The sequence below is a fragment of the Parasteatoda tepidariorum genome, chromosome 2 (assembly GCF_982258835.1).
Source record: "Parasteatoda tepidariorum strain Cologne lab strain chromosome 2, Ptep-v5.0, whole genome shotgun sequence".
Classification (NCBI taxonomy): Eukaryota; Metazoa; Arthropoda; class Arachnida; order Araneae; family Theridiidae; genus Parasteatoda; species Parasteatoda tepidariorum.
Window position 1 is genome coordinate 55,388,556 of NC_141756.1, and position 288,358 is coordinate 55,676,913.

The 288,358-nt window shown below is 27.0% G+C and overlaps 1 protein-coding gene and 1 long non-coding RNA gene across 8 annotated transcripts; one reads left to right on the forward strand and one right to left on the reverse strand.

Annotated features, from left to right (window-relative positions):
• Positions 1-47,403: 47,403 nt before the first annotated feature.
• Positions 47,404-227,455, reverse strand: LOC107450046 (octopamine receptor beta-2R). 7 transcript variants are annotated; one of them, XM_087157384.1, is made up of 5 exons: positions 202,917-204,492; positions 142,518-142,645; positions 135,076-135,378; positions 113,765-113,799; positions 107,258-107,393 (listed from the first exon to the last, which is right to left on the reverse strand). In XM_087157384.1, the coding sequence occupies exon 1, from the start codon at positions 204,168-204,170 to the stop codon at positions 202,941-202,943; it is 1,230 nt and encodes a 409-aa protein (XP_087013510.1). In that variant the 5' UTR covers positions 204,171-204,492; the 3' UTR covers positions 107,258-107,393; positions 113,765-113,799; positions 135,076-135,378; positions 142,518-142,645; positions 202,917-202,940. The 7 variants fall into 7 exon arrangements, 6 of the variants coding, with proteins under 6 accessions (XP_071033664.1, XP_071033662.1, XP_087013510.1 ...); XM_071177563.2 differs by lacking the exons at positions 107,258-107,393; positions 135,076-135,378 and adding an exon at positions 47,404-47,757; XM_043042876.3 differs by lacking the exon at positions 135,076-135,378 and having other exon boundaries at positions 142,518-142,640.
• Positions 194,143-197,660, forward strand: LOC147815775 (uncharacterized). The gene is made up of 3 exons (XR_015431381.1): positions 194,143-194,990; positions 195,053-196,452; positions 196,543-197,660. It is a non-coding gene; the product is annotated as an uncharacterized LOC147815775 (long non-coding RNA).
• Positions 227,456-288,358: the final 60,903 nt, after the last annotated feature.

Here is a 288,358-nt window from a genome sequence, read left to right on the forward strand (position 1 = left end):
CTTTTTTTGATCAAAACTATATCAACTTTTATAGACTATTGTACAAAATAGCATTTTTTTATGCAGAAAAATGTGAGATGATTTAAAATTCATAATAAAACTATTGCATTAATTTCTGGCCATAGTGACATTAAAACTGGGAGCTATTTGCAAATTGTTTTTTTCTTAAATGAGTACCGAATTAATAATTTTATACTATGTTGTCTGGCTATAAAACGTTAAAACTTGGAACTATTAGCAAATTTATTTTTCTTGAATGAGTGCCAAATTAATAATTTTATACCACGTTGAAATTAACATAATCCAAAAATGCATCAATTTCGCATCCTGTCAAAATAAGACCATATTTGTCCTCTCGAGACGAAAACTTTTATTCTTAATTGATGTATGATTTAATAATTTAACTTATGGAAATTATTATTTAATTAATGAATCGTAACTCGTAGATTTATGCGTAGGTTGAAAGTGCAAGTTTAGGATGCATGTTCAAAAACTTTGCTGTATGGAATAATTTTTTTTATAGTTTTTTATTAGATTTTCGAAGTTTATTATGAAGTTTTAAGTAAAATTCGAAAGATTATTTGCAAGAAGTAGAAATTTATATGCTTTCGGAATAATTTTTGAAAGCTTTGGAAAAAAATTGTAAAGTGAATATTGTTTAAATATGAAGTGAAATAATGGTTTGATTATTTTTGATACTTTGGTTGAAAAAAAAACTATAAACAAGTTGCCATGATAACATTTTGTGAAATTATCAGTGTATTTAATTATAATACCCTTCAAATTTCTCTCAACCTAAATATGATGAGCTTGAATTTGATGATTAAGGTTGTTTGCTTCATAATATGGTTAAAGCATAATATGGTTAAACTTAAAGGAAATATGGCTTAGTTTAACACCTTATATAGATTGCAACAAATTTGTTAGTTTAACACCTTATTAAAATTGTAACAATTGTTATAGTTTAACACCTTTTTAAGATTCTAATAAATTTATATCATATTACGCTTTAAAGTACGGAGACTTTGTATGAGGAAAAGATTGATTTTTTATATCCAAAAAGAAAAAAACCCCGCATAGGCAGAAAATGCTACGCTGAGAAAAATTATGGTCAAAATTATAAGAATATGGCAAATTTACATTGCATATGGTTCTAGACTACATGAAAGCACCAAACAGCTCAGTAATTTTGCCTAAACGCTTTGGTAATGATTTTGGTAAAATATGCAATAAAATATGGTTTTATAATTTGTAATAAAATTTGGTGAAATTGGTAAAATTTGGTAATTTTATCATGATACCAAACAGCATGCTATGAAAACTCCTTTATTCGATCAAATTTAATTTTCAGTTTTTCTATTTGTGATAAAATTAATTTTTCTTTTTGATTTATCAAATACCATCAATGTAAATAATGCTGCAAATAATTCCGCTTTTTTTTAATATTTAAACAATAACATAATTGATGTTTGTTAATTATTGAATTATTGAAAGAGATTCATTGCAAGTTTTTTAATAATTAACTAATTTTTTTATTCGTTATGTCCAATAAACTCCATGATCAACTTCAATAATATGTGTACTATGTCACTAAATTAGTATTTTAAAAGTTTTCTAAATCCACGTTCAAATTTTGTTTATGCACTAAACGCACGCTCAAAGCTACCAGAATATGGTAAAATTTACTGTGTTTCTGGTTCTAAGGGAATTTCAAAAAGCTCAGCTTTTACCCAAGCACTTTGGTAATGGTTTTGGGAAAATTAACAATTAAATATGGTATTATAACGTGCGTTAAAATTCAGTAAATGTGGTAAAATTTGGTCATTTTATCATGATACCTTAGAACCTGGCATAAAAATCGGAGAAAATTAAATTTTCAGTTTTGTATTTCTTACGAAACTGGAAACTTTTTGCCATTTTTGTATGACAAAATTTCTCGTGGTAATAAGAACTATAATTTTTGAAAACCAAAATTTTTCTAAATTGTTATCATATGAACAGAAAAAATTACCAAATGAATGGTTTAAATACCACATATTTTTTTAAAACAAAAATTATGTCTTTTTTTCCTACTGGGAATGTCATTACCATATTGTACGGACATTTTGCCAGACCTTTTTCCCGTGTTAATATATCATTGGATTGAATTGTTAAACAGAATAAAAATCACCGCTATTGACTAAAAATATTTCTTATCTCTTTTGTATTGCTTGTGGAAAGCCCCGAGACCTTCAACGATTGTTTTCATTATTCATATCGTGAACTTCAAGCACGATGCCTATAATTAGAAAAAGAGATTCTTATATATTTTTCAGGATATGAGCTAAGCATCCGATTGGCGCAACAGGAAAAGATGTAAAAGAACCAAGTATTACATAAAGATTAGAATAAATAAAATGCTACGATAAAAGAGGAAGTGGTATCAAGATAGCAAATTAAATTATTTTTGTTTTCTAACCGGCCTTTTCAATGTTTTACTTTGCTTTAGTTTTAATTCAATTGGAGAGTACAAACTATAAAGGAATTTAATTTGAGAACAGATTTATAAATCTGTTTCAGATTTGCATTTTATTAAAAACGATCACATTTGATTTAGCATATTATCTAACTTACGTTTTATGTTCTTGAAATTATGAAAATCTTCTTTTCTGAAGTAAGTATTGTAAAACTTCATTACAAACTTACCAATAATGTGACATCAATGCAGTAATGTGATTCACATTATTGATGATAAATCTAAACTTTTAACTTGCGCAGCTAGTAATTTTTACAGTTAAATTCAAAAACCTCTTTTAAACTGCAAATTAAGTCCGGGATGGCCTGATCGGTAGGGCGTTGGGCCCATGTCCGAGAGTTCGTGGGTTCGTGTATTGTTGACTGATGTATTGTTGACTCCCCGTGTATTGTTGACTGATGCACGATAAAATTCTGTCGAGTCACAAAGTCCTCCATGTTCCCATAACAAATCAATACCTCTGGGGTACTGGATTGAAGATCGATCGTTCTCTGATTCAGGTCAAAATTACGATCTGTGGATGAATGAATGGATGTATGAATGTTTCCGCCTTATAAACAGGTGTGACGTATGGTGTGGCGAAGTTGAATTCTTGGCCATAGATGGCGCTACTGAAAAACAAGAATCGCACACACTTCCTTAAATTTGCTCGGTTTCACCAAGCAGGCTTGCCCGTGTGGCAAGTGGCATTAGAACCAACCAACCAAACTGCAAATTACGTATCGTTATTGAACAAAAGAGAATTTAATGCTAAGTAATATTATTTATATTTTAAAATAAGATAACAGAAGATTTTTGAAATTGTTTCTTAGGGGAGGAATGATTAAGCGAGAAGTAAAATTGCTTATTTCATCATTTAAATTAGTTCTTATTATCAAAACTAACTATGCGCTAATTTTTTTAAGTTTAATATAACTAAGCGGGTGCTTAATTTAACCAAATTTAACTAAGTGATATTAGCGTTAAAAATGGTATAGCGATGTTTTACGTGATTTCGGATGGAATGCGTATAATTCCTTCATTTTTTTAGCCTTTTAATGCATAGCTAGTTTTTTACTTTAATTAGTACCTATTACCAAAATTAGTTAGCACAATTCACGTAAATAATAGTATGGCGATTTTTCATGCCTCTTTTAAAAGATTTAGTACCATTTCGTCATTAATTTTGTTATTTTAGCTTTTTTATTATTCAGTTAGAACCTATTAGAAAAATTAATTAATACAGCGTAAAAAAATAATATGGTGATTCTTTTCGTTTCTTCTAAGAGAATAAGTTACTATTCTTCAATATTTTTGCTTTTTTGTACATAGATTTTTTTAAATTCAATTTGCACTTATTATCAAAACTAGTTAAGCATTATTGGTGTCAATAATTATAAAGATATATTTTTTTACATTTCTTCTAAGGAATTTAGAAATGCTACTTCATTAATTTTTTTTCTAGCACATAGCTTTTATTTTAAATTTAATTGAATACTTTCAACTCGATAAGAAGAATACCATTGAAATCGTGCTTTAAATGACATAGTTGTGCAAGGTACGTAAATTTACAGCAATCAAAGCTTTGTTTATTAACACGCTGAATCAATTTTAAAATCAGATATATTTGTATACCTACAAGTGACGTCACTATTGTGAGTTGAACTTGATCGACTGTTGAATTATGGCAGAAGCAAATGCCATGATTTACCAAGTTGTGACGTCACTTGCAGACATCTAATTACAGTTGATTTTAAATTTTTTTTGTATTAACATACTTTAAAAGTATATGGAGAAAACAAATTCTGGTCAAATTACCGTACTGAATGATAATGAGAATTTCGTGAAAAAAGAGTATATGTCAGATTAATATGCGGTATTTAAACCATTCATTTGGTAATTTTTCGTTCATATGGTTTAATAAGGTTTGCCGGATGTTCTGGCTTAAAAATTTTACTTTTTACTATCTCAAACTTAGTTACAAGATACAAAACTGAAAAATAAATTCAACTGAATAAATGATTCTTAGGTCATGCTCTAAGAAATCATTATAAAATTACCAAGTTGTGCCACATTTACCAAATTTTCTTACTTATTATAATAAGCTATCTTATTTTGCTCACAATTTATTAAATATATATATATATATATATATATATATATATATATATATATATATATATATATATATATATATATATATATATATATATATATATATATATATATATATATATATATATATATATATATATATATATATATATATATATATATATATATATATATATATATAGGTAGTCTGAGGTATCTGGTACCAAGCTCTCTCCAACTGGTCCAGCAATTCCCTCACGTTGCGGGGGGGGGTAGCGTGTCAGCACGAATTTGGTTTTCCAAGTAGGACCGCAAATGCTCTATTGGATTAAGGTCAGGTGAATTTGGGGGCCAAGACATGACTTGAAAGTCACTGGAATGTTCCTCGAACCAATCCATGAAGATTCGACCCTTATAACGTGGTGCATTATCCTGTTGGTAAGCACCTTCCCCGCAGGAAAAACTGTTGCCATGAATGGATGAGCCTGGTCTGCAACTATGTTCAAGTAGCTTACAGACGTCAGGGATTGTTTGTCGTATTTTCATTTTAATTTGAGTTGCATATTAGTATGCGAATATAAGTATGCAAAACTTTTTTTTAAACGATTGAATAAGGGTAGGAAAAAACCTTTCCATATATATATATATTTTAGCTTTTGTTTCTTTCTAGCTATGCTCAGGCTCTCAAATATAACATTTTGTTCGCTTGGAAAACTTAATGATCACGCCAACCTTCATCTTTGAAGTGTTAAAGAAAGTATATAAAAGCTTGTACTAATAAATGGTGTTTCAGTGGTGGTCATAAAATCTATACCTTGAATAACCTAATTTATAGATCTTTAGAAGTTTAATTTATCATCGTTATGAGAATGCTTGCAAATAATGATTCATCCTCGATTTGAGAAAGCTTTTCTAGCCTTATTTTGCAAATGCCGATTCAATTTTGAAATGCATGGGTTGTTTATGCAAGCTTAACTCGAAGCTCATAGCGCTTAAATCAGCATTAATTTAAAATTGTTTCTATCTTACATGGTTTCTTTGTTAATCGTTTATAAACCTTGCTGGGTCAAGTAATAAAAGTTATTGCTGACATTATAACCAGCACTGCTATCTGGGATAAATGCAGAAGCACAGTAACTTTACTTATCGTTTAATACCTTTTTTCTCAGTGTAAATTTAATTTCAAAGGAACATTTATATTTCAAATTTCGGATTTATTATCCAAAATTACATAGTTTAAAAAAAGGTATTTTTTCGAACAGTACAAAATATTTTTTGAATAAAAAAATAATTAAATATTAAAGAAAGTGCAATAAATCTTTTTTTTGTTACAATGAGCTATAAGCTAGCAAACATCAGTCATATTATTATTTAGATAATTGAAAAAAAAAATCGTTTGAGTTTGGATTTATATGAATGGTTTTTGCTAAACCAAAGGGAGAAAAGTTTATTTTTCAAACGTCTCTTCTGAGCGATCTAATGGAAACTTTTGAGTGATTCACGATATTGGAAACTGAAGTTTATAATTCTACAGCTGTCAAACTTTTACAATGCATGAACAAATGGTTATAAGAGAGACACACAGACAAGCAAACTCTTCATTTCATTGTTATAGATGAGTTTAAGGCGAATGTTGAATTTCTCGAATGCTGAGATAAGTGCGATTTTATTTTATTCACACAAATCTGATTGGAATGGTGTTTTGGTAAATATAAAATTTTTAATGATTAAAGTAATAACGATTTACTGCTATCTCATGAAGATAAAAAAAAATGCTTGATATACAAAAACGATGAAGTGCATTTTTCAGTCTGATTTCATAACTTAAAATATCGTCTGGTCTTATTAATTAGCATATTTGAAGTTACCCCTTCGAGCCGTTAAGATTGAGTCCAAGAACGTGAAAGTCCGTGATCACACATTAGATCAAAAGTTGTTTAGGGGATGTCTGTTTTTTTTTTGGTGCACTGTACACAATGTTAAGGTTGCACCCTTTAATTTGTATGTGCTCAAATATAGAAATATATATATTTTTTTTACATTGGAAATGTGATTGTTAATAAATTTCATTATTGAATTTTATTCTGCCTTTTTCTTTAAGAACTGAATGCAAAAGTTTTCTCTAATACAACAATCAGAACCATTAAATACTTTATAAGTGGAAATAAAAAATCTAATAGAAAAACTAAAGGAAGAAAATAGACATAAAACTATTTAAATGTGATTGAAAAATCTTTAAACTAACATAATCTTTGTACCAGCCTTCTATATATATATTTTTATTCGATTCAAGCTATAAGCACAACTTCAAATATTATACCTCTTCGCAATTTTTGTTAACTGTACAATTATTGTACTTTTAAGCCTAAACCGCATTTTGCTACACGCCGGTAAGTTTGATTACTTTTTTCCTTCATTTCATGCTCTTTTTCAACAAAATGTTTTTTGCGATATCGACACATATAAAATCTGAAATGAAATTATAATTAGATATTTAATAAAAGTATGAATAAATGTATACGAAATTATGGTTTAATATATACGTATTATTATAAATAGTTATAATAATTATTAAATAGTTCTAATAATTAATAAATATTCTTAAATATATTAATTGATTATCATAAATCGATGTAAGAATTAATATATTCAAACATAATAACCTGACATATTAACCAATAATTAATTTTTTTATAATAAGCGTACGCTATATTACTTAAAATACACAAAAAATTGAAAATTAAGTCAAGAACTTTTCCTTCATGAAGCAAAGTAAAATTTAATTGTTAATTTTTAGGAGCGAATATAATCCAAAAGGATAAAATTTTAATGCATTCAAGTATCCTCTTCCTACAAGGGCTTTTTATAAAAAGGATTTTAAGCGACAGAATATCGGCTAAGTACAATTATAAGGATGAATAACCTCAAAAAAAGACTCCCCGTTTCTTTAAGTTGATTATTTGAGACAGTGAAAGTGAAGTTTCCATTGCCATCCGGGAGGAAAAAATAATACTTCCTTTCTCGTGTGCAGCTGATTAATAACAACTTTGTGAAAAAAGAATCTTTTCTTATTTTCCTTTCCTAGTTTTTCGGGAATGGCAATATGGATCTTTTCTAAGAGTTGTTCGTTTTAATCTAAAAATTGCTTTGTAGTTTTTCTTTTATTTTTCTCATTTATTGAGGAATTCTGCTTTCATAATTTGGGTCGCGAATTCCCCATATGTCGGACTTTTAATAAATGGAAGAAAAGCTCCAGAATAAGCCATTTTCTTTCTATTTCCTTTGATCTTAGGGGTTTAATAACGTTAAAGAATATATCACGTTCTATTTAAAAAATATTTTATTTTGAAGTTATTGAATTATAACGTGTAGGTATCTTATGATGAAAGAAGTTTAAAATAAATATAACGAAAAAAATACTCAAGCAGTTATTTCACAAAGCAATAAGTTTTTTTTAGTTTGAAAATATGATAATTTAAAACATATTTTTACAAAATTTCTTTTTACTTTTTTCACGATATTTCGGAATCTGGAAAATAAAATGAATTCGATGGTAATGATTTCTGATCTTAAGATTAATAGTAAATGGCGAAAGATATAATAATTTATCAAAGGAACATATTTTCGTATACTTAAAACAGACTTTTTCATGATCTAGCAAGTATTGAATAAAGATGAAATGTTATATTAAAATATTTGGAATAATGCTAAGTTGCAGTAGTAGTGCTAGTTTTAGTAGTAAAAACATAAACTTGATAACTATCGCGCAAACAAGAGAAACTATAAGCCTCTATAGCTGGGATCTGCTACAAAAAATTCAATATATTTCTTGTTGATTGTATTAACTTAAAACTTTTTATAATATCGGAAACTACATTTCATATAATAATAAAGTAATTTAATAATTATTGATAAAATTTAAGATAGCTTTTTAAAATTTACTTAATAAGGATATTTTGGCTTTTAAAGTTAGACAACTAACTATTAGTCACAGTAGTTTACCCCTACTAACTTAGTTTGAAATGTTTCCTTTTTCTAAAGTAATTTAAACTTTATATTAACTAACAGATTAACTAATTTCTATAACTATAATTTCAATTATTTCAAAAGTTTTCATATTTCAATAAAGTTAAACTAAATTGTATCCTTAATTTCAATAATATTGAAGATTAGTTTAAATGATTCAGGTAAGATTTCTGTTAATGATTTTCGTTTTAATGTATGATGTTTAATTTTTATAATGGGCTGATACAATTTTAAATTACCTTGTCAGCTATTTTAAAATTTTTATCCTTAGAAGTATTGTTCTTTTAATTAATGAAATTATATATTTCTGTATTATTTATGCATTAATGAAATTAAATAATGCAAGTGAAACGCTTGTTGTAGTCTGTAGTTTCTCATAAACTAAAACAAGCACCAGTGATTCATTATTGTTTTTAGTAATAAAAAGTTAGAAAATTATTTATTCTACATAATTTTATAGCTCTATGATACCATTTATAATATTTTAATCACGATATTAGGTACAAAGTGAGCCATTTTTATATTTTTGAAACTGCTTTGCAATAAAAATTGTCAATTAGTGCCTAAGCATAAAATTAAAAAAAAAATTATAGAATATTTCAAATTACGATCACATATATTTCCACGTAGTTTATCTTTATTTTATCAAATGTATATTGGAATATTCCTTTGCAAGGTATAAAATTTAAAATTTAATTTGTATCCTTCAAAATCCTAATAAGTAAAAATAAAAGTTAAACAGTTACTGCAGGAAAAGGAAGAAAGCAATCAAAATTGCGAGTTAAGAACTAAGACTAGAAAGATACTGTTTTGTCGTAATTAATTAGAAGAAGACTGAATTGTTTATTTGTGTCAGGTAAAAATAAAGTTATGAGGAATACTGACAAGATTATAATTTTAATTAAAATAGCTTCAAAATACGAGATGTGCGAAATATACGAATTTTTAAAGCCGCACACATCTAAAATACCGATGAAAACAACTTTCTTTTTTATAACAATTTTCCTAGAAGTATTACTTAGGTAATTGAAACTCAAAGCAAAATAAATGTAAGCAATGCAACAAATATTTTTTTTAAAATTAGCATACAGTGAGTAAAAAATGAACCGGGTTCGAATCCCAGCGATGGCTGATCGATACGAATTCCGCATCCGGCTTGCACCGACCACAGTGTTGACGAAAAATATCCTCAGTCGTTAGAAGGATCATAACTAAGACTCCCCATGCAGTCAACGGTGATAGGTTTCCCTCTCCATGTAACAAAAGTGCGAGTTAGTTCCATCAAAAAAGTCCTCCAGGAAGGCAAATTTATCCCAATACTTAATCCAGGAGTTCCCTTGTCTTCTGGATCGGGTTCAAAATTACAAGGCTGTGGAGTTGAACATTAGAAGTCGTTAACCCAAAAAATTGGGTCAGCTGTAAAATAAAATAAAATAAAAGATACAGAATTAGTATTACGAACAGGGATTTAGTTCGAACTGGAATATTTGTTTGAACTAGAATATTTGGTTGAAAAATCATTGTAAAGATATTGATTTTCGAACAGTAATCACTTAATGGGTAGCTACTTCTGTTATTAACTATAAAATAATAGAAGTAGACCAGCAGAAGGAATTGGCCCAATGATAGCAAATGTTTCCTACTGGAAAATTAAAAATACAAAATAATTATTATAATTATTTCTCTATTATCATGATCATTAGAATTGTTTATTTTCCAAATATTTTTAAATTTTTGATAATTAATTGTGTATGCTTGTGTTTTTGCAACTACTATTGTATTAAAAAATTCAATATATTGTTACTTTATCAGCACATCAGTATTGGTCTTAAATTATTTGTTTTATTATTTCTTATTGATAGCATTTACTGTTTTTTCTTTAATATTCGTATGAAATGAAAAATTTTACTTTGTATTATGACAAGGTTTATAATAAGATCGAAATGAAATCTGGTATTTTTAAAATGTTTGAATTTTTTTTAGAAATAAATTTAATTTTTCCTTTTTGTTGTTTGATTTATCACTTAATAAAAAAAGTAAAAAAAAATATTAGCAAACCATCACTAACTTAATCTTTAATTTGTTGTTGTTACTAAAAAGAGTAATCGTTAGCATTAATAAAAATTTACTTATTTTAAATAAAATATCCAGACCTTAATTTGTCTCCAAAATTTAATTCTTGCGAAAAGTATTTATGAGGATTTTATTATTTTGTGGAAGTTAAAAAGCTTGTTTCATTTTCCTAATTTTTTTAGAGCTTTTTTAATACAAAAAGACGATACTTTTTGGAAATTTACTAATAACAAAGTATTTTAAAATACATAAATTATATATATATATAAATATTCTAAGCTTCTATCAAATTTTAAAACTTTAAGATAAATTGCTTTTAATTTGAATAACAGATGCATGTATTCGTAGAAAACAAGTCTTATCAACTTATCTAATAGTGATAAACAAAAAAATATGATATTTTAAATGTTGGAAAAAAATCTAATAGCATTATTTTTCAACTAGTAAAAAAAATCATAAGAAAATTCACTATATTTTTCTCTTCTTAAGGTTTAAGTTATTTTGAATTAACCAGCTTACTTTGGAATTAAAGTATTAAGATTAATTGCCTAATTTACTTTAAACAACAATTTGTTTCTATTCATTTTTAATCTGCTTAAAGAAATATTCAATGAAGTATAAACATAATGAATTTATTAAAATTTCAAAAGTGCAATTAAAAGGCAAATTCTCTTTTGTATCAAAATTCAATGGAATTTGAGAGCAAATTTATAAATAGCGTTTGAAAATATAAGACAAATGACTCACGTCTGAAATATCAAGTTGCTAAACTTTACAAGCATTTCTGATGGTACTTGTCACAACGAATTTGTAAATATGCCGAAATTTGAATAAAAGTGATGGAAATAATTTATCTGCTTATATTGGAATATTAATGAGAGCGCAGTTTTGCGATTTGGGACTCCATGAATTAAAACACATTCTTAATATTTTATTTTCAACTTGAAATGACAGATAACAATAAATATGATTTGCATTTCATGAGTTTTATCTTTATGTACTCAACTAAATTTTGAAGATTAATACTCGAAATTTATTTAATTTCGCTTTAGAAAATCTATAAAAGCCATATCAATGTTGTTTGAATATTTTTTAGCATGAAATTACGACATCATTTAATTTCATAAAAATGATTAATGTACTTTTATGGGCATAGATGCATTTTTACTGATACATATGAGCTAAAAACATTCGTAAAGTTGTGTATTCTAAATTCAAAGTTTAAGCTTAAAATATCGGTTTTAACTTCAAGCAAATTTTTCTTTCATGCTATTAAAATAATAAAAAATATTATTTGTTATAAAATGAATGAAAAAACTTATTTGCGTATCTAAAATGTATAATTAGAAATCAGTTTTAGAAAACATGTGTAAGTACACTTATATTTAAGAAGAAAAATTCTCACAGAACTAAATTTTAATAATATTTACTATCAATTTTCTTCTTTGTAAATGTGTTGGATATATTTCTGCCAAAAAATATCTGCACATCAAAAATTTTGCTTCTTTAATCGGAAACTTACATTTCTGAAAAAATAAGTTTTTCTTAATTTTGAAATTTATTTATTTTCAACATATTTCTCATAAGATATTTTTGAAGTAAAATAGACAGAATAAAAAAGTTTGTGGAGGATTTTGCACAATCTTTTACTTTTTCAATTTGCAATTCTTTTTCAAATTTTCAAAATCCTAAATATTATCTGAAATCATTATATTACTCAAAAAACAGTACAATTTAAACAGTGAAATCTAAATTTTTTTTTAATTAAATACACTTTAAATTCAACAAGAGAGTTAAACCGCAAATTTCAGAAATTTACCTGATGAGTATCTGATAATGTGTGTCAATTTATTCGTAACTTGCCATTATCGTAAAGTATAATTTATATAGCTGTTTATGCATGAAGAGTGCGGAGCAAAACTTTAAACTTTCCCATGTTTGGCCATCTTGACAAACGATTTTTTTTAATACTGCTCTTTACCAGAAATTTAGAATAATAACACATTTTTATTAATTCAACCACATCGTACCCATTTTATGGCAGTAAAAGTACTCTAATGTATTGTCTTTAAGCATATAAAAACTTTTTTTTCTTTCATAAAACGGGATTATTTTCACCTTTATACATTAAGAAAGGAAACATTGCTCATATGTTTCTGAAAGGCATCTTTGAAATCCTTCCAACAGTTTTACAGTGGTACTAGCAAATAATGTCGCAGTGTTTCTAAAATATGATAAGTGTTTAGAGTAGTGTCTAGAAAAATTAGGTGTTTCGAAAAGTGTTAGGATAACTTTTAAAAGTTTTAAATTTTTTTTTTAATAATTTATGTGTTAAATTCAATTTTAATATATTTCATATTGTGTAGTAGTTTTTTCACTATTTTGAATTGCTTTTACTGAACTAATTTAATTTTTTTGTAACAAAAAGGAAGTGTCAATAAAGGAATGAACTTCTATTCACAAAATGATAGCTTTGAAGGCATAGCAGACTGTTTTTGGTATTTATGGAGTACATTAATTAATGGAATTTATCGAAATGTTACTGAAGGGTATCCCAAAATTTACGTTAGATTTGAATAAAATAAAAAACATTTTCAACTATTTTCAATTGTATTTTTTTAATATTGAACATGGAGTTCAAAGGATAGTGTTATGTGTGATGTAGCACAGGCAGCAAATGACCACTCCGGCTTTGATGGTACATACGCACAATTTTGTCGAAATTCTCTTTGACCATACGGAGGTCAATTAATTAATTTCGTTTATGCAGGGTTGAATCTTCTCCTTCGATGCTTGAGTGCATGTAGACTTGTTGACATAGACTTTTGACTTCCAATTACATTAAAAAAACTCCAATGGTGTTCAAAAAAGTGTCAATTCAGGAGAGTAACACGCCCAAGAAATGTATTGTGCTTTAATTGGATTTTCGAAATATTATTCAACAACGGAAACACATTGTTCTGTCGTGTAGTGCTGCCTTTTTACTAACCATTAAGTGTCAGCTGTCAAGCTGCTTTCTTTTTTTGGTTGCCAGTAACTAAGTTAATTATTCTTCGATTTAATTAAAACATTGCGAAAATATCAGGTCACACATTTAATTTAAATTTTAGTTAAAGAAGTGAATGTTTTATGCTTTAATGGGATTTTTGAAATATCATTCAACAACGGAAAGGCGTTGTTCTGCCGTGTAGTGCTTTATTTTATTAGCCATTAACCGTCATCTGTCAAACTGTTTTCCTAATTTGGTTGCTAATGCTAAGTTAATTTTCGATTGAATTCAAATCTAGTGTAAATTTTGGGACACTCTTTTTAATGTCTAAATTTTAATTTTTCTTGAAAAGGTAAAATTCTATTTTAAATTTATTTTGTTTTATACTGAACAGTTTTTTATTATAATTTTTAATTTAAACCATAATAAGTTATTCTTTATCTTCTTAATTAAAGTACATAACTCATCAAATATAACCTAACTGAATTCTTCATTCTTTTCAGTGGATAAAATAATCCCATATTATTATGACAGTTGTCTTTACAGGGAGGTTGAGGTTTCATTGATTCATCCTTAATTACAAAGTATTTACGGCTCCAATAGTTAAACGCTTACATACTATAACTTAGGCTAGCTAACGTCCTTTTAGCCTACATATGAAATCTTAATTACTTTACATTAATTATTTAAACCGTAATAAGTTATTTTTATCTTCTTAATTAAAATACATAACACATCAAATATAACCTAATTAAATTCTTCATTCTTTTTAGTGGAAAAATTAATCCCATATTATTATGACAGTTGTCTTTACTGGGAGGTTGAGGTTTCATTGATTTATCCTTAATTACAAAGTATTTACGGCAAGAAATTCTCTAAACCGGAAATTAGATTTTAACGAAAACACAGGGAATGATCTATTCTGTTTAATTATCACAATAGACATTTCACGAAATTTTAAATTCGTTTCTCATTTTCTTTAATTGATGCACAGTTCTCTTAAATAGAAAATGCGAAAGATCGGCTCTTAATTAATTAAGGAATTATTACAGCTGAATAAGCTTAACTCCCTCCCGGGGCGTTGCGCATCAAAGCTATCTGCCAACAGCGCCAAGATAATGAAATGGAACTCAAAGAATCGCGACCTGTCATACTAAAGGTAAAATGTTTGGATGTTTTGGAGCTGTTATTTTTGTTACGGGCTTAAGAAGGAGCTATTTTGCTACTTCATTTCTAAGTAAGTATAGCAGTTAAAGAAGTGTTGTTTTTGACGTAGTAAGATAAATAAAACAAATCTTTGCCTAAAGAGGGATTAACAAAGACAATGAAGAATGAGAAACATAGCGAATTCCAGATGTTTATTATTTTTTCTTTTTGTAGTTTCTAATGTGTTTAACAAATGCAGAATAAATTTTGTTAAGGGCTCAGGAAAGGACTATTTTATTACTGCATTTAAAAGCGAGTACAGCAGTTAAAGAATTCTAATTGTTAACATAGTAAGATAAACTTAACAAATCCTGGCCTAACAAGGGATTAACATGCAAAGACAATGAGGCAGAATGAAAAACATTAAGAATTCTAGATGTTTATTTTTTAGTATTTTTTTCTAGTTTTTACTTTGTTTAACAAATGCAGAAATTTTTTTTGTTAAGGGCTCAAGAAAGAACCATTTTACTATTGCATTTAAAAGCGAGTACAGCAGTTAAAGAATTCTAATTGTTAACATAGTAAGATAAACTTAACAAATCCTGGCCTAACAAGGGATTAACATGCAAAGACAATGAGGCAGAATGAAAAACATTAAGAATTCTAGATGTTTATTTTTTAGTACTTTTTTCTAGTTTTTACTTTGTTTAGCAAATGCAGAAATTTTTTTTGTTTAGGGTTCAAGAAAGAGCTATTTTACTACTGCATTTAAAAGCCAGTACAGCAGTTAAAGAATTCTAATTGTTTACGTTGCAAGATAAACTTAACAAATCCTCAACTAACAAGGGAATTAACATGCAAAGGCAGTGATGAAGAATATGAAACATTGAGAATTCTAGATGTTTATTTTTTAGTATTTTTTGTAGTTCTTAGTTTGCTTAACAAATGCCGACTAAATTTTAGGAAAAGCTCAAGAAAGTGCTATTTCACTACTTCATACTTCATTTATAAGTAAGTAAAGCAGTAAAAAAATTCTAGTTCTTTACGAAGTAAAATAAAATAAACAAATACTTGCCTAACAAGGGAAAAACATATACACTGTAAAAATATCTAAATCATATTTAGGTGAAATATGATTTAGATTTACTATATTGTATTAATAATGACATTTCTATTATAAAAACCATAATTCTTGTTAAAGCCAAAATATATGATATTTAAACCATTCACTTGGTAATTTTTACCTTCATATGTTAATGGTTTACCAGAAATTTTGGTTAAATACAAATCTGAAAAGTAAATTTTACCGAATAAATGGGTCTCATGTAAAGTTCTAACGTATTATGATAAAATTACCCTATTTTGCAAAATTTACAAAATATTATAATGCATTATAAAACCATATTTTATTGTTAATTTTATCAAAATAATTACCACAGCGCTTCGATAAAAAATAGCGAACATTGTAGTGTTCTCATAGATCCAGAAATCCAGTAAATTTTATAACATTCTGATTGGTTTTGCCATATTTTTTCACATCGTCTGCCACAGTAGAGCATTTGACAAACATCCTTAACGTACAATTCAACTATTAAATGAAAAATTTATTATTTTCAATAATTCTGTATTTTTACGTTCAATTTACAAAGCAGAATCTTTAAGAGTTCGCACCTAATTGTTTCCCATAAAACATGTTTTTTTAAATTTTTTATTGAAGAACAAATTTGTATCCTTTTGGAATTTTACTTATTGTAATTTGAACTGAGACATATTGCACCAGTGATTCAAAAATAAATTTCTCAATGTATTTCAATTGAAGACTTATTATGTATAAAGATAAGAATTATAATATATTAACAAAGCTCTTTTTTAAATTCATATTCGGCACAAATTACTAAATTTTTCCTTGAATTTAAATTTGAACCTGAAGCGAAATAGTTTCCTTTATCAATGAACCTTTTAGAAAAAAAAATCGAAATTCGTATGTGCGACATTCTGAGATTTCAATAGACTGGAAGAAAATACAATTGAAAAAGATTATGACTTCGAAATTTTTGAAGAGCTTGAAGAGTTTCAAAGGTTTAGTTTCAATATTTAATTAATTCCTTATATTATAAGCAAAACACTTTTGAAACATTTGGGAGTTAAATAATATTGATTTCAAAAATCTCCATAGTCTTAAGGAAATGAACAGTAAAGTTGTGTTATTTTAAAGTAAGGTTTGTATTTAAGCGAAATGCAAGATTTTGAATAGTAGTGTAGGACGAAAAGAAAAAAAGCATGCAAAGATTAATATAGCTTTCAGACTTCTATCCAAAAGGCTTATAATAATGTAATACACATGAGAGTATTATTTTGTAAGCTTTATTTTAGGAAAATTAATCAAAAATAGAGAGGAATAACTCGAAATAACGACATAGGGAACAGAATATTTTGAAAAACATAGGATTTGCTTTGAAGCAAAATTAATGAGTATGGAATTTTAATTTGACTGCATTTTTTGATATAAATTGCTGGAAATAATTTAAAAATTATTCTGAAGATAGAGGAAAAAGCAGAACTAAGAGCATTAAAATATTTTAATTTTAACAAATTTGTTGCTGGATATAAAATAATTAAGAAGATTATCGTTCGGATACTAATTAAGTTTATTGTTATATCTCAACAACAGATTTTTTTCAGAATAAAAATTATAAATTTATATGAAGCAGAGAAAAAAAAGCAGTTGGCAAGATTTTAAAATTTGAAATATCTCAAGAATTAAATAGCTATCAAGTGAATCGCCTAAATTTCTGCATAAATTTATTTAAGAATATTTTTATTTAAAATTTGAACTTACATTTGTAAAGTTAATTGCATCATTTTCCTAAAAAAGGGTTTTAAACTAATCGTTACATAAATAATCACTTAAATCGAAAATACCTACAATGTTTGTTGGGCCATTAATTGAGAAAATTTTAGAAATTTGAGTTCTATTTTAGATTATTTTGATATTCAAAATAACGAAGTTGAGAAATTTAAAAAAAATAGTTTGGACTTTTTTGATATCAACGATATCAATTGCGAACTGTTGATATTTTAAATATACTATTTTATTAATAACTGAATGCATATCCAAGCACAAAATTTCAATTTTTTTTCATTTGCCTGTTCAGACGTTTTCTTAAAATTTAAATTTGTTTTATAATAATCTATTAAGATTTAGAAACTTTTAATGGCTTTGAGGGAATTTTTTTTTTGTTTAAAAGCGTTTAAAATAATATTTATAGATTCAATATTATTCCAGTAGAAAATTATGCAGTGATTTTTTGATTAAGATTATTTTCCTGTGTGTTTAATATTACATATTAATTAACTACACTGGTGTAGTAAATTAAGAGAATTTGCAGACTTGGTCGATTATCTCCAGAACTACTGGAGAGATTTTAATTAAATTTGATGTGTTCATACATTGATATAATACAAAACGAATAATGATTCAACAAGTAATGCACAGTTAAAACAGTAAAAGTCTAAAACAGTAAATGTATGCTTTACCTACACTCCTATAGCCTTTAAACTATCGTTTCATGGTCGATATAATTCAGTTCAGAATTTAAAAAATACACTGAAAAAAATGCCTCATTTCTCTAATTATCAATATTTAAACTTCCGTGTGAAGTCGTGCAATTTTTTACCATTCGAAGAAGAAGGTATTTAATTGCCATAGTATAGAACTTTCTTTTAATGTTCAGTTTAAGTTCTGTTTTAATGTACCATTGAAAAGTAAAACTTTTCAAAATTGTAAACACTTACAATAGTGCTATATTTATCTTTTACATTAGTTGAAGTGATCCACAAAATAGCAGAATTACAGAACTTCCAATTTCGTAAAAGCTCTTTTTTTAAAAAAAGGGACATAGCATGGTTATTCTAATATGATAATAGGATTACACATCAGAATTTTTTTTAAAGAATTAATTTTAATAGAATTATATTCTACTCCAGATTCTTTCAAATATTTTCTTTTAATTTTTTCCACCGTAACACTGATAATTAGCTTATTAAATATTTCGCTTCAAGTTCTATTTTTTATTGCTGCTAATTCAATTAATATTAAATGAAACAAGCAGCACTTGTTAAGTTGTGATATTGAAACCACACAGAATTATTCCTTCGTTTGAAGCTTTAGGGCAATCTTTACTTTAAATAATTAACAAGAACTAATTCGCATTGTATTTTTTATTAAATCCAAGAGAAAAAATTTAATTCTCATTAATATTAATCAAGATCCGCAAAGTAATTAACAGCTTTCAATTTCAAATATATACTTTTAGACCGCATATTTTAATAGCCTTTTTTTGTTTGAAATATCTCTTACCTTTTATTGTCGATATTTAGAAGCGGTTAATGAATTTAACAAATATTTTGCCTAAAAATTCGTGAATTTGTACTTTGTAAGTTTAACGTTTCCCTTACATAAGAACCCCCTAGGATAGGTTTCCTAATTTATGAATTTGTGTTGACATACACGGAGAAAAAATTCTGATAAAACTACCATACTGCATGGTAATGACATTTCTGATGAAAAACTCTGGGTAATAAAACCAAAAATATACAGTATTTAAATCGTTAATTTGGTACTTTCTCCGTTCATACAGTAACGGTTTGCCGGAAATTCAGAATTTCAAAATTACAGTTCTTATTACCACACATCTAGTAATAAATGCAAAATTAGAAAGTAAATTTTCCCGAATAAGTGGTTAAATGGTTTTTATACCATACTCCATGGTATCACGATAAAATTACCAGATTTTATGGCATATTTTAATTATTTTATTTTTAATTTATTTTATTAATTAATTTTATTAATTAATTTTATAGTTAATTTATATTAAAATGTATTTTATAATTAGTTTTAAATTATTTGATTTAATGATTAATTTTATTTTTAGTTTTAGCAAATCTCTTCGGTAAAAACTACCGACTTTTTTGGTGTTCATATAGATTTAGAAACATAGTAAATTTTACCTTATTCTGATAGCTTTGACAATGCTTTTTTTCCTTAGTGTAGAAAATGATGATTTTAAAAATATAAATAAATGAACTTAAAATGCAATACTGCTTTCATGCTTCATCTTTTATGGTAAAGTAATTTTTTTAAACAAAAACTCTATGATACACCTTCTACACTTTCCAATATAAATAAAAATATCAAAAACAAATCTCACTATAGAAAGGTCGCATATTTTACAGACTAAATTTCATAATTACATAATTAAATAATCGCTTAAAACAAAAATTAAATAATTAAAATTAAGTAAGTAAAAGACATTTCTGAACTTAGATTCATGTTTCAATCACTACTCTTAAATAAAATGCTGTAGTTTTATAAATGTAAAAAAGTACACTTTATTGCATGTAATCATAAAAAAGAAAACAGTGAAATCGGTTCTTATTTTAAGCAATTTTTGAGTTAAAAAAGTAGTTTGGATTATTTCTTTTTTCTTTATGAAATATGCAGTGTATAGGAAATTTTGGATAAAAGAAAGAAAGTAAACTACGTTTACTTTATCAAAAAGAAGCGAAAGAAATATATTCCAAAGACTAAATTTAGAATATGTGTTCTACGTTTCTTTACGGGAGAATTGATTCCATGTTCATCTCATTTTAACTGACGAGTTTGATTTAAATATTTTAAACTTGATAAAATAAAAAAAAACAAATAAAATAAACTAAACTAAATAAAATAAAAAAGCTTAAAATAAAATACATTAAGGGACAGTAGTGTCATGTCATTAAATTAACCTTAATTTTAACTTGATTTGGACGTAAATATCATTTATCCTATAGTCTGAAAATGGATTATATTTTATCTGTAAAACGAGAAAGGAAGTAATGTTAATAATTTATTCCTATTGGATTCAAACATGGAGCTTTTTAGTTTCAATTATTAAATTGACCATTTAGTGGCTCATTTAATAAAATTTATACTACTGGACAGTAGTGACTTTTCATAAAAATGATCCTAATTTTAACTTGATTTGGACGTAAATATCATTTATCCTATAGTCTGAAAATGGATTATATTTTATCTGTAAAACTAGAAAATAAGTAATGTTAATAATTTATTCCTATTTGATTCAAACATGGAGCTTTTCAGTTTCAATTATTAAATTGACCATTTAATGGCTTATTTAATAAAGTTTATACTAATGGACAGTAGTAACTTTTCATAAAAATGATCTTAATTTTAACTTGATTTGGACGTAAATGTCATTTATCCTATAGTCTGAAAATGGATTATATTTCATTTGTAAAACAAGAAAAGAAATCATACTAATAATTTATTCCTATTTGATTCAAACATGGAGCTTTTCAGTTTCAATTATTAAATTGACCATTTAATGGCTTATTTAATAAAGTTTATACTAATGGACAGTAGTAACTTTTCATAAAAATGATCTTAATTTTAACTTGATTTGGACGTAAATGTCATTTATCCTATAGTCTGAAAATGGATTATATTTCATTTGTAAAACTGGAAAAGAAGTAATGTTAATAATTCATTCCTATTTGATTCAAACATGGAGCTTTTCAGTTTCAATTATTAAATTGACCATTTAATGGCTTATTTAATAAAGTTTATACTAATGGACAGTAGTGACTTTTCATAAAAATGATCTTAATTTTAACTTGATTTGGACGTAAATGTCATTTATCCTATAGTCTGAAAATGGATTATATTTCATTTGTAAAACAAGAAAAGAAATCATACTAATAATTTATTCCTATTTGATTCAAACATGGAGCTTTTCAGTTTCAATTATTAAATTGACCATTTAATGGTTTATTTAATAAAGTTTATACTAATGGACAGTAGTAACTTTTCATAAAAATGATCTTAATTTTAACTTGATTTGAACGTAAATGTCATTTATCCTATAGTCTGAAAATGGATTATATTTTATTTGTAAAACAAGAAAAGAAATCATACTAATAATTTATTCCTATTTGATTCAAACATGGAGCTTTTCAGTTTCAATTATTAAATTGACCATTTAATGGCTTATTTAATAAAGTTTATACTAATGGACAGTAGTAACTTTTCATAAAAATGATCTTAATTTTAACTTGATTTGGACGTAAATGTCATTTATCCTATAGTCTGAAAATGGATTATATTTCATTTGTAAAACTGGAAAAGAAGTAATGTTAATAATTCATTCCTATTTGATTCAAACATGGAGCTTTTTAGTTTCAATTATTAAATTGACCATTTAATGGCTTATTTAATAAAGTTTATACTAATGGACAGTAGTGACTTTTCATAAAAATGATCTTAATTTTAACTTGATTTGGACGTAAATGTCATTTATCCTATAGTCTGAAAATGGATTATATTTCATTTGTAAAACAAGAAAAGAAATCATACTAATAATTTATTCCTATTTGATTCAAACATGGAGCTTTTCAGTTTCAATTATTAAATTGACCATTTAATGGTTTATTTAATAAAGTTTATACTAATGGACAGTAGTAACTTTTCATAAAAATGATCTTAATTTTAACTTGATTTGAACGTAAATGTCATTTATCCTATAGTCTGAAAATGGATTATATTTTATTTGTAAAACAAGAAAAGAAATCATACTAATAATTTATTCCTATTTGATTCAAACATGGAGCTTTTCAGTTTCAATTATTAAATTGACCATTTAATGGCTTATTTAATAAAGTTTATACTAATGGACAGTAGTAACTTTTCATAAAAATGATCTTAATTTTAACTTGATTTGGACGTAAATGTCATTTATCCTATAGTCTGAAAATGGATTATATTTCATTTGTAAAACTGGAAAAGAAGTAATGTTAATAATTCATTCCTATTTGATTCAAACATGGAGCTTTTCAGTTTCAATTATTAAATTGACCATTTAATGGCTTATTTAATAAAGTTTATACTAATGGACAGTAGTGACTTTTCATAAAAATGATCTTAATTTTAACTTGATTTGGACGTAAATGTCATTTATCCTATAGTCTGAAAATGGATTATATTTCATTTGTAAAACAAGAAAAGAAATCATACTAATAATTTATTCCTATTTGATTCAAACATGGAGCTTTTCAGTTTCAATTATTAAATTGACCATTTAATGGTTTATTTAATAAAGTTTATACTAATGGACAGTAGTAACTTTTCATAAAAATGATCTTAATTTTAACTTGATTTGAACGTAAATGTCATTTATCCTATAGTCTGAAAATGGATTATATTTTATTTGTAAAACAAGAAAAGAAATCATACTAATAATTTATTCCTATTTGATTCAAACATGGAGCTTTTCAGTTTCAATTATTAAATTGACCATTTAATGGCTTATTTAATAAAGTTTATACTAATGGACAGTAGTAACTTTTCATAAAAATGATCTTAATTTTAACTTGATTTGGACGTAAATGTCATTTATCCTATAGTCTGAAAATGGATTATATTTCATTTGTAAAACTGGAAAAGAAGTAATGTTAATAATTCATTCCTATTTGATTCAAACATGGAGCTTTTTAGTTTCAATTATTAAATTGACCATTTAATGGCTTATTTAATAAAGTTTATACTAATGGACAGTAGTGACTTTTCATAAAAATGATCTTAATTTTAACTTGATTTGGACGTAAATGTCATTTATCCTATAGTCTGAAAATGGATTATATTTCATTTGTAAAACAAGAAAAGAAATCATACTAATAATTTATTCCTATTTGATTCAAACATGGAGCTTTTCAGTTTCAATTATTAAATTGACCATTTAATGGTTTATTTAATAAAGTTTATACTAATGGACAGTAGTAACTTTTCATAAAAATGATCTTAATTTTAACTTGATTTGAACGTAAATGTCATTTATCCTATAGTCTGAAAATGGATTATATTTTATTTGTAAAACAAGAAAAGAAATCATACTAATAATTTATTCCTATTTGATTCAAACATGGAGCTTTTCAGTTTCAATTATTAAATTGACCATTTAATGGCTTATTTAATAAAGTTTATACTAATGGACAGTAGTAACTTTTCATAAAAATGATCTTAATTTTAACTTGATTTGGACGTAAATGTCATTTATCCTATAGTCTGAAAATGGATTATATTTCATTTGTAAAACTGGAAAAGAAGTAATGTTAATAATTCATTCCTATTTGATTCAAACATGGAGCTTTTCAGTTTCAATTATTAAATTGACCATTTAATGGCTTATTTAATAAAGTTTATACTAATGGACAGTAGTGACTTTTCATAAAAATGATCTTAATTTTAACTTGATTTGGACGTAAATGTCATTTATCCTATAGTCTGAAAATGGATTATATTTCATTTGTAAAACAAGAAAAGAAATCATACTAATAATTTATTCCTATTTGATTCAAACATGGAGCTTTTCAGTTTCAATTATTAAATTGACCATTTAATGGTTTATTTAATAAAGTTTATACTAATGGACAGTAGTAACTTTTCATAAAAATGATCTTAATTTTAACTTGATTTGAACGTAAATGTCATTTATCCTATAGTCTGAAAATGGATTATATTTTATTTGTAAAACAAGAAAAGAAATCATACTAATAATTTATTCCTATTTGATTTAAATATACGGCCTTTTAGTAACCAATTAGTAATTGACCATATAGTAAATTGGTCCAATTTAGAAAAAAATTATACTATGGGGCAGTAGGGACAAATAAACTAATGGGCAGAAATTTTCTAATGAATTGTGAAAATACTAAAAGGCTAAAGGAAAAATTATGATGTATTTATAATAACCTTAATATATTGCTATGAAAACATTCAAAATAAACTTTTATTACGCTTTGTAAGTAGATTGAAAATTTACTTTGAATACCTGATTATAAGGTTAAAAGCTGGAAACAGAAGTGGCATTTTACACATCCATATTGTGCTGAGAGTCGTAATGTTTCTGATATAATAAATGTATTGCTTTTTAAATGTATAATTAGAAGGCCTTAACGATATTGTTTTTTGAAAGAGATTATTTAAAAAAATTAATTTACTGAAGGAAAGGCTAGAAAAGGTTGCTAATTTAGAAGATAACTCATGTGTTAAACGTATAGAAGGGAGGGTTTTATTCATTTTCTCATATCTGGCTTCAACCCGTCGCGTGAGGTTGTTTAACTTTTTACTCTTACTAAGAGTATTTAGGAGTTTGTTGTTACGTAGAATCTAGTTTTTTTCCCGATTCATTCTGTTAAAAACATGACACATTCTTTTGATTGCGAACTTTATCGAAATTTTATTTTCTGAAATTCTTAAAAAGAATTAAATTTGACTTCGCTTTGGACTTATTTAACGCTGTAAACGTTTTAAATATTAAAACGCTTTCTTAAACTCTATATTTAAAAGATCTTGTCCACCATGACAACTATGAGTAAAGATTCTTTTATAATCAAAATTAATTGTTACTGCTCTTTAGCATACGCAAATAAAATGTATCTTGATATGAGCCTTACTTTTATATAAACCTTATTTTTATGCCATGTGTATTATAATTTTTTTTATTAAAAATGTGTAAAATTGCATAAAATATTTCATTTAAAATCACTAAGGTAAAGAGTTTAAAATTTTTTCTTACTAAAATATGATTTAAAATGCTTAAAAACATCATTTTGATATTATTACATTTTTATAACATTTACATTTGACATCATTTTGATAAATATTATTAAAATTATTGACGTTACGAATGCTATTTTAAGTAACGTGATTTTAAGTTTGTTTGCTTTGTACTTTAAAAACACAAGTTTTACTTACTGAAAATGAACAATCCTAAACATAAAACTTTAAGCGAAAATTCTTAAGCGAAACCTTTAGCATTAATATTTTCGAAATAAATTTTATATAATAGTAAATAAAATTACAAAATTTACATACTTTTTTTAATAAAATAAAAAATAATATTTCCCGAATGGAAGAAAACTGTACATTATTTGGAAGGAATTTCACCTACCACTTTCTTCTCCTTTTGAACAACGGGGATTTTTTACACTGTAAAAAAAAAAAAAAAATTAGATTAAACTACGTTATAAAGTATCATCAATTTGGGTATATCATCCGTAAAATCCACTTTCACAATAAAGTATCATACTGTTATTTTTATATTTATAATTTTTATTTAATTATAGTGATTCAGTGATTTCATCGTAACTACAGTAAAAATTACGGTGTATCATATTTTCAATCAGTGTTCCGATAAAAATGGACTTAACGAAAAAAGCACCGGCACCTTGAGGGCCGCTACTTTTTACTGTAATTTATTCAAGATTTTTTTTAAAGTGTAGGCTAAAATTTGCAATCCCATTTATATGCTCTAAACTATACCTTAAATTCTAGAATACTGCATTTTCCTCTTTATGAACATAAAAAAATGTTGTAGTTTAAAAGTGCTAATTTTAACCTACATTACAAATATACTTTTTTACATAAAATTTTGTCAATACCTTTCTGGTAAATGCATGAAATTTCCAATATTTACTAATGTTTTTATAATTAAAAACTATTTTATACTATGTTTTATCTTTTAATTGTCGAACTAAAAGGATTTTTAGCGACAAAACGGATTTCAATGGTAAAAATGGATGCAACGGTAAAAAATATTGGCACTTTAAGTGCTGGTACTTAACCGTTATTTGACCCGAAATTTCTTGCAGTGTATATAAATTTTGTTATTCATCTATTTTAAAGTATTCAGCTTCCTTAATGATAAATTAAAAATGCACCGTAATAATAAAGCTACACATTACTCCTCAACCTAAACTATTTATAAAATGCACATTTAAAGTAATGGTAAACATATTAAAATATTCTTTAATTTCCAAAGAAAATGTGATGGAAGAATGAATTTATAAGATAATTTATGCAAGAAATCTGTTTGCCATCAATTTTAAAATGTGAAAAGCTTAAAGATGCCGCAATGTTTCTTTTTAAAAGAACCATTTGGTCCCAGCTAAAAGCCATCAGCAGTTGTCAAATGAAAAAAAAAATGTTCGATTCCGTTTTTCGTTCTGTGGAGCCATCTATTATTTCGTTTTTATTATCTTTTGGAATTGGCGAAATTAAATTACTTGGCGAGTGACGTTGCGAACTAATTTTAGAAACGTTTCAAGTTATGTATTTTGTTATGCAGAGTCCTGGCAATTTGCCATTTACTTTTAATAGATGTGAAAAGTTGTTGTTAAATAGTAAGTATATTTTTAACTGCTTTTTGAAAAATTGTTCCATATTTCATTTCCTATTTCGTCAAAGTATTTTTTTTTTTTGAGTATTCTAAAGTAAACATAGGAGGAAATATATTAATACAAAATATGAGTAATAAATTGCAAATCTCGGGCAACATTTTAGGGAGAAAAACATTACTATGGTTAATGTATTTTGTTGTATTTAAACCTGTTAGAGTAGCATTTAGAGTATCTATTTCACTTTTAAACGTTTATTAGTTGTTTTTTCTCACTGTAAAAAACTATGGTGCAATATATCTCTCCGTATTTGATGTTGAACTTCCCTAAAATTTGCATGAAGGAGCCTTTTTTTTCTTCAAGTTAACACTAAATAGAGCCGTCCTATGGAATTTAAAGGGTGTATGAAAGTTGTAAACACAAAAAATGCAAAATGCTATCACTTGCTGTTTACATCATACGTTAAATATTATCTCTTCCAAAAATTCCAATATTGGCGTATTATGAGTTCTTTTGTAATTGTTTGCAATCAACATCGAGTTGATGAGAGTTTGCGTGTGTTTTTAATGTTGCTTTTCCTCTGTCGAAACTTTTAGTTGCGTAATAAGGGTATTTGTATTTTAATTTTCACTTCTTTGTAAGCTGCATTAAGTAATTTCATAATGTATAATTTCTCTCAGTTCCCACTTTCCTAAGCCTAGTTTGAATTCGTCTTAATGTTTATACTGCTAAGCATATGTTTCATTTAAAAACTCATTTTATTTTAAGAATTCGTATTTGTAGTACCACCTACATTATTGAATCTTACTTTATAGCGTTTCGTAACTTTACTGATTGTACTTTCGACATACTTTTCAAATCTTTCCAGCTGTTAGTCTTAGGATGATGCTGGTCAGGTTGATATTACCTTAAAACGTTTTAACTTTACTTTTGACAAATTTCAAATTTTTATTTCTTTGCATTTTTGTCCAAAACTAAAATGACGCTAAGCACTTAAGACTTTTGCTTTATCTCTCACTTAGATCAAAAATATTTAGTATTTAAATTTTGCTTAAAGTAAAAGTGATTTGTAACTTTTTGAAAATTATAACCGTCATGATTAATTGATTCTTTTTTTTTTATAACTTTTATCGATTTTTTATAACTTAACATTTATTTAAACTGTGAAACTTATAAACTATACAGTTCCTCTTTTACCAAGTAAAGTATTAAATTATTCATTAGTATGTAGCCGCATAAATATTTAAAAAAGGAATTATCGTACATTTATAATCAAAAGAATTTAAATTCTTGTGAGAATTTTAAGAACAGGGATATTTATTAACAGGAATTATTTTTATAGAAAAGCATACAGAACACTTTGGAACAGTCAATTTATATAAGTAACGAGATTGTTAAAATAACGAGTTATTGAATGGTAATTGCAAAGTAAGAAAATAACAGGAGTTTTCAATTACAGTGTTAAAATATAAATCTAGTTAACAAAAACGAGTTTTACACAAACTTAATTTTTTAAATAAATTACTCTCAGTAATTCTTGATTTTGAACAAAAAAAATATGGGCTGGATGTTTATTTATTTGCTCGAAGTTTAAAACATTTAAAAAATAATTCATGTTATGGACAATTTTATTTTATTATCGATACATTTATTTAGAAATACACCAGCTCTGCACTGTATTGTAATATTCCTCGAACTTTAATGTTAAACAAATCAAAAATTTGTGTGAAGTAACGTTTTTTGTCCGAATTAACCCCAAATCGAGCTTTCATATACAATTTAAAGGTTCTATATAAGAGGTCTGAAATCGAAAATGCAAGTAGTGTACACCATTCGACTTTACACCGTAAGTTAAATAGTTTCTCTTCCGAAAACTGCAATGTTGAGGCGTATTGATTTCGCAATTTTTCTGTAATTTTTCTCAACCAATAATAAATTGGAGAGTGTTGGCGGCGATCATCAATGTCGCATTTTATCAATAGAAACTAAAGTTTTGCCTTAAAAAATATGCATGCATATTTTTAGTTTCATTAAAAGGATATTTATATTTTGATTTTCAATTCTCTGTAAACTTCATTAAATTATTTCATAATGTATAATTTCTAACCGCTCCTGCTCTATTAAGCCTAGTTGGAAATCATCTTAAGATTCTCTCTGTACTACGTGTTTGTTTGATTTAAAAATTGATCTTATTTCAAGAGTTAGGGTATGCATGAACCCTAAAATAACTAATTTTTACTTTGTTTTATATTATAAAATTAACTTTTCTGATTCTTACATGTATATCTTACTGCAATTATAAATTTAAATGTTACTAATGAACAAACATGGTGGTTGGTGGTGTCTACTTTGCACCAAGTAGCGTGAGAGAGCATAATAGTTGTGTCACGGCACTAGGAACTATCATTGAGTTATGGTGTAGAGGAATATCACTTTGCTGATAAGTAGTTTTTTATGTTCAGATACACGAAAAGTTTTTACACTTTAATATTAGTTTTATATATCATGTCTATACTATTTGAAAACGAGATAAATGAAACTGGCGTTTATAAATCTCAATATTTAAAATTAAAAACTCATTCCTTCGAAATAGATGAAAGTCTCTGGAAAGATTTCATGATTAATGTTTTTTTAGAAGAAAAAAAAACATCAAATCAAAGAACAACTGTTTAACAAGAGTTTGTGTCACGAACGATTCTTTCAGACTATCTTTCATTTAAGGTATTCAAAACAGTGTGATTTTATTTGTGTAGCTTATTTTGTTGCTATGTTGCCAAATAGTTCTTTAGGACGCAATATACATTGCATTAACACAACGGCATTACGTTAAAAATAGCCTTCAGCAGAGCTTAACGATGCAAGGGTTAATCACCTAAAATGTGCAAGGAATCTATTAATTGGCTTAAAGCAAGGGTAAAGACCTCTTTTATTAAAAAAGAATTCTTTTAGAAGACATTCTTTTTGCGATGTATTAAATTGGAATAAATATTGCTTATTTTTGAATTGAATTGTAATATGAAATTAAAATAATTTTTTTAAAGAATATTATTTGGCACGTGTTAATGCTTATGGTGTTTTCTTATCTTTTTTTTCTATTTGACGATTTCACATTACATCAGTTTTTTGTGTGCATTTTTTAGGATTTAAAAAGCTGCTCATTAACTACGTTGCAAAGTTATTAGTTTCGCTTGATGATATGCTTGCACTTTTAATTAAAAATATATATGGAAATTTGGAATTAAATCACGCTTTATTTGCCATTGTTTATTGTTTAAAAAGTAGTTCAGCTGCTTTAACTTTTACTTCAAAAAATAAACCTGGTTTTTGATGATCTAATCTTAATCAAATATTTGCTTGAAAAAACGCACAAATTTTTATCTATAGATTTGGAAAAGTGATTTTGAGACATGATTTGTTTTTATACAATGAGAGGTGTATATTGCTTTCGGATTACCAATAAATTTTTTTATTTTTATTTAATAGTAAAACTATGTTTAGGTTATGATTGAAATAATTCTGGTTAGGCTAATTCATCAAATGTTTAAAAACTTTTATAAATGGTGAAATAACGTTATTCTTTTGAGCCCGGGTTTATTCGAAATATATTATTGGAAATGATGATTTACCTTATCTTGGATTACGATTGATGACTTATCTATAAATGAATATTTTTCAAATATTGCTAAGATATAAAATTATAAGTTTCTCATTTAATTTCCTTTTATTTTAAGCAATTAAACTCGAATTGATTATCAAATAAGTGCTTTCTTTAAGTATTGGATCAAACATTTAGATCATGTATAGTATTTGTGCTGTAGTGTAGTTATTTGAATTTTTTTTTTATTTAAATAAGTTTAAGAAAGCTCTAAAGATTAACATTTTTTGATAAAAATGCTGTTGAAACGAATATTGTAAAACTGATTATTAAAAATTTTACTAGAATCTATTAGTGATATTTATTTTTTTGTAAATGTAGTATTTTATAAAGTGTGATTTATTTACAGTTAAAAAGTTTATAACAAAGAGAGGTGATGAACTGCATTTCATGTGATTTAGAAGCATAATCTTTCGAAAATATATCAGCAACAAGAACCTTTTATGAAAAAAGGCTCTTAAGAACACTTTTCGATTTAATGATAATGCAGATAAGATTAGATTCTATACAACCAGTTAAATATAACACGTTGTTAAATACAAAATAACTGCGTTCTTCTAGGGAATCATTTGTATTTTTTTCTATCTTTCTATCAAATTTGACAACTAATGAAGTGAAAATTATGTTAAAATTTTATTGTCTATTTATGAGAATTTTGATGTTTTTTACATTAAAACATTTGCATTACAGAATTAGACTATATTAACAAGTATTGATTAAATCTACGAGGACGCAACATACGTTAATCGTTTAGATGTAAGTTAGAAAAGAAAATATTATTTCATATCTAAGGCTAAAGTAGAATCCCGTTGAGTGATTCTTAAAAATATAAGACAACTGAAACTGAACGTATAGATCACACCAAAATGTTATTGACAAACAGGTTTTCCTTTAAAATTCTTGTTCAATGGTTTGTGGAAATAAATTAATGTCATATTCTTATGGTTCAAGATAAAATCTCTTAAAGTCTGGAAATATTGATTTTATTGAAACCTTTCTTAATAATTAGCAATCACCACAAGCATGTGAGACAATGTTTTCCTTACTATGCTCACCTCATATTTTAAATAGTCTATATCCCAAAAATTTGAGCATTTTTATCAGTACCACTTAGTATTTCATATTACATGCATACAGTTGACTATGACGAGAAAAGTGTTTTAGAAAATTTCATTTAACATGATATCTTAAAGAATGTTTTAGACCGCTAAATGTCTTAAAGGAAAAAAAAATCCTACTCACTCATTTTAAAATGTTGCATCATGCTACTCGGAGAAATCAATTTAAAAAAAATTACCGTGTTGTATTGTGATTACAGTTTTAGTAGAAAAAAACGTAATGCTGGTATTAAATTTGAAATATACAGTAGTTAAACCAGTCATTGGTAACCAGTTTACCTGAAATTTTGGTTTTCAAACTGTAAAGTAAATTTAACTTAATAAATAGTTATTATGCAATGCTTTAAAGTATCATTGAGAAATTATCAAATTTTACCACATTTATCAAATTTTATCATAGATTATAAAACTATATTTTCCTGTTATTTTTACCGAAATCAATATCAGAACTTTGGTAAAAATTACCATATATTATGGTGTTCCCATAGAGCTAGAAACATAGTAAATTCTACTAGAGTCTGGTAATTTTGACTATATTTTTATTCTCAGTGTATGTTGCATATTTACAACCGACTATAAAATGCTTATAGCAGAAAACATTGAACATTTTTTAACATGTCATTTAACATGTTTTGTTAAATACTTACAGCCGAACTTTAAATATAATGAACATAAAAATTTTATTGTTTCTGTAAATGCACTTCTATATATATATACTTGTTTTGCCTTTTAATAAAATCATTTTAAGTTTTAGTTACATCTTAGCTTTAATATTTTGTTGTTATTCAGCAAAAAGGAGTGCCTAATAAATCTCTTCGACAAGAGTGTACGTATCATTTAGTCAATTTAGGAGAATTACATAACTAAAATCAAGTTCAGTAGAATATAATATCAATGATTCATAAAAGTTTTAAAAATTTTTGCTACTTGCATGCGCCTTTATAAAACTGCTTAAATAATTATTTTATTTTGAAGTACGGCATTTTTCTAATAGAATAAATGGAATATAAGTAAACATAAGTTGAAAACTCTCGTGGCGACTGAAAGAAATGTTTTTTCATAATCAATAATATATTTAAAAGAAAATATTTTATTTAAGACATAGACTTTAATGCTTTTTTATCGCAAAAATATCATCAAGCACAATCTCTTAGTTTTATCTGATACACTATTAATTCATATTTCATTAAATTTGAATCATTAAATAATACAGCATGCTTGAAAATCTGGGCACAATTTTCGATATTAATTTTTTTTTATCATTGTTTAAGTTTTATCCATTTGCATTTACTTCTTTGTGAAGATAGAGTTATTTAAATTAGCAGAATATTTGAATAATAGGATACAAAACATGCTGAAATAAAGTTTTAATAATACTTAACAAGATTGTAGTTTTGCTTAGAAAATTAATTTAAGACGTAGTAAAGTGGAAAATTTATTTATGGTGCCTAAATTAAAAGTAGGGGAATAAATATTAAAATAAAAAATAGTGAAATTTGACGAAAAACATAAATTTGAATTCATATAAATATTCAGTAAATAGAATATTCGAATTCGAATATTGGAATTTGACTTATAACTGTTTAATTAATTTCGTTTCTTACATAAATTTTCCAAATAAATTTTTTTTATAGAAATTTGTAAGAAAAACAAAGCATAAACTTATACATGTGGGAATACATGTGTTATAAAATATAATGATTCAATTGTACTTTATATATGCTTAGCACCGAGCACAAAATTTAACGTTTAAACTTGATTCTGTCTCTTTAAATACGAAAAACTAAAGTTGTTTTTGATAAATTGATCTCTAGGTTTTTTTTCTATAAATATTTATACGCCTTATAATCAATCTGATGCCAATTGCATCAAGATTCAATTTGATGACGTATATAACTGATTCTAGTTTATGATTACTGATTTTAATTCTAGCTTCTGATAACTGATTTCTAATGAATCTGGTAACTTTAAATATTTTAGCAGTTTTTGCTTAATTCATTAGCTTAGCATGAATTTCGAGATTCAGTACAGTTTACTTGTTAAACACAATCTATCACACTCATGAAACACTATCAAACTAGTTAACTTTAAACTGTCTATGAATGTAAGTCAATTTTGTTTTCAAAGATTGTTGTCGATAACTGAATTCTGACTTTGACGGAACTTAATGACGAGTACAACTGATTCTGATTATAATAAATCTGGTGATTTCAAATTTTGTAGCAGTTTTTGTTAAATTAATTATCTTAGCTTGTATTTTGAGATTTAGTACAGTTTACTCGTGAAACACAATCTATCACACTCGTGAAACACTATCAAATTAGTTAACTTTAAACTGTCTATGAATGCAAGTAAATTTAGACTTCGACGATTGTTGTCGATAATTGAATTCCGACTTTGACAGAACTTAATGACAAGTATAACTGATTCTGATTATAATAAATCGGGTGATTTCAAAATTTGTAACTGCTTTTGTTAAATTAATTAGCTTAACTTGGATTTAGAGATTCAGTACAGTTTACTCGTGAAACACTATCAAGCAAGTTAACTTTAACCTGTCTATGAATGCAAGTAAATTTTGACTTCGACGATTGTTGTCGATAACTGAATTCCGACTTTGACAGAACTTAATGACGAGTATAACTGATTCTGATTATAATAAATCTGGTGATTTCAAGATTTGTAACTGTTTTTGTTAAATTAATTAGCTTAGCTTGAATTTCGAGATTAAGTCTAGCTTACTTGTTAAACACGATCTATCACATTTGTTATTATCTATCACATTTGTGAAACACTATCCAATGAGTTGACTTTTAACCGTCTATGAAATTTGTATTTTATCATGTCTATTCATTGATTTGTATTTCACTCGTATTGAATATTTCTAAATATTTTAAAAGGTACATAAATGCACATTTATCATATTTTTTAAACTACTATATCGAAACATCTTACAGATCTTTTTTTTTTGACAGATTTTCATTTTACATGATTTTCTAAACATTTTGCATTAAGTAATTTTGATAGAAAACATGGGTATTTAATTAATTATTGTCAATTTATTCATTGATTCTTAATGTATATTGTATAGGGTAATGAAATTCTAAAATGAGTGGTTTCAATGGTTTCACTGGAGTATACGACATTTTTCGTTAAAGTTATCAGAAACACTTTGTGCATAAATGCAGTTAAATTTTGTTAATACTTAACGGGAAAAAATCCGGCAAAATTACCGTACTATATGGTAATGATGTTTCTGGTAGGAGAAGTCATAATTCTGGTTAATAAAATAAAACTATACGGTATTCATCGCAAATTCAAGTTTTCAAAATTATATTACTTACTATCATACATTTAGTTAAATATATAAAATTGGAAAAGAAATTTTACCAAGCAAATGATTTGCATGACCAGCGTTAAGGTATACTGATAAAATTACTAGATTCTTTCGTATTTTCTTAATTTCATCACATGTTATAAAAACATTTTTCCTTGTTAATTTTACCAAAACTATTGCCAAAGCTCTTCGGTTTAAATTATCGAACTTTTGATGTTCTCATAGAGTCAGAAAAGCGATAAATCTCTTCATATTCTGATAGATAATTGTCAAATATAGTTCATTTTTGAACAATATTTGACCATTTTGTTTTCTCAGTCCGATTTCCTTGAATTTAGATGAAGAGTTATAGGTTAATTGGTTTTATTGCTTGATTTTGAAAAGAATGAAAATTTAAGAAATAGGTACTACTGCGATAAAACATATAACTTCGGAGATAACAAACTGAAAAGAAAAATCGCTAATTCTTATAAAAAATTACACCACCCTGTAACAATGCTCAAAATATTGTTTAATCATGCAAAGGTTGCGCTATTTTGAATAATGTTCTTATTTGTTAGTAATTTCGTCTTGTTTAATAACCCTGAACAACCAGCTCTTTTTTTCTCAAAATTGTGAAAACAATCCGTACCTCAAATGTCTAATACGTTAAATGTTTAAATATTGAAAGAATTTCGGAATATTTTTTATAAAAATTGTTCCAAAAAATAATTCTACTTCTTAAACAAATAAATCAACAAATATTAACTGTCTATAAGGCCAAAAATTAGTTAATTTAAATGAAAGAATAAAACAGACTATTATTTTTATTAAAGTTTTTACTATCTTAAAATGAAAAAAATAAATATAAACTAAATAAAATGCGTTACTGTTAATAATCATGATAACTCAAAACATTTCAAACTTTACCAAAATATAAATAAATAACAAAACAATATTGTTTGAATAAAATCTCTCAGTTATTTTCCTCCAGCCTAAGCAATGCTATAAGACATTAAACTCTAACTGAATTAAATCCTGACATAGTTGCAAATCACTTGTTGATGCTTGTCTTCTATCCAAATTTATTATTTTAATTTCTTCTATAAAATTCTTTCAAAAATAGGAAATATTGCAAAGTATTAATGAGTTATTTTCCACAAATTATAATATTGCAAACTTCAAATCTTTATGAAGCTAAAACCAAGTTTATTTTGAAAAAAGATTTCCCTTAACAGACGCAAAAAAATATGCCTTAAAAGACGTAATTAAAGTTTAAGAAACAAACATTAAATCACATAAAAGGCATTATTGTTAGTGTTCGTGTTAACTCATAATTTCCCTTATAGAAATGTGAGGTATTTTTGAGGTTTACTTGATGTTGTTTTGAGCTAGGGTTGATTTAAGGTTTATTCTAGGTTGATTTCAAAAACAAACTTAAGAGATCTACCACCCAAGGTGCATAATCAATGTGTATGAAGTTGATTTATTCACACTTGAGGTTGTTTTGAGATTGAAGGAAATTTCCTTTAGAGCAACCAGGAGGGGGGAGGTTGTTTTTAAGGTGTACGGATAAGGTTTTCTACACTTCAAGTAAATACGTATATTTGAGGTGTGAATAATTTCACGCAATCATCTAAACTGAAATAATTTCTGAGCTTGATTTTCTGAGGTGAAAACGAGGAAGAAATTAGGGTTTATCATTAAGGTTATTTTTGATGCAAAACATTACCTCATTAATAGGTGCATTTTTTTATATCGGTCAGCCTCAAAACAACCTCAAAAACACCTTATTTTTTGTAAGGGTTCAAATGTTACCAAAATATCTTTAAGTAACTAAGCAATTTTCTAGAACAAAATCACACTTTTTTTTCAAATCCAGCCAGAGAGCAATATCAGAAAATCTAATTTAGATCTTGTAATAGTTCCAAATTACTCTTTGATGCCTGACTCCTATCCAAATTTATTCTTTTGATTTTTTCCACAGCCGGTTCCTAAATTTATACATCTACGTTACATTTACAAAAAAACCTTGTAGTTCATGCCAAGAGTTAACTTTTTTTGTTCAGCTCGCTCGAAGTAGAAGTATCTGGCACGCATTCAATTGTAATTGGATTTTACGAGAGTCGCTATCTCAACCATCAGGAAGAACCATTAAAACATTTTTTCCATTTATTTTTCGACCTTGCTAGCCAAACATCAAGCTTAAAGTTATTTTAAATTTATTTTAAAGGAAAAACATTTACTTTTTATGAACACTAGTGTTTTTTGTACATAAACATATTAAAATGAGAAAAAAAGTTCTTGTATAACATTAAAAGGTTGCAACTCTGAAAGTTCGATCTGTATCATTTGGCACATATTAAAAACAAAATATGACATGTTTTTTTAGAAATTTAAAAAGAGTTTGTTACTTTGTAAATAACAAATAGTTTATTGAAATAGGGAAATTTTGCTTTCATTATATTTTTTTTTATTTCGTCGCTTGGGTTCTTTTAAAGGGCAGAGATAACAAATAATAAAGTAATTTTGTTAGAGTTTGAGAAATTATTCGCAAATTACAAGTAATTTCAAGAAATTTTAAAATTTTTCTATCTAAATAGGATACTGCCATTTAACTTTCTTTCAAACATTTTTCTTGCTATATGATTTGAATTTTATTCCAGTTAATTTATCATTAAATTTTTTTCTAGGAATATTAGATTATTATTCATATCTTCAATTTAGAAAAAAATTCATCCTTTTTTAAGCTTAGAATATCAGTTAGTATCATTTAGAGTTTAATCAAATCGCAATTAATATGAAAACATTAAAATAAAATAAGCAATCTAAAAATTACGTTTGTTATACGCATAGTTGTTGAAAATTACTTTGAAAGTTTAAGTAATTTTTTATAGTACTTAATAATTTTAAGTGCTTTCGTCCAACATCAAAAAATTTTAATATATTTTAGCATTTATTTTTTTAATTTTGCAGGCAATATTACCTTTTACTTAAATTATTGTTTTTTTTATCAAAAAAAGTATTATTATTTTTTAAACTTTTAATATTTTTGTTAAATATATATTTTAATTTGAAAAACGCAATAAATATAAAAATATAATATTTGTTTCTTTTTTTATATCATAAAAGAACAATATTTTCTAGAATTAATACAGCTGAATTACTTCAAATTTGGACTACTTCGAACAATTCTGCGTAAAATTATTTCGAATTATGACATTGGAATTTCTTGCGTTTTTATATAATATGAAACTTAGTTCCTTCCAAAACTATATAAATTAATACTATTCGCCAGAAATAATTGAAAGCGTTTATTTTATCGAAAGAAAAATACTTAGGAATATTTCGTATTTCACTCGCTAATAAATATGCTCAATATGCAGGATTGAGAATATCAGCACCCAAACACTTAGTGCATTAAACAGGACCTGAATCATTATTGGATTACACAGAACTTGGAGTTTATATCATATTCAGCTGTTATTGACAGTATTGCTTATATCTTTATAAGTATGTTTTGAGTGCACAGATTAGAATAATATAACTTGTAATTTTAGTTCATTATAAACAACATGAGTCATTATTGCATTACAAAGATCTTGGAACAATTTTGCATGGTGCTCAAAACTTTATAGCATTATGCATTTCCTGAAACATTAAAGTGTTGTGTAAATTTTGATAAAGACTCTAGATGTATATAGATGAGAATAACGGTATCTGAAATTTTTTGTGCATTGGATGAAACAAATAATTCTTGCATTACACAGAGCTTACAGTTTAAATTCAAGGATTGTTTGAAATTTAAATACATAATACATTACCTGAGACTTTAGAGTATTGCGTAAATCTCGACAAATATTCTTGATGTGTACAGACGAGTGCATCAGTACCTTAAAATTAGTGTATTTTAGAGAATATATTGTTATTGCATTACAGAGCTTGGGTTTTTATTAATTATATTATTATATTATATGGTGAATGAAATTTTCTTGTATTATACATTTCTAGAAGCATTACGATATTGTGTAAATCATGATATCGATATTCAGTGAACATAAATGTGAATACTAGTACTTAGAATTGTAAAGCCCAAGTTCAAACTTGAATTGTTCTAAACATAAACAGAGCTTGGAACTATACTGTGTATTGTTCGGTACCTTAGTTTTTTTTTTGTATTATACCTAGAGTCTTAACAGTTCTACGTATGATCTAAAAATTTAAGTCAAAACAAGTTATACAATAATCTTTGATTAACATTATATCTATCGTCCTTTCTGAAGTCATTACTGAAAATAAATTGTGATATTTCTTGAATTCAAAATTGATTTATTAGTTTTAAATGTTATAAACTTCTTGTTTAGTTGTTTTCAAATAATTTTTGATAACACGATGTTTGAAAAAAAATATTTAAAAGATATTGCAAATAAAACCTATTAAGAGATTAATTTGTGAAGAATGAGCTAATGCAAAAATCGACCAATCAGAAGATGAGTATAAAAATAATTACTAACAATAGAGTTGGGGAATAATTTGAAGACAAGACAAAAATACAAAAACAAGATCTACATCAACTTAATTTTTTCAAATGATTTTCATCCATTCTCAATTTACTTATAAAGTTTAAATTAAATTTGTCTAGAATTTTGTTGAAGAAGCTCTTACAATTTTCGCAAAATGGCTAACAAATTATTAAAATTAGAAAATTTATAATTTCTGGAAATAAGAAAGTAGATTAAAATCAAAATTGAACTTGTCTATTTTTTTATGTTTAATTTGCTCTTATGTTTTTCGTAAATAGCAAAAAATAAAAAAAATTATTAAAATTATAAGTACTGGAAATAGACAAGTAGCAGGAAAAATCACCATGAAACTTTTAATTATGGTTGATCTGTACACTCATTTTGTCAGACCATTTATCGTTCGGATTGCATGAAAATATTTTTTATAAATTAAAAAAAAGAACAATTTTATTGTTTGTTGTAATTCTTTCTAATCCGTATTGAATTATATAGTTTTTATAAAGTAGATTTATAATCCATAAGCCCTTTTATTTTTTTACAGATTTTCATCATTTATGTACACAATTTATTTAAAACAAAATCGAATTTAATCGAAATTTTCTGGATTGTAAGAATGTTATTCATGTATGAATATAAGAAGTTAATAATTTTTAATTTTAGAAAATCATTTTTGTTTCAAACTGAAATGTAATAAATAAATAAATATATTTTTTGGTTTTAAAATTTAATACTTTTCTAATTATCTGGGCTCAGTTCGTATAAGTTAGTGTAAGTGGTTAGGAGTTAAATATAACTGAAACAGTATATACAGAAACTCCATGTATTTTATTGCATTGTTTTTCATTAAATATTCAATTTGCACACTTACACACTGTTCACAAAATAACAACATTTTATATAGCTTCATAAATAACATACATATACACATATAAATATCAACAGACTATACAATTTTAAATTTGACATCTTCTTAAGCAAAGCAATGGTTAGTAATATACAAGAAGGTATGTTTATGCAATTTAAATAATTCCTATTAAGTAGTTCAAAAATACATTATTACTTTGACGCGGGAGGTTAAAAATATTCTAATGATGCAGTACTTTTATTGCGCTCAAAAACATGATTAAGAACTAAAACTAAATGAATAATGTTAATTTTATTTTTTCACTTTGTGAAACAACCATTTATTTTTCTGTATTGAACAAATGATAGATGTTTATTAGACCCACTTTATTAAGTTTAAGTTAGGCTAGTCAACAAAAAGTCTTCTTCTCATTTGCTGAAATTATGCTAATGGATTTTTTACTTAGTTTTTGCTGAATTCAGTATCAAGTGCAATTTATGCAAATTGGTTTTAAGTCTTAAAGAAATCTGAGATCTCATCCACTTTAAAAAATAATTACTTTTGGTAAATGAAAGCTTTAAGATGACCAGTGACTTTTAAACGGGCAAAATTGTGGTTATACTTTTATTTTATTTTTGCTATTTTTTAATTATCTTTTAATTTTAAATCTTATTAACATTACATCAATCAAATGAATTATATTAAAAATATAGTTTTTAAAAATAATAGTTTATTGTAATGCAATTTAGTAAATGTCTTTTACCTTTATTGTTAAAATTCTCTGCTTTCAAAATGTATTTTTTAAGTGTGCATAACTTCTCTCAACTCTCACACCTTTTTTTTAGCATAAACAAAAGTTTGCTGTAAATTTTAGGGCAGTGTTATAATTTCTTGAAACTAGTGAAATTTGCAACAATTTTTTTTTTTACTTTCTCTTATTATTCAAATTATTCTTATTTTTATTTTTTAAAATTTATTTAAAATTAATTTATTTAAAATTAATTTATTTAAATTCAATTTATTTAAATTTAATTTATTTAAATTTAATTTATTTAAATTTAATTTATTTAAATTTAATTTATTTAAATTTAATTTATTTAAATTTAATTTATTTAAATAAAAAAATTTTAATAATTTCTTAATATTGATTTTATCTCTGTCATATATCTAATAAAATTTCCTTAACGTCTTCTGTTTCACTAAAACAAATAAATGTTCAAGAGTTATTTTTTGATTTTCTTTTCAAAAAAGTATACAGCTTTATTTCAAGATTTTACCAACATTAGTTGAATTTATCTAATAAAAAGTTTTATTAACATAATTCGAAGAATGTTTTGATTTCAAAATATTAATATTGTATAAAAATCCATTTTATTTCATGAATTAAATTGAATATGAACGAAATGAATGGCATTCATATTAATTTCATACTCCAATCGTTCATACATGAATTAAAAATAACTACTAATTGTTTACATATAAAATTTTAATGTTTACCTGTTTTCAGGTATTTTATGTATCGAGCATTTTTATGCTTCTTTGGAAAGTTATGCAATAGAGCAGGACAATTGAAATTATTAAAGTAAATTTCACTTGTCCTTTCCTAATTCAGTTCCACGACATGGAAGTAAAAGTATGATGATTACATTTCACACCCAATTTTGATGCATTTTCTTTAAAATTACAATTTTTACATTAAGTAAACATTCCTGATCTACTTTAAGTTTTAATAATTAAAAAAATTCAGTTTAAATTGCGTTTATACTTGTATTAAGTATCTCATAACAAGAAAAATCATTCTGAAAAGCACTAGAAAATGACGATCAGTGGTCTTAATGGCATAATGAGAGGTAATTAACTTATACGATAAGTTAAATTTTAAATTTCTTTTTTTTTCTGTTTCTTTATGAGCAAATTGTCAAACATACGAAATGTTAAACATTATTTAAAAATAGGTATCTTCAACCTTGTTCACTTGAGAGACACATCAATAAATTTGGCAAATCTTATAGGCTACACGTCTGAGAGATACTATTTGCAAAGGAATTCTTCAGCACTTAACTGTAAAGTAAGTTATTAACGGTTAAGTTTTATAATTTTAACACGTTAGTATTTTATCAAAAAACCGAAGCAATATAAGAGTAAAAAACTTTATAATTTTTAATTGCTGAAAAAATAACAAAACGTGATAAAACTTATTAAATATATTTTTGAACTCATATTCTAATCATTAAAAATGCCAGTAAGTAATTGATCGCATAACGAAAGAGATAAATGATCATTTAATGTGAAGTTATTTGTAATTGCTGTTATTAGAGAATCCACCAAACACCAAACGCTGATTAGTCAAACTAGTTTATTTTCTTTTTCTTTTTCACGAATTTCATCATTTAGAATTTATTAATCATAATTTATTAATCATAATTTTGAACATTAATCATTAATTTTCATAATTTAGAAACACTAAACGTAACACAAATTCATTAAATTTCTGTTTAGACATCATTCATGAATTTTGCCTCACTAGTTATAGCATGAATGATTGTCGTTCTACTGTCTTTATTAATTTTTTTTAACGAAATTAACTTTAAAAACTAAACGAAATTTCTCAGTATTGATTTAAAATATTATCGGCAGACTTGCTGTCACCTATGAACATTGTGTTGAAAGCCTGTATTTTAACAGATTAAAGCATACAGATCCTGATGTAAGAAACAATTTTATCAGTAACACTGATTTAATTTCAGTGAGTATTTAACTATTTAAGTCTCAATTTGGAATTCAGATCAGTTCTTAACCGATTGTAACAGTAATAAAAATTAGCATAACTCATCCAGTTGGCATCTAATTACAACAAATTAATTTGTTTTGTCAGTCATAGATAACCATATTATACAGGTAAATTTTAATAACTATGAAAGATACCAGAACCGAAAGTAACAAAGCAAAATTTTTTAGATGGAAAATTTTATATTCAATAGCTGCATAAGTTGCTTGTTATTGTCTCTTAAGATTCATATATCAAAATTTAATACTATAAATTAAATATTGAAAATTCATTTTTAATTTTTCAATGATATAAACATTAAAATCTCATTTTAGTATCTAAGATATTAAAAAAATAATATAATTGTTATTGAAATTGTATATAATTGTTATATGCTTTTTTCAATAGAAATGGTTACTTTAAGTATATAATTAAATAATGCAGCATATATCATCATGAATTCACCGAGAAACTTTAAGGATAAAAATATAAAGAAATAAAATAATATGCATTTTATTTGTCTTAAATTTATTTTCAGCTATCTTCGGATTAATGTATCTTAATAACAAAATTATTAGAAAAATTTCAATGTATTAGAAAAATTTCAATGTTATAAATGTTAAATTATTCTAAGGTTTTTTACAATTAGAAAAATTTCAATGTTATAAATGTATAAATTGAAAAATACTCTGGACATTTAAGAGTTAATATGGTAAATAAAATATGAAAGGTCTTTTAGCGACTATCAACAAGTGATCAATTTCGTGACAGGTGTTTTTTCATCTAGTTTAAGAAAACTTTGCAATACAAGACAACTAATACACAAGAAGGAAAAAAACGATCAATTTCAAACGTTGAAAATTGGGTCACATTTATTAAAAAATTCATTGATCTCTGGCCTGTAAATCATATATATAACATAATATTTTGATTTAAATATAAATAAATTTTATAGTTTACAAATCGCTATCAAAACCAACAATTTATGAATTATACCAGCGTGTTTAATTGAAATTATATTTTTAAATTACATTATTAATTATATTTTCAATTTTATATTTTTAAATTTTTAAGTAATTTATCAATTTAGTTTATACGGTAGACTTAATTTGTTTCGAGAAATATAATTAACAAGTACAAGATTTGTGATGGTATTACAAAAGAGGAACGAAATAGATTTTTATACTAATGTTTACAGTATTAAACTACGCCTTAATTTATTACAATACGTTTCAAACTTCAAAAAAAGCAAAACTGGCTATATATTATTACCAATAGTAAGCTGAATATCATTTAATTTTCATTTGTTTTAATGCTTTCTTTCAAAGACAATTTACGTTGAAAATTTTCTGTTATTTCATTTCAAAAGCTTCGTGTAGAATTCATTTGTTTATTTATCATATAAAGTTTATTTTAATAAATCCAAGAAATAGCTCTTCAAAATAAGCATGTAGTTACAAAACACTATATGTATTGATGGTGTGGATTTAATATTTGTACATGTTTTGAAGTTCAGCGCTTTTTTTGCAGATAGGAATTTTCATGTTTATTATTATAAGTTCATATGTCTGCTTGTTTTAAATTCAGTAACAGTTTTTTTTAAAATGAAACAAACGTAAGGATAAAAAACGATTTTTCTAAAATAAAATAAGAATATTTATTAAAAAAAATAGTTTTTAAAAAATATCAAAGCATTTTCTCGTGCATACTTTTACTACTTTGAGTATTGGAGAAGTTAAAATAATTTATTGCAGACTATGAAAAAAAATTCAGAAATATATATGCCTACATTTCAATGGAAAAAATAAATTAAAAGTCATATTTGTTACTTTTGGCAGAGGTATCTTCAATATAACAATCCATAAAAATTACAATTTAAAAATTTGAATTAAATGTAATATATTTGAAGACATATTATAACAGTAAACAGTGCACAAGCTTTCTGGAAGAGGGATTAAAGGGACTGCAAAGAATTAATTTTTGTATTAATTGGTACTAATTTAATTACTGTGATAAAAATAATGTAAAATTGGCAAAAACAATAAATAAAAAATTTAAAAGAAATAATATTTGGACATTAGGTTTGATCATTGCTTAATTTTTAGTTTTTTTACAAATAATCAATATTCTAACAGATTTAAACTTTTAGACAACTATTATCCTTATTAGCATTATCATTTATGAACTCTAATCTTACAATGTTTTTGGGAAGGAGGGTCCCAAGTTTGTTTAAATTGCTTAAAAAATAGTATTAAATTTTCTTATTTCAGATGTTTTTAAATTTTTTTATGGAAAGTCTGGGGTTGAACATTAACAGCATTTGCTTCTGGGTCACAGTTTATACATTCCCAAGTATAAGTATGGATTTTTTTCAACAAGCAAAGTCATCCAGTAATTTCAAATTGTGTTTATTTGATATTATATTTCTAAACACTGTTAAAATTTTTGATTTTATTAATTTCTATTCAATAGAGATATGGAACTTTTTGGCATATAATATAAAATTTTGAATTTAGCATTAAAAACAGATAATTGTATTTGAAAAAGAATGTAGAACCATTTGAATGGACATAAAGAATAAAATAATTTCTAACCTAAGCATACTTTAACAGGAATAAAAGAAGTAAACCTTAAAAAATATGTCATTAATGTGAATAACTATAACAAGAAAATATTTAAAAGAGAAAAAAAACATGAAATTTAAAAATACTCACGATTTTAATATGATTTTTATACCCTATTTAAGAATGGAATGGTTTTAAAATATTCAATTCTATACAAGAATATATGAAAATGATTGAAGATTTCCTTTAGTTCGAAAACTAACCAGTCAATTTTAAATGTTTAATGCCCCTCGGATGTCCTCAGATTATCATGCGATCATAACTAATATTATTTTTAAAAAATTCCTAACTTTTTTGCTAATGTCAAATAATTAAACATACTTTTTAATTACAAATACACCATAAAGATTTAAATTTTTTCCCTTGGTAAATGTTTCTTCTTACAATTGTAATGTAAGTTTAATTAAATTTTTATGCTATTTTAAGATATTTTTCTTAAAAAATTTATTTTAGTTGAACTAAAATATTCTACTTACCGTATTTTAAAACGAAAAGAGTTTTAGTTTCAAAAGAATACTCGAAATCCTTCACTGTGAAATTACGACGTTTCCAAAAATAAAAGTATTGATTTTTCAGTTTCACAAATTTCGTTAACTCTAGTAAAGTTTCTTCAAGTAAAGTACGCATAAAGTACTTCAAATTTTCAAGAAAAAAAAACAGCTATCTTTTCAATAACAAATTAATTTTTCTTTAAAATTCAAAATGCTTTTATTTTATTTGATAATTATAACTTTACTTATATTAACAAATATTACAGGATTTATATTCAATATACATCTACGACAAATTTTTGACACATTTGCAACAATTTTAACATTTATTATTTCATAACTCTTATAAACTGTAAACTAACTTAAGTGTTTTTTCACAACAATATTTTAATCTCGCGAATTATTTTACGACCAACAATAAATGTTAGTTTAAGATACAGCAAAAGCTTGTCCTTTGAAATACTGCACCCAATGAAGTAAACAATAAATAATGCAAAATACATCTACGCAATAAATCAAAATGCAATAAATTGTGATAAATAATGTAAATGTTCTTAAAATTTCTGCCTTTTTTTCGAAAATCTATAAATACAATGTTTATATAAAATGTACATTTTTTTAATATTTTGGCATTTGTAGATGATCTAGATCAAATAATTCATTTTACCTCATTTCGGTATAAGTAAGAAATTATTTCGACTAATCTTGTCTTCATATTAAAGTATAAGGCCCAAGTTTACAAAATATATCAGTTTAACAAGTAATTACAATTTTCTTTGCTTCAAAGCTGAAAGTTCATCACCATCAAAGTTAAACTGCATCTATCACAAAGAAATCTAAGTATCCTTTTGGACTTAGAAAGCTAACAAGTGAATTGTATATAAACATAATAACATAATATTTTCTTTATCTGATTCAAAAATCAGATCGTATTTGAACACATATGTCATACAATAACCCAAACTCATGTATCACACTTAAGCCATTATTATTTATACAAAACTTATGAGTCTTTTTCTCTTCTCTCTTTCAGTAGTCATAAACTCGACATGTTATTTCATGAATTCAATCAAAAGTTAGTCAGGAACATTATGAAGAACTGTTTAATATGGACTAAATGAAAATATTAGCTAAGTTTCGAAATTCAACATTACTTGACAGAAGATCACCGGTGATTTATGAAAGTCACTCGGAATAATTTACTTCCTAGACACTCCGAAGATTCGTATTGCTCCTTATATGGTAAACCAAGAGTTGCACCACAAACGTCTCGGCTGTGTTTGTAAGATGCTATGAAAGTTTTTTCTTGCCTGGAAGTTTGCTTCTTTTTGTGATCTTAGCAAGACCTTAGAAGAAGTCAGACAATCTGAAAGTAAAAATAAAACAAGTAAATAATTACCCCTTTATTTCACAAAATAAAATTTCATACATAGCTACACGGAGAAAAAAAACCCTGGAAAAATTACTGCACTGTATGTTAATGACATTTTTGGTAAAAATAAAACCATAATTCTGGTATATAATCTAAATTATGCGGTATTTAAACCATTCCATTAATAATTTTTCAGCAGTAATATTTTACATCAAATTAATGAAATACCAGAAATCGAAACATGACCACATTTAGATATTTCTTGTGTTTCTAACTTACATCTTACCACTAAAGTGTGAGTAATTGTATCCAAATATCATTCAATTGAATGTTTGATAAGATTTTACATCAAGATTAAATTATATTAAATACTGCATTCCACATTAATGGCATTTCAGATAAAAAACCACAATTTTGTTTAAAAAATGAAAATATATGGTATTCATCTATTCATATGGTAACTTTTATGCTCATTGGATTACGGTTTAGCGGGAATTCTAGTTTTCAAATTACTGTTCATATTACCACACATGTAATAATAATACAAAACTGAAACGTAAATCTTTCCGAGTAAATTATTTTTGTGCCATTCTTTAATATTTAATGATAAAATTATTAAATTTTATCAGTTATTATATAATCTCATATTTTAATGTTTTTTACTAAAATCATTAACATTATAATCTTTATAAAAATAGCCTGGGTAGATTTTTGATGTTTCCATAGAACCAGAAACATTATAAATTTTAACATATTCCGGTAGATTTGACCATATTTTTTTCTCAGTATATATTTAGTATAATCAAATTAATGTTTACCATATTTTAGAAACACTATAAATATTAACAATATTTGTTGTCAAATAATAGTTCCAAGCGATGGCATGAGTACATTGACAATGCAAATATGTTGTTTGTTCAGAAGCCATTAAGAAAGGTAACTAACTCAATAAATGGAACTTTCAAGTGACGCAAATGAAAAGTAGATAGATGAGTCTAGTTCAAATCTCATGCTAATTTTCTTTTACTAGAAAACCAAAAGACCATAGTAAAATATTTTATTGTGTAACCTGTGTTACGTAATTCTTGATAGAGAATGCTCGTGGAAAAGTTTTTATTTATAGCTTTTATAAAAATTATTTGTTTAGCGCTATTATAAGTAATTGTGAAAACAATCTGATGCATTAAGAATTTTATGAGAATGGATAAAAAGTTCGGCTTAGTGCCTTTTCATAACAAGGAATCTTCTAACTGAAGCCCTTATAACTCGAATTATTTACGGCATTTCAACCTGTTTTAAAGAAAAAATTGACAAAACATTTTATCTTTTGTAAGGGGAAATACGTTGCACTGACGGCAAAAGATTTGAGAAATTCATTTCTTTCATGCCAAATAGTTAATTGTCAAAAATAATTATGAAAAGTGTCAATGCATTGATTTATAAAAAATATAGTTTACAAAGAATTACTGTTTTAACTAGAATTAAGTTTTTTTTTTAAAGAAAAATTTCCTGTTGGTTCATTATTTAGTTTGAAGTGTAACTATTAAATCATTCAAATTTACATCTAACTACTTTTTTCTTTTTTTCTTTTAACCCTTCATTTTCAGATTAAAAAATAAACTGTGATTAATGTATGAGATTTTCATAATTCTATCATAAATGGTGCAGGCAATTTTTGGGCTCGTAGATTGTACTAGAAGAACAATTATGAAACAGCTACAGTAGGATATAAAACTAAGAAATTGCATAAAATGCGCGGATAGAAAACCTAGACGAAAATAGATGAATGATGCTATGACATTAAAAAATGCCAAACTGGAACAATTCCCTAAGATTTCTTGACCTTTGATGATTTTAGACTTGATATTGACAGCAATACATGTAAATGATTCAATGCACTTCAATTTTAAATTTGTGTAAAATTTTATTTTTACTTGATTTTCTTAAATATTGCAGTTTTCCTTTGAAAGTTTTCGTCATTATACTCTTATCATAGAATTTTCAAATTTTGTCTCTAATTATATTGGGAATAAATATATCTTATAAGTAAACTCTCATTTCTAGAAATAATCAGTTTTAGAATTTAATGAAACATAATTTTTTTTTTTTGATTTTTAAATGCGAGAGATTACAGCATTCAAATGGAGAATAGCGAAAACTTTGTTCTGCATAGATTGATGTAAAAAACGTGAAAACAAACTTAAATTTAGAATTGAATTGAACATACTATAATTTCGTTTCTCTAAACTGAAACAAGAAACTTTACTTACTGAGATAGGTTTTTGCTTAGAGTACCCAAATTTTAGTATGTATATTTATGTACTTTTATTATACTTTATTTGTGTTGTTTCCTACTTATAATTATAATTTTTTATAATTGTTTCAGGCCAACTCGGTGTTGACTTATAATAATTACTGCAAAAATAATAAGAAAGATTAAATTCTCTAAAGAGGCCAAAAAGTAATGAATAAAGGTGATAATGCAACCGTTAATAAAAATTTTAAGTAAAAATTATTTTTAGAAAATATGTTATAATTTTTATTGTTTTGAGCTAGTAAGTATTGTTACACATTTCTAACCCAATGTTATATTTTTTCTTTATTTTCGATTAAACTTAACATTTGAGTTTAACCTTTGCAGCATTTGATGGAAATAACTTAGAAATAGATCGCTAATAACTGCTTCGTTTAAACTGTTGAATTATGCTATGTTTCATACAGAAACGATAATTATAGGCTATGTATAAACGCCAAGTCACGTAAGAGCTATTGTGACTAAAGCGTTAGCTTAGTTTAGCCAGGAAGACTGATTCTATGACTTCCGTTTAAAATGTGTCAAGCTGGCAATATTGTTAAACCATATTTAGTGGTATAAATTATCCAACTAACAATATTGATTTTAAATATTATTATTTGTCGATAATACGTACTATATCTAAATGTGATAAATTAATATTGCGCTGATTTTATTTTTCAAAAATTAAGTGATTTAATTTAATTTACTAACCCTTTTCAATTAAAATAGTATAAAGAGAGAAAATGTTCATAAGTATGAAATGTTCATAAGTATATTATGAATATTCATCTCTTTTGTTTCAGTGTGGTTTTAGATTTCCCAGCGAGAAAAATATAGGATGTTTGAAGTTGCTGTAAGTAAAGTTTACATCTATTTAGAATTTATTATTAGAATTTATTATTGAAATTTATTATAACAGAAAAACATTGAGTTTATGTTGAGATATCTCAATTAATTATCATTTTGAAACAAAAACGAAAAAATGCAGATTTGTTATAACAGCAAACAATCGTTGGGAAAAAGTTATTCGTATTCCTTCCTAAATTTATTCGTACTATGGATTTTGAATGTTTTTGCTTTCTAGTAATGATATATTTCGCGTCATAAGTGGTACAGCGGTTTGCATCATTGCAGTTCAGAATTATATTGCTTAGATTTATTACTCAAAATTTATTTTTCACAAATGAAAATTATTTACTATTTTTCTACTTCTTTGTAACAAGGTTTTAAAAACTTTAGGAAAAAAGTGGAAGTTTGTACTACCAAAACTTTAAAAAAAATCAATACTGAGGTTTTTCTTTATTTTTGTTACGTTCAATTCAAAATCTTTCCTACGGTGTATAATTTTTGTGTTTACTCAAATTAGAAGTTAGTTAAATTAAGATTTCAAAAGGTAAACAAATGATCCATTGGCTGTACCACGCCCGCATTGAAAGCTAAAAACGTAAACACAAAATTCAATTCTTTGTCATCATCGCTAATTGTATTATTTTATAGTTTTCAAAAGATGAAAGATAAACCTTTATTTCTAATATGAAAGCTATAAGCTAACAACATGTATTTGAAAATTGACAGTAAATATAGAAATAATACGCTTTTGTTTTCATATTTCATCTGATTATCGAGCACGTTGGACGATATCAGTTGCGAATATTTAAAATAACATTTGAGATATTTACTATTGGAACTTCAGTTTTTTTTAAAAAAATAATTTGTTTGATTAATTTTCAAACTTAAATATGCCCAGATTATTAAATGCATAAAAATAAATAGAATATACTAGATGACCCACGTGATTCGAATGAGTGATGACAATACAATAAAAAGGAAGCTGCTTTTTAAGCCCACTGGAAGAAGAAAGAGGGGAACACCGCGGTTGAGATGGGCTGACTCGATGGAGTCTGATTTTCTTGCAATTAAAGAAAAGAATTGGAGATCAGAGATAAATCGGAAGTCCTTATGGAGAAATCTTCAGAGGGAGACATTGGCTCATATTGGGCTGTCTGGCCAACTATGATGATGATGATGATGAAATATGCCCAGAGCAAATAAACCTTTTAGAAAACGTAAAGGAGTTTATTACGAAAGAAAGTCGATATCAGGAAAAAAAAAGTTTATACTTCTTCATAATAAGGTTTGAAAAAAGTTTGGAAAAAATAAATTTCGATATTAAATTTAAAGAAAATTAATGCAGAAATAATTTTTATGTGAAACCTAAAATTTAAGTGGGATGCTGAAATTATGAATAAAACTTTATATGATATGAATTATTTTTATAAGAAGCATAAAATTTTTAAAATATTTAAAAAAACAAAAATTCAATTAAAAACTAAAAAAATTTTTCTCCACAATTTTGTTTTTAAAAATAATACTTTTTATCAATTGCTTTTATTTAATGAACTACTAAGTACTAAAAAATCTTTTAAATACATGAAATAAATTTAGCAAATCTCTTATTGAAATTATTATTCTAATATCATACAATAGCATTCGTAATGCTTTAATGAATGAACTTTAAATTTTAAATCAATATTCCACATTGCGAATGATTCTTTTTTAAAAGCCTTAGTACAAAAATGTTCGCTTCTGATTTATTTCTAGATCTTTTAAGAAAATTTTAAATACATAAAATAAATTAAAATACATTAAACGGAATAAAATAAATCATTATTTTTTATATATCATAACATTTGTATTGCCTTTAAAATAATGCAATCAATGTAAAATTTCCAAGTATAATTTCAATGTGAAAATACTTTTTCAAAATAATAATTAGCATAAATTGTTTATTAATGGGATAATTTGAGTACTTATAAGACCATGAAAGATATCAAATAAATTAAACTAAGTAATTATTTTCATATCATAGCGTAAAAATTGAAGAGTGTTAAAAAATAAAATCAATATAGACATTACAAAATAAAAAAGAAAATGTCTAAAAAAAAATAAATATTCGGTATAAAATTTTCTTTTTATGGGATACTTCAAGTATTAATAAAACTTCTGAAGATGAGATTTTTTTTTTATCCCGCATTTTTAACACCATTGAATGAGATGTGCCTTTAAACACCTATCTGTAGAAATAAAGAAAAGAGTGGGAAATTTTGCTGAGTCAGCAAGCCATCTTTTGAAAAGTGGGAGAGAAAGGACCTGTATGGGTGGGGGGTAGGAAACAGGGTGGTACGCTGAAGATGCCCCACTTTTGGCAGCGATCCAGGAAATAAGAGGGTACATCCCAAGATTCTTGAATTGGGGGAAGATGAAAAGTGGAAATATTGGGTGAAGATTCCAGGAAAGATCTTAGAAAAATCATATTTGCATACTCGATTGTAGAAAGTTTTTCTTTAAAATAATTATAGTTAAGATGTGAGTTTTCAAGAATTTTGCTTGCATTTGTTTTATAAGTTTCTTTCCAATGCCATGCTTTAAAGGCATATTAGGTTCTACAGATTCACTGCTTGTTTTGATAATAATAATTTGTGATGTTTGACTGTTTGATGTTGTTAGTGATGCTTGATAATGCAAAAAACCACATCTACATTGGTGCAAAATACCTTTTATGCAAACTAATAAAAATTATGAAATGGATTGCAATGCTCTTTTCCAATCATTGTTAAGCTCAAGTACATGGAGAAAAAAGGCTAGTAAAATTACTGTACTTTATGATAATGCCATTTCTGGTAAAAAAAGAAAAAAAAACCACACAGCATAATTATAGTTAGTAAAACCTATATATATATGGTATTTAAGGAGTTCATTTGGTTGTTTTTCCGTTCATAGGGTAACGGTATAACGGATACTCTGATTTTAAAAATCATTGTTATTATTATTGCACATTTAGTAAAAATAAAAAACTGCAAAGTGACTTTAACCGAATAAACAGTTTTTATGCCTTGCTCTAAGGTTTCAGAGCAGCATTAGCAAACATTGCTCCATCGAACCTTATGAAGGAAATTGAGAAGCAATTCTATAGCTGAAATTTCCCGGATTGTGATAAAAATAAAATAAATAATTACTCAGTAAGGTAAAAATCTATTTTAAGCATAATTAAACCATATTCAGATTAATGAGAATGTCAAAAAAAATTCATGAGTGCTGCGGTGGCTCAGGGGATCGAGCATTCGCTTTCCAATAGGCTCGAGTTCCAGTGATGATTGGTCGATATGAAATCCGCAACCGGCTCGCACCGACCACAGTTGTGACGTAAAATATCTTTAGTGGTAGACGGATCATGAGTAACAGTTACCTTGCCATCGGGCTAACCGTGGGAGGTCTCTGTAGTTTTCCATTCCATGTACACAAATACTGGTTAGTTTCATCAAAAAGTCCTCAACGAAGGCAAATTTTTACTAATACTTAATTCAGGAGTTCACTTGTCTTCTTCATTGGGTTCAAAATTAAAAGGCTACAGAGTTAAACAATTAATAGTCGTAAACCGAAAGTTGGGTTGGCTGTTCAATTTCAGTTATAAAATTAAAGAAAATAAGTAGATAAGCTTTAGGTTGGAAAACAAACTTCCCTCGAAGGAAATTTAATCGAAATCATCTAAGCAATAATTAATATGAAGTGAATAAAATGTGCATGAAGAAAATCTTTTTTTCCACACTGAAGAACAAAAATATATAAAGAAATAAGTTTTGACCTTTTCTGTACATTTGAGTAATATTTATTAGTACCAGCGGATGCGGTTTTTTTAATCAAGATTTAAACAGTCACATTGTTTAATCAGGTGTAAGAAAAGCTTTCAGACTGAAATTGCACGTTATATTCCCAATTTCTTTTCATCAAATTTCCTAGAAATAAGTTCTAGTATACTTTTATTACAGACGTGATAGGAATTAATCAAAATATTACTGTAGATGGTAAACTTTGATAATTTTATGAAAGAAACTATACACTGAAGAAAATTTTAATGTAATGAAACTAAAAGTAATCACAACTATTTCGAACCGAAGTTTTCAAACGTAATCATAGAACAGAAGGAATATTCAGACAAATTTAAGACTTGGTCAAACAGAGTAGAAACAGAAATTATGCATTGTAAAAACATTTATTACAGTTGACATAGGCTTTTGGAAGCATACGTATATATTTTGGCCTCAAGCTTAGCACAAACATGCACCAACTTGTAATCAATTGTAAACAAATGTCGGCGATGTTTGAAACGCGCCAACTTTAACAGCAGTATACGGAAGAGAAAGAATTTTATATGTACTGTTAATTCGTATGATCTTGGTATTATAGGTGTGTAGAGCTTTCATGCACCATTTAAATCGTATTTCAAAGCTTAATTCACTTCGAAAAATTATTCCCGCCTACAATTTCTAGAATTAATCAACATTCGAAGATACACCCCACATTTTACAGTCAGTCACTTTTACACACCCCACTTTTTCCGAGTCAGTTAAGATAATTTCACTTTAACTTTCTGTTTTTTTTCTTCCTAAATATCGTCAATGGATAAGATGCCACCATTCTATAGAATGTGTGCGGCAAGGAATGACTTAGAGAATACGAATTATTATATACTAGACATAGTCAATAATGCATGAGCACTTTTCATTAATAGTTCTATAGTAATGCAAAAAATATAAATATTTTACTACTTTACCGTTGATATTAGGCATTCTATAGAATGTCATATTTCATACATTGACGTTCATACATTGATATTTCATTTCATCAATACAATTTCAAACATTTATAAAAAAATATGTTTCGTCATTCTATTTTTTACACAGAAAAACCTGTTAGAGCCTAGTGCAGCTAAATTTTCTGATCGTGGGCACTATATAGCTGCGTCAATGTCAACGCGAGAAAGACAAATTAAACTGAGAGATAAATTACACCCATGGCCGGAGCGGGATTTGAACCCGGGATCTTCTTGGTAAGAGGATAACTCTGACAACCATACCACTAGGTTGGTTTATTTCATGACATGATTTTAGATTGTCAAGTCTTCATCATAATTTCGTTATTCTAGTTACTCCCACAAGGCACTGCGATGAGGTTATGAGTTAAGGAAGCATTTTTGTCATAGATTACAGAGCTCCCATTTCGTCACATATCATGGGATTTCGGGACAAAATCATTCTCAAAATTAACGCAATATAGATCAATGCCTGCTGATTCGTCAAAAGTGAGAGTTTTATTTCTCAGAGTGAAAAAGGGAATAAAATACTTCTTCACTTTTTTTTTTACTTTAAAATATTGGTTGCAAATTTTTTCACTGCATTAAAAAAACCAACCAAAAACTATTCACATCTTGACTTGGAAAGGAATTGATAAAGCATATGTAAAATAATTGAATAAAGATAATCCACAAGTTAATTTAGGAAGCGTATATTTCTTTGATGATGAAAAACAAACATTATGAATGTAAATGATTCCGTAAAATTGCAGCAGTAAATTCTTTGTTTAGGTTTCTTCGTTGCGCATTGCCAAAATTTATTTTTGCTCACGAATTCCAAAACACAACGAAACAAAAACTTATTTTATTTTCCGTATTTCTGCTTTAATAATTATCGAGTCTAATAATAAACATTCTAGTTAATAATTTACTTCTGGCGAGATATTCATTTCCCTCATTTTCTCCACATATTTGCATTCCACTTCTTTATTGTTTAAACTGGTTTGAGCTTTTTAATTTTCAGCAATAAACAATATGATTTAACTAATTAGAAAAAAAATTGAGAAGATTGTCTAGAAACATCGGAGGAAAATGTTAGCTTTGTTTCAGAAAACTTTTTTAGATACCAGATTTCTACACTTCGAAATGTATGTTTTTTGGCAGAAAATTAAACATTAAAACCTTTCTTGCGCTTAAAATTAATTATAATTACCAAATTCCAAGCCCTTATCTTTATTTATAAGAATAGTGAGGTTTAAAGTCAAACATCAGGATTATATTAAAGTTTTGTGTTTTATTGCTTTTAACTGTGGTTGGTTATTTTAGTTGAGTTCTTAAATTGTTTTTTAGCTGTGACATGATCGAAATTAAAGAGGTGTAGAAAAATCACTTATTTAGTTAAAAAGTAATACATTAGGCAGAGTACACCGAGAAAAAAAGTACAGTACCATAATTACCATGTTTACCAAAATTTTATCATATTTTAGAAGTTAAAACTACCAAAATACGGATGGTAAAATTTACTTTATTTCTGGATGAAACTGCTAATTAGTATGATAATTTTTACACCAGCTCTTTGGTAAAGACTTATGATAAAATTAATAAAATATGGTTTTAATATCATGCTGTTTGGTGATAAAAGTGTTTGGTAGTAAAAGTATTTTAACCGTAGTGCTATTTTAAACGAACCGTATAAGTGTAAGCATACTATTACTGTTCTATTTGGTAAAAGGCATAGACTGCAAAAGGTTAAATATACCAAATAATTTTTACAATGAATGACAGTTCTGAAAAACAATTTGGTAATTTTATTGTGATACTTTTTAGCATGACATAAAATCATTTATTTGATTAATTTTAAGTTTTGTAATTTTAATAATAAAACCAAAAATTTTGAATTGAATAAGAACTACAATGCTGAAAACCAGAATATCCGGTAAGTTTTTACCATGACGAAAATTACAAAAGGAATACTTTAAATACCGTATCTTTTGGCTTCATTAAACTGACTAGAAATGTCATTACCATACAATATGGCAATTTCACCTAAATTTATTTCTCCGAGCATTTAATTGCTTCAAGCTACCCTTTGAATTTCTAATTAAAAACTTCGAATTTTTAATTAAAAACTTTGATTTTTTAACTAAAAAGTAATTCTAAAATGATTTTTTTTAACCATAAATGTCTTTACCATACAAGAATGGTAATTTTTCCCGATTCTTTTTCTCTATGAAGTTAATAAAAAAAAATTAAAGAACAATCAGTCCTGAAAAATCATAAATACGCATTAATTATAAGCTTCAGTACATTTGTGTTTTAAAATGGAATTTTATTCTTTATAAATGCCTTTTCATTTAATTTAAAATTCTCTGTAGGTAAATTAAAGTTCTAATTTTTATTAGACTGCACGGGAACAAAGGAAAGAAAAAATCTGATTTATTTTTAACTCGAATAGGCTAATAAAAACAAATAGGCTTGTTTCTGTTAAATATTTTGATTTTTAATTTTTCGTCAGTAATTAAAAGAATCAGGAATTTTTCATATAAATGTAACTTTAGAATCAAAAATGACAAACAGGCAGAAAACCAAAATTTATCAATAGATTTTATAATTATTTGAATTGATTAATCTTTAATAATTTTACACTCTTGGCTTGTAAATAATAATTGCAATATTTAGTATGAACGAATTTATTTAACAAATTTAACAATCAATCATCAAGGATAATATCTATTGTTCGCTTGATAGTCGATTACAAAGCAACTTTATTACAAAGTCAAAGAAGATGGTAAAATCAAAACTTAAATAGTTCTTGATAGAAACGTAATCATTCCTATAAAGACGCGAAAACGCTTTTGAATATCTAATTTTGTTCTAAATGCTTGTTATTACCAAAATTCAATACAGTTGCACGAATGCCGAAATTCGAGAGGTTTTCAAATTGTTTTAAAATCCTCTTCGAGTGTCCTCCATTCTGTAAACCCGTTTCTCAATCTTCAACTACGGAAGGATTTACTATAAATAGTTTACAGGTTAACTGTGTGCCGTCGCAAACGTCGATCGCAAAGCAACTTAATTATTATCTCATGGGGATCAAGACGAACGCGACGAAGCGAAATACAGTCGATTACAGTACTATCTACTGCAGCTTTGGAGTATTGGAAGTAGAATAAATTGTAGGTAGCATAAATGAATTGAGATTGAACTATTCAACTGTAGTCACATTTTCAACTGTAATCTGATTTGCTTAAAGCTTAACGCAAACTACACCACAAATCTCTAGCCGTAAATTGGAATGTTTTTCTTTTTCTGGTGTTAGTTATTAATTTCGACAAATGTTTTAAAAAATATCAGAGTACAAAATCAGAGTGGAAGTTTAAGTGATGAACACACTGATTTACTTTTGCCGCATTTTATTACATAGTAAAAAAAAATCCTCAAATTTGAGAAAAAATTTATTAAATTAACTCCGAAACATATAGTCAAATTTGAAAAACCCATGTGCTCATTATTACATATAGTGACATGATCGAAACAGTTTATGTTCATTTTTGAACAAAATGCATGATCTCAAAAACGACACACCATGTACTTATTTTTAGTGATTTGTTGTTTAGGGGAGTATCAGGTACCTAGAAATTACCCGGTACTCGACTTACTTGACTGGATTTTTATTTTCCGAACCCAACAAAAGAATTTTACTTTCGAGACTCGGCTTTTTTGCCTCAGGACCAAGTACTGGGCCCCCAAACCCATCCAATTTTACCGATAATCCAGCTTTGATTATCAAAATTTTAGATCTAAGGTATGGATCTTGCATGGAAGATCTAAGAAATACCTAATGGCTTGCAAATTATGTAATAGTTATCGGATGGTCAATAAATAAACCCCGATAGTTAAATTATATTTTATTTAATATACTATCATTGTAAAACAATACTTTTAAAGTAACATTAACTACATTAATAAATACTATTGAAATTTTAAGTCAATTGAAAGAAAAATTAATTAATTATATAGTCTAGTAATAGCAAATGTCTCCACTAATATTTAAGTTAATTGATCTACATCTAAACAGTCATCACAAATTTCTTTTAAAAACTTTGTTTTATTGAAAATAGTTTAAAAGATTAAAACAAATAACATGCTTATAGTTTTAAGAACATGTTTTCCAAATAACTATAGCCTGTAAAATCGGCACCTTAAGTGACCGGGAAATAAATCCAAATTTTAATGAGTACCCGGAATTGATCGAGTAACAAAATTTTTACCAGGTTTCCGGAATGTTTTTACCATACAATGTACGGAAATTTCACTAGCTTTTTTTCCTCCGTGTCAAAATACTTTTCAAATTTTATTACTGAGGTGCTATTTGGTCGATTCCGTTTAAAGGATATGTTTTGTCTCTTGAAATTACATTAAATTACATTAATTACAATTAAAATGAAGTCAAAATTTTATACCCTTTCAATTAAAATTCCTTCCACCACTATTAAATATATCGTTGGAAAATCAAATTTTTAAATGTATTTCAATTGTACCCCAAAGCCCTTTTAATTGTCATAACAAGTTTCAGAAATATAGCGAAATACGGAATAAGTAAAATTAACGCTAAGGAGGCCAAACTTACTACGGCTTCCAGACAAAAATATTAAAGCCATATTTTCGATTATTATACTTTTTTAAAGCGTAGAAAATCTAAATCTATCAAAAAAATTTACTTTTAAGAGAAAGCACTTTTATGTGTCTGATTTTGTAAATTAAAACATCGTCTTTACGAATTAATCAAGCCTATGAAGCTTTTAAGATTGCATCAGAATACGAAAAATTCTGATATAGATCAAAAGTTATTAAGACATTGCAAATTATTTTCCCCTCTGTTCATTTTTGCAACAAATTGTGGACATAGCATTCTTATAAATCTGCTAAAGGAATAATTCAGTTTACATCGGTTTCATTAACGAACGGCCCAAATATTTCTTACAACCCTGTGCAAAAACTTCCCTTAAATGAACCAATTTTACAAAAACAAAATGCTTTAAGATACTTTTTTAAAATGTAAATTAATTAGATACTAAATTTGACATAACACTTAAAATAAAAGAATGGAGTAAAGACGATAAAGAAATTATATGAAAGATAGTTCATTTTCAATCTATGTTCTGATTTTGTAATAAACATACATTACTAAGGTATATAAGCTGCAAAGATCATGCAAATAAAAAGTCTTATTTTATTTTAAAAATAAGAAATCTGTATGCTGCTGATAAATCCTGAGCAATGAAGCCACATAACAGCAGAATGATTGGATTTTACGAAAAAAATAAGGAAAACGGGATAAGAAATGTTTTAGCATCGTAACTTGATTACATTGTAAATAACTTAAGATTATGGGATTTACGTGATAAAATGTAATCCGAATTATTCAATCTTTAACGCTTTCATTGTGTTTTTAAATAATATTTATTTATAACATTATTAAACTCAAACCTTGATAATTGTTGTTAGTTCTTAAGGAAATCTTTAGAAAATTATTAAACAAAATAATGTAAGATACAAATTTTTTTTATTATATTTTTTCTGTATTAATTTTCAATATGATTGCTTGTTTAATTTTCATGACAAGGTTAAATAACTCCCAAGTTGCTTTTAAAGGCACTAAAAAATCTGGTTGTTATTAAGTTCTTCACAATATACTCACAAATATTAATTGACACTTCTAATTATATTGACTTTTATCTAGAATGAAAGATATTGACACAAGTTAACTTTCCTTTTGTCGCTTGAAAACTGTTCGATTATGAAAACTGTACTCGTAACATTTATAAAAGCTACAATAGCAATCAAAAGAATATTGGAAAACCATGCGCAAGATACGAGAGACTGATCAGATAAAAATGCATTACTGTCTATAAAAAAATCCCAAATATGGGCAAATAATGAAATACACTTTAACCAAGGTAGAAGTAGCAAATAACAGTGCGTTCCACACAAATAAAACTGCCTTGATTTTGTGCCATAACTAGACATAAAAAAATCAATGAGAACCATTATTACGTATTAAAAAAGTCTATATCTTAACACGTATTTGCGAGACATAACTCACTTCCTATTTTACCCAAATAGGAAAAAAATTGAATAAATAAGAAATAATATGGTCCTATCGAGTACTGTCCTATCGAAATAAAGCCGCTTTTGATTATAGCTAATAAATCCTGCATGTTTACGCATGACTTGAAATATGTAATGTTGCTAATCATTTACTAAACCTTGGGGGACATTAGCGTCAATATTATCACAGATTTCAAAGATAACAGCTTTAATTTCTGTTACAAACTGTAACTACTACATTTTGGCATATGCAGTTCTACTGAAGATAGGCCCCATGTTTTCTTAGGGTTTAGGTCATGAAAAACAGTACGTCATTCATAAAACGGCGTAAACTCAATAAAGCTTTTACCCAGGCCACCTAAATGCTATCGATTATAATCAAATAATACTTAGCTGGGGGAGTATTTTCGACCGAAGTCTGATTTTACACACAGAGACCCTCTTCATTTACTTTGCAAAATGTTCACAGTACTGGTGTTTGGATAAAAGGGTACATGTCATGATTGACTTCCCTTTTTCATGATCTCAATTTCCAAGAATACGTGAAGATCTATCCTGACGAAGGATGTATATAAAAACAACAGTTTCAGTCTGTAGCGGAAATGAAGAGTAGCATCATTGAAACTTGACTTCATATTGATATTATTGCCCTCCACCTGAGATAAGTAAATGGCATGCATCGTCATGTATCTCAAGTGATATAAAATTATTGATATTTTTACAGCAATTAAAAGTGGTTTTATCTTGAGGGGACACTTTTTTTAATCTTTTATGCTTATTCGTTGCATTTTCCTCTTCAGGTGGAAGCAGGAAGTAAATTATTTCTCGTAAATATGAGTTTCTCGTAAGTACATATATTTGGTGCTCATTGATTTTCATGCTTTCGGTTCATGAACAAAATCAAGTTAGCTTTATTTGAGTGGAACACATTGTATAATAGCTAGGTCAGCTCTTTAAGCTTTGAGGTTTTAAAGTATTTTTGAAACTTAAAAAATTTTTTTTGTAAAAAATGAATTGTTTCTTTATTGTCTTTAAGAAATTGCTGGATCCATAATAGAAAACAAATATGTCAATGGTAAATAGGTTAATTCTTATATTTAAAAATTTCTTTTGCACTGATTAAAAAATTTTCTGATTCATATTATTAAACCTGCAATTACTATATGATTTAATTAGCGATTTCGTGACTTTAATTTTTATGGTAAATAATCAAATGATTGAGAAAAAATCAATATTGTTATTGAATCAAAAAATATTATCAATTCTTAGACTGAAAGAAAATAATCGTAGTAGAAGGTGTAAGATTGTTTCAGCTCTCGTATTTCAATAATTACGTTTGAAGTAGTGCTTTATTCAGACTTAACTCCAAAACAAAAATTTTGCAAATGGATTTAAGGTAGATATTTGAATAAATTAACGAGCAGTTGTATTCAAAATTTTCATTTTGACAATAATTAAAAGTACACATCAATGAAATGTTTAGCTATAGAGATCCTAAACGAATGACAGAGATTACTAAAATCTTTTTTCAAGTTTAGGTTTAAGTTTCTTAAATTACAAGAAATATTTAAATCTTGAGGAAGTTAAACTGCAAAATTAACTTCGCTTTTAAAACCATCAAGTTCAAGGAAAAAAAAATAGGGAAGAATAGGCAAACTAGAGCATAAACCTTTTTTAAGAAAACTTTATAATTAGTGCAACCATATTTTCGGAAAAAAAGCATTATGAAAATTAAAAAAAGCTAGGTTCACTATAATAAAATACTATGTAAAGTTAAGTATCCTTTCAAAAGATAACTGTGAGCCAAGGAGGAGCTTATGGAGCTCAAGGCTAAATAATGTTGAAACCGGCAGCAGGTTGTGTTAAAGTGGTTAGCATTACGCACATGCCAGCTTTACTTTTAAGCCAAGCTGGTGAACATCAATTTTAAGCTGGGAAGGATTCAAGCCTCCTCTAAGAATCGATCCCCAGTCGTTCAATATAATAGGTACATACAAATATAATATAAGGTTACATAAAAGCGTAATTAAAGGCATAGTGCTCTGCCAATGGTTTGTGTAATCCATCTGCAATGGATATCATCTCATGTTAATCTGAAATATAATGATATAGCAGATAAACTAACCAAGGACGGCACTGCTACCCGCAGACACATGAGAAACCTTTGACATAACTTGAGATGTACTCAAGAAGAAAGACCTCGTTTGCCTTTTTTTGGAGGTAATCACCAGTACAATTATGATACAGAAGTGGAGGTCCAGGCACTACCTTAAAATTTGAGGGGAACAGGAAAGACAAAACTGCTTTAACACGTTTTATTTCCCCTCACTTAAGGACCATCAGATTCTCATGAGATAACAAGAAGTTCGAAATTTGTACAATACGATTGAAGCTGCTAAACAACTTCTGCGAAGTTCTATAGCCTTGATTCAGGACGAACTTTCAAAGCAACCTGACATAGTGCTGGGGATGATTATGGTAAACAAAGAAAAATGAATCTAATCTGATTCAGATTAGATGGCATATAGCATATTTCAAAAGATGTTATAATATTGAGAGCCGTGGAGGCTTAGGGGATAGAGCGTCCGTCTTCCAATTAGGTGTACCGGGATTGAATCCCAGTGATGGTTCATTGATACGAATTACACACGCAACTCGCACCGACCTCAGTGATGACGTAAAAATATTCTCAGTGGTAGATAGATCATAGGTTGGAGTCCCCTTGCGATCGGGCTAGCTGTGGAAGTTTTCGTGGTTTTCCTTTCCATCTAACTGGTTAGTTCCATCAACAAGTCCTTCAGAAAGGTAATTTTCTCTCAATACTTGATTCAGAAGTCTTATGGATTGGGACAAAAATTACAAAGCTGCGAAGTTGAACAATGGTATTCGTAAACTCAAAATTGGGTTGGCTGTTCAATATAAATATAAATATATATATATATATATATATATATATATATATATATATATATATATATATATATATATATATATATATATATATATATATATATATATATATATATATATATATATATATATATATATATATATATATATATATATATATATATATATTGAAAAATAGTTTTATTTCGAATAAGTAAAAAGCATTGCAATTTAAGTAAAAAACCTTATAAACGTTGAAAAATAAATAAATCATTTATTATCATAAAAAGAAAGACACTCAAATAAATTCTATATGAATATAAGTTTAAAAATTATCAATTTGGAATGCAAAAATATAATTAAAATGATTTATTTTTCAAGGCACATGTATGTTTGATAAAGTCTGAGAATTTTGCTAAAGTACTACAATCAATGCATTTTCATTTTTGTCATATGCAAATTTAATTTTGAACCAAAGGGAAATAAATGAATTTCATTTTTTAAGGTTATAAAAGATAAAAGAATCACATTCAGCAAATACCTATTATTTTTTTTTAATCCTCATGATAGTTTAAATACAGAAACAGAAGTCAAGATAGAATTCAGTTATAAAGCAAATAATACGCATTTTAAATAAACGTGGCATTTATTTTCTTTCGAAATATATATGTATTCCGAATATTTATCCACGTTGCCAACGCTGCTTTCGTAATTTTTAGCGAATAGTCATTACTGTTCTACTCCTCTTCTCTATTTGATTCGACTAAACCCAATCGATGAATCGATTATCAATTCTAGTGTGTTCTTCTTTTCTTTCGATTGAGGATTTTCTCCGTCATTGCAAGAGGAATGGCATCATTAATTTCACTTGGACGGATCCAAACGAAGAATATATTTTTTTTCTCTTTTGTTTTTTACTATTGCATTGTGAAGAACGAAAAAAAATACGGAATTTTGACAATTTTTCTAGTTGGAACAGAATTTTCACTCAAAGAAAAATTTTCGAAAATACAAGATTTAGATAGAATACATAGTTTCCTTTTTGGATTCGAGTTAAAAAAATGCTCAAAGGCTCATAACACTTTAAAAAAAATTGAGAGTAAATTATATAAAGTCTAAAAAATTTGCAGAAAATAACATAAAATAGAAAAGCTATAATATCAAAATGATTTTGGATATTATATGGAACAATATACGTACAGAAATAGTAAAATTCATTTAATTTTTAGTGTCTTTTAAATTATTAAATAAAAATTCAAATATAATATCCTCAAAATATATAAAAAAAAATTTATATTTTTTGACGAAAGCTACAACGCAATTTAGTAATCTAACCATGAAACTATGAAATAGATTGTTTGAATGAATAAAAAAAAAGTAACGCACTGAAATATATGTATATATTTATATATATTTACTTTTATAACAAAAAAGAGTTATAAAACATTTGAATGAGTTATTTTATTCTTTTATTCTACTAAACTCAATAAATAAGTCGATTATCAATTCTAGTTTCATTCTTCTTTTTTTTTCCTTAAAAAATTTTCTGATTTCAAAAGGAATGTCGTTAATAATTTCAGTGACGATTAGTTATAATTTTTATGTAAATTTTTCACTCTATAGTATCGTAAAAAAAGTATTGTTTGAGACATTTTTAAGTGCAACATCGTTGCACTTGAAGAAAAACAATTTGAATGCTGAACTTGATTGATTCTATAACTGATTGTAACTGATAACAGATTCTATAACAGATTTGAAACTGATTGATTGTATAGTTAAGCTTTTACCTAAAACGAATAATTATAATAATGGTAATAATATTGAAACGCATGCTTCATTTTGTAAGAAAATATTTTAAAAGGGCAAGATTTAGAAAATCGATTGATTCTATGTTTCAATTTTGACTTAAATCGAATGGTGATAATAATAATAATGAACGATGACGTTGCATTATGAAGAAAAATATTTTGAAATGGTAACATTTAGATAATTGATTAATTCTATGTTTCAGTTTTAACTTGAAATAAATAATGATAATAATGATGCACGATGCAGATCACATTGTATCTTGAAGGATAATTTTTTTAAAAGAGTAAGATTTAGAAAATTTATTCAGCTTTTAAGTTTCAGCTTTATACTGAAACGTATGATAATTCAATAATAATGCAGTCTACATTTTAAGTTTCCTAAAAATTTATTTAATTAAAAAAAATGTTAAATAAAGTTTGTTTGCCTCAAGCTCATAAGCTTGTAATCTAGCTAAAAATTCTGAATATGATTTTATAAGTATGCGTATAATATTTAAACGATTAAATTTTTTTTTATAAAAGCTCTCGCCAGAGTATAATACTCTATCAAGGGGATTTCTGTCTCAGTCACGGATATCACAAGACAAATTTCATGATTACGATTGAACTGATTAATTTTAGTAACTATTAAGAAAAATATTGTAATTTCAATTAGGTAAGTATTTCTGAGCTTAGGCTAACTTTCAAAAGGCATTTCGGTATTTCGTTCACAAATTGATTCAAAATTATTACTGCTACAGATGATTGCGATTTATTGGGGAATTTGTAAGTAACTAATTGCAACAAATTGTAGTTGTGCAGTTACTTACCGTTGACGATCTACTAATCTGTGAAGATTGCTATAAAAATTGCTTTTTTGTTTATCTTGAAATTAAAGTTTTACCTTAAAAACAAAGAGATGGGGTTTTAAGATATTCTGAACTTTATCCTAAAACTGAAATAAAATTTAAGAATCATAAAAAATTTTGCATGTTAATTTTTAAATTCAACTGTCAGGATGAATGCTGATTTAATAATATTTAAAGATTTTGAGGTTTCTAAATATTTTTTAGAAAAGGAAACTTTCTATTAAAATATTTCAATAATGGGCTAGGGATTTTGGTTAAAATAAATTTATCTGTGATTGATAAAATTATAAATGAATTAATTGTAACTAATGCGAAATCTATGACTTCAATCAATATAAGACTCAGTACTACACTTAAATATTGATTCATTTTCAATTTAAAACTTTTCTCATAAAAATATGCTTAGAAATATAATATACATTTCCTTTGCAACAGGTAATTTAAAGTTACATAGAATTAGTGGTAACTACCATTTATTTAAAAAATATAAATGTATATTAGAAAAAAAGTTATTAAAAAGTATTTTTATCCAGAAAATGAAAGAATGCTTAGATGAATAGGGAGATGAAGAGATGAAAAATTTGAAGAGTTTGAAAGCAAGTCTAGTTAAAATTGCTGAAAAGAAACTTTATTTTCTGTGACAAATTGGTTTAATTGTTTATTAAAAGTTTATGTTGATTTCAAATTTAGTTTTGACAATTTGAAAGGTTATTACTGTTACAATTAAACGTAATTTTGCCAAAAATTACTAGATTTGAGAAACTTTTGTTTGATTTTGTAAATATTTACTTAATTTTGCAACAAATTACTCGATATCCGAAGCTTTATTTTAATTTGTAAATATTTACTTGCTTGTTTTGTATTTTTTTATAGTGAATAAATTTACTTGTATTTATCAAGTTGTATTTTTTTTACAAAACTTGAAAGCATCTGTATTTGTATATCTAAAACGCTAACATACTTATACAAACGGATGATGCTACATTTTAAAATAAAATTTAATACAAGAAAAAATGAGAAACACATTTTCAAATATTGCAAAAAATAATACTGCTACAAAATTCTTCCTCGAACATAATAGTTATTTTCAACAATATCGTAACATCTTGCACAAAATAGAAGTTCATGTTAAAACTGGGAGGGGAATTGGAAAGATAAATGATCTTTCAAATCTCAGTATAAATGGCTATGCTGCAACATTTCTTCTGGAAGTATGCCAAAGCTTCTATCATTTGCTTATCTATTGTTCTTTGTAAAGAATAAGGCAATTCTTTCAGAAAAATAGTAAGGAATATATATTTCATTTTTCATATAAACCAGAGGGAGAATTTACTTTTCAGAAACGAAAGTAAAGAAAATTTTAAAGGAGAGTGAATTTTTGTCTTTATAAGGTATAGTCGTTTGGAATTGTTGGAATAATAAATGCACTTAAAAATTATTCTGTCGTGAAGCAAATCAAAATTTCATTAAAGTTACAGTTACAGATTCATTTCAGTTAAGATACAGTGGATATTGGAAACTTACAATTCTAAGAACTATAAAAAATCTTTTAGATACGCAAGTTCATAATTTACAGACAGACAGTAAATGGTAATTATAATATGTATTTCATAAGTCACTTTTGCTAAAAATATGATTCTTTCAAAGGATCTTTTCAATCATTTTTTTAATCAGTCTTTTCAAACCTTTTTAATATTGTGTTCACAAATGTATGCAAAACTATTTTTCTAAACTTTAAGCAGATTAAAATCATTTTCACAAACGATGAAATGATTAAAATTATTTTTATAAATATAACTGTCTTAAGAGCTATTTTATAAATGAATTTAAAAATAATCAAAGAACCGTAAAGGTCATTAAATTTTTTTTTACAAATGCAAATTTCAAAAAAACCACTTTTATAAATATAGCCCTTAAAGTACTTTATAAGTTCAAAATTAAATTGATCTAGGCTTTACCAGTATTTTTTGCTCTGTGTGAGGTTGGATTTTTAACCAATTAATTAACATTGCAATTAGAGATTTCCTTATAAGTTAAGCAAGGAAATATAGCATGTAGTCTAAGATGAGCAAGTATTATAAAATATGAATTTGGTTGACAATAAAATATCTCTGAACTGTTATTATATTAAAATTTCAAAAATCGAAAAACATCTTAATATTTCAGCAACGGTTAATGATAACAAACAATTTTACGATAATACAAACAAACAATTTTACGATAATAAAAACAAACTTATATTAGATATAAACTATCTCGTCACATGTGAAATATGTTTACTGCATTATTTTCAAGCCTGGAACATAAATTCTTTGTTTAAAAAGAGATTATTAACAAAAAAATATAAATTGATAACATAGAAAAAAAATTCGCTTTATGAAAAAAATACAGTTAGTAATGATAAATTTTAATGATTAAATTAGTAAGATTAAATTTCTTTTTAGATTTATTGCAAAAAATGCATTGTTTTTCTTAAAGGATTGTTTAGATTTATTTTGATTTAAAAAGACGGTAATTTTAACTCGCTATATTTTAGTTAACTTATTCAGTTTTTTAAACAATACTGATACAGATATATAGTGTAATCTATATAATGTATATATGAATTTCTATCTAGTCAAAAAATAATAAGGAAAGCATACCAAGTTTATCTGATTGCTATACATCACGAATTTATGAATTAAAACAATTTACTTTGAAACAGGACAGAAATTATGCTATATTTAATTGTCTTTAATCACAGCCTATTAACTGAACTATTTATCAAGAGTGATTTTCAAAGTTTTCCTTTAACACTAAATTCAAAATGGTTAAAAACTAAGCTTAGCATTTTAAAATGGTAAGTTAGCAAATCAATGTATATATTCATATATTTTTACTATTACTCTCTCTCTGTATAATATACTATTATGTGAATAATATACTATTATTGACGTCATTAATGGCTAATTGGCACTACTGCTGTTATGGTTATTGGTGCAGCTTTAATAGATTGAAAATATACTAATATAAGTACAAAGATTATGTTAGTATATTTGGTACTTATTATGTGAGGTATAATAGATACTGTGATAGATATTTTTTACTGCCTCTCGATAATGAGAAGTAAGGCAGAAAGTCGCTTGATTGTGGTTTTATGCTATTAGATTTAGAGAAAAAGAATTATGCCAAATAATACTGATTACAGTTGATTTTTATTTTGATGAAATTTACTAATGAAAAACGTGTTCTGCCAATCTAATTGCATAAAGTAACGGGAAGGGCAACAAATCACAATAAAAAAGCAGAATTACTTAAGGTTTAAGGAAATTGTATTAGATTTGTGCTTAATTTAACTATATATATATATATATATATATATATATATATATATATATATATATATATATATATATATATATATATATATATATATATATATATATATATATATATATATATATATATATATATATATATATATATATATATATATATATATATATATATATATTGATTATGAATTGAAGCTATAAATAAATGACATTATTTTCATTTTTTGCTTCCAAAATTAAACATACTGAAATGACTTTTCCTGTAACTCAAAATAACAAATATTTTGAATCATTCTGATTATAAACGTTTTTAAATTTTCTTTAAGAATTATATTTTCAATTAAATTTAAATTTTCATTTTTTTTTGTTTTATTGAATCAAAAATTGACATCCTAAAATTATTAAAATAAAACATAGATTTACATATTTTCCTAAAATATGTTTTAACTAAATATTCATGGATCAAATAATACTATTAAAAATATTTTTTTATTAAAATACAGAAACAGATTAATTTTGAATCTCATTCAGCAGCTAATTAATTTCAAATCCAAAGTAAATTGATGCAATATTGTTTCATCTTACATTTAGACAAAAAAGATCTCCCCTGTTGGCTAACCTCTGCAATTTCAGAAACTTATCCCACTATTTTAATGGAATTACTATTTAATCCTTATTTGCTTAGAATATAAGTTATTTAGTTTGAAAGCTTAAATAATGATGAATGGCAACAAAATTAAAAGTCATTTGATTGAAAATTTACAAATTCCCCATCATAACTTTGAGGATTAATCTTTCTAAAGCAATATTTTAGTTTTCTTATTTACAAATGATTTAATTAGTATATCGTAAAAATAATGAATTAAAATTCTGAGAAAGAATATATTTTATTCCATGCAGATACAAATATAACTTAAATTTTATAGTAAAAATATTATTATTATGAGTAAGTATTTTTCTCAATATCAAAGTAATTAAAAAGCTTTATATTTTTTAAAACTATGGTTTTTTAAAACATATATTATAAAAGTATTCGCTTATAAGCAAATCGAAAACATTTTTGTCTACATAAATCTGCTTTTATTTTGATGGTATATTTCTTATAAAGGTTTCATTGCGATATAGTTTTGAAAACTAAATTAAATAATCTACTCACTTTTTTACATAAAAGCACTGAATTTTTTTGCATGATGTTCGTTTCTTAAAATAAATGTTTAGATTTTCATAGAAAAAAACTTTAAGTAGAAAATTATTCACTCTTTCTTACATTCATGTTGTAACTTGTTTTTAAAACGTATTTACTTTTGAATAAAAATTGTATTTCATTTATAATTATAAGACTTTCAAATTTCTCACTAAAAGTGCCATTTAAATTACTCACTAAAATTGCCTTTCAACTTACCCAAAACTAAAATTGTAGATCTCTTCGTTGAAAAAATATGAAATTCGTTGAAAAACTTTTATAAATCAATGAAATTATATAGAAAAGTATTTTAATTCGTTGATGATGGTATTGGTTTTAAGTTATTCAGAGTCTTATCAGCAACTCTGAATGTCTTAAAATTGATTTCGTTTCTCAATTTATGAATTCTCAAACTCGTAAAAATTATTTAATCGAAATAAATTTTTCACACTGAAGTGATTTGAAATTAGATGAGGAGTATATATTTTAGGGAAAAATTTCTATAATAGGATTTTAATACGATTATAAAATTTATTCACGATATCACGAATCACGATTTTCTCCTATTCATTATTTTCAGCTGGAAATACAGAATATTTTAGAAAAGCTATTTTTTCGGTTAAAATGATGTGATCAACAGCTTTTTGTATATTTCTGCATATGATGATGATAATCTGAAACTCACTAAAATATATAAAGCAGTTTCACTCTCGACACTCCTCAATTTTTCTTCAAGAGCTTCTTTAGATTCTTCACTGATTTACGTGAAATGTCATTCAGTTTTTTTAATATTTAAAATAAAGTTGTTACTATTTTAAAATGAAGCAGGTGGTATTACTATTTTGAAATAAACCAGACTTTAAAATTAAATTAGGTAAATATGATCGAGAAAAAATATCTATTTCTAATGTAAATTTCGCTTTTTCAGCGACGAAGGTAACTAAATATTTCATTGCAAAGAACGATTAAAATGGCAGGAAATGATGTATTTTGAAAAGTCACTAATCTCATTTCGCCCCCGACAATATATACACTTCCTACTCATCACCTTCAACCCCCGCGAATTTCGTCAACCCAACATTTCCCAATCCGCCGTCAAATAAATTTAAAAAAGATTTTTAGCTGCAGAATCATTATTTATGTTTAAATTGATATCAATAAAATAAATTAACGAATTTTTATTTTGGTTGTTTTAAAACTGAGTCAGTGTTTTAAAATCCAATAATTTTTTTGGAATACTATATTGTTTCAAGAAATAAAATTATATTAATGAGTTGTAAAAAACATAATATTGAAGTGAATTTAAATAAGCAACTTAAGTGCAACTTAAATTAATCTTATTATTTTTACCGTGTTGAAAAATACTGACACGTGTAACAAATGTATATATTTTAAATGTGATTATTTGATTTGAAGGGGTTTTTTTAGAAATATTGAAAGTTAACGTTATAAATTTATATGAATAAAAAAACTTTTTTTTGCATTTGATTTTTTTAAATTACTTATGGGTGATAAATATTTTGTACTATTGTTTAGTACTGTATAAAATGAAAAGCTTAATGTTTAAAAAAATTGCTTAAAATTTTTGTTAATTCAGGAGAGTATGTAGAATTACTCCATTTTAATTTGTAATAGAAATTTATTTATTTTTAATCTAATTTTCTAGTACAAAAATTTTATTGAAAAAAAAAATACATATTTGTGTTGAAAATAGAATATTGAATTTTATCCATAATTTACTTTTCTTTACATAATTTTCACAAACTATACTGTGAAATTACGGTATAAAGTATCGAAATTTTCTGTGCTAATCTATTTATACCGTAAAATATTATACCGTAATTCTTACAATAATATTTATTCAATCAAAGTGATTCAGTGACTTTAGTGAAATTATTACAGTAAAAGTTAAGATATATCAGATTTTTTGTCTTAAATATATTTCGTTAAAAATGAATTAAACGGTAAAACGTACACGGACCCTGAAACCCGGTACCCCGAAATGGGATCTGTAAATTTTTTAACAGCGTAACACTGGCCTCATACTTAAAATGTAATTGCATATTATTTATTCTTTAAATATATTAGCACAGTTTAATTTATAGTTTTGAACTCTTTTATAAATTTGTAACATAGATTTCTAGAGCTCATACGAAATTACATATATTAATTGAACAATTAGAATTTATTGTTAATAAAAATAAAGAGATCGATTTAGAACTTTCATCATGTATACCACCCTTTAATTTTATCATTTGTGATTTGTTGGTCATATCCTTCATCAGTATCTTTGTAGGATTCTTTTTTACAGATCTTAATTAAGAATAGCGGAGTGATATTTGAAGGAGGCGGCAGGAAATAGTGCGTAGGATCCATTATCAGCAAGCAACAGCCGCTGGAAACCACAGCCGCTTTTCCGCTGGATCGTTATCTTTAATCTGGAACGACAGCTTCTGTAGAATAGCTTTTACCCAAACCTGGATACTATTGACACACTCCCGAGCGATTAAGCTTTATAGTTCGATAATGGTATTGATTATTTGGCGTGGGTGGTATTGAACAATCTTAGAAGTTCTTGCCTCTGGCTACACCATTGGAATTTCATATCCAATATTTAAATTTGTAATGGATATTTCGAGACTATGTGATCGTAGTTTTAAAAGTAAAAGGTTCCTTTGATATTGATTTAAAACTAATGTACACCCGCTTCAGGTCAAAAAAAATTTGCTAACAAGCACCCTTTGTAAAAGTAAAAATAGCTTCTAATAAATTATGGACTAAAGCTTCCTTTAAGTAATATAAAATAATTTGAAATCGTTATTTTTGGTTGCGATTACACACAATGTGTTATGGAAAGTGAACAGTCTAGTTTTTTATATTTATTTTGTTTATATAAGACATTTTAGTGAAATATTAAAATATTATCGTAGATACGTTTCTTAGAAATTAACGGAAAAGCTGTTTAATTTTCTGTAAAGCTCTGCTTGAGCGTTATTTAATTTTTATAAATATTATAATTCTCTCATTTATTTAAAGAACTTTGTCTAAACTTCAGTAAGAACTAACAAATGTTTTAAAAAACAATAATCAGAAAACAAAAAAAAAAACAATTATTTTTTTCTTCAAACTATTTAATTACATAAAATTTGTGCTTAGGTCAATTCAAACAGGATATCTTATTATTTAATTTGTTCATTTTCGTTTGAAATTCTACTTAATGTTTCAAGATTCTTAAATACTATCACATACAAAAAATAATACTTTCCTTGAATTAACGTATCTCCTTTGATTAATTTAAGTTTAAACAATCTCACAAACATTTATAGGGGCACTTTGAAAAATGTGAAAATTTATAAGCTAGTAAAGATCAAACAACAACTTTAATTAAGAAATTTAAACTCACAGTTTTTGTTCATTTAATTAGCTCATCATAATTAACTCAGTAATTTTGAATCATATGATTCAAAATTACTGAGCTAATTATTTTCTTAAGCTTTTATTCTCAAAAATGCATTAAAATAAAAATAACATTTAGATAATTTAGTTAGTGATTATAGAAATATTTTAAAAATTTTGTTTAAAAACTCTTAATTGATATTGATGTTTATCTAAATCTCCAGAGGCAATTTTGTAAAATCATACTTTTAACTACTATTTTACGTCGAAACAAGCTCATAAATTATTACGATTTTTATACGTTTACTCTTTACAGTTCATAAACCATGAATTATATTAATTGAGGATTAAAAGAACAGCAACTGAGGTACAATTTGTTATTTTAATTTTCTACAATATAGTTGTAACCAACAGTTAAACATTTTGCAAAGAATAAATAAAGTGAGATTAAAATCTTTCCATTTTTGTATTAAATGCCTTTACATTTGCAAAATTTAATAAAATGGCCTTTATACTGTATAATCTTTTTCATGTAAACAAAACTCTCATATTCGGTAATCAGATTAGCTTGTAGCTCTGTTTACTGATTTTTATTTCATATAAATACTGTATTTTCAAACATGCGATGAAAATAATAGAACCATAGGTAGGAAATACTTTAAACTATGAATTTTATAATTTATTAAAATTTTAAACAAAAACAGAAGGTATTTTAATTGGGATATTGATGCGGTTGTCATACTGGTGCTCCAGTAATTTTACGGTCCAGTGGAAAACTTGTTAATATCTAACAGACTCAAACTTCTACAGTTTTCATGATATAGGTACTTTATTAATGTTCAGTTCACATCGTTTACAATCAAAAAAGATATTAAGTACCCTTTTAAAGTTCACAATAGCGTGAAATAGATCCCTTTCGTTTCTATATACTTCATAAAGGGAAGTTTTATAAATATGATAAAGTTAAAAGCGCTTAATTTCTCACATAAAACTTAAAAGAGAGATGAAAAAAAATATCAGCCTTTATATTTTAGTTACCATAATTTTACTGGTAAATAATAAACTGCGCATATATCAAAATGATGTAAAACATTGTTGCGGATTTTATTGAACAATAGAACAAAGTCGGGCTATTTTTTGCTTTTTCATAATTTACAGTTACAAACTAATTATGTACATGTTAAAATGATGCAAAATATCACTTTGATTTTTTTAGGATCATGTCTGGTTGTATTTTTAGATCACAATTTGGATCATATTTGGTTATAACAGTACACCAAAAAGAAAAATATGGTCATCATTACAAGAATATTGCAAAATTTATCGTGTTTCTAACTCTATGGGAACAGCAAATAAGAGTGGTAATTTTACCGGCAGTTCTTTAGTAATAATGTTGGTAAAATAAGCAAATAAAATATGATTTAATGATGTGTCATGAAGCTTGGTAAATGTGAAAATGTTTTAATTTTATCCTGATATTTTAGAGAATAGTATAAAAACCATTGATCTGGTCAATTTCAATTTAAAGTTTTTTAATTTTTACTGAGAGTGAAATAAGCACGCTAAGAAATCAGCGCCATAATTTTGAAAACCAGAATTTCCGGCAAACCGTTACATTATGAACGTTAAAATTACCAAGTGAATGGTTTAAATACCGTATAATTTGATTTTATTAACTAGAATTAGGGTTTTTTATACTAAAGGTATTATTGTTAAAGATTCCGATTTTTATTTCACCGGAATTCTTTTTTCAGTACTAGCAGTAAACTCTGCACATAATAAAATGACGTAAAATTTCATGAATCATTTAATCGAATGATATTTGATTATAATTACTGATACTTTAGTGGTAAGATGCAAATTAAGAACACAAACAATCCAAAACATTATAGAGCTCATAATTGATCTATAGTTGGTCATATTTTGATTACTGGTATTTATTAATTAAAAGTAAATTATTTCAAATGCATTCAGTTATTGTATTTATTGCTTATTTACTTGAATTATAATCAGATATATGTCCATTTGAATTAAATTCAGTTATTGAATCTATTATTAAAACTTACTAAGCTACTGTCAAAAATTAAATTCTGTAAATTAATTATGCAAAACATTATTAAAATTTTAATATAGCTAATTATAATATTTAGTCACATTTTGATTACTCGTACCGGCACTTAATCGATTCGAAGTAAAAGATATGCAAAACGAAGCGATGCACAACATTATTTAACTTTCAAACGAACAGCATTTAATCATATTTTGATTACTGATACTTTAAACTAGACATGCAACTAATTAGTTGTAAGTGCTCCGAAACGAGTTTTCATATAAATTTGCAAGAATGGCTGAAGTCTGCAGGACCTGAAGATTTTCGAAGGATAAATTTGAATTGGCGAGCTTAGCCATTTGGTAAAAACAAATGTTTAATTTTGATCAATCGCTTCCTCTAACAGTGGAGCTTTTTCCTTGGTTTTATAATTATATTTCAATAAAATATGTCTAAGAACGGTTTTTTTTTGATTTATGAAAAACATTATCCCGTCATTTGAGATTTCATCATGTTTTTAAGTACTAGACATTTTTGCTATTTAAGAATTTCTAACAAGCAAAATTCAATATTTGATCACAAATGTTAATCGCACACTCTTCAGAAAAATATCAATTTAATAATGGTTTCGCAGATTAATCGAGAAGTTTCTGACCAAACTTTTTTTAACATTCGTTAAATGATAGTATGTTTGCGTCGGAAAAATATGATCTAGGAATTACTGTACTTTGTATAGAGATGCATATTTTCCATAAAGTTTACAAGATTGATGCGTTTATTTTTTGAAAATAAATCTATACATGTATTTTTAACATATTCGTTTAGGAATTAAATTCATATATTAACTTTTCAGAGACTAAAAGGATCTAGGTTGTTTTGATTTCATCGAGAAAGCATCTATGTACAACTATTTTTGTTTTCTAAAACTATTTTACAGTACGAGTCTATTGACTTTCTATTGCAGTAGTCTTCTTTATATTCTATTTCCGAATTTTCACAAAAGCACAAATAATACTTGAATGCCAAAAATTCTATAAAATACTGCGAAGAACTTTTATAACTTATTTTTAGAGCTAAAATTTGATAAAAAAAAAAGAAATACGATGATGTTTTTGCGTGCTCGATATTAATCATAAAAGTCTTAATGACTTGAAAAAGTTTTTAATACATTTTCATTGTGTTGCTAACCATGTAATCTCAAAAAATTGAAAAATGAGAAGTATTTTTTAAATAAAAAAAGCTTAATTCTCAATATAATTCGGAATAAATAAAACTTTAAAATTTAATGCTTCCGATTATTCCAGGACACGAAGTTTACCCTAGGTAAAGTCCCAGGAAAATAACAATTTTACTCTATAATTAATGTGGACATTAAAAATTAATGATTCATATCTAATCAAATAGTAAACCAAATTTAAATTATCTTTTGGTCTGAGAAGAGAAGTTCAATAAATATGCCTTTAGTAAATTGTCTTTTAACAAAAAGTAAAATATCTGAAAATAAATTGAACGTTTTGATTAACATAAACGTTAAGTCGATTAACTAGAAAATGACATAAAGTTTTATTTATTTAATTTTATGCTTCTGAATTCGCAGAAAAAATTGAATTAAATATAAAGCAACTCTTAAGATTTCTGTAAAGTTTTCTCCCTTACGCTTTAGGGTATAACAAGCTTTATTATACACTGAAAAAAAGACGACTATATGCATTATAAACAAAAAAAATTAATTTGCAAAATTATATTAGTTAAAGAAATACAATTAAAGTTAATTTATTAAATTAATACTACGTTTAAAGCATATTCTAATTTTATTACTTTAATTTTGTCATTTTCATCTTTTTTACTTCTAATGGAAACTGACACATTTATTTGTTCATGTTTTATTTCAAAAAAAAAAAAAAAATAGCACATGAGCAATAAAAATATTGGGTTCCTATTTTTTTGAAAGTTAAATTTCAGACAAAATATTTAACTAAATGATTCGTTTAGATAAACAAAAAATAATATCTGAAATTTATGAAAAATTATAATAAAAAAAAACACAATACATTAACGTAAAAATGAACGTCAAATGTGTTAAACGGAACAGTCAAGTTGTTCGACATCAAATGGAATAACTCACATTTATTAAGACTCAAAGTGAAATTTGCAAATTACGTTTATCTAATCTATAACATTTTTTGCAAAAAAGTCTAATCTTTAAAATATGCCTTTACAAACATTTTATAAGCTATGAGCTAAATGTTCGGATCTTTAGTTTGTAAGTCTTTAATTTTCGAGTCTTCAGTTAACTTAATGTTCATGCTTTTTGTGAACACACCTTTAATATTAGTTTGAGAACATTTAAGCAATAAATTAAAATATATTTTATATTTTTTATTTCTGTTATTGCTCGCTTTCAAAGTATCTTTACAATGTCTCAAGTTCGAATAAAGAGTTAAAAATTTCGCACCTTGTTTTATTCTTTTTATTTAACTTAGTTACTTTAAGTGAAAAATATTGTTTAAATTATATAAAATTCGATATATTAAATTGTATAAAAACGATATATTTTGTTCATCAGTTTTTGAAATATAAGTGTATTGCAAATTGTAGAGAAGTCATTGCTGATGATTTAATTTTCTTTCAGTATTTAATCACGTGTTTATGCGTCAAATTTAAATTGTCTGGTGTGGTGTTTCCATCATTTCATTTTAAGAAGGCGAATCGAAAAGTCTATTATTAGAATTCCAGTTTCGGCACATCGAACAGATTTCAGAATACGAAAAAAATTACTTTGATTAAATTTAAACTAATTTATTTTGTTTTTAAATAGGACGATTAAACAACCTCAATTGAGTATGTTTAATGGAATCTTTTAATAGGTACTAAACATATTAATATTGGTACGATAGCATCTAATGTACGTAGTGTCGAAATATGTTTTTACGGCTGACCAAAAGTGAATTAACGGGAAAATTGCAGATTATGTAATTATTAATTAACAGAAGTTATCACTATGTAACTAACACTCAAGAAATATCACTATGTGAAGAAAAAAAATTTTTTTTTGTCTTTTGATGGGATGTATTTCAAAAAACATGTTTTACTTAATATGACATTATAAATTCAACGGGAAGGGCAGCAAATAACAAAAAAAAAAAAAAAAAAAAAAAAAAATTAAAAAAGTAAATTGTTTTAGGCATAATAATTGTGCCGGTATATGTCTTTCAGTGTCAGATTTTGTTGTGTTGATTGATACACGGACAAAAAATCTGGTAATGTTACCGTATCGCATGATAATAACATTTTTGGTGAAAAATGGTTATGGTTAATAAAATCAACATATTATGGTTAATAAAACCAACATATACGGTATTTAAGCCATTTACTCGGTAACTTTTCCGTTTATGTGGTAACGGTTTAGCAGAAATTCAGGTTTTCAGAACTACAGTTCTTATTACCACTCATTTAGCGAAAAATTCAAAGCTGAAAAGCAAAAATTTAATAGAAGTGGTCTTCATGGCACGCTCTAAGATACCATCATAAAATTACCAAATTTTTCCCTTTTTATTAATTTTTATTTTATATTATAAAACCATATATTGTTGCTCATTTCACAATAATCGTTAACAAAGCACTTCGGTGAAAATTACTGAGTTTTTTGGTGTTCTCACAGAATCAAGGATACGGTAAAATTTACAATATTCTAGTCGTTTTGATCAGACTATGCTTTTTTTAGTGCATCGATTTACTGGTAATTAATCTTTTTTAAACCTTCTACGAAGAAGTATTCAGCGAGATCAAAATAAGGATAAAAGATGTATTAAAAAATTTAGATAGTGCATAATGGCCGAAAAATTTGTCAGTGTATAGTCTATTTATAATTTAGAGTCATTCATTAATTTATAGTTGGTTACTAACTCAAATACTTTGTTTCAGAAGTTCAGAGGAAAAGAACTTTGATTTATTTTTTAATAAAACTGCATTATAACTTATATATCATTACACTAGTGATATAATGGTATAATTTATATCTTAGTTATAATAATTTATCCTATCTAAGAGAATTTATATTGGTAAATATTCCAAATCTTTTTTAAGATAAATTTATCTAACAAGGTATCTCAAGCTACTAGCTTATTCAACTACACAAACTCTTCCTTTCTACATTTCCTCACTACATATTTCATGGCATTTTAATGATAAGACATTTTCAAAACTAAATAAAAAAGATCAGTGGAAACTATAGTTGATTTTGTATTTTAAATAAAACAAAACACCGAAAATTGCGTCGTCACTAAGGACACTGGGACAAGCAAAGCTAGCCAGTTATTGGCCTTTTGCGAATTTAGTCAAGACGCTGAGCGTTTTATTTGGAAAGGGAACATCGTAAGGGCGAAAGTGCATCTTGGTTCAGAGTCCCACAGATAGATGGCAGCATCAATAATTCATCTAGCCACTTCCTCAATTTAGACATAGATCTGAAGGAGAAGGAAATTTTCTCCAGATACCTGGACATGTTTTCACAGATTTTATGAACGCGTATATCGCATGTACTCGGAGCTTCTTAGTGGAGTCGAGGATGGAACACCTGCTTCTAAAATTGTGAGAAGTGTAAATGAATTCGACGGAAATGAGTTTACTTTTTTGTAGGTTCGTAAACTGAATTCCAAATACTGGAAAATAACGAACAAAATCTAATGGAATACTGGAAGCTTCTGAAATGTCATTTAAATAAAGAAAGATCCAATAATTTTAAAATATTAGGAAAAAAAGTACATAAGTCAAAACATTATTTATATAAGTGTTAAATGAAACCACAAAGAAAAGTTATTTTGTTATATTTAAATTTGAATAAAGCAAGAAATTGACTACCGATGCTTATACAAATTATTTTGATTTTTCGCGACTAAGTACAGTTTAACTAATGTAATATAAGTGTGTTTGAATCTCTCCAAGTGAATGGAAATTCATTTTGGTTAATGTTTACACAGTCTTAGTGTTGCCATCGTCTTTTATCCCAATTATTTAAGTTTAAAAATATCTTCGGACCAAAAACTGTTAACAATAGATCAATTTAATTGAGAGAATTTAATGTTTTTATCTAGGATCAGGTAATTTTTTTAATTAACAATTTTTAGTTTGTGCTTAGTATGAGGTGTGTACTTGCATATTTTTAATTAACTACATTAGATTTTACGCATGTGTTTCAAACGTTTCTAAGGTGCACGACTCAAATGTTACTAATTTAAATAGCAAAAACATTGTGATTTTTAATCCACGTAAAGCAAATACATGCTTAGAATATCAGAATTTGCTTCAGAATATATCATTTAGTATTGTTAGTAATTTATCGGAAGTATTTCTATTTATGAGGTGCACTTATATATTTTTAATAGGCTACGTTAGATCCAACGGATGTGATTCAAAGGTTACAAATTTAAATAGAAAAAAATTCGTTATTTTCAATCCATGTAAGACAAATATATGCGTTGAGTATTGAAATTTGTTTCAAGATATTCCATTTAGTATTGTTAGAAATTTTATGGAGCTTTATTTTTTGAAAAATATAATTTATTCTTGCAATTTAAAATCATAACAAATGTCTTATTTCAAGTAAAAATTTGTTTTTATAATATTTCAGCATTCCCTTTTATTCCTAATATAGTAATTTATACATTACAACTGTTGTACTAAGACGATATAAATTATACTTGTGGTGTAGAATAACAATTTATTTTGTAAAGAGACCATTTATGCAGTACGTCCGAATTTCAGCAAGTTAAACGTATCTTATTAGAATTTGCATTTGAACTGAATCATTATAAACGTACGCGAATGAAGCTGCATTTATAAATATGTAACAATAGATAACACGCAACCGAGAATATTGCTCCATATGTCCTTAGAAATGTGGATTCCATTTTAAGGAAATTAGTTCTTAAGTGTTCTAAACTTAAACCAGCTTCCTGCTCAGTAGATCCATCTTCAATAATGGCTTTACTTGTCAATCTCCAGGGAATAATAGATAGCTCGACACCGAAAAGTCGCGGGGAGGAGCATTAATGGCCAGCCGCCTAATACCAGCTCGAGAAATTGATCTCTCTTTCCATAAAAGAGAAATGAGCAATAACTATGACATCAGTGCCCCTCTGATGAAAACAAATCGCTTGTTTTGGAAAAGTTAAAAAGCGGTCTCTGATATTTTTGGCCACAATAAAAGCGCTCGCGATGAGCTGATGTCCTCTCCTATAAATGCGATGGAAGTTGAAAACATTTTGTTCGAAAATATTGAGCAGTTGGCCTTGAAAGGAATAATAAATATTTTAAGAATAAGCTTGATCACTAAACTTTATGAACCGCAATTTAGACTTCAAAGAAATGAAAAGATGATAGGAAATAAATTGTTCTATTTACTCCTTAAAAGTCACTTTATGTTGTCTAAAGAATTCAGAATGTTATTAGTTATTGTTATCTGCACTAAAAAAAACTTTAAAAAAAAAACGGTATAAAGTATCGGTGATTTGGGTGCATCATCGATTAAATTCATTTTATCGAGAAATAAATTTTTACTATAAAGTATTTTACCGAAATTTTTGCAGTAATATTTAATTAATTAGAGTGAATCGTTAGCTTTAAGGTAATTATTACTGTAAAAATTACATTATAACAGTTGATATTTCTTGTAACATGTACCAGTATAAAACTGATTTTACGGTAAAAAATACCCACACCTTCAATACCTATCTAAGAGAATTTATATTGGTAAATATTCCAAATCTTTTTTTGAGATAAATTTATCTGACAAGGTATCTTACGTTACCAGCTTAATCAACTGCACAAACTCTTCCTTTCTCCGTGGCCTCACTACATATGTCATAGCTTTTTAATAATAAGACATCTTAAAAACTAAATAAAAGAAAATCAAAGGAAACTGTAGTTGATTTTGCACTTTAACTAAAACAAAACATCAAAAATTATGCTGTTACTAAGGGCACTTGGACAAGCAAAGCTAGCCAGTCATTGGCCTTTTAAGAATTAAGTCAAGAAGGTGAGTGTTTTATTTGGAAAGAGAACACCGTAAGGGGGAAAGTGTATCTTGGCCACAGATAATCCCACAGATAAGTAGGCAGTATCAATAAATCATGTAGCCACTTCCTCAATTTTGACATAGATCTGAGGGAGAAGGAAATTTTCTATAGATACCAGGACATGTTTTCACAGATTTTACGAACGCGTATATCGCATGTACTCGGAGGTTCTTAGTGAAGTCGAGGATGGAACACCTGCCTCTAAAATTGTGAGAAATGTAAAGGAATTAGTCGGAAATGAGTTTACTTTCTTGAAGGTTCGCAAACTGAATTCCAAATAAAGGATATATTTCTGCTGAACCAACAAGAATTCCCGTTAAACCATCGTAGAAATCTATTGTTGCAGGATTGTGGACCATCACCAATTTCCATCATAGTATCTTAGAAATCAAATGGTGGAAAGGCCATAAGCAACCATCTTCCTAACGTAGGAGTTATGATGACTGATATATGATGGCTCAACAGGTAAAAACCAAATTGTTTGCTGGTATATTTCTAAGAACCAACAAGAATTTATATTAAATCATTATGGACTGTTGGTCCATGTGAATCAAACTTCTCTAGATAGTTAACCATTATAGTATTAAAGTACCATTTTCCACTATGGAAGTTTGTTGGCTTATCAAAAAGAATAAATGCATAATGGAAAATATTGGATGATGGTGACCATCAAATGATGTTTTGATGGTGATCATAAATTGCACTTAAACCAACATAAACCATCAAAAATTTTTGTTGGGACAATCAATCATTTTAACATGGGAAGTCTTAATGAACGTAAATAAAATTGCAATTATTAAGAAATGTCCTTTTTAATCTATAAAAAATAGTATTGAAATTCTAAGGATACAAAAATTAAACTACTCTCTATATAGTTCATAAATAAATATCAATTCAATTTTCCATATTTTATTGAAAAAAAATAAACTATACAACTTTTTTTAAAATGAATATTTCCTTATCTTACATTATCTTTTGATAAACAAGTGACATAACACCAGAAAATCATTTTTCGTAACCAATTCTAAGTAATATACAATAGTCTTTGAGAAGATAGATAGAATTGCAATCTATAAAAATTAAAACATTTAGTTTCATGAAATAAAGACAATAAAAACTAATAAACCTGCATTTTGCACCAAACTATAAAATAAAACTAATGCAATATTTGGTGCTTAAGTGTGAAGAATTAAACCAAAGCAGCCATTTTTAAGTCCATATTTTAGTCGACACGTTGTCTCTTCAAAAACAAATTAATAAAGTGACATAAGAAGAAGCAATTTTTCATACCCGATACTACACTGTAAGAAATTCTGGATAAAATTACCGTAAGTACCGGCATCACCCGTAAAATCTATTTTACCGTGTAGTGACTTTTTACTGTAAAATATTATACCCTTAGATTTTACAGCAATATTTATTTAATTAGAGTGATTTTACGGTAATGTTTACTGTAAAAATTACGTTACATCAGATTTTTCGTTCCGTAACATGCTTCAACAAAAATAAATTTTACCGTAATTTGGTGCGGAGTTTTTTATAGTGTAATAGTATGCAATGGTGTTTATGGAGATAAATATAATTGCTATCTTAAAATATCTTTATTTCATTAAAAAAATTAGGTCACTAATGGTGCCCAGATAAAACTACATTTTACACCAAGTTATATCCCTTAGGAAAATTTGCCATACGTTTGCCATAAAAAATGCCATAGGATATTCCTATGGAGTTTTGCCTATGGTAAAATTTTGACAATCAATCAAAAGTGTATGGCAAAATTTTGCCATAGGCAAAACCCAATAGGAATATCCTATGGTATTTTTTTATATGGCACATATTTGCCATACATGTATGGCTATATTTTGCCATACGTATATGGCAAAAGTGTATGGCAAAGTTTTACCATAGGCAAAACTCCATAGGAATATCCTATGGCATTTTTTATGGCAGACCTATGGCAAATTTTCCTAAGGGAAATCACACATTATTCATTCATAAATAAACGAATAAAGAGACATGAGACATGGAAGCCATTTTTCACACACGAAACCTGATAATATGCAATAGTCTTTGAGAAGATGACCATAATTGCAATCTTAAAAAATAAAATCTTTGTTTTATTAATAAAAAAATCACTCCGCTAATGATACGCATTTAAAACTACATTTTGCACTAGTTTATAAAATGAAATGCTCGGTTCTTAAGCGACGAAAAATTAAACCAGTCTTTTTAAGTCAATATTTTAATTCACACATTACCCTTTCATACACAAGTTAATCAAGTGACATGAGACCGGAAAGCCATTTTTCGTACCTAATTCGCAATATTATGCCGCTGTTGTTTTCCCCTAACAAACTTGTGGCTGTGTGAAGGTATAGGGTTACGTTAAAGGGTGGATGAAACTTCTTTTAATCGTTCTTAATGTAATTACGAAGGATAAAGGAAGCCTGAAAGTGAAAAGTCTAAAGGGACATTGTAAAGGTGCAGAGGGAAATGGGGAAAAGACGAAGCCCTGTCAGTTCTTCGAAGTTAGTTCCTCAGTTCAAAAATCGATTATTAAAGCCTTGTGTCCCCGCTGTGCGAATGACAGTTCTCGTTATGTGATCTGTGCCTGTAGGGCTGGATTTTAAATTAATACTGAAAGATAATAAGTGGTGGAGCTGTTTGGATCGATTCTGATTAAAGAAAAATATAAAACCTGAAAGCACTAAAAGCTTGTTGTTTAATGTTTATGCATAATTAGATGTATTTAGAAACAATTTTGTAAAAATTAATCTTTTGCGAAAAGGAAATAGCTCCAAGAGTTCGCTATTGCATGAAAATTTCAGTTTTAATATAAGCAGGAAGTCGAGTTTCAGGGTACATATTGAATTCTAAAATATTTATATGCAAAGAAAACATGAATTTTTAAATGTATGCATTCATAGATTGAAAATATATGGCGCATAGAATTTCGTTACTACGGGAATGCATATTATAATAGTGAAGGTATACAGAAGTATTACACGAATATAATTAATACACTTGAAAAAAATTCTGGTAAAATTAGTTTACTATATGGTAATGACATTTCTGAAGAATAAACAACAAAATTCTGGTAATAAATTAAAAATATATTGTATTTGTAAACCTTTCATTTGATAGTTTATCCGTTTATATATTAATGATGCACCAGAAATTCTGGTTTTTAAACCTATAGTTCTTATTAATCACATTTAGTTAAAAATACAAAACTGAAAATTGAACTTAACCAATTAAATGTTTTTTATGCCTGCTCTATGAAATAATGATAAAATTACAAAATTTTGCCACATTTACTAAACTTTATCACATATTATAATACTATATTTTATGGTTAATTTAACCAAAATAATTACAAATGCATTTCGTTAAAAATTACCTTGCAGTTTGTTGCTACCATGTTTGTTGTTTGTTGTTCGACGGAAACGCGATAAATTTAGCCATATTTCGGTAGTTTTGACCATTGCTATGCAGAAAAGATTGCAGGTTAAAATTTGACTATTTTACGTCTGTGGGAATCAGGGATATTTATGGGATTATTATCAGAATCCTACGGTTTCGATCTAGCTAGTATTTTCATTCACTTTCTCAATCCCTTTTTACGTAAAAGTTTTTAACGTAAAAACGCGATTATTACAAGATCCTAATTTAAACGTATACTGTAATGACTATGTAAAAATATTTCAATACTTAAAATAATAAAAGAAGTAATGAGTTTTATAACATGAAAAATACCAGAGTCTAAAAAAGTTCTGATATATTTTCACAAAAATTATTTTTAGCATTGAAAATTAAATCAAGGATTTTGATTACTTGAAATTATACAGAAATTCCGGCATATATAGAAAAATTTTAATGCGGCATGAAAAAGAAAATGTTCTTCGAATAAAAATAATATATTTTAAGTACACAAAGAATTTCACTGTTTTATATCACATTGGGTTGAATAAATGTTTACAAATATTTCAAACAAATATTTGCAATGAGAAAAGTATTTTTGTATTTTGGCTATTTTTCTTTTTCACAAATATTCAATTTTCAATCAACTTATTAATTGTTTTTTGATGAAAATATCGAGAAAATTTTACTTTAATAGTTTTGAGATTAATTTTATCAAATATATGATGGAAATAAATCTCTTTTGTTAATAAAAATGTTATTGAAATTGAAATACTTTTTATAAAAAGGACCTGCTAACAGGGATTTATTTATTTATTAAGGTTCCGTAAAATCACATCCCGTTAGGCTTAAGATAAAAATAAATTAAAAAACTATTTTTTTAACTTGTTTATTTTAAAATTGCTTCCATAATAAAATGCAATAAGATTATGTCTATATATTGCAATTTGAACTTTAGTACATTTCAGCTTTTGTTTTTATTACAGATTGATTTTTTATAAACTTGTTTTATCATTTTCTAATGAGATAATATCGTAAATCGTTATCTGGACAGTTTCAATTTGTTATCTAATTTTAAATTAATAAGAAAAAAAAATTAGATTCCTACCACACTAAAAAATTTTCATAAAAGAATACAGAAAAGGGAAAGACCGCGTCGAAAATGTTTTCCTTCCGAAATTAGTTCCTTATGCTTATTTTATTAAAATTTGAAACTTTGTTTATTAGTGAGACATGAAATGCATCGATGTAAGATTTTTGTTAACAATCGTATTTTTATAATAATTTAATCACTTATTAAAACAATACATTATAACCCTTTTGTTGTTAAGAAATATCAATAACGAATTGTTTTTCTTTTTAAAGTTAAGTATAAATAATTAGGTCTAGAAAAATTCAATCTTTCACTTGAAATTTCATTTGGAATGTTTATAAAGAAATTAAGGAAGTTGAAATTTATTTAGAAGAAGGCAAGCGATTATTTACGTATACTCTAGATTTTAACTGTTTTACTGCAATGAGGAAAAAGCATGGCAAAAACTACCAGAATATGGTAAAATTATTTATATTTCTGGATCTATAGGAGCACCAAAAAGCGAGGTAGTGTTTACCGAATGCTTTATTAACAATTTTTGTTGAATTAACTGTATAATATATTTTCTTAAACTTGACAAAATTAGTAATTATTGCAAAAATTTGGTAATTTTATCATGCAAGACTTAAAAACCATTTATTCTGAAGAAAATACTTTTCAGATTTGTATTTTTATTAAATATATTATAATAACAGCTATAATTTTGAAAATCAGACTTTTTGGTAAACTGTTAACTTCTTTTAAAATAAAAACTTCCTTTAAAATAAAATTCTAAACACTTCTATTTGTTACATAAAGCATATAATTAAAAACGTATGAGACCATTCATACATATGAGACTATACAATTTATGAGATTAGGAGCGTTCATAAAATGGTGTCACAAAGTTTATTAAACATTTTTGAACCCTAAACCTCTTGTCAAAAATTGTCACACTTGACTAAGTCCTTACTTCCTTGTCACAATTCTCGATAAACATATTCTTGTAGTTTAGAAACAAAACACGTGTGATATAGTATATTTAAAATTTTATTTTTCGATTTAATAACAATTCATTAGCAATTGTGAGCATAACAATAAAGATGAGTAATTTTGATAAAATAAATGAAAAAAAAACAAACAAATCAATTAAAGGTATTTAATCGGCTTATTTTAATTTTTTTAAAATCATATAGCGGTTGTTACACTTACTATTATTCCCTCAATCCCATCGTATTTCATTAATGAAAGGGATCTTTCATCTTTTCATCAAAGGGCCAACAACTTTCTTATTAACCTAAATGACACTTACATATAACGGAGGGACCCACAATAAAAAGTGGATACTCAAATATCACGAAACTTTCTTTATTTTTGATGAAACCGTTTATTGGTATATATGGTCCTAGTAAACATTTCGTCAAGGAGAGCAAAATAACCATCGTCATTTCTTCGAGAAAATGGAATTTGTTAAAATTAGAGAACTTTTTCGTCATCCTATGTTTTTGCGGGAAAAAAAGAATATTGAAGCACCTTTTGTATCTAGTTTTTATAATAATCACTTTATCGTGGGCACCATACAGGTGGATAATTATCTCTTCAACAACACAAAAAAGAGAGATAGAACAGGGAGATAAACTACATTCATACCCGAAGCTGGATTCGAACTGGGGATCCTCCTGGTCCGAGGCCAGCTACTTGATCACCATATAGGCCGCTTGACTTATTTCATCCTTTTATTTTCGATCGTCTAAACTTCTGATATCGCTATTCAAGATAAAAATTTCTCTCAATGCTTTACAATGAGGCTTCAAGTTGAGAATATAATTTTGCCATGTATTTGAGAGTTCACGTTTCGTCAGAAATCACACGATTTCGTGAAGAAATGATTTTCTAAATTGACGAAAAACTGCTCAAGGATTGTTGATTCATCAAAAGTGAGAGTTTTATTTCTGAGAGTGGCAGTTGCATAAAATAAGCTTTAAAAGTTAAATTGTACAAAAATTTAAAAAAAAAATCATTGTGTATTTCACAACGGATATATCACATTACTCAACCTCATTCTAAAGGAATTTAAGTTGCGGTATTTGTTTAAATAAGGGATTAATTCTCTCACTTCATGCTGAAATGATACTTCAGCTGTCGAAAGGAAATCTGGATATCACAAAACAACATTATCACCTCAAAATCTGATAAGGAGACACTGAATAAGTGTAATCTGTCTTGACACCTTGGGAGTAAGATTGCGCTATCATCACTTCAAACTTGACATTTTCGTGTGGGCAGCTGTCATCACGCCCGCTAACCTGTTCAAGAGATAAATTTCTCACTCCCCTCCTCTAATATCTTAGACACATCTTAAAGTCCACTGCTTATCGCCTCCTTGTAATAGGTATCACTAGTAGTTTTGGTATATGCTATAGTAGTTTTGGTAGTATGATAATTGTTTGTTTTTGGAAATTTATAAAAAAAAAATTAAAATGGTGATAATTCTCAAGATAAATGGAAAAAATCTTTTTTATCGAAAGAAAGATTACATAATTGAAATTCTGGTATTATAATAAAATAAAATTCATTCAGACAAAAACTAAATTCGTTCAGGACGTTTTAAGAAATCGGAAATAATCATAAAGAACGGTAAAAAAATAACAGAAATAGCAGAGAATAAAATATATCGCTAAAATTGCTTATAATAAGTATTATTGGATTAATTTTATTAAACAAATATGAAAATTAATGTAACGTGAAAAATTTTAAACATTTTTGAAGAATATTATTTTTAAATAATTTATTTTACATTTATACAAAAATTTAGATACTATTAAAATTCCGTAAAAAATATTACACCTCATTGGAATATTTTTACAGGATTTATGTTATGTCATCATTATTAAGATCAAATTGGACTACGATGTTCTATGAAACTGCATTAAACTTGAAATAACTACAGTTTTTTTAACGTTAAAACGAATGCATTAATAAATTACGAACTTATTAGTATTATTTAAATTATATTGTAATTATAAACAATTAAAGATACCTTAATGCTTAAGATTTTTCTTTTAAAAAAAGTTTCTTCCATTTAAGAATTCCATTAATTAACTTATTTCCTCTTCTTTTTTATTTGATTTCGTGATTTTTTCTTTCGTAAAGAAACTTGCAACCTTTTGATTCTGAAGAATCAAGCGTTCCAGAAGACAAAAATAAAAAGCTATAAACTCTTAATCAGCTCCCACGATTATATCCTGAAAAAGGACAGCTTTCTAATATTGCATCAATGTAGTTAAAGAAAAATACATTAATATAATAGTGTGCGGAGCACTCAAAAACATTGAAACGAAAAAAAGAGCACATTAGACAAAAAATATATACGAAACAAAACATATCAAACAAAAAAACAGAAAAAACAGAACAAAACACAAAACGAAATTTAGAAAGAGAGTAGCGAATTCAAATGAACTTGCTCGTACCGGAATCTTTCAAGTATGATTTAAAATATTTTCGTAATAAGACTGCCAGATTATAAAATATCAGAAACTAAGCGTGGAAAGAGTTCGAAGCTTAAATAAGGGAATATATTTCGGCACGTTCTTACTGCTGCACTGAAGCTCGTTTGATTTGTTAGTTATCTTGGATTGGCCCAAAAATGTATGTGCGCAAAGTAATAATATTATATAGGACAATTTAAAATTTATAATCAATATGGTTGATATTTACAGTTTTAATGCTTTTATAGAATTAAAATTTATTTAAAAAAAAGAGGAGAGAAATATGATTTAACCGTTTTGGACAGATTTTTAGCCACGGATTCGCCCTAATTGGATTTGCACATGGTAAAAATATAAATTGACAAAGAATACAATAGTTGGGTGTCCATTGTTTTTTTAATCAAATTTTGAAAGATGTTGTCTATTTGCTTTTCGGAAAAATAAACATTACTACTGTATAATCCTTTTTGCATATAATCGTGTGAGTTGATGAAGAGATAATATCTTTTCATTGTTTTTTCCTAAAATATGAATTAAAAAAGTTATTAAAAATTTTTAATCAAAAAATTTAAAGAAATATTTTAATTGAAAAATTAATTAAAATGTAAAAAAAATTTTAAAAATATTTAAAAAAATTTTTTTTTCTCCTTTCATTAATCTTTATTATTTTCCATTTTTTCTCTATATTAACATATTTTATAAGTTTTAAATACTTGCAGATTGTGTGCAGCAAATAAAACTTATTAATTTTCTTCGATTTTCTCTTTTTCCTTTTTATCGTTTTTGCCTTTATTGTGCTATATATTTAATTTCAATTTTGTTTTGAGTGTTCTTCTCATTAATGTATTGAACTATATTTCGTTGGCTATATTGATACAATATTATTAAAGCACTCCTTTTTGCAGACATAATTAATAATAAATAATTTGCTTGAAATATTTTTTTATAATTTGTTATAACATTAACATAACATTTTAATTTAATTTGTTTTACATATTTTATTTTAATAATTTTTTTCTTCTCTTTTTGTTAATCTTTTTCATTTTCCATGTTTTTAACTTCCATGTTTTTAGACAAAATATGTTTCATTAAGTTATGTATGAAAGGAAATCTTTGATGTTATTTCTTCAAAAAAATTTTTGAGAGACTTTATTTCCATTAGTTTTTAAAATTATGGAAATAATAATAAATATATTGCAGATGATTACTTACTTTTTAGAAATTATATCTGATGTTTAATAAGGAAAAGCAGCATTTTGAACAAATTGAAAAAATGGGAAGGATGTAATGTTGAATAAAAAAAAGAGTATACATATTGAAAATGAAAGTCAAATATTTAGAAATGTCCATGTTATTTCAATTTAAACTATTGAGATATTTGATGCTTATCTTAACTTGTTTACTCGTGGATATAAAATATTTTAAGATTACTCTTACGTTTCTTCAGGAAAATCAATTCTATGACATTTTTGCAGAGATAAAAATAATTAAAACTTTTTATCATTCTATACTTTTTTTAAACGGAAGGTTTAACTCGAAAATAACAATAAATAAAATGTATGAAATAGATGTTACATTTAAAGTCAAATAAATAGGTGTATTTTGTTTACTACTTGTCAAAAAATGTTTTGAAAGGAAAAATATGCCTTTAAAAATATCTTTTTCAGATTATGCTTTCGATAATAAAATATAATACATTAATAAAATAATAAAATATAACTAATTTTAATTTATATATATATATATATATATATATATACACTTTTCTGTTCAGATACTTTTTTACATATGAAGACTACATGTGATATTGCTTATATCCAATTTAATATGTCAAGTTTTTTTGATAGATTTGTTTTCAAGACATACGTTTTCAGATCTTATAAATATTTAAAAAGAGAATTAAATTCACATATGCTTACGAATCTTACGTCTGTAACAGTTACTAAGAAATAAAATGACTTCGCTTTTTGTCGATTAAAGTGCAAGAGACTGCAGTTTTGCATTTTAAGCTTTTTAATTTAGTTTTCTCAAGATTAATTTTAAAATGTTAAGTATAATATGTTTTGGTAACGTAATTCTATAGACTAAAACATTATTAACAAGTATAATTAAAAACATATATTCAAACTCATTTATAAAGGATATTTTAAAGCAAACAAACCTGTTAATGATAAAATTAGATATGTTCAGAATTGTAATTTTTTCTTCAAAGGATTTAAATTTGTTGAGTTAAAATGTAAAATATAGATTGCATAGTAAGCTATACTTAATATTAATATTTCTTTTATATGCACTGTAAAAAAATTGTGAACCAAATTACGATATAATGTAGCGGCTATTAGGGGCATGATCCGCAAATTCCTTTTTTACCATAAAATATTATATGACAATTTTTACAATAGTATTTATTTAATTTGAAAAAATCAGTGATTTTACGATAATAAATACTGTAAAAATTTTCAGTAACATATTTTTTATTCTGTAACCTGAATGGATATTACATTAAAAAGTAGTGACTTGAGTGCCGCTACTTTTTACCGGAATTTCATCCTGAATTTCTTACCGTGCAGACATTCTAATTAAATAAAGATATTTATTACAAAAAATTATAAAAATTATTTGAATCTGCTTATTTTTTCAATTCTCATTTAATTTTTCAGGAAATAGTTTTGTATTTTAAATGTTTTTGTAAAATTTAATTCCGTTGTTAATAATAAATATATATTTTTAAGAAAGTTATATTATGAGTTATTAAGAAAAACGTAAAATTCTTTTTTCAGAATAAATAATACATATAAACAAGTGCATGTTTTTGCCACCCAAAAAGTTGAAAACAATCTCATTCTCCCGGAACTTCTTCCCGAGCTGAAGAAAGCTAAATAAACTCGACATAAGTACAGCATAAGCCTCATCAAAAACTCTCTGTAGTGTTTAAGAGATCGTTGTAAGGAATCTGCAGATTTCGCCAATCGATTCATACTCAATACAATGATAAGGTCATCATTTGGAACAACGTTACTTGCCTCCAGGACAAAGTTCCCGTCGAATATCGACGAACGGGACACGGTGTAAGCCATGGTCGAATATACCTAACATGTAATAAGTCTGTGTCACGCCAAGTCTGTGGGGGTGGGGCCCAATGCAGTGCAAAGGGCAATCGATACAGTCAGGCTCCTGAAGGTATCGATTATTTAGCTCAGCCCAAGGAGGTGGGTGGGTTTGTTAAGCTATGGCGTCTCTGTTTCCCTTTTGGGGTGGGTCCTCAGGCCTCTTCTTAAACAGAAGCAAACGCTCCACGAGGCATTACTTGCATGTTGATAAGATTTAATGAATAAGGTGGGATGTTTGAAGTTATTCAAGAATATGTGTTGAGAAATTATTATCCAAACTATGATTCTACTCGTAGAATTCGAATCATGTCAAACTTAGCCCCTGTAATTTAAGTCATTCTTATAAAGAATCAATAAATGCATAATTATTCAAAAAAAAAAATTTAAAAACAAAAAGCATACCAGGAATTACATTGTTGTAAATTGTTGATAATCTTGGTTAACTGATGTTCATTTAATCTGGTTAGTGTAATTACTAAATAATGGTTAAATTGTGGTTTAAATGTTTTTCGTGTTAATGACACTACCACTGCTTGTAGGAATAAAAGTTTATATATTTTTAATAAAGGACAGAGTTTTGATAATTTTATAAAGCAAATAAGCACATGTATCGGGTTGGAGGGAATGTTCTGTCGTATTTTAAAGAAAATATTTGAATTCATTTATAAAAATATGCGTTTAATATTAATCAATTTTATATGCTTCGTTATTTGTCACAACCTGTTGCCATCTTTCACGTAACCTGTGAATTCCTGTTTTGTAGAAGTTCTCGTCCTTAGAATTGAAATAGTCAGCAACTGCCTTAGAAACACTTACAAAAGACTTGAATTTTTTACCCGTTAGATAATTTTGCAGAGATCTGAACAGATAACAATCTGATGGTGCAATGTCAGGTGTGTACGGTGGGGGACTAAGGATTTCCCATCCTAACGCATTCAGTTTTTGAAGTGTCACCATTACAGTATGCGGGTGAGCATTATCGTGGTGGAACACTATTCCTTTTCTAGACGCTAATGTTGGCCTTTTTTCTTTGATAGCTGCTTTTATTTTATCTAGCTGATTGCAGTACAGAACCGCGTTGATGGTTTTCCCCCGTTTCTGCAACTCGTAGTACACTGGACCTTTCCTGTCCCACCACAAACAAAGCAGTACTTTTCGCTGATGGATACTTGGTTTTGGAACTGTTGCTGACGATGTTCCTGGTTTGCAGTAGGATTTTTTTCTCTTAATATTCTCGTAAAGATTCCACTTTTCATCTCCAGCAACCAGCCTGTCCAAAAACGGCTCCACATTGTCTCTAATCAGATGTGATGAACACATTCTTTCACGATCAGATAAATTCTTTTCCGTTATTTCATGTGGAACCCAAACACTTTGCTTTAACACAAACCCAAGAGATTTAATGTGATCTCCAACAGTTGTATGATGAATGCCAAACTCTTCTGCAATTTGTCGACTTGTTAAATGTGGATTATTTTCCAACATGGAATGCAAAACATCCCTATTGATTGACGACAGAACTTTCCCTCCAACCCAATAGTTAACTTAAGTATGTTATTTCTGTAAGTTGACAAAAGTAATGACTTTCAAAAATATGTATTATTTTGAATACAAATAGACAAATGGAAATTTTCAAATGGATCGTTTTGAATAGATTTTTGTTTCAATAGTTTTTTCTTTTAATTGAAATTAATTTTAAATAGCTTTGTGCAACATAAAAATTTGCATTTTTTTTTTACTTAAAAATACATTGAAATTAAATTTTAACGTTATTTTTGTGCAATATAAATTCAGAGTAAGCGTATAATTTAAATGTGGGAAAATCAATTCATGCAATATTAAACTGATTTTTAAATTGCATTTTAATTGTTTTATCTTTCATTTCCTAACATAAATATTATTGTCATCACGTAACAAATTCTTTTTTGAATGTATTTTTCATTACTCTGTACAAAAAGTTAATACAAGATAAATCTTGCTATATCGTTTCAGTTACAAACTAAAAAAAAAAAAAAGAAAAAAAAAAGAAAAAAGAAAGAAAAAGAAAAAAAAACTACTAGATAACTTAATAAAAAAGGCTTGCATTACTTTTTACAGCGATTTAATATTTAGAAAATAGTATAGTAATAGTATCAAAATTAATACATCAATGAATAAAATTAATTGAAAAAATCACTAGTTTTAATGAAAATATATTCAAATCGTTGCAACAATTTATTCATTAATTACTTTAAAGTTTTTAAAAAAATATCATATGTTTCTAATTCCACTTGCCAAGATCAACAAGGTGCTCGGTGAAACCAAGCGAATTTATGGCAGAGTGTGCGTTTTATTTTTTCAGTGGTGCCATCTATGGTCACGAATACAACTTTAGCCGCACACACGTCACAGCCTGTTTAGAGGGTGGACCCCAACCAGTGAACTATCAATCTCCAATTCAGTACCCCCAGAGGTATTGATTTGTTCTGGGAACATGGTGAACTTTGTGACCTGACAGATTTAACGTGTACCAGTCAACATTTACTAAGCGGGGAGTTTTAAACCAGTGGTGATAGAACTCCCGATCCTCTTGGATATGGCTTACTAACCAGGCTATCCCGGCGATAATAATCTAAAACTCAGTGGCGCGACAGCTCATAGAGGGCCAAGGCCTACTGTGCCCATCTCAGTTTTCTTGACCTTGGGCTCTGGGGTGCAGGAGCAGATGTTCCGGTCAGGTGGTCAGCCGAGCGCGGAACCCCCAGTGTTTAGTTCCCAAGCATGCTTGGTACTCATTCATCGACCCACTGAAGGGATGAAAGGCTGAGTCAATCTTGCCCGGTCCGAGGATCGAACCAGGGACCTGTTGCACGACAGCGCGAAGCGCTACCGCTCAGCCACCGGGCATCAATATCTAGTGCAAATATCCTGACCTTATCTTATTAATAATACGTAGATATTCGTCCGTAGAGAACAGTCATTTACTATATATTTTTTTAATTCATTTAAATTACAGAATGTAATTTTTTAATGCAACACACAACGTTGAAAATACTAACCGAATTTTATTATTTATATTCAGAAATTTCATTGCTTAATCGTAATAAAGTCACTTCGCTAATTTTTAACACAATATAAACGGTTTGCAGTTCAAATCGAAAATACTTGTAACCGCTTTGAATATTTTAGAAATCATTTGAAAGCCCTAGTGATGCAACTAATTCGCGTGGAAACACCAAACTAATAAATTATTCAAACACAGAAGACTTACAACAATAAATATTCGATATAAGCGCCGTAAGATGAAATTTTAAGCGAGAAAACACCATTTTATTCACAGATTTAGAATCGTTGAATGTTTGAGAAGAACTAAATCTATTATTAAAAATTAATATACCTTCAGTTGGTTTTTATTTGTTGTTGTAATATCTTTGTGCAAACATTGCCAGAGAAATTAATTTGTGTGTTTATAAAATAGTTTTATGTTGCGAATGAGATACGACTTATGTTATTGTTGTATTGCAATACAAACAAGAATTAAGGAAACAAAGGAAAATTCATTTACATAGTTATAATAGAAAATTAAACAATAATGCTGTAGGCTTTAAATTAATATCGTAGCACGATTAATAATTAAAACATGCTATTTGATGTCTAATTCATGAAAATATACCATTAAATAGATTCTTTACTTTTACTTATGTCGATAAAATTTAAAAAAAAAATCGTTGTTTTTGATATTTAAAAGTAATTTTAGAAACTTTTGATTTTAATTAATTTCATTTTGAAACTTTTAACAATATTTTTGGAAATCTTATAGTTTATTTCACATTTAATTTTTACAATTATTTTATTAAATTATTGTTAAATTTTTGTCAGAAACACTGAAAATATCAACCCAAAAACAATATCAAATTTGAGTTTTATAATTATGATATAAGTATTATCGAGCAACGAAGACCAAGTGACTAAAGCATTGTCAAGAAAGGGCTGTCAAATCTGTGGAAGGCGATTAAAGATAAACTTCAAATTGATGGGTACCAGCTTGTCTAGGCAGTAAAGGCGGGCCAATACGTGGTCCATATTGTCACTATTGTGAAATTGGTCAAGAAATCTCAGAGCTTTAACTATTTCGTGACCGGCCCTTGTAGGGATGTTTTTAATTTGTGCTGGCATTTAGTTCGATTTAAAGTAGTTTGAGTTAAAACCAAGATATTCACAGGGGATCCTTACCAATTCATGTTGCCAAATGTTATAATATTTGTTATAGAATAAGATTTTATTAATTATATGATTTACGGTTTGATATGATATTTTTGGTTTGGTTTTATGTTATATTTTGCTTTTAAGTTTGAGCTTTACTCAAATGTGCTCTTAAAAAAAGTACATAGCTTAAGCTTTTGGAGAAATTCAAATTCAAAGTGCAAGATAAGAAAATGAATAAAGCCAATTAAAAAATACCTATAGAACTTGCTTTTTTTTCTTTAATTGCAGTAATAACTATTTTTTTTACATGACCTAACTGACGATTGATGATAAGTCATAAAATTGATTATTCACAATTATTCAAATGATTATTCATGAAAAAAACTAAATTTCCCATTTTGCGTACGATTTCAAAAGTATTACAAATTTGAGTTCCTTGTTATCTGACGCATTTAGATATCAAGACGATCAGTTTCAGTAACGTATATGTTTCGAACTATGACTATACTTTCAGAAAGCGTATTTCAAGCTATAAGCGCGTTTTTTGGGCATATTTTAAACTATATCCTTTTATTCATACGTGCATAGTAAAGAACATGTTTTAATCGCGTCTTCTGAGATAAAACTTTTTTCTTGAATATTCGTTTTCAGATAAGTCGTGAGCAATGTATTTATCCTTGATTGTTCTTAATCGAAGTAAGAATTTCTCATTTTATTGAATAAAAGACAGAGTTCAAAAAATTATATTGAATATTCTAGTTAGATATCCCATGAGTTTGAAAAATTCATGAGTGCTAAAAAATATGTTTCATTAAAAAAAAAAAAAAAAAAAGGCTTGCATTTTTAATTCCTAATATATACATATTTTTTATAGTTAAGAAACTGTAAGAAAGAGCTGTAAGAAATTTCTCGAAAGAAAATGTTAAATAGCAATTTATTTAATTGTTATTTTACCGCGTATTCAAACAAAACAACTATTCAAATTGTTAATTGTGAGAAAAACTTTTCAAGAACTACTTTTTTTTTACCTCATACGGTTAAATAACCAAAATTTTATCGCACCAACTAGACCGACCAAATGAAACCACTTAGTTGCAGAAGAGAACATATTATAACCAAGAGGGTTAATTTATTAATCTCATGATCGACAGAACTGGGGTTCGAGCTGAACGGGTACCAGAGTTGACATCACATTATTTTCCCCATTCCCTTCAATAGATGAAGAGTTTCCAGTGTCCGGCACTCCCTAATTTGTGACCCTGGGCTGCTAAAATATGATACTTTTATTCACGCCTAGATGGCAGCACCATAAAGCTGCTAAACTATCTCCAATGTCCAGTTTAATTTCGTTTTTTATGGGTTTTAAAACTCGCTAGTTTTAAATAGTTAAAAAACAGTATAGTTTTGTAATCTTGGTTTTTTTTACAATACAAACTGTAAACTGTTTCCAAGCCGCAAATGTTAAAAAATGATCTTAATCCAATTAACCGAAAACTTTACCGTTAATTGAATGGACAGAATGCTATCAGTTATTTTAGTTTATTTATATTAGTGTTATGTTTTATTTGTATCTTTAAAGCTTATTTTGATGGAGATTTGAAACTTGCCATAATAGCGGACTTTCTATAATATGTCATGCTTGTAACAGTGATCATTATCTAAAATTATCGAAGCTGGTGATTAGTTGGTTCGTGAAGTTCCATTGTTCGATTAATCAATTGATATAGATATTCCAAACGACTGACAGTTGTTTAAAAGTAGCTATTTGAAAAGAACGTAGAAATAACTTTTTAAACTATTTGACTCTTTATTTTTTAAAGTATTTTAAAATTCCCAAATTTTGTCTTTAAAATGTTTTAAATTTTTGCTCTATTTACATGAAAATATTATCTCATTCAATATTCAAATTGTGATTATCGTTTAGAAATATTTCATTTTTATAAAGTACTTATTTCTACACTGGGAAGAAAGTGAGGTCAAAGCTACCAGAATATTGTAACATTTACCGTGTTTCTCGCTCTATGGGAACACTGAAAATCTCTGTAATGTTCACAGAAGCGCCTTTGTAAAGATTTTGGTAAAATTAACAATAAAATTGGTTTTATAATACAAGATAAAATGTTTCAAACTTGGTAAAATTTGGTAATTTTATGATGGTGCATGAAGTACGGCATAAAATCATTCATTTAGTTAACCTTAAGTTTCAGTTTTGTACTTTTTGCTAAATGCTTGGTAATAAGAAATATTATTTTGAAAACCGGAATTTCCCTCTAAACTGTTACAAAATGAATTATAAAATTAGATAATGGATGGTTAAATACCGTATATTTTGGTTTTATTTTTCAAAATTATGCTTTTTTCTTACCATGCACTGTAAAAAAGGATACTCAAACTTCATGAAACTTTCTTTGTTTTTAACGAAACAGTTTTTTGGCATATGTTCCTAGCAAACATTTCGTCAAAATGGCAAAAGGGTTCATTTCTTTGGGGAAACTAATTCCAGCAAAATTATAGAAATATTTTGCATTCAATAATTCCAGTTTTCTCAAATTAAGAATTATTTTTTTAGATTTAAAATGGTGAGGTAGCTACGAGGTGTTGAGCAGATCCGCCTTATGGAGTCCTTTCAGTTTCGTTCATCTAGTTAACTATCTTCCACAATGCACTGCGTTGAGGTTCCAAGTTGAGGAAACATTTTCGTCATGCATTTGAGAGTTACAGTTGAGTCACAAATCGCGGGATTTGAGACGAAAGGATTCTCATAATTAACGAAATACAGTTCAAGGATCACTGAAACGTCAAAAATGAAAATTTTATTTTTGTGTTATTAGAGTGTACAACTTTATCAAAATTCTATTCGTGTATTTTTAAATAAAGGCCAAAATATACATGCAATAAGCATGCTAACTTTTACGCATTACAATGACATTCAAATAAAACTTTATAATAAATTCTCTTCCACTTCCAAACTAACTTCTGAAAACTGGCTTCTGTGAAGAAAAATCAATTCAGATTTCATTTCCGAAATAATATACTTTGAATTAGAAATATTTTTAGAAACCCTATTTCATCGGATATCTGTAACTGATTAGTAATATATAGTTCTTATTTCTTAACATTTAGTAAACAATACAAATCTGAAAAGTAAATTTAGCCAAATAAATGGGTTTTTTAAGCCCATGCTCTAAGGCATCAGGATAAAACTACCAAATTATACCATATTTAATAAATTTTCTCACATGTTGTTCAACCATATTTATACGAAAACTATTACCAAAGTGCTTTGGTGAAAACTAACCAAATTTCTGGTGTTCCCATGCAGCTAGAAACATGACAAATTTGACACCATATTTTATTAGTTTTGACTATATTTATTTCTCAGTGTCTGTAATTTAAAAAATAAAAGCATAAATATTAGCTTTAACTACCAGATAAAATATTGTGCAAAGAAAAAAACAAAGCAATCATAATTTGAATGAATAAAACTTACATTTGTTTTCATAAGAGAACATTGTAAATAGATAGAGTTTTATTTGTAGAAAACAAATCATGAGCAAAACGATGACATTAAAATAAAAATTTATAAAATATTCCTTTCGACTTTCATACTAACTTCTGAAAGTTGCTTTCTTTGAAAGAAGTTCAGATAGTTTCATTTAAAAAATAATATCCTTTGAATAAGTTAGAAATATTTTTGGAAATCCTATTCCATCGGATTTCCGTTACCGATTCGCAATTTAATCGTCTTTTTGAGTCACGATGTACCAATTCCTGAAAAAAGGCAAGAAAAGATACTCTAGAAGGGATTAGTTTCTATTTTTAATGAATTCAACCGAAATGGATTTCGAATCCATACGATTTCATGTCTGCTGGGTCCATTTATTGTGAATTCTTCAATCACAATAGCTTCTTTTAGCATTGCTGAATGGCTTAAATTCTTAAATGTTTGAAATCCCAGATGAATTTTTGTTATGGCACATAAAGTGATGGAGATCAGAAAATGTGCTTGAAAATCGTTTAAAAATGCAGGGTTTTGTAGTAAAATACACATAAATCTTAGCATATTTATATCTAAAATTGAATATATGAAATGTTAAATGTGACATTTGTGTTCATAGATTAATTCGATGTTTACTTAGATGAATATTTTAATAAAATAAACATATGAAATATGTAAACTACTATTAACGTATTAGGAGAATTCGTCTGATATTATGTTATATCAGCGTATATAGTATTTTTTATTCTGGCTCAACTTTTAAAATTAATTAAAAATCACTTTCACTTAAAAAAAAATCAACCTATAACTATAGGCTAAAACTGGATCATAATGTTTCAAAACAATTGCCCTATACGCCCTTTTAAAAGGAATTTCATTTGCAAAAAAATATAACGCAGTTATAAAATTGCTTTTTTTTATTCTCTTTATAGAATGAGCATATAATTCAATCTACCAAAACACTTTTGTAATATAAAGGTTTGTAATTGATTTCAGAATTATATTTAGTCTGTTGAAGTCAAAATACTGCACGGAGAAAAGTACTCTAGTGAAATTACCGTACTATGTTTTTACCAGGTAATGGAATTTTTGATAAAAAGAACAAAAGACATGCCAAGCATGCAAAATTCCTTTTGCCAAACACGCAAAATTCCTTAACAGTTTTGGAGACTTAATGAGAAGGGTACTTTTGAAACAAAAATGTAAAATACAGATTAATTTTGAGATTTTTTGCACTTAAAATTATATTTATAAAAATGGTAATAATTATAGCAGCTTGTGCAAATTTTTATTTTAATTTAACATTTGTTTGTTATTAGTTTTAACACTTTCATTGTAGATAGAAATTATAATGAACATAATTAACCTTTATAATTTTGGTAAAATATGCGGGGAGAAAAAAAAATTCTGGTCAAGTTACCATATTTTGTGGTGATGATATTTCGCCTGAAAAAAACTATAATTCTGGTAATAAGAGCCAAAAAATATGATATTTAAAACATTCATTTAGTAATTTTAACCTTTCATAATATAACTGTTTTCTGGAAAATCACGTTTTTCAAAATTATTGTTCTTTTTACCACACTTCTAGTAAAAATTTCAAAGCTTGGAAGTGAAATTAAACAGATAAATGGGTTTTATGTCATTTTCTACGATATCGTGATAAAATTACTAAATTACCACACTTATAAACTTAATCATACTTCATGAAATAGAATTGTTTTTGCTTATTTCACCAAAATTATTACTAAAGTTCTTCCGTAAAAATTACCAAGCTTTTTGCCGATCCCATAGAGCTAGAAACGCGATAAATTTTACAATATTGCAGTAATTTTAACCATAGTTTTCTTTTTGGTGAACGGTTATAATCCAATATGATCCAAAAATACAACCAAATATGATCCTAGCAAAATCAAAGTGAAATTAAGATTTAAAAGAAAAAATTAGTAAAAAATACAAAACTGAAATTGTATTTTTTACTCCATGCTCAAAGGTATCATGCTAAAACTACGAAATTTTACCACAATTACCAAATATTATCACATACTCTTAAGCTATATTTTGTTGCTAATTTTACCGAAATCATTTTACCATATAATGGTAGATCTGATTTAATTTCCGGTAGATTACCATACTCCGGTAGTTTTGATCATACTTTTTCGCTCAGTGAGTAAAATGTGATGTGATTAGAAATAATAGCTAGATAATTTTCATAAATATATAAAAATATATTTATAGGATTGGATTCCTTGAAAGATTTTTCACATTTATCTTAAAAATTTATAATAAATAATGTAAAATGTGATGTGATTATAAGTAATAGCTATGTAATTTTTATAAATATATAAAAATATATTTATAGGATTGGATTCCTTGAAAGATTTTTCACATTTATCTTATAAATTAATATTAAACAATGTAAAATGTGATGTGATTATAAATAATAGCTATGTATTTTTTATAAATATATAAAAATATATTTATAGGATTGGATTCCTTAAAAAATTTTTGGCATTTATCTTATAAATTAATATTAAATAATGTATAATGGAAAATAGTTTACATGTAACTAACTCCACAGCAAAATGTAATAAATTTTTGGGGAAAATCTAACAAAACTGTAACTTATAACAATAAAAGAAAATGATATCAAAGTTACGTTACTTAGGTAACCATTTAAAAAGAAACTCAAAGCTGAATCAGGGCTCAAAATTGTAGAATATAAAGCATTAACATAATGAAAAAGGATCAAAAACAATAAATTGTATGATTTATTTAATGCTGCATAAAAGACTCAGGAAACCTCACGAATTTTTCTTAAAATTTTCGTGAGGTTTCCACAAACTTCCTTCAATAGAGCTTCGACATTATTACAAATAACAAAGTTACTTCCTCATTTAATCAGATTTTCACATTAACACGAGTTTTCTTCCGTTTCTTCTTTGACGAGCAAACACACTATAATCCAATCAAACTAAATGAAATTGAGTCAAGATAATCTACTTTTTCGTAAAAAAACTTTTGTGTGTTTAGAAGAGTATACTATACTAGTTAAAATTTTAAATTTAATTTTACCTCAGATTCACATAAAGGCTGTTCTCCGTGAAAAAATTTGGTATGAATAACAAAAGTTAATTTTATTTTTTCATTTTTTTTTCAGTAAAATATTTTATTTATATAATTTCAAACACGTAAAGTTTTAGAAAAATATTTATTAAGATCATTTTTCCTGTTTTAGAAATGATATAAATAAATACACTTGATCTGATTTGAAGTGTAATTAAAATAACAGTTTTGATTTAAACTTTTGTACTTTAAGTATCAAACATAAATTTTATGTAAAACATAAATTTTTCTGATAATTTTTGTGACTCGTATTTTTTACTTATTAATTAATTCCTATTATTTTTAATTCTACAATGGATGTAAACCTAATCCGTAAAGTATAGTTTCTGTTTTATACCCAGATAGCAGTGTAAAGTTGATTTTAATGTCTGCAAAATCCCTTATCACAAAGTCCGACAAAGTTTATAAATGATTTGCATGCAGGTGTGAAACAACCTTAAATTTAACTACGCTAGTTTACACGCTATGTGGTTTACATAATGCTTGCATAAACAACCCTTTTATATCGAGATTGAAAATGACTTTACAAAATAATCCTAAATAAACCTTTTAAAATTGAATCAACCAAGATCGCAAATCAAGAGTAGAAAGCGTTTTGAAAGCGAGGGTAAACTTACCTTCTCAAGGTTTATTTTAGATTTCATGACCAACACTGAAATAAGGTTTATTTGCGCAGGCTTTTATATACTTTTTTTAATACTTTAAAAGTTAATGTTGGCCTAATCATGAAGTTTCAATAGAAACAATATGTTTGTGGGCAAAGCTAGAAATTAAATAACGAGCCAAAAGCAAGGTTTACAATAAAAGCTATAAAAAGAGATTGAGATATATATTGAGATCCTATTGAGATTATTAAAATCTATAACCAAGATAGATTAAATATATAGAATTAGGGTAAAAATTTAAAATTTGATTGATTTTGAAACTGTAATGAAATTTTAAAACACGCAATACATATCCGTGTCAAGCTTAAAACTGAATGAAAGTCCACAAATTTATATCCTGAATTTTTATTGACAAATTTCAATTAGGAAATGAAACAATAGTGATTTTTTTACAAATGTCATGTTGCTCACAGTACAAAATGTCCTTATATACAAATTAAGCTATTCCTTGGTATCTTTAATAAACTGAAATAGAATAAAAAATAAAGTAAACATAAAAGAACTAAAACAACACAGACAAATAAAACAAAAATTTACAAACTAGAAATGAAATCTATAAGAAAGAACAAAGGCTAAAAATGAAAGTAAAAATAGATAATTGTCAAAAATTAGCAAAATATAAAAATAAATGCTTCAATTTGTAAAAGATATACTTAAAGATAAAAATACAAAGAAAACAAGGAAAGAAAGAAAAAGAAAAAAAAAATTCTTGAATGAGAAGGAGAACGACTACCAAAAAAAGAAAAAAAAGGAAAAAAAAACAAGAAAAAAAAACAAATTTAGTTTAAAATTTCTCTTGAAAATTTAAAAAATAAATCATGAAAACAAAATAACAAAAAGATATAATCTCTCAATATGTATTAATACAATTGTAATTTAACTTTTGCTCAGGCTATATCAACACGTTATTAGAAAGCACGGATTTAACCGTGTGAGCTGGCGACGAGATTATATCTTTTTGTTATATGTTTCCTGGCTATATCCTATATATATATATATATATATATATATATATATATATATATATATATATATATATATATATATATATATATATATATATATATATATATATATATATATATATATATATATCTGTGTGTGTGATGACTCTATAATGACTGTATGCTTTATACGTTGTTTTGACCCCGTCGTAATGATAAAACAAATATAAAAAAGAATACTCGAACATCTACAATATAATTGTTTAAGTTTGAATTGAGGAGGAAAATAACGTGATACAAATAAATAGTAATGAGTCTTAACAATCTTCACATTTACCATGATATGGAAGGTTAACGTTCGAGACTTAACAATAGAATATTTGTACGCAGCTGCAATATATCTTTTGTCAATTCACTTTTATTTAATTCTGTTTAACACGTAATCACGAAAACATGTTATGATTGTCTTTTTCCTCTTTTGTACAATATTAAACACTGCATGGTCTGAACAGTACCAGAAGCTCCGCATTTAAAGTAATCACGAAAACAAATTTAAATGGGCTTGTAAGAACTTAACTTTTCATTTATTAATGTGGGAAGAACAAAAGAAAATGTGTTACTTTCTTCAATAATTAATAATAATAATGTGAGTAATAGGCTAGTTTTCTCTAATAGTGAAAGAAGTTGAAGATTTAATTAAATGGCTAATGTATGTACAATGATTATTACTTTCTTCTTACAGATGTTTTGAGTAAGAAGTGCTGTAGTTTAAAAGAAACCTTATCTGAAAAACCTTTGGAAACCTAACCTTTGAAAATCCTAATCTGAAAAACCTTAGGATGGAAAAACCTAATCTGGAAAACCTAAGGATGGAAAAACCTAATCTGAAAAACCTTAGGATGGAAAAACCTAAAATTTGCATCTATGTTTTTGGTTAAAAATTATAGTTTATGTTTCAAATAGCCCATTATATGTTTGGTTAATATTAAATATTAAATTTATTGACTTTGTCAATCAAATTAAGAAATGTTGAAGAGAATATTTAAAAGTTATTATTATACTTGAAATACAGACCACTAATAGAAAATATTCTGGAAGCTCTATAGTTGTGAAAATGCTTATATTAGGACATTCCAATAGCAAAAAAAGGTCTTTGATTTTTGCCATAATTTCCATGCAAGTGAGAAAAAAACAAGTTAATATGAAACTAAGACAAGAAGTGCAAATTCTTGTGAAACCTTTGTCATTTTATTATGTGAAAACATAAGCTTTTATTTAACTATTTTTCTTTCGTCTCTTCTGTTTTCAAATTCATCCCATATTATTTTTGTATTTATTGCGATTTTATTGAAACTTGTAAGCTAACGCATAAAAAATTTCCATGAAAGATAAAAGGATATCCACGCTATGTAAAGATTTCGACGAGACAATTTCGCAATTTCTGAGGAGAGAGATGTGAGGCAGGATGAATGATCTCAAATAAAATAAAACAGTATAAAAAATAAGGTAAATAACCCTTTCTTCCGTTTAAATCTACAACTTCTACGTTATTTTTGTTAATTATATATTACATTGATAATTTATTGTATATTTGTATTAAAATTAATATCTGGTATAAACTATGAAAATTTCACTTCCACCATGGTATTGTGCTTACCCTAGTTTCTGTCTGACGGTTTTAACCTGCTTTTAAAGTTTAAACCAGATTTTGACCCACAAGAATTTGCTCTCTTTTATTTAAATCAGTATTTTTGAATTAATATAGGATTAACTGTTTTACTGTGTGATATATATTATAACAACAATTGAAATCTATTTTTCCATTTTAAAGTTTACTGTCTGAAAGAAGCACGAGGAAAAAATGTATTTAATGTTTGTAATAAAAAAATTCTCAAAATTATAATCTATTCACTTTCAATGAAAATAATGAAAAACATCAAAATTACATTTGTATTTTACTTTAAATTAGTTTTAGTTGAATAACATAAGCGATACCATTATCGTATTCATATATATTTTTAAAAAAAAATAATTAACTTTCATGGACTATTATGGACATCATCAATAATATTTTTACTTGTCAATTATTTTGAAAAATTTTGTAAGTTTACATCCTTACTTAAACTTTTTAAAAAATTCTATTGTTATTCATTTTGAAAGATTTTACTTTAAGTTCTCTTGAAAATTCACATAATTTTTTTTCCATTTAGAATTTTATTATTTGACTTATATTTTAAGATTTTTAGAAGAAGAATCGTAACAATGTGCAGTGCATGTTAATTCAGATGAGATGCATTGGTTTATAGATATATCTTTATAAGTATTTAAGTGTCATGTAATAAATGCTCTTACAAGGGAAACTAGGGAAGTGTGACTCGCCAATTTTGAACTAAACTGGTGGGATGTATGCCTTATGAGGAATAATTTTAGGGGGCAACATTCGTTTCGGCCCATAGAAGGTCCTGTGAGAGATAAAAAAATAATTCAATATGTAGAAAAATCGGTATTTTATTACTTCAATGCAGACTATTAGTTATTGTAATTGTCTCATGATCTAATTAATTTGTAATTAATTGGGTAATTGATTAATTTACTAATTAATAAATTAATTAACATTCGTTTTGGCCCATAGAAGGTCCTGTGAGAGATATAAAATAATTCAATATATAGGAAAATCGGTATTTTATTACTTCATTGCAGACTATTAGTTATTGTAATTGTCTCATGATCTAATTAATTTGAAATTAATTGGATAATTAATTATTTTGCTAATTAATAAATTAATCAGAAAATTAATTATTAATTAATTGTTAATTAATTATTAATAATTAATTGATTTGCAATTAAATACTCCAATTAATTTGGAAAGTTTTTTGGAAAAAATATTAAAAAAATTTGGTGTAAATTTTTTTTTTTTTAAATTAGCCTAACACGTTTTTCAGAAAAACTACAGACATATAAAATTTTCGAAATCAATTTTGATAATAAATATGCATTATATAGTACGTGAAAGTACCACAAAATTAATTGGAGTATGAGACAATTACAATAACTAATAGTCTGCATTGAAGTAATAAAATACCGATATTTCTACATATTGAATTATTTTTTATCTCTCACAGGACCTTCTATGGGCCGAAACGAATGTTGCCCCCTAAAATTATTCCTCATAAGGCATACATCCCACTAGTTTATTTCAAAATTGGCGAGTCACACTTCCCTAGTTTCCCTTGTTAGTTTTATTACACACATCTTTTAAACAATGTACATCAAAACGGGTGATATTGTTTAAATGTCGAGTACTTAAATTTTTAATGAACGAGAATTTTTTAAACATACTTAACTTTCAAAATCATTGAACAAAAACTTTAAAATTTATCCCACGTTTGTTTAGACGTTTTAAGAGGTTAGATTGTGTGAATAAAATCTCTTTAAGTCAATTTTCTTTAAGATTTTCTTAAATCTCCTTCATCGACAATAACTATGTTAGAAAAAATTGTTTCATGTTAAAAATAATGATTCATGCTTAGAAAGGAAATTCCGTGTTCGGTATGAGATTTTAAGATAACATGAATAATGACATAAACGAAACTTTTTCCTTACTCGTTTTTATATTTTGAAATTTTTAGAATAAATTCTTAAAATAGTTTCACTGAAAACTAATTTAAAAATCAACGATGTTTGTAGATTAGTGTTTTTTTTTTGTTTTAATAATCTTCTGAGGAATTTATATCCTTAAATCAATTACAACTCGAACCAAAATTGGGCGAAATATCAATCAAAAGACGTTTGATTATGAAAATTATACATAAAATTGAGTCTTAAGGGAAAAAAAAGAAATATTTGATATATTTGGACGGCAGTTATGATTTATGTTAATCCTCTGGCATAACATTTTGAAGAAGTTTTTGAAAACGTAAAGATTTTTTTCATAATAAAAAAAGCGTAAAAAAGCGTAACAAAAAAAATAAATTTGTCAAATATCAGGAAAAATATCTTTGTTTATGAGAACTGTACGAAAAATTCCGCTTAAAAATAATTTGATGACCGGACGGGCAGTTAAGATTAATATCAATCATCTGGCATAACAATTTTATAAAGCTTTTGAAAATGTAAAGATTTTCTCCACATTACTTGCTTTAAAACAATGTTACTAAACAAATAAATTACCAGAGTTTAATTTAAATTTAAATCAAATATATAAATTCATAACTAATGAAAATTTGCAAAATGTGAAGAGAAATGGATGAAATACAAATAATTATAAGTATGAAGTCATTTGCCCACATCCAAAATAATCAGAATTTAAAATTTTATAATTAATTTTAAATATAAGAAAAACGGTTTGAAGATCACTCAATTTATAAATCTACTTAATAATTTCAAGTAAAAGGAAGACAATTAATTAATATAGCGGAAAATCGAACAGCATATCTTATATTCCTGAAATATTTCGTTATGCAGATTTTTCTTTAACGTGCTTTATATACATAAGAAAAAGAATAATGAAATACGTAAACTCCAAAAAAATATAAAACTGTATGAAGAAAATCATTGTTTTGATCATATATGCAATGTTTCATAAAAATAAAATGCTGAATCAGAATTAAAAACCTTGCTTAACGATCAGTAATTGCTACCGACTTTTATAAACATGTATAAATTAATTTTCAAAAGCCATTTCAAAAATTGTTTTTCATATCTTGCTTTATACATATATATATTTATTTCAATGGTTTTTATCAAGAGAACTATGGATTGTAAAACCATGTATTAAACATTAAAAGGAATTCTAGTAATAAATAATGCGAAAAAGGGAGCAGCATATCTTATATTTTCGAGATATTTCCTGATACAGGTTTTTTCGTTAGCGCGCTTAATCTATATATACATAAGAAAAAAATTAAACAAGTAAACGTCAGAAAATATAAAACTGTACTTAGAAAATCATTTTTCTTTGATCATGTACGCAACGATTCTAAAATGCTGAATGCGAAACCTTGCTTAACTATCAATAATTGCTATGAATTTTTTTTAACAATATAAAAATTAATTTTCATAAGACATTTCAAGAATTGTTCTCCCATCTCTTTCCATAAATATGCAGTTGTATCAGAGGTTTTTATGAAGAGAATTAGGGATTTTAAATCTTTTTATTAAGCATTTAAAAGAATTCCATCAAAAAATAATGTAGAAATAGAGCAGCTAATCTTATTTTTCTGAATTTTTCATTATGCAAATTTTTTCTTTAACGTGCTTAATATGTATATGCTTAAGAAAAAAGCTATCGCAGCATGTAAACGTTAAAAATTTAACACTTTATGAAGAAAATCATTGTTTTTGTTCATACATGCAACCATTTATAAAAAAAATACTGAATCAGAATTGAAAACATTGCTTAACGATCAGTAATTACTACCGACTTTTTTAACAATGTATAAATTAATCTTCAAAAGACATTTCAAGAATTGTTCTCGTATTTTTCTTTATAAATATATAGTCATCTTAATGGTCTTTATGAAGAGAATTACAGAGTTACGATGTCTATTAACAGCGCCCTCGTTTTATCTCAGCCCCATCAATATTGATTAAGACAAACATTTATATCCAGAATTGGCATCAGAAAAGAAGCTCGAGACTTTCGCATTCCTGAAGTCTGGCATTGAAATTTGGCACACTCACATTTTAACGACCTTGATGTGATCTCGGCGCCAAATATTACGAAGCGTAAAAAAGGCATTAAAAAGTGAATTTATGTGTTTACTGGAAAGCATTTTTGACATAAACATTACTCTTTACCAAATCTTTAACTATTCTAACCAGAAAAAAATATTTATTTAAATTCGACATAAATATCTTAGATTTAAAAAGGGGTAGAGATATCACACTTACTTAAATGAAATTTGTTTCTTGATGTTTAAGCATATCTGAAAGGAAAATAAAATTTATGTTAGTAAAATGTTTTTTAAAGACAGTTTTAAATGTCGATAAATATACATTTTTATCTCATAGATATTCACTCATATCTTAACTTTAAAAACCACTTTTTCGTTGCTTGAAAAACAAACAGTTTTATGACAAAAGTAAATTTTGCTGTTACAATTAGGTATTAATAGGTATTGAAACAACTGAAATTGTTAACCGGTGATATTGTCATTTTATTACAATCTATGTAATAACTCGTTATAGCATTTTTAACATATTATAAAACTTTGCATTTTTAAAAATACTTAAACTTGCTTAAGTTTGTCGCGGGAGTTTAAAATCTGAAATTGGATTTGCTCCCAAAGCTGCAGATATTTAATTTTTGTGGAAAAGCGTTATATATAACTGTAAGTGCTATATATGCTATAATGTTATGCGTGAATGTTATATTATTCGTAAATATTGTGACAAATTTCTAGGGGAGTAAGGGTGCATCATCAGGATTAAAATTGCATAGGTTCCCAAGCACGAAAACGTCGTCTTACGCGGCACTTATCTACCATGAATTGCTCTGATGCACATAAGGAAACAGTTCATAACAGAATATCGCCTATAGTGGCGTATTATAAATTTTCCAGACATAGATTCCTATGCAATTTCAATCATGATGATGTGCCATAACTTTCGAAACATGCCTCCTAAGCATATTTAACTTGCACATTTCAGCAAAAATTAGACTAAAATGTCCTTTTTTTAAAAAGAAAAATTGTAATTTGGAGAAAGAAACTGATTGCTGATTTGAAATCAGTGATCTGTTAAAATATCTCATGTAAAAAAAATTTCCCGTGTTATTAATTTTGCACTTTAAAACGCTTTTGAAACACGATACTAAGTAATGTCAAAGTTTATTAAAGACTTTTTAGCTTGCTGTAACATTGTTTGTGCAAAAACTATACCCTATTGTATTTCTATTTTAGTAAAGAAATTTTGGAGGTGCAATAAATAAAAGAGATTTTCTTAATTTTGGTTTTCAACATTTTCTGTTTTAAGCCTAACAGTAATTTTATTTTGCGTCTATTAGGTTGCCTCTATCTGTTTTTCTTTGTTCTTTTTTTTAAAAAAAAGATCATAAATCACGTAATTTTTAAGATTCAAGATTCGAGATTCGGCTCAAGATTCCAAATGTAGGGGAGAGGGGGGCACATGTGAACAAATTTTTTTATTTCTTCACTTTTCGAAAAATATCATCAATTTTTCATAGTAAAAAAGTCCATATGTATAAATAGTATTTTCTTTGTCTTGTGGAATTTTTTGAGATTTTTCAATAAAATTGTTCTTTATTTTATAATATTTTAGAAAAATGACTTCAATTGTTCACATGTGCCCCTATTGGGGGCACATGTGAACAGGCCTGGGGCACATATGAACAAGATTAAAAACACAAAGCAATCATCATATTTCAAAGAGAAAAAATCTTTAATATAACAGATATAGATACGCATTATACTGAGGGGATTGTAGCTTACTATGTGAATTTAAATTGTACAACAGTACTGTCAATAAGAAAATAATTTTTCAGCTGTACAATAATTTATCCGTAATTGGGTTTTTCGCAACTTCATGTTCCACGGGTGTTGTAATGGGCTTTTTTCTTTCTTCTCTAATACTCCTTCATGCTTTTTTTTTTCATTTTTTCTATCTTTTCATTTGTAGCTTTAACAATTCTATTTTCTCAGGTGTATCAGTTAATATGCGTGATGCGCGATCAACCATTTAATTAAAAAAAATTTTTAATGGAAAAATTAATAAATTAATTATGGAAAATTAAATAATGATAATTTTAAATGCATACATATTTTTTAAACTTATAATATCATGAGGATAATAATCTTAATACTATGTAGGGGCACTTGTGAACTGTTCACATCTGCCCCAGATGTTTTGTTCACAAGTGCCCCCATCATCCTTCTTAAACCTAACTTGTATTAAGATTAGTACAAGTTAATACAATAATTGAAATTACAATAATTGTCATAAACTTACCTGAATGTTCATATAATGATCTGCAATAGTTAATTTTAATTTATTAGTTGATTTATGTTATGCTTTCACTTGGAGAAGCGATCGATTATAATATATGCAATACCTGCTGATACAAAGAAATTGTCAGAATAGACCAACAAAATGTCTCATTGTTCTGAAAGTTTTTCAGAGAGGTAGGACTAGTACTGCCATCAATTGAAAATTTTTCGAGATTTTTTATTTCAAATCATATTGGTAAAACATACCATGTTCACATGTGCCCCCTGTTCACATGTGCCCCCTTCTCCCCTACTCTCTTATAAGTTTTAAAACTTTAAAAATATTCAGAGTTAGAGCATCACTTTAAGTTTGAAACAGAAGAGTTGACAATATAGATCTTAACTAGATGAAAAATGATTTAAGCCATGCTTTAGTCATTAAAACTCATCATTTTCAAGACAAATTTGCGAATTGAACTCCATAAAAATTAGAAAACAAGAGAGAAGTTTACCTTATTATATATTTATGAAATTGTAATGAACTCCATTAAATTTAACTTGAAGTAGAACTGAAATTTTTCCATTCTTTATAAATAAAAATATTTATTGCTAAACAAAAAAGTCATTAAAAACATGTCACACTGTTTTTTTCATTACTTCAAAAATAAAACAAAAAGAAAAATAATCATTTTCAGAACTGTTTGCCTCTGATAGTATATGCTCGAACAACCACGTTTTATTTAACAAAAATAGATTCTTATTTTTTAATATTCTTAACAAAATGAAAATAAAATGAAACTGCAATTCAAAAGAAGCGCAAGATAAACATTTAATCAAAAAATCTCCCTTTTCACGATTCCGCACTTCTCCAGTTAAATGAAAAACGTTTGACTTTGGCCAAGTTAAAATTAGTTCTCTCCCGGCTAAAAGACACAGAAATAGATGTCGCCAAAAATACTCCCAACATGTTTAACAAAATTACACCTGCCGTTGGGATAACATTATTCAATGCATTTTGTGCAACGTCTCGTAAAGCCACTTTTACGAGATGCGTTTACAGATACAATGGATGTGGTCAAAATTTATGCGACAAATAACAAGCGTCTCTGAAGTTGACTCGCTGTCAAGTACCATCTTCGTTTACAAGAGACCAGGGGATCGCTTCATGTTTATAAACCATGAAGACGATCGCGTAATACCTCGATTCGGAGTTTTTGTTATGGAAGAAAAGATCTAGAGAACGATTTGTTATATGTTGAAGGAATTGATATGGAAGATAAGACTTGTCAACGGTTTCTGTAACTTGAATAAATAAGGTGGTATGTTAAAAAAGAAGCAATTGTTATATTTCTGTTTAAAGCTTTTTGAAGGAAATTCGTAGCATAGCATGTTTTTGAAGAGAAGGATGTTTGATATTGTGGAAATTATTTTATAAAATCTTTAAATTAAAAAACAAAAAAAACAAACAAACAATATTTTAAATTTAGTGCGAGTGTCAATATAACCCACTGTTAGAATTTGAATCTAAAATTATGATAAAATCACCGGCTGCAGTCTGTCCATCCAATTAGTCTGTACATTCATTGCAGTTAAACCATCCAATCCATTGCATAAAAACCATTCAATTGCAGTCTGTCCATCCATTTTTGTTACTTTTACGGTTTTGAAACCATTCACAACTATTATGGTTATAACACCATGCAACTGTATTTTCACCATTTACAAGAGACATGGTTTCAAAACCGTAGAAAAAAGAATTTAGCATTTAACTGGACGTTGGAGTTAGGCTTTTCGTTAAGTAAAGGAATTGGAGAGTGCAGGATATTATAAACTCTTCAAGTGTTGTAGATAATGGAGGAAATATTGTTCTGTGGGTCATGAGACTGACAAATTAGCCTTATCGCCTATATCATTAACGCAACAGGAAGAAATTAAATGACTTCATTTGATGGGCTTAGCTGGGTGCGATAAAATTCTGGTTGATTAATCGTATTAAGTGAAAGCAGTTAATAAACGATTTTTTCACAGTTAAAAGTTTGAATACCATGTTATGTATTGTTATTTGACAGTTTTGTTTGAATACGGTAAAAAGACAATTAAATAAATTGTTATTTAATCATTTTGTCTGAGAAATTTCCAGCAGTGCATGATTAAAATCAATATTACTCATCAACTAGTTTTTAAGGAATTATTAGCTGAACAAATTTTTTTTGAGTTTAATCCACTGACGGTTCCTCAGGTAAAAGAATTTATTTTAAGAGGCAGTCTTCTCCCAGGGCTAAAGAGAATAGAAGGGCTAGTTCACTCCGCTCTTAGAGCTGAAGCTACGATTTCCCTCCTCATGACGTCACTGTGTCCACAGATCTCGGAGATCGCAAGCAAAGATATTATGATAACTTTGTATCTTTCTCTTTGTAAAAATAAGTTAGACTTTTTCTGGTTATTAGCTTTCAAACTTTACGTAATTAACACATTATTTCCGTTCATAAACATAGTTCAAAAAAACTTTCTTGGCCATTATATTAAACAAAATACCATTTTAAACTTATAAAAATGTTTTACTAGTTGTCGAAAATGACACTATAAATACTTTATTTTAAAAAGTTCAGTTTTAACTTTAATTATTAAGAAAAATGAAAGCATAAATCAACACTTTTTTTTATCTACATATTCCTTTATAACAATAAGTTGAGTAAAATTTAGAATTCCTGATTTTAAAATATGCCGTTAATAGCAATTTGCTCATACTTAATCATTAGGAAACATCAACCTTAAACGCTAATTACTGAAGCAAAATAATTATTTAGGTTCATAATGATATATCATCATTTTACAATTGTTTATAGATATTTAAATTTACGATGATATAATTTATAGATATTTAAGAGAACATAATTTTTAAAAAAAATCATAAATATTTAGAATAACTACATTAAAAAATATGTTATGAAATTAGGAGAATTCCAACTATATACTATATATTTTATTTATACTTTTTATTTACATTTTAATTTTCTTTGACTTTATCCATTTTTTAATTTTTTTCACCCGCCTTTCTTTTTGAAGTAACGAGGCGGTTTCTATTTAGATAATGAATTTTTATAAAAGCTCTTAACAACAGAATAAACGCATTGCTGTTTTATATTAACTGTGTCATTTCTAAATCCATTCTTTGCATAGTTGTTCATTTACTTTAGGGAACACGAGGAAAATTATATTTTTTCCTTTTGTTTTTCTATCAAAAATTTTTCAAGTTGCAATCGCGCAAACTAGCATTTCAATAATAGTTTTAAATTCTTGTAAATTCACTGCAAAAACTGAGGAAAGTCTGAAAATAACAGAGAATTCACTGAAAATAACAAATGTCTTAGAATATCTCGCAAAAAGAAATGCTCCAATATTAGTTAGAGCTAGTAAGGCCGAACGCTCCTTTCTTGAAGTAAAAGTGCGAGCTTCGCGCCAAAGTGACGTCACTAGAGAAAATTGGAGGATTGGCGCGGCGAGAGCTACTTCAAAGGAGTGAACCAGCCCTTCTATTCTCTTTAGCCCTGGTCTTTTCCGCATAGCAAAACCGGTTTTCCATGCTATTAGATAGGTAAGTAATGTAAAGAGGAGAAACATTCTCCAAATTTCTCTCCTCTGCTAAATCGCCAGTAGATAAAATATAGCATTTAAGGAATTTCTGTGCTGATGAAGTAAAAAGAAATTGTTTATAATCGAATATCGTGTTTATAGAAATGTAATAAGCTTGAACATATTACGTTTTTTTTTCACACCATACGAATAAAAGTCATTTCTAAAGTTCTTCGAAATTACATAAAACATATTAATGAAAAGTTGTGTTTGAATCTTTCAGTCGGCGACATAATAAATAAGTTTTAAATTGTCCGTATAAATAGTGAATATTTGTATTAAATTACAATTAAAAATAAGGGTTGCTCATGAATAGTTACAGACGAAACATTTATAATAGTAATTTCAACATAAATAAATACATGTTATTATTTTAAATATGTCGTTTTAATTTTAAAATTGCTTTAATCGAAAATCATTTTCATTAGTTTTTGATATTTTATTCACGTTTAAAAAATTAGGTTCGGATTATATGAGAATATAAAGCTTTCTACACTAAGTCATGCAAATAATTTATCTAAATTATAAAAATTTTAATACCATACCTTAAATTATATCTTACAATACCATATCGTAAAATAATGTCGGTAATTAATTGTTACAAGTGTCTTTCTCATTAATAGTAGCAAAGCACTCAAATATATGAAGCAATATATGAATACAAATATATATGCAACACATAAAGACCGTAGTAAAAAATGTAATAAGGGAAATTATTATCTTGTGTTTAAATGAAATTATAATCTTGTGTTTAAATGCATACTATTTTAAGCTCCATTTTTAGAACTTAATATTTTTACTAGGTTATTAAAAGTGACAGTTTTAATGAGCAAAATTTGCTTTGAAATTTACATTATATTTTATGAACCGATTTTATATCATATTTTATGAATTTATATTATATTTTATGAACCTGAAGTTCAAGATTTAGATAAATGCCATTTTCGCCCTTCTTCCAGTAAGTTCTTCCAATGCTTTTGAAACAGTTGAGGGACCAGTTAGTTTAAAAACTTCAGCGAGCCGAAATGTTTAGAGTATTATCATAGTTCTCTAGATGGATGGGTTTTTTTTAATTTCAAAAAAAGTCATTGGTGTGCCCCTTCTTTCTGTTTCTTTTTGTTCACCACCTTGTTACTGTCATTACTTCTCTTGCAAGATCACCTTTGCAACTTTTGGAATTTGGACCCGATTCAAAAAAACAAGTCAATCACCTGACAGAGTAAGAAATCATAGAAAAAAAGGAGAAGGGAAAAAACCCTTTACTACTAGCAATATATGTAACTCATTGTTTCTGACCAAGTAAATTCAAATGTCTGAGTCAGAACTTATAAACGAGACTAAATACTCAGGAAGCAAATGAATATTTTTTGCTGCAATAAGATTTTTGTTTGATATTATTGCCTGAGTAAGAATATAAAAACGGTACTGAGTACTTAAGAAGGAACCGCATGTATTTTACATTAAATTTTTTTTAATATTATTGTCAGATTAAGAATTTTGAAACGGGACTGTATACTCAAAAAGAAACAGTATAGTTTCTACGAAAATTAGATTTTTTTTATATTATTACGGGAGTAAGAATTAAAAAAAAAAAGGGAACTAAATACTCGAGAAGCAAAAACATGCTTTTTACGATATTTTTTTAAAAATATTATTGCCGGAGTTAGAACTTAAGAACTGGACTTAAGAAAAAAATGCATGTTTTTTACTATAATAGAAATTTTTGATAAACAAATTTTGTAATGCCTTTATTATTAAAAAATACGAATTCTTTTCTCATGCTAGTAGAAGTAACAATGAAATATAGTCTCGAAAGTACAATTAAAATAATGAGTTCTCGTTAATCGACCAACAACTGTCAAAAACATAATTAAATTTACTGGTTAGTTTGTTGCGTAATATATTATTCTTACGAAGCGTTCCACAGATCTAGTTTACTTCACATTAAACTTAAAGGCATAGACAATCAAAAACTGTCAAAATTTTAACTGGGAATGAAATTATCATAAAAGGAAGAAATTTAGTTGTAATATAGTAGTATGAAATTTAATTACATTGAAATTATAAACAATTAAATTTTTCATTAAATTAAAAAAATGCCTTAATATAAGAAATCAATATCGTCTAATTCCAAATAATCAAGATAACAAGCAAGTATAAAGTGCAATAATTACGTAATAATACATAGGCAGGGAAAGTTACTTTACACTACAATTTCACACTTTTATACTTAATGCACATTTCTGTTTATTTTAATTCAACATAAGGTATAGTTTCTTGTCGAAGTAAATATCTCACTATACTATTGCAATATTAATGAAGTTACTTTTCATTGCAATGTCAAATTTGTATAATTAATGCTCATTTGTATATTTTTTATGTAAAATATAGTTTCTGGTCGAAGTAAATATCTCCCTATACTATTGCAATATTAATGAAGTTACTTTTCATTGCAATGCCAAATTTGTATAATTAATGCACATTTGTATATTTTTTATATAAAATATAGTTTCTTGTCGAAGTAAATATCTCACTATACTATTGCAATATTAATGAAGTTACTTTTCATTGCAATGTCAAATTTGTATAATTAATGCTCATTTGTATATTTTTTATGTAAAATATAGTTTCGTGTCGAAGTAAATATATCACTATACTATTGCAATATTAATGAAGTTACTTTTCATTGCAATGTCAAATTTGTATAATTAATGCACATTTGTATTTAATGTAACATAAAGTATAGTCTCTTGCAGTAAATATTTCACGATACAAATCATGAGTATTTTTAAGTTGGATGCAAACCTAATGTTAAGTATGTATTTTTAAGTTGGATGCAAACTTAATATAATCTGATGGTTTTTGTTTTATTGAGTTTAAAAAAATTGAATGCGCAGTGTTTTATTTTATATTAGATATGTAATTTTTGTTGTATGCTACCGGTTGTGTAGTTTCTCCCACTTAATAGAGAATTTTTTCCTTTTGTAATATTCTAAGATTCTATACAAAAATTACTTATTTCGACTTAAAACCTTATTTTATTTTGCCTTTTTAATATGATCAAGTTCTATCCCTATAAAGTTCTATCCTAAAATTCAAATACCCTTGCAAAAATACAAAATACTTGCAAGCAAAACCCTTAAAGTATTTTGTAATTGTCAAATATTTTAAATAGAAAAAAAGACATTAAGTTTCACAAATCATTGATAAGCAATACGGGATTGAAAACAATAAAGCCTCTTTGGGTGTATGAAGTGACACAAAGGAGTTTAAAATCGTATATTAGATGCATATTTTATATTTTAAACGGCAATAAGACAAGTTTGACAATCGCCTTTATCAATAGTAATTTGCCTTATTACAGTAGCGAATTTGCTTTTTTTTTAACTTCTTTGAATTTTTACTTATTATTTTATATATTATTATTAGTAGTAATTAATATTATTAATAATTAATAATATTAATAATTTATTACATTATTATTATAATTATTATATACTAGCCACTCTCATTATGCATATGTTCTGACTTTTTTTAATTAATGCTAAAAATATATATTTAGGGCTTTGATTTTGAAATAATCCATAAATAAAAAGGAAATTTATATAATTTACAATCATTAGAAGTATGCGTTTTTATTGTTGTTAAAAGAATTTTCGGAAATGAACAAAATGTGACTTGTAATTTTCCCAAAAAGCTATTCGGTTAAATTTATAGAAAATAATTGATCTCCCCTTTAAGTTGGTTTTACATAAAAAATCATAAAATTGCTTTCAAAAACTAAATCTATTTTCTCATTCAAGACTATCAAAAACGGGACAACTCAAATGTCTAAAGTATAAACTTCGAGATTTGTTAAATTTATGCCGCACACACATATATATATATATATATATATATATATATATATATATATATATATATATATATATATATATATATATATATATATATATATATATATATATATATATATATATATATATATATATATATATATATATATATATATATATATATTTAGAGTTCTGATTTCGAAATATTCTATAAATAAAAAGAAAACCTGTAGAATTTACCCTTACTTAAAATATTTCTTTTTATTTCTGTTTGAAGACATTTCGAATATGATCAAACTAAATGTGACTTGTCATTTCCTCTATAAGCTATTCAATTAAATTCATACAGAATCATTGATCTCCCCTTTTTTTTAAGTTGACGTACATAAAAAATCACAAAATTGTTTTCAAAAACTAAATCTATTTTCTCAATCAAGACTAACAAAACGGGACAACTCAAATGTCTAAAGTACAAACTTCGAGATTTGTTGAATTTATGCCAAATATATTCCCGAAAGAGTAAAAAAAAAAGAAAATAAGATAGCTCATAATATTTTTAGTTTGGAAAGCGGAACGACTTGTTTTTGCTGCCATGGAAATAGATCACGAATTCTCATTTTCTACTTCGATCAAAATGGAGGAGGAAGGAAATGAATTCAGTAGGGAAGAAGAAAAAAAGAAATATTCGAAAGACCTCCCATTTTTCTATTAAAAGCATTGTTTAGTAAAATCTTTTTTTTTTAAGTTCTCCCGAATTTTCCTGCCTGTTTGTAAAATGAGAAATGATTTGAACCCAGAAGCAATTTACTCTTTTGAACGCAATGCGACATTTCTCAAAATGAGATCCGTTCAGTATCAACAAACGCTTTTAGATACGAGTTAGGTTTCGAACATTGTTTATGAATCAGCGAATTCAGCAATACTTGCACGGTTATGAAGCGGCGCTTCGGTAATATCGGTACGCACGATGAAAATCTTGTATTGTTAAAGTACTATTTGTTTTGAGATTGAAACATGAAGTGCGTGATGATATGTCTGCGTGATGAAGCTTTGTAAATAAACACACACAATATCGTGAATCATGCCCTTCGAAACAAAAATGTTATTTATAGCTGTTGATGTGAATCTACGTCAGATAAGAATATTAATAAAAAAAACTTTCACGTGTTGAATTAAAATCCATTGAAAAAATATTCATAGCTGAAGTTGACGTAAATGGAATGTGAAGATTTATATCAAACGTATAGCAGATTTTAAAAAACATTATTATTTTCGATAATAAGGGTTTTATAGAAGGAGAAAACACTAAGAATAATAGTTTTGAAAAAAACATTATTTATTGAACATTTTTTTTCACCTGGAAAAAAATAAGCAAAGCGCAATTCAAAAAGATAATTTATATTGTTCAAATTTTATATGAATTATTTTTAAATTATTTTTGAATTAAAACTTTGTCTACGTAAAAAAAGTGATTATTAATGTAAATCTTCGTCAGATAAAAATGCTCAGAAAAAAATTTCGCCTGTTGAATTAAAATCAAGTGAAAAAGTATTCATAGCTGAAGTTGACGTAAATGGGATGTGAAGGTTTATATCAAACGCAAGGAAAATAAAAAAAAACTATTAAATTGTTATATTGTTCTAAACAAAACTATTATATTGTTCAAATTTTACATGAATTATTTTTAAATTATTTTTTAATTAAAACTTTATCTACGTAAAAAAAAGTGATTTATAACTGTTGATGTGAATCTTCCTCAGATAAAAATGCTCATAAAAAATTTCTCGTGTTGAATTAAAAACATGTGAAAAAGTATTCATAGCTGAAGTTGACGTAAATGGGATGCGAAACTTTATATCAAACGCAAAGAAAATTAAAAAAAAAAACTATTAACTTCAATAATAACTGTTTTGTTAACGGAGAAATACTGAGAATAATAATTTTAAAAAAACATTGTTTCATAAACTTCTTTTTTCACCTGAAAATAAATAAACAAAACTCAATTAAAAATATAAACTATAATATTAAAATTTCATGTGAATTATTTTAAAATTATTTTTTCATTAAAAAGTTCAAAATTTATTTGTGTAGTTCGAGGCAATTTAGTGAGCAGAAAAAATATCTAATAAAATAACCGTAACTGTATGTAAATGACGTTTCTAGTGTGAAAAATAATTATTATTTTGGTTTAATGAAATCAAAATATTTTAAAATTAATACTTAAACCATTCATTAGGAAATTTTTCCCTTCATATTTTAACAGAAATTCTGGCTTTCGAATTATAGTTCGTATTTCCACAAATTTAGTGAAAAATAGAAAACTGAACGGTACATTTTCAACCAAATAACTGGTTTGAATGTCGCTCTCTAGAGTATCATGATAAAATTACCAAATTTTACCACATTTATCAAATTCTAACCTATATTATAAAGATGTATTTTATTGCTAATTTTAACATCATTACCAAAGTTTTTGGTAAAAATTAACGAGCTTTCCGGTGTTTTGGTGTAAAAACATGGTAAAGCTTATCACATTCGGATAGTTTTGATCATACGTTTTATTACAGTGTGATAAGTACACTTTTTTCAAAAGTGGAATTTGTTTTGCATTAAATTGTTCCTTACAGTTTCTAGAAGGGTTCATTTTAAACTTTTTAAATTTAAGGTAAGCTTGTCTTATTGCTATATTGCCTTAAGCTGTTTACGTATAATAAATTTTTACATCCCAACACTGAAATTACACAGAGTTTTATTGTTATATTGTTCTAAGATGTTAACGTATCATAGTTTTTACCTCCTGATATTAGAATGAAATTATATACTCCAGAAAAACTTAAATTATGGAAGGATTTTTACATATTAAGTTTTACTCTAAATTATTGAATGTAAAAAACTGCAAATAAGGAAAGATTTTGTACTAGATTTTCCATAGTTTGGCAAGTAAACAGATATAGAGTAAGAAATAAATTGAAAATACTTCTGTTTTGTAGTTTGTGAAATATTATTAATTCTTATGTTGTTATGCAACTTACCTTTCTAATTAAATGGACGTGGTAAAATAATTGATATTAATGAACTGTATGTGAACTGTATCATATTAGTGAACTGTATCATATTGTGTGCTGTCACTCCATGATTCTGTTATACATGTATATAGTAATTTGCATTTCAGCTGCCTATTCGAAATATATAAGGACTAATTTGACTCCCAACATATATTGGTATTACACTACTGAGTCGTATAATAGAAATCTTTATCCGATTTAATTTGGTATCGCATCAATTTACTGAAATCTGAATAATCAATTTACTGAAATCTGAATAATCAATTTACTGAAATCTGAATAATCAATTTACTGAAATTATTAATATCTTTTCGAAACTTCATATCATACAGTGCACTGTCACCCCATGTTTCTATTATATATGGAAATGGTAGTTCGCATTTCAGCTGTCTCTTCGAAATATAAAACGAAAGATTTGAAGATATTGGCATTACACTTATTGAGTTGAATAGTAGAAATATTTATCTGGTTTAATTTGGTACCACATAAATTTACGGAAATCTGAATCATCAATTTACTGAAATTATTAATATATTTTCAAAACTTCATATCATATAGTGCGCTGTCACCCCATGCTTCTTTTGTACATGTAAATAGTAGTTCGCATTTCAGCAGTCCATTCGAAATACATAAGGACTAATTTGGCATCAAAACGATATTAGTATTACACTACTGAGTTGAACGATAGAAATTTTTATCTGATTTATTTTGTATAATTAAAACTTGCTTTCTTTAAAGTCATAACAAATTTATTCTTTATTATTCGTGTTACAGGACAAAATTACATTAATATTATATTACAAATATCACAGTTTCTTTGGGTTTCATAGTTTTCATGATAAATTTAAAATTCAAGTAAAATTATCCGCAATTATTAAGGAATGGTTTTAATGTTTTGAAATATTCAAACTTTCAATATTTAAATAATTATAGTGAAATAAAAAGCGAATGTATGCATATGCTTCTCGCATTACTGAGGAAAATTAAAATAATTTTATTACAAATAACTTTAGTTAAACATCAGAGTTTTTCTGGATTTTATATTTTCTTATAAACCAAAAATTAAGTCAGAGTAAAAATATTTGTATTATTAATTATTGGTTTAAAATATTTTAACACGAATTATCAAATAAAACAATTATTAATATAATAATTATCAAATAAATCCGGTATAAATACATGCGCCTCACGCACTGCAGGGAATATTGCAGATTCAGACGCATTCTATTGCATATAACGTTTAGCTAAATATCAGAGTTTCTTTGAATTTTATATTTTTTTATACAAAAAATTAAATCTGGACAAAAATAATTGATATTAATTTATTAATTATCAAATAAATCCGGTATGAATACACGTGCCTCACTCATTGCAGGGAATATTACAGATTCAGACGCATTCCATTACAGATAAAGTTTCGCTAAATATCAGAGTTTTTTTTAATTTTATATTTTTTTATACAAAAAATTAAATCTGGACAAAAATAATTGATATTAATTTAATAATTATCAAATAAATCCGGTATGAATACACGCGCCGTACGCATTGCAGGGAATATTACAGATTCAGACGTTCTATTGCAGATAAAGTTTAGCTAAATATCAGAGTTTCTTTGAATTTTATATTTTTTTATACAAAAAATTAAATCTGGACAAAAATAATTGATATTAATTTATTAATTATCAAATAAATCCGGTATGAATACACGTGCCTCACTCATTGCAGGGAATATTACAGATTCAGACGCATTCCATTACAGATAAAGTTTAGCTAAATATCAGAGTTTCTTTGAATTTTATATTTTTTTATACAAAAAATTAAATCTGGACAAAAATAATTGATATTAATTTAATAATTATCAAATAAATCCGGTATGAATACACGCGCCGTACGCATTGCCGGGAATATTACAGATTCAGACGCATTCTATTGCAGATAAAGTTTAGCTAAATATCAGAGTTTCTTTGAATTTTATATTTTTTTATACAAAAAATTAAATCTGGACAAAAATAATTGATATTAATTTATTAATTATCAAATAAATCCGGTATGAATACACGTGCCTCACTCATTGCAGGGAATATTACAGATTCAGACGCATTCCATTACAGATAAAGTTTAGCTAAATATCAGAGTTTCTTTGAATTTTATATTTTTTTATACAAAAAATTAAATCTGGACAAATATAATTGATATTAATTTATTAATTATCAAATAAATCCGGTATGAATACACGTGCCTCACTCATTGCAGGGAATATTACAGATTCAGACGCATTCCATTACAGATAAAGTTTAGCTAAATATCAGAGTTTCTTTGAATTTTATATTTTTTTATACAAAAAATTAAATCTGGACAAAAATAATTGATATTAATTTAATAATTATCAAATAAATCCGGTATGAATACACGCGCCGTACGCATTGCAGGGAATATTACAGATTCAGACGCATTCTATTGCAGATAAAGTTGAGCTAAATATCAGAGTTTCTTTGAATTTTATATTTTTTTATACAAGAAATTAAATCTGGACAAAAGTAATTGATATTAATTTAAAAATTATCAAATAAATCAGACGCATTTTATTACAGATAACGTTTAGCTAAATATCAGAGTTACTTTGAGTTTTATATTTTTTTATACAAAAAATTAAATCTGGACAAAAATAATTGCAATAATAAATTATTGGTTTTAAATATTTTAACTTTGTACAATTAAACATTTATTATCACACAGAAAAAAAAAATTACCGAAAATTTAGAACAATATGTATTCTTTTACATTGTTTACTCTGCTTACTTTCAAAACACGATCTTGCAACATATAGCAAAAAAGACAACCACTAAAAATAATTAATCAGCATTTTCCAAAAATTTATTTTCGCTCCAAGCATCGCGTCTTTTTCTATTTGGATCTTACGAGAAATGAAAAATGTTATTTATAGTCAAGAGTTTTCCACTCAAGGGAATCCTTGTTTTAAGATTTTACGATCGCGTCTACGTGCTTTCAAATTAACCGTTTCAAGTTCGTTGGATATTTAGTAACTGATACTTACTGAGATGATAAATTGGAGCGATATTCATTGTGTATTTTTAATGTTAAAGCCCTTGTATTAGTGTCGTTCCTACTCTAAGTGTTGGATCTTAAGCATAGTTGTTTTAAGTAAGATTTATGACATTGTATGGAATTTGTCTTTTTTTATCTTGTTAATCAATGAAGAAGAAGCTTTTAATTTAGTTTGGAATAATCTTAAGTAAGGTTACGAGTTTTTCTGGTCAACAATCAAAACATGTAACAATATATATAGTTTTTAATTGGCCATGTTCTATGATCTTCAAGTTTGAGCTTATGTTCTTGAAATCTTCCTCTATTTTGTTTTTCATAAACTTTGTTATTGTCTAGTATCAGCGGGTACCATGTCTAGTATCCAGTGGCAGTAAGATTTATGACATTGTATGGAATTTGTCTTTTTTTATCTTGTTAATCCATGAAGAAGAAGCTTTTAATTTAGTTTGGAATAATCTTAAGTAAGGTTACGAGTTTTTCTGGTCAACAATCAAAACATGTAACAATATATATAGTTTTTAATTGGCCATGTTCTATGATCTTCAAGTTTGAGCTTATGTTCTTGAAGTCTTCCTCTATTTTGTTTTTCATAAACTTTGTTATTGTCTAGTATCAGCGGGTACCATGTCTAGTATCCAGTGGCAGTAAGATTTATGTAAGTAAGATTTATGACATTGTATGGAATTTGTCTTTTTTTATCTTGTTAATCAATGAAGAAGGAGCTTTTAATTTAGTTTGGAATAATCTTAAGTAAGGTTACGAGTTTTTCTGGTCAACAAACAAAACATGTAACAATATATATATTTTTTAATTGGTCATGTTACACGATCTTCAAGTTTGAGCTTATCTTCTTGAAGTCATCCTCTATTTCGTTTTTCATAAACTTAGTTATTGTCTAGTATCCGTGGGTACCGTGTCTAGTATCCAGTGGCGGCTTGAAGCCCACCCAGCTTCAGATCGATGAGTACCAGCTTGTCTGAGAAGTAAAGGCGGCCTGTACACAATGCAAGCGACATTTACATGAAATTGTGGAGCGTTATCCTCCATGAACCTCTTGGCCCACAACAGGCTGTTTCGGGAATGCTTTTTTGTTGTTGTCGCTTGATATGTTGTGTAGAAAAAATGACGATTTATAGCCTTCAAATTATTTCGCAATATATTTTTGATTTTTATGTAAACAATGTAAAATTGCATGTTGTATTAACAGTTGTATTAACAGTTGTTCTCTAATTATTTTTAATATTATGTATGTTTTCGTTATATTTTGTACAGTATTTTCTAGCTATGAGTGACTATTTCAAAAATGTTTGGTTTGAATGTCTTAGCAAACTTGTCATATAATGTCTGTTTCAATTTTAAATGGAAGGGATTGTATAAGTCATAAAAAACTTTGTTACGAATGTTTTACAATGATTTATCACATCAAATATTCAATTCGAAACCACTGAACTTGATCGGAGAAAGTTCAGTTCAGCTTTTATCAAGAGGAAAATTTTGTTTTTGTTATATTGGAGATCTTGTTGGAAATGTTGTTCTCTAAAATGGTATATTCACTATTCCCTCTGGGTAAAGTAAGGTGTAAACAAATTAAGTAAGATTTATGACAATGTATTGAAATTTTCTTTTTTTTCTTGTTAATTGATGGGTGAATAAGAATATGCTAATTTTTTTTTAATAATCGTAAAGAAGATTATGAATTTGTCTTGAGTAATATATTTAAACGTGTTAGAAATGATGTTCTCTAGAATTGTATATTTGAAATATACAATCCATGTAAAGTAACGTGTAAACATATTATGATTAATTCTATCATTTATGCAGGTGTAAGCGATCACGTCTCAAATTAACATTTTCAAGCTCGTTGAATATTAAGTAATTGATACTTACCGAGATAAAAAATTGCAGCGATATTTGTTGTGCACTTTATTGTAAAAACCCTTTATTAGTGTCACTTTTACTCAAAGTGTTCCATTGTTGTATTACAATATTGGACAGTGTATGGAATTTGCCAGTTTTTTCTTGTTTATTGATGGTTTAACACGAATTTTTCAATTTAGATTGAAATAATCTTAAGGAAAGTAACGAGTTTGGTCAGAATGGTATAATTGACATGTGTGGGAACAATTCACTCTACATAAAGTAACAGGTAAACAAATTATGATTAATTCTATAGTCCATGTAAGATAGACGATCGCATCTACATGCTCTCAAATTAACCATTTATAAATTCGTTTTCAGTAACTGATACTTTCTGAAGTGATACACTGGATTGATATTCGTTGTGTTTTTTAGATGTTAACACCCTTGTAACAGTGTCATTTCTGTTGCATCATAAGCATACTTGTATTAAGTAAGATTTATGACTTTGTAATGAATTTGTCTTTTATTTCTTGTTAATTGATGGGAGAATAGGAATCTTTTAATTTAGTTTGAAAGAATCTTAAAGAAGGAAATGGTTTTGTCTATAACGATATATTTGCAAGCGTTAATTTCATACACTTTATGCAAAGCAACTTGTAAATAAATTATGATTAATGTCACCGTCTACGCAATATTCTTTTAATGAGCCATGATTTAATACACACTCTATACGAAGTAACTTTTTAACCTCCCTTTAAAAAGGGAACGTATTAAAAATGATGGTTTTTTGCACGGTTTGTTCGAATTTTATTTAACTAGTTATAATTAATTCAACACTATATACAAAGTAACTTTTTAAATTTTATTTGCAATAACTAAAGCATGATTAATGATAAATGGTGATCGAATGCGTATGAAACAAATTATTTTCTTTAATTATTAATTATTAAAATTATTTTTAAATTTTGTGAAAATAAAGACGAGAAAAGTGAATCCCTGAAAAAAGTAAGTTTTCAGGGATTATTTGCTTTCAAAATTTTACAGTTTAGAAAGTATTGGTTAAATTTTTTGATCTAATTTCGCACAAGTGGGGTATGTAATTAAGTAATGCAAAATATACAAATTAGTCAATTATTTTTTCATTTTAAAACCTCGAAGGTAAATCTACAGCATACTCAATTAAAATCGTTTATATTAAACAGTATTTATAATGAAGAGCTACCATGCAATACATCTTAGTCGAGGAAATACACATTTTTAATTACGTAGAATTGCTTGAATTTTTTGTAATTGAACTGAAATTTTATTTTCTTGAAATGAGCAGTAGTAATATAATGAAAGCGACAGTGGTCAGTGCTTTTCTGAAATTGATTATAAGACATAACATCGTATTTTAACTTAACAAAGATGTTTCGAAAGATAAATGATATTTTCCTAAGTTTATTTCTTAATATTTTAACATAATTTAAGGGTAAAGGAGGAAATTTTAAAGTTTAAGTATATCGTACGAACATCTTTTCACTTATTAGGTAGACGCGTTTATTGCTGTTATATTTATTGCACGTGTTCTACATTAATGAGCGTATCAATTTCAGATTCAGAATTCAATTAGGTACATTTTTTGCATTGTAAGGAGTAACAAAAAATATGGTTAAATTATAGTACTGTATGGGAATGAAATATCTGGTAACAAAAATACAATTTTCATTAAAAAAACCATAATATATGGTGTGCAAACAATTAATTTGACATTTTTGACATTTTTTCCATTTATATGGAAACAATTTTTCGGAAATTCTCGTTTTTAAAATTATAGTTCGTATTACCAGTTATTAAAAAATACAAACCTATAACAGAAATTATCCAAATAAATAGATTTTATGGCATGCTTGAAGGTATCGTAGTAAAATTACGAAATGTTACCTCCTTTATCGCATTTTATCACATAATATAAAACCCATATTATATTGGTAATTTTAATAAAATCTTTTCTAAAGAGCTTCAGTAAAAATTACGGAGTTTTCAAATATTCTAATAGTTTCAACCATAATTTTTTTCTCGGTGTACTTGTTAGTAATTATTAAATGTTAAAGGGTAATATTAAAATTTATAAAATTAAGATTAATATTATGCAAATATTAATTTACGTATTTTTATCAACAGAAGTGTTAAAGAGTAAGCAACAATAATAATTTTTCAATATCAAAATTTTACCAAGAGATAAAGATTTAATAGAAATTTTACATAAATAAGTACTCTAGTTAATAGATATTTTTAATTTTAAGTCAGAGAGAAAAAATTTAAATTGCTACATAAACTATTGGTTACTATCTAATTAAAATAGTAATTTTAAAACTCAGTTAATAATATTTCACAAAATTAACTTTAGATAAAAAGCATATATGGGAGCGCAGAATATTTTTCAGAATGAATATTTAATGAACATTAAAAAAAATCAGATGCATTTTTTTCCTTTTGAAAAAATTTTTTCCAAGTTTCTTTGCATAAATCAAGAAACAAAGCAAGAAAATGAAAATCCTTACCTTTTAAAATAATTATTTCAAAAACAAATATTATTGAATGCAAAAAATCTATGCATAAAAAATTTTTTTTGAAAGAGCTATAACAATTTAAAAAAAATTTTTTTCTTCAAGTAGCGTTTGTTATAATTAAAAAATTTTCTTCTATAAGATTTTAATATTTTTTTAAGACTTACGTAGAATTTAATGCTTTGAAAAATTATGAAATTATCTATTAATTTAAAAATTATCTTCTGGAAGTCATGGATCCTAACACCATAGACACCAAAAAACATTTATACAACATTCACGAAAACATTTAACATAACTATTATAAAAACATAAGTAGCTAGTTTCGATTTTTATGATAAATCAATTTATTTTTAAGATCAGTTATTAGCCCTCTCTCTCTCTGAACGAAAAATCAAATGATACTATAAAAACAATGATCCCTAACTTAATCAATGTGAAACATCAATTCATATTTGCGAAAACATCAATTAATCTCACGATCTCTACAAAATATTACATCAAAGCGTAAAGAGGCGTGTCTGAATGAGAGATATTTTCTTTTTTCTTAAGTTTCTGTAAATTGAAAAAGCTAGTTTTGAAAGAGAAGGTTGTACTGCGTAGTTTATTTTAGTAAAAAGGAAATATTGATAACGTTTTACAAAATTCATAAACTTATTTTATTCAACGTAAAGCAATAAACATAATAAACATCTATAGTAACCATTTCAATAACCAGACAATAGTTACAAGAATTTCTAGACTTAGACTGCTTATTTTCATAAATTTCTTTTTAAATCGTAACTAAAAATTAAGTTATATTTATTTGCATACATATACATTCCTTTATATTACTTTCTGTCTCAATTTTCACATTATTTTTCTCAACAACTTTTGTATATAAACTTAATTTACGGATGCAACATTTCATTTCACTTTATTTCAAATTTACTAACAATTGTTTTTAATTATTAAAATATTATTCTAACTATATAAATTATTTAAAAAATATTAATTCACTTGTCGAAATCCGATGCGAATGTGAATAAAAAAAATCTGCAGCAATTAAGTGGATTAAAATTTTATTTTTCAAGAAGAGACAAATTTCAGACAGTGTATTTGAAACGAATTAGTAATATTTACGTAATTTTTTATCTCCTCCATAATATTTTAAACATTTTAGAAATAAGTAAAGATTCAAAACAGGAAAAGCAAAGAAAATTGCATGTCAAAACATAACTAAATTAACAGAATTCCGAGACAACTTACACAAAGAATTAATGTAGCAAACATATATTCTTCACGATTTCACTTATTTATTTTCTTTAGAAGTCATGCAAAAAGAAAAATCATATTACGAAGTTAAAAGTCGAAAATCACCATGGAAAACAGGTCGTAATTGCATACTGCACAAGCTGTCTTTTTTTCTATTTTTCCTGAAGTTTTTCCGCTTTTCAAATTATTTCTTTTTAGTTTGTGGTGTAATTTTCTCTTTCTTTCTATCTGATTCAGAAGAATCACGTGTCAAGGCGTAATTGGATCCGCCGAATGGCTTTGAAAAGCACAATGAACCTATTAAGACAGTAGGATTATTTGTGACGTCACTCTCGTTAAGTTACGCACCTAAGGATTATAAAAGGTAACTAAAAAAAGAAATTTTTTTCCCTGCAAAGTTACTTGATGGATTAGGGTTACTTTGAATAGTTCAAAAAATGACTTTTTTAAGGATTTAAACTATGAACTTATTTACTTAAAATACTTAGTCACTAACATAGAAATTATTCTATTAATCCATTTTTATTATAAAATATTATACCATAATTTTTACAGTAATATATATTTAATTCGAGTGATTCAGTGATTTTACGGTGATCATTACTGCACAAATTACGGTATATCAGATTTTTTCAACCGTAACATGTTTTTCGGTGGAAATAGATTTTTCGCTAAAAAGTTCCGGTATTCTGAGTACCGGAACTTTATAGCGTAATTTGATCCTGCATTTGTTTATTGTGTAATCAATACAATCGCATAAAATATTTGCTCACACAAAAAATTTATAATCATACCTATGAAACTAAAATCATCATAACAATATGATTTATAAAAATAATTTAGGAGAAAAACAATTATATTATGTATTATCTTTTGTAAATTGATTCTTAAAAGACAATATACAAAATATTAATAAGCTTTTAATTTTACTGAATTTCAAGAAACTGCCAAGTCGTAAACAATCATTTACTTAAATCCCGGGATAAAATACAACTTCTCTTAACCAATAACCAATACAGCATTTAAAAGAACAATTGTTTTCTCTTTCTATTGGCTGTTTTATTACAGAGGGCGAATTTTATTAAATTTTATTTGCTTTACTAAATTTTACGCTTTATTAAATTCAGTTTAACATCGATATTTAATATCAGTACAATCACCAATGTTATAAGTAATTTTATTAAATCGTTTCTCTGTTCAAGCTGTGCAGAATTGTGCATTCCTGTATAAAAAATAAATTGCAAGATAATATGATGCAATTTGGCAATGTAGTACGGTTGCAGCAAATTTGAGCGATATTACGATTTACCATTGGATTTAACGATACTATAGAAATTTTACGATTCGAAAGTTTCAAATAATGCTGCTAAATATTGCTAAATCATATTTCTATAAATTATATAGTAATACAATAATTTAAAAATGAAATTTTTATTTTTATCTTGATATAAGAAAATTTTCAATACAACGTTATAGTCATTGTTAAAATTGTATAATTATTATTAATATTTTACATTAAGCACTAATATCTTTGTCGACAGTACAGTATTTTTATCATAATTGCTGAAGTATAATTAACGTTGATATTAGAATAGCATTCACTGCAAAAATGATTTCCCGAAGTTAAGCAAAATTGTATCAAAATTGCTTCAAAACATGTTTTCTCGGAACGATTTAAAAACTCCATGTACTCATTATTGAGCAATAGAGACATGTTTAAAACAGAAATAACATACACATTGAAACAGCACATTTAAAAATTTTTCTTGACTCGATAATGAGTATATGGGTCTTTAAAACTCAACAATACCTGTTTTTGGAGCTCTTTTGACACAATTTAACTCATATTTTGATAAAACTCCTTTTAACAGTGTCTTAACAATATCTTAACAATAATGCAAAACAATATTGTTATAATACCAAACAAATATGGCACAATTCCTTCTGAGAATACATAGTACAGTTTATGAAAATGAAGCTTTACATAAATGTAAAATCGAAAGGTATTATTTCTTCAAAAGTAGTCATTGAAAACAAATTTCCCAAAATTTTTTTAAATTAGGTTTACTAAAATTTTTACAATTTAGTTAAATTGTTGCTGAGTGAAAATTGTGTTTGAAAAGTTATAGTTAAGGTAAGTATTTTATGATATTTACCAAGTAAAATTTTTTATTCAGTTGAAAAAAATGTGACTCACTTTACTATAGCATTGCATTGAAACTATTGTTCATTGATATCTACTCTTGAATTATATTGATTAGTTAAACAAAATTGAAAAAAGTAGGAATTAAATGCCAAATTATTCTGGAATTACTTTAACAAATTTTTAACCTGAAAAACTACATATCAACATAATTTTTTGAGCACATTAATGTTGTATCATACGATCCTAACTACATGCATTTAAAAAAAAATAGTATTTTTATTAAAGTTTAAATTTACATTTAAAAAAAAATAAATGTTTTTATGTAATAAGTAAAAAGTACAATCAGTTACTAATAACCAGAAAATATACTTAATCCAATCACACACAAATTAAATATCTTTTCATTCAAAGATTGGAGATATGAAAATTATACAGTAGAAGCAGTTACATTTCGGTTGAAACAATAGTTAATAAAATTAATTTCATTGTTTACAAACTATAATGATGGCAAAAAATTTCAATGAATTCAGTTGTCGAAAGATAAAAAAAAATTATAAAACCGGTTTCAAAATATTTTTTTAATATACAATATATCCTATGCTTTTTAAGCATCCGGATAAATCCACCTGTGGTAACAAGGAAATTCCAACATTCCCTCGTTATTTATATGACATATTAATTGCATAATTACAGCATGTCAAAACTTTTATGACTCTTCATAGTTCATTTAATTGGTTTTCGTCAATGCAAATCATCTCTAATATGTCAAGATAACTTATCAAAGATAGATATTCACGATAGCTTTTCTACAATGTTTAAAAAAGAAACTTATTTTTCGACCTGAAGTGAAGTCAAAAGTCAAAATTATCAAGTAGATTTCATAATGCTGCTTAGGTTTTTTCTATTTTATAACAGAAGAAATTTTGATGCAAATGACTTCAAAATTGTTTAAGGTGCAAAGGTAAATGGGGTATATTTTATGACACACTAGGGAATATTTCTGTAAAATTACTGTATCAAATGGTAATGACATTTCTGGTAAAAAATGAAGCATAATCTTGCTTTTTTTTCTTGGTAAAAAAGACAAACATTATTCTAGTAATAAAAACCGTTCACATAATGACGGTTTATCAGAATTTCTGGTTTTCAAACTTATTTTTCTCTTTAGGACACAGTCATTGAAAAACGCGAAACTAAAAAGTAAATTTAAGCGAATGAATGGTTTTTATACTATACTCTTAGGTATCATGAGGAAATTAATTAATTTTTTTTACATTTGCCAAATTTTATTATATATTATAAAACTATATTTTATTGCGAATTTTACCAAATGTGATAATTTTACCAAAGCGAGTCGGTATAAATTACCGATTTTTTTAGTGTTTCCCTAAAAGCAAGAAACTCGGTAAATTATACATATTTTGTTAGTTTTAACCACATTTTTATTTCTCAGTATGCATCTGAAAAAAATTGAGCAACGCATTAGGTAGTAATGCAAAATTGTTTGCTATTTACATTGCCTTTTTATTTTTCGTTTAAGCCCCCTCCAAAATAAAAAATTAAAACTACGGCACAATAATTATCTTCTTTGTGTTATTACATTTTCAGAAATAAAACACTCATGTTATGCGATTCAACAATCCTTGAGCTGTATTTCGTTACTTTTTAGAATAATTTCATCACGAAATCACGTGAATTGTGACAAAACACGAACTCTCAAATGTATGACGAAAATGTTTCCTATATTCGGAACCTCTTTGCAGTGTATTGTGGGTAATTGTTAACTTGAATGGTGGAACTAGAATGAATACTAGACGTTCGAAAATAAGATTACAAAATAAGCCGACCGTGCTATATGGCTGTCAAGGAGTTTGCCTCGTACCATAAAGATGCTAGAGTCTAGTCCCGCTTCGGGCATAGATGCAATTTATCTGTCTGTTCTATTTGTCCCTCATCTATTGCTATAGAAACATTGATCAAGATATATGGTGCCCACAATTAAGTGATTGTTTTTAAAGTTAGATACATTAAGCACTACGATTTTTTGTGGGAAAAAATAAATGACAAAATATTTTTTTTTACTGTTGACGAATTTCGCTTCCTCAAGAAATCGACGATGGTTATTTCGCCCCTTTAACGAAATGTTCTCTCAGAGTTTATACCAGGAAACAGTTTCGTCAAAAACAAAGAAAACTTGTTTTAGTTTTATTAATGAAAATTGATTATTCAACTCTCCAGGTGTATTAGTGCTTTTTTCAATTTCTAAAGATTTATTCGTGTATTTGATGTGATGAGAGCTAAAATGCATCAGTTTCACAATGTTATAGTTTTGAAAGTTTTAATCTAGATTAAAATTATTGATGACATTAAAATTAATAATTAAAAATATAGTGCTAGGACTTATTTAATTTTAATCGACATATATTTTATACATCATTATATATATGATTAACAACTACCAATCCATAAAAAATTATTTAATTTTTGTAATTAAGTATTTCCTTCTCTTTAGTTCTGAACACTTTAATTAGCAAATGACGGACTTGATAATTATAATTTAAACTTCCATTTCTGCCAAAATATGCTACTTAGAGAATGTACAAAACAGTTTCAGTTTTAAAGGTTTTTAGAAAATACGTTTTTAAATAACAAAAAAAATTGTGGTTTTTACAAAATATTTAAATATTTAATTTTTCTAATAGAATCAACTATTCAAAATGGTATTCTAAGGGCAAGGTAATTAAAAATAAACACACCTATTATTATTATTATTAGCATAGTTTACAGGTATCATAATTAAAATACCATAAGTTATAAAGCAGAGAACACAATTTTGGCTACTAGAAATTCTTAGAATTATCAATATATAGTAATAATGTAACCGTGATAATACGATAATCAGTTGTAATAACAAAACTGTGTTATAATTTTTTATTTTATAATATTATATATTTATAGAAAATTGAATAAAAAAACAGACTAAACATTATTTTTTATATAGATAGAACACTGAAGAACACATTTTTGTTGCATTTGTACAAATGCTTAATCTTGCTTGATTCGAGTATGGGAATTTCAAATCTGAAACTAGTTTACTTCTGCAGCTACAGATTGTATTTTAAATAATAATTTTTAGTCTAATTTTTATTGTAATGAACAAGTTTAAAAACGGGTCAAAAAAGTCCAAATGTCAAGTTTAAAAACAGATATTAACAAAGGGTCACATAAATGCTGCTATAAATTTTTAGTAGAGTAATAGCACATCATCAGAATTAAAATTGTATTGAAACCCATTGTGGTAAACGTCGTACGCGGTCAGGGGTGCTTCTCAATTATGAACTGTTTAGAAGCACACAAAGAAACAGTAGGTATATAAGAGGGAAGCAAAGCTAGCGGCATATGAAGTCATTTACTCTTAGTCATGGGTTACTATGGCATTTTAATTCTGATGATGTGCCTAGCTCTTTAGAAGTTTGTTGACCCCTGTTATATATGAATTTTTTTAAAATTTTAAATTTCGACAAAAAATAGACTAAAAACGTCTTTTTTTAAAAAATACTGTAGCTTGGAAATAGAAACCGATTTGAAACTAATTTAAACCAAATTTGAAATGAGTGATACGAAAGTTTTTTTTTTATTAGTTAAAAAAATTCATGCAATAGAAAACAAAAAAAATATGTTCCTTATTGTTATTGACAAGTTTCCAAGAGATTTATTTTATCCAGGTATGCAAAGAAGCATATTCACACAATATACAACGCTGAATTTTTAATGCAAAACTGGATTAAGAAGAAATATACTTCTTAAAAAACGGTTTTGTAAGCAGGTTTATTTTTTAAATCAGGAATCTTAAATAATACTCTTTATCAAGCGATATGTATATTTAAATTTCTTACTTGGACAAAGTAAAAATATGAAAACTTAATTATAATTCCCCACAAATTTGGTATAATTCTTGTTTTTTTTTCGTATCTTAAATTTTCCTTTAATATAAAAAATTTTAATTATTTTAGAATACCGTATTTACAATATATCACGTTAAGATTGGTTTGGCACCGGATATACAGTTTATTCCATGCTTTTAAGAAAACTTGTCAAGAAAAATAATTTTTCAATTCATTTTAAAATATTATTCACACTTAGAAATATTTCTTAAACGTTGAATAATAACGTTTCTTTGAACAATAATATAGTTACAAGTTACAGAAACCCTAATAACGCATTAATTTGAACGATATTTCTTTAACGGCGTTATGGTGTTTTGAGCGGTGTTATGGTTCAGCAAATTAAAATGTATAAATAAAATTTTAAACCTTTTTCTTTGAAATCCTTACTACTTTGTGGTAAAAAAGGCAGATCATCACGATTGATTTTCTCTTGCTATAAAATTATGTTTACAACAGAGTGTAAAGTTTTAAGTTTCTGACTTCTCCGAGAAGCTTGTTCTTGAACTATAATAATTTTCAATTATTCCCCGTCCGTTTTAAGTCGTTTAAATAATAATAAAAAAAAAAAATTATTCCCCGTGAAGCATCTTAAAATTTTTTTATTTACATTTAGCTTGTTGTCATAAGTGCTTAAATTACGGTAAACAATTTAAAGAGAAATTTTATTCTGTACATTAATCCAATTAGAAATTAATCCCCTTATAAAAAGTAAGGATTTCCAAATGGATAGAAAAAGTACGTTTTAATTTTGCATGAAAATTGAAGTTCCACTAAAAGAAAAAAGAAAAAAATTGTTGCCCTGGGTGAAAATAAGTACTAAAAAACAACATTCCGCGTGGTTATAGCCCTACTATCTTTGTTTATTCAACTGCATAGAATTAATAAAAAATATTGTTGAAAGCTATTGTTTGATATCTAAAGAGAAAAAAATAGCAAATCTAATAAGATATGATCTTATCGAAAGGCGTTCCACGTGTTTTACTCCCGTGTGAATAATCCAACTTCACCAAAACAATCTTTTTTGCAAACGATTTGTTTGCTATATGCAGTCTAATAAATCACATATGTTACCAATAAACAAAACACGAAAATAATCTCACAGAGGAAAGCAAATCTGTCACAAATTATGTAACATTAGCTCACTTTAGGATGAGAATTTACAAGTAGTTGACGACGCGAAAAAATTTTTTTTGGACTGGGAAAAAAATGAATAAAACAACAGCATCACGCTAAAACGCAAGGTCAGTAGAACGACATATACAGTATTTTATTTTCACCATCAGTTTCTGTAAAAAGAACGTAACTATGATAATACAAAGAGAAAATATGAACAAAAAAGTGACCTTAACTTGAAGCTGATTACCACTAGCGGACAATCCGTCATTTGTGTCATGATGTTCACGGCCAAGCCAACTCATCTCGCCAACTAATTTAGTTTTTTTTCCGCCTCTGTTGTAGTGTCCCACCTAAACTGATACAAAGAGATGATTCGCTGTGATGAGTATAAAAATAGATCACGCTTAAGTGAATGAAAGGAAATTGAATAAACATTTTATAATCTATATAGCGACCAGGATTTAGAGTAAGTTAAGAGAAAAATTGCTTATTCAATGTCAAATAGAACTAGATTTAAATGTTAAATTATGCACAAAAAGAAGCGTTTTAATTTTTATTTAGAATTAAAATAAAATTAGGTGGCTATGCACATTTAAAAACGTGAATTTTAAAACAGGTTTTGTAGATTTCAGTTTTGATTATTCCCTTTAGTTTTTATTCATTGAGGTCAGGTATTAGAACTCAATTAAAGAATAGTTAATGTGAAATGAAATCAATTTAAGTAATAAATAATGTATTGAATAGAAGTATTGCGTTTTAACTTTACTTTCAACTAAAAGGTTGTCGTACACCCTTAAAACAGGTTTTTAAATAAAATTTCCCAGATTTTAGGTATATTCGTTCATATTCAATTTCTTAGATTTTCAAAATCAGTCAGAATTTTAATTTTATATTTTGAAATTTTTGAGGTATTACAATTTAAATGAAACTCGATTTTAGTTTGAATTATTTTCTCATCCATTTTTTACGTCTGCAAAATACGATAACTGCATTTATAGTAGTTTAAGGAAATGTTAGCATATTTGTATGTGTATGGAGAGGTGATTGTACTGCGATTATGAAAAATATCAAGATAGCTGACAAAATATTCTACACATTGTCTTAAAAACAATTATTTACTGAACATTTTCATATCTGAGGATATTCCGCACATTTGCGTTACGATTTTATCGAAATAGGTAATTAAGTGTAAGGGTTGTTAATTGCGCACTGGTCCAAACCAATTAGCCTTAGAACTTCAGAAAAGCATATTTGAGTGCATCACGCCTGTTTTAAGGAGAGTAGGCCCGCAGTGGGAGATCTTGTTTTCGAAAAGAACAGTAGCCATTATTTTACACATGAACTTTCATTGTTGTTAATTAATATTTCAATTCAGGTTAATTAAAATTCTCAATTATTTTCCAATTAATCATACTTCGTAATTATCCTCATATCTGCCTTAATTTAACTCCACTTCGGAGAAAAACTTCATCAAATAATTTTTATATTACTCGGGAAAGTGTTTCTATTCATAATATTAAAATCATCATAAAAATGATATAAATATAATTTTTAGAAAGCATTATCGAAGGAATACAATCATCTTTTAAAACAAAACTGAAAATGCAGCTTGTACTTTTATTTTTATTTTGATTTAAATAAAATTTTAATCCTTGTTACTTTTAGACCTCTGGAAAACACTGGTTTCAAACCGCTTCCCGGATTAGAGCCCTAGTTCTTCACAATGACAGCTTTGCATCTTTTACAGGGAGCCAAAGCGGTTATATGCAATCATGAACGGTTCGTGTGGTAAGGATCAATCGCACCAAACAACAAGATAACCTATGAATTAGGTAGCGGAACAATTTCACCATTTTTCATGTCTTTTAAAATGAATTCTACACTTGTGTTAGATGAAAAGAAAATCCCAGGTTAGAACCCTGGTTCTTCACAATGACAGCTCAGTACATTCTACGTTGAGACATAGTGGTTCTATGCGGTCATGAATGTTTGGTTCATTCGGAAAAGATCAACTTCACCATAAATTGTAGACAGAACCCATAAATTGTAGACAAAATCACCATTGCTCTGGTCTTTTAAAGTGAATTAATTAACACTTACGTTTAAATAGAAAACTAATGAAAACATCCAATAACTATCCCGACAACATTGGGGCTCTATGGAAAAAAAATATATGCCCAGAATGATTACCAATAAAAGCAATTTACGTTAGCACTTAGATCAATACAGTTTGCAGTTTGGGATATATATATATATATATATATATAGATGAATATGAATGAACAATCCATGACTGGAAACAAAAGCTCTGTTCCTTGGCTGCTGTCTGCTCAGCAAATCATATTTATTGACATAATCATTTGAAAATATTTCAACAGCTACTTTTTAAATTTTTGTCTCAAGAATTGAAACTAAATGCACAAATTATACATGCCATTGGAAATACTAAAATGACTATATTTTTAACTATACAGGAAATAGTTTTATAAATCAAAATTGGCAATAGATATCGACAGATTTCAAATAAACTGTTTAAGTGCAACGATAATTAAGCGAAGCATTAAATTTTAAGTGCAGCTTATGCAATTTAACCTCAAGTTAGTTGAGGCGTATGCTGAAACCTGGACAAAGACAATGATTTCGCTACCACATTAACATAAAAGCAGATCTGGAGCACTGTTGAGCTCATTTGCAAGGGTAAAGAGGGAACCTTTATCGGCGACTTTGCAAAGCTGGCAAAGGTGAGCTAGTCTATGATTACGGAAGTGGAAGTTGGCGAAAAGGTGAAAAGTTAAGACTACGCTTTAATTAATAATTCGCTTTCAAAAATTTAGCAAACGGCTCTTCAGAAAAAAATTAAGTGTTGTAAATGATTAGTTCACATTAGAGCTGAGTTTTTGAAGTGACAAGTGTTAAAAATTGGTTAAAACGATCAAAAATAAAAATGTTATTCATGACCATAGTATATGTCTCTATAGCAAAATTAAAATACTAAATTAATGTAAAAATAAATACAAATGTGTGAAAATGTACAATTGAGAATAATTTGAAGAAATGCACAAATTATAGTTCTGAGGAAAGAAATACATTGTATTTACTTCAAATATTAATGTTTCATTTTATTTTAGAGTTTTTATCTCTCATAGAATATTTTTGAATACACGATCAAGTCAAACATATCTTGTAATTTTTATTTTAGTTTTCATATGATTGATTCTGAAATGTCTTGTTTTGTTATTGTAATTTGTTTTGTTAAGTTTTTCATCATTCTAAAATTTAATCTTACATTTGCATAATACTCTAAGAATAATACTCCATTGAATAAATTTTAAACATAATAGTTTAAAGAAAAGAAAATAATTATAACAAGCATATATGTTAACATTACAGAATATGACATATTAAACTTTTAAACTTAAAAGTTCCAAAAATAAAGTTAGGGTATGGCGGAGCAAATGATTTTAATTTTTTTTCCTATTTAGATATGAGAGTGCCAGAATTGGAATGTATGAATGGATTCAATTCATGCAATAAAAAATTTTATTTTAAAGATATTCTTTTAACACTTGTTACAAAGTATAAGAAAAATATTATTCTGCTCATGTGGGTTATCGTGAAGGTGATCGTTAATAGAGGTTAATAGCCTCTTATATGTAAAAAATACCAAAGAAAACCTTTCAAATTATGGTGGTTTTAAAAATATCAGGTAGGAAATGAAGACTTTTATTGACTTATTTGTAATAATTTTATATCTCTTATCTAATAATTAAAAAAACTTTATCTTAAAAAGACAAAATAATATCTAATCGGTAAATAAGGGTTTATTTTCTACCAGTGTGAAAAAAAAAATTAAAAAACCGAAGAATCACGTTTATTTCGCAATTACGAAAATAGCAGTTCCACTTCTTTCAACAACTTTCCTAGACTTCACAAAAAAACCTTAATATCCAATGTTTCGAAATTATAACGCAGGTTATTCTTACTTATTCAGGTAATATATAAAAACTCATCAGTAAACAATCACTTGCCAACTAATGACTAAAAGGCAAATAAAATAAACATATATCTTTAAATGAGATAAGCAAAAATACTTAATTTTACTACAAAATGAACCACTATTGGAAAACTTTTATTTAATGTGTAATCTCAGTTGTAGATAAGCGCAGAAAATAACCTTATTATCGCAGGTCACTTGTTTATTCAGAAGCATATGCTTTTGCTCCCTGAAATTCTGCCATCATTTACTTTGGCTGAAATAAATTAGAGTCTGAATGAGATTTCAATGCACGATTTTTCTTTCTCATTCACGCAATATTTCCAGCAGTAAATACCGATTAACCGATTAAAAGAGAGAGAGAGAGAAAGAGTAAAATGTTGTTTCCTGGCGTTAATTAGATAAAATGCATAAGCGATGGATGTGAGGAAACACCTGCGTCAAATGTTTACTGAATATTAAGAAATGTTTGATTTTTGCGAGGAGAAACTGACGCAGATTAATTGTTGGAAAACTTAAATTGCGGAGAAGTAAATCACTTCGTTCATTAATTTGAGTTCTTTTTTTGTTGAAAGAATTAATACGCTTCCCTCATTAATTTAATTTCGTCGACCATTTGCCCAGTGCAAGTTTTAAGATTTATCGTGTTTTTAAACTCGAACGAGATCAAGACTGTTATTTAACAAATGGGTGACTATGTTTTTTCTGAAATCAAGAACAAAAAATATTTTTTTAAAATTGAACTGCAAAAAAGAGATTTGTTTTCAGCACATTTTAACAATCATTAGTGAACATGTTAATTAATACATATTTCGGAAAACGACATTTTACTGGGAATACTAATATTTTTTTCTCAATTAATAAGTAATATCCCCCTTCAGGTTTTGAACCAGTTCACGGTTTTGCCATCGATTCTATCAGATATATATTGCATTCATAAAATTTTTTATCTTTATACCATACATAAGTTAGTTAAAAAGAAGTGAGACCATTTTGTAACCTGTATGTTTTTGCTTAAATATACCCGTAGATTATCAAGAAGAATAAGATCCGGAGAGATTTTCAACTATTCTAAAACATCAGCTTTGTTTTGACAAAATATTCTTTTTTTTATTTTTATTTATTTATTTATTTTTGAACTGTAGCCAAGAGCAAAGTCATGCTGAAAAGTGTTTTCTTCGGATTGAAATATCTTGTTTAAGTCAAACCTTATTTTTTATTTTTGTATTTTCGTTTACAGATCCCTGTCATGATTCCTTTCAATAGGAATGAGCTTTCCTACATCTTTGTATGACACTCACTTTTACTAAAGTTGGAAAATCCAAAACTCTCACCATTGATACCTAATAACATTTTGCTTTACGATATATAAACTTTAAATAAATAGTCATTATTATTATAAGTTACTCAATAAAATGCTATTTGTTTGGGGTAATTTTCACAAATTTCGAAGGATATTACTTAAAATAATAATTAGATATTTACTATTTGTTATTCAATTTTTTAATCTTAAGTACTTAATGGCCTTTACGGAAATTATCATATGGATATTTATAGAGGATTATTCATACTGTATATTTCTTGTCATATTCTAATTAAATCAGATTTGTCATAAACATAATGAGAACAAAAACTAATTGTTATTATAATAAATTTTAAAAAAATATCTAATATGTGACTCTGTCCCGAAAATCATAGAATGCGTAACATTAAATAAATGATTTTAATCTATGGCATGTCATTGTAAATAGCATATTTTCTTTAGCAAGTCAGAGATGTTTTTATTATGACAATTTAATCCTCTGCTGACAATTTAACGACCAAATCTAAAAGAGAGTCTTACGCAGACATCTACTAAACCTTTCAGCTAAAAATTATTCAATCAACAAATTAGAAGAAAATTAGAGAAGGTTTTTATGTAAATTATTAACTAAAAATAGACAAAGATTAGCTTTATAAAGAAAAGAAAAGTGCCATTGAACGGCAACTGTCATATTTTAATTGCTAAAGAGTCTCAACAGTTATTTTTTTCTTCCTGGGATGCCCTCTTCAAAGAAGAATTATAGCGAAGAGTAGAGGAAAAATGGGGAAAAAGAAAACATTGGCCTAAGTACACTTGACGAGTAAATACGAAGATAATTCATACCAAAGCATCCATATTTTTGAGAGGAAGTGGTATATGTCATTAAACTGTTAAAAGTTATTCAGAATATTGCAGTTAAGAGAAAAAGTTACTGATTATTCGAAGTGATGGAGATTTTTTGTATACTCTTTATTTTCGATATAACCCATATTAAAAAAAAGTTAAAGGTAAATAGTAGTCGAAAGTAAATAATTCCGTAGATCGTTTTTACCCTATTGTTCATAAAGTTTATAATTGTATTATATTATTTCTGCACATTTAATAGTTTTTTCAAACATATTTTCTTATTAAAATCCGGAGACATCAATATATATATATATATATATATATATATATATATATATATATATATAAACATTACCTATTTTTGCATAAAATAATATTATGTACTTGATGTCTTGGGATAATTTTCAATGGATGAATAAAAATTAAAACAAAGTATTTATAACTTAAATTAATAAAAAGATTATTCAAAATGCTCTGAAAAACCTTTTTTTTAGTTTTATTAAAATGAAATATTTTATTTAAAATAACACGATTTGAACATTTTACTTTACAATATAGCAAAACAATGATAGTTGCCAATTGGCAACTTGTTCAACCAATTTATTTCGCTCGGGTTTTGGAGTAATATCAAGTCTTATATATTTTATGTCATTCTTGGCAAACATTGGAGTCCTTTGTCAAAATTGTCATAGAAAATTGCTGCATATGGCTCAGAGACAATGAAACTTGGTGAAGAATCCAAAATCACTTTGATGATTTTTTGTATTTTAGTGGTTTAATCAAATTATAACTGTTGTGGTAAATTAAATCTACGGTAAATATGTTATTTTGATGTATATATACATGTTATTTGATGTTATTTTGATGTATATACATATTTAGGTATTTACAAATCTTAATTCTAAACATCTCAGACAAGAAATAGTAATAATATAGAAGGAAGAAATTTTTTTATCTCTACTTTTATAAGAAAATCAATATTAAATCAATATCAGGTAAAGAAAACTGAGCAATTAAAACAGAATCTGAATAAATCTGCAGCTAAAATGCAATTTTCATTCCGCATTATACTAAAACATTATTATCTTTGCAATAAAATGACAAACTGAGAAAAAAGCATAGTTAAAACTACCAGAATATGGTAAAATTAGCCGTATTTCTGTCGTAATGAGAACACCAAAAATTTCTGAAAATTTTACCGAAGCACTTTGGTAATGATATTTTGACAAATGAAATATGGTAATGATATTTAACATATACAGTAAAAAATTACATTCACTATATATTTGTTTCCAAAATATAATTTTATAATATAGTATTATGGCAAATATGGTTTTATAATGAGTGATAAAATTTGGAGAATGGGACAAATTTGGTAATTTCATAAGGATACCTTAGTTGAGATTAAAAAAAAAACTATTTTTTCTGATACATTTACTTTTCAGTGTTATATTTTTTACAAATTGTGTGGTAAAAAGAACTATACATTCGAAAGCCAGAATTTTCGGTAAACAATTATAGCATCAAAGGAAAAATTACCAAATGAATGACTTATATACCGTATATTTTGGTTTTAATAACCAGAATTATGTTTTTTTTATAGCAGAAATGTCATTACACTACAGTACAGTAATTTTACCACAATGTTTTCCTCGTGCGGAATTTTTTTTTAATATTGCCTTCAATTTCAAATAAAAAAAAAATTAATATAATTTACCCCAAAAAGTTTAGATTGCTGCAAAATCAATTCCCTATTATCGACCAAATTTATACCTGTTAAAAAATTTGCAATTCAAATCGCCGCCTTTTCCTTAATATTTCTTTCATTTAAATTTATTTTTGTCGTGAGAAGACAAACTTTGTGTTAATATACGCAAAATATCAACTCGATTTGAAACTCAAGTTACACCGTGATATTTCAATATAAATCTATATGAGATATCTTTAAAAAGTGTTTATTTTACGAGGGATTATCAAAATTTCTTTCAATCTATACTGTTAAGAGTTTCGCCGTCTTTCCGCTTTCTCTTAAGAAGTGTGAATGATTTAGCTCATTCTTCATGTCTTCACTTCAGATTTGCTAAGATTAGTCTTTGAACGACTGTTTATTAGTTGTTTTTCTAAAAAGGCCGAATGTTTACATGGAACAGCTTTTAGTACTTTCGAAAATCCATTAGTCTCTTTTAATTTTACAGCTTGCCTTCAACAGGTTTATGATGTGAAGAATAACAAAATAAACAGCGAGTTGAAAATTTTTTTATGTGTTCCACTGCGAATCTCAGATGCGTTCAACACTAGTATTTAGATTTGTTGTATGTGTTTGTGTCTTTATTTTTTTTAATAAACGTAAATAGTGTTAAGAAATGTAATTTGCGATCTGTTATAAAAAAAGTGATTTTTGAATATTCACTAGTCTCTTTTAATCTTACAGCTTGCCTTCAACAGGTAGGTTTATGAAGAGAGAAATAACAAAATAAACAGTGAGTTGGAAAAAAAAATGTCTTCCTCTTCAAATCTCAGACGCTCTCAACACTGGCATATTTATTGAGTGTGTTTGCGTCTTCATTATTATTTTAATAAAGCGAAAAAGTGACAAAAAAAGTGATTTGTGTTCTGTTGTTTGAAATGTGATTTTTACAAATCCATTAGTCTCACTTAATTTTACAGACAGGCTTCAATAGGCTTATGATGAAAAGAATAACAAAATAAACACTAAGCTTGAAAAATTTGTATGTGCTCCACAGTGAATCAAAATTGCGTTCATCATTAATATTTGGATTTAAATAATGTGTTAGCGTTTTCATTATTTTTTTAATAAAAGTAAATAGTGATAAAAATAGGATTTCTGTATTTAAAAATTGTGATTTTCTAAAACCCACTAGTCTCTTTTACTTTTACAGATAGGTTTCAATAGGTTTATGATGAGAAGAAGAACAAAATAAGCAGTGATTTGGAACGTCTGTTATGTATTGAGCAAATGAATCACAGATGAGTTTAATACTAGTATATATATTAATAGAAGATGATTGTGTTATCATAATTTTTTTAATAAAGCTAAATAGTCATAAATGTGCGACTTGCGTCTTGTTTATAACAACGTCATTTGCAATTCAATAAAATGTGATTTATAAATCAGTTCTCGGGTACGTTTAACACTTTTGTTCATATTTGTCTGTCGTTTTCTTTGTATGTTTTAATAAAACAGGTGATAAAAATGATATTTGTGTTATTTTTGCAAAATGTGATTGATACTTGAAATCTTTCTGAAGTATTACACACAAAAGTGTTGATTTTATTCACCTGAAAATTGGTGATTTCAGTGATTCTTTTAATGACATTATATTTGAAATTGTAAACATTGAGAATTCGGTTGGTATGAATGCAAAATACCTGATACAAATGTGTTTTTACGCATTGTTAAACGTTAATTCTTTTATCGTAAGCGTAGTTAAGCATATTTCGATCTTTTATTGTAACATTTTGTTTGTATAACCAGGAAAAATAAAATTATCACCAATACAAATACACCGATAAAGTGACGTAAATTATTTAATTAGAATATCATAATTTTGCACGTATTTCGCTAAGTTCATAATCGGAAATATTTTCAAAAAGATAATTCTAACAAATATTTATTTTTTTAAATTGCATAATATTATTAGTTACTCATCATAAATAAGATTTGCGCTTAGTGTATTATAAAATTCTATAATTGTTTCACAGAAAAAGAAGCAATTAAATAATTGTTTTTTTGAAGTAGTCTATCTTTTTCACTTTTAATTAATAGAATTTATACAACGCTACTAAATAAGGAAACATTATTCAGAGAAATATAAAAAATAAATAAATATAAATAAAAAAATTTAAAATACGTGAAAAAAAATAAGAATGAGTAATAAATAAAATTACTTAAAAAATAAAATAACTAAGAAATAAAAGAATGAAATTATATATAGAAATAAAAAAATAATTAAAATAATTAAAAAATAAAAACAACTAAAAATAAAAATAAAGGAAACCTCAAAATAAGGAAAAATAAAAACAAATAAAAATAACTAAAAAGAAAAAATAAATAAAAATAAACTATAAAACCTGAATACATTTTTCTTTGTAAACATGGATTTCATTTCAAAGTAATTAGACTCGTTATGAATACTTTATTGAAACTTTATTTCATATCAGAATAAAAAATCAACTCTTAACATATTCTTTAAGCCTACAGCAAATTTAGAAATATTCCTCCTTATCAAATCACATAATACTATTAAAGAATATCTCAGGTATCAAAAAAAGTAAATTCGATCAGTTTATAGAAAACTCAAACATAACTAAATGACGAACGCTTCTTAAACACCCGATCTCTTTTTCTCTAAACAATTTTTAACATCCAGCCAGGAATGAGGCCAAAAAAGTTTTTCAATGAAAAATGATGTCAAAAGCAGAAGAGTATATACCCGAATTTCATTTTAAGAAAACGAAACATGGCACATATACAAAAATAAAGCGACTTTTATAAAAAACTACTCCACTAAGGGAAGGGAAGAAGAAAACACGAAGATAAGAAAAGCCCTTCCTTTCAAAAAAACGAAGAAAACAATAACAAGGACAAAGCAGTCCTTCTCCGATGTTGTCATAAGACACCGGAGGCCGAATTTCTCGCAAATGGAGTCGAAGCAAACTGTGAAATTGCTTCATATCATGTCAATACACACACACGTGTAAAAAATAAATCGAAATTTACCGAAAAAGTTCTTTTGGGTGGAAAATTTGATAAGAAATTAAATTTGGAACAGAAGAATTTTGAACGAATATACACATAGCTTGGTTTTTTTTTCTCTGATTTAATTATGAGTGGGTAATCGAATGCGGTACATTATTCAGGATTTCAATAAATATATGAAAAATAAACAAAACATTGTTCTCAAAGTTTTATAAAAAATAATTGAAATTATCTTATGAGTCTTCATTCGAAAAGTTATTAAATGAATTTTGCTCGGGGTATTATTTTTTAAAAAAAGTTAGATTATAAATTATTTTATTGAAAGAAATTATGTTGAATAAGATTCTATAGAAATGGTTTCATTCAGAGCGGTCTTAGTTGAAGAATGCAAGGTTTATGCACAGGACCTCACAATGATACAAATGGATTTTTTCCCATTAATTAAAAGAAATTAATCTTTAAATTCTATTTTTATTGTTGAAGAACAGTCTTCAACATTCTATTTTATAGGTATGATTTTTATTGTATAAAATAGAAAAGAAAGCAGAATTATCTTCGTTATTTAGGGTCCAACACCAAAAAAATAATAAATAAATACAAATAAAATAAAATAAAAAATATAGAAACATTACGCAAATCAAAATTGAAGAAATAAAAAATAAGATTTATGGCAAAACATGCATGCGATTATGCAAGTAGGGCATTTAAACGGGTAGTAGGGCATTAAAAATTTCTTATTTGTAAGGGCATGTCATGTCATGTCAAAGAAATATAAAAATGAAATAGCAGTTTAAATTTGATGGAAAACAACCGTTGAGTTGTTCCTTTTTTAGGAATAAAATGTAAGTTGTTCTTAACTACTAACACTGGCATAAATAAAACTCTGGGTTCCTAAGATATTTTGCTAATAGACTTGAGTACTGATTCAGTGATTCCAGTCACCAACTTGCAACTGATTTGAATCAAGAAAGTAAACTAATTCTGTTAATTTGGATAACTTTGATGATTCGCTTTGTAAAACTCTATTTGCTAAGAGTTTCGGGGGAAAATATCAATAAAATATTTCATTCAGACTAACAAAGTGTAGAGACGGTTCTTAATTTGTATTTAAGAAGAATTTCTAACTAGTTTACTTAGGATTTTTATATTTAATTCAGGAATACTTACACCTCGTAAATTGTTAAATACGCAAAAAAAAAAAATCCTACTGTCAAACATTCAGCCAATAAAAGAAGTTAGAACACGTGCATGAGAAATGTTCAACGAAAGAAAAATTCCAAATCATATTCATGTAACTTTCTTTGTTAATTTTATTAACAAAATATATGGTATTATTATAATATGGTATTATGGTATTAATAGCGAAATATACGGTAGTATTACTAGATATTTTGGAATGTACAAAACCATAATATGTTTTAAATTATATACAACTTTAATAGGATGCTTCATACTTCTTAAATTTGATTAAATATTTATTTGACTCATTTGAATGGAATAGTTCAACTTAAGACTTCATAAGGGTGCAGTAAATACAGAATATATTACGATTCATGGAGCAGATATCATGTTATTAAGTTATACCATTATTATGCTTATCCCATGTTTTATTTCTGCATTTAGCAATTTAGTTACATTTTAACTTATAAATATAAATTACGATAATGTCTCTTTTTAAGAAAAAATGGATCAATGTCATGAACTCAACATAATAATTTTTAAATAAGTATCCATTTCAACATTTTTTCCATATAACTATTTAAACAGCAGTAGTGATTGTTGTTCATTCTGAAAGACTTTTAGGGTATAATAATATATTTTTGTAAAATGTATACATTTAATATATTCTCAAGATGAAGACTAATGAAACTAGTAAACTTACCGTGAACTCAACATAATAATTTTTAAATAAGTATCCATTTCAACATTTTTTCCATATAACTATTTAAACAGCAGTAGTGATTGTTGTTCATTCTGAAAGACTCTTAGTGTATAATAATATATTTTTGTAAAATGTATACATTTAATATATTCTCAAGATTATGACTAATGAAACTAGTAAACTTACCGTGTAGTATGGTTATAACATTTCTGGTGAAAAATAACCTAATTCTTATTATTAAAAGCGAAATAAACGGTATTTATCCAATTTTTTTGGTAATTTTTCCATTTATAAGGAAACGATTTCTTGGAACTTTAGGTTTGCAAAGTTACAGTTCTTATAATCATACGTTTAGTAAAAAAATAAGCAAACAATATTGAAAAGCAAATTTAACCGAATAAATAATGTGCATGCCATGCTTTAAGCTATCGTAATAAAATACTAAATTTCACCAATTTTTCCATATTCTAATCACATATTATTTAACAATATTTTACCGTTATTTTAACCAAAATAATTGCCAAAGCGTTTTAGTAACAGTTCTTTTTGGTGCACCGGCTAAGTTAAATGCTACATTTTAAGAAGCACAATAAATCGCTGCTAACAAATAAAATCGAGTAAGAAATTTCGGTTTTAAATTCATTTTATCATATCATTTGCAAAGTTAGCAGGTTGTTAAATAACTTATAATGCCTTTTTACTGAAATTAGTAATTAAAATACATTAATTCAAAAATTAAAAAAAAATTTACAAATTCAATTTTAAGCTTTTGCTAAGCAAAACAATAATTAATAAGAGTTTCTTAGTCATTGTTAAAGCAATTTAAAGAACAGTAAAATAGTTAAATATTATATAGAATAGCAATATTATCATTTTCCATACAATCTTTTTAAAAAGAAAATTTTTTTTTGTCTTTATCGTGAAATAAACTTTGTTTCGCATTAAATAAATGTAGTTTGTTAGATTGTAATAAAAAGAGATATATTTTACCAGATTTTAGAGAGAGCATTTAGGGCTTTGAGAAATTCCTTTCAGACTAAAGAAAGATTATAAAAGGGATATTGAATAATTAATATTTAGTTTATTTTCATGTTGAACGTTGCACAAGCGGTGGATCAGAGCCAAAAATCACACATGGATGACCTGCCAACGCTTCTTGATATGTAGACAGAGAGATTAGTATCACCATTGGGATATCCGTTCACAATTAGGATAAGATGATCAGCACTTTCTAAGTTATCTAAGAAGAGGAAAAGGAAACTTGTAGTTTTGAAAAAAAATCTGTTTACTCGAATAAATAAGACGGATAAAATTGAAGGCATAAAGTTTTAAACTTTATATTTGGCATTCGAACTTAATATTTATAATATTTATTACTAATATTTATTACTAATATCAGTGACAATCAAATATACATTGTTATTTAATGTATATCAAAAATTGAGAAGTTCTTTATCGAAGTTTAAAGACATTTAGATATTTCCATACTAATATCTTTGCCTTCTGTAAATAAATGATACTGAAATTTCTTAACTTTTCTTCATTCAGGACAAAGGAATTTCCTTGGAAATACGTTGAGAGAATGATTTATAAAATGTAGAAAATTGCATTCCGTATAAGTACACAGAGAAAAAAACTCTTGTAAAATTACTGAAGCTATATGGTAAGGACATTTCTGGTTTAAAAAAATTCACTATTTAAACTATTTATTTGGTGATATTTTAGTACATATGGTTTAACGAAAATTCTAATTTTTCCAATTCTTATTCTTACTACAATACATTTATTAAAAAAACACTACTAATTTTTTACTAATACTAAATTTTTATCTAATACTAAGTTTACTAAATTACTAAAGGTACTAAATTTTTATCTGAATTTGGAGGACTTTGCGACCCGATAGATTTTACATGCACCAGTCCTTATTTACAATTGGGGGAGTTTTCGGCTGGTGGGGATCGAACTCATGGCAGGTATCATGATAAAATTACCAAATTTTACCACATTAAAATTTTTTTGCAGATTATGAAACTATATTTTACTGCTAATTGTACCAAAATCATTACCAAAGAGCTTAGATGAAAATTACCTAGTTTTTTGGTGTTCTCGTAGAGCCAGAGAAACGGAATTTTTGCCATGTTGCGGTAGTCTTGACAAATCTTAAAAAACTAATTGCGAAAACAGTGAAGCCATTGTGAATGAAACAAAAATGTATCTAATCAGTACTTTGCGAGCAATTAACGATAAAAATCAAATGTTTCCGTCGAGACTACGTACAATTAAAGATAAAAATTAAATGCTTTTGTCGAGACTACGTACAATTAACGATGAAAATCAAATGTTTCCGTCGAGACTACGTACAATTAAAGATAAAAATTAAATGCTTTTGTCGAGACCATGTACAATTAACGATAAAAATCAAATGTTTCCCTCGAGACTACGTACAATTTACGATAAAAATCGAATTTTTTCTTTAAGACTACATTGTACAATAATGTTTACCTAGCATGCGAGGAACGACCAGAAAATGCAGAGATGATACGCGAGTGAGGAAATAATTTAGTATGATATTTGTAAGAGTAGCGTCTCGTCAAAAATCACGTAAATTCGTGACTGAATAATTGTCAAAAATAACAAAATATAGCTCAAGGATAACAGGGACGTCAAATATGATGAGAATATGAGATTGCATATTTTTGATAAGGCAAGAGAAATATCGATTTTAGATCCTCAATTTATGCAATAACCAATAGTGGTAATTCACTGTCGTAATCAAACTTGGATTCTATAACACGAAAAATTATAGAAAACATTTAAATATTTTTTTAAGTTTGCTAAAGTTGAGATCGCCAAAATCAAGAATAGTATAATAATAATATAAGCAGTTACAAAAATAGTCAGTGCGTAGTTAAATATTTTGTCACGATTAAGTGAAAATTTAAAAAAAAAGGTTTTGCAGATCAATCATTTATTTTAGTTACTGTCGTTTATCATAATTCATGCTCTTTTTAAAAACCTTCAATTAAACAGTAATTTTATTAATCTAATTAATATTATTAAATAATAAAATGCAAAACTCAGTAAAGAGAAATATTTTATTGCTGTGTTGTTCTGCATTATGAATGTAAAAATCTTAATATATAAATTAAAGTAATATAAGGTTAGTTTTAAATTACAAAACTATTTAAATATAATTTTGAAATCTAAAGTTCTGCAATTTCTTAAAGATTCTTCAACTTTCAACGCTTTTTTAATTTCGTCACTTTCAATGTACATTTTGTCAAAGTTTGCCGTCGTTTCGGTTCAGGATATTGCAATATCTTACTCGATATTTAACACGTTTAACTCTAAAATCATGAAGAAACTTAAAATTCTAAATACCGAAAATGTTTCTTTCAATTTTAATTTTTCGAACATTTTTTTTCGCGTTACAAAATTTAATTTTTATTTTGCATCGATCTTCCTTTAAATCTCAATAACAATAAATATCCTTCAAGTAATTCCGAAGAATATTATTTCTTAAAATAGTTTTTCTTGTACAGAACAATTATAGTCCTTTAAAAATTACTTTACTTGGCATAAAACAATAGAAAAAATCACTTGAAGTTTAGTATAATATACAAGAAGTGTCTTGTTCTTATCTCATTCACACAATCAGTACAAAACGTAGTATTAGCTACAGCTTGCTCAGACGTGAACTTTTAATATAATACTCATTTTTTTAAAATTTTTACCATCAACTCTTGCCTTCAACTTACAACACCTTTTATATTTCCTACTTTCAATACGCATCTAGTCAAAATAGGACCTGGTGTAGCCGATTCCGGTTACCTCAATATTCATGTATTGAATGCTTAAAATCAAGATGTTTATTAAAGTTTTATATAACCTTAAGTTAAAAAATGTTTCATGCTATTAGGATCTCTAAATTTATTTTTAGTTTAGAAAGTTTGATAAGTAAAGAAAAAGATCCTTTTGTCTGAACCATATATTTAAAATGTACTGACCGTACTTATAAACAAATATCTAATACAAATTATAAACAACAAATATATTTATAAATAACAAATAATTTTCAAATAATACCCGAAGAAAACTTTTTGGATGTTGTGGAGTTTAGTTTGATATTAAAGTAGTGCATATTTAAGATCATGAGGTTAGTGAAAATTTTACATAATTTAAAAAAAAATATTACTATTTGAATTCCTAAAACATTTATTTCAGTCCATGAAGTCTAAACATTTAAGAAAAAGATCCTTTTGTCTTATACTCGTGTTCTCTTGTTTTTACCTTCCATTTTTTCTTTCAACTTACAACACTTTTTAATGCCGTTGCCTTCAATACACATCTCATGAAAATATTGCACAGTGTAGCCGCTTCCTGCTATTGCAGCATTTGACTCTATCTTCAACAAGTGATTATTTAAAATCATGAGGTTATTGAAAGAAATATTCCTGACTATTTGAATCTCTAAAACATTTTTTAAGTTTATAAAGTCAAGAACTTAAAGAAAAGGATTATTTTGTCTTAATCGTCTCTTTTAAATTTAACTAAGGACAAATAATTTTCAAACAATGTCCAAAGAGTAATTTCTTGAAAGGTTGTCTTAATTATTACTTTTTTAAGTTAATAAAGTCTAAAAAAAAGTCCTTTTGTCTAAAATCCTGAGCAGTCGAAAACTTATTTTATTACATTATTCAACTTATTTGTTCTACCTTCAACTTTTAATTTTGCTACCTTTAATACACACTTCGTCAAAATATAGCACGGTGTAGCCTCTTCCGACTGTTGCAGAATTTGAATCCCTATTCAAGTGGTGATTATTTAAAATTATGAGATTATCCCCGACTATTTAAATCTCTAAAACATTTTTTTAAAGTTTATAGAGTCAAAAACTTAAAGAAAAAGATCATTTTGTAATACCGTCTCTTTTAAATCTAACTAACAACAAATAATTTTCAAACAATGTCCAATGAGTAGTTTCTTTGAAAAGCTGTCTGAATTATCATTTTCTTAAGTTAATAAAGTCTAAAAAAATACCCTCTTGTCTAAAATCTTGAGCAGTCGAAAACTTATTTTATTATATTCTTTAACTTCGTTTTACCTTCCACTTTTAATTTCACTGCCTTCAATACACATTTCGTCAAAATATAGCACGGTGATGTAGCACATGATGTAGCATTTAATGCGATATTCAAAAAAATGTGCATTTAAAACCATCTGGCAACGAAAAATTTTGTATAACTATAAACTAAAAATGTTTTTTTTTTCTTTTACCATTTAAATCCCTAAAACACCTTTGTTATAGTTTATAAAGCCTAAAAATTGAAGGAGAAGAACATTTTGTCTAAACCGTCTATCTTAAATCAAACTAATAAATATGTTTGGAATAATTTTTTCCTTATTTCAAAAGTACTCTTCTTAAGAACAATTATATCTCTTTAAAAACTACTTTACTCGACGTAAAATAATTAACGAAAGAAAAACTATTTAAAGTCTAGCATTATATTCAAAGAGTATCTTTTGCTTATTTCTTACACACAATCATTACAAAGCGAAGTATGGGCTAGAGCCTGTCCAGTCGAGAACACTTAACGGAATAATTAATTTACATTTCAAACAGCTTCTGTGGTGTTCACCCCATAACCAACTCAATTCAAGGCACCACGCATTTGCTAGAAAGCAGTAGAGCGTGCTTTTAAATTTATGCTAACTAGATGCAGCAGAACTCCCTCGTTATGCGAACGGCATACAGCTCACATACATAAGGGTTGCATCTAGGTAGGTGTGTGTGTGTGGGTGAATTTCTAGATTCGACAGATGGTTCTGTGTCCATGATTTAGAAGTCCATCCATTTTCTATCTCTTACAGATGGGAAATGGTAAGATTCTTGAAAAGTTTTACAATTCTTGGAAAAATAGTTGTTAGGATTTAGCATCGATGGAGTTTTTCAAAAAACGTTTGTTTCGTGTCTTTGTTTTTATTTTTCCATATTTTGTTGTTTGAAAATAATCGTACAATGTATCTTTATTATTAGAACTTATATAAGGAAAAATAAACATGCTGCAATGAATTACAAACGAAGTTCTCAGGTGAAATTACTGCTTATTTTTATAATCTAGAAAATTAACGTAAGTTGAACAGAAAACATGTGGGGTGCATTATTTTTCTTAGGTTATTTCATTAAAGGTTTTATCTAAATAAATACTCTATATGCTTTAAAGTTTAAAACAAACTCCTGTATAAATTTAATATTTTAAATAATTACTTTAATTACAGAAATTCAGCATTATATCTCTATACAAGTGCTACTTCATTTATTTATAATCTAAATTTTTTAAATATAATAGTCTATGTATTAGTCTATATATTAGTATCAAAAAAGAGGAGGTAAAACAAAAGAAATAACTTGGTAAAAAAATAGGAATTGGTAGAAAACAAATATATAAGTTAAACTACAATCACAAAAAACTGTAAGTGTTAAGTTACCATTTTATTTCAAAATCCTGTATATTTAAAATCAATATGGAAACATTATTTTGCAGATTATATTGTTAATAAACTTGTTGAAATGAATTTTTAACACTATTAAATTAAAAGATAGTTAAACTCAGAAATATGCAAGTGGTGTTTTGTGAACTGATAGTCTAAAATGGAATAAAATATTTTCTAACTTGAATGCAACAAGAAACGGCATTCATTTAGAAAAATGATGAGAACTGCTATATATTAAAACGTAAACATTAAATTTTGCAAAATAGCTATTTAACTTTAAAACTGCTTAAGACATCTGAATATTTTTTAAAAATGAGATTTAAATTAAGCGAAAGTTTAAAACAAACATGTACAAGTGATATTTCATTTATTTATAATCTAAATGTTTTAAAATATTTACTAACGAAACAATAGAAAATAACACTTACATGGAATGCACAGATTAAACTGCAATGCGTTAAAAAAAACTGTTCATATGCGAACACCTTTTATATCATGTAATTAGCATTAGATATTATATATGTTTTCATGTCAAATTACTAATAATTATGGCAAAATAAATTCTTTCTACTATATAAACCACATGAGAGTTTTAACATAAATATACAAATAGTTTGTTATCAATTCATAATCCAAAAAGTGTTTGAATATTTGTTTACTAAGCAATAAGAAATTGCATTTTCCTAGCAAAATTATAAGAGTTGGATGTGAAAATGTATTCATTAAACTACAGTGGGTAATAATTTTTCCATGTGACGTTGCTGGTTTATAGGAAAAGTGTAAAAATATGTTGTAAATTTTGAAGTGAACATAAAAATTCTATCATTTTTTTCCAGATCATATCGCTAATAATATAACTTAAATAATAGCTAATACTATTTAAGTTAACTGAGAGTTTAATGAATAAATATGCCTGTGTTATTTCATTTAAATAAAATTTAAATACTTACCCCCCACAAAGCAATTGAGAAATTATAAAAATTTGCTAAAGGGAAAATGCACAAAGAAAACTGCTATTTTCTTACAAAACAACTGTTTATGAGATATGACTTATAGTTAAAATGTAGAGAACCTTGTATTTTTAAATGTAAATGCAGAAGATGCAAAATTTTTTCAGGTTTGGTCATAAGTTATTCATATTTAAAAAATTTTAAAGCTATTCTTTTTAAACAAAAATTTTTAAACATAAATATAAAAGTCATGTTTTTTTAAATTTTTAAAAAAAAGCCTCAAACCTTAATTTTTGAACACAAGGTTTCAAAAACCACAAGCACAAGTTCTTACATCAATAATAATAATACTACATTTTAAGCATATTAAAATCAATAGATATTAGAAAAAAATAGAAACAACAGGAAAATTAGAATATTTTCTTCGAAAAAGCTAATTAAATTGTTTAAATAAAATGTATCTTTATAGCAATGAAATGACAAGAAATAAAAAATATAAAACATTTCTTACCAATTATTTTAATTTCACTAGTTACAGAATTAATTAAACACCTTGTTTATACAACTGAATTAAAATTCTATAATTGCTAAAACAAGTAAAAGAACTTTTCGTTTTAGAAAAAAGAACTGAAAGTTTTCTTTCGTTTGCTAATATTTAGAAAAAGATCATTATGAAATATTTCTTTTTTTAAAATTCAACTCTTTAAATAGCAACTAAGTTTGGAGAAATATTAATTAATTTATTTGGCAGAAACTTTCCAATTCTTTAATTTGCCACACTTAAATAAGTTATCTTCAACCATTTATAAATTTTCAGTCTTGAATTTTATTTCCAGGCCAGAAAATTTAAGAAATTCTTTTGAATACGGTAAGAAATTAAAAATTTTAAAATTGAAATGAATATTTTATGTAAACTATAATTGTTACTACTATTTTCCGTACTTGATTATTTAGACAGAGATTACATATTTGATTATATACAACCTGATAACACATACCAACAGACAGATACTTGATTATTTAATTTATTTAATCTTATTCAGCCTGTTGCAGCTCATAATTTTAAATAAAAATATTTTTATGTAACTCCAATAAAGAGTGTTATCAGATAAAGGAAATAATAGTTGTAATTGCAATTTTAATTATCTGAAAAGTTAATAATTGTTTTAAAATTAAATTTTCCGTACATGGAGAAAAAAATTCAGCTATTATTACAGAATAGCATTTTTTTGTATACATAAAAACAACAATATAATTCTAGTCATAAACACCCAAACATACAGTATTTAAACCATTCATTTGGTAAATTTTCCCTTTGTATGGTAACGGTTTATTGGGAATCCCAGTTTTCAAAATTTTAGTCCGTATTACAACATATTTAGTAAAAAATATAAAACTAAAAAGCATAAAATTAACGGAAAAAATTGGTTTTATGCTATGTTCTAAGGCAGGGATGGCGAACCAATGGCACGAGTGCCATTTATGGCACGCCACATAATATTTTGGGCACGCCACCGATCACGAAGTTCACTGTGAAGCAATTTACCAATTAAATTAAAATTGACAAAAACAAACATAAAAAAATAAACAATTATTAACAAAAATATTAGAATTAATGCCAAAAAACAACTAATTACCATAAAAAACTAGCTAACAATAAATAACTAGCAGAAAAAAATTTAACAGACCAGCTTAAAATAACATCTTACAACCAAATATAAGTTATTTGTTATCTAATCTGCAACAACAGAAGTCACACTGATGTTACTTTAAGTTGAATTACGCGTAGCTGAGACATTGTGAAATGTATTCTTTTTCATAGTAAATAAAGAGTTTTGAGTTGATAGTATTTAGTGTTATTATTTTCTAATAATCACGAAGTCAAAATTGTTTGACGGCACGTCTATGACCAAATTAAACAATTTTTTAGAAAAAATGGCACGTTGGTGCATAAAGGTTCGCCACCCCTGTTCTAAGGTATCATGATATTGCTAAATTCTGGCAGATATTATAAAGCCCTATTTTATTGTTAAGTTTACAAACAAAAAGCACTGAAAAGCAAATTTAAACGAATAAATAATGTTTCGCTTATATTTAATCGCTTATATTTTTCACGTAAATAATCAGATTTTTCCTAGGTGACATTTGGGGTATCTTTTCATGATTTAAACTTCGTTAGACTTATTAACCTGTAATTATTCCTGTTACATGATTAAATTATTTTGAATAGCTTTATATATCGAGACATAGTTTTCATGCAATTTTTTATTATTATAAGAAAAAAATATTCTTTAAAACGCGTTTGTATGTATAATTTTAGTCATTATTTTAAATATTATTAGTAATAAACATGAATATTAATACAAATACTCTCTTAAGAATGCATCGCAAAATTGAAAGTAATAGGAAATCTCTTATATTGTAATATTCATAATCAGTGTGATCACTGGTTTTTAATTTTGTCTTGTAAATTAGCTAATTTGCAAAGAAAGCAATCGAAAAAATATTTTTCTACAATGCACACATAAGCACATAACACATACATTGCACACATAAACAGTTAGGAAAAGGGAAAGCGCCCGTATTGGCGTACGGCGACATTTCTGATTATGGATTTTATGCAATTCTTAATCCCTCAGATATGGCCTTTGTCCCCTTCTATGTTTATTCCATGATCCTAAATCTATATCGTATTTAATTTCTTGTCTTAAACTGTGTTGCCTTAAACTAAAAATTCTACGTTTTGCTGAGTTGATGATATAAAGCTTCAAAATTCCAAGTAAGATACATAATATTGTACGAACAAAAATACAAAGGACTAAACAAACGTTGACTAAAACAAACGTTAACTAATAAATGTTAACTAACGCAATGTTAACTAACGTAATGTTAACTAACGTAATGTTAACTAACGTAATGTTAACAAAACAAATATTAGCTAACGTATTAATTTGTGCATTAGAAACTACACTTTAATTTTAAAATCCCGTCAAAAATTAGAAGAGGGCAAATTATCAACCCATCCGCAATTACTTTTTATTCAAAGAAAAATGAAAGTCTCGCGTGACATACAATCCTAAATTGTTATAACACTAAGGAACCAAATTTTTATTAATTTTTAAGCTAAACCAGGTTACACGCGCACAAAATGTTTTCGCTAAACTTTTTATATCACTACTCAAATGCAAGAATAGCGTGACCGAATTGTCGATTATGTTAATTAGTCCGATCATTTTAGAATACCAAATGTGATACTAAATGTTTTTAGTTACACCCAGCAGTAGATGTTTGCAAGGTAGCATGAATATTTCTAAGAACTTTTCTAATGAACTGAGCTAGTTAAAGAAAAAAAAAACTCAAACACATAAAATTAAAAATAAACTTTTAAAATGTAGTTCATGAGCTCTAAATCTAAAAATAATTGAGTAGGCTATATTTCAAAAGAAATATCAGGTTTTATCAAAAAGAATTTGCTAGTTCTAGTACGAATTTTTCTTATATTAAAGGGCTGATCTCACGCAACAAGGTCCACATACACGTTTTGTTAAAAAATGATATTTTCATGGAACAGTTGTTAAAAATTAACATTTTTTCTCGGCTTAAAGAGTTTCTTAGAAAAGACATTTAAAAATAAAAAAATTTCTTTTCTGATCATATTAGTACTTTTAAGGCCTGTTGGCAATGAGCCAATAGAGCTTTAGTCTAATTAGAAAATACATAATTTATTGCTCAATGATCTTGAATTATTCAAAGATGTTTATAATAAGCCCTTAATAGTAAAGACTTGTTTTATTTTATAACCGTTGAACAGACGATCCTATTTTAGATTTATGATTACTGATCTTCAACTCCATAGCCTTGTCATTTTGAAACCAATCCAGAAGACAAGGTAACCTCTGGATCAAGTATTGGGAGAAATTCATGGAACTAACCCGCATTTACATAAAGAGGAAACCCATGGGAACCTCCCACGTTTAGCCTGATGGTAAAGGAAATTTAATCCACAATCTGTCTACTACTGAAGATATTTTACTTCAGCACTACGGTCGGTGCTAGCCAAATGCAGAATTCGAATCGACTAGCCATTGCTAGGATTCGAGCCCGGGTTCACCTCATTGGGAGGCGGGTGCTCTATCCCTAAAGTACCATAGCTCAATGAAGGCTTATTTTAAATAACTTTGTTAAACGTTTATTGCAATAAGCCAAAGAAAATTCAAGCTCAATGAACAATTTTTTCTACATTTTCAAATTATCAGCATGGTATGTAGGCTGATTGTAAAAAGAGTGAAAATACTTAAATAATTAAGAAATCCTGGAAATTATTCAATTTAACTACGTAGTTACTTGGAAAATGAAGATGGCATTTGAATAAAATTAAATGTTTTAATTAGGCTAAAAAAGATATATTTTTAACATTTAGAAAAATGTATTTCACAAACTTTATTGATTAGGAGTAAATATTCATTAAAATATTAAACTAATTAAAAGAAATATATAAAATAAAGTACAAATTAAAAAAAAATATTTTAAAAAAATAACTAGAGCAAGGACTCAATAAATTCAGAATTGAAATACATGTTTAAAAAAAAATATTAAATTAAATAAAATACAAGAAATGTTCAAATTAATTATTCGGAAGTATAAGAAAATGAAAGTAAAATTTATATTGCTTAAAGCTAATTGTAAGCAATTTCATATTACTCTTTTTAATATTCGGACATAGCAAGCTCATACATTTCGTTTATTTATTTAAGGTGATTATGAAACTGTAAAATTTTATGCCATCGGTGAAAAGTATTGTCTATACAAGACTGAAATCTCTATTTAAATGATAGCACTAAGAACTCATCACAATTTCATTTAAAGAAAATTATTTTTTCACGATTATTAAATTATTATTTCCTTGCAATTTAGAATTCATCTATTTAATTAGTACGAAATTAAATTTTTAAGCGAATCTTTTTTACTCAGATATATACTTTAATAGTCAGGGGTCTGTTTAGAAGAAATTTGGGTCCGTTAACGGACCTTTCACAAAATATCTTTTCATAAAAACGGACCCTTCACAAAATATCTTTTAATAAAAACGGACCCTTCACAAAATATTTTAACTTAAAAACGGACCCTTCACAAAATATTTTAACTTAAAAACGGACCCTTCACAAAATATTTTAACTTAAAAACGGACCCTTCACAAAATATTTTAACTTAAAAACGGACCCTTCACAAAATGATTTTTCTTTTAATCGAACCCTTCACAAATTTATTTATCTTAATTATTATTTTGTTAATCGAATAAACCCTTTCCAGGGCAGAAAACAAGAAAGATGGATGTAAACGAATTAAGTTTTGTCTTCGGCAGACGATTATTCCATTATTAATCCGAAATTAATATTCTGCGTTCAGCAGTATAGGCTAAATACCAAATATTTGTATGTTGCATCTCTAATTTAGAAGGAGCAATTGTTGTTATTTTTTTTAAATTTATTTTTTTTAATTACAATTTTACAGTGTTGGGCATAATCTTGTATGTCTATAAAATTTAAAAACTCCTTGAAAAATTTTTTTTTTGCAATAACGGACCCTATTTGCACAAATTCATAAAAACGGACCCTGGTTGAAAGAATGTGAGTAATTTTTTCACAATTTCACGAAAAACGGACCTTTCACAAAATGTCTGGACAGACCCCTGATAGTGAATTTTCATTGATAGAATCTGATAATTTCTCAGTAGCATTTAAACATATAAGTTAATTATGTATTTAGAATTGTAATTTCCTACTGGAAACGCTACGTTAAATTTTTATTTTTGTTGCTTTTCTTCAGTATTGTAATTTTTCTCAAGACTCGAGAGAGAAAACTACACTTAACATTATCATTGAATGAAGTATTTTGACGGTAAAATACGAAATACAGAGCTTTAACAGAAACTAAATACGTAACAATTAAGAACAACTATGAACATAAACAAAACTTTAGTGAACAGAAAAAGGATTATTAAATGAAAAATTAATTCCTTCATTAAAAAATAATAAGCACATTTGCTAAGTTTTATATCTCAAAAACATCGATAATTTCGTGGAAAAAAATTTTTTTTTAAGAAAAAGAATCAATAAACTGATTATAATTCTAAATTTGCGTACCTCTCAGAGTAAATTTGTGGTGAAATTATTAAGATCAACGCGCACACATAATAAACTATTCGTGTAATAATGCTTCAGAAAATTATATAAGTGCTTAGAAAGATTAATTTAAAATTTGTGCCTCAAAACATTTTTTCCTAACTTTAGCAAAACTATTAAAGAAAGATAAAGTTTCAGATCTCTATCTCATTTCTCTTGGTATTAAATCAATTAAAATAAAATTACTAATTTGTGTTTATGACGAAGAAATACGTTTTTTGTTTGTAAAAACGCCATTTAATTCTTTGAACCACAAAAATATTGGTTACTTTCTTTGCAACTTATATCTTTCTATCTGTATGTTCTATCTTGAATAAATTAATTTTAAATTTGTGTGTAAAAAATCTTCGATTCGCTTAAACAATTCCCAAGATATGGCGATATACGCAAAAAGTAAAATGAATATTAATAAGTCCAAACTTTTGTCCCTATCCTGTGCAAACTATTGGGACCATATTTCCCAGATTATGGCTAGCCCCTATATTTTGAGGGAAAAAAATCCTAATCCCTGTTTATTCTGAGAAAAGTAAGTTTTTATCAGGTTTCGTAACTTGAAATATTGTCTAAACTAATTAGTTAGCATATTTGAGGTTATCTCCTAGAACTATTGAATCATTGTTCGTGAAAATCTGACCATTAGAAGAAAAGTTATTCAGATAATCAGATTAAAAGTTATTTTCGCACTGTACTTCAGAAATTACGATTATAAATGTGCTATCATTAAACATATTGGAATGCAGTTTCTTTTTATTATAAGCTATAACTAAAAATTGTTTCAAAAATATGTAATTTAAAATCAAATCTTGCTAATTTTAAAGAGTTTATTTTACAATAAATCTTATGCTTGCTTATTTTCAATTGCTACAACTTTTATTAGCCTCTTTTATTTTCTTCTTTCAACTAAGCCGAATGAAAATTGACTCTGACAATTGAGTTTATACTGCATCGCAAATTGAGACAAATTTTAATTTCAAATGCTTTATATGATTTCTGCCAAACCTCAGAAATTCGGTGCTGAATTTCTTCAGAAACTCAGGAATTGTATTCTGATTTTTTTTATGTATTTTTTTAATACTGTATACACATTGCTGTTTAAATCAAGTCTCTGTTGAAAGAAAGATAGAAAAATGTTCTGAAACTTAAATGCAACCTAAAAACCCATTTCTTTCTTAAAAAATATATTTCAACTTCAAAAACAAGAAGCTAATAATGAACGACATTAATTTATTCGAAAAAGATCTTTTAGTTGGTTTTTCTATTTATTAAGTACACCGATGTTTGTTTATGGTTTCAACTAAATACGCTCATAAGAAAGCAAATATCATTAACCACACGAGAACTTCTTTAATGATGGTAGAAAATGAATACCTATTTTTGTATTATTACCTCTGGAATGAAAGTTACTTTATTCATTTGTTTTTGCTTAATTATTATCGAATCAATTTAATAATATAAATTTTGAAAAAGTTATATTTATACTATTTTATGAAATTAAAATTGCATTTTATTTACTCTCATAAATTAACTTTTAGGAACTAAATTCTACGTTTAAAAGGAGTAAAGGACTTACTTACACGTAAAACCAAAACAGATTTTAGATTTAAAAATTTGTTCTTAACGCACAAAAACGTTTAAAACTATTATATTATTAAAATTGATTGGAAACAACGTTATGAATAAATATGGAAGTTGTCTGTTATTTCCGTAAAAAATAAGTCAATTTGTTGAACGTTAGTTTTTCAGTTTCGATAGCGCGTAAAGCAAAAATATACCGGAAAAATCTTTATAATGAATGTTGATTATTTCATAATGTATCGTATTTTGTAATCAAGTTCAAGTGAGCTTTAAATTCCGTTTTAGAAAGGGTAAAAGACCTATAAGAGTTACATAAATATACTTTTGTACGTTATAATCATTAAGTGGATGCATTTTGAAAAACAAATGTCATCTTTTAGGATTATTAATATTCTGGGATATTCGATACACTGCACTGATTTAAAAAAATAATTATAAATTTAAAAATTTTACATTTCAAGTGACTTTTTTACAATAAATAGTAATGCTAATATAATAATTCTTAACAAATATTAAACAGCTAAAGCGAAAGTCTACTGCTAAGATGCCAGTTTCCATGTAGTTAAAAATTAAAAATAATTGCATTCATCATAATCAAATTTTAGGTAATAAAAAGTGAAAAAAAATCACCATCGTTTTCTTTGCTGTAAAATTATAATATCAAGTTAGGATGCAAAAGGTAAACTAATCTATATCATTCATCACATTCATCATTCATCACATTTGATAAAATTATTTCATAAAGATATTATTTAATCAGCTGTCCGTAAAAAACATTATTTGCTTGCACTTAAAAAAATGAAATCTACTTGGGAGTACGATTATTAACGATATTTATGTATTTTTTTTTTAAATTTCATTAATATTTATTTATAAATATACTGAAAAACTTCCATTTCGCTTTTAATTTTTTCGAAAGACTTCTGAAATTAAAAAATGTAGAATATTTTATTAAAAATATTTTTCTCCTAAAAATGGAATTGAATTCTAATTCTTGATAGTTTCTTTTCACAAGAACTTAATGACGAGACAAACAACTTTAAAATGCGTATTCTTATATTTTAAATATAAACCCACTACAGTTACTTTAGAACTTTTCTGTTGAAATGATTTTCGGTAATTTATTTTTCGGTAATATTATGCATTTCTGCATAAAATGGAGGGAAAAAAAATAAAAGCTAGCCTGATAAAGCATTACTCCGGAAAATCATCGTAATTTCTTTCGAAATTCCAAAAGCATAATATTTAAGAATTAGCAAAAAATACTTCTTTGAAATATTTAGAAAAAAATTCAATCAAAGAAATTCTTTATATAGCAAATATGTATATTAATGTGAATTTTATCAACTATGAAGGAAAATTGAGAATTTAAGTTAAAAAAATTGTTAACAATTATTTCTAATTTTAAAATAGAAAAATAAGTCGTAAAAAATGAGTCAGAGTAAACAAAAGGTTTCAAAAAGGTTTTCTTTAAAATGAAGAAAAAGAATTAAGATGTAAACACAAAGATAAATCTCTTTGACAAATACGATGCTAATTTGTGTAAAATAGCAAGCAAAGCTAATGTTTAACGTACAGTCAAAAATTTTATGCATTTTTGAACTTTTAAAGAGTTAGTCTTACAAAAAATAAACCTTTTAACTTAAAAAGGCCCACTTAAGAGAGCAATTCTAATTTTTTGTTGTTTAAAATATAATAATTTAAGGTTATGTATTCGATAAAATATTTTTATACTTGTGTATTATTTAGAAAATTAAAAGTCAGTAAATATATGATATTTTAAGTATTTTTTTCTTCTAACTCACTTACAATAACTAACAAATAGCTCACAATTATACTAACTATTCTTACTAATTAGTAAGCATGCTCGGTTAGTTGAAAAATTTACAATTAGTTAAATTTTGAGGCAATGGCATAGTGATAAGGCTGTCGTTGTGAAGTACTAGGGTTTGACTCAAGGTGGTGGCTTGAAGCCACTCAGCTTCATATTGATGAGTCCCAGCTCAGGAAAGTAAAGACTGCTCATATGCAATGCTGACCACATTGCCTATCATACCGTTGGAATTAAAATTGTGGAGCCTTAACCACTACAAACTTAAAGGCCGATAATTGGTTGTTGAGAGAATGCTTTCCGGCTATTCCGGCACTTTATAGTGTGGCTAAATATTTTAATCCCTATAATCCAGTATTTCTAAAATATTGTTTGTGGATTTAATTAAATAAATTTACATTTAAATATTATATCGAGCATGTTTTAAACTCGTTAACCAAAAGCACCGGTTTAAAATATCCTGAGTACATAAAATATTATCATATTTTTAACTTTAATTGTGGAAAATACATGGGAGTCTGAAAATATTTATGTGAGTAGCATTACGTAGAATAATAAACTACTCAATCTATTTTTATGTGGGCTCATTTATCAGAGTTCTCTGACGGCAGTTTATATTGCCGTATTAATCTAATATCTTACTTTCGATTTTCTTCAACAGCTAATACATGTTTTACTAATGATAATTAAAGGTTTATTTTGTGTGACAGAATTATTTGCTTTGAAATGAAAATAATGATAGTACGAATAGAAATGTATTGAATGATAGTAAAAATAAATAACAGCAAAAATAGAACAGTATTCGAATTTTTTTCTCTCCATATTATTCTTTTTTAAAGACATTTTATCATGTTTCTTAACATTTCTGATAAAAACGAATAAAATAACATGAACAACTAAATTCGTATAAAATAACATTAAGTTAAATACGAATGAAATATCACTAACAATTAATGTTCATATTATTTGATTAAAAACTCCATACGTTTCAAAGATATATAAATACGAAATAACAATCGACTAGAATCAGTGAGACAACGACATCGAGAGGAGCAATTCAAAGGGGGGGGGCAGATTCCCTGATTTTGTGGAATTTTTTTGTTCTATTTCTTATATTATTTTTTCTCTCTACGGAGTTTTTTTAGGCTCAGTTACTCATCTTTTTTCCCCCATTTTTTCCTTGACAACTTCACTTTATATTTCAAATCACTTTTGTTTCTTCTCATTCACGTTTGACAAGTCTTGAAAATGGGTGCCGGTTTTTTTTAAACAGGTGAAACATGTCGACTGCTATTTTCTATTCAAATATTTTTTAAGCGAATGAAATTTTTATTCAATTTATATCATACAGCTTGAGTTTCTTGGGATTTTGTGACTAACTATTGTTTATGTCTACTGCCAACCTTATTTTCATAAATTTGAAGTATAATAAATTTAATTCATAAAAAGAATTTCAATTCTTGGGTATACTAAAACGCAGCCAATTGTTAAGAATTCTATGAAAAATAATTTCATTAAAGTTTTATTTTCTAAAACATGTCTCAAATTAACTAAAGTTCAGTACAGAACACATAAAAATTGAATTCAAGATGCATTTATTAAAGTATTGCTTGATACTTTTGTTTTTGCTTGTTTCATCCGATTCCAGAAAATAGTAAAAATAAGAGACTGGAGAACATTCGATACAAAATAAAGTTTTAAAAATCAATAAAGATTTGCAATGTAACCAAAACTGCATGAAGAAGTACAGAATATAGTCAAGAGAGCAGAAAAACTCGAGTGTTCTAAAAAAGTTTTTTAGAGTTACAGATGGAATGTTTTTAGCTGCCTGGTTTCATAAAAGGGTTTCATTTTAGCATGCATTTGAATTTTTATTTAGATCGAGTAAAGAGTTTGACATTTTTGTATGTTTTTTTTGCATGGGAAGATATTGTTTCTTTACAACATATAGTCCAGTAAAAATTTATATTAACTAAATACATATTTTTGATGTTTTTTTTAAAAAAAAACTGTTTAGTTTTACTAGTAATAAAATAACTAGACGAATTTCCATCAATAAAATCTATTACATAATTATTATTATAGGAAACGTATTTGGAGTAAATTTCAAAATATGCATACATATTAAATTAGAAATGAGTACGGTAAATTCGTAAATAATACAATATTTTACAATATTTTTTTTATATTATATAAAATTAAATACAATAAAAATTAATAAACATCATTGTTAATTATTAAATCGATTGAAAAAAATTTAAATTATATAGATTTCTGAGCCGTATCAAAAATATTAAAATATTTTTAAATTTAATACAAAGTTCATCAAATTATATCTACATTTTAAAGATAATGTTAAATTGGTAATGTAGTAATAACCATTTACAAATCTGAAAAATACGTTTTTTTTTAAGTTATTTTTGTAAATTAAAAATGTATGTCCTTGAAGTTAGTTTCATGTGAAAAAGGAAACAATTGTATTTGATTCGCTTACTTACAATGTAACATGATTTATATCTTTAATTATCAAATTTCTAAATAAAAAAAAATATTTCACAATGCAAAAAATTTTATTTTTTCCTGACCAAAATGTTTGAAATAAAATAAAGATACAATTTTTTTAATTTTTACACCTTTTTATGCAATCGTATTTTAACGATTTACGCTATTCACCTAATTACAAGGGCTTTTAGTTTGTTTATTCATTAAATAAAAGACATTGAGAAAGAAATTATGGTCAAAACTGAGAGCCTATGATAAAATTTTAAATTTTTCTGAATCTGTGGCAACAGTAAAAAACTCGGAAATCATTACTGAAACGCTTTTACATTTAATAAATAATTCTCTTTAAGTCACTAAATTTAGTATTATAAACTTGCATCCGTAAAATTTAGCTTTCAACCCCTTTGGGATGGACGATTCATAAAAGCATTAGTACAAAATCAGAATCAGGGTGAAGAAAATGAAATGTGGTAGCTTAAATGCGAGGATTGTTAATTAAGAAACTCTTATTTTGCTTTCACTTTAATAAATATTAGTATAATCTCATATCTAATCAATGTTTCAGACTTAGAATTGTTCTGGTTACTCAGTACCAGCCCAATAGTAGAGTCTAACTCATTGTTGGATCTGATATGACTAAAAGAGATAAGATAATGAAATAGCTAGGCATATAGTCGAGTGTATGGTCGGCATAAACATAGCTGGAGAATTTTTAAAAAAAATGGTAATATATGCATACGGCTAGTGAATCCACTTCCCTGCAGCTGTCTGAAGATTTTGGAGGTTTATTTCTCGATATCTAATCAATCTTAGTTCAAAGTGTAACTATATAATTTCTTTTTTGAACTAAGTCGTGGAGAATAAAATAAATCAAACTATAGTAACCCTTCTCCCAAATAAACTGCTAAAGAATTAGTTTGGTTACCAGTTTTATCTCTTCACCCTCACAAAAGAGAGAAACATCCATGCCCAGAGCGGGATTCAAACCCGTGACCATTGGCTTCGCAGTCAGGTGCGCTAAACGCTCGGTTACCTGGCCGGAATCTAACCAATGCTTCAGACTTAGAATTGTTCTGGTTACTCAGTACCAGCCCTGTAGTAGAGTCTAACTCATTGTTGGATCTGATATGACTCAAAGAGATAAGATAATGAAATAGCTAGGCATATAGTCGAGTATATGGTCGGCGCAAACATAGCTAGAGAATTAAAAAAAATATTAATATATGCATACGGCTAGTGAATCCACTTCTCTGCAGCTTTCTGAAGATTCTCGAGGTTTATTCCTCGATATCTAATCAATCTCAGTTCAAAGTGTAGCTATATAATTTATTTTTTGAACTAAGTCGTGGAGAATAAAATTAATCAAACTATAGTAACCCTGCTCACAAAACTACTAAAGAATTAGTTTGGTTACCATTTTTATCTCTTCCTCCTCATTGATAACGTTTTCTGCTGGCACGTGCTTAAAATAGTCAGTGCGAAATGGTTAAAAATTAAACTTATGGAAAATAATTAAGAACAGTTTCTTAAAATTTAAAAAAAAGAAAACTCTTTTAAACTCAAAACACATTTCTTTTTATCAGATTTCAAATAATTGAGCTATTTACTTAAGATAAAATAAACATAAGCATTTAAAAGGAAATTAATCAGCATTTCCAAAAGCAACATCATAAAAAAGCAACATAAAAACTACACTTCAAATCTGAAGCAGCACAGTAGCAATGCTGATTTGAATAGGCACTTTAAATAAATCTATTTCCAGCGACACCATTGTCAGAAAAAAAACTACTTAATCTTCTGGGAAGATAATCCTCTAAATTGAGATTTATTTTGATGTGATATCGGGCGTCGAGGAAGTTGGGGAAGAAAAATCGAGAATCAGTCTTCATTATTAATCTCTATTAATAACGACTGCTTCTGTACTTATCAAGTAACTTTGCGGGCGGCGTCTTATTTCGGAACAATACATTCCCTATTCAAGGCTAAATTTAATTATATGAAGTGAGCCTATCGTTTCTGTTTAGGCGCATATTGCTGTTGACTTGGCTGTAATAACAAGGAAACGGTGTATTAGCGTCTCTTTGTTAAGCAAACAGAGTTTGCGGACTTACCATCTTGCTTAATGAATTGGCTTTGTATTAAGTTCTGGGGGCTACTCCTTCAAGTATAGTGCTTACGTCGAGGTAAATGTAATTGGAACTCGGGATACTGATTAAATAGAGTAAAAAAAATGCCGGAAGGTCATGTCCAAGAAAATGATCATTTTATCAGAATGCATAGCTATCGTATTTGAATAATTCAGATAAAGACGTTTGAATTAGATTTGTCTAAGCCTTAACCCTTTGACGCAGAGTTTTTATTAAACGTATTTTCCGTTACTTTGCATTTAATTTCGGTTAAAACAAACGAAACATTTGATAGTTAGCATTTTAATAATTTATGATGAAATAGAGTATGAAACACCTGTATCTTTTTTTGTCCTTAAAGACAAAATTTTTCAACTACGGCTCAATTCCGATCAATAAGTTTTCAAATTTGAAGTTATTTGGATCTAAAAGAAACAGTTGTCTATTATTGAGATTACTTTAATAAGCGAAATAAATTTCTAATAAGTTTTTGAATATGAATGAAAAGAAAAATCTTAAACTACTTTTTTGGATTTCATATTTTAGTAGAAATTTAAGTTCGTTAACCGAGTAGAAATTTTTAAAAACTATTAGACTGCTTTTTTTAATAACTAAAAATACCAAAATAAATTTTAGTTAGAACCTCAGAAAAAATATGTAAAAGTGCCACAAAAGTGTCGTATGTCAGTCAAAGGGTAAAAACGCATGAATTTTCTTCTAAAATCAATACATTTATTTTAAGCTACAATTTACTGTTTTTTGGGTATCAAATTAAATATTCAAATACAAGGAGCGATTTTATAAAGTAGTTTTAAATTAGTTAAATGAACATTTTTCTCTGGATAAAATTAAGATGAAACAAAACTACCACGTGTGTGAATTATCAAGCTACTGTAAAAGTTCCGGATAAAATTACGGTAGAAACTAAAGACACCCATAGTGCCGCATCCGTAAAATCATTTTTACCGCAAAATTCATTTTTACAGCATAATTGCTAATCATAATTTTGACATAAGTTATCATGCAATAATTCATGCATGCATCTGATTCGGACTTTTTCTGCAGTGCAATACATATCCAATATTTTTATCCGATTTTGATTTATGCGATATATGTACGATTTGTACGATACGTAAGACATTTGTACGATACGTAAGACTTTTGTACGATACGTAAGACATTTGTACGATATTGTTTTAAGACTTCAAAATATATAATAAATGGTCACGGATTGTATTGAAATCTTAACACGAAGAAAAATTATAAAAATTATTTTACTGAGCGATAATATAAAAATAATCATAACCATTAAATTACTTTTGAAATTAGAATTGCATTAAACATTTTTAGGAATGCAATAAAGAGGAATGCAATAAAGAGGGATGAAATTACGCATATATGCAGCAGTATGCGAATGCAGAACAAATATGTGAATCAAATTTGAAAGATACAATAAAAAAATATTTTTATTGTTGTGTCTTACAAATTATTATTTTATTACAAATGTGATAAGAGCCCTACATATTTATCAATGACAGCAGTGTTTATCGATAATTGGATGGTTGTATCCGACTAATGGAGTTGTAGTCTATTATAATTGCATTTTAGTCTAAATAGCATAGACTAAATACGACATGGAACTATAATTTGGATGCTTTTCACTATTAATTTGATATACTAGGTGCAATTTAAGCCATAATGTGAATATTTAACATTATAAATTTGATCTAAGCAAACTACTACAGAACGTATGTTCCAGTTAGTTCATGTGTGGTGATGATAAATTAAAACTGACGTTAGTTTAAGCTTTCTCAAAGTAGAAATGTGTGAGGAGCAATAGTTCATATGAATTCGCAATTTTGTCTCAAATACTTCGAAATTTTGCCAGTATGCACGTAATGTTCAATATAATAATAGAAACTATATTTGTATTTAATTTATGTATGTTTACAAATCATGACAGTATCAAGTAATAGTGGAAAATATAAGTATTACAATTTTGCTATGTCTATAAATTAAGTTTGTTTTATTTTTTTATTTTTCTAAATAGCTCGACAGAAAAAGAATATTTAATTTTTTATTAATTTAAACAAATTTTTGCCTTAAAATGAATTTTAAAAAAAGATTTATATACTTGATAAGTATACTTTATTATTTCATTTTTAAACGCTTCATACACACGAATACACACTAAATTAAAGCAAAAAACCCTATAAATTCGGTATAAACCTCCTTATGTAATATATTTCATTTACTGAACCTTCTCCCCGTACGAGTTTTTACTCGTCTGATAATAGCGCAATTAAAAACTGTTATGTCTAGTTTCAATTCAGTTTTTCAACACTTCTTGTATTACAAACATACAATACTGTAAAAAATCCGATTGTATTAAGAAGGCAAATGATGTGAAGAAAATACTATCAAATTGAGTGCAGCATCCTTAAAATACATTTTAGCGCATTATGCAATTTTACCTTTAAATTTTATACCGTAAATTTTACAGTTATAATTTAGTTACAACTATTTTGCAGTAAATATTACTATAAAAAGTACGTTATAATAGATTTTTTTGCATTGTAATTTGATTAAAGAAATTTTTTTATAGTGTGTTTAAAAAAAGCTTTAAATGATAATTCATTTTCTTTAGTAATTTATTATTTATTATATTTTAGTTACTTCTTAGTAATTTATTATTCATTAGATTTTTAAGTAATAAACTGAAAAATCTATTTTTTTCACTGACTAAATTTAATGAAACTAGTCATGATTTGAGATTCATTGGAAGAATTTGAGACACTGAATATAAATATCATTTTGATTTAACTAAATGCTTAATCACATGAAGGTGTAAAAAGAAATTATATATTAGCAAATCAACTAATAAATAAATCAGTTAATAATTTATTAATTAATTAATAATTAAATAAGAAATTATACAATTTGTTTCACTGAATAAATTTAATGAAACTAATCACGCCTGAATATTTATAAGAAGAATTTGAAATACTAAATAAAAATCTCATTATAATTTAACTAAACTCTTTATTACATTAAAATTTCTAATAAAATTGAAAGTTCGTAAATGAGAAACTTATGCCTATATATGCGTAAGTAAGAAACTTATGCTTATATCCTTATATATTATGCTTTATATTTTAAAGTACATATAATAATGTTGATGTTTATAATCAAATGGTGCTTTACTTAATATTTATTTCTATTTGCATAAATCAATGAATGTAACCAAAAATAATTTTTTTAAAGATCATCTTGAAGAATAAAAAAAATCATTTTAAATAGCGGATAACTTTTTAAAATTAGTTTTAAAGCGAATAACAAAAATTTAATTTTAGTTTGTGAAAAATACATTACCTTTTCAAGGAAAAAAAATTAAATCGTACCCTGTTTCCCTCAATTTAAATGACACATTTAGCTATTTATTAGACGGGTTTGAATGATTGTGTAGAAATATTATTTTAATTTCAAATATTCCATTTGAAATAAAAACCAAAATAATTTATATTAAAGAACACCTTCAAGGACAAATATCGTATTTAGAAGCATCAGAATCAAATGACTCAGATGTGACAACTGATTTCATTCAAAACCACACCTGGGTTTGATATTTCATGTCCATTCAGAATTTTAAATGAGCAGCAGAACTGTCACATCCAAGAATAACACCTGAGCTCATCAGATTGAGTATTCTTTGCGGCTGTAAATACATTTTCCCGTCTTTTTGGAACGGCATAGAAGATAATTTACAAGAATATATCTACACCCACGCACCATACTCAAGTTCAATCGCATTTACAATGCCGAAAGAGACAAAAGGAAGTTGTAAGAAACATCTGTTCCATTAACCGATCGTCACGATGAACAAAAAAATTGATGTACGTCATTTAGGTTAAGCGAGTTGATGCTTTTCGAACCGGATTTTTTCTCATTAAAAGTTCTAATGAAAGATTTCAAGGTCATTAATAATGCAATAGAATGTAAATAAATATACTATGTTAAAAAATAAAAAAGATTTCCATAAATTACGCAATCAGTAGCACTGAATTAATAAAAAGGCGATCGAGATTTAATAAAGTTATTAGTAACTTTTTTAATAAGTTAGTGTTGCTTATGAATAAATTAACATTGATACTAACAAGATAACAATAACAGAAATTAAGTTGTTTTCTTGCAAAGCAAGTATGGGATATGTTTTAATTTTCATATAAATTTATCCAAAAGTTAGTAATCAAGTAAATTAAAATTTACTATAAAGTTTCAGATCTTTTCCAAGTAAAGTTTGAAATGGTAGATTTCAAGGTTATTAATAATGCAATAGAATGTAAATAAATAAACTATGTTAAAAAATAAAAGCGATTTCTATAAATTACGCAATCAGTAACACCGAATTAATAAAAAGCGATTGAGATTTAATAAAGTTATTAGTAACTTTTTTAATAAATTAGTGTTGCTTATGAATAAATTGAAATTGATACTAACAAAATAACCGTAACAGAAATTAAGTTTTCTTACAAAGCAAGTTTGGGGTATGTTTTTATTTTCATATGAATTTATTCAAAAGTTAGAAATCAAGTAAATTAAAATTTACCATAAAGTTTCAGATCTTTTCCGAGTAACATAGTAAATAAATATACAATAATAAAAAATAAAAACGATTTCCATAAATTACGCAATCAGTAGCACTGAATTAGTAAAAGGCGATTGAGATTTAATAAAGTTATTAGTAACTTTTTTAATAAATTAGTGTTGCTTATGAATAAATTGAAATTTATACTAACAAAATAACAATAACAGAAATTAAGTTTTCTTACAAAGCAAGTTTGGGATATGTTTCTATTTTCATATGAATTTATTCAAAAGTTAGAAATCAAGTAAATTAAAATTTACCATAAAGTTTCAGATCTTTTCCGAGTAAAGTTTGAAACGAAAGATTTCAAGGTCATTAATAATGTAATTCAATGAAAATAAATATGCTAAGTTAAAGAAAATTTGGTAAAGACAGTTTCTATAAATTAAGTAATTGGCAGCACTGATTTAATGAAAGGTTATTTAGATTTAATTAATGAAAGTCATTAAATACATTTTTTGTAATTTAGAGTTCCTTTTCAATAATTCTGAAATGAATTATAGCGAAACAGTGATATCATTCTTTTAATTATTTCTCCTGAAATAAGCATGGTAAATGTTTTATACGTAATTTCCTAACTTATAAGGTAATAAGGATGTAATAGTTAATTTAAATGAAATCCAGACGCAGAGTGTCAAATAGTTTCTGCTATATTGGCTTAATACACTCATATATAAGATCGAATTATTTTAATAAATTACTATTACTATTTTTTTACCACAGCCTTTTAAATAATGAGAATTTTTTTTCTTTAAAAATTGTGTTTTTTACACTTTGAGCTTTTTAATTTGCATTTTAGAGATATTAAAAGAAATTTCGAAGGAAATTGGGGGCATTTTAAGTTTCATATTATAGCTGTTAAATGCTATGAAATATAACTAAAACACGTTTAAAATTTTAGAGTCTCGTTTCCAACAAAAAGATTTATGCTTGCTGTGATTGATTAGGTTATTTATGATAATTTACAACCCTAAATGAAAACAAACGTACTCCTGGGACTACATTGTAAAAAATTCCGGATCAAACTTCGGTTAAAAAATTCTGGCACCCAGAGTGACTGTACTTTTTTACGTAAAATCCGTTTTTATCGGAACATTTTTCGGAGTAAATACCGTACCATAATAATACATTACGGTACGGAATAATTGTATGTCACAGATTTTACTGTAATAATTATAGTAAAATCACTGAGTAACACTAATTAAATAAATATAACTATAAAATTATGATATAATATTTACAATAAAAATGGGTTTTATGGATAATGCACCCAGAGTACTGGCATTTTAAATCGTAATTTGGTCCGAAATTTTTTGCAATTTAAGATGTCTACACACAATTATTATTTGTAAACATGATATCAAACGGTACTTTTATGGGCAGTTTATTTCATTGACTATATTTACAGTTTGATTTTTTTTTCTATTTTAATCAATACATTGCTATTTCCTATAAAAAGAATTCCGGAAAAATTACGATATAAAGTGCTGGCCCTTTGGGTGTATCTTCCATAAAATCCATTTTACCGTATAACCCGTTTCTTCAGTCAAATATTATACAGTACTTTCTACAGTTATATTAATTTAGTTAGAGTGATTCATTGATTTTACGAATATTATTACTTTAAAATGTATAGTAGATGAGAATTTCTCATTCCGTAACATGTTTCTGTAAAAATGGATTTTACAGTAATAAATACAGTCACCCTTAGTTGCACTACGCTACTAGCCATTACAAAATTTTTATATCTGTTTTAAGTCAAATATTTTTTAGATATTTTCCACTTTAATTTATTTTATGAGAAACCAAAATATTAAACTTATTTAAATGAATGAGATTTGTTCAATGACAATTACTTATTATGACTTTCTCAACAAATTCACATTCATTAATAGTCTGAATAATACCTTGAATAAATTAAAAGAGCATCAATAAATAAAAATATTTGTGTTACTAGAAAATCCAATTAATTCGGAATTCTGAATTCAACCGCAAGAATCTCAAAACACTCTCGAAAAAAAAATCAGCACAGCTTCATAAGAAATAAAATACAAAAACGTTATCGGATTAAACAGAAAACGTAATTAATTTTTATTACATCCTTTTTAAAATGATAACATTTATCAGAAAGAATATGCAAATGAACTAATACAAAACATAAATTAATTAGTATGATGCATAGTTTTAAAGTAATCCTTTTTCTCCGTGGAGGAAAAATAGAGAAAAAAAATAATAATATCAAAGATCTCGATATTTTAAATTTGTTTTGTAAACAGTAAATTTTCAACTGAAAAGAGTTTTAATTTAATTTAATTTGAATTTTTTAGCAGAAAATATTTAGAACGCTTTATCTCTTAAATTCATACTTTTAAGCAATTAATGAAAACTTAAATGAACTTGTCTGGGGTTTTTTTGTTTCAATATTTTTAATGATTTATATATGAATGAAATAAGCTTCTGAGAATAAATGAATTACAAAGAATCTATAGTTTGTTTTCGTATTATAGAAAAAATATAATAACAATTTATTGGAGAGTTGTATTACTCGCTTTATGCAATATAAACAGAATATAGATGGTTTATTATAGTATATATTTGTTAATTAATTTTGAAATGTCTGAATTTTTAAGTAATGCAATTAAATAATATTTACTACAAAAATAGATTATCTTCCTTTATAATCAGTATCTTAAAATGACAAATATTGAGGATTCCATACAGGTTCTAAAAAAGGTTGAATATTTTAAAACTTATTACAGGAAACTGCAAATATTCAAAAAAATCGTTACAGAAAAGTTTAAGGCAAGATCGTAAATCATTCGACTAAGAGATTCTGGTTTTATTTCGAAAATTTTGTTTATGAAATGGCACTGACTGTAGATTATAAACTTGCAAAGCAAAGAAAAATAACTAAGAAACTTAATTTTTTTTCAAAATTTTTTATTGAATGAAAATAAAATTACAATATTTTTTCTTAAACTATCAGCCGAAATCACAAGTTGCAATCGAAGAACAAAAATGGCACGCGCAGCATAAAACTGTAGACGGATAATCGTTACGCCATCTGTCAAAAATGTTTTAAACTAAAGCCAGAAACTCCGAGAGAAAATTATATGCCCTGTTACATGCGCTAGCTGCAATAGGTTTCAGAAATAATCAATTTCTGGTTATTAAATTTGGAAAACAGACTGACATATCGGACATTTTGTATATAAAGAGTTCATCTTTTGTGCTAAAAATGACGAACCAGAAGTATAAACTTTCGATTAATTTAATAAAAGATTTTTGATTAGTTTGTTTATTTATTTTATTTTTTTAAAACTTTTGGTTGGTGAAATGTAAGGTTTTCTGAAAAAAAATAATAACTTGTACGAAAACGCTATTGTAATGATAAAATTTTTTAAGTCAATTGTTTTCATTAAAGTAATCTGAATTATACTTAATAATGCTAAATAAAGAATACTGTTTTGCCCAAAATTCAGGTTTATTGGAGATGTTGGTTTCAAGAAGTTTTTCTCGTATAAAAATTCAGAGACAAATGTACTTTTTGAACAAAAAGTAAGATGTCCACGATGTATAAGTCCCTTAATGAGTTTTGTTTTTGTTTATGTTAGGTTTTTATAATCTTTACTCAATATGTTTTTCGAACTGTATATGCAATAAAACATATGTATATCTAGCCGATGTGAATTAATTTTCTGAACTAAGATTTAGCGTTTTAAATTTAAGAATTTTTAAAATTATAACAGGAATATGAATCATACTGTTCGTAAATTATTCAGGATTATTTTAATGTGTATTAGTTGGTTAAAAGAGTTTTTCAATCTTTTCACTTACCAAATTTATTTAACAAATTCGATTATTTAAACAAACGAAAATTAAATTGTAACAAGAATCGTAACTTGAATGGATGTACTTGGTATTTTAATATTTTTGTTGATTATATAATATATTTATATATTTCTGTTTTCCAAATTTTGGAGCAGCAACTTCGTTCGTCTTTATTTTTCTTAGTTACGTGTTTATAAATTGATTCAATGAAATCCAAATTGAAGCTCTGAAATTATTACGTTCTATAAATTGCAGAGTTTAAGTAAAACATTTTGATCTCTGTTTTGAGACAATATACGATTGTTACTTTAATTTTAAATTTTTTTGATATGTATAACAGTAAATTTATGGTATTCGTACACGGTGAAAAAATTCAGTTAAAAATAATATACTGTATGGTAATGAAATTTCTGGTTAAGAAAAAGAAACATAATTATTGTAAATAAAAGCAACATATACGTTATTTGAACTATTGTTTTGAAAATGTTTCCGTTCATATGGTAATGGTTCACAGAAAAATGTTGTTTTTAAAATTATAGTTCTTGTACCCAAACATTTAGAAAACAAATGCAAAACTGAGCAAAAAACTTAACCGAATAAATAGTTTTTATGTCATACTTAAGGCCACAATCAAATTCTATCACATGTTATAAAACCATATTTTATTGTTGATTTTACCAAAATCATTACCAAAGCACTTCGGAAAAAATACCGAGCTTTTTGGTGTTCCCATACAGCAAGAAACACTAGAAATATTGACATACTATGGTAAATTTGACCATATTTTCTTTTCTCAGTGCATTATTTAATTTTCTTAGCTCACTACTGAATATAAGAATTATATATATGCTCGCATGAACTATCGTCTTATATTTGAAATTTAATTTGAAATAAATTCAATTTTGGGAAATTCAATTTTGGATACATAATATTGATTAGTTACTAAAGTAAATGTTCTTAAATATCTGCCTTGATGATATCATCGAATTATATTTGTACATATGTCTAGGAAAGTGAAAACTTTGAAATCTGACAAAAGTGCTTTTTATCATAAATGTTGAACAATTAATAAAACTTAAAACAACAATAAATTATTCTTAAAATTCATAACTGAACTTAATGATAGTAAGTTGTTCTAATAGAAGTATTCAAGCACCGAATACAGGATTTAGAAGATTATTTAAATAATCTTATTTTTAATCTATGATCTGTTTGTTAGGTATAATCTGTATTGCTCTACTATTGATAATCTAATTTTATGTTTCACTAATCGGATGTAGCACATGAGGTAAATATCTATGGGGATATATAACAATATCTACATTACCATTGATTTTAGGGGGATGATTAACTATGAAAATTTTAAAAATCATCAGTTTTGTAAATAACATTGCTACACGTTAACTTATTTATTTATCTCTTAAGCATCTTTTATATTGTTTTAAGGAAATGCGCTGTTATTTTCAATATATTTATTCAGCTGAAAGAAAGTCACGATTATCCACATTATCAAGTCTGAAATTACATGAAATATACACAAGAAGCTCTCAGACTGAAGGTTTCTGTGTCAATTTCCACTCGAAAAAATAGTCGAAGGTTAAAACGTAAGTTCCTTAACATTTGTAATCGAAAGGAAATAAATAGGAAGAGAGAAAATATCCAATTCAGATATAATTACAATAAACTAAAACTTCCTGAGAGGTTCAAAGTTGTTTTATAACTAGCTCTGCTTGGTTCTGAATCAAATCGTCTTGCACAATTCGTCGTGAGTACAATTCGTCCTAACGGCAATTTATCGTGAACGCAACTGGTAGCAGAGGCTTTCGTCAAGGACACAATTTGTTACGGTGACAATTTGTCGTGAACACAATTTGTTGCGATGAGAATTCATCGTGAGCACAATCATCACACGCGCAACTCTCAACAAAATAAATCTCTAACTTCTCCCGTTAGGTGCTATTACATATTTGAACGAAAACAAATTAAATATTTAGTTAGATTTTATAAATAATGCAAGAGTTTTGTCGTCATAAATAAATGTATTTGTTCGAAACTGCAATAAATTTCGCCTACGATGAATTGTCGTTATGACGGGTTGTGCGAATCAAGCGTGCAATGAATCGAATCCAGAACGAACTGACGTCTTGACGAATTGTGCATGAGACACGTTACTGCGTGACGATTTGACGCAACACCGTTCTTTTCATATAAAAATGTCTGATGCATAACAGTATTTTAGGATGCAAATAAATTTTATAAACACTCAGGATATATTCATGGATCGTCTTCAGTATTACATTTATTTCTTATTTTGGGAACGTTATGACATGTTGGAACAACCAATTCAAAAGGAAGAATCTATAAAAGAAGAATCGAGATTATAAGGCTCTTTATTTAGAAATCACAAATAGAAAGATGTATTTTTTGACATGCAAGGTTTATTCGTGATCACATGATTTTGAGGAAGTAGGGGAAAATAAACATTTTGAAATGTCAGATTTGAATACATATTTGACGGTGAAGTCAAACATTTATTTTATACTGATTAACGGTATCAATATCCAAAACACAGCTAGCAAATAAAACAACGCAAAATTGTCACAAGGGTGAAACCATTAGGTAAATCGGTTTTCCGAACATAAAAACATCATTACAAAGTTAAGACTGCATCTCGTTATAGAAAGCATTTTGTCTTTTTTAAATTAGAATTAGATACGGAATTAAGTTTGAAAGAAGCGTTTAAAAGTTTGTTTTAACACAACCGTTGTCACTGCATTAATTATCTTAAAAGAAAATAAGCCTTTAAAATCGAAGAAAAAATCATTAAAAATTGTTTTTAAAAAGTATTCAATAATTTAGAAAAAAATTTAAAATTCAAAGAAAGAATTGGAAAGAAATAAAAAATAGGGAAAATATGTAATCTCCTCATCAGCTCACACGATTATATCCGAAAAAATAGTTCATTATAATATTGTATTAATATAGCCAAAGCAAAACATATTAGCACAATAGTGTGAGGAGCACCAGAAATATCGAAACGAATATAGAACTTATTAAGCAAAAAATGTAAAATGAAAATAAAATATGCAAAATAAAACAAACAGGAAAAAATAGAAAAAAAAATTTAAAAAAATACAGAATAAAAAACTCAAAATGTAATACATAAATCAAGTGGCGAACAAAGGTTCCAAGGCTGCAGAGCTGCAGCCATCCAAATTTTTTAAGACCCCAAAACTTAAGGAAGAAACACTGATCTTTTTTATTTTTTAAATGCATATATACATTTAGTTTTGTTTTCATGCGCTCACTATGCTGCCATAATTATGGTGAGAAGCAGTTGGTGGTAGTTTTCACTCAGTCTTGGCACTAAGCTTCCGAACTGCCCAACCATGCTCAGAAACTGTCGAGGACTTTACATTACAATTGATTTTAAATAAGTTACATTTCGTTACAGCGAAGTAAATTAAGCCACCAGCTCAGCACGAGGGTGTCAAACTGTGGACCAATAAATAAACCTACCGCAACAGATGAGAAGGCAACATCTTATTGATGAAATAAATCAGTAAAACTTAAAGCATTGCAGTTTTTTCTTATCATAAAACAAATAACTTGATGTGTTTAATATTCACAGAGATTAAAATTAATAGTTCAGGCAAAAATTTATGAGGTGGTGCTAATTCTTTAATTTTTCAAGAAACTCAAAAACATAATTAGGCAATTTTTAATTATTTTAAAATCCGTAAAACTAGCTTAACTGAAAAACTAGCTTTAAAAAAAAAGTTACCTTAAGACTGAGTATAGTATTTATTTTGGATCATTTGTAATAAATAGGTCCCGAGATTACCCACCAGCCCCGTCAAATCTGCTTTGATCTCTCCCTGTATGCATAATACGCTTAGGAGAATAGGTGAAATATGAGTTGAAAGAGAAGTTATGATATCATTTATATTTCAGCGTCTAAGATAGAAACATAAATATGCCGGAGCTAAAAGAACTGATCTCTTTATTCTGAGAATAATGTATGTTCATATGAATTAAAGAAAATCTGTTTTATTGGATTAACTAACTCATTCTCTCCAGAAACTTATGAGCTAAAAAAGTTGCAACGTCATAAAGTTGAAATTATCTTGATATAATCTGAAATTGATATTAATTAAAAATAAGTTGCTCTTTGTCTTAAAATTCTGGGAATGGTAATTATTCTTTTAGCAACTGTTTATCTTTCTGTAAGTACCGGGTAATCCATCTTATTGTAAAAGAAATCTCCTCCCAACGTTTTGGTTTAGATTACTGTTGATACAAGCTATTAAAAGGACATTGGCTACTCTATTACGAGTCATTTACAACATGTACAACAATGAATACTTTTTACTTTTGAAGACATTTTATTTAGAAATAACGTATGACAAAAAGGCGGTGGCTGTTACTTTTTAAGAACATCTGGCACTTAGTGTAACATATCTTTTAATCGACAAATACAACAGCTCTATTGACCTAGATAAAATATCAGTTTACATCAATGAATTCTAGCAACAATGCGGCTGTTTATTTAGGGACACTGATTTAATTTATATGCATTTAGTTTAAGTAAGGAATATAATTTAACTACACGTTATAAAAAGATTAAAGAGACCGAAACTATACTCAAATAGTTCAATCACTTAAAGAAAGAAAAACATTTAAAGTATAGGGCATTTATGTGTATGAAAAAACATCAGAATGTTGTTTTTGAAACGTAATGACCTTATAAAATATAAAAAAATTATACTAAAGATGTGATACCAACAACAAATTATATTTCATGAAAAAATCTGATTTTGATAAATAAGTTGACACCGAGAAAGTTCATATAAGCATTTGGATTTAAAAAAAAGCAACTTTTTATATTAAAATATTTTCTAATTCAAGAGCATTTAATTTATGATTAACTAATCGTTTCAAAACATAGGTCAGCATTTACAAATATGTTAAATATCGTCTGCTACATTGATTAATTAGTATATTGAAGGTTAAGTCTTTAATCTCTCTCTCATTAATACTGATTCTCAATAAGTAAAATTGTAATCAATAGATCAAAATTTATTTGGAGTGTTATTTATTTATTTGTTTATTTATTTTTTTGTATAATGTGCATCAGAGAAAATGTATACAATCTTCAAATCTGTAATTTTGTTGAAATAATCTTGTAACTCAAATTATCCCATATACTCAGCAAAAAATTCAGGATCAAATTACGGTATAAAGTACCGGCATTTTGGATGCGTCATTCATAAAAATTCATTTTACCGTAAAATCTGCTTTCCCCGTAAAATATTATACAGTAATCTTTACAATAATATTGATTTAATTAGAGTGATTCAGTGACTTCCAAACATTTGTTATTGTTAAAATTATGGTATATCTGATTTTTTGCTCCGTAACATGTTCCAGTAAAATGGATTTTACAGTAGTGGGGTACTTTTTATCAGTACTGTACTTTCTATCGTAATTTGATCCGGAATTCTTTGCGATGTAAGAAACAACAATGAATTGAAAAATATAGAAAAAAAATTAAACTGGAAACATAATCAATGAAATAAGTCACCCATAAAACTACTGTTTGAGATTAAGTTTAAAAATATTTGCGTGTAGTTCAACTGAATAAGAGTTCGGTTATAAGAGAAATAAAATATGCGAGCTTATAAAATCAACATCAACGTATAGAAAGTATTACTTAAAAGGCACTCATTATTAAAATATGGGACTCAAAATTTTACTAGAATGAGCATGGAAGTTTATCAAATATAAAATAATGTTACAGTAAAGTCGGAGTTCAATAACTATAATCATATAACTTTAATCATTCTGACAACTTTGTAATAATTTTAAAAGTTCTAGCAACTTAGGTAGTCCAAGGTGATGGTAAGTAATATATATATCCACTAGCACAACTTAGTTTAATAAGAAATATAATTAACGAGCAAACCTATGAAAAAGTGTAACAAAGTAAACTAATAATCAAGCAGTTGAAAAGCTCAGTAAAAGAACAAGTAATACTCAAATTTCTGTGAATAATGAATGCTGAAATAATGCTTTATAACTTTTAATGAAGATCAAGGTACTTATTGTTTTCATAACAAACTCTTCACGTTAAATATGAAACTATTTAGAAAAGAAAAGACTCCCCAAAAACATTGAATAAGCATTAAATAATTACTAGCTGATAAAATAATTTTTGAAATTCTTTCAAAGGAATACTGCCTCTGCTATCAATACATAAAGTATATTTCGGTTTTGCAGTAGTTGTATATTAATCAAAAAAGTAAATGTGTAAAATGTTATTGAAGATACAGTTCAATTTGAAAAGAAACACGAAATTTTATTGCTAAGTTTTTTAAGGAATAATTTTTATAAGCTTTGTTTTTGTTTATAAATAATGATTATAGTATTCATAATTTCGTTAATATATCGCAAATCATATAATTCTGAAAAGGTTTTTTTAATGTTTTTCACAGTATGCTATGCATTTTAACGACTTAACAAAGAAAAAAAAATACAATAAAATGTATAAAAACCGCAGAAAAATATAAAAATTAGGACTTTAAGGAAGCAAAACAAATAAGATTTCTCTGGCGAAGTTGGCATTGGTAAATGTTCAAATACATAAATTCCTCCCGAAAGCAAAGAACATATACATCTCCGTTTTATAAAGAAACTCAGCAATGATATTAAAGCCAGGTGAAATATTATGAGTTATATAAATATAAATATCATACAAAATGCACTTTTTTGAATTAATTTGTATTTTTGTCTAATAGAATATTTTTAAAAGGGAAAAGGAAATTAAGAATTTAAATATCAATTTACATTTTTTAAGACTCTTTTATCATTTTTTTAAATATACGTAACAATGAGAATTTTTTTTAAAATTATATTTAATATTCATAAATTGCATTCATGTACATGAATTAAATCATATTCCAATTTTAGGATTATTAAGATATGTACATTAACATTTTGCAACTTCTAAGTAAATTTTATATTGTGAACTTCAGAATGTATTCAATCATTATTATTTAGAATTTATTTAATGAAATAACTGTTTTTGAGAAAACCAGTTTCAAAGGTGCCTAGGAGAAAGTTTTACTAAATTCAATTAGTTGTGAACAAGAAAGAAAAGATTTATAAAGTTACAAGGAAATTGAAAAAGTTAAGTATTGACTAGTACCTTAAATATTGGATTCAAATTATATTATAATTTCTACAATTCTTCAAGAATTTCAGTTTCCAATCAAACAAAACAGTTATTGAAAGTTAGATTAAAATTTATAAAGTAAATTATTATGAAACTTATTAATAGGCGTAGCTTCGAAACATAAAGCATCCGATTTTACGTAAAGATCTCACGAAAAACAAAATGATCATATCGTTCTGTTACATTACGTCACGCATTGTTACGTTACAAACATATTGTAATGTTAAGGGATCATAGTACATTTTTTATAAATAAAGGTATAATCATTCATTTTGTGAATGCTTTACATGTTCATTTAACTTAGAATCAATAATTTATCTCAAAGAATTTAATTTTTTTTAAATTTAAAAAAAATTGAGAAAATTCAACATTTTTATATCTTTAAGGCTTTTTTATTTAAGCATATTTTGAAATTATTTTCTCTTTTAGTGATTACAATTTTCATCTTAACAACTTTGCCCGTTCATTTGTTGATATATCAATTGGAACATTTTTCATAGCTTATTTCGTAAAAAAGTAGAAAAAAAGGTTAAAAATTCCTGTTAAGTACATATAACATGCTGTAAAAATTGTAATACCTCATAAAATGCTTATTCCATGCACAGCTTAAATAAGTGTACTATACTTAAGATAAAAAACTTATTTCAAAGCTTTATCTTAAATAGAAAACATTTCTTAGGGATTTAAATAAGATTAAAACACAAAATTATCATCAATGACAAAAAGCACTTTAAAGTCAGTCTGCCGATCAAGTTTCTGTCTTAGGGCAATTTATAAAATTATTCATAACTTAGAGAGAGAGAGTGAGATGATTTTCTTTCAGTGCATTTGAAGTAGTTTGAAGTTTTATTGTAAGCAATAAAATAATATCGATGTTTTTGTCATTTTTCGGGTGCTGTGACCCCTTAAGCAATCAAAAGTTACGTATGGTAATTTTTAAACTCCCAAGATATTTCTTTTATGACGTACAAACCATATTTACCATATTTAATAATGATTATAATAAAGGAGACTTACGTGTAATATCAATAGTGCTAATTCCCACTTTCATCAGACAAACAATGTAGAATAAAAGAAAATTAGAAATCACTCAATCTAAGTGATTGATTTTACAACAATTTCCTGCATGGCAATACAAAAAGATTTTATTTCTGTACAGGAAACGTGATTGATGCTTAATGCATCACAAAGAAACATCAAAAGCTGACGTTAATGAATATGTCAATCGATGGAATAAAAAGGCGACAGTCACTCAAAGTAAACTTAAATCAATATTTTTCTGTTGGGAAAAATAACGTTTTTTTGTACATTCTTGGTATTATCAACAATTTCTATTACATTCATTATGGTATATCTGTCTCTTTTTTTCTCAAAATTAAGCACGCTATAGCCCGCTTTTTTTGCTATTCCGTGACTAAAAATAGATTATGTCGTTACAAATGTTTTAAGCTATGAATGAATTTTGTATTCAAATTGATGCAAGTATCTAGAAAAGACGTATTATAAATATTCTTCAAAGAAAAAAACTTTTTATAAATATTAATACGAATTTGAATAAAAAATGCAATTATTACTTTAATAAAATATTAAATAAAATATATATTATAAAATTGACAGCATATAAAGGGGTATAAAAGGACAGTTTATAAGGGCAAAAAATTGGTTTAATATATTCAAGGATTAGTTTTTAATAACGTCGTTCTGGGCTTCATCAACAATTTCGATCTCGCCTCCATTATGGAATAGTTATAACTTTTTTTTCAAAAATAAGCAGACTATAGTTTTTCTTTCTTTCTTTTTTTTAGTTATTCCGGGAATAAAAGTAGTTCATGTTGTTACAAATGTTTTAAGCGATAAATGGTTTTTGTATTTATATTGACTCAAGTATCTAGCAAAGACATATACTTCATATTTTTAAAAAGGCACCTTTTATAAATATTCATAAGAATTTGACTTTGAATGAAAAATGCAAATACTCTTTTAATATTATACTAGATAAAATTTATATCATAAATTTGCAGCAAGAAGGAAAAAATTGGGTAAAAATTAGCTGAATATATAAAAAATTAGTTTTTAAAAATATCGTTTAGTTTTTATCTTTCATCGATATCGAGAGTTGGGTAAAATTTTCATAATACACTTTAAAGATAATTTTTTTGACGCTTTTTATTTACTTCATGTTATAAATCTGGATTTTTTACTTGTTAGTTATGATACACTCAATACGTGAGTTCATGTTTTTTCTTACAGATATGCTTACGCATTTAAAATAATTCATAGGTTTTTTTTTTACTTATGGGTTTATCTCTTATTTTCGCATACTTCGCAGATACTACATACTTTGCAAGAAAACTTACAGTTTTACTATCGAACGGACTTAGATAAAATAAAAATCCTTTTGCGAGCACAAAATCTCAATAAAAAATCTTTCTGCACGCATTGATTATCACTTGTAACTAGTTTTAACAATTTCATCGCCACCTCATTTCAGCAAACTTTTTGAAAATCAGGAATTTTTTCATCAAAAACCAACAAAGCTGTACATATAAATCCAAAATTGCTATGAGCAAACAACGCTTTTTAGGTACTTTAAAAAATATCTGAAAGTTTAAGCAAGAAAAAAGTGTAATATTTGTCTATCCACAGAATGTTATTAGCGCTTTAACAAAAATATCGATGCAAGATTTTATTTATTTATTTAAACTGTGTGAATATTAACCTCAATGTGTGGTCTTTAAATCACGTGAGTACGGAATTATAATAGAATTATCAATGCTTGATTTTAAAATCAAGGTTAATACGAATCTCTATGTTTGATTTTAACCTAGCGTAAAAACAAATCTCAATGTTAGATTTTAAAATCGAGTGAATACAAAGCACGATGTTTCATTTTAAAATCGCATGAATACGAATTGCGATATTTAAGTCACTTGAACACGAATCATAGTAGTAGCTCTTAAATTGCGTGAATACGAAACGCTATTTTTAATATAAAATCGTAAAAATACGAAACACGATGCGCGATCTTATCGATGTCTGATTTTAAATCAGACATCGAGATGTGTGATCATGGAATGTAATTAGAATGTAAATCATGGATAGTAATTTTAAATCACGTTTGCATTGGAAAAAAAAAGCGTAAAAATGATTTTTTCGTCTCGTGAATTCATAAAAGACAAACATTCTTAGAAGAGGAGTATTTTTTTCCTTTTTTTTTGTAATTTTAAAAAAAATTGCTCAATGGTGACAAATTTTCGTGCATGTATATTATTCGGGTCAGCTGATGTACTATTTACTTACACCGACAATACTTACGCTTACTTTTTTTTATCGCAAGGATAATATCCTCATTCTTTGTGCATATAAATGAAAAAAAAATTGAATTACAGTTTTCGATGTATTTGCATTTTTCTTTCCTTTAAAAACACAGTGTTTCAAAAATGTCATTTCAAGAGAAAACTAAATATAGAACCATCAAACCTGTTTTGTACTGCTTTTAACTGTAGCCTTTTTTTACAATATTGGATAATAAAAGTGATATCGAAATAATTATCTTTTGTTTAATTTAAAAACAATGATATAAAAAATAAAATTTTAGTATTTTTCGGCAATACTAAATTTTATAAATTTTAGAATAAGATAGAATAAGATAAGATTTTAGAATAGATAAAATTTTAGAATTTTTTTATGGACTAATCTAATTTATTTAATTTTTACAGTTTTATTTATTTATTCTTTTTTGCTTGTTTGTTTGTTTACTGACCACGCATATTTAGCTGTGCATTTGAATCAGTGTAATAGTTTCATTGCAAAAACATAGTGCTTAAAAACAAGTGCATTTTTAGTATTTCTTTCAGACTGATTCTTTCAAACAATTCTTATTTTGCCTATCTACTATTTTTTTCACGATAACTCCAATTGTGTACTTAACAATTTAATTAGTTTACATCAATACCAAAAATGATGGCAACTATACACCAATATTTTTTCCTTTAAAAATATTTTTGCAATGAGTAGATAAAGTGATTCTAATGGCATGAAAATATGTATAGTCAGTAAAAATAAAAATAAACAAAAAATGACAAATAAATAAATAAATGTAACTATAACAGTGCAAAAGTGAACCGAAAATGTAGCGACATCCACTATAAATCGCACTGTAAAAAAATTAGCTTATCTCAACATCAAAAATGGCGGCAACTTTTTTACAGTGCAAAATCTTCAAAGGCTTCTAAAATTTTTTTATTCAATATATTATTTATCGTATTTACAAACAATATATGATGAGAGATTTCATTAATGTTAAAGAAGCACTGTTAAAATATCAAGGTTAAAACAAGAGGTGATAAACATACAAATTAAATGCAATAATTTTCCAATTAATTAGCAAAGCTCGAAATCTGATATTCCATGTTTAAAGCAATATTCAAACAACGTATACCCAATGGCATTTTAATGCGTATGCGAGGTTAAGAGACCCAATTATTTGAACACAAGGTTATTAATGCGATATGATAAAAAATGAGTATACCAGCAATCGAAATTTCAACCTAGAGCATACACGTTTAAATTATATTTTATACCAAAATATAAGGAATACAATACTATTGGCAGCAAATATAGGACACAACGGTTAAAAACAAGAATAAGAATGAATGCACGATATTAAAAAAAAAATAATAATTTAGAACAAGGCGTAAATTTAATTTTCAAATATCTTAAGACACGAAAAACTTGTCAACTAATTATTTCAGAGTGATAAAAAAATATGAAACAAATAATGTGATAATATTATAACGAAAATCTTTCACTAATTAAATTAGTGAATTTCATATTTTTGATTAATTTGTTATACATGTTCAAAAAATTCAATCAGTTAAAAATTTGATTTTGTACAACATAACGCATAAATAGAGTACAATAACATAAATAATTGAATCAAATATAGTACAATGTAATTAATAAAAAAATCAAGTAAAATCAGAATATATTTCCAAATATATAAATTTATAAAATCCTCAAATGTTTTAATAATTATGATTTTCAAATCAAATTAGAATTATGCTTTTGGAAATTTAAACTCTATAATTTTAAAGCCGAATCAGAATATTATTTCCAAATATTTAAATTATTAATAATTTTCAAATCAAAAAAAAATTATTTTCAAAACAAATTAGAATTATTTTTAAATATGTATCGCTAACTCCATTGAAAAATAATCACATTTGATTTGAAAATATTTTTTTAGCATTTAAGCGTAATATTTAGTTTTGCCTAAAATTTAAATGTTCAATTTTAATTATGGAATGGCCCAAGAATCAAAAGATTCTGATTTTCGGATTTCAAAAGACTCAGATTCTCTGTAGTTTTAAATTCATCATAATTTTATTTTCCTCTATCTAGTCAGAAACTGAAAATTCAAACATGCAATTTCAATTAATTGCATCGGATTTAAAGGTTCACTAATGTATCCTTTTTATGGAAACTGTCAAAGCACTTTAATCTGCAAAACTATTTAGAAAAGTTACTGTCAACAGCTATTCTTCTGGAATAGAACTTAATTAAGCTGCCAATATTCCATAGCCCGCTCTACGAGGAAACTTTGAAAAGGAAACTGTTTGCACTAAATTTGAATTAATTCAAATATTGACTGAGAGAATTTTCTAAAAGATAATCAAATCAATGTACATAAATTTCAATTGTTTGGAGCCACCACCGGCACTTTATAGCTAAGAATTTAAGAGTGAAATAAACTTGCATTGAAGTTTCGTATAAGTATATAACATTTAAGAAACAATAAAAATCTTTTAATAACAAAAATTACTTTTAATATGATATGACTGAGAATTTGATATATTTATTAAATTTATGTTATGGTATTCGTTTAAATCATAATAATACCTTCTTTTACGAGAAGTTAGTGGTGCATATATTTATCCAAATATTCTTCAAATTAGTTTTTTAAGAATAAATTTATCCCAATTGTTAACAATTTAAACTCGACTCATATAAAACATGGTTTCGAACATTACGTTTTTGAAAAAGCAAATATACAAATATTTCAAACCAAATAATGGCCATTTAAAGCTTGCATAATTGAGCGGTGTTTGTTAAATAAAACAAAATTAGAGTATCTCTGGGTACCGATGAGTTTTATTTTTTGATATGACAGTAAAATCAAATTTACAATCACTATCTGCTCTTACTTTTTTTCTGGAGACAAAACCTTTATGAATGAGATTCGCTTTTAAAATAAAATTGTTCAGGATTTTTTGTTGTATCAGCTGCATTTGGGAAAATGTTTTTTCATACAACGTTTCCTTGCCAAATAACATGGGTTACAATTGCTATCAATATTTATTTTAGAGAATAGATCACCAAATAAAAATGTAATATCACCAAGTGAAATCGCAGAAAGAGCTATTTGAGATAAAAATTTGTGAGAATTTGAAAATTATGAAGGTAATTCACGATTTTTACAAAACACGGGACAAATATAGGATAAATATTATTGAAACTGTGAATAAATTTAAAATTTGTACTCTAGTGAAGTAGGATTCGAACATAAAATATCTGAAACATCACTTTGGAAAAAAAAAAAGGGAAAAAAGTTTTCTATAATTAGAAAATGTTATCAAAGATGTTATAAATAAGTTAGATCTTTTCTTTCATGTACTGGAAAAACAACGAATGTATATTGGAAGTACATTTTAATTTTTATATTTACATAAGCTATTTTATAAGGGTGATGTGAGGAGATGTATTGTTGTGAGGCATAAATTAGTAAATTTCTCGATATTGAAGTTATGGATATTCAAAATACTAAAACTGGAAAAATTATACAAATGATGTGATTCGTAAGAATATAATTTTTGTGATGTTATTTATTTATCACATATTTTCGCTTTCTCTTATTTACTATAATTTTATTTCCCTTACAAATTTAATTTATTTTTGTTTTTGGTTCGGACCTACTTTTAATTTTCACTGACTTTCTTAATCCAAACTATATACTGATATATATGACTGGATTATTTCCAAACGCCAGTTACGGATCTTTCCGGATGCAAACTAGTGAAATGAAATTAATACAATCAAATCCGTATACATCTAAACCTCTCACTGAACTTGTTAGTTTGCCATTTTTCTCTTTGGTATGCTACAAAATTTTAAAGTAATTTTAAGGCTTGCTAAAATTAAAATTGAGGTTCCTTCAAAATTTTATCAGTTTCAGAAATAGTTGGAACATTTAACATATACGTTTCCAATGCGTATAACATTTAACACATACGTATGGTACAACGGGATAACAAATGCGCTTTGAAATTTAGATTAAGAGAACACAATATGATGGAAATACGAGAAATCACCTATTGCTGTACGTTGTTATCAACCTACGGCATAAATTTAATTGCGATAACCCCAAAATTCTTTCTACCCCTGTCACATCAGCTCATCTTGTTGTTCTGGAATCTTGTTAATTCATATGTATGCGGATTCCCTTGTTAACGACAATAGCCCCTCACCATCCTTTGAAAACACTTGGAAATGTTTCTGCCCTAATTTTCCTCTAGGTTAGTTTTTTTCATTTCTTTGGAAATTTTGTGTTTTTTCCAAATGTTTTGCGGCCTTTGTTCACGTCTGGTTCTAGTATTTACTATTAAAAAGCATTAGGTTTTTTTAGACATTTTATTAATTTCAGTATATTTAGTGTATTTTGCTCCATAAGATTTCTTATCACTCTTAATGATTAAAGAAGTATTACAAAGATTTGTGAAATAATGTGAATTTTTTATTTTTGTGGTGTAAAAAAATCGTCTGTTATAATTATTTTCATTATTGAAGATGAACAAATGAATTTTAGTCTTAAGATAAGAGAGCATTTTTAAAAGAGGACAACAAATGAGAAATAGTAAATAAAAGGTAAGTAAAAATATTTAATGGAGATGTTTAACTGAAGTCTCAAATGGTAAAATTTGCGAAACTTAATGTTTCTCAATGCACAAATAGAAATACATTAAATAAATGAATAATAAAGGAAAAAAATAAATAAGCTATGCTGTCTCAACTATTTGGCTTTTAGTGTTTGATGAAATTATTAATTCAGAACTACATACGCATCAACATTTAGCTCATTTACATAAGTGTTTCTTTTCATTATTAGTTTATAATAAACAATGTATTTTGTGTAAGTCAGTCAATATTAAGTTTTGTGTGGTGTCGTTAGTTTTAAAAATTATCACTATTATGTTGAAATTGTATGTTTTGAAAGGAAATTCCAGCAATATTTAATACTTTTTAAATTTTGTAAAGGGAAAAATAAGGTCATTTTAGCAATTTTTTTTAAAGGTGAGGGTTCAACTCAATTTCTTCATTAAGTGTGGTTCTCCAAACTTAATTTTTTCTTTCCACACATTCTAAATGTTATAACGTTTTTACATTAAAGCTGCCCTGCGAGATGCTACGTAGTGTTAAAAAAATATCGAAATTTAATAAAAAATGAAAAATATTAACATTTAATCGACTTAACGGACAATTATTACTTTGGAATAGAATTACGTATGGAATTTAACGCTAATTTGAAATTATTTCAAGTAAGCAAAGCTGTAGAAAAGCCGAATTTAAAAAAAATGCCATTAATAGTTTTAAAAAAACTTGATTAATCGTTAAAACGCCTCTAACATCAAACAATGCGAAAAGTAATAACGTATAAACTCGTTTAAAATCGAGAATCGTTTTTTGTTTAGCATTTCTCTCTTTTTTGTTTCATAATACACTTATTGATAATATAAGCGGAGTTAGAAAAAGCGACGTACTTTTTTGATTGATACATGGAAATGAAGTTAATTATTGCGTTCATTGCTAACGTAACGCATGTCGAATACAGGAATATTAGAACAAAAATGTTCTAATAAAATTCAATGACTGCTTTTAAATTGAATTATCAGTCTAAATGGGGATCTTTTTTTTCAATAATTTTTAATATTTTTTCAATTTTTTTTAAGTTGAAAATAGCCCGGGTCTGCTGACTTTCTCCCTATAGCTATGGCACTGATTTCCGAGCATTACTTTAATGTTGAATTTCGTATAGTTTGATCAAAAGTAATGCAAACAAGTCCTACGCCTATTCGGATAAACTATAAGTTATAAAAACGATCATTGTTTAGTTTTGTTATGCAACCCATGAAATCTAGAGCATTAAGTATAAAAATAAATAAATAAATTTAATCTTTTGCAGAGAAGAAAATAGTAGTGGAAACTTCAAGTCAAAAAAAGTAATATATATGTCATATATTGCTTTTCTTGATTAAAAGCTTTCACAAGTATATTTTTTGCTTAAAATGTATTATTAGGAAACAAATATGAGTATGTATTTATTATATTATATAAAGAAACAGCACTAGAATTAAGTGCATATAAAAGAATTGCACTCTGTATAAACAATCACGGCAGCTAGCTTTATTTTATTTAACTAAAAAGATGAATGCTTGAACTTGAATGTGACAGAATAGTGTGTAGAATGAAAATCCTTACATTTCCCGTAATTAACTGAAAAAAAGTTTCTCTTTTCATTTTTACTCCATTGTTCCTACAACCCTTCAAATCTATTTTCTATATTATATTTTAGCAAAATAATACTGAAAAAAAAACTTCACTATTTAACAAAAAAAAGAGCCCAATTCTGTGCACGGTGATATATAATGTACAGACAGGCACAATTTCACGAAGAAATTATTTATATCGATTACACATCTGTGTTTTCTTTTAAAAAGACATAAAAGCTCAGTGTTTTTATATAGATATCTACAAGGATCTATATCTAATTTTATCCAACTTTGATTGAAGAATGAATTTATTCAATATCTTAATTTCCTGCACCATTTCATAGATTTCAAGGAGCATGCACGCTTGTACCCTAATTCATTGTTAAAAGAAAGTGTTAGATGCAAATAAAGTAAAAACATAACCAAACTAATACATGTAAGTAGATACAAAAGTGCAAAATGCAAGAAGAAAAAAATTATTTGGGATCATAAAACCCGGCTCTTTTTCATGGATTTCAAGCATATATCTTTCTGTCTAATCCATTATTATAGGGAAGTGCATAAATATAAATTTTTTTAACCATTACCAATATTCATATAAGTATACACGAAACTGTAAAATGTATGAAGAAGAAAATTATTTGAATCTTAAAATCCTACTCCTTTTCATGGATTTTAAGTATCTACGTTTGTGGCTAATCCATTATAACGGGGGATTTTGCAGATGGAAATTTAGTAAAACATTATCAAACTAATAAGTACTTACAAAACTGTAAAATGTATGGAGAATAAAATGATTTAAAATCTTATTTCCCTGCCTCTTTTTAGGGATTTTAAGGAGTACATATGTTTGTGGCTAATCCATCATTACAGGAAAGTGTATAGATGGAAATTTAGAAAAATATTACCAAACTAATACATATAGGTATATAAAAACTGTAAAATGAAGTATAAGGTTTGCTTACCCGAACATTTAGGAAAGCCTATAGCTATATATCTCGCATACACTTATTCTCCGAAAGTCCAATGTCTTGGGCCGATCTGTACGTACAATGAAAGTGAATGTTATTATTCCTATGAGCATCTCTGTTCAGCAAATTCTTGGTGCACTCGCATTTGCAACAGAAGTTCATGATAGTATCCTTGAACGCGTCCCGAAAATCGCGATTGAAGTACGCGTAAATAACAGGGTTGAGCGATGAATTGAAGTATCCCACCCAAAATAGGATCTGAACGATAATGTCAGGACATTCACAGCTGTCACACAAGCTGACAGTGTCGTACCATATGAAGAATGGTAACCAACAGAAAATGAAGCAACCCATAATGATACCGAGAGTTTTTGCAGCCTTGTGTTCTCTCTTCATCTTGCTGTAGTTCCTTTTGACTGGAGTCGAATGCTCGTCGTCAACATGAGAATTACGATGCTGAGGGGCATGGACCACCATCTGAGCTGTAGTGTCCGTGCTGTTGCGCGGATACTGCGGTATGGCGGCAGTTATTTTACTGGCACATATCATCTTTTCCTGTTTGGTGGCCTCACAGAATATGCGAATATATGCGCCAACCATTATAAGTGATGGTACCCAAAACGAAACACAGGAAGATACGACTGCGTATGGTTTGTTTACAACAAACTCGCAAACATCTGGACGCAGAGAGCGGAATTCCAGATGCTCGTCTGTGGTGTACCATCCTAAGAATATAGGTATGAAACTAATTAATGATGATACGACCCATACAATTACAAGCATGATGGATACGTTGCGGCTTGTCATACGGTTGGGATAATCAAAAGGCTTAACTATAGCATAGTAGCGATCCAGGCTGATGCAACAAAGATGGAGAATGGAAGCTGTAGAAAATAAAACATCGCAGCTATTCCAGAAATCACACAGTATCTGTCCAAACATCCACTTACCCGTTATTGTATGAATGGCATTGAAAGTCATTGCAAACAAAGCCACTAACGTGTCCGCACAGGCCAGGGACACGATAAAATAATTTGTGATGATTCTTAGTTTGTGATGGCGATACACACTGATGATGATAAGAAGATTGCCAAACACAGCGGCGAACATTATCAAACATAGTACACATGATTTTAAAATGATGATAAGAATATCGTCCCATTCAAGATCAGGAACTTCCGAGTCCTCAGGCATGCTGCCGTTCACAGTTTGACCTCCATGATAGGGATTGAAGTTTGCTGAAGCCATGCCGTCTGCTCGAAACCCGTCCCACAGTTATTATTACCGGCGGCGCGAAAGGCCAGTAGGACGCGCGTGGGACATTAGAGCGCGGATGTCTAATCGAACGCGTCCCGTCAAACCAGCCGCCTCGGAAACTTTTATCTCACTTTCTCTAGCTTTTTCGAGAGACGAAAAGTTGGGGAAAACCAGTATCGTGAAGTTAAGTTACCGGCGACGTTTTCCCTGCTAACTGGTTGGCTGCCTTTTAGTTTCCTCTGGTGTTGAGAAGGAGGCTGCTCCCTCACAGTGCGCGCCACTCCTTCTCTCAGCGGCGCGTAGAACAGGCTTGGGTGGGGGAGGAAGAGAGAATAAAATAGCAATAAAAGAAAGTCTTGAGCCTCGCCAAACGCGCCAATGCGGTTTTCACCAATACTGCATAATCTTACTGCTTGATAATTTCGAAGTTTTGGTTACAAAAATAGGATTTTGGGGGGTGAATTAATGATACTAAATTACATAGCCGTTTTATAAATAAGTTTTTACTTACTTTAAATCCAAGGGCGGGTATATTTTTGAAATGAAGTCCTTGACTTTAGTATACACTAGATTTATTTTTAGAGAATATTCATTTACTTTAAAAAAAAGTTGAATTTCAGTATAAATACGTAAATATGGATATTTTTAAAACTTAGAAATGTTAGAAACATTTTCCTTGAATAATTAGAAAAATTTGTTAAAGTACATTTAGTTATAATAAAACCAGGTAAACATTTTGATTCAGAGTGATTATTTGTTCTAATGTGCATTTAATCTAAAAACAACAAAAATCTTATTAAGAAATAAATTTTTAACTTTGAGTCAATTGTGAAATAATTTCCTGACTTGACTAAAATGTATTTACACTTAGAAAATATGAGCCTTATATTTCGTAAATTATGTATTAGTTTAAAAAGTAATTTTAATAATAGTACATAGTAAACAACAATCCCATCTGTAATTAAGAAATCACACAAGTGGTACGAGGAATTTGATTCCTTGAAATTTCTAATAAGCAGAAATATATCGGGTCATAAATTTTGGCGGGCCCGGTATCCGGTGATAACTGAATCTATGGTTCCGGGAACCCGGCAAAAATTTTATTTGCTACCCTGCCCATTCAAGATTTTTGTAAAATTTTGATTTATTTCCCGGTGGGTAATATAAAGTTTCCATAAAACAATCAAAAAATCGCAGAATTTTCTATCGAACTTATATTTCACAAGATATAACTCTAAAGAAATAATAAAAGCATATATATTCTGTGACCAGAACCACTTATTTAAATTATTAAAAAAACTCCTGAAATACTTGAATTTCTAAACCTAAAAGTGCTTTTATGAATGCTTAAGAACCATAATCTAAACATTACTGTCTTAAGGTTACAATAAATCTGAATATAAATGCGTTGAACATATATGAGTGTTACCCAGTAAAATTAGCCGGTTCTGGGTACCCGGTACTCGATATGAGAACAAAAACCAGGTCCCAGAAACCGGTAATAAGTAGTGAAATTCGGAAATGAGCAGTAGTGACCTGATTATTACCGGGTTCGGTGATAATCGGGTGATGAAAATCTGGATCAGTGGACTGAGTGCTGGGTTATTGCTGGTTAGCCAGTTTGCAGTAATACGTAAATGCATTGTTTTGCTGGAAAAAAAAGAACATCGTATTATTCTGAAACTGTATGGAACATGAATAATAAAAGTTTATTCAAAGAAGAAATATGCTAAATAACAGAAAATAAGTTAGATTCGATGACATTTTGCTTTGAAAAAACGTATTTTGTTAAAAAGATAGATAAATAAAACACATCGTTGAATAAAACGCATAGCAATAAAACGCAACGTAGTTAACGCATCGTCTTATTCATGAACTGAAATAAAATTGGATTAACAAAAGCATTAAACATTTGAAATTAAAATTATTATATTATTTTACAGCGACGATTCTGAATAATTAAATCAAGAATCAATTGAAAAAAATTAATTTTTACAAAGTTTGCTTACTTACCTGTAACTATTAAATAAAATTTGTATTGAGGGAGTTTATTAATTTCCTTTCAAGAAATTGCACAAACTGTATCTAAATGAAATTACGAATCTATTAAGCACTTAAAAAATTATAATTAAACAAATACCATTCATTTTAAACGTAGGCGAACTCAATAAAGTATTTACTATTCTTAATGTAATTTTTGTGTTTGGATGCCGATTAATTAAATAAATATTTTTTTACCTTTAAAATATTAAGAAAGCATTTTTAATCTTTTGAGATTAGTTATATTGGATTGTGTTGTAATCATCATAGAAATTAATAGCAAAATATTTAGTAAAATTTTATCTAGACTATCAGTAAGATATTTATTTGCATTGACTAAATAATTGAATATCATTTACAGCTTTGTAATGATATTCAGTTAATTGATTAATTGTAATTGAATATCATTCAATTAATTGATTAATTGTAATGATATTCTTTAATTTGCTTTGCCATCAAAATATTAATTTTTTTTAAATTTTAAATTACATCTATATTTTTAAATATGCTAAATTGACGAACACTTGCGTCGTAATATAAGTTTACTAATCGCACGCGTTACCTGCTCGCTGTTCACGCCAACCCCCGAAACTCATTCCGGAAACTCCCGGATTGATTCATAATTAGAGCTCGCAGAAAATTTAGATATTTTAGTATAGCCTTGTATATGTGCTGGTACTCTTTTCAAAGTAAAGTATTAAAAATGCACAGCACAACAGCTGAGAAATCTTCAATTTATAGGATCCTTTTGAATGCTAGGCTACTTGTAAATGCATTTGTAACAAATAACTCATGGAATTTTCCTTTATACACGATTATAGACTCTAGTGTTTGGAGACACTACATGTTTATATCCTTTATTTTAACATTAACTCATGGATGCATTAAAACCAAAGAAAAAAGTTAGAGAAACATAGTTGATTTTGAACTTCTAAAATAAAACATCGTTCTCTTGTGCGTTACGTTTGAAGTTTAATTAAAACTAAAATATAGTAAGCATATACTGCTTAAGTTAGTGAACATATTACAGAAAAAGTTAATGAACATAAAAAAGTCTGGTAAAATTACCATTCTATTTGGTAATAATATTTCCGGTTAAAAAAAAAGAACATATTTCTGTTAAGTATTGAAACTCATTTGGTAGTTTTTCCGTTCATATGGTAACGGTTTGACAGAAATTCTGATTTTCAAATTTATAGCTGTCATTTCCATGTTAATTTACCCAAAAAAATAGGTTTTATACCATTTTCTAAGTTATTATGATAAACTTTTCGAAATTTCCCACAGCTACCAAAATTTTTAAAGATTATTCAACCATATTTTAACGTTTATTTTTCCAAAATCATCACCAAAACACTTCAGTAAAAATTACCGAGCTTTCTGGTGTTCCCATGGGATCAAAACTACGGTAAATATTACCATTCACTAATAGTGGTTGAGAATAAAACTGATTTTTTTCTCAATGTAGTATGAAGGAGTTAATAAGAATACAAAACATTTTGTCTTTTAAACATTTATTTCTGTCCAACTTATTGCTCAGTTTGAGTATACGTTGTGTGGCTTACTCGAGAAAAGTATTTCCTTTCTTAAATATATATGATGATTCATAAATATGTATTTGTAACATTTCAATAATATGTTATGAGATCTTTATATATATATATATATATATATATATATATATATATATATATATATATATATATATATATATATATATATATATATATATATATATATATATATATATATATATATATATATATATATATATATATATATATATATATATATATATATATATATATATATATATATATATATATATATATATATATATATATATATATATATATATATATATATATATATATATCATTCCTATTCATTCCTATCTCATTCCTATTTAATCATTGCTTTTAATTATTAAATTGTCATTAGTTTAAGTTTGAATTATTAAATTTTGTGCAATGGTGCTGCTCTATATTTATAATAGTTTTTGCAAGTATACTTATATGAAGCATTCATTAGTTACTGGAGAAATCACATGATCCTCATTATGTATTTTTTGTGCTATTTATTCTTGCTGATATACTTTGAAGTTTACAAGTATAAAAGTTTCACTGACAAATAACCTATTATGCGTTAATTTTTACAAAATTTCTTTCTCTGTAACTCCTTCGCAGAATTTCTTTTCAGCAATAAATAAATTTTGAAAACTCTAATATGCGAACTTTTAACTATAGACGAACTTTTTTTCAGTAAATCACGTATCGTTCATTATTTGATTAGAAACATAAAAATCTTTTATTATTATAGTTTTTAGAATTTCCCTTTTATGGCATGTTTTTAAATAGTTTCCTTGGAACTAAAATATTCATACTTTTCATGTTTAAACAAAAAGCTTATTGGAAAGAATTTTTTGTTCCCCATCTTTAACTTTTTATCTAATTTTTTCCATATTATAACAAACTTCAAAACTTCTAGAATCGCTCAGATTTCACAAATTAATTATATTACGTTTCCAAACAGTACATGATTGAACCGTTTCTCGCTCTCTTAACTTAAACCGCGATTTTTATTTAAAAAATATTTGATCGTTAATTTATTTTCCCTCGGTGGTAAATGAATTAAAGATCAAAGATTTTTCTTAAAAATTTATTATTTTTTATTTGTTATTCGCATTTAGGATAAAAAATATGGGTTTTCATAAGTAGGAAAACCATTAGAAAGTTTGGATCGAAATTTTTGAATGAAATTGAAATTTTGAAATTTCTGAAAATTATGATTTAAGAGTTCTCGTTTTTTGCGTAACAGGGAGAAAGTTACATAGGCACGAAGGTAAAGGGATATGTTGAAACGAGTTGATAATTATTAAAATAAACACGAAATATAATAACTTCTAAAGATTGGGATTGTTTAGGGCGTTGTGCACCCTGTTCAAAATCAGGTGATTCAATTTCGAATCTTGATGATATATATATATATATATATATATATATATATATAATTCTCAAATTGAGCATGGACTTTAAAGCTTCAGAGCAGCATCTCTGCACATTGCCGTATTTAATAACATCACTTAATTTAATTTAATGGCAAAGACAATACAAAATACAAAAGATAATTTTATCCAAATGCCTGACGTCTTATTCATAAAGAGCGCATTCCAAACGAACTTTTAAAAGGTCTTAACTTGGACTTAAATCCGTGTCCTTGACCGCCTCCTCAACGATTGATCCAAAATTTCCTGCAGAGAGGAAAATCCTCTAAACTTTATTTCGGCCGTTTCTCTAGGCGCTAAATCGCCAAACTAGCACTTCTACAGCACAACTCTTTACCAACTGCACCTATGGAGAAGCCCTTCGTGCGAGGAATGGAAAAATTCTAGGCTTTCAAGGTAATATGAACACGAAATAGTACAGCCAGGTGTGTGCGTTCTCCAGAAAAGTTTTCATCCATACCTCCTTCTTTTCCCGGATAAGGATGGGAAATTGGAAAAGCGGAAAAAAAGCACCCCTTATTAATCCTGTGAACGCCCGAGTAGGATTTCACTGTGGGTGCTAAAGACGCTCCTTTGGAATATTTTGTTTGTTCGCTCACTCGAAGAGTAGCAAAATAGTTGAGTTGTAGAATTATTCGAATAGTTTTGTAGGTCTTAAAGAAAAGATATTTACAAGAAAACGTTTTAAAAAAATTTTTAAGAAGTGCTTTTTATTTTTTTATTTAAAGTCACATTTTTGTTTTAATTACTTGCAAAAGTTACAGATATATAGGTTTTTTTTCAAATAGATGCGTTTAAAGTTTTGCATATAATTCAGGTTCTTCAGTGTTTGATAACCAAATTAATTTAAAAAAATAAACTAAAAAATTGAATTCTTACTTTATATATTTCATCGTTACAAAAAATAAATGAATTACGGATGTATATGTAGTTGTTTTTGCAACGTAAGAGGTTGATAAAAACTACTACATTATTGAAACTAATGTTAACAACCAATAATAATAATTTCATAATATCTAGGTACTTTTCCCTACGAATTGATCTAAAATTATATTCAATGTACATTTATATTTCAGGTCTTTGTTTTAGGAAAAGGAACACAAACTAAATAGTTAAAACAGTCACAAAATCATAACAAAATTATCTTATATGAATGATAAATTTAATAAGCATGCAATAATATGTGATTAAATAAAGAAATAGTTATTCTTAATGATGTTCGAAAATATTATTTCTGTTTGGTTTCAGACATATCATGTCTCTCCATTGTCAGTCACCGGTTTATTTATTCCCATTCTTCATTCCAGAATTTCAAAAAATTATTTTAGACTGATTAAAGTTTTTCGGAGAAAGCAAATGTTTTCTTCTGTATTGCTTAATAGTTTTTGAAATATGATTCGATTTTGTACTCCTGATTACTCTTAGAAATAATATTTCTAATTAAGTTTTTATTTTTCTTTAAGCTAAGTTTACACTTCACATACAGTTATGCTGATTTAGCATCAAAGTTAATTATTAGCTAAAGTCTGTAATGTTAGGCTGTTCTATTATCTCAGATTTTTTGTAAGTAAATTCTGCGCTTGAAAATAAGGAAACATACAAAAAACTATTCAAACATTGGATTACTATTAGGATTAAAGACAAGCAAACTTGCAAACGTAATGCATTTTCTAGTCTTTCAGGTTTGTTTCAGCAGTTCTGAGTGTTTATTTAACAAAAGAAAATTTATTATAAAACAAGAAAAAAAAAATTGAAATTAGATTTTTAAGTAATTATCTAGTTATATTTAATGATAAAATTTAGAGTAAAAAGTTAAAATAAATCAAATGCTTGAAATATAACGGGCAGCTGTTTTTAATTAAGTAAGAAGTCAGAAACGGAGAAAAAAAAGTTCTGGCTAAATTAGAGTAGCGTAATGACTATTTATGACTACTAAAAAAATAATAATTCTGATGTTAATAAAGCCAAAATTGAAGGTATTTAAACCATTCATTTGGAGAGTTTTCCATTTGTATAGTAACGGTTTACCCGGAATTTTGGTTTTCAAAAGTATAGTTCATATAACCACTCATTTAGTAAAAAATACGGAACTGAAAAATAAATTTAACTGAATAAATGGTTTTTAAGTCATCTCAAAGGGATCAAAATATTACTGCCAAATTTTCTCACAGATTATAGAAAAACGTTTTTTTTTAAATTTAAGTTACAAAAATCATTACCAAAGAGTTTCAGAAAAAATACCAAGGCATTTGGTGTTACCATAGATCTAGTAACAGAGAGTAAATTTTAGAACATCATTTTCTTTCATTGTAAGAACAACGAAAATCAAATTAAGTTGTCACTCCAAGAAAATAGTTTCTTAAAAATATTTGGTTTTAATATGATGATAAGGATATAATATTTAGATATTATAAATATTTTAAATATATGGATATTATTATAATAGTGCTAAATTTATGAAGATCATAATAACTAATTGCAAAATTAAATTAATGTTTTTTTTCATATAGCGTGTGTTTACAAATGTAACAAAATATATAAATAACTGAGATAATAAGCTGATGCCCTTGCAAAGGAAGCACGCGACGAAGATCAACCTCGAGCTGTCACCTGTGCAGATGCGAATGCTGTCGCCAGACGAAGGATATACAACCAGCATATTAGCAAGGCAACTATCCCCGATCTAAACTGCCCAAGAAACCTCTCCTCTACAATAGCTAGGCTACGTACTGGACATTTCAAGGGCATGAAGATCTCACGCACCCATATAAAATTCTATCCCATGTGCAAGTACTGTCCTCATTTGCAACTAACTCCAGACCATGTTTTTGACTGCCAGGCCATTATCGGCTCCCTCTTTCAACTTGGAGCACCTCCCATCGAAATTCTCCATGGCCATCGGGCTCCAAAACTTGCAAACCTTGTTATCAAGACTTTTAGAGGACTCTAATCTTTGCACTATCATAGACACGACAACAACAACAATAAGCTGATGACATAGTTTTCAATTAACGATACTTTTACTAAACTGTACAAGAAATTCAAAAAAATATATTAAAAAATTGGAAATATTTTGGTAACAAACATTGGAAGAATTTTTGAATGATCATGCACAGATCCATAGACTGATTATTTTTAACTGCAGTATTATATGGAATACTATGAAATATTGCATTAAGAAATCTGCTAAATTCAGTGTTTGCAGACTAACAGTATAATTATTCGATATTTATTTTTAAATGTTGATATCAAAAATGTTAATTTCAAAAAAATCCATTGCACTGATATTTTAATCCTTAAGGAACATAGTTACATCACAGTTCAGAAAAAAAAATTTTTTGTTTAAAAAGTAAAGACAAATTGTGATTTTTAAGTGGTACTGATATTTCCATCAATAATTTAATTTTCAAAAATCCTGTAAAAATTTTGTTTAAAGTGCCTTGTAAAAAATTCTAAGAAAATTTCTTCTTAATTAAAATTTAAAAAAAAATATAGATTTTCGGTTTGAAGGTTCTATGTCACCTAAACAATGTATATTCATTGCTAATTTATGTATGCTAATTTATTTCTTGAATATTGTAGAGTAAAAAGAAATGATATGGCAATTTAAACATAATTTCTGATAAACCTTATTTTTTTTTATGCTAAATAGGTTAAAAACACGCATTATTTAATAAATTTTTTTGAAAAGAAAAAAAATCTTATTGAAATCAATTTACAGCTTTTGCTTTGCTCTAGTCGCCGGAGGTCAAATGTTTTATCTTAAAATTGGAGGTAAGAAATTAAAAAATGTACAATAAATAGTATAAAATTGTTTAATTAATATTTTTGACCCAAAATATATTTGTAACTTATTCAAAGCATTCAGCTGTTTAATTTCACAATAGTTTTTTTGCTATAAAAATAAAATTAAACTAGTTAAAATTTGGATTATATTGATTTAATTTAAATAAAATTAGATATATACAAAAGAATCACCTTCCAAAATTTGAAAAGCATTCATGAAAATACGATTACCTATGCAATTCTTAGTTTGCTCTTTTGTATTCGTTTAAATAGATTAACTCAATTACAATTGTTTGACATGCAGATGAGAGCTTTCATCTGAAGAAACTAGTTCCAAAAAAAATTTGATTTTAATATTCATTTCTGTTTCAAAAGTTTAAATTTAAACTAAAAATGTTGCAATCATTTAAATTAATCTAAAAACAATATATGTTGAAGAATATTTTATAAAACATTCTAAATGTAAAACATAAGAGTCTCAAATTTAAATGAAGCATTGTAGACGCATACAAATGAATTTTTAACTAAATATGAAATAACATTCATCTTAAAATAAATATTCATAAAATTCTTCAGGAAACATGAGTTAAAGTATAAGACAAAGTATAAGACATTATTAAAGTGCGTTTATATAACATATTGCATTAAATCCTTGTTTGAATTGTGAAATACGCAATTGTGAAATAAAACAGGTAACATTGTTTACCGTCGGGCATTTCAAAGATACTTTTATTTTCTTATTTTTTGATAGTCTAAATCTAGGAAAAATCCTTAAAAGTAAAACAATTTTTTATATAACAGCAAATTTGATATACGACGTAAGTGAAACGATTCAGAAATAAAACATTTTGTTTTAACGGAAATGATTATGTCGAAAGTCTTATCTAAAGGGATTATGTATCAACGACGATCGAAACCATCTTTTACCTGATTTTAATGTCATGTCAATTTACGGGAAATGGGTTTAATTATTTATTATTATTTCGTATGTATATGTATTTTAATACATTTTGGAATGATTACTAATTTTAATTATTAAAGAATCATAGAATGTAGTTGTCAAAATTGAAAACTCATTTAAATATTTCAATTATTTTCACTTCTATTGTTAACAGAAAATGATAAATAAAGTAGAAATATTAAAAATATCATTTGCAATTAAATAAATATGTTTAATTTTAGTATTTGTAAAATTATTTTTTATTTAATTTTCTAGAATTTGGTTGTAACAATTTTTTTTAAAAATACATTTGTGACAAAGGATAATATTTTTTCCAAATTTAAGCATATAATATTTAAAATATTATAAGTATCAACCCGTTATAAATGTTATGTTATTGTATGTCATATGTAATTTACATTATATTACGTATTTGTTCTTTGCATTATGTTATGCTTTGATATAATGATATGCCGTCAATAACATATATATTAATATATCAAAAGTACGCTCATGTGACATGTTGTTTTGAGTACTTGTTGAAAATTCAAATACGTAAGTTAAACTGGTAATATTGTTTACCGTATTTACGGATAAAAAAAAAATTGTCTCCTGCATTTTCCAAAGCAAACACCATAATTTAAATTTCTTGTTTTAAAAAAGAAATATTCGCATTGTTTTAAATTGTCATTTTTAATATAATTTATTACAATACGAAAAAAAGTTTGGTCAAAACTAGGAGAATATGTTTAAATTTCGCTTGTTTCTGGCTCTATAGGAGCACGAAAAAAACGTGTAATTTTTAACGAAGCGCTTTAGTAATGATTTTGGTAAAATTAACGATGAAATGTGTTTTTATTATCCGTCATAAAATGTGATAGATGTTTTTTTTTATTTAATCACGTATTATTATTATCACCTTTCATTTTAATTTTTTTATATAAGGTAATTTAAAACAGAAAAATAATATTATTAAACATGGTTAAGTGTTGAAGCACCAATTTAAAATTTTACAAAGTTATTTAAATATTAGGTTTCATAATTTTATAATTTTAGAATTGTCGTTGAACAGAAGATCTAATTTTGAGTTCACGGAATTCCAATGTTTAACTCCGTTGCTTGTAATTTCGAACCCGATCTGAAGACAAAGTAAAATATCAATCAAGTATAGGGAGAAATTTGCCTTAATCGAGTTCTTTTTGATGGGACTAACCCGCACTTGCTTTACATGGAGAGCAAAACTTCGAAAATAAGACGGCAAGGGGATTTTAACCCATGATCTGTCTATCATTGAAGATATGTTTCGTCAGCAATGTGGTCGGTGCTAGACAGTAGCGGAATTCGTATAAACAAGCCATTGGTAGAATTCGAACCCCGTTCATGTCATTGGGAGATAAGCGCTTTATCCCCTGAACCACCACTGCTCAAACATGCGGATGTAAAAGCTAAAGATTTATAGCATGTGATCTTGAGATATTAAACTCAGATAGAATCAAATCTCTGCTGCAGATGATAGACTCGACAGTTTTTGTTTTTTACTTAAAGAATGCACGTAAAAAAACATAAACAATGTTTTCTAAGTTTTTTTGAGTGAAGACTAAACACATAAATACAAAATAAATGCTAAGAAACTATTATGAATTTTCACCAGAAAACGAAATTGTGGTAAAATTACCGTATTGCACGGTAACGGCTTTTCGACATATTTCTTGGTTTATTTAACAAAAGCATAGTTCTTGTTAAATAAACCAAGTTTAAGGTATTTTTAACATTCATTTAGTTGATTTTTCCATTTGTATGATAATGGCTTACTTTAAAGAATAGTTTAAAAAATTTTAGTTCCTATTACCACACATTTAGTGAGGGATACAAATCTGAAAAGTAAATTTAACGGAATAAATGCTTTTCAGGTTATGCTCTAAGGTATCATCATAAAATTACCAAACTTTACTTTAATTATCAAACTTTATCACATATTATAAAACTATATTTTACTGTTAAATTTATTACAATTATTACCAAAGCGCTTCAATAAAAATTACAGAGAATTTTGGTGTTCCCATAGAGCAAGAAACACGATAAATTTTAACATATTTTAATAAACTTGACCATACTTTTTTCTTAGTATAGTAGGAAGGGATTTTTATTGATATCATAATCATAAACGCTTAACAGAGGGAATTCTAACAATCGAGTCTTTTGGCCAAGTTGAATTGGCTTTTAAATGAGAAATGCATTTGGCTTTTAAATGACACATTTTTCTTATAATTACTGTATCATAAATTTCGAACCTTCAGGTTTTATTTTTTAAGCATTATAGATATTGCACGATTAATGAATAAAATTCATAAAATAATTAAAGAAATACTATAAAGTTAACTAAGGTGTTATATAAAGATTAATATTTATATTATAAAATAATTATAAATATTATAAAATAATTATCAATATTATAAAATAATTATAAATAAGTATAAATATTATAAAATAATTATAAATATTATTAAATAATTATAAATATTATTAAATAATTATAAATATTATTAAATAATTATAAATATTATTAAATAATTATAAATATTTTAAAATGATTATAAATATTTAGGTGAAATTTATATATACCGTTACGACTTGTTTCATTTCATTCAACAAAAGTTTAGTTTAATATGCCTGTTCAATATATGATAGTTATTTGGCCAATTAAAATTTCTTCTTTCTTAAAAATAATTATTCTCCTTTTAAGAAAATATTCCTATGCATTTTCAAAATTTCAAAAATCTTTTTTAGTGTGTATGTTATGTTAAATTTTTTTATAAAACAATTTATTTTTTGGAGAACACATTAATTCAAATGTTTCCAAACATAAAATAAAATTACCCTAAATACCGTTTCCGAATAAACTTTTTTTCTTCCATTTCTTACAATAATTGGTCAAAAAACTCCGACTATAATCGATTCTCGAGTTTCTTGGCCAATTAAAATATATTTTTAATTGAAGAAAAACTGAATTTGTTTAAAAAAATATCATAACGAATTCCTCGAATTAGCCGTTTTTTTCCTTTTTATTAGGGCTTTTCAAATTTTTCATCACTGTCTGGTCGCTCGTCTTTCTTTTGCTTTTTCTTTCTTTTAATTAGTGATTTTAATGATGTGTTTTTCCTTATTTGAACAGAGGCAAATCTAAAGATTTTTGTTATAAAGATGGGCAATATTTTTTTCTTTTTCTCTTGAACTCAGCAATACTTTAATTATGAAGGAAAGAAATGCTCTGGGTATATTGACTTTTTTCCAGGGTTTTCATTTAGAAATGTTTTGAAAGTTTCTTTGCCGTGTCTTTGAAAATGATGTTTGCTCTCATTATTTACACTGTCGCTTTCACGAGAAAATGGTTTTATTCTCCAATGAAGAGTTTTGATCGTGGTACTGGCGTTTGAGTCTTCCAAAATTATTTTTCTTTGGAGATTGAATTACTATGAGGTTAAAATTTATTTTCTCGATCTCTCATATACCATTCTTTTGCTAATGTTGAAGGCATATAGTTAGCCAAACACGTTTAAGTCAAAAAGCATAAAATTAAAAAAGAATATTTTATTTCTTAAATATTTGATTTTTTTCTTTAATGTTCATATACCATAATAAACCACATAAACTGTCTGGGACCTTACAAACTGTTAAACACTGTGTTACTTTGTTACCATATAAATTGTTGTCCATACCATATAAATTGTTAGTCTTATTTTTTAGGATCTAATAGCCTATTTTATGTCAATCAGAACTAAAAATACAGTTCTTTCAGAATTCAACCAATGAATTCAGATGGATGATCAAATGCATCATGAGCCTAAAAATTTATTACAGAACATGGAATCGCACACATTGTTAAGATAGAGAAAGTCACAAAAAACGCAAGTGCCCTTGGACGTCGTCTCTCTGCATAGATTGCCGTCTCTTTAAAAGAAATCAAAAGTATCTTTGAGTGCATCCGGGAATCATTTTTACGTCGTTGTAGATTGTGTTATGATGTCAATGGGCTCCACTTTGAACAAAACTTGTATTATTTAACCAAATAAATCTTTTTCTGATTAGAAAGTTAGTAGTAACTTTTCCCAGTATGACGGTGAAACCAAACAGATCACCGTCACGTTTTCAGCTTCATGAATCCCTTTTGTCATTCCTCCGTGACTGATGAAATATTCTAATGAAAGATCATATAAGGTGACAATAGGGAATAGTTGAAATGTTATTTTCAGATGCAATGTCAGTGAATGTTTTTTTTTCTTGCAAAATAACTTTTTGCTTAATTTCAGTCTGTCAATTGTCAAAATTAGTAAAGTTTGCTTACTGTAACATGTTTCTAGCATTGCGTTTAACATGTTCGTCGATAGGATTTTTCTGTTGATACTATTGCAAATTATAGTAATACAGTAATATTATTTTAACCAGGAACAAATAATTAAACTGAATTAATGTCATATCAGAAAGTCACGTCACGGAATTAAAATAGCTCTTGTTAAATTCACAATACATTATACTATTGTGCTTAATTCTTTTCGCAACTGAAATCTTAAGCTAATCAGCTGCTTCAATCATTCTATATATGTGGCACTCAGTCAAATCGGTGCCTTACAGTTGTATGAGATTTTCACTAGTAAGTATTCACTTTGAAAATTGATTTGCATACATGCAGTTCAAATTCTTGTATGCAAATGAATGTCTCCTATGGCTAAGCTCTAGATTTTAATATATATTAATTTATGGGAATTAGTGTTAATTATTTGATCTATGAAATGAATGCTAGTTAGCGACATGATAATTGAATAATTGTAGCATGCGTTATTTACAATAAGTGAAAAGCATTAATTTTTGAAATATACATCTGGATTCAAAGCAATTAGATTTAATACCGATTTTAACATTTTCATTTAATAAATCATAGTTTATGTGTGCTGTAAAGGTGTAACAAGTGAATCAGAAAGCATTAAGATATCTACTCTTTAATAAATACAATACATTTTTGCCATATTTTGTCCTCTGGGAAATTTTATAAATATGAGAGATATTGTTTGATGAATCGGATTATAATTAAGTACTTAGATTTATCAAGATGTTTTATTTTTGTTTTGATATATATATTTCAGATTTGATGTTATTGATGTTCTAGGATAAAATTTGAGGTAAATTACTAGCACATCAGGATTTCAAGACATTGCAGAGGTTATATACTTTTTATATGCAAAAGTGACAACAGTGGATCAGAATATTAAAGAACAAAGAAAAATCTCTGGACCATATCTTGACCATCTTTGGACCTCCCTTTGGACACTCTCTTGTTATTTCTTCATATATCTGAAACTATTAAACTATAACGATTGAAATACTAGAATGCCTAAACATATTATCGTGAAAGACATATTTTTTATAACGATTTTTTAATTATTATTTTATTAAATCGAGCTTCATTTTTTTAAAAATTGTGTAAGGTAAAAAATAGTTTTCTTGTAAATTGAAAGTAAATAATTTTATTTTACAAAAATCGAAATTTTCAATGGAAGCAGGTGAAATTTTCTTGAAAAAGATACAAGAACTAGAAACTATTCGATCGATTCAAATAAAATTTTGATTGTATCAGTCAGAATTACAATTAAAAGTATTCAAAAGCCACGACTTTTCACCCATTTCTTACTCACTTTCTCTCTCCATATATATATATATATATATATATATATATATATATATATATATATATATATATATATATATATATATATATAATATTAAAGATTAATGAAAAGAGAAGAAGAAAAAATTATCAAAATAAAATAAAATAAAATAATTTTAAAAAATTAAAAAAAAAGCTTCTAAACTTCTTTAAATTATTTAATATAACATTATTACCTTGCGCACATCCATTTACGGACCAATCCTTGATAATTAGCAAATCAAACGTGCTTGTCTCCTGCAGTAAGAACTCTCTATAAAACATAATTCCTCTATTTACTATTTCAGCTCTATTTGCTCATCTGTTTTCATGTTTTGTAATCAGGCAATCTTGCTACGAGAATATTTTGAATCATTCCTGAAAGTTTCCCTTTCATTCGAATTCGTTTCTGGCTTTATAGATTTCGTATTGTGTTTTGTTCTGCGGACATAATCTAGTGAGCTGATTAAGAGATTATATCTTTTCTTTTTTTTAAAAAAAGAATCCTTTATTTTAATAATTTTTCTTCATCTCCCTTCTAATGTTTTATTTATATTTTAAGTATTTTAACTTCTGTATATATATATATGTATATTGTCTGATCAAATTATTAAAGTTCAGTATTTAATAGAGTTAGAAGTGATCAGATATGCAAATTGAATTCCGCCGTTAAGATTTTACCTTAGAAAATGGTAATTTGATCTAAAACAATCTAAGTCAAGTGTTACATATTCATTTTTATTTACATGCTCTATTTCCGTGGTGCAGTTAAAGCTCGGAGAAAAAGATTATGATAAACTTACCGTAATTTATGGTAGCAAAATTTCTGGTAGAAAACATAACGATGGAAATTAAAATCAAAATATGTGGGATTTAAATAATTTATTTCATAATTTTTCCTTTCGTTTAGTAGCGGTTTATCCGAAACTCTGGTTTTCAAAATTATAGTTCATATTACCGCACATTTAGTAAATTATACACAAATGAAGCATTATTCATTGATTTTTAAGCCCTGCTCTGACGTGTCATGATAAATTTCCAAATTTTACCACATTTACCAAAATCATAAGCAAAATGCTTCGGTAAAAATTATCAAGAGTTTTGGCATTCTCAAAGAATCAGAAATGCTGTCCATTTTACCACATTATTTTATCAGCAAATATTTCATTTTTTCCATTTGGCTAAATCATAATTTACGTTCCTTTAAAATTATTATCGCACATATCTGCTATAGATGTTTTCTTACATTATATTTTTCAGCTGTTTAAAATACTAATAAAATGTCTACTTAAATTTAATTAAATTTTATTACTTTTTTAAATACATTAGATCGACAAATAATCTGATAAAATTTTTTCAACTGTTTCAGAAAAAAAAATAACTTAGCAATTGCGATATTTGCAATTCGTGTATGATATATATCTAATTTATATTAAAGATGAATTATAAGTAAAATTATAAAATCTAAAAGTAACAATTAAAATGTTTTCATCAAATTATAACGTCCAGACATTTTAAATGTGAGAAATCTAGATAGATTTAGAAATTTGGAGGAGGATTTTAGTATAAACAAATTCTCAATACAAAAAGCAATTTTTAATAAAATTTTTAAATTTTTATCTTTTTAAAATTAATTGACAAAAAATTCATTTCAGAAGTTTAGAAACATTTATAGGAATACTATTATATTTCCATAATCGTTTAAATCTAAAGAATGGAGAAATGCATATATTTGCTGAAATTTTTTCAGCAGCTATTCATTTCATCTACTTTACAAATTATGCAATGAAAATAGATATGCATATAAAATGAAAGTATGGTGATTATTTTTTTATATTCATATTTTCTAAATTTCGGTTTTAAAGTTTACAAGAGAAAGTATTAAATTTTTAATATCAGAAAATACTACGCAGATACTTTTTAATTGAAATTCAAAAGCTATAGCCGTAATTTTTTGCAATTAAACAGGCAAAATAAATCAGATCATTTTATGTTTGCAAATAAAATAAAAGTTTATTCACTTTCATACCATCTCAGTTTGATGCAAAAATTAATATTACATTCGTATGTAATTAAAATGTGAATTAAATATTCATTTAAAATGTAAAAAAATTGTAACTTTCTTAAAATCTTCTCGGAATAAAACTCTACTCAATCATTTTATATTTAAATTTAATTAAAACTTCAAAATTATTTATTCATCTCTATATTAGTTATGAAGCATGGAATTTAAATAAAAATGTAAAAATTCGCGTTTTCTGTGATGAAATGTAGAGGAAATGTGTTGTTAAGTGCAATGTTTGGATAATGTGGATTGTATGCGTTTATAAAGTAAACTTTTGAAATAAATTCAAATTCTGTGAAAGTAAAACAATTAATTTTAATTTTCGAAACTTAATTTTACTACGGCGACGCATGAACGTAAATATTTAAATATTACCATAAAAATATTACATTTTGATTATGGTTAATAATTTTCTTTGAAATCAAACGCGACGAACGATACTGTAACTCCACATGAAGTGAATTTCTTTGCTTCTGTTGAGTCTTAGCGACATAATGAGAAAAAAGATGTATAAATAATTAGAGCAATCTGAGTATATTGGAGTAATATTAAGCGATACAGAGGGAGACTCAAGTTAAGGATTAGGAATATGTTTAAAATAAAATTGAAGTATAAATAACCAGTAAAATAATTTTATGCAAATTAATTTGTTTTCGATTAAGAAAATTTTGATTTTAGATGAATTCATTACAAACGAAGTGACCGCTGAATAATACTTCCTTTTATGAATTTTTTTAAAAATTCTTTCATGATTCGTACATGATGTATCAGAGCATTTTTTACACACTGCTGGAATTTTCTTCAAAAATTGAAGTGAAATAACCAGCAGCAGTTTTGTCCATCCAATTTACCATAAAATTTACTGTAAATAGCATTTTTTTTACCTTTATGGTTTATAAATCGATTGCAAAAAACATTTTTAAAAATAAATATATACAAAACTATATGGTCTTTTAGCAACTAACACGGTTTCAAAACCGTAAAAAATAAAACTTTAAGGTGCTGCCATCTATGCGTGAGTGAGAGTATCATATCTAATAGTACAAGGTCACAAATTGGGGAGTGCTGTTCTTTGAAAAATCTTTTTGTGTTGAAGGGATGAATATAAATGTAGGGCTATAGTACCCACCTACAAGAAACTAAGTTACTCCATTAGGTTTGTCCAGTTGATGCGATAGAATTTTGGTTGTATTAAGTGAAACCGTATTATGTCAAAGCAGTTAATAAACGGTTTTTCTCATAGTTAGTAGTTTTGTAAAATAACAATTAAACAAATTGTTATTTAACCATTTTAATGCTGGTAACCATTTTAATGCTCAAATAATGCTGCTTCAACTCGAAAGTAGTTTGTACACAGAATTAAAGTCATGTACAAGAGACAAAAAAAAATTTAATAGTCGGAATAATATTTTTTCTCCAAAAAATGTACAATTTATTCTAATTCTTCTCTCGAATGTTTTAGCCACGAATATTTAACTCCCTATTTGGAAATACTTTATGGAACTGGGAGAAATTTTGCACCAAACGGTATATAAATGCTCCAAAATGTTTATCAAAAGATAATTCCATACAAAATATTTACGATATTTCAGCCTAGATTAAGTATTATATAAAAATTTTACTTTCTTTTAAACTATATAGTTTTATAAGATAAAATGTAATATTTTACTCAAACTGGCAGAATAGTTTCTGAGTAATAAATCTTCGAGACAATTGTAGTTTTAACTTTTCATTTCATAAAAAAAATTAGTTCGCAAGAACTCTACTTTCTCTACCGTTGAAACTTTATATTTTAACATACAAATTTGCATATTTTACAAAAATTGCCTATTGTAATATTCAAAATGGTTTTAACCATTAACAAATAAAATGATAAAAAAAAATTGTTATTCATAAATAAATACCTTAGCATAAAATTATAAAAAGTTTTCGCGTCGAATTAAATTACAAAAAAAATAATACTTTTGACTGTTTTCTGGTCAAACTATTGAGATTATTTTAAGAGGACATCGAACATATTTTGACAATCCAAAGTCTAATTCTGTTGAAGAAAATGTATTGTTGTTCAAACAAAGTGCATAGATTAAACAGACAATGTTTGCCTTTAAAACTTAAATTAATAGTTAGTACTAATTAACTCTAGCTAATTTCTGGCACTAATTCGCATAAACTGGCTCAAATTAACAAATCGCTATTATTGGCAGTTAAAACGCGGAAATCTCGTCATTCAGAAATTTAAAAAAAATAATATACACGTAAAATAATATGGAACAAAATCTATTTAAAATGTCCTATTTAGTTTTTTCAACAAATACAATTAAGCAAAGGACAAATATATCGTTTAATTTATTTGTGACTTATTAACAATGGGAATTATTTATTAGTGATTTAGTCGTTTAATTTATTTGTGAATATTATTTCTGAATATAAGCGAATATAGTACTTTGAGAAAAAAATATGGTAAAATCTACCAGCACGGTAATTTATCTAGAATTTTTTCTCCGTGTATAAAATTTCCCAATCAAATGTTTTCCCTTAAATGGAAGTTGCCCTTAAAAATCCTTACCGTAATTAATTAGTGCTGATGAATAATTAAATTACAAAATTAGGCACATAATAAATTTCTTCTGAATTAAACTAAAGATTTTGAAAATCGGAGTCGTAAAACAAAGAATTTTGTCCTTAAGGCAGTGTCAAATTTAAACTTGAAGCCTAATTTTTCTTTTCTATTTCTTGTAATTAAAAATATCTGGTACACATTTTTTCAACTCTTTTATATTTCTTTCCTATTTCTACATACAGTATTTCTTATCAAGAAAGCTATACATTTCTTTTTCTCTTATTTTAAATAATCATATATTTATTGAACTATTAAATATAAAAACATACCGTTTGAGTCATACGTTGTAAGCAAAATTTTATGTCTGAGCTAATTCAAATGCCTTATAACTAACGCAATGTGTTCTGTTTTGCACCACTGTATAAATTTTCAAACAATTGGATGGTTTTTTTCTAGATAATTAAAATTAAAACAATAAATTGGCTAGTTAAGAAATTATCTTTATAATTTAAATTTATATTTTTCAGATTGATATGCCATATTAATATACCGTGAGCATATTTCATTTCATATTTAGGATTATTTTAAATTTCCTTTCACATTTCTTTTAAAGCATTGATTTATCTTGGAAATACAATTTAAATCTAATGTAGTTTCATAAACTGTTGCCTTACGGGAAATAAGAATACATTTTTCGAAAACTAATAGACGATGTTGATAGACAAAACAAATATTTAGCAATATAAAATTCATTCCCAATGGACTAAATAAAATACTCTTTTTAAAATAAAGAAATTCCAAACATTTAACCAGATAAAAATCATCAAAATATTGGTTAACATAAATCAAAATAAAAGTTAGTGCTATTTACCAATTTTATTGACTCGATAAATAAAATTTCTTATTTTCTAGATGAGTGGAAATTCTTTGATATCATACAAAGAAATCGTTTGCAAAACAATCCAAAGTAACTTTGAAAAAAAATGGCATTTACATTTATTTTATTCAAAATTCCCTTCCTCTTCAATTAATCAAATCTAATTTACACTTGAAAAGGACGGAGTTGAAAGTATTTTGGATTTCAGTGTTGTACATAAAAGCATTTCCACTAAGCAAATTGCACAAGGACGCTTTAAATCTTTGATGACCGTTGGAGAAAAGTTTCCCAAATTCCCTTTTCTAGTCTCGTCATTAATTAAATAAATAGAGTTTCTCCGCTCATTCAATTTACGATTACGTAGTAGAATGGTATGCACAACGTTGGACATTGTTTGCATATTTCATTACTTAAAATAATCAAATCAAATGTTTTAAGAAATGTAATCAATCGAAATGCTTTTTTTTCGTATTTTTTCTTAATAATATTTAGTGGCTTATTCATAAAATATTTAAATTATTTGGTTATTTGTTGTTGAAATATGTTTAATCTCTACTTCCAATTTTGTGTAAATTTGGTTTCGTTTGTTATTCAACCTGTTAAAATTAATTGATGATGATAAATATTTTAAAGAAGTGCAGTTTTAACAGCTGAAACAATTCAGAAGAAAGAAAAAGTGCTGAATTCTTTAATAAGCGTGTTTTTACTCTTTCTAAAAATGAATGATTTTTTAAAATGTTTCGTCTGAAGAAGAAACAATATAAATCGTCACTTAAAAACTTTCATTTCTCAATCAAATTCTATATAATAAAATACATACTATAAAGCATAGTTAAAATAATTTTTTTAAACAAGTTTATGTATAATTGCAAATTAGATGTTCAAATATCACTTTTAATTATTTAAAATAAAATAAAATAAGAAAGGTAGTAAATTTATAATAAAATTAAAAGCATCCCTTAATAAATGGAGTCTTAACATCTTTTTTTATCGATGGTGACACTTACCAGTAAATTAAGTTGAGTTCTTAAACTTTTTATTGGTTCCTTCTGTATCTCAGTAAACCAGAAGATAGGTCATTAGTGCATAAATCGTGACTCATAGCAATGACCAAACCCAGCTTAAAAACGTCAAAGTTAATTTTATTTTTCCTAAACTTTTTTTTTTTAAATTGTGTCTTTATCTTTTTCCTAATGGCGGAAAAAAAAGATTACATTGCTAGAGAGAAAACTGCTGCATTAAACTAACTCGTATGAATCGCAACTATTTTCTTTTTTGTAATAAAGAAAAATGTGGTATTATTTGTTGTTTGATTTGGGACAATTCTTGTGTTTTATAAATAAAATATCAATTTTAAAGATTGCATTATTTAAATGGCAAGATTAGTGAATTTAATTAAATACCAACGTTTGAAAATCAAAAAAGCAAATTTTTTATTATTACCTACATTTGTTACTGTGACATTTTTGCACCTTTATCAGTAGAGTAAGGAAGAGGAATGGTAAAACAGAGATGCTTTAATCCTACAGAGGTTACTAAGGAGATAAGTACATAGTTAAAGGTAAAACATTAAATTTAAAGTCAAGGTAAAAAAAAAATTTAAAAAAATACTCACTTCATATCATTCATAAGTATATTTTATGTGTTGACTTGGATTTTTGGGAAAGTTACCACATAATCAAAGCAAAAATTTTATTATTAATGATTGAGTTGCTGTACCATTTTTTTAATGATTGGAAATCATTAAAAAAAATTTAATTTTCAAAAAATTACTGTCAATTTATGCTTTATCTCTTACTGTATATTTATTTCATTATTTTAGTCTGACATAATTATTTATCCTACTTATGAAGACGTACCATTGTGGCACCGAAACGCATGCAAGTTTAAGTGGACATTTTATTATTTACGATTTTTAAACGTTTGTTTTTAATAAAATTTTATTTTTTCCCTCAGAATTCTCGTAATATTATGACAAATTTAAGTATTGAAAATTGCTTTTTTAAAACTTACCCACTACTAATGTTACTTTCCTTCTAAGCAATTTACATCCTCCTCTTCACTTCATCATGAGAACCCTCTATCGTTAATGATTCACATTGGTGAATGTTCAATAAAGTCAGCCATTTTCTTCTATTGTCAGTCACAAAGTTGTCGCCTAAATATGAGCATTTTTACTTTTGTGATCAAAGCATCTGCGGAGTCAGACCTCTTCAGTTTTTACAGAGAAATACTGAATACAGAAAAAGTTTTTTCAGAAGTAGAAGAAAATCCAGGTGCAGGCTTTAGATGATAACGACGCAGAATTTATCACTGTTGTCTTATTTATCTAGAAATGCCATTAACGATTAGTTTTAGTGTCTTCTTGCGTTGTTTGCGAAGCCATGAACTATAAAATATCTTAGAGTAAGCATGAATTCTGTTGGAATATGTTATGAAAACTTTTTTTTTTAATTTCTGTTTACTAATTGTATGCATAAATTATACCCATGTTTGTTTTTAATAATTTTTCTACGCATTTATTTTAATTTTTATTTCATTATTTGTTTTAAAGGCAATATTTAATTTAAAGTTGAAAACTGTATTGTGTGGACAATATTAAAAATATTATCTACATATAATGTATAATGTAAAATATTTGTACAAATAATATTATTATTATTTGTACATATAAAGAATTTGTGATATTTCATACCTTCATTCATACTTTCTCTTTGAAACTAAACTAAAATCAAAATTTGTACAATATGTACAGATTCACGAAATTCGTTGTGTAAATATCAATTTCACACCAATTTCAGTCAATTTCGACAATCAGTTTCAACAATCAAAATCAAGAGACGTCATCATAAAATAAAGCGGCATCTCCCCACACTGTTGAATTTATAATTTCTGATTAGATCTAATAAGAAAACTTTAAAACTAAGTAAGCGCAGAATTTTGTAATGTTTGGAACATTTTTACTGAATTTTTTACTGACGTTACAAATTTTAAAATGAATAATAATGCAAGTATTAAGATATTTTGTAATTTTCTTCTTTCTACATTTATGAGTTTCAGTCAAGCAATTTCTGTAAAATTGAGTATTGTGAATTTTTTTTAAATATTATTTGAAATGTTTTTAAGTTCATGCTTCAATACTCTAAAAATAGCTCAACTTAATTTAAAATAAATAAATCTATTAATTTTCCAAATCTAAATAATTACATCCTTCACTTACTTTTAATTTAATTATAATGGATTGATTAAATAAAGCATGTAGACAAAAAAAAACTTGTAATGCATGATCAAAATATCATTTCATTAATTTGTTTTGCTTGTAAAATATAAAAAATGAAGTATCAAAAAAATGTTCACAAATCAAGCAATTTTGAGAGAAAAGACGATTCTTAAACTAATCCAGTAATTAAAAGCAGGAAAATCAAACGGATAAATAATTCATAAAATGTAGACAAACAAAGCTTTAATTTAATTTATGAATCTTATAGATTTTTTTTCTGACCTTAAACACTTTTAAATATATTTGTAAGCAAATATAGGTTAGTTTCATCGATTTTTTAAATTTATCTTTCAAAAAATTGATTTTGTCCTTCACTCATTTTTGACAATCTAGTTGAGATCTGTCCTGGCATTTTTTATTGAGTATTTCTCACATTGAGTTGGACGAGACCAGACTTAAGACGTTCTGATAAATGATTTTAGAATAAATTATATTTTAAAGGGTTTAATTCATAAAAGAGTAAAATTTATGACTTACACATATTTATCTCACCCTCATGTTCACAAATTTTTAAAATCCAAACCTGGAAAAAGCATTCTACCTCGCTGGCAACATTTTTTTTCTTAGTAACAAGTAGAAAGTTGCACAATTTTGATAGTTGTGCTTGCGCTGTAGGAACCCCCTATTTATGATAATTACATCGCTAATAACAGTATATCTCTTATCCACTTTTTAAAATGTTTAGTGATATCTATTTTAATTTGCAACCTAGATGTATGACTATTTTACAAATAATACTTCACAATTCTTTTTTTAATAAGATAGATTAAACTTGTTTAATCTATCATATTAAAAAGATGTTAAAAAATATGAGATATTTTTTTCGAAAAAAATACTTTCCATGGCACAAAGTTACCCCTCAATTGTTGCCTTGAATAAGACTAAAATTTTACTCTCATACATAATAAACATTTTAATTATCGATATGCATGTCGATCATGTATATCGATAAACATGTATGTCGAATTATCGATATACATGTTTAAAACTATTTTGAAAATTACATATCTAATTATCATTTTATATTAATTTATTTGGGAAAAAAGATAAAAACAACGAAAAGTATCAGCAGTCGTAATAGTACAAGCGTACATCTACATCTGTTCTTTAATACTGCACTGTATTGGTTACACACTGCATGCAATAGTGAAAGATGCATTTTTTCGAAACTTTGGTGTATGAAAGGGGATAATGTAAAGTACATCGTTATCAAGCAAGAATCTTTTATATTTTCCTTTTTTTCTTCGTAATAAATTATTTTTCAAGTGAGAGAAGCACTTTCAATTTTACTAGCAATTTCATATCTTCATGATAGAACTGTTTATTAATAAATAATTATTCTGTAAGTACTTCTCTCCCTATGTAGCGCAGCACCAGCTCGCTATGATGCTATCTTTTAATCCGGCACGTTTTTCATTACTCTGGGTAATAACATATGCTATGAAAAAGAAGATAATGGACTGGTTTACCCATGAAATACGTGAATCGATCAGAGTTTGAAATGAAAGGAAGGAAAGATAATAAAAATCAGCAACTACCCATTAAGTTTCATAACGGATAAGATTCAAGACAGTCGCACATCCCTTTATCTAGGTCACACAATTGGGTTGGGAAAGGATGCTGGTCTTCTCCTCCCAAGTCGCCAAGAAACTCTAACATCTTAAAGCTTCTTACATCCAAGTCACGCAGTCTGTCTCAACTTCCGATTGACAGGAGCCTTGGAGGAAATAACGCCAAGGGAAAAATAGATGTCTCTGATTAAAAGGTGTTAAAGGATTTCGGTTAGCGAATCGATGCAAGTCTACCGAATCGTCATATTGTGTTCGATTATTACAATCCCGAGGAATAATTGCAAAGAAGAACTGTGTCCAAAATTTCCATTCATAACTTTATTGATTTCTTGGAGAGAACGATATTAAGGCATTTGTTAATAATTGAGACCATGAAAATACTGACTGCATGTCAACCAAACTGTCTTACTTTTTCCCTTTAATGCCAAAAAAGAAATGTAAAAATTTTAAAATTTATTGTTTACATGAATTTTATTTTATTGCATTACTGTCTTTGAACAACCGACCTCATTTTTAGAGTTTAGGACTACTAATGTTCAACTCCGTTACATTGTAATTTCGAACCCAATCGAGATTACATGGGAACTCCTGAATAGTATTGGAAAAATTTGCATTCATGGAGGACTTTTTAATGGAACTTACCAGCATGGAGAAGAGAACCTCGAAAACCATGGTTAGACTGACGGCAAGAGGACTCTAACCCGTGATCCATCTACCACTGAGGATATTTTGCGTCAGCACTGTGGTTGGTGCGAGCCGGGTGCGAAATTTGTATCGAACAGCTATCGAATACAGTCGAAATCGGTTCACTTCATTAGAAGGGTTAACTCTCAATCTCCTGTGTTTACACGAATTGATACTAAAGGCATAGCTGACAAAGGGCTTTAAAAAAAATTTTTTGAAATTATAAAGGGATTTGCTTGAAATTTTCAGGATACATTTATATTGCTAAAAACAACTTTTATACAAAATTTCAAAAAAATATTTCAAAATTTAAGAAATTAAAAAATTTAAATTTTTCAATTTTTTATGTTTTTTTATATTACTCCTCGCGTCTGAAATTTTGTCAAAATGTCAAAATTCTTTTAAAATAGTACATATTAGGTAATATTGAAAAAATTGTTAGAAGTACTTTTTTTATTTTTTATTATAGAAACAAATAACATTAAAAAAACAGTAAAAAACCTACATTTTTAGGAAAAAATCATGATACCTCTATAAAATATCAAGTATAAAAAAATACTATTCACTTAATTCAAAAAACTTTTCCAACAAAATGTTAATAATATTCATAAATATATAGCATTAAATTCTCAGGTCAATAGAATGAAAATTCATTACGCTGGAACAGTTTGAAAATTGTAAATTTCTCAAAAAGGACATTTTGAGAAAAATGACTTTTAGTACTTTTTCATTGCAAATTTTACATCTAAACAAATATTTCTTGTTTTTAATATAAATACCTATAAATATTGTCCAATAAACTAGTTTAATAATTATATACTTTAAATTTTTTTTAAAAAAATTAGCAAAATATTCATCTAATTTTAAATTAATTTTAAACTAAACTAATTTTAACAGTTACCTGCAGACAAAAAAGGGTAAAAAAAGGGGCGTTGTCAAAACTGAAATGGCCATAACTTCATCAATTTTGCTCTTATTCCAGAAATTTTTTTTAAAAAATGTTCAGTTAAATACCTAAATTTCAAAAATATAAAATGTAAAATATCGATTTTTTGACAAATTTTTGCTTCTTTGAAAGTCCCATGTCACCTTAAAAACAATTGAGGCTAAGGAAATAGCTTATTGAATTTTTTAACTTATGATGTCGAAATTTCTGTTTTCATGAATTGATGTAAAATGCATTGAATAACATTGGAAATTAAGGAAATAATTTAAGCAAGTCTACAAAATCACCATATCATTTCCATTTAATAACGAAGAATGAATTAAAATTTTTTTGTTTTCTTGAATTGATATTAAATGCATATGATAACAATTGCGATTAAGAAAAAAATTTATGCAACTATATAAAACCGTCATATTGTTTCCATTTAATACAGAAGAATAAATGAAAAAATGAGCTCAACCAAAATTTTCAAATTATTGTTTACGTGAATTGATAGTTAATGTATTGTATAACAATTCAGATTACGAACATAATCTGCAAGTACACTAAACTGTCTTATTGTTTACATTTAATAAGAAGGAATAATTGCAAAAAAAGAATTCGGCGAAAACTTCCGAAAACTTACATTTACTTAGAACGACATTAAGTGTATTATGTGGGAGATTAAGAAAAACATATTGTAGTATTTTTTTTATAACTAAATTAAACAAGTATCTATGATGCAAATTTTAGTTGCAATATTTCTAGAGAATTAAAATTTCAAAATCGCAATCATCAAAATAATTGAAGCATTTTTAAAAATTGATTGAGTATCATATTGTTAAAATTTTTTGATAATTTTTTTTTATTTCGTTTAGAGTTAATGATATAATTTTAATTCATTTAAAATTTTCAGTAATTACATAATTATAAAAGAAATTGAGAAGTACTTCTAATTTGAATCTTAGCGTGAATTATGAAAAGTATAGGAGTACATTAAACCATAATATTATAACATTTGTAAGGCTTCTGAATAACCCAAATATTGTGTATATTTCAACTTCCTTAGACTACATGATACAACGGCTTAAAATGGAATAAATTATCTCATTAAAGTAATAGTAAATAATAAAAGTTTAATATTTCCGAAGTATTGGTCATAAAACAGAATATCCTTTGAGTGTATTTAATAAATTACTAATAAATTAAACACATTATTGCAAATGTTTTTAGCCTTAGATTAAATAAAATTGCATATAAATTGCAAAATAATAATATTAAAATTTTTTATTAGCACGCATGCAATATTGTTTTCTTAGTTTTAAGTAAAAAAAGTTGCATTAAAATTATTAAATGAATAATATTCACAAAATCAAGATCTCAATTGATATCATTTGGCAATATGGAAGTAAAAACATGAAAGTGAAATAATAAAAAAGTAATAATATGTAATAATATGGATATAGAATAATGTAATATACGCGTCAATACGGAAAGCCATAATTTTCATAAAATTATGGTTTTAAAACGGAGTTTTCTCCGTTATAAAACCATAATTATAACTCCGTTATAATTATGTCGGCAGCTAATACTCCGTTATAGGCATATTAAATGAATTATTAATAAACAAAACTTTGTGTAGATTTTGCTCGCTGGAATAAATAAAATATATGGTAACATAACTAAAATATACAGTTTATAATACTTAAATATATAATAAAATATATATTTTAGTAACACACGTATTACTTACAATTATACTTTTTCTATATTTAAAGTTGAAAAAAATATTGTACTTCTTAAAATTCAATTTCATCAGTTCACAAGATAATAGATTTAAAAAAATGCTTACAAATAAGTATATTTGATTAGAACTTTTTGCACAAATATACACCGAAGAGCCATTATATTATGACCACCCTGCTAATAACATGCAGGACCACCTTTCGCCCTCAAAACTGCTAGCACCCGCCGTGGCATTGATTCCACAAGGTGCTGATAGGTAGTCTGAGGTATCTGTTACCCAGCGCTCACCAACTGGCCCTGCAATTCCCCCACATTGCGAGGGGTAGCGTGGCATAACGAATTTGGTTTTCCAAATAGGACCACAAATGCTCTATTGGATTAAAGTCAGGTGAATTTGGCGGCCAAGACATGACTTGAAAGTCACTGGAATGTTCCTGGACGATTCGACCCTTATGACATGGTGCATTATCCTGTTGGCAAACACCATTCCCCGCAGGAAAAACCGTTGCCATAAATGAGTGAACCTGGTCTGCAACTATGCTCAAGTAGCTTACAGACGTCAGGGATTGCTCTATGAGGATTATGCGTCCTAATGTGCCCCATGAAAACATTGTTCCTGGGCGAGAAACTATGAAAACCTGGGCGAGCCCATTGTTATAGATGGAGGGTGGTCGTAATGTATTGACTCTTCGGTGTATGTTATTGTGCTAATATGAAGTTTGATTCCCAGAACAATCTTAGCTTAACTTAAACAAAGTCAGTTCAATTTAATAGCCTATTTCATTTCAGTAAATATGCAAGAAATATGCAATCTAATAGCCTATTAGGTTTCAGCAAATATTGTATTACTATATTAGCCAAAAAAAAGTCGCAAGATTAGTAATAGTAATATTTGCTTCACTTTACACGTGCAATATCTTTAGCAGTGTTAAATATTAAAAAAAAAGAAAAGAAAAACGGAAAATATTAAGTTTCATTTTGTTGAAATGTAATGAATAAGTTAAGGCAAAAAGGTACTCTAGTGTCTGAAATAATTCCTTTTTTTTAGTTTTAAATATTGTATCTTAAACACTTTTAATAAATTAGTTCGATTAAAAGCTATTGTTCGGTAAATTATCCTTTGCTAAAATAAGAAGCATAAATCATAAGCTGTTTCAATAGATGGCTATAATAAACTTTAAATTCATTGAATTATGTTTCCGGTACATTTAAGCTTATTAAAATTACTTAAATATTATCAAAATGACCCAAATAAATAGAAAACTTTTATAACTCAACCTGTTCTTTCATATTATTTTCTGAGTAAAATTGACTGAAAATTAAATGTAATGTTTTCTTTCCTTTTGGTTCTTAACCTTATCTTATTAGACCAAAGGCTTATTTAAAGCTTTATAATTAATTAATCTCGTACATTATATTAAATTAGAATTTCTCAGAGACAAACATTTATGCAGTGAGGTATTAAGCGCAAATGATTATTGAGAAATAGATGTGTATTTACCATGAAACCATTCCCATTAAACATTTTATGTTAACTGTGAAAATATCATAATTTCAAAATGATTCTGTAAATTGCATAAATTGATTCTGTAAATTGCATGGATCTTACAATAAAACTTATCTGAGTACCGGAATGAATTCTGAAAAAACGACATTTTGAAAATTCAATTTCTCAGAAACTATTCTACCAATTTCAGTTAAGAGGTCCAAACTTAGGACCGATCTCCTGAGCAACTATTGGGGTCGTATTTCCCAGATTACGGCCACCCACTATATTTTAGTGGGTAGAAATCCGAATTCATCGAAAAACGTTATGTTTATACAGAGAAAGCACATTTTTTTGTCCGATTTCGTAGCTTAAAACCCAGTATTCACTATTTAATTAGCATATTTGCTGTCATCCTTTTGAGCCATTAAAATTGAAGCCTAGAACTTGAAGATCCGATCTTCAGATCTAAAAAATAATAGTCAAGGGGATTCGTCTTTTGGCTCATGAATATTTTATGAAATTTAATTATTGATAAGACAAACAAATTAAAACAAAAATATTAAAAATGCATTAGAAAAAAAAATTTGGAATTTAGTTTTGGTTATGCTTTTATTTAAAAAATATTAAAAGTTGTGTTTAAATTGATGCATTAAACAACTCTTAAGAATACTTATTACTATTAATATTTCCTTGTCGTTAGAACTAATGACTATCGAGTTAATTCTACAACTTTGCTGCACCTACCACATAAAAACGATTTTTGTGCCTATCCAGAATGCATAAAAATCGTTTTGTTTATATTTATAAAATCATTTGTATAAAAATCATTTCTTATTGTATATTTATGTAAAATTACCTAATTACAACATTAACTTATCGCCTGAATAAGAGCAGAAAAAAAGATAGTTGAACTATAACAACCTCTTTCTATTTTTGTTCTGTAACTAAAACTAAAATCTTGTGCTTCTAAAAATAGCATTTTAAGGTCACAATGTAACCAAATATGTAAGGTTAATATTCGAAATGCTCTATTTTGGAAAAATAATTCTTTGGTGATTTCCATTTGTAGATTTTGCGTTTCCATGGCGTAATTATTTTCTATTTTGGTTCTTTCTTCATCTATTGATTTTCCTGCCACTGATGAATGGTAGAATCGATTTTATATAACTCATGATAAATAGAGCTTTCACCTCATTTCCGAAATAGTTTTACTTAGTAAATTATGAATCGAGCAAAATTATGAGGTCTAAAAATAAAACTTATTTTATTGATATTTCTTGTAAAAGTAGTAAGGCAAAAGAAAATAGTCTTTATATTTTATGATCTTATCGTAATATTTTATTTCTATAAAATATGCTGGTTATAGTTTTCCAATACTTACCAAGAACTGAAGCTATTTATGCTAGTAGTTATGTTTTTTTAAATATTTAAATGTGTTGTTTATTATTTATTTAACTGTTAGAGAAGGGAGATCGCACCAGAGCATTGTAAGAAGAATTAAAGTGTAATGAAAAGAGATTATGAAAATACAATAAGTATTACATTGAGAAAAAAAAATTCAAATTTACTACACTATATGGCATGCTACATTTCTGGTTATAAAAACTCATAGCTTTGGTTAATAGGAGCGAAATATACGGTATCTAAATGAATTATTTGTAATTTTTCCGCTTCCAGTGTAACTGTTTGATTGTAATAATTTAAGAATTCTGATATAATTACGATGAATTCGGATTTTCAAAATTATAAATCTGATTACAACACCTAATAAAACTCAGAAGTAAATGTAATAAATGGCTTTTATGCAAGCTCTAAGGTATCATGATAAATTTGCCAAATTTTACCGCAATTGCTAAATGTTATCAAATATTCTAAAACTACATTTTATTGTTAATTTTACTAAAAGCTTCGGTAAAAAACCAAAGTGCTTCACCAAAATGTATTTAACCAAAGTGATTCGGTAAACTTTATCGATCTTTTCGGTGACTTTCGAACTTTCGGTTCGAAATTTTCTTTCTTTTTTACCATATTCTGGTAGATTTGACCATACTGTTTCTTTCCCAGTCATGTCTTACATTATTATAATAGCAGTACAAGATAGATAATTGAATTTCCAACAGAACATGTATTATTTTGTGATAATCTAAAAAAATATTTATATTCTCAAAATCAGATCTTTGTTCCCGTGGTTGAGAAGATATCAGTCCTATATTATGCCATGCTCTACACACCTTGCATTTTTTTACAAAATCATACACTCAATAAATATAGCTCAGAAAATCTGATAAAATAGAGAATAATTATTTTTCGGCCTTAAAGATTCTAGAAAATTTAACTGAATTTTTTTTCTAAAACGAGAATAGCTTTATTACCTGAAAAATAAATAAAAAAAGTAAAGTTAGTAAAGATAAAAATTATACATAAATGAAACAATTGAAATCTATAAGTTATTCCGGATAAAGCCTGAAAGCCCAAAACAATTACCTTTGATAAAGGCTCACAGATAAGGCCAAGGGGTGATTTAATAAAAAGTAGTGTAATTAAAAGAAGTTCATATAGGTTCATACACAAATAAAAAATAATTCTGACAAAAATGGCAGAATGATAAACAAAGTATATATTGATAGAGATGATCTAAAAAAGAGGTCATGTTATGGTGCAGTAGTAGTACAATAATAAGTGTGCATTTAGGAAAAAATGACACAATGATAAATAAAGTATATAAAGATAGACAAAATACATTTTAAGATGGATATAATATGATTTACATTATTTTACAAAATCTTCATTTCGAATGATAATTAAGGAAATGAATGATAATTAAGGAAATGGATATTTTAAAAATCCTCGAGAAAATAAACAATTTTGACATTTGCTTCCTATTTTTTTACATTTATGCAAATGGGTTACGTAATTCTTACAGCTGAAGCATATATTATCAAAGGAAAACAAGGAATGAATGGTTATTAACATGAAAACACCTTTAAATTTTTTTATCAGTATTAAAATCATTGTTTAGTAGGTGTTCAAAAAGTGAGTCATCATATAATATTTTTTAAAAAGATGACTTTAGAAATGTGTTTTAGCCAATATGTTACAGATACGAGATATTAATATTTCGAGATAAGAAATTCAAACATGGCGATAAGGAGGCAAAAGCTTATAAGTAACAAAATATTCCTTTTATTCCTCATTGTGCATTTAATTTTTAAGTAGATTTTTTTACTGAAGTGTTGAAATGAAAAAAAATCACTATTTGAAATAATCACAACAAATAAATTCATGTCCATCTTAACGTGCTCTTTTACAAAAATCAAAGATCTTAAAATTAAATCAATCAGTAACTAAAAATAAATATGATCATTTCCGACTATTCTGCTGTTAGCTATTTATTTCAGCTATTTATCTATTTAGCTCCTATTTCTGAGTCCTGAACAGAAATCTTAATGATATCGGCAGTCTCATTATTCATCTCAGTTAATTAAAAAATATTTTTTAAGATTTATGTTTTATTTAGATACCTACCTATATTTTTTCGACGCCTATTTTTGCACCTTTAAAATCATTTCGCATAATGCCACTACAAGAATCCATTTATTTTCGGTGTACTCATAACATTCATGCCATTAACACTCCTAACATTAATACCATTATGTATTTTCTCCCTTTTCAAAATCATTTAGCTCATTTTATCTCAAGAAACCTTATAAAAATATAGTATAATAGAATAAAAATAAAGTATAATAGAAATAAAATATAATAGAATAAAAATATAGTATAGTATAATAGAAAATGTAATAAAATAGACATTGGCTGCAGCAGATTTACACTTATAGAAAAAATTCCGAAATGGGGTGAATTTTTCTTGGTTTTGGTTACTAAATTGTACAATTTTTAAATACCTAGCAAAATAGTAACTATAGACGTTGTTAGTATTATTCATGTTATTGGAATAGTTTTATAATTTTGTATTTTTGTACAAATTTTCTAACAATTATTATTAGAGCTAACAATATCCGTAATGAAAAATGCAATGAGCTGAAATAAAGATTTTGTAAGTATAACCCTTAAACCTGACCACACGTTGACAGACAGCTGATAATACTCATATCTTGTTTTATTGCTAAAAATAACATAAATTAATAAATATACTAATAATATTAACCTAGCATAAATTGAAAAATACGCAAACATACTTTCATAATGTACGCTTTTAGTTCAAGCTGACTAAATTATAACTCTTATTAAATTTGATTTGTAACTTAAAGCTGAAATTCTTTTATAAAAAGATTTTGTTAGTTTTTTTACACTGACGCTTTTTTTAAAAAAAAAATGACAGAAGAAAACAATTTGGAAAATTTGGAGCTTGTTTGCTATACCTATTATATAGTATTTTGACATGCAGTTTTACTAAGTTTTTCAGCAACTGGTTTTCCCGTCCTTAAACTTAGTAATCATAAACTTGAACTAAATTTCAGTAGAATAAAATTTTCTAAACTTCATTTGAAACATTTGAATATAGATTTAATTTAAGCACACGTGTTTGTTTGTAAAATAAGATTACATTGCATTTCAAATTCCTTCAGACTGTTTGAGGGCAAAAATTGAAATTAACTTGACAATAAAAATATCCAGAAAAAACACTAGCTTAAGGAAATAATAACAATTGGGACGAAAACTAAAATTACTCGTTCAACGAATTCAACTATACGTTTTCTTCCAATTCATTTCATGGATTTCTAATCAAAATATTTTTATTGAAAGGACATTCTGACAATGTATAAATTAAGCTTTCCGCCTGCGAGCACATCACCAAAGTAACGTTGAAATATGCATTGATTTCCAATTCTTTCTCCATCACAAAAAAAGCGTTAACCTGAAGCAACATATGGCTTCATTAACACCAATGCCTTCTATTTGGACGTCAATACGAAAGAAGAGAGAAAGAAAGAAAGAAAATGATAGAACTTTCTTTCATTCTCCTTCAATGTCTCTTGCGCTGTTTTGTCATTGATTTTTTTTCTTTCTAGATCTATTTCTTTAGTCTGACACGCCTTAGAAAAGTTGATTGCTGAAATATCTAGACTTTAGTTTTTAAGCTATTTGTTTCATTCAAAAAAGGATAAGAAGTTATAGTTAAAGAAATATTTTATTCAAATTATTTGCCTTTGTCTAGAAGAAATTGAAAAAAATCTATGGTCTAGGAACTGGATATAATTATTTATATTGGATATATATGAAAAGATTAGCTTTTACTGAGATAAAATTTACTTAGTTTAATGATTTAAAGTATAAATTACTTTTAGCAATAATGTGTTTAGTGATAAAATAAAACTTTGTTAGATTACCAAGAATACATAAATATTGAGTATATTCCACTTCATTAAACCCATTTTTGGCCAAAGGTACATAGTACTCCAACATATTCAATTTTTATTTTCACGGCCATGTATATGTTTCACTAATGTCATATTTCGTCTATTTTTAAGGTTTTGAAAAACATCTATAAAATTTTAGTAATTCAATTCGAGTAAAAAAAGTTTTTTGAGAAATTGTTGAACTACGCAAAGTTTCTTTACTAAAACGGTTTTTGACAAATTCGAATTTTTGAAAATGCACAATTATTCTAAAACGCTAGCATTCAACTACATTATTGCTTCACTGATTTGGTGCACACGCACTGTTTCATTTATTAAATAAAGTATCATTTTTTACGCATGAAACTATTTTTGCATCTTAATGAATGTAATTTAAGCATATTTTAATAAGAATAATTCCACAATTTATAAACTTTCTACGCTCGGTCTAAAATAGTGTAATAATTTATTTATTTTTTAATAGTGTAACATCAGAACTATTTGACTAATGAATAATATTTTTTTTCTCTCCAAATATATTGGTAAAGTGATTACAATTTGGACATTTTGAAATAGAAATAATTGTTAAAGTAAGTTGGAAAAATATTTTTAAAACTATTTCAGAAGTATTATTTTCATAAAATTTGTTTTAATATATTTGAATTTACTTGTCAAACATAAATATTACAAGCTTCTTGCAATGTAATTTACCTAAATAAAGCCTCATAAGAGCTTGCACAGCTGCATCTGTGCCAATTCACAAATATGAAAAGTACCATCTCATGGGTATATAAAAAAATTCACTTTGTAATCAGAAAAAAATTACACTATGCGTTGTTTTAACGATGTGTTTATTTTATGAGAATTATTACCAAAGCGCTTCGGGAAAATTTCCGAGCTTTTTGGTGTACACATAGAGGAGTTAGAAGCATGGCGCATTTTTTCCTATTTAGATATACTTATATAGATTTGAACGCACTTGTTTTTCAAATGTGGAAAGTTTATTTATTCAATACAGTAGAAAAGGTGTATACATAAGCATTATTTTAAAAAGAAAGTATTATAAATATATTTAATACATATATAACTTTGATGCATATATAATTTAATAATCTTTAATACATACATAACCTAAAACTTACTTAACTGTTAATAATTCTTATTTTTGTTCCTACCTGGGAAATAAAAATTAGGTGAGCTATAATATTTTATGTGCTCTATTAGAAAATTCTGAGAAAAAATGATTAATTTATTGAATGGTTATTTTACCATATTTAACCAAAATAGTCAAATAGCCATAAATAAAATGGTAATCAAATTGTTTAGTTTAAGAAAAACTGTTTATCAACTGCTTTCACCTAATACGGTTAAACAACCAGAATTTTGTCCCACCAACTAGAACCACCTAATGAAGCTACTTAGTTCTTCGCTACTGCGTACATACCATAGCCGAGTGGGCTTTTCTGACAATCTCATGACCGGCAGAACTGGAGTTCGAGTCCTAGTGTTGACAAGACAATATTTCCTCCATTCCATTTATCACATGAAGAATTTCCAGTGTCCGGCACTCTCCAATGCCCATTACCTTATGAAAAACCGAGCTCCTATGTCTAGTTAAATAAATATTATTATTTATTTTTCTTTACATTTTTCATAAATGCCAATTTTAAACCGTTAAAAAATCGTATAGTTTTGTATTCATGGCTTTTAAACCATACTTTTTGGAAATGGTTTCAAAACCATAAAAGAAAAAAATGTTCTTTCCGTAAACTTTACCGTTAATTGGATGGAGAGACAGCTGCCAGTTATTTTACTATAATTTTAGAATGAAAATTTTAACAGTGTAGCAGGGATTGACTTATTACAAATTAACTTTAATAAACTTTCAAATCACCTTTCTTATAGGTTTATATCAAATATTTTTTAACCAATAATTAGTTTTCCAGAAACAAAAAAAATCTCCAAATAATGTTTTGTCAGAATAAAACATTAAAAAAAACCTCTAGGAATATTTAATGAATCAAAGAACAAATTTAATATTTATGAGGAGTTTAAGGTGAATAAATGATCAGGCCAATCTTAGTGAGAAAATGACGTTTTGTAATTTATTTTGTTTTTTGAAGAAAGGTGTACAACGGGCTTCCGAGATAAGATTATTTTTGTATTGATTAAGTAAAAGTCATGGCATTGAATGTTTTATTACTGTTGCCGAAGAAATTATTAATTATTTTCATTTCTAATAAAATGTTGTAATTTAAATTTATTTCTGAATTACTTGAATTTTAATAAAATATTTGAATTCTGAGATTGTAATTGAGAAAAATAAATTAAACTTTCTATTTACTCATTTCGAAGAGGAATTTGTTGAATTATATAAATTAAGAAAGTAAATAAACATATAATTTTTAAATACAAATATTCACTTTAAAAGTCTGCTTGTTTTTTTTAAAACTAAAATTATGAAAGTCAGGACTATCCCTTGAGAATGCAACGAATATTTAACAGTTGAAGTAAAAAGAATGAAAAATATCACTGGGGAGCGAATTTTTCATTGCATATACAAACACAAATAGTTGATTTGTATATGCAATGTATGATGCATATACAATGCATGATGCATATGTTGATTTGCAATACAAATAGTATATGTGAAATATACAAATAGTTGATTTTGTCTAATTGTGTGAGGATTTCGAAACTGAATTTTTCTGAAGTTTTTAAGCAAAAGAGTATATTTTTTAACAATTTTCTAACTGATATGTGTAGTAATTTATAATTTTAAATTCATGCAAAATCAATCATATTTGGGCAACAAGCTCGTTTATTTTTCTTCTAGATAAGTCGAAAAAATAATTGTAGTAAAGGAAAAAAACAAAGTGAAGAATTAAAAAGACGCACAAAACATTCAAATAAATTATCTTTTGAAGAGCAAGGAACTTAGATTGCAGAGCAATTTTCGTATCATTTAAAGAACTATAAATTTTTCAGATTTAATAGTTCGTACGACTGACATTGAACATAAACTGTTTTTCTCAATTTGTCACTGACACGAACGATATCGCACTTATGGAGCTGCTAATATTGCACTGAAGCTGCAAGTTCTACTTCAACTACAAATTTGTTACTGACAAGACATGACATTTTTCCTTTATAGAACAATATTATGTTAAAAAATATCTTCTACAATTACGTTTATATGCCATCAATGTACCAAGCCATCAATATGCCATCAATATACCAAGTGGTACTACACGACTCTTTGCTAATATTTTCTATTATAAGACTCTACTTCCCTACTAAGCTACTAAAACTGAAAATATTACTGTAAAAATTACCTTACATAAGATTTTAGCTTCTTGAAATTTTATGGTAAAAAATATTGGCACCTGAGTGGTGTTTTTTTACCGCGAAATGTGTATCACTTTCACTAATATCAAAATGTCAATGATACACTGTAAAAAGTTCCAAATCAAATTACGGTAAAACGAAACAACACCTTGGTGCTAATATTTATACCATAAAATTTTAGGGAGCTAAAATCTTCTGGAGCGTAATTTTTACAGTAATATTTTCACTAAAATCACGACAGCACAGTAATTAAATTTTAATTTGACAATAAATACGGATGATGCACCCAGAGTTACAGTACGTTTTGCCGTAACTTGATCTGGATTTTTTTACAGTGTATATGACATGACACGCTAACACTGTATAATTATTAATGATACATCACAAAGCATAAGGTCCTCAATAGTTTACAAATTTTTATCAAAATTTAATTTTTCGTAACGAATAATAAAATATCGTTCTACAATATCGCATAAGAGAAACTATGGAAAATAAATATTTTTTATATTTGAATTTTAATACTTATTTAATAATCATAATATAATTCTTTCACGTCTTATTTTTGCAATATCTAGTAAGAAAACCAATAAAGAACTATATTTTAATGCCAAATTTTTTATAAAAATGTGTTTTCAAAATACCGAGAAATGTATAAATTTTAAAAACAAACAAGCCCGCTTGCATCTTTTATTTTGTTTTCATTTTTTGAATACAAAGTTTTTGTTTACATAACTAAGTTTGCTTCATTCATATGCTCTTCTTAAGGAATGAGTGAAAATTTCTTTACCAATAAAATATAAAGCATACATTCAGCTGAAATGAAATTTTATCCTGATGAAAACTTAGCCGGAGGATTGTTTTTCCAGTTAGTTTCTTTTTCAAGAATGCTTCTCTGAGATGTTAAGCAGTTTAAATCAGCTTATTTTTCTTTCTCCTTAAGACGGGGTGGCAAAAAATATTTATGTTTTGTTTTTTTAGGAAAAGAAAACAAGAACTGAAGAGAATAAGAAAAACTATAGTATAATCAGGGATTAATCATTTTAAAAGTTTTTATGCCCTCGCGGACTTACATTAGAATGCAAAAGGGGAATATTATTTACAAACGTGGACTAGTTATCTGTTTTTTTATCAATTGATGTTTTGCCTATAATTATGTAGGTATTTCATAATATTAAATTATATTGAGATCCACATGAACTGCATTAAAAATAATTTCTCTAAAATAAATTGTGTAACTTCGTAGTGAACTCATGTATTTTTTTTATTTCGATTCTTTTTTTTACAAACACAGGAAGTATTAATTAAAAAAAATTGTTTGTAAACATATCGGAAAATGATTTTATTAAAAAATCATTAATATACAAACAAAAACATCTACAATAGAAAGAAACTGAATAAACTAATTCTTAAGGACCACTAATTTTATGACAGTAAAAATTTTTTTTTCCTTTGCCCACCTGTGTTAACATCCGTCAATTCAGGGGCACTATATTAGGTGGGCCAACGTCACTCCCACAGTGAGGACAGATAGTACAAAGAAGGAAAGAATATCCTTGCCTTGCCCTGGATTCAAACCCAGAACCTTTCTGTTGCAAGGTCAGTTCCCTGCCCTTTACACAGGCCGGTCGGCTGCGAAAATATTGAATAAGGAAAGAAAGTAAGGTAAAATAAAGTTGTAAAAAAACGTAGCGAAATATATGTGTAAAGAAAGGATAAAAGAAATAAATTGAGGAAGAAGCACATTATCAGGAGTAAAACTATCAGGAGTTTTGTATAAGTGAAAATTTTCAGTCAAGACATTTGGTCATATAATTTCAAAAACCTATTTAAATATTAAATTTACTGTATGTTAATAACATTGAGGGAATATCTTCTATAAATGAAAATTCAGAATGTAATTTTTCATGTAAAATAACACTATTACAGATGGTAGAAGTAATCACACATCTCAGAACGGACGGGGATATTATATTAGAGAGGAATATGAACCATTAAGACTCTATCAGAGATTTTTAGCTGTCAGGGTCAATACGACAAGGAGGTTTATAAACTACTAAGTCACTATCAGAGAAATTCCAATCCAACGCGGATTCATTCCTGAGAAATATCGTGGTAACGGAAGATTTTACTCACCATACTGATTGGGTGGCCAGTGATAGCATATATAATGAATGACCGTACTTTTTCAAAATTTTAAGATTCCGTATTTTTTGATTACGTAAGCAAAAAGAAAACAATGAATGTTCTAACTGAATTAAAAAGGTTAAACTTGAAACTTATTAATGATGAAAGGTCAGTAATTCGTTAAAAGAAAAACCGTGCCACGACAAATAAAATGTATAATAAAAAGAAAAGAAAAATGATTTTCTCATTCAACTTCGGAAAATTACGAAATTTTGGTTAATTTTAAACCTGTATAGCTTTTACCAGCTCTGTTATTTGATCAATTTTAATTTTCAAAGAATAAATACTAAACTAGCAGCATCTTAACCAGGAATTCGAAATATATATATATATATATATATATATATATATATATATATATATATATATATATATATATATATATATATATATATATATATATATATATATATATATATATATATATATATATATATATATATATATATATATATATATATATATATATATATATATATATATATTGTTGCTTAGAAGAGTGATAATATTATTATAGAGTGATAATACTGATAATATTATTGTTTTGAGGAGTTTTCAAACTATTCCACTTTTAAGAAAGAATGTCATATGGAATAATGCAAGTCACCGTAAAATAAGAAAAAAATATATATATTTTTTTCGTGAAAAAAAGAACAAAAGACTGTTTGAATCTTCTTTTTTCTGCTAGCATGTATTTTCCTTAAATAAAACATTGCTCTCTGCTTTATATTCATACAAGTAAACTAAAGGTGACATAAAGCAGTGAAGGACGCATACTTCCGGGATTACAAAATGAGTTTTTTCTTTGCTTTAACGTTAATAATAATGACAAATCACGCTTTCTCCTTTTTATTTCTAAAGAAATGGTAATTCATTGTGGCTAAATTCGAATTAATTGGAAGTGCATTTTAATTGGAAAATTTAATTATTTATAATTGGTTTTGTTTATAAGCAGCTGGTATACCAAGCTTTGTTGTTAGTAAATAATACGTTTACGTAAGTAACGATTACATAATCTGCAGGTAGGCAGTGTAATAAGACAAGAAATTCCCTGTTATTCGTTGAAATAATAAGACATGGAATAAGTGTTTGCATGCATACTAAATTTCATTAAAAATTTAAAATTATTCTCAGAGGTCTGCTCCAATTACTGGAAAAGATAATAAACATTTTATACCATGGTAATCATTATTTAAGCCAAAAATTACAACAATTTTTAAGTTTCCTCCAAAGACATACTCCTGTGAAAAATTTTGATTATTCATTAAATTTATTAAAAAAATAAAACTTCAAAGGAATCAAATAATTCAATTTCCATAAGGTACTAAATCAAATATTATTATTTCATGAGAAATATTATTTTGAATTTATCTAAACATTCAATAAATCAGTTTCTTGAAATAAATTTACTTAATTTAAATTTTTTTTTAATTTTTCATTTTCAATCAGTGTAATTTTAGATGAATTTCAACTTATTTTTCTACGTAGTTTGTAGTATTTGCTCATTCTCAAATTTCCTAATTGAAATATCACTTTTTTCAGAGCCTTAGGGCATGTCAATTGGACATGCCATTTCATTTTATTTATTTATTTTTTTTGCTGAAATGCTGCTGAAAATGATTAGATGGAGAACGGTTTTTCAACAGTATACTGTAAGTATTTGCGATGTAGGTGAAAATAAGAACTCTGCCTTTTCGTCTTATATAACGAAAAATGTCTCAGTAACTGTTTTACATTTTTAACGGAAGTATAGAAATAGACTGATGTTAATATTTGGAAAAATTTTGAATTTTTCATGCTTTCGTATTTACGAAATTCAGCGTTATAATTGTAAAATAAGAATATTATAAGACTATTATGCTACATCGCAATGTAAATAATATATATTTAAAATATGTTAAGAATTGCAACCTAGCATTTTTTTCTGACATATTTGAGCGTTTCTGTTTAGAAGAGATACATTAACCAGTAGAAGCGAGTAATATGTTTACTAGAAGCAGGTAATTATCTATGAGCAGTTGACTGGGAACTGGAAGAAGCTAATGTTTTAAATGTCCATGTCCGCGTAAATCGTTTGTACAATAAAAATTTATTTCTTTTGACTCAATATCTTCAACCTTTTTTTTAAATATTTAACCTTCTTTAGAATGGGAAATCATACAAAATATCTATGAAAAAATAATCAAACATTTACGTAAATAAAGTTCAAAGAGCGTGAAAAATGTACGATTGTTTTTACTATAATGAGCCACTTTCTTCAGTGTTAAAACACCGATTCTAAGAGAGGATTACCAGAGATTAGGAGAACTTTTAGATAAATTACAAAGAGGAAAATTAAAGGATGAACCAATAGGGAAGAGGATTAAGATTTAACAAGGCAAACATCAACAGTTAGAGGATAAGAGAAAAAAGTTGCGTGTTTCTTTTATCTATCAACTGTAATTGATTGCATTGATGACATTATTTGATTTGGTGGATGTTGTTCCTCTACCTTAGGGGTCAAAACTTTTTCCTTGCTGTAACTTGTTTAAGATTTCTTCTACTTCATGTGCCTCTCTCTTAAATTATGGATTTTCAGACAGAAAAAAGTGTTGCAATATAATTATTTGTAAAAAAAAAAATTTGAAATAAGGAATATTTGTAATTTTGTGTTTGGACAGTTCTTAATGATGAATGTTTCTAACAACATTAAACTGTTAAAAACTGTTGTAGTTGATTTGAGCAATATTATTTTGTAATGTTTTAAGGGATAGTTTTGTAGAAGATGCTGTTTTTTTACAGAATTAACTGTTTTTGAAGCAAAACATAACTGTTAAACACGGTTTATCTCTATGCGCTGATTTCTATTTGATCAATAGAAAGACGTTATTGCCATAGGTTGGAACTCCGCTTCTTAAAATGAAAATCAAGAACTTAGATATCGCTTTCTGAAGCAAAATGTTTTATATTCCGTCAATGAAAAGCTGAGTAAAATCTTTATTACTTAATCTGTTTTCATCAAACAGTTTTGTTCAAATTATCAAATTATTAAAAATCAAGCTAATTTAAATAACGAATGCTGCTTTTAATAAGTGAACTAAGTATAATAAATACTATTTTATTTTATGTTACAACTAATTTTTAATAATATGATTATGAGTTCTCCAATAAAGTAAGCATTCAATCATTCATCGATTCATCGATCAAAGTTCGTTGATTTTGATCAAACAGGTATTGATCCAAATTCATTGGCTAATTTTTTTTTAAATTATTTTTAGTAGCAATTTCTTTGTTTTGTCCAATATTATCAAAATTTCCATAAGCTTATTAATTTTCTTTTAATTCAAAACTTAAGTAGATTTGTTTATCATTAGGGAAATTAAATAGTTAAAAATGAAGAGAAACTGTTTCTATTTGGAACAAAATTGGTCCTATTATTTAAAATTGTTCAAAATTTATCCTGTTATTTTTGATAATAATTTCTTCGTTTCAGCCAATATTGAAAAACATCTTTGAACTTACTAATTTCCTCTTAGCTCAGAACTTAAGTAAATGGGTACAAAATTAGAAGCATTTCCAATCGAATTTTTCAAGTAGTTAAGCATAAGAAGAACTCGCAAAATTAATTCTATTGTTTTTGGTAACAACTTTATTGCTTTGTCCAATATTATTGAAACATCTTAACGATTAATTATTTTCTCTTAATTAAATAAAATCAATTGGTATATTATTAGAAAAATTTCTATTCGAATTTTTGAAATAATGAAAAGTAAAATAGAATGAAACCGCTAAATTGATTCCATTATTTTTGGTAACAATTTCATTATTTTTTCCACTATTATCAAAGTACATTTACGCTTACAAGTTTCCTCTTAGTTCAAAACTTAAGTAATTCGGTATAGCATTGGAGAAATTTTGATGTGAAATTTTCAAACAATTAAAAAAAATGGAACTTATAAACTTCGTTCTTAATTATTGCGCCCTCTGTTTCAGGATAATATTTCTATCAATAGTAATAAAGAGAAATTTTTAAAAGATAAATGAATTATATTGTATAATAAATAATAAGTATATTTTTCTTCGCCTACCACAAATTTGCTTTGCACGTAAGTTTAAAATTTCATTTTATTTTTTTTTTCTCTATATTTTAGGTGCTTTTGATGATGGTCAATGGAAGTCCCAAAAAAATTAATAAACGAAATTTTAAGGGAATTCAGTTCTAATTCCTTGTGTTAAAAAAAGTGGAAAGTGTATCTCAAATTGACAGGCAAAATTGAACTTTATGTGCTTATCTTCTCCAATTGTTGAATCGAATTTTTTAAGTAAACAGATTTTTCAGCAAGGCAATGCTAATTAAACTTAATACAACTCTAATGTGCTTAGCTTACTATGAAATTTAAAGGTCTTTTTATAGTTTACTATAGCAGATTCTATTAAAACTGGCAAAATGATTTTTGCTCATTATTATTTACATATTGTTTTTCTATAATAATAAACATGATATGCTCAAAATATTGCGAAAGCTAAGTACTTCATTACTTGAAAAGACATGCAATTATAGTTTCTACTTTCTAAGTTTAATATTTTGGAATGAATTACATTTATATGTGGTGTGCAATTTTCTCGATTAATATTATTTTTACTATAGTTATAAATTTAAAGCAATCTCAATGTCATTTTGTAAATTTTTTTTCACACTTGCTGTAACACAACATATACATATATTTAAGATTTTTAGGAATTTTAGGTGTGCTTACCTAAAGTCGAGGTCGAGAATAATTTTTTCCTTCTTAGCGTACAAACAATAATTCATGCCTTAAACAATAAATGATTATAATAAATATTTAGATATTTTAAAATACTTATGTGATGAGCCAAATAAATTTACATACTTTGAAGAATTCCGATTATTCTGTTTGCGGAAGTAAAAAAACTCCAAGAAATATGAAAAGATCTCTCTTTTTTTCTTTTCCTTTTAATAAACTATTCTTCTCTGATTTACGCACAATAAAATAACTATTTTCAAAACAAAGACAGTACTAAGTTCTCATAGAGAAAATAAACATTAATTCCCAGTTGGAATCTCTCTCTTACTCAAAAAAAATTAGCTTTTCAATTTTATTTTTATGATACTCATAAGGGATCTTAAAGAATTGTGTGCTGGAAAAAATTGGGAAAATAAATGCATTTTTTTTTTTAAAGTTAGGAAAGATTTTGAGTTGTCTAGTGGAAAGTGTTTGAAGTAATAATATACATCTTGTAAACAAAACCATTTCTTTATTTAGCTTGTTTTAGTGTGTTTTTTATGTCTGCATACAAAAAGAATATTTCAAAATAGCAATAAAAATAAAAGAATACAATAAACAGAAATACATTTATTTAAAAATGAAGATCAAGGAAGGAGAAAGGTTTGTGTCCACTCTTCATAAAAATAACGATTGGATCGTCATTTATTGTGTTTTAAGGATTGCTAAGTTTTGACGAATTAATAACATGGAATATCGGTTTACCCTGAGAGTTATTACACAGTGAAGATAGACAATTCTAGAGGAAAATGCTTCATGCCCTCTTTGAAATCCGTTTTTTTCCTTCTTAGATTCCGGTTTTATGGATATAAACCCTTCTTTCCTCTTTTTTCTTCAATTTCTTTTTTTTTTTTTTTTTTTTTTGTAGATATTGAGGTTTTGAGGTAATTGAGGTATCATGTTTTTTAAATATTAGTAAATAAGAGAAAAGTAAGACATTAGTCAACTACATTTCAATTTTGCAGGACTTTTATTTACCTTCCTAAAACTGTCACAATTTTCAGTCGTAAATTACAGCAAAATGACAGACCGCAGTCCATGCATCCGATTAAAAGTACATTTTACGGCTCTGTGCATTTCATCTGTGATGGAAAATAAAAATATGCATTCCTAATCCTTATCGCGTGCCTAGCTTACAGTTTACAGAAAACGTGCGCTCTATTATCTTTGTCTGTGGCTAGTCAGAAAGGATAAAATTCTGGTTTCTTAGCCATATTAGCCGGAAACTGCTAATAAACAATTTTTTTCGCAGTTCATCGCTTACATTTGACTGTTTTGCTTAAAAATGTTACAATAACATATCACCAAAAATTTTTAACCTTTTTTTCTAGGAATTTCTAACAGGGAACAATAAATTTAAAAGTAATAACTTTTAATGATTACAGCACTATCCTTACAACATTAATAAATTTATTTCTAAAAGAAGTTTAGGATAAAAGGACATATTAATCTTAAAAACCGGCAAAGTGAGATATGTAAAAGCATTTCTCGTTCATAACCGAATCTGTTATAATACTTTAAAACTTGAACCAAATTAAAAAGTCTTAACGTCTTTTAAATTCAGAAAATGAGAAAGCAAACTTTTTCAAAATTTCAGTGAAAGATCAGAAGATAAAAATTGTATGCAAGATAATTAGTCCAGTAATTATAGAAAGAAAAAAGGATACTTCCTCTGAAAAATTAATACCAAGATATTTTTTGACAAAAAGCTTTGTTTTCCTATTATACCTGGTAATGATACCTAAAAATTCCCCAACTCCCAACTAGGCTTCCTTATTTTTTTTAGGGAAATGCGGATGATTTGAGGGGAAAAATTGAATTTCTTCTAAAAGGATAAATGAAACATTGTTTCTTACCCAAGTTATCGCATAGAATCGACTGAGACTATGAGCGAGTTAATAGAACGAATGGCTCAAAATTTGCAAGCGTTTTTATCTATATAAAGTACTATATTTTAACTGTCAGTACAGTTTATTCATCATGTAGAAGGTATCTGAGCATGTGACGTATATTTTCCGATGGAATTTTCATACTGAATAGAATAAGTTAAAATATGAGTTTAAAAGTTACTTAGGGCGTTTAAGTAGTTTGGCGGATAAATAGTTTGAAGTTATAAGGGATTTCTTCACAATGAATCCATTTCAAAAATAGTAAATTTTATACAAAAAAACCATTTTCAACTTTTAAGTTTTTAGCCCTTGTGATACATGTTTTGTCTCATTCAATTAAATTCGAGAACATTCATGGAAAAAACAACTCTTCAATTTTCTGTACAGCAATAAGAGATGTGTGACTAAATGCAAGTACAAAATTTTACTTGTTGTATATAAAATGCTTACTTATACTAAACGACGCCCGGTGGCTGAGCGGTAGCGCTTTGCGCTGTCGTGCCACAGGTCCCTGGTTCGATCTTCGGGCCAGGCAAGGTTGACTCAGCCTTTCATCCCTTCAGTGGGTCGATAAATGAGTACCAAGCATGCTTGGGAACTAAACACTGGGGGTTCCGCGTTCGGCTGACCACCTGACCGGAACATCTGCTCCTGCACCCCAGAGCCCAAGGTCAAGAAAACTGAGATGGGCACAGTATGCCTTGGCCCTCTAGTTAGTCGCGCCACTCAGTTTTTTTTATTTATTCTAAACTATTAGTCTGATCATCTTACGCTTAGTCTCATTCAATTAAGCATACAGAATTACATTGAGACATGTACCTGACCTGTTCATACAGTCCCTTTGATAACAATGCAACGTGCATACATAAACTTGTCAAAATAAGTACTTTTTATGTATGAAACCATTTACTATTTTTAAACTATTTGTTTTACTGACTTACGTGTAGTTCCTGTTGGTCATGGTCATGGTAGGTCATGGAGGATTTGTCTCCCATGGCCTGTCCTTATTAATATTATGTAAAATTTATTTAACTTCAAGTCCAATGGATAAAATATAATTTCTGTATTTCGTTCTCTACAAATACTAAATAAAAGTTTTATATTAATTATGATCCAATTTTCATCTTTAACTGTCATTTTCACTATCCTGTTTTCAACACAATCTTCAATTGGTCGATATTATTTTACAAACTCCTATATATTTATATGCATGTAAGCACTGCTTAATGCTGAATTATCGTATTAGTTAACAATTGAAGACACATTGAATTATCTGCAATAAAATGGTAAAATTTACATTATTTTGGAATCACGTAAAGTTGTACCAAGATTTCATGAAAACGAATATAATTCATTAAAAATTCTTTATATTTTGAATTAGTTACTTCTTGATGTTGATTTTAAAAATGATATTAATCATAAAAGGGTGCATATATATATATATAGTTTTAAATATTAATAAATTTAATTTAAGTATTTCTTTTAATATAATAAGATGTATGCCCACAGCACATATTCGATACATGCAAGTTTCTCTAACCTGAACTAATAATCGATTAAGTTAATGTATAAGTCCATTACATTACTCTTGCACTGACATCTGTGATCATTATATTGAGTAATTGTAGATGAAATGGAAATATAACGCCAATAAGGAAAGATTACCAGCAATGAGCTATTCTCATGCATGAAACGAATATATATCTTCATTATCAAAAGAAGCGATACGAAACATATCGAAAGGTAATTAGTTTTATTTCTACGTAATACATATAATTTTAACAGTTTCAAGCAGAAATTACAATTATTTTTTTTTCAAATTTATAAATAAGGAGTTTTTGAAAAAAATGTAAGAAAATCAAAAACGAAATACTTTGAATTAATTTACTAATTTCTAAGAAAGAAATTGAGTGTTCAATGCAATAAAATTTAAGTTATATTAATGCTTCATTTGATTATTGAGCTAATTCATTCATTTCATTTGTATTGTTTTTGCTTACATTCTGGTTTCTGGAACGATTTTCTAGTTTTTTGCTCAAGTTGTGCATATTGAACAGAATTTTGTGACTCGGATTATCACAAAAGCGATTATATTAATTCCTTAGTTCCCAATTTTTGTTTTTTACTTATACATAAGCCTCACTACGCAATTGCTTGAAGGAGGTAAAATAACCGTATGATATGTTAATATTCTAAGAAGCAAATGACGTTATATATTCGTTCATATTGTAGCAGTTATATCTGTTAATATAGTAACAGTTATATCCGTAACAGTTTACCAGAAATTCTGGTTTTCAAAATTATATAAAGTTCCTATTACTACATATTTAGTAAAAAGTATTGAAAAATAAATAAACCGAATATATGGTCTTATAGTATGCTCTAAGATATCATAATAAGCTAAAAATTTACCAAAATCATTACAAAAGTACGTCATCTGCCTGATTTTTTCTTGTTCCCGTAAAGCCAGAAATACAGTAAATGTCACCGTATTCAGGTAGTATTGACCATTTTTCTCAGTGTTATAACAGATCATGCTTTTGCAAACATAATCTCCGGATATAGTTCTTAGATACATTTAAGGACTAAGAATGTAATACTTGTATTACATAAATTTATATATTGTATTTTAATGATTGCATTGAGATGTTTAATTCACTATTGATATCAGAAAAATTGAAGGTGTGAAAGGCAGGTGTACGAAATTTTGAGACCTGTTTGATTCTACGAGGAAACTGACAAGAATTGCAAGATGTGTTTAGAAACACTTTAAAGTTTTGACTTTGCAATCAAACAGGTCTTTATTTTTTGTATACCTGCTTTCTTTATTTTCTACATTGTTTCTTTTCGTCTTTAGTATTAATTTTAGAAAACCGATGGATATTCTTTTTTGTCTTCTTTCTTTAATGAGGATTCTAAAAATATATTTTAAGAGTGGTGTTTATAAAATGCTCTTTTTTAATGACTGCATATTAAAATTGTACTGTACATTTCTAATTTAGCTTTACTTACTTTAGAAAAATACATTATTTTATTAACTATTTTATAGAAAAGATTCATAGATAAAAAGTATAGTCTGTAGAATATTCTATATTTTAACAGCATTGGTTGTTTAAATTTTGCAGATGCGAACTTACATTTTTTGCGAAACATAAAACATTACATTTTCAAAACAGTAGTCTTGTTTCAAAGTTAATATAAAAGGATTACAAAGTCAAACTAAAATACATCTTTTAAGGAAAAACTACTCTCAAAACTCATACTTACAAAATCCAGGTGCGATTTTAGAAGATACCAAAAGACGAAAAAAAAATTTAAAACAAGAACAATCTTAGTAGAGATAATCCAATACTTGTTCAGTTATTCACTTTGAATTCCTGTAGTTCTAAATCTATTTGAAACTGAAAACTTCGGTGAAACTTTTAGGAAACATATTGTGGAGAAACAAAAGTATTGTTTTCACTTGACAAGATTTGGGAATTTCTTTAAACTGTTATATAACAAGATAAACTATTTTAAAGAAACAACTTTAAAAGTATATTTATAATATCTTGCTTTTATTTAGTAGTTACTTGGTATATACTTTTATTTCTTTAACATTATATCCTATGTGTCACTAAAATACTTCTTTTAATGTAACTGCTGTTTTAGTAAGTTAAATTTAACCGTTGAATTTAACTCTGTGTTGTAACTGTTGTAATAAATTTCCCCTAATGAAATAAAAATCAGCACATTTTAATGCTGACTGCAAATTAGAGTGAAGAATTGACTGAGTTTATGGGAGTTTAAGAGACCTCTATCTGGGCTTTCAAGAATTTTTTTATTTTCTTGGAAATTAAATAAAGAAAATAAACGGACACGAATGTAATAAATTTTTTCTTAAAATTGCGGCAAATAGATTTTTATATTTAATATGTTTTAATGCCCTAGTGACAATATTCCATATAAAGACTTCTTTTCAGATTTTGTTTATTTGTCAACATTTCAATTTTTAAAGTAAAATTACAGTTCTTTTGAGTTTTACAAATTTGGTGATACATACAACTATCATTTCAATTACATGTAAAAGCAATGAAGAACGTAATAATTAATAAGTTTTAACCTTAATTTTTGAAAGACTAATATAAGGATATTTTCTTCTATTTCTAAATTATTTTCTTAAATTGGTAAATCCCTGATTCGAGAAATGTCCCAGAATAATGTCTTCTTTATATATCCCATTCTGCTTGAACGATAACCTAGCAATTTAATTTATATTGTATCAAAGTTCGCCTTTTGATTAATATTTTTGTTGTCCCTCCAAAATCATAGTATCCTACGAGCAATCGTTGAAAAGCAATTGTTTCGTAGCATTGTATCGTAGAGCATTATAAGTAAAGCATTATATCGTCAAGCGTTGAAACTATCATAAGCATAATTTTATCACATCAGCTATGCTCACCTAATGAAGCCAACTAGTCTTTTGCAATTGGGTACATAATATTGTCCAGAGGGCTAACCTGTCAAACTCATAACCGACAGAACGAGAGTTCGAGCTCCAACGTTGACGTCACAATATTTTCTGCAATCCCTCTAACACATATGACGAGTTCAGAGTGTCCTGCACACCCCATTCTTTCAATGTCACATAAATGGTAGCGTCATAAGGCAGCTAGACAGCAAAAGTTTCTCACCTCTTACAATAGGTGAAACAAATAAACTAATTAAACCACATTCCATGGCTCATTTGAAAGGACATAAGTCAACCACAACTTAACCCTAATGACCACTGCCTAGAGAAAAGTTTGGCTCCTATGTCCAGTATGTAATTTCTTTTTTTATGGTTTTGAAACCAAAACAATTGCAAATGGTTAAAAAAACGTACCGTTTCGTATTCATTGTTTCTTTTACCCCACTAGTTGTAAACGTTTTCAAAACCGCAAAGGTAAAAAATTCACTAAATATAAAGGGATATATACATTTTTAAAACAATCTATAGACTTTTCTTAAAAAGACACTGCTCTGACATCTATCAGGCATCTATTGTAAGTAAATTATTTAAAAAGGAAAAACATGCTGAGATTAAAGCATGTTCAAAACTACTAGAATATGAAAAATAAATATTATTTGTGGGTCTAGGAGAACACCAAAAAGCTTGGTAACCTTTACCGAAGTGCCTTGGTAAAGATTTTGGAATATGGTTTTACAGTAAGTAGTAAAAGCTAGAAAACGAGGTAAAAATGTGGTAGTTTTATCATGATACATAAGAGCATGGTATAAAAACTATTTATTCGGTTTAGTTTCGTATTTTTTACTAAATATGCAATAATAAAAGCTGTAATTTTGAAAACCAGAATATCTGGTAAACCGATATGAAAATTACTAAATGAACTGTTTAAATACAATATATTTTTCTTTTTTTAGGCCAGAAATATGGTTTCTGTTTACGAAACATTCCATTACCATATAGTACAATAATTGTTCTAGAATGTTTTTCTCTGTACGTGATTTACCAGAGAGTTTCATACACTTTATATAAAATAATCTAAAAATGATAATTAAAGAAATCAAAATTTTACATTTTTTCGAGTTTTTGATGATCGTAATATTGATGGAGGAATTATAATAATAAACTTTTCCATAAATTCTCAAATTATAGCAAACCAAAATAAATCTGAATCTAAGTGACACATTGGATCTCAAAAGTTCGCTAAGAATAATGCGTTTTTCTCACGATATCACTGAAACATCTGTTCATAAATATTTAATGCAGACTAAAAATCATAAATTTGCAACATTATTTAAAAATATCAATTAAAGGAGTAAAAATTGTAAATATTTTTAACTTTTTGGTGGCCGTAATTTTGGCTGACGAATTAAAATCGTTACTTTTCCAAAAATTCAGAAAAAATTACAAAATATAAATCTGAATTTAAGTGACATATTAGATCTCAAAAGTTCTTTATAAGTAATGCGTTTTTCCCACGATATCACTAAAACATCTGTTCATAAATATTTAATCCAGAAATATACTTACCAAAGTACATACTAAACCGAACTACGCAAAATATAAGAATGTTTGGAGAAGAAAAGGTCTATGATCCTCTTAATCCCTCTCAGGTTATCTTCAGTTTATTCTGTCCTGTGTAAGTAATAAGTTAGTTATTTTCCTTGGTGTTTAATGCAAACATGTAAATATTAAAGGTTATTGATATAGGGTATTCGGAATTACCATCATCCAAACAATAAAAGGCACAAAATATTGTTTGTTATATATATTGTTTTCTTTTCTTCAAATGAATGAGCAATGAAATCGTAATAAATGAATTATCCTTTTCTAAAGACTAATATTTTTAATGCAGTATAACTTAATTTAATTAAAATCATAAAATACGAACCTCCTTATTGTAAAAATATAACATATATAATGTAAAAAAAATTGCGACAAAGTTTTGTTTATGTAGTTTTAACTCCTTGAAAAATGAATGTTCTTTACTATACTTCTCGCAAAATGCCTCTATTTATGATTGTTCACATAAATCGATGATAATTTAAATGGCTAAAATTAATTTAAGAAATTTAATACTTCAATTCAAAACAAGCAAACACTAACAAGTTTATATTTGTTGAAACGATACAATATCATATAGAGAGATGAAGTTTCAATTTGATTGGAAGGATAATTTTGTTTTTTTTAAAAGTATTGCTCAAATTTAATTTATTAAAAGCTTCATTTTTAATATTCATAATAACAAGCACAGGTTTCAGTGAGTTAGAATTTGTTAATTAATTTGAAGAGGGTTGTTCTTAGAATAAGACATTATGCAGACAATAATGATTTAATTTTTCTTTGAAATTTTGCGAGAAGAGCATAATACACTACAATAATTTCCATTTCAAAATTATGGTAAAATAAACGACAGCAGTAAAATAACAATCCAATTAATTGTAAAGTTTTGGGTAAGGTGCATTTTTTGCCTTCACGGTTTTAAAACCGCTTAAACTAGTATGGCTAAAGAACCTTGAAGACAAAATTATATGATCCTCTTAACTATTTACAACTACAAATGTTTAAAAACCGTAAAAAATAAGTTTTACTGGACATTGGAGATACTTTAGTAGCTTTATGGTGCTGACATCTATGCGCGAACGAGAGTATCGTATTCTTAAGGACCAGGGACGCTAATTGGATAGTGCAGGACACAGGAAATATTGTGGTGTCAATATTGGAGTTGAACCACCGTTCTGTCGGTGACATATTAACCCTCTCGGCTATAATATGTACTTACTGCTGGAAACTAAGTGGCCTCATTAGGTGGGCCCAGTGGGTGCGATAAAATTCTGGTTGTATTAGGGAAAAACATTCACACTGGTTTTTCTCACAGTTAACATCTTGAATGCCATTTTATTTATAGTTATTTAGCTGTTTTGTTTGAGTATGGTGAAATTGACAATTAAATTGTTATTTAACCATTTTTTCCTAGAACTTTCTAATAGTGGGCGTTAGTCTATTAAAAGTAAAAGATAATTGTTGAATATTGTCATGTACTTCAAAAAAATGTTTTTAAAGCATGGGAAATTAATTCAAGGTACAGCACCAGTTAATTTTGCACCTTATGACCTAGAACCATTGGATCTGTGGTGATGGGTTCGCCGCTCATCGTAAAATCAAGTTTATTTCATATTGTTATCTGTTTGTCTTTAATCAATTGTGTTTTTACTTATTTTTGAAGTGAACTGAATTAAGAGTTCTGACGTCATATTCTTAGAATTGTATAAATACCAGCACGCACATGACAGCCTGTCAGTATTTTCTCCCATCACATACTGTGATGATGTTTCTTGTAATTCGAACCAACTTGTAAATAATGTAAATACGTTCAATAAAATGTTAGTATCTCGAAGGAGCTATCTTCGCTTACTTCAGATCTTATCCATTAGATGACACTCATTTAGACTTCTTGTCTTTACAGTTCCATATGTTCTAGCTTATCAACAAAAAAAACGGAGCGGGAGTGCCATCCCCTCTGCAGAGGATCAAAATTGTGATGGCTTGTCTTCGGATCATCCTCAGGGATGTTTCCCAGATCGTCGCATATTGCCCATTGTGCTGCTCTAGTGAGAAGTAAATTAACTACAACTACAATCATCAAAAAAAATTTATTTAATGAAGTTTTCAAGTTCATTAACTACATTAATATTTACTCGTTTATAAAATTTCATAATTATATTTCCATATTTACTGCATATTTCTACCCTGGTTTCAGCTGGGAAAGCAGGATTAAGTATATACAATTTATCACAAATACATAGAATAGGAGTCATTTTACCACACCAAAAACAGGTTTCTCATTTATGATTTAATCAATAAAAATTTGCTCAAATTCTAATACTAAGTTTTATTGATATGATATTCTTGATAGCAAAAAAAAAGAATATCCAAGGGGACTTCAGAGAGAAGCAATAAAATTAAAATGATTTGGTAAAATTTTTTAACTGTATCTAAATCATGAAAATTGAGTAGTTTCGCTCGATTTTCCTGAATTTGATCAAAATCTGAAAATTGAGTAGTTATATTTTTATTCAAAATATAAAGAAGTCCCTCCAGAACTTCACATTGACAGCGCAATGCCTTACCCAATGTGCCATTATGGCTCGATGACTTAATATGTTGTAGTGAAATATTATTAAAATTGTGTCAGGTGCTAAAAGCTATGCAATTATGTGTTCAAAAAATCAAATTAATTATTGTAAAAACTTCCAAATCAAATTAAGATAAAAAGTACCAGCACTCAGAGTGCCAGTACTTTTTATTGTAGAATACATTTTTTCCCGAAAATAATATGGAACGAAACTCTAATATACCTTAATTTTTTGCAATAGTAATTACCGTAAGAATCAATGAATAACTCTAAATAAATATGTATTACTGTAAAAATTATAGTATAATATATACTGATAAAAATAGATTTTTTGTGATAAATGGATTTTTTTAATGGTGCACTCAAAGTGCTGATACTTTATAACGTGATTTGATCTTGAATTTTTCGAAATGAGGGAAAATAAGTAATTCAAACATGCTACATACCCTATCTTCTTATCTTTTACTTATAAATTTATAAGACTCGTATAAAAATAATTTTAATCAAGTAGAACAATTATAAATATTTAACTTTTTAAAAAAAATATTTTCCTTAACGTGAAGTTATAATCAATAACATTGTTCTTTAAAACTATATATTTAAAATGTATTAAACAGATTTTTTTATGAACATATATACCTAGTTTAACTGTCCCTAAGAAAAAAAATACAAGATATACCTGGTAATCTATGAATTACTGAACCTAATGACTCTATTATACAACCTTTAAAATAAGGACTAATACTAATACACATACTACAGTAATATGCTATCACTACTGAAATATAAAACTACTATTATAGTATACATTCACAACTATAATAACTTATAAATATTTATAACAAAATATTACAAAAACAAAATTTTTAGAATGTATTAAGCATATTACGAATTGTAATATTGTCTACTACTACTAATACTATAATATTCAATGGATACTATAATAAATATAATTTTAATATATTTCAAAAATTTAAATTGTTACATTTATGAAACACATTTTTCGCTACTGCAGCTACTACTCTAATATATTGTAATTTTCACAAATTTTAAAAAATAAATTTTCAGTATTTAGCATATTATTAACTCCTATAATGCAATTTATTTTTAATATGATTTAAAAACTAAACTTTTTAAACATATTAAAAATATTTTTCAGCTAATTTAGTAGCTAATTTAATTTTTAATTAATATTAGCATTTCTTAACATTGTATTAATAACATAAAATAAAAAAAAACATAATAATCAACTTAGTAATCTATCACTTATTAAGACTAATAAGTCAATAAATAGTATAGTATATAATATAGACTAATACTTTTGAATAATTTCCATAATATACTACATTTTATTGCTTTCAAAACTAAAAGATCTTGTATCAAAAATATTGTTGTCAAGAAGTTGTGATGAAATCTGCTTCTTCGATCTCTGGAACATGATATGATTGAAATCTATTTCAACAAATATATTTTGCGATGTTTTATTTTGTCAAAAATATTTATCATTATCGAAATGGAACTTGATATTCTGAAATGAAATATGTATTTTAGGCATATTTTGAAGAATTTATAGCAAAACAGTTTAGAACTATCAGTTATATCAATTAATACAGTACATAAACAGTTATATCAATTTAGAAAAAGAACTGTTTTGAATTGTTGCCAGTAAATCTAAAGTTTCTTAAAGTTGACGTATTTTCGCTTTTTAAGGAAATTCGAGATTATTTTAATATATGCTATATAATTGATTCGATATTTATGTATTTTCACATGTATATAAGTTTTATTTAAGGCTAATAAATAACAGGTGCGAGATTTAAAAAAAATCATCAATGGTCCATTATTGATGAGGATGTTTTTTTAAAAATATGCAATAAATCACACATGTAATTTCATGAAAATGTATATCTCTTTAAATTATAAATGCATTTATGTAAAATAAAGATACAATATAACAAAATCAACAATATAACAAAAATCCGGTTCAAATTACTGTATAAAGTATCAGCACTTTAGGTTCTTTGCCCGTAACATCCATTTTTCCATAAAATCCTTTTTTAGCATAAAATATTACACCGTAATTTTTGCAGTATTTTTCAGTGATTTTACGGTAATTATTACTGTTACAATCAAGGTATATCAGATGTCCCACAACATGTTCCGAAAAAATGTATTTTACGATAAAAAAGTACGGACAGCGTGAGTGCTGGTACTTTTTACCGTAATTTGATCTGGAATTTTTTACAATGTAACGTGCCATTGAAAGGAAGATTAGAGTGGTAACTTGAATCTTTCATTCTATGAATACTAAAAATATATCCCCTAAAGCGGTTTCCAGATTAAAATTTTGGGAAATAAAATATGTTGATGTTATAATTGCTAAAAAATATATTCCCTTCCCAACAAACATATATTTTTTAACGAGAACATTTAATTTAATTAGTAATGGAATTTAATTTAAGCAATTGTTGGTTAAATTTTTGGAGGGATTAAAAATATAAAATTTTTTTTAAAAGTATCGGAAAGTAGCTATAAAAATAAATATGCAAGTTTAACATTTATTTATAAACATAATTCTGACGAAATAAAAGAAATAAAATAAAATATGAATAAAAAATTCTTGATACATGATACAACATATTCCTTAAATATGGTAAAATTAATTTGATTCTTAAAAAAGAATTCATTTCCTTACTTTGAAAATTTATAGTGGTTAACAATTGAAAAAAGCTTTATTTTGAAATTATCATTAAATCTGCGTGATTGTTTAATTGTTTTGCTAAAAAAAATTTCTTGTTGAGAAATTTCACAGTCCCTAAGCGTGTGCTTGATAAAATGACAGTAACATTCAGCTTAAATTAATCAGCAAAAAATATCACATGCTAATATTTTTTGTTAAATTCTAGTCTCGTAAATAAAGTTCTTAATTTCAATATAAATTAAACAAATTGTGCTCTTAAAATACTAAAAAATATATGTTCGAGGTCCTTAGGGTAATGATCAATTATCAAATTAATGATAAATATAACAGTGATCATCAGGCACGCCCTGATCTATAAAGAGGACAAATTTCTAAATGTCAAGTCTACAATTTGTCATAGAAACTTTGCCACACCCGTAAATATATCAATTAAATAGTTTAAATAGTATTGAATTACCTTTTTTTTCTTCTGAAACTATTTCTTTATTAATATTCTTTCAATTGACATTATTAAAAAATTTATTATTTTATTTATTACATAAAATAAGCAAGAACATTGAGCAGTATAAAATTTAGATGAAAAAATTTTAATTAAAATTATTCAACACTATTTAGTTTTATAATTTAAGTTTACAACTAAATCAATACTGATAATAATAGTTAAATCTAATAGAAAATTGCAACGTTTACCTTATTTCCGGCTCTATGTAACCCCCCCCCCCCACGAAATAATATTTGGTAAAATTAGCAATAAAATATAGTTTTATAACATGTGATAAAATTGCTTAAACACATTTATTCGGTGGAATTTTTTTTTCAGTGTGTTTTGTTTTTGTTACTAAATGGGTAGTAATAAGACTTATTATTTTGAACATCAGAATTTCCAGTAAATTATTATCATTTGAGTAATAAAATTGATGCCCGGTGGCTGAGCGGTAGCGCTTCGCGCTGTAGTCCCATAGGTCCCTGGCCCGATCCTCGGGCCGGGCAAGGTTGACTCAGCCTTTCATCTCTTCAGTGGGTCGATAAATGAGTACTAAGCATGCTTGGGAACTAAACACTGGGGGTTCCGCGTTCGGCTGACCACCTGACCGGAACATCTGCTCCTGCACCCAAGAGCCCAAGGTCAAGAACACTGAGATGGGCACAGTAGACCTTGGCCCTCTATAGGCTGTTGCGCCACTGAGTTTAGTCTAGAACAATAAAATTATTAAATAAATGGCTTAAATATCGTATATTTTGACTTTATTAACTAGATTTATTTTTACTCTTTTTACCAGAAAAGTCATTACCTTATACTGCAATTTTACTTGAATTTTTCATCCGTTTATTATTTCCTTTTTGCTGTATATATTTACTTAGAATAAAAATTATGAAAAAAACAAACAATGTAAATACTTTAAATTTTATATATGGTCAAAGCAAATATTAGTTTATGTAAAAAATATTTATAAGACTCCTTTTTTAAGAAAAAAATCTATCTAAATTCTATGTCCATTTCTAAAATATCTAAAACATATCAAAATCTGTTATCTCATACAAGACATTAAAGTTTAAATATTTTATTTTGAAATTTCAAATTCTTTTAAATATAAATTTTGCTAGCAATAATTACCCAATTCATATCCAATAATTAATTAACAATGCTTTCGAGTTTCATTTTCGTATAGTAAAATTGGAAAATGAAATACAAATATTATTTATTTAATTAATAGCAAAAAATAACAAAACAATTTTCTCAGAAGCTCTTTTAGATATATTCTATCTAGACCGTTTATTGAAATTTCAAAACTTATATTTAAAGTAGATTATAATTTCGAAACTAATAGTTATAGTTTATAATCTGTGGTACATAAGAGGTAAGAATCTCTCAAAAGCCTTGCTTACACATTTTCAATCTTCTTAAAATCTGTGCTGAATTGCACAAAAAAAATATATTTCTTATTGTAGGAAACATTTTTAAAGAGCATTTCGTTCAAAAATGTTCATCAAATTGCAAAAATGTACAAATGTACAAAAATGTATGAAACTTTTTATAATTGTAGAATAAAGAAATTCAAGGGAAAAAAAGAAATTGTTCATATTTGGCAAATAAGGTGCATTTCACCAATAAATGTTTTAAAAAATAATATTTATTAGGTTATTTGTTAAGTAATTTCCTTTTTCCTGACAGATAATTTTTTTTCAACCGACTTCACACTTAAGTCGTATAACATTATAAATTTTTGAAAGTTGATATAAAAAGGCTTACTTGTAAAAAATATTTGATTGATTCTAGGCAGTAGTTTGTGATTGGTGCTCTTCCAATTATATAAAGTGAAAAACAGCATTTTCGTCACATTTTACTTCTTACTATCGCAAAGTTAAAAATACTGTTCAAATATCCGATGCGTATGGAGAATATTTACTGACTGTACGAATTCAAAATTTCGATTAAGATGCGCTACGACAATTATACTGATAAAGGTATATAGTATGAGATATAAAGGTATATGCTTCACAATAAGGGCAAGCTGGTAAATAACAACTCGTGAGATTACTAAGAGATTAAATTTATTGAATTAGGCAGCTTAGGATCATTTCAAACGTTCATGTGTATTCTCAAAACTCGTTGCATTAGACGTCTGTAATTTGCTTTTCGAACGTCAAAAAAATTAACCATTTTTGAAGCGCATCGTCATAGGGTACGAAAAAAAAATTGTCTACATCAATGTTCCAGTTTCTTCAAAAATTTTCGAATGTAAAACTTTTAGGAGGTCAAATATCACCTGAATCAGTTATTTGTCTGCAAAGAACAAAAATTATATGAGCTAGGACTCAAGCTACTGCTAGATAGAGGGGAAAGATATCGGACTAGAATGGACAATATATGATCCAATAGAATATCTATTCACAAGAAAATCGTCTTTCATTTTCATAAGGGAAAACCGAAATTATTTTCCGATCAACCCAATAGAAACAGGAGACATTAATGGGCAATTAATTTTTCAATGCATTACATATATACATCATTGCAATTAACGTAATCTCTTTTGCATAATTATTGTATCGTTAGCGCTCAAGAAACATTTGCTGCTAGCTAAATGAATTAATGTTTACTAGCATTTAGCATACTAACAATTAATTATATAAAGTAAAGCAGCAGGAATATTATATAGACTATTATTCATTTTTTTTGTAACCACAGAAAACATATACTAAAAGTAAATGAATATTTGAAATATAAATTGGTTTATAATCCAGCTTAAATATCAAGACAATGTTTCGAAATATTAAGTTTTAATGTGTTTTAATGATATAAGCTTTAATTATTTCACGTTTAAATTTAGGAACAATTCGAAATTCTATATCTGCAGGAGAAAGTCTTTATTAAAATATATTAATTTTAAATCAAATGTGTTCTTAACCAACCAATTAAAAGGTAAGGTTTCTAATTATTTGTGTTTTTAAATATAAAGATTTGAAAACGAAAATAGAATAATAGCGTATGCTGCAATTTTTTTTAATTTAATTTTTAATCTAATGAAATTTTGACAGAATTTTACCTTTAAATTAGGATTAATTCTCAACAAAACTTTACATTTTAATTTTAAGGATTATCAAACAATTCCTTAGACTAGCTTTGATTCTAAAAGCTAATACAAGCTTTATGTGCTTTATTGATTTCATGAAGAAACAATATTTCAAATTTATTTATTTCTTCGATTACATGTGCGCAAGTTAAATCTCAAACAAAGTTTTATGGTTCTTTAATTCTTTAAAGTAAAATCTTTAAAATAAAATGCAATAAGAAGATGAAATACGATTTTTTATTCCAAGTTATGTATGATTTCTATTTTGTATAAAAAAGACCTTTTTCTATTGTTCATTTAGGATTGACTTTTATGAAACAAAATGTGTTCGACTCAAGTGTTTGTCATTCAATTGAATCACTTATTATTTCCTTTCTTTAAATTATTGTTTAACCAATTTAATTCCATTGCTTGTTTAGTAACATTGTGTTTTGATGTACTGTACACTGAAAATTCTTTTTGAAAAAAGTAAAAGAGTATGGTTAAATTCATCGTGTTTCTGGCTCTATTTGAGCATAAGAAGCTGTGTATTTTTCAACGAAGCACTTTGGTAATAATTTTGGTTAAATTATCCAAAAAGTATAAGGATATAAACTGTAATAAAATTTAGTAAATGTGACAAAATTTAGAAAATTTATCATTTCTTTTAGCTCATGACATAAAACCATTTATTCAGTTAAATTTAACTTTAAGTTTTGTATATGCATATTTTACTATGTTTGTTAATAAAAACTACAATTTTGAAGCCAGAATTTCCAATAAACCATTACCATTTGAATAGCCAAATGAAAAAAATGATTTATAAGTCAAGTTTATAAGTTTTGGTAATGGTTATTGCCAGAATTACGGTTTTAATTTAAAATATATGTCGTTAGCATACAATACTGTTATTTAACCACAATTGTTTTCTCCGTTTTCTTTTTAAAGTAAATTAGGTTATTAAATCATTCTTAAATATTTTAAAAACATTTTTCAATATATTAATAATACAAATATTTTTATTATCATTAAGAATATTATTCATATGGAAATTTAGTGAAGTATTTATCATATTTGAATGAATGCATTGAAAAGTAAAACAAAAAATGCCTTAAAGATTAGCAGATTTATTTATGTTGTAAAAATAGTCCATTTCATTTAGTCCATTCAAACAGTAAGAAAACTATTTTTGAAAACATTTATAAATTTGTACTTTAAACAGAACTCTTATGGAAAAAAAACTAAAAAAATTAATTATTCTTTCGTCTTGGCATCTTCCTTTTATTTTATTTCCCGTTATTGTAATTAACAACACACTTTAAAATATCTTTTTAAAACAAAAATGTTTATCAAACAGTTTCAAAAATATCAGAATGTTTAAATTTATACATGTTTTGAATGCAAAAATAAATCACAATATCAACAAAAAAAGTAATAAAATAACTCCAATCGGAATTAAAGATAGTTTTTAAGAAGTTGTAATTAATAAATGTTGTGGCTTATGCTGTTAAAAAATTCATTTTTAAGACACTTTTGCGTCAACAGAAAACCTGAACAAAATATCATTTAATAATAATTAAATTTATATTTGTCTCAAAAATGTATGGTATTTCACTAAGAAAAACAAACACATAAAAAACAAATATTTAAAAGTATATGCGTAAAAGTTCGCAATTCAAACATATCCCTGATAAATAAAAACTAAAGAAATACCCTTCCTCTTTTTTATGTATTTCACCAAATACATTTTTTTGTTTTCATTTGTTTTCTTTATTTTTGAAGCATTTCAAAAAAGGAAATGAAGCTGGGGCGCAGTTTAAAAGAAATTAAACTTCGAAAGCTTCATTTATGTTCACGATCTGCTTTTCTATTTCCGTTTTATTATATTTAAATGCGTGAGTATATGATAAGAAAACATTTTTTCCTATGTGCATTCGGTCCCAAGACGTTTTCAATTCAAATTACTTTAGATTTTATCCAACAAATCGATTACAAGACAATGCAACAATATCGATTGTTTACGATGTGTCGTGACTTTCATATTTCTGCACAAGTAAAAGAAACGGGCGATATAACGCATGCTGAGAATTGATTTGCTTGAGGGGGAAAAACATAGTCAATACTTTATCCATATTTGAATAACAAATAGTGGAAATATTTTCTATTTGTAGAATTTTTCGGGAGAAATCTTTCCCTTATTTAAAACTGTTTTCAATGTTGGAATTTTATAAATTCGTAGAGAGTCTTTTTATTTCCGAAATACTTCGAAAATTTGAAGCATGCCCTACGTTTTAGACTATACTTGTCGATCTAAAAAGGCATCTGGGAAGAAAGTTTCTATAAATTGGTATTTTTTTATCATTTGTAAAAAAAGGAATACGGTGTAACTTCAATTATCCATAGTTATTGGAATCGTATATCCTTCGAATAATAGAACACAACTCTACAATCTTACAGTTTTATTAAATTTTAATAATGTATGACTGTCTTATTCTAGAAATCTATAAAACCGGTTATGCAAGGGATACACTAGATCAAACTTTACACTATACTTGTAGATAAACAACACATCGGGGAAAACATTACTTTAAATTGGTGTTTTCTTTATCATTTCTGAAGGAGTTAAACGGTGTAACTTTAATCATTCAAAGTTATTGAAATTGAATATTCTTCGAATAAATGAATACAAATGTATAATTTTTCAAAGTTATTCAACTTTAATAATGTAGGAATATATTATTTTAGAAATCTTTGATATCTGTTATGTGAGGGATGCACTAGAATTTCTTTTTTAATCTTTAATCTTAATTTTGCAGAGAAAAATGACCTTGCTTATTTTTGGGTCTTTTTTTAATTACTTTAAGACATATTCCGAAATTTGTGAAGTGAATTATGCTTAAATCTATTTGTTTGTACAACTTGAAATGCAATTGCTCTGATTGTAATGCTTTATTGGTATTGTTGTAAAATAATAATTTCATTCGTAAGTCCTTGCCCACAACATAATTTCTATTAGACAATAATACTAAAATACTGAAGTCTCTTGCCAAAAGCTTGAATTTCAACATTGTAGAATCTGAAGATGCTTACGATGTATATGCGGATGTATATCGTGGCTTAAAATGTATATACGGATAAAAAAGAGCAATTCAAGATAAATTCTAATTACAAAGAAACCTTTCAGAGATTACCCTTCTACCATTGTAAAAACCTTGGACAATCTTCTCCGTCTGAACGTATTTGATTAAAAACAAAACCTTTAACAGTGATTAAAAAATATTTCAGACACGTTTTTAATTAACACCATTTCTATTTTCAAACTTTTTAGAGGCATTTGTAACAGAAAATTTTAGCATATTATTTGAAAAACATGAATCATTTCATATAAAAAAGGCAAATTTTATAATAATTTAGTATTCATTATTTATTTTATATTACTTAAACGTTCCTTCTTTAAGTTTTATTTCTGAATCAATGAATATTCTTATTGATTTCAACAAAATTTATTTTAAAAATTAGCAATTGATCTCAAACTTTTTTTCCATAAATATACATAGTTCAAAAATATGTGTCAAAAATATAAAGATAGGACCAAATTAAACATATTTATAATAATTAGTAATAGAAAATTTTAATGTATTATTTGAAAAACATGAATCATTTGATATAGAAAAGGCAAATTTTATAAATATTTAGAATTTATTACTTATTTTATTTTTCTTAAACGTTCCTTAAGTTTTATTCCTAAATCATTGAATATTTCATTTCATCAAAATGTATTTTAAAAATTAGCAGGTGATCTCAAATTTTTCTTCCATAAACATATACAGTGGTTCAAGAATATGCGTAAAACATATAAAGATAGGACCCAATTAAACATATTTCAAATAGGAGTGCGTCATCGAAAATGCCGCGTTAAGCCGATAGAGACGCTGATGTACGGCAATCAACGCGCAGCTGTAAACCTTGCACCTCTGTTGGTAATCGCTCTTTTGAACAGCTGTAAACTGTAAATGATTTTGATTCCATTGTAAAGTGTTTTATTTTGTATAATATTGCTAAAGCGAAAGTATAGCGTGAAATCGTTAAAGTGTAACGCAACATTAGCCATAAGTAAGTAGTTGGACAAACGATAAGTAAGTAGTAACAAGGTAGACAAACGATAACAATGATTTATGAACAGTTTACAATATCTAACAATCGAACAGTTTATAATCGGATTGCAATCAATTACAGTTTACAATAGCTTCATAAAAGAAAAATCACCAACAGCGATAGAAGATTCAGAGCAGCGCATAGACAGTTGTAGTATATTAGTAAGTGACAGCGCTCTCTATCGGCTTAACGCAACATTTCCACACACATATTCTAAAGAAAATAAGCTTTCTTAGATCCCTTCTACCTGTCTTTAAAATTTTTGCACATATTTTTAAACAACCAGCATATATAGGATGCCATTCCAATACAGAAGCATCCATGCTATACTCTTTGAATGAGCAGAAACGAATGTACTTAGCTTAAAATAATAACTTCGAAATTGGTTGTCGTTAAACGAATTTTACGAATGAAAGAAACTTTATTAAGGTATTACACCTGATTACTTTGAATCTTATAGATTTTTACCGAGTTAACCCAAAAACCTCTGTGCCATGATAATTGAAAAACAAATTATTTGAAAGGTTACATATATTGTAACCACAATATGAAAGATAAATGATACTTTGAATAACTCTTGTAAAAATTTAATTCTCTTAATGTTTTATTCTTCATTTTGATTTCACTGTCAAAAATAATTTTTGGAACCAATTTATTTATTTTTTTTGTTGCTTTTGTCGTTATTAAGCCACTCTCGTAACAGTTACATAAATAATTATGATCATTCACTCAATCCAAGAGAAAAGTTTGTAACCTATTATATTTAAATTATTATAATGTTCGATTTCTGACTGTTCAATGTTAGAATTTCCGAATTAAAATTACGGTAAATTAACAGTCTGTTCAACCCACTAACCATAAAGTTCACAGTTATGAACATTTTATACCTTTACAGTTCTGAAACCATTTACAAATCGTATGGTGAAAAAAAACATGGTTTCTTAACCATTTGCAGCTAGCATGGTTTCAAAACCGTAAAAAAGAAATTTAACTGGACATTGGAGACAGTTGATCAGCTTCATGAAGCTGATCACTTATGCGTGAATGAGTGTCTCGTATTCTAATAGTATAGCATCACAAATTGGAGAGCGCAGGACAATGGGAGCTCTTGAAGTGTTATTAGTGTGAAGGGAAGTGTGAAGGGAATGGAGGAAATATTGCAGTGTCAATGCTGGTACTCGAACCTCCGCTCTGTTGAACATAAGATCGACAGATAAGCCCTCTCGGCTATAATAGGTATCCATGTGCAAGGAACTACGTGACTTCAACAGGCTGACTTGGTAAATGCGATAAAATTCTGGTTGATCAACCGTATTAGGTATTAACCGTAGCTGCAATCCGTAAGCAACCGTCTGGTTGATAACATATGGCTGTTAATAAACTTTTTTCTTTCAATTAACATTTTTAATACCATTTTATTTATGGTTATTTGACTATTTTGTTTGAACATGGTAAAATAATAATTAAATAACTTATTGTTAACCCTTTTTTTCAAAACAATTTCCACGAGTGCAGTTTTGAGAATAGACTGGCAATATTTAGGTGATATAGCCACAATCAGATTTAAATTATATTAATAACATACCAAATGACGGTAATTGGTTTTAAAACAAATAATAAAATGAGGCTTAAACTTTCATTTTACTATTTTTTGTATATAGAGAAATTTTATTTTTAAAAATAAAATATTTTGTCTCTTTTACTGACTAAAATTACAAAGCTTATGAATCCTTCGTATAGTTAAATTTTTTTTATATGCGAGATGCATGTTATTATATTTTTTTAAACGCGATAACGAAACTATCGTTTAACGTAATTTTAAAAAGGTTCAGTTCAGCGCTTTCCTAAAATGACATCAAATTTACGAATCACAGGGATCAATTATGATTTAAATAACCTATATTATGATTATATGTGATTTCTGCTGATTTTTTTCAAATTAGTGTAAGAAAAAACAGTTTTATTACTGATATTTTAACAAAATCAGGTCATATTTTTGATTTCTTATATCTTTGGAACAATTTGACTGATTTAAGATTTTTCCTCCTAAAATCATGGAGTTTGATGTACACAATATTATACATTTCTATTTTAAAAGTTTTGACCATTATAAATTGAAATAATAAAAAAAGCGTTTTAAATAATTTCTATAGCTGCTTTTGAATTATTAGCTGCATGAAAATATGTATTATTGAGCGAAGTTAATGGAAGGTTTCAGCGAATCCTTGATACTATTTTAAATCTATTAAAAGCACTTTTTTAATTAGATTAAATCTATCAAAGACATTTTTTCTTAATTTATCCATTTTTTCTTGGTTAATGAAACATACTAAATTGTGTATCTTAAGAGATTTTTAAAAAATGACTCACTATTTTTAAAAAAATGAAGAGGACGATATAATTGTTCTGTTTGTTACGTTCTGCATAGAAAATCAAATATTTTTCGCAGCACGTTTTTAAATTAATTAAAAAAATTTCACTAGATAGTGCTGCTAAGTGAAGGAAACTGTTAAACAATGTTTTTGAAATAAACACTATTTACAGCAATGGCGTTGATGCAGGCTGATGAAAAATTTAACCGACTACTGTTCAAATATTTCAATTCTCATATGCATCAAAAAAAAGATATTTTAGTTTTTATAGCTTCGGTTTCCCTGTTTTTGACAGTTTTTTCCCCACTATTTTTTAAATTTGAATTCAGTTATTTGGCTCTCTGAGACGGAAGCAGCAAATAAAGTTTTTTTTTCATTTCTTTTCCCCCCCTTTAACTACCTTTTCCTATCAACGGTAAATACCATCAATTCAGTGCAAGAAGATAACATCAAATTCGGTAAATACTATTAACTCAGTGCAATAAGACGAGACAAAATCTAATTACGATTTCTCAATTGTTTGACGAATTTTTAACGTTATACTTTTAGTATAATTTTTAGTCATAAGATTCTTTCAAAATACACACAAAAGCGTTAAAACGTATTAAAATATTCAAAATTAGCTACTGAGTGCATCTTTAAACTAAAAAATAGACTTTGTTTTCAATAAAAAATGTAAAAATGAGCAATTATTTCTATTAAAAGTTCAATTTATTTTTTGAAAGTTAATCAATGAGATTCAATCAGGAAATTACTTGCCAAGAAAGCCTTCTCTCTTTAATTTTAAAAGTATAAACAACATTTTCCTAAACAAAAACACAATAATTGGAGGTAAAAAATAAATAATTATACCATCTTCTAAGTAAAATCAATAAAGTTAAATGATGTTTGACATCCCCTTACTATCTAAATCTCATCTTATCTATAATTACGTTCTTGTCAATAACTAAGTGACAGATGAGTTTTGGCGTTCAGTTGCCTTTTCCGTCGCGTGACCCCAACATTCAATATCACCAGGCATATATTTTTTCTTGTTGCTCAATTTTCCTCGCCAAACGAAACTAATCCGGTAATTTTGTTTCTAAGCTTCTTTTGTGTCCTATCGGCTTGACTCTTGAACTTTGAAAAAGTGGTGCGCCAGTGCCAACCCCCAAAAATATTCGATTTCCCACTACGGCGCAAAATGTCGTCTGCTGCAATGCGTGTTTGGGTCATTATGTCCCGTTCTTTATGCTTCTTTTTCTTTTTTAATGCTTCTATATGTATGCGTTTTAGTTTCATTTCTTGGCAGTGGATTATTGTAATTAAATATCAATTTGAGGAATACAAATGACATTGCAAATAAGGCCAAACGATAGGAATTTAAAGCAATCAGTAAACAAATTGTGTGTCTAAATGAGTTTAAAAGTTCCAAATGAAAAAATATCTTATAAATAAATACTATTTTAGTTCATTCCTAATGCATTAAAATTTGCCGCATTGTGGAATAAAAAGGTTATTTTTTAATCACTTTTAAAAAAAAATCATCAATTCCTTCAAAAACACTTTTTTCTTTTTATTTAAAAGAAAAAAAACATTCATTGATGTAGAACAAAGCTTTTAGACTTGAATAACTCGAAACTAATATTTTATTTCTTTTTGTTTTGAGTAAGCAACATTTTTTACACCGAAAATATTTATTTATTAATACTTGCCTCAAGCTTCTTCTAATTTTTAAATGTTTAAAACTTTACTTAAAATGTTTAAAAAATTAACAGATCGAAATTAAATAATTGTTAAGCATATAATTTTATATAATTTTGAATTTCAGGCATTTCAAATTATTGATTAAGTACTATTTGAAAGAAGATTCACTCCGTTATTCCATTAAAGAAGGCCCTTAACAATAAAAAGCTCAAACCCTTTAAAAATGGAATAATTTAGTTAAAAAAAAGTCCCGAAATAGTTGTAATTATCACAGATTATCAAAATTTGTATTAACAGAATAATGGAATAAAAAAAAAGTTATTAAATTCCATAAAGGTGAAATTTATGAAATTTAAAGAACGAAACTGGTAGAAATTAGGGTGTTTAATACATTTATTTCCAACTTTTGTTTTTTGTGTACTAACTCTCAGTCAAATTGATAATTAACTGCTAAAAAACTGATATTTAACTGGTTTAAACTTATCTTTTTTCATTCATCTCAATGGTTATTATCATACGTTTAACATTCATTTTACGAGGGTTGCTATTTATATTTCTGGCCTTGGCAACAGTAAGTGCTGCTAGGCGACCGCAGACGATTTTAATAGAAAGTTTGATATTTTTAAACATAAATTCAGCAGAAGATTTACCATTATAGCTTCATTTGTGTTGTTGACAGTAAATTGAAAAGTTCTTCTCTTTCAAAAAATGGAATTGAATCGTGAACATTTTCGTGCCATTATTTTTCATAACTTTCGACGTGGATTGTCAAGACAAGAGTGCTTCGATGAACTTAATTCTTTATTCAGCGATAAAGCGCCATCCTACAGCACTGTAAAAAATAGGTATCACGAATGTAATCGTAATCGATGTTCGATCCAGGACGAATCCCGTGCAGGTCGTCCAAAATCCGTTGTTGTGCCAGAAAAGATCGATGTTGTGCGTAAACTGATAAAGCAAGATCGTCATGTGACATACCGTGAGATAGAAGCGTCTTTGGACATTAGTATGACTAGCATCAATAAAATATTGCATGAACATTTGAGCGTAAAAAAAATTTGTTTGCATTGGATCCCGCATAATCTGACAAACGCTCAAAAAAAGGCTCGTGTCGATTGGTGCAAGGAAATGTTGGAAAAATACGTTCAAGGTACATCAAAGGCTGTGTATAACATCTACAGAGGTGACGAATCATGGATCTATGCATATGAGCCGGAAACAAAACAGCAATCAACTGTATGGGTCTTCCAAGACGAGGCAAAACCAACAAAAGTTGTTAGAGGAAGAAGCGCATCGAAACAAATGATTGCCTGTCTCTTCGGTATTAACGGTCATGTGGCAACAGTGGTGTTAGAGCAACGCAGGACGGTCAATTCTGAATGGTACACGACCATTTGTTTGCCAGAAGTCATCGGAGAAATTCGAAAAAAGCAGAAGAACAGGCGAATCATTCTTCATCATGACAATGCGAGCTCTCACACATCGACTCAAACAAAGGCATTTCTGACGGAGCGAAAGATCGAACTGATGGGTCATCCGCCGTACAGCCCTCATTTGGCACCCAATGACTTCTTCTTATTCCCACACATCAAAAATAAATTACGTGGACAACGATTTTCGACCCCCGAAGAAGCGGTTGATGCATTTAAAACGCATGTTTTGGAGTTACCTCAATCGGACTGGAAAAAGTGCTTTGAAAATTGGCTCAAACGCATGCAAAAGTGTATTGATCATCATGGAGAATATTTTGAAAAACAATAAAACCAATTTCGATCCTACATATCATTATCCCATCACATCATTTTTCATTATTAGGACAGAAATATAAATAGCAACCCTCGTATTTCATTATCACTGAAAAAGTGCTCTGGATGTAAACCTTCTGGTTGATTGCCAAAGAATTCCTCACCAACATTTTACCAATTATCACGTGTCCTTTTATCTAGCAATGATGTCTTAAGTGGTTGTACACAAGTTGTAGTACATCAAGGTTTATATTAAATGTGCATTTTTTTAGCTACCACTTTCTCTTTAAGGAGCGAAGCTGATGAGAAATTAGACTACCTATTATTTTTATTTTCAACTTTTTTGAAAGATTTTTGTGTAAAACTCTCTCTTTGCCACTTTCTCATAAATTAAAAATGAAAGAATTTTAAAATTTTTTTTTCACTTATCTCGATGCTTACTATCAAATGTTTAACTCTTATTTTATTGAACCAATATTTTAAAAATACATCAGGTAATTATTAAGTATTTTTTAGAAATATTATAAACAAGGTTTGCACTAATATTAAAAAAATACTTCTAAGCTTCTGACCTACACGAGGAAAAACATTCTGATAAAATTGTCTCTCAGTGAAATTTTTTGTAAAAGACGTTTTTGACATTTGACATGACATTTTTGGTAAAAAAAAAAAAACTTTAATTCTGGTAGTGAAAATTAAAACAAACGATATTTGAACGATTCATTTGGTATTTATATCCGTTCAGATGATAAATTCTAGAAGTTCAGATTTTCAAAATTTTAGTTCTTATTATCCCATATTTAGTAAATAATGAAAAACTGAAAAGTATATTTAACCAAATATGGGTGCTTAATGCTATGTTCCTAAGGTATGATGATTAAATTATCAAACTTTGCCACATTTACCAAATTTTATAACATATTTTATTGTTAATTTTACCAAAGGACCTCTATCAAAATTACCGAGTTTTTTGGTGTTCCCATAGACCCAAAAACACAGTATATTTTGCCATATTCTTGTAGTCTTGACCATATTATTTTCTCAGTGCAGAATCCGCTCTGTTCAGGCAATCCATTTTTATCAAGTCAAAAGTTATAGGTGCTACTATGAAATGAGTAATAGTAAATTATTATGAAAATATTATCGCCATTTTCTAATAATGACTCCCACTTTAGTTTTTTTGAAATAAAAATACAATTTTATAGTCATCCAGAAGCGGATCCAGAAGCAGAATCTTAATATTACTAATATACTATCGGCGAAGAAACACACTTTGTTTTTTGAAAACTAAAAAAGAAAAAAAAAATTATCAAAAATGTATTCAAAATTTTTTCAAAATATAATTGATTTGATTCATGAGAAACACTTAATAGTTTAAACACATTTAATTATTTTTAATTAAATAAGGGAGATAGTTGTATGCGTAACTTTAATTGCTTTACTTCAAAGTAAATTCTTTTTTTATTATTATTATTGTTTCGAAGAGCGGTGTATAGACGGGAACAGTATACAAGCCAAAATTTTAGTGTTTGATTCACAAAAATGTAAACGCAATTTTATTTTAGAAAATTATTAGATTTGAATGTTTAAATTAATTTTCGATGCGTTAGAATTTTGATAATTATAAATGAAACTTTGAAGAAGCCCGATTTCATTGACGTCACAAGTGTTCCTAATTATAAAATGGTATAAATTGAATCAAAACACATATTTTAGAAAACAGCAGTGTAATGAGAATTTAAACACATTTTGAGCTTAATTAATATTTAATATATCTAACGTCTGATTTCAGAACCAGTTTATTTCATTTTGGTATCGATTCTACAGAGCTTTAACGGTTTTCGATAAATTATTTATCCCTCTACTTCACATGAATCAACGAAGAAATAAACCGATATCATTTTGTGTTTCAATTAATTTTTGTTAATCACAGATCATCTTGTGAAAGAAACCTTTCATTTAACCCCGGCCTAACTCTTTCCGATATATATTTTTAAACTTATTTCCAAACTCGTTCTTTTAACGAAAGTTCTTGTTTCTCTCTGTTGTATACAAAATGGATGCAAAATATTTTTTTTCCTTCCAATTCATTGAAACCCTGCCCCACCTAAACAATTACCTTTAACTCTAATACTATATGATAGCTAACGTAATACGTATACAATAAAACTAAATGAACACATTTTCTAGTTGAAAAAAATCTTAAAATGTAAAAGAAAAAACCTTTACACATTCTAATATATTATGTCAGCGCTGTGGTCGGTATGTGCCAGAAGCAGAATTCATATCAACCAGGCACTGCTGAGAATCGAACGTGGTTCATCTCATCTCGTGGTTCATCTCTCTATCCCCTGATTCCCCACGGCTCATTTAAAAATATTTTATTACATAACCGTTGGTGCGACAGCTGACCAAATAATTTTGGTCTACGAGTAATAATGTTCTACTTCGTAGCTTTGTAATTTTGAACCAAATCCAGAAGACAAGGGTGCTCCTGGATTAAGTATTGGGTGAAATTTATCTTCATGGTGGGCTTTTTGATTGAACTAAGCCGTATTTGTGTTAAATTGAAAGGGAAAATATGAGAACCTCCCATGATTAGCTTGACGGCAAGGGGGCTCTAACCCATGGTCGGGCTACCACTGAGGATATTTTAGGTCGACACTGTGGTCGGTGTGATCTGGGGGAGATATTCCTACACTGTTAAAATTTGCCTTCTGAAATTATGGTTACAAAACTGGCAGCTGTCTGTCCATCCGATTAACTGTAAAGTTTACGGAAAATAAAATTTTCTTCCTTTTTGGTATTATAACCATTTACAAAAATATCGTTATAAAACCATGAATACAAAACTATACAGTTTTTTTAACCATTTACAACTAGCATTTTTTAAAAACTTTATATTTTTTTAACTAGATGTAGAAGCTCGGCTTTTCGTAAGTTAATGGTCATTGGAGAGTGCCGGACATTGGGAATTCTTCAGGTGTTGAACGGAATAGAAAAAATATTGTAGTGTCAACACTAGGACTCGAACTTCAGTTCTGATGGTCATAAGATTGACAGATAAGCCCGCTCGGTACGCAGTAGCGATGAACTAAGTAGCTTCATTAGGTGGTTCTAGTTGGTGCGGTATAATTCTGGTTGTTTAACCGTATTAGGGGAAAGCAGTTAATAAACAGTTTTTCTTAAACTTTTCAGTTTGATTACCATTTTATTTATGATTATTTAACTGTGTTGATTAAATATAGTAAAATAGCCATGCAATCAATTGTTATTTAACCATTTTTTCCGAGAAATTTCTAACAGTGTATCGACCAGGCATCGCTGAGATTCGAACCAGGTTCATCTCATTAGAAAGCGAATGCTCTATCCCATGAGCTCACTTAATATTTGACTTAATATATTACGACTTAATATATACGGCTCACTTAAATATATTTGAAATATTTGTAGTTATACACCTTAGATACAGCAAAAATTTTCCATTTAAAAGTGTTGATGCAAACATTTACAAACTTACCCTATGCCTTATTTAGAGGAAGATCTAAAAAGGAAATATAATTTCTAATAAATCATTTACTAGAGAAATTTCACTTTCCTCAGTTGTTACAAATTCTATTATATAGTAATCGTAAATATGTAACAAACGCTTAGAAACAAGTCAAAGGGTTTCTTGCTAATGCCTCTCTATTTTGCTTAAGACAAGTAGAAATGTATTAATTTTAAAGTCTAGACGTGTTCATTAACTGTCGTCACAGACTTTGGTGAGCTTAAAGACCTATCGTAAATATTTCTAGTGTCTCCGTGTAGACACTTCACTAGAGTAGTTTTAACTTGGTATATCATCGTAATATGAGTTTAAACATTTATTAATTATAAGTGATTAATATTATTAATTCAAATAATAGTTTGTAGACTATCAACGCTATTTATTTAATAATGTTGTGAAAGTTGGAGAAAGTCAATTTCTGTCAACAGCCATAAAAGAAAAACACAGCAAAAAAAAAATCACAACATTAAACTGCTTTTAATTTTCAAAAAATTACACTAATTACTCTGGGGATTACACTGGTATGATTACTGGGTATGGTTACACTGAGAATACAAATTTTTTTGTTGTTGACGTATGCCCGTTTAGGTAGAGGGGGTGCGATTGTTCTTGTTTTCCAGTGGCGCCATCTATTGTCAAGAATTCGACTTCTGCCACACCATACGTCACACTCGTTTATAGGGCAGACTCTTTCATATATCCATTCATTCCTCCACAGATCGTAATTTTGACCAAAATCAGAGAACGATCGATCTCCAATCCAGTACCCCCAGAGGTATTGATTTGTTATGGGAACATTTCTTTGGACTTTTGCGACTCAACAGATTTAACGTGCATCAGTCACTTTACTACACGGGGAGCGGGGTTCGAACCCACGAACTCTCGGGTTCAATCCCGGTCCAAATTTTCTGTTGCATTTATAAAATACTTGATCTTGCCTAATTCAGGTAAGAGAATTCTAAATCTGAAACTAGTTTTGGACTAAAAGCTACGGATTCTTTCAAATGTCATTTTAAGTCTATATATTATATCATTTTTAGTCTATTTAGTCTATCAATTGTGTCGATATTTTTTGTCAATTTTTTTTATATAACTTGGGGTCGTGTAAAAGTTGCAACAAACGGCTCATCATCAGGATGAAATTTGCAAAGGAACTCATGCCTAGAAATCTCGTCATACGTGGCTTAGGATGCTCCCTTATTTCGACCTGTTCAGAAGCACATGAAGAAACAGTTCATAATAGGGGAAGTCCCTCTAGTGGCTTATGACGACACTTTCCGGAAACGGGTTCCAATGCAATTTTAATCCAGATGCTGTGTCCTAAGCCCCTTAAAAGTTTGTCGCAAAATTTATGTGACCCTATCTTACATTTACGTATTTAAACTTGTGTAATTCACAAAAAATAGACTAAAAGCGTCAATAAAAAACTGCAGCTTCGAAATAGAAACTAAACTGATTGCAGATTTAAAATCAGCGTTGCGAAAGTGTCTAAGATCTACTATGCAGTAAAAACAAAAACAAAATAAATCCTAGGTGTTATTATTGTCTGCATTAGTTGTCCATTTCGCTTAGTTTTTAGTAACATTTTATATACCAACTTTTAATTCATGAATCCAGGTTGTCCCTTAAATAGTTGTACAACCTTTAGGAGAAAGTAGGGACTATCAAAAAGATGGAGAATAGCGAAGGAACCTACGATCGGCTAGGGGCACTTCCCTATTATATATATTTATTGTAGAAAAATGCATTCAAATAGTCTCGGAAATACCTATTTTGTCGAAATTTAGTGATTTGTCGAGCTTGAAAAATTAGTTGCCAAATCATTAAACTTCAATAAGGAAGATTATACCGAAAACTTTGAATACAATTTTCGATAATAGTTATTAGAAAATATTACATTAAGATGATTTGGACAGTTAAAACACCAATTCAAAGACAGATGAAGAAATAGTGCACAGAATTGAAGCGCTCCTGGTGGCCTACAATGACAATTATGGTTATGGGTTGCTATGCAATACGCCATCGTTTTGATATACCCTTCCTCCCTATAAAGAATGTACCATTATTTATAGAATGATCTGTGTAAAATCATTTTGATTAATGATTTAGATTTATGCACCTTTGAAAATTATTAATGTTTTTAAACATCACATTGAATTTGTTAATTTCATAAATTACCCTCACAAATTTTCAAATATATTCTTTAGAAAATAATATCCTGAGAAAATAATTCTAAACTATTTGGGTAATTACATGCTTTTGAACTCTCATTAATAGTGAAGTATCATGATTATAAAATTGGTAATATTTTTTTAAACAATAAAATATAATGAACTCTTACAAACAATTTTAGATTAAATCTAAAACCGAGTTTTTTTTATATACCTTCTAAGAACTAGTGTTTGTTTCTTTAAAGCTATATTTTTATATGTTTATGAGAACAATATAGTATTTCTTATTGGTTCATAGTTAACTATTTTTAGAAACTGATGCGTTTGTTTAAAAAAAATAAATAAATTCAACATTCAAAAGATTAAATTTAACAGAATGTAGATAAACGTTAAAATATATGAATTAAGATATTTTTTTTCAATTATAATACTTCACTCTTGATAGACAGACCTCAATATCAAAAGAAAGACCTAGAACAAGCCAGAAATCGCAGATAGAAAAGGACTTGAAAATCTTTATGCGTACCAGCTACAAAAATAGTTCACCTATAAAAACTACTGGTCCAAAATTTGAAGGAGGCTCTGCAAGGATTGCCAACCCAGGATGATGATAACCAATGCTGGTTGTGTGTGTAATATTTATTTACACACTTATACCTATTTATTTTTGTTACAATGATTTGTTGGTTTGGAAATGTTTTTGAAACATAAGCTTTCATATTTCAGAAACATAAGCTTTTATATTTCAGAAACATAAAAGTTTATCATCAACATCTTAAACATTAAAAATTATTATCAAACATAAAAGCTTTTCTAGCAACAATTCATCGTAAATGAAACATAAGCTTTTTTTCTTCCTTTACATTTGTTGGCTTGGAAATGTTTCTGAAACATAAGCTTTTATATTTCAGAAGCATAAGCTTTTATATTTCAGAAGCATAAAAGTTTATCATCAACATCTTAAACATTAAAAATTATTATCAAACATAAAAGCTTTTCTAACAGGAAATCATCGTAAATGAAACTTAAGCTCTAATGTTTCCTTTACATTTGCTGGCTTGGAAATGTTTCTGAAACATAAGCTTTTGTGTTTCAGAAACATTTTGAATCCATCAAAAATAAAACATGTGGTTTCATGTATGTTCATGCGAACTGACTCTTGAAATATAGCAATATATAATGACTTAAGTACCTTTGAGATACTTTAGAGAAGATAAGTAACGCGATCTTTTGGAAGGATAAGTAAAATGATATGTCAGATGCTATTATGAAGAAATTCTAATTTTATCTTTTTTGAATTATCATTACTGTTTGAGAAGTTTGAATCCACGCATTATAAGTGAAGTTATTCTAATACTGCGCGATACGTTTTTCTGTTTTAGCTCTGTTTAGCTTTCTGTTTAGCTCTTCTGGTTTAGCTTTTCTGTTTTAGCTTTCTGTTTAGCTTCTGTTTAGCCAATAGCTACTCACTTTCTACCAAAAATACCCTTTGAGACCAAAATAGCAAGTTATAGAATATTCAAAATAAATGTTCTTTTTATGATCATTTTATACCATATCAAAAATAAATATTTGGCACTAAATTGAGGTACTTAAAAAAATCCAAAAATACTTAAACTTAAAATTTTTGTTAAACTCTTTTCTGTTAAATACACTTAAAAAAACTTTAAAACAAACTGTCTCATAAATGTTTGTAAAGGTTTAATAATTAACGATTCATTTCAAGTCAATTTTGAAGTCGAAAATTGCTTAGTTAATAATATAATTTACCCTATTAAAGGTGAGTCTTAAAGTACAAAGGGAAGGTTTATTTTTAATCCTCTTAGAGATTTCAAAATTATAACAACAGAAGAAACATTAAAGATTATAAATCTTTCAATTATAGCAATGATTGAATCACTAGAAAAATTCAACAGTTTTTGTAAAGACTTTTCTTATCATGTGACAGGAAACTTCGCATTTTAAGGCATTTTAGGAATTATAATTTGAGACCTTTGACGGTTTTTATTCGAATAATTTTCTCCCTTTTCAAAAGAAAAATCAGTACTTCACTCTTAAACTTGTAATATTATCTATAATAACTTGTAATTAGAAAATGAACTAAAATTTCCTCAAGACTTCAAATCGTCATTTAAACATACATTTTATAGAAACAACATTAAAATTTTAATGTTTCCATTTATTTAAAATAATTACTTAACATTTCCGAAATCAGTTAAGCTTTTTTAAATTATTTAATATTTGCTTCTTTAATTGATGGCAATCTGAAAAATAATTCTAAAGCTCTCAAAGAAAAGGGGACTCTCCGAAATCATAGATTTCCACGATAATTGCCGCGTAATTAGGGTCTAATTAACTAAAGGTCTGCTTGCATAATTTTCATCATATTCAGTAGCATTTTCAAGATATAAACAAGTGCAGTTGATTCAAAATATTTGGAGAGGTGCTTTTCATGTTAATCCTTTCTGTCCAAATTACAGTAAAAATGTTTCGAATTCTGAGTATTAGTGTAATTACTTGCAGGATACATTTTTCATTCGAATGCGCAAAAATCCCTTCTTTTGAACGAAGTTTGAAAACACAGAATGATTGTACGGAAGCATCTAAAAATGGAGAAAAGAGAATTATAATTACTTTAAGCAGTGGTGAACTTTAAGTGCCCTTGCAAGTTTAATGTTTAAATATAAATAGTTTTTAGAAAAGACATGTATTTATAACAACCCTGGTTTCTTTGATTTGATGTTGTTTTATAATGTATGGTTTAATGCATCCTATAGAATTGTCAACATTTGTTTAATCATCAGTAAAAATTGAAATTAGATTCAAAATTGCATTTATTGTTAACTCAGACATTTACTGGCACAATTTCGAACTAATTCAGGCTAATTTTAAACAAATTATATCGTAAGGTTAATGTGAATCTTAATTATTTGAGGTAACAAATTTGTGATTGTGCTTATTTTGCAATTTACATTTTTGTAAGAAATTTTTTATGCTATTTATTTTTGACACGAAAATCTTATATGCACAACATTTACGTCTGAAATTAGAAAAATTATTCTGGTAGTGTTATGCTGTTGTTGTTGTTTCTAATGCTGCTTACCGATACCATCAAGCCTGCTTGGTGAACCCAAGCGCCAAGGAAAAGGGTGCGTTTATTGTTCCAGTAGCGCCATCTATGGTCAAGAATACGCATTCAGCCACACTCACGTCACAACCCGTTTCACAGAGTGGACTGATTCATACATCCATTCCTTCATCCACAAATTATAATTTTGACCTGGACCAGAGAACTATCAATCTCCAATTCAGTATCCTAGAGGTATTGAATTGTTATGGGAACCTGAAAATGTGACCCGACAAATTTAACGCGCACTAATCACCTACACAGCCGTCTTCAGCCGGCGGGGACCAAACTCACTACCCTTTGGATATGGGCACAACGCCCTACCAACAAGGTTATCTCGTCCCGGTAGTCTTATACTCCGTAGAATATTTTACATATTTTCAATGTTAAGCATTTGCCTTCATGTTAATTATGCATGACTGAAACCAGACAAAATAGCGTTATTTTTACTACTACGCATCCTCTAAACAACATTTGAGGCTAACTTCTTTTGACACCCCCATATGTATGCACTTTAATATCCAGGGGCTATCTAAACATATAAGGTAAATTTTCAGATGCAATTTTTCATGTTGAATTGAATTATTCAAATATACAAAACAGAAATTGATGCGGTAAATATTTAAGAGGTTATAGTTCTTTGTGCTTGAAAAGCACAATTTTGTACTTGCATTTATTTATACATCTTACATTGCGGTGTAGAGAAGTGAGGTATTGTTTCTTATACATTTTTTTTACTTTGCTTAATCGAATGAGACCAAATATGAATCAAAAAGAGTGATATTTAAAAATTTGTATGGAATTCAGTATCTTGTAGTTGAAGTTATTATATAGAAAACCCTTATAACTTCAAAGCTATTAATTCGATTATATCAAATATTATTTCATTCAATTCAGTATAAAAAATTCCACCTGGAAGTGTACTTTACACGTTCAAATTGTCTTTGAAAAGCATAAATGCGAGTCAAAAGTAGGGTTTTTATACAATAAAACGTTTGCAACCTTTGTTTTATTTCTTCGATTAACTTATTTTTCTTTTAACTTACTCGATTATTCAATTTACTTACTTGATTATTCTCTTTACTACTACAAATAACTATAGTTTCATTCGATTTACTGTTCAATTCGTTGTTTCCATAAGAAACAATGTCTCACATGTTTAGATGTCAATAACTCATATAACTACTAAACTATTAGTCTAATTTTTTCAATTCTGCAAAAAAGAATAAAAAATAGAAAACTACGTCTTACTTATGAATATACAAGAGATTCGCAGCTCTCCCCCTCTAAATGATCCCCATGTCCCTCAAAAGAAATGGAAATGTAGAACTGAGTATTTTCATGTATCATTTATAATCACATAAAAATGCTTTTTTGTCAAAAATGTAACTTTATGTATTTTTATGAAGAAACATTTTTTTTTATCTGTAAATGCTCGGCTAAAGAAATAATAAGTGTAAATACTTCCTTAATTAATCTATATCATTAATTTATTCATACCATTAATTTATCCGATAAAATTTGGCTTACTGATTATTCAAAGCACTGGGAATCTTACTGTAGGCATTAGAACTTTGTACTACGAACCGTTCTAACGGGATGAGCGAAAATAGAATGAAATTTTCTTACTAGTTTAGAGCTCGAAATTGATAAAAACTAAGTTGCATACGTTACATCTATCTTTTTAAATATTTTAAAGAAATTAACTCTCAATTAACATTAATGTTGTTTTCTAATTTACTCCTCTCAATTAAAAATAATTATATAGCATGCTCTTTAATATTAATTTTTTTATTCGTTATATCAAATTAGCTTAATTATCAATATAAACATTGTAGCTTGGGTGGGCTCCGCCTAAATTCATATATCTGAATTTATCTCAAACTATGCGTTTATTTTGTTGATAGTTAAGCTTATAAAACATGCTTCTAAATAAAATAGTTTAGTATAATAGTTTATAGTCAATGTTTATAGTCAATAGTTTATAGCCAGTTAGTTTATAGCCAAGTAAAATAGTTTAAAATCAATGGTGATTGAAATACAAAAATAATAATTTGTGTACTGATAATCTAAATGAATGGAGAAATAGTTTAAATTCATTTGGTGAAAACGTAAGAATTTGCCATACTATTATTGACTACAATGATGTTTAATTAACTAAAGTAATAGGTACCAATTGAATTAAAAAAATATACTTCGTACTCAGCTAAATAAAGAGCTAAATTTAGGAGAACCGCAAGAAATCGCAATGCTACTATTGACGCTAATGATAC

What these genes read in the sequence shown, in the direction of transcription:
- LOC107450046 (XM_071177561.2), bottom strand. Translation starts at nt 204,170, where the DNA reads ATGGCTTCAGCAAACTTCAATCCCTATCATGGAGGTCAAACTGTGAAC.